The sequence below is a fragment of the Miniopterus natalensis genome, chromosome 13 (genome assembly GCF_054644295.1).
Source record: "Miniopterus natalensis isolate mMinNat1 chromosome 13, mMinNat1.hap1, whole genome shotgun sequence".
Lineage (NCBI taxonomy): Eukaryota > Metazoa > Chordata > Mammalia > Chiroptera > Miniopteridae > Miniopterus > Miniopterus natalensis.
In genome coordinates, this window is record NC_142093.1 from 24,859,358 (window position 1) to 25,147,715 (window position 288,358).

At 42.6% G+C, this 288,358-nt stretch overlaps 4 protein-coding genes across 5 annotated transcripts; 3 read left to right on the plus strand and 1 right to left on the minus strand.

Moving 5' to 3' along the window:
* Window positions 1-23,159: 23,159 nt before the first annotated feature.
* PPP1R21 (protein phosphatase 1 regulatory subunit 21) lies at window positions 23,160-77,555 on the plus strand. 2 transcript variants are annotated; one of them, XM_016222176.2, is made up of 22 exons: window positions 23,160-23,217; window positions 32,662-32,730; window positions 35,533-35,679; window positions 37,747-37,848; window positions 38,993-39,157; window positions 39,331-39,389; window positions 40,367-40,461; window positions 43,604-43,656; window positions 44,166-44,315; window positions 47,063-47,164; window positions 47,252-47,340; window positions 49,663-49,799; window positions 52,787-52,879; window positions 56,850-56,977; window positions 59,610-59,762; window positions 62,173-62,265; window positions 65,144-65,383; window positions 68,454-68,486; window positions 69,672-69,788; window positions 72,645-72,743; window positions 74,136-74,264; window positions 76,899-77,555. In XM_016222176.2, exons 1-22 carry the CDS (start codon window positions 23,161-23,163, stop codon window positions 76,926-76,928), a joined length of 2,340 nt encoding a protein of 779 aa, XP_016077662.1. In that variant the 5' UTR covers window position 23,160; the 3' UTR covers window positions 76,929-77,555. The 2 variants fall into 2 exon arrangements, with proteins under 2 accessions (XP_016077662.1, XP_087679666.1); XM_087823540.1 differs by lacking the exon at window positions 23,160-23,217 and adding an exon at window positions 31,870-32,029.
* A 9,721-nt stretch (window positions 77,556-87,276) lies between these two features.
* Window positions 87,277-128,205, plus strand: STON1 (stonin 1). The gene is made up of 4 exons (XM_087823541.1): window positions 87,277-87,355; window positions 115,598-117,573; window positions 122,489-122,691; window positions 125,239-128,205. Exons 1-4 carry the CDS (start codon window positions 87,318-87,320, stop codon window positions 125,311-125,313), a joined length of 2,292 nt encoding a protein of 763 aa, XP_087679667.1. The 5' UTR covers window positions 87,277-87,317; the 3' UTR covers window positions 125,314-128,205.
* A 16,459-nt stretch (window positions 128,206-144,664) lies between these two features.
* On the plus strand, window positions 144,665-172,036 carry GTF2A1L (general transcription factor IIA subunit 1 like). The gene is made up of 9 exons (XM_016222158.2): window positions 144,665-144,685; window positions 147,100-147,201; window positions 147,390-147,513; window positions 152,803-152,858; window positions 153,358-153,442; window positions 154,909-155,501; window positions 161,788-162,048; window positions 162,711-162,800; window positions 171,783-172,036. Exons 1-9 carry the CDS (start codon window positions 144,665-144,667, stop codon window positions 171,888-171,890), a joined length of 1,440 nt encoding a protein of 479 aa, XP_016077644.1. The 3' UTR covers window positions 171,891-172,036.
* A 5,127-nt stretch (window positions 172,037-177,163) lies between these two features.
* LHCGR (luteinizing hormone/choriogonadotropin receptor) lies at window positions 177,164-223,894 on the minus strand. The gene is made up of 11 exons (XM_087823911.1): window positions 223,731-223,894; window positions 207,400-207,471; window positions 204,463-204,537; window positions 201,409-201,483; window positions 200,784-200,858; window positions 200,618-200,695; window positions 194,199-194,267; window positions 190,829-190,903; window positions 187,088-187,273; window positions 184,207-184,287; window positions 177,164-179,653 (listed from the first exon to the last, which is right to left on the minus strand). The coding sequence occupies exons 1-11, from the start codon at window positions 223,892-223,894 to the stop codon at window positions 178,510-178,512; spliced, it is 2,094 nt and encodes a 697-aa protein (XP_087680037.1). The 3' UTR covers window positions 177,164-178,509.
* Between the last annotated feature and the right edge of the window lie 64,464 nt (window positions 223,895-288,358).

The following is a 288,358-nucleotide window of genomic DNA, read 5'->3' on the forward strand; positions in this document are numbered from 1 at the left end:
AGCAGAACTTTCCCTTCCCATCGATTAAGATTCCAGTTAAAGAACTCCCACCCTCTTTCTGCTTTCACTTGCCCACCACTCTGAATTCTTAAAGGAAATTCTCTATGAAGTTGTTTTTTTCCAGAACGTAGGTGTTGGATGATAACTCTGAGAATAAGTGATTTCTTGAAAGTTCATTCTGTGTAAATACCATCTATCTTTCCTGATGAATTTTTCCCAGGAAATGTATGGTCAGCTTTACTTCAGTCTAAGAACAATGTTAATTATTCAAATGAGAAATTACAATATTCAAATACTTGCAATCAGCTCTTGGGAGAGGCAGTGGTGTACTTACATGTTTCAGCTGACCCACCACGGGGTCTTTTTTCGGTAGATGTAGAGGCAAAACCATATATAATTTATTAGTGCCCTCCCTCTCTCTCCCTCTCCCTCCCTCCCTCCCTCTCCCTCCTCCCCCCCTCCCTTTCCCTCTCCCTCCTCCCCCCCTTTCCCTCTCCCTCCTCCCCCCCCTTTCCCTCTCCCTCTCCCTCTCTCTCCCTTTCCCTCTCTCTCTCTCCCTCTCCCTCTCTCTCTCCCTCTCCCTCTCTCTCTCCCTCCCCCTCTCTCTCTCTCCCTCTCCCTCTCTCTCTCCCTCTCCGTCCTCCCCCTCTCTCTCTCCCTCTCCCTCTCTCCCTCTCCCTCCCTCCCTCTCTCTCCCTCCCCCTCTCTCTCTCTCCCTCTCCCTCTCTCTCTCCCTCTCCCTCCTCCCCCTCTCTCTCTCCCTCTCCCTCCCTCTCCCTCCCTCCCCCTCTCTCCCTCCCTCCCCCTCTCTCCCTCCCTCCCTCTCCCTCTCTCTCCCTCTCCCTCCCTCCCCCCTCTCTCCCTCCCTCCCTCTCCCTTTCTCTCCCTCCCTCCCTCTCCCTCTCTCTCCCTCTCCCTCCCTCCCCCCTCTCTCCCTCCCTCCCTCTCCCTCCTCCCCCTCTCTCTCTCCCTCTCCCTCTCTCCCTCTCCCTCTCTCTCTCCCTCTCCCTCCCTCTGTCCCTCTCCCTCCCTCTGTCCCTCTCTCTCCCTCTCCCTCCCTCCCTCCCTCCCTCTCTCTCTCTCCCCTTTCCTGTAGAATTGCAGAAGGGAATTCTCATTCTCTCTTCTGTTTCCCAGAAGGGGTTGCCTTTGTTACAACTCAACTATAAGCTTTATATGGAGTTGCAGCTTTCAAAATAGAGCATTAATTGGAAGCAATTATCCAATTATACCAGCTGTGACTATACTGTATCCTGAGTATTTACCAAGAAAAGAGCAAGTTTCACAGATGATTCGATAGAGCAGCCTGGCATAATGAATTTGCAACCGACTCCCCAATCACATACCTAGTCTTCAGTGGCTGAAATATTGAAGGGTACACTGGTAGCTCAAGTCAGTGCGCAAAAAGAAAGCCTGTTAGGCTGGGCTTTCAAAGCTGTGCCAACATGTGTGATGTAAATTTCAAAAGTAATCACAAAGATTATGTTTGTTGATCTAAAATGAGTGAGGTTTCTCCAACTGCTTGACTTTAAAAGTAGACGTGCTTTCAACTTTAATCGATTTTTTCCTCTCATTGTTTTGAAGCCTTATGGATGTGCCCTGAAGTCTTATTATAGGGCTGTCCTTGAAACTGATGCTCTGGAACCACTCTCGGTACTTCTCAGATACGCACAGAGAAGGACCTGCGTGTGTGAAATTCCACTCTGCCGCCAGTGGTGTGGCAATGAGCTGCGGGTCGTCATTTTCTGCCTGTAATCTATTCAGTTTGCAAGTGCTGACCAAGTGCTTGAGGGGGAACAGGCTTTGACTGGGCTAACGTTGATTAAATGGATGTGAGGATAATCCATGTGCTGTCAAGGAATATTTTTATGGGCAAAAATCCACTACTAACACCTGCAAAACTGGCCTTGCGAGAAAGGAAGGAAATGTTTCATCTATTTGTTAGCTCTGTATTAAAGACACATAACAAAGGAACCAAAACACTTGGCTACCAACTCTTGAGTCCTCTTATTGGTGCTGCCTTGACAAAGAGATGCTGGTCCTCTCGGTGCTATGACGTCACCTTTGTCCAATCGTAACCTGCCTTCTGAGAGTGGGGGAGAGCTCTCGGGGGACAAGGTGAGTGACAGCGCAGCAGCAGCAGTCGCTAGGCAACACGACCCAGCCTGGGTGGAAGGGAATCCTCACACATTTAACCCTCACGCGGTCGCGGCGCCTGGTGGCTGGTATGGCAGGAACTGCCGGACAAAAGGACTAATATGAATAAGACAGCGTTTCCCCCCAAAGCTGTGTTTCTAGAGGCAATGTGAGGAATCATTCTATTTAGATCTAAGGGCATTACTTGATTTTAAAAGGTTGGTAAACTTACTGTGTTATACACATGAAACTAATACAAAATAATATTGAATGTAAATTGTAATTGAAAACATTTTTTTAAAATATTGGCAAAGTCAGGAAAATTTAAAACCTCTTTCCACGCGAATCGGGTCACAGATAAGCCACACGAATGTCTCCTCCGTGTGCTTAGAACTGTTGCTCGGGCACTCGCCACGAGCCAGGCCCACCACAGGTGGGAGGCCTGTGCCTTGGACAAAATCATGCTGGGGGGGGATCAGCCTGTGCTCCACAGGCCAAGACACGCTCTTATTCAGACAACCTCCAGAAAGGGGTCTTTGTCTGTCTAATTTGTTGCCCCGATGGGGTCCCGTTTTGCAATTTGTCTGCCTGGAGGGGGTGCTTTTTCCTAATTTGCACAAAGTTGCTGTATGAGCTTTTGGATGGGGTGGGGTGGGGGCTACAAATACAGCTTATTTTTCCAACTATCCAGGAAGTTCTACAATGTTACCCTTTATCTGTTTCACTCGAGTATGCTAGAGAATTTAGCACAGGGCTGGGCAGACTCAGGTGTGACTGGTGGTATTGTTTTCAAACTGGATTTACAGAATCATCTTGTTCAAATTGTTTCAGTTTGTTTCTTTAAAAAAAAAAAAATCTTTTAGAATTTGAAGAGATGACAGGGTAAGGGTCGAAGTACCTCAAGGTCAGGGACTCCAACAGGTTCCTGTGAGCTTCTAAAGTAGCGTGTGTGTTTTTTAGCAAGTTCAGTTGCTGAGCTGAATGGTCTCTGTGTGACCCTTTTTTTGTGCACAGGATGCTGCCTCTTCCAGGGGCTGACTTCCGAGCATCATTCCGATCTCCATATGTGTCATTTCCTCTCTGACCCCAAAGCTCTGGCTAGGCATCCTATTTGCATGATCCCTAAGCATGTGGATAGGGCACTATTACACTAGCATTTGGTCCGTTTCCTGGTCCGTACGCCCCTTGTTTGCATTTATTGTAAACTGGATAGGTGTACTCAGTGAGTCTGAATCTGATGTCCTTGTATATCTGTAAATGTTGAAATTACTTATGAAAAGTGTGTAAATGAAGCGTTTCACCCTTATATAACCAAAGTCAAGTATACGGGAAAAGTAATCAACGAAATGTCTGATTTCTGTAATGTCTGTAACTTATTAGAATCCTTTTAATGAAGGGTGGAGGAGGTTTTCAGAGTTTCTACATGTAGAAGAATAGATAAATTGTGCTATACATTTAAAGTTCATGAATTTAGTTAAAGTCTTTAAATATGGTCCCTAACGTTAAAAATAAACTAAAAAAAAGAAAAACAAAACAGTCTTGGGAGCTTTGTCTCCAAGGATTGTTGCAGTACTTAGCTCGATAATTCTTTTTGAGAAAATAAAAGGGTAAAACTTAAAAACAGACACAAAAATGCATTTAAATCTTCAAAGCTTTTGTTACATGGGAGATTTGTCTGTATTTTACTACTGAAGAGGTAACTGGCTACAGCCATGTAAACCAGTGAACAGAAGGGGCTTGAAGCCCTGAGAGCAATTTAAATCAGCAAACAGATATGTAAAACAGCATCCATTGTTCAAACCAACCCCAAGGGGAGCCTAGACAGCCAAAATATCATGGCACGGTAGGACACTAAGTGCATTACTAGGTGGATTGAGTCTAGACTATCCTCTCCTTTCATTAATTTGAGCATGGTCAACTAAGCTTTCTTAAAAGTGAAACTTATAAGAAAAGTCGGAAAATAAATGCATAAAACAAAAACTCAATGTACCAAAACTTATGGGATGTGGCTAAAGCAGCACTAAGAGGGAAATTTATAGCTAAATGCCTATATTAGAAAAGCAGAAAGGTCTCAAATCAGTAACCTAAATTTTCACCTTAAAAAACTAGAAAAGGAAGAGCAAATTAAACCCAGAGGTAAGGGTGGAAATAAATAAACCGAGTATCAAGAGAAAAGTAATGACACCAAGAGTGGGTTCTTTGAAAAGACGAAGAAAACAGACAAACTTTTAGCTGACCAAGAAAAAAAAAGAGAAGATACAAATTACTGAAATCAGGAATGAAATAGGGACATTGCTACAAACCTTACAGAAATTATAAAGAAATACTTGAACAACAGTATGGCAATAAATTAGATAACTTAGATGAAAAGGACATATTTCTAGAAAGACATAAACTACTGAAACTGATTCAAGAAGGAATAGAAAATGTATGTACATAAACATTTTTTCTTGAAGAATATTTTCCTTTTTTAAAAAGACTTTATTTTTTAAAGTAGTTTTAGGTTCACAGATGATTGAGAGTAAGGGATAGAGATTTCTTATATATCCCCTGTCCTCATACATGCATAGCCTGCCCTATTATCAACATCCCTCACTATAGTGGTACATTTGTTACAAACTGATGAACCTACACTGATACATCATAATCACCCAAAGTCCATAGTTGACCTTAGGGTTCACTCTTGGTGGTGTAAATTTTTTGGTTTTGGACAAATTAATAATGACATATATATCCATCACTATAACATCATACAGAATATTTTTTTTGCCCTCCAAATTCTATGTGCTTCACCTATTAATCCACTCCCCACACACACACCAATTCCTGGCAACCACTGATCTTTTTACTGGCTCCATAGCTTGGCCTTTTCCAGAATGTATTATGGATGGTATCATAAGGTATGTAGCTTTTTCAGATTGGCTTCATTCTCTTAGTATATACAGTTAAGGTTCCTCCATGTCTTTTTCATAGCTTGATAGCTCATTTCTCTTTAGTGCTGAACAACATCCCATTGTCTGGATGTACTACAATTTACTTATTCATTCACCTACATCTTAGTTGCTTCCAAATTTTGGAAATTATGAATAAAGCTGCTATAAACATCCATAGGCAGGTTTTTGTATGGACATAAGTTTTCAACTTATTTGGGTAAATACCAAGGAGCTCAACGGCTGGAACATATGGTAAGAGTGTGTTTCGTTTTGTAGGAAACCACCAAACTGTCTTGCGAGTGGCTGCACCATTTTGCATTCCCATGTACAACGAATGAGACTGCCTGTTGCTCCACATCCTCACTAGCATTTGACGTTGTCAGTGTTTCAGATTTTGGCCATATTAATAGGTGCGTAGTGGTAGCTTGTTGTTTTAATTTGTAGCATATGATGTGGAGCATCTTTTCATATGCTTATTTGCTGTTTGTATATCTTCTTTGGTGGAGTGTCTGTTAAGGTCTTTGGCCTATTTTTTAATTGGGTTGCTTTTATTCTTTTTAAAAAATATGTCTTTATTGATTTCAAAGAGAGGAAGGGAGAGGGAGAGAGAGAGAGAAACATCAATGATGAGAGAGTCGTCACTGATCGGCTGCCTCCTGCACGCCCCCTACTGGGGATGAGCCTGCAACCTGGGCATGTGCCCTCACCTGGAATCAAACCTCGATCTCCTGGATCCTAGGCTGATGCTCAGCCACTGAGGCACGCCAGCTGGGCTGCTTTTATTCTTAATGTTGAGTGTTAAGAGTTCTTTGTGTAGTTTGGATTACAGTCCCTTATCAGATTGTCTTTGGCAAATATTTTCTCCCAGACTGTGGCTTATCTTCTCATTCTCTTGACATTGTCTCTCGCAGAGCAGAAGGTTTTAATTTTAATGAAGCCCAGCTTATCAATTATTTCTTTCATGGATCGTGCCTTTGGTGTTGTATCTAAAAAGTCATCGCCATACCCAAGGCCATCTAGATTTCCTCCTGTGTTATCGTCTAGGAGTTTTACAGTTTTCCATTTTACATTTAGGTCTGCAAACCATTTTGTGTTAAATTTTGTGAAGGGTGTAAGGTCTGGGTTTAGGTTTTTGTTTTGTGTTTTTGGCATGTTGAAAAATATTTTCCTTTTAAGAGCTATTTTTCTTTTAATATATGTGCAATGCAGGTAGAAATAAAGCAAAAAACAAAAAAGAGGAAACGAATTCCATAACCTGAAGATACCCACTAACATTTTGAAGTGAAACTTTCAGCTGTGCATGTATATGTGTAACAGGATGTTAACGTGGGAGTCTTTCTGATTATTTTTGGTTGATGCCCTAAAGGCTAACAATATGATAGGTGACCAAGGACCCTACATCTTAACAAACTGAGGCGCTGTGTCTCCTGTGCACCCTCTGCAGGGTAGACTGAGAGATTAGGAAACAGGTTCTGGCAGCTTTAAGCAATCACTTCTAGCCTATGAAAATGAGAAATTGAAGAGTACTGAGAAAATTTCATGGTGGGCTGGGTCCTGTCCCAGCTCCCGGGGAGAGGCGGGGTACATCTCTTCATCCCCAGCCGGGTGAGAGGGCCTTCGAGAGACCCACTCAGAAAGCCTGGCATGTGCCTCCTGGAGTTTGGGGACTGGTATCCTTTGGCCAAGAGACACCTACAGGTGAGAGACTGTTGCTGGACCTCAGCAAGAAGAAAGAGGGGCTGCACTTCCACGGCGGCAGGCAAAGGTCCGTGAGCTTCGCCAGGGCTCATGTGGACCTGAGGCGGGAGTGGATCTGGGTGGTTTGAAAAAAGAAACACACAGGAGGACTCCTGAGTGGGAGGGCAAAGGGCCAAGGAGAGGGTTCGTGCGAGGGAGGCCGCTGGAAACGCCACGGGCTGGGGCAGGACTGGAAGCTTCCCGCTAGAGGGGAGGCGGCATCCTCAACCAAGGATCTTGGGAGCAACCTGCAAGGACAGCTGCCGGGCACAGAGGCTGCAACGATGCATCCGCCACACGCGGGAAAGTGCTTCCCTGGTCCCACTCCCGGGCCCAGCCGTGGAGGAGTCGGAGGCCAAGGGAAGAGGACCTAGGGAGGAGACGGCAGCCACCGGCCTTTCCAGGGCCCAGGCTCGAAGCAGGCCGACCTGGAGAGGAGATTCCCTGAGAGTGGAAAGAAGCTCAGGACGGACTGGCCACTCTAATGTTCGAAGTGAGACTGCCCCGCCGACTGGAAGGGACCGGGAGAGCTTGGAGACCTGCCTGAGGCTTCGTCCAGGGACAGGAGAAGGGCAGATCCAGAGGCCCGTTTAAGGCAAATGTGGGAGAAAGGAAACACTTGCTTTATTACTGCATTTGTGCCCTGTCTTGTTCAACAAAATAGTAACAAATACAAAAGTATTTTTAAACAAATATAGGATCATACCCAGGTTCTTATATAAATAAAATGACAATATATGTAAAGCTTTTAGCATGGTGTTTGGCATGTAATAAATGCTATATATAAATTGTTAGTATCATCATCATTAGTAGTACTATTATTATTAATTTTATAACCTGACTTTTTTATTTGACAATATATCCTAAACATATTTTCATGTCAATAAATATAATTATGGCATATAACCAGTTATGAGATCCACGCTGCCTGGTTTATTCACTAATGTACCCGTCTATTTACAGCAGTGCCTGGTACATAGCAGGTAATCAATACTCAATTGTTATATGAGTCATTTTCAAGTGGATGCAACGCGCTGTTGTATGGAATGTACTATATATATTCATCGATCTCTTACTGCTGGTTAGAATACACTGAAAACAACCACATCTGGGTGCTTTCCAATCTTTCATGATTATAAACCAGGCCCCAGCGTACGTCTTGATTTCCACACCTTTGTGTCTGTCCTTAATTATTTTCTTGGTATAGTTCTCGGAAGAGGAACTACTGGGTGGGAACATTTCCTTAAAACTTTGAAAACTGCTGTCACATTGCCTTCTGGAGGGGTTTCGAGGCCAAGGAAGGATTAGGAGTTTCCAAGTACAGACATTTTTTCTTTGCATATCTCTAGATATTTCCCAGTTACAAGAGTTTTGGCACAGCTTCAACCCAAGAAGGATTTCTACAAGGTTGAAAATAAAAACATATTTCAGAAACTTTTTCTAGGGCACAGTGGACTGAAATAGAAGGGAAAACGGAGCATTCAGCAGCAGAAGCAGCGGTAACTCCTCGCCCCAGGAAGCCCCTGCTTGGAATAGAACAGATTCCTCAACAAGCATCACCGAGGAGAATTACGAGTCAAAATACAACTGTTTATCGAGCACCTACGAAGAATGGCAGTGTGTTGGCTGCCGTGGACAGATATGCTGCACTTCCCTTTCCAGGGCACTGGGCACTGACCACTGCGAGGGCACTGGCCCGGCCCGGCTGCCCCCCCCCCCCCCCCCCCCCCGTGCCCAGACTCTCCAGGGAAGGCCTTTGCTGGCGGCTTCTTGCTTCCCTGGCGCACAGCAGGGGAAACGCGGTAGATGCAATCCATGTTTGTGAGGCTGAACAGCACTCCCCTGGGGAAATACTACAGGGTCTGGCACCAGCTCTGGAAATCATACCCACATGCATGCATTTGAACAACTAACATCAAACGTGAGAAGCCAGCCCTGGCCGGTTTGGTGGCTAGAATGGTTAGAGTGCCTGCCCATGGACGGAGGGGTCTGGGTTCGATTCCAGCCAAGGGTGGGTACCTCGGGTGCAGGCTCGATCCCGGGCCCCTGTCTGAGCAACCAATCACTGTGTCTCTCTCACATCAATGTTCCTCTCTCTCCCCTTCTCTTCCCCTTCTACTCCCTCCGAAAAGCAATGGAAAAAATATCCTTGGGGGAAGGTTAAAAAAAAAAGTGAGAAGCTAAACCACTGTAGCCTTGATCTCTCACACTAGGAGCTCAGCTAGATTTGGGGCTTTGAGCCCCTTCTCAGATCTGTCTGCTGTCCCTGGATTTGTTCAGCACCAGGATCTAGTCAGAACAGATCACTGTGATGAGCCTTCACCCCGCTCCCTTGCATGGGGTAGCAGACACAAAACTGAAGCCCATATAAACTTGAGGTCCTGAGCCAAACAACCCCAAAGGCTGCATACTGCTCTTAGGGCCTGTGTGTTGAATCTGCATTTGGGCTTCAGCAGGTTCGCTGGACATTGTCAGTAAGTGAAACAATATGGTCGAGATGCCTGGCTGCCCATCCAATGTCCATTCACTCGGCTTCTTCACTAGAGACCCCAATGTTATTAGAGACAGCAAAGCACCTAACTTAAAAATTACATTTCCAGGCCTGCTTTGAGGACGGGGTAGCCAATGAGAGGTAAAGGGAGTTGTTAAATAAAACTTCCAGGATCACTCTTAAAGGAGCCTTATTCCTCCACTGGGTGGCCTGACTCTTCCTGGCTTCCTCCGTTCTTTCTTCTTACCCAGATCACAGACGCAAGAGCTGGAGTTCCAGCAGCCGTTTTGTGACCATGAACTTGAGGCTGGAAATCTATAGTAGGGATGTTACAGCAGAAAAGATAGGAGCCTTGGCCAAACCAGCCCAGGACTGCCTGCTTCCAGGTTTATTTTACCTGAGAGAAAACAAACCCCTATCTTGTTTAAGCTACTGTAACTGGGGGACTCTGTTAGCAGAGGCTGAAGGTACTTGCTAATGGAATGACTTCCCATAGGGTTAAGGGCCCGGTACCACCTTCCAGGAGCACTTTGGAAATTCTTTTTTGGGGGAAGGTAGCTGTATTTTTTGTTGTCACGATAAATGGGAGCACTACTTGTATTTAGTAAACAAGAGCCTAAGATGCCCTGTTCCAGATGTTCATGTAGATTTAAAACAACAACAATAAAATATTTATGATTACCTGTGTCTTGAACCTAACAGATAAACAAAATGTATTTTTTGCACGGTCTCAGACTCCCCTAATTTTCCAGGAATACAATTGCCATGTAAAACCAAGAAATCTTGTACTTTGCTTTTTGGAACTTACCAAGATTTGTTCACCATTCACAAAATGACACCACCAACGGTAACACTAATTGTCCGAAATACAGCACACCTGTACTGGCCTGTGTTTACAGTTGTCCCATTCGTGGTGAACAATCACAGCATTCGATTTCTTCCTTTCATCTTCTAGGTAGTTGGACCCATGCATTTCCACATTGAAATACATATGACTTTATTATAAATTGCCTTCCTTTTATTTTTCCTTTGATTCTTTCCAGTCAAGGTATTATGCTGATTTCGTTTTTGAGAAGATATGTATGAGTAGGTTTGTTATCTATATATTTCATCATAGGATAATATTTGCCTTACAAAGAGGGGAGGAGGGCTGGCATTGGCCTTGACAGTGCCCGTTGTCCTAGCTGATTAGACTTACACTCAGCCTTTGTCTGCCTCTTTGCTTTGGTGCTAAGAGGTAGAAAGGACTGGCGATGGAGAGCTGAGTGTTTGGGGGTCTGTACGTCAAAGCAAAACGGGCATGATTTTTACATTCATTTGTGGCGGGCCTGGCTCTGGGCATCAATGCAGAAGATGCCTCATGTGCAGTGTCATTTGAGAGCTAATTATCTCTGAGGGATTTGAGTCTTAGTCCGTGGTCTACCACCGACAACTCTGTACACATTGGTTTATCAAAGGACACAGAATTAGGACAGAATAGTCTGTTGCTAGAAGGGGAGGCAAAGCGAGGCACAGCTCTTGGACTCCAGGGACCCAGAAAGGAAGGAGGGAGGTGAGGAAGCCCCAGTGGCCATCTGGGGTTAGGTAGGGGAAGAGTGCCAGAGAAAACAGCACCGCCTGTGCCACCACGGGGACCTGCAGCAGCGCGGCCAGTCCCCCGTTCGCCCCGGTCACCCCGCTGGAGTGACTGAATTAACCACAGCTCACACTCTTTAATTGGAGCAGATAATTGGCGAGCTGGCTTTGTGCACAGGAAATGTGTTCGGATAGATTTGGCAGAGCGGAGCAGGAAGAATGGGGACCACCTGATTTCATTTTGTGCCAAGGAGGGCGACACAAAGCAGCAGTGTCCCTTATGAAGCTTGGCCCAGCAAAGCTGGGGGCGGGGGGACCCTGTGCCAACCCGGAGGCCAGTGGGAGCCTCCGGGGAAGACTGCTGGGGCAGACGGCAGGAGAAGCGCTGGGCCTGGGCTTTGTGCCTTTGGGCTGGGAATTGAACCTCTCTGCGTGTTTCCTCATCTGTAAAACAACTGAGGGGGGAATGTTACAACCTTGTTAAAATCAAGTCACTCCATCCCACCCAACGCAGAGACGTCGCTTGAATGCCTGCGCTGTGGGTAGAACTCTGCCAGGCGCTGTGCCTGCTGCCTTGAATCCCTGTGGGGGCAAGAGGGGTGTAAAACAAGCAAATATAAACAATCCTTGCAGGGTGTTTTAAATCTTTGCCTTCTCCCCAGATAAATCTCAAGCAACTTTTACTTCAGGTTGGGAAGTATTTTGGTCAACCCTCCTGCCCCAGCCCTTTGCCCATCTTCTTTAAGAGATGCTGGGGAGAGGGACTGCTCAGAGATGGCCGTTGCCAGGACAACAGAAACCAAACCCCAGTGAAGGTGTCATTACTTCTGAGGATGTGGTTAGTGAAGTGTGCCTGATGACCACCCTGTGACTGGCTGGGGCTCTTTTCCAGCTACTTTTGGGAATTTTGATTCTTACAAAACCCTTTGTTGTGAAATGTGCTCAGGTTCAGAAAGGAAGTGAGGGTCAGTGAGCAGCGCCCACCCCCACCCCCACGTGAGCTCTGGAATAGTGGCTCCTTTTGAAAGATTCGTCCTCATTTGCTCCTGGCTTAGGGTTGGTTTATGATGGCTGTTTCCTGGGGATTTCCAGCCTGAACTACAAGCAGCCCAGGCCTCAGGTGGTGCCCACGCGGGGGCAGAGATGGCTATATTCCTTGCATGACTTTTTCTCTCCTGCAAGAGGTAGACAAAGGGAGTCAAGAGACTGAGCTTGTGTGACCCTGGCAAGTCTGTTTGCTTTTCTGAGTGTCAGTGTAGCAACTGAGGCATTTAGTAATGTGTTAAGGGAAATTTTAGTATAAGTTGCAAAAGCACACCCATACCCATTTGAAACAGACAGTATTATTATTGTTGTTGTTGTTTGCTCAAGATTTCCTTTTTGTGATCTACAGTTACTCAAGTGAACATTTTCTTTTAGTAAACTCATTCATGAAAAATGTTTCAATGTTTCAATGTGTGTGTGTATTTTTCTTATTAAGCTTGATTATCATGCATAACTTAGTCTGAATTATAGTGTAATCTCATAAAAATAGTAAAGTAGAAAAAAATTTGGCCTAGCTATAAAAATCATTGAACATCTCCAAAGAGCAAATGAATCAAAAATCACGCCATCCCCACAACTGGCTTGTAGCAGATTTATCAGATTCCATTGCAACAGTTTCCTCACTGCGTGGTTGTGAGGATTCAATGAGAATATCAAATTCTTGGTGCCCGGTAGGCATCTAGTAAATGATGGTTATATATGTCCATATCCTCAAAAATAGACACCCACCTACAAACAGGCGTGTGCACATGCACACGCACACGCACACGCACACGCACGCTTCTGGTCAACTCTCTAACAGAGCCTAATTCTAGTGGCAGTGTATAAATACTCTCTTCAGAGTCTTAGCGTGAAAGGTGGGCATCTCTTTTTTGCACTAGGGGTTTGGATGATTATCTGAGAACAGTAAGTGTCCCTTCGAGCCTTTCAGAGTCCAGCCCTGGAGAGGTCAGGCCCTGAACTCACACTTCAGGCTAACTGGGGAAACAAATCTCGTAAGTATGAAAAACAACCCAAGACTGCACTTGTGTTAAGTAATAACTGGATTCTGTGGTATAGGTGGGGTTTGGACTTCATGGGAAGGCCCTGCACAGCTTTGGGAAGAGACAAATTTGGGCTTCACGTGGCTTGTGTTGTGCCAGTAACCAAGTACTGACCTAGTCCTTTCTCCTCATAGCACACGCACCTTAACTGAAGTGTTACTTAAGTTGAAAGATGTGGATGTTACAGATAACCTCAACTACATGGAGAGCTTGGAATAGGCCATGGTGGGAGTATTTACACCACAGAAATTGGCAAATGATAAAAAACCAAGTCTTCTTTTTTGAGACCTAATTTACCAGAATACCATGACCTTGGAGGGTGTGCAGCATAATGACTTGACTTACATACAATATAAAATTGTTACCACAATAAGTTTAGTTAGCATCCATCATGTCATAGAGATACAAAAAAAAGTTTTTTCTTTGTGATAAAAACTCTTAGGATTTACTATCTTAACAACTTTCAAATTTACTACATGACATTGTTAACTACAGTCATCCTGTTGTATGTTACAACCTAGTACTTATCTATTTTACAACTGGAAGTTTGTATCTTTTGATTACCTTTATCCAGTTCCTCTACCCCTACCCCTTTCCTCTGGTAACCACAAATTTAATTTCTTTTTCTATGTTTTTGTGTGTGTGTGTGTGTGTGTGTGTGTGTGTGTGTCACATCTTTTTTCATTGATCTGATGATGGGCACTTAGAATGTTTCTGTGTCTCCTTGGGGTCTTGGGGGGGCGTTGGCCAGAACCTTCCGCATCTTCACTTACTGGTTCGGGTGCGTGAAATATTTTAAAATTTTCAAAAAGTATTATGGAAAAACTTAGTATGTCGCTTGGAGTCCGGGGGAGTCGGAGGCGGGATCACGGCGTGCGGCAACGCTTCCCGGGAAAACCTGGGCCGGGGAGGCGGGCCGGGCAGCCGTGGCCGAGGCGGCGGGCGGGCGGGCCCGGGCGGGGGCGCAGGGCCACGGGCCTGTGGTCAGCAGGAGCCGGGCAAGGGGCCGCACTGCAGGCCTCCGGCCGTGACAAGGCCGTGCCTCCCCCGGAATCACAGGGGCCCCGAGCTCCCCGCGCTCGCGGAAGGTTCGCTTAGGCGGCGAGTAGCGGGATCCGAGGGGTCAGGGGAGCCCCCCGCCCCCCTCCCTCTCGAGCCGCGTCGCCGGGCTCCTCCCACGGCGCTGGGACGCGGCCCGGACCGCGGGGCCCTCGGCACCTGAGCCCGGGGCGGGGGCGCAGGGCCAAGCAGCTCCGGGGCTCGGGGTTCGCTGAGCGGCGCCCCCAGCGCTGGGGTGCTCTCCCGCGGAGGCCTCTGAACGCCCCGTGGCCCGGCGCCGGTGCTGGGGAGCCGGTCCCGGGAGAGGGGCGCCCCCTGCCCGCCCCCGGGACAAAGGGCCGCACCCCGCGGGCCGGGCGACTCGCCCCTTTCCCGGCCGCCAGGGGCCGCCGCGCCCGCGCCCGAGGACGCCCGGGACGTCCCAGCAGGCCCTGCGGGGCGCCGAGCGGTTTCCAGTCACTGTCGGCCGCCTCCGTCCACACGGGCCGACCGTTCCCGCAGAGACTCCGGTGCGGCGGGAGGTCGCCGCAGCCGGGCCGAGCACCTGCGGGCGGGCGCGGGCGGGCGCGGGCGGGCGGCGGGCGGCGGGCGGCGGGCGGGCGGCTCCCGCAGCCGCGGGGACGGCGCGCCCCCTGCTGGGCACAGGCGGCCGCGCGGGGACCGAGCCGCTCGCCGGGAGAGCGATGCCCGGGGCAGGGGAATGGAGACCAGGGAAGGCGTTTTGGAAAGTTCTCCGCGGGACATATTAATGGCTATTTCTCCATAAACATTTGCTGGTTACAATATGAAATTAAAGTTAGTGTAACCCACTCATAATCATGGTCTTGGGACGTGTGCATGTAATCGACAGTGACAAACCTGCCGCTGCGGACAGGGAGGCGGCGGAGTGATCTGGGGCCTGCCGAGGAGAGCGCTTCCGTGCTCGCCGCTCACACGTTCTGGGTATTACGTTCTCTCTCTGCTTACATAGGGCAGTTCAATACTTTTTATTACAAAAGTTTCCAAATGTACACAAAAACAGGCGAAACCAACCAACCCCCATATACTCACCACCCAGGTTCTGGAGTTACCAAGACTTTGTCACTCTCGCTTTAGGTATACTATTAATTTTTTAGTGGCCTTTTTCCCTTAAATTTTACAACCCAGATATTATGTCACTTTGCCCTAAATACTGTACTGTACTTCAGAATGCATTTCTAAAAACTGGGCTTTTTTTTTTTTTTTAATAACCACATACCATTATCACATCTAAAAATTTATAATCCCTTGGAGGCATCTATCTCCATCTCTCCCCCTCTCCTCCTCCCTCTTAATTAACTTATCCTTATATGTAGGTTTACAGTTGTGAATATGCAAAAGTTTATTATTGCATTATTATTATTATATTTCACATGGAAAACTGTAAACCTACTTTCCCCACCCTGTGTAATGAAATGCACAGGAATTAAGCGTAGAGCTTGGTGAGTTTTAAGAAATGACTGTATTAGGTAGCCCACATCCCTATTGAGATAGAGTTTCTATCACATCAGAAACCTTCCTCCTGCGCCTTCGCCCCCAACCACTGCTCTGATTTGTCACCATGGGTAAGTTTTGCCTGTTCTAGAATTTTATGTAAAATGGAAACAAATGTACATACCTTTTTTGTGATTAGCTTCTGGCGCTCAGCACAGTGTTTCTGAGGTTCACCCACGTTGCCGCACTTTCCTTTCATTGAGTTGTACCCCATTGTATGCGTTTATCATATGTGTACAGTCCTGTTGCTGGACATTTGAATTGTTTCCAATTTGGGATATTATGAAAAAAGCTGTTATTAATATTTTTGTATAAATTTTTACATGGACATGTGTTTTCATTTCCCTTGGGTAAATACCCCCCAGTAGAATAACTGCTCACAATGAATGGGTATGTTTAACTTTGTAAGGAAACCCCAAGTCTCTTCCCATAAGCGCTCCCTGCTCTTCCGCTTTTCCTGTTGTCCAATAGTCCTACATTCTGCATACGTCCCTCACTTCCTTGGGGTGTCTCTTAACTTGTCCCTTTGACCCTGGGTTTCCTATAAACTAGTTTGCTCTAAATCCTGGATGAGATTGTTTAGATACTTCGGCAAGAATGCTTCAGACGTGATGCTGTGCCGGAAAGCGCATGTGGCATGGCTGCCCCACTCTCAGAAGATGCTAAGACTGATCAGTAGATCCGGGGGTGGCAGCCTCACCACCCCCCCAGGTAAACTCCCCTACAACCCTCCATGGTTTCAAATGACCTGTGCCTTGAAGGGCGGAATGAGACACAGTTCTCACCCTAAAGATCTCAGAGTTTAGTTGAGGGCACATGTCTTAATATGATGCAACAGGCAATTCAAATTTTCGAGAAAATAAGTGCCAACTGTGGTTCAGATTTTTGAAATGCTAAAGGGCATCAGAGACAGGCTAATAGGGAGAAGGAGTCAGAGAAGCATCTGTCCCGGTGGTGGGGAGCAGGGAAGCCATTTAGAGCAAGAGAGGGGTGTGCACAGAGACAGAGGGGTGCTGGGGAAGCTGACTGAAAATCACCCCAGTGGAGCAGAGTGTGGGAACGGTAAGCGGGGCCCATGCTTTCCTATGGAACTAAGAAGCTGGTTTTGATCTGTGAAGCTCGCAGCCTGTGGCAAGAAGGCGAGTTGCCCGGAGTCAGGGAGGACAGTTAGGAGGCGTTGTTAGGTAGGCCAGTTGCCTCAGGCGGGGCCTGCTGATGGGCACTGTTTGCAGAGCTGTGGAGAAAAGCAACATGGCCTGTCCTCTGACAGTCAGAGAGCCTGGGCCCTTACCTGCCCCTCTGTGTGATACCGCCAGGGAGTAACAGGTGAAATAACGTCGTTTAATTGCAATAGAGTAAGCAAATGGACGATGGGTAATGGGAAAGCATCTTTAAAAATTAAGGACACCACTAAGCACACGAAAGGATGTCCAACATCGCTAATCGTTAGGGAAACGCCGAGCCCAACCACAGTGAGACACCACTTTGTACCCTGTTATTAGGACTACTGTTATTTTTTTAAATGTTCATTTATGCATGCATGAATAAATAAAACGTGGTGTATTATTCAGCCTCAAAATGAGATGAAATTCTGACACATGCTATGACGTGGAGGAAGCTTGAAGAAGTTCCACTAAATGAACTAAGCCAGGCACAAAAGGTCAAAGATTGGATGAGTCTACTTATGCGAGGTACTACCGTAGTCAAGGTTACAGAATCAGAAAACCGAATGAAGGTTGCCAGGGGCTGGGCAGAGAGGGGGGGTTAAGGACTAACATGTTTAATGACAGTTTCAGTTGGAAACGATGTTAAAGTTCTGTAGATGGATGGTGGTGATGATGTGAATCTACTTAGGGCTACTGAACTGTGTACCTAAAAATTCATGTTAGGTATGTTTTACTACACACACAGACACACACACACACAGACACACACACACACAGACACACACACACACAGACACACACACAGACACACACACACACAGACACACACACACACACACAGACACAGACACACACAGACACACACACACACACAGACCCCCCCCCCCCCGGAGGATGCCCCTATTGTAGAATTCGGCAGTGGACTTCCAGAAATGTGAAAGCCAAATCTCTACTTTCCACCTCTTCTGCCCCTCCCCCACCCCCTGCCTAAAGACCCACTTAAAAGCCAGTACATCCTGTCCTCTCATATCTAGTTTTATCACTCATTGTTCCTCAATACACATCCTTTGTTTTACAGCCAGTTTACAGGCCAAGCTCCAAAGAAAGGGCAAAATCAGGATTTACAGACAGAAGAATGGAGAAAGAGAAGGCCCCTTGCTTAAGAAAATGCAACTCTTTCATATCAATGTGCAATAGGTGATCAAGGTTAACATCTAATAGGTTATCAGGATGATCAATATTAACAGGTTGCTCCGGCCCCTTTCCCTTTAAACAGCTCTAATGGCATCTATTTCACGAAGGGACAAGTCCAAGCAAACATCAAGGAGGACAGGGCACCCTTGGCATCCTCCCCACTGATCCAGGCCTCGTTCACCTTCTGATCACCTAAGCTGAGCGGTAAAGGGTTTCCCACACATGGCACTTAACAGAGAAAATACAATTTGCAGTAGAGGCAAAGGACCTGGCTTCTAGTTTTGCTTCTGCCATTGCCTGTTGCGTGGCTTTGGACGAGGTGTGTCAGGGCTCTGTGCCTAATCCGTTGTCCTTCTGTCCTGCTGCGACTGAGACAGGAAAAGCATGAGGACAGGGCCAAAGGAAGGAGTTGCAAAACCTCTCAAAGTCCAGAATTTCTATTTTAGTAGAGTTCCTCAAAGTTGCAAATCGACAGATTTTGCCTCACCGAGTACTCATTACAAACCCTGAACTTTGGAGCCAGCTGCTCAAGAGAAAATCATGTGGAGGAAAGCCCCCCCCCTTCTTTTAATTTCCTGCTAGAGGGATACGCATTTCCCACTGGATTAGAAATGTAAATAACAACAAGGACCGTGGGCCATAATCGAAGGCCCACAAGTTGCCTTCTCTACTCCTCCTCTTATATAAACATTATTTGTTGTCCATTGTCTCAGGAATCAGGAGTGGTGACCAGCCTTGGGGATTGTGAAACCAGGCCTGAGAAATCTTTAGTTATCTTAATGGCCGTGTGGGGAGATGCTGGTGGGGCTGCTGGTTTCCTGACATCACTGTGGCAGCTGCTATATACCCACAGGTTATTATAAAGCAGAATGTACGATTTCAGTAGAGCTTTGAAGCTTGAAAGAAGTCTTGATTTTCAGATGTATGCAAAGGTGGAAAACACATAACCCTATTGTACCGTGAAATAATGCTCACTCAGAGACTGACAGTATCGTCTAAGTAACCCAATGGCATAGTCGATGTCTGTCTGTACGACCAAGGGAGGTTCCACACTGCTCTCTACCTATATATGCTTGATTCCCATTATTTGCAGTAGTTCTACAAAATCACCACAAACACTGAATTAAAGAATAACATTGCTCCTAGGGAAAATAAAGGTTCCTGCAAGCCTCTCTCAACTGATCGATACCTTATTTTTGGTGTACTTCTGTTTAAAGACACTTTATTTAATATACATTGTTGATTCATCATCATTGAACTAACGGTCAACGGTTTTGCTCTCCCATCATTGCTCCCTCACCATGCATAAGGAAGTCCTCAAGTCTTGTTTTATGCCAGATCTTTTATTGTTCAGGATGGAGGATAAATGATACAAACCAAACCCTTTTCTTGCTCACGCTGTGTGACCGTAATTGACTCACACTATGCTTAGATGTGTAGAGAAAATGGGGCCTTTCCTTTTTCTATGACAGATCTGGTCTTCCTCAGTCTCCTCTCCTTTGGAAGGGGAAAGCCTAATTCATCAGTTAATAATTCCCCAGTCTTTTCGGTCAAAACAGTTTTCTTTTAGTTTACAACAGTCCCTCCTTTTAGAAAATGCTCATGTGTTCCGAGTGTTGTCCTCTCCACCTTACCTCCCAAGATGACTTCTGAGAGTGTGGAGAGGCCACTGTGCCTTTGAGGTCAGGACAGGGGAACTTAGATCTTCATCAAGCAGGCTCTGGTTTTAATTGCTGTTTAACTGCCGCTTTCTGGCCCTCGCGGCCTGTTTCGTGATGGTCCCTTGCTTAACCTCCCACCGAAGCCTTCGTTTGAGGGAAATGTGATCTAGTCTTTCTTGGTTTGGCCATCACCTAGGGGTTTTCCCAGTGGACCTGCCTGTCCTATGTGACTGAGACTTCATGCCCGAGGTGACTGACTCAGGGATGTACCTCACCCAGTGTGGGTCAGCAGAGACCTTCCTTGGGTTTTTCCAAACTGGAACTAAGCAACCTAGTTCCTCTCTGGAGGAAAAATTGTGAGATGAGAGGCTCAGGACCTGGGGGCTGCATGCTTGCTTCCCAGCAGAAGCAGAGGTAGCCTGGTAGGAAAAAGTAGAGTGAGTATGAAAGCTGCAGAAACATTACCATCCCTGGTTTAAGTTGTACCTGAGGTCCTGCAGCTCCTCTTTTCTTCCTATTCTGTGATCTATCTATACATCCGACTGGTAAATTTCCCCCTTTGCGTGCAACCTAGTGTCAGGTTCTGACACCTGCAACTGAAAAAGAAAAAAAAAATCCTAAAACAGGGTTTTTAAATGTTTTAATGATCATCACAGAGCTTGCATATTTACAATAATTCCAAGCCACCTTAATTTACACCACTCCCCACAAGTATACTATGTTTATAGGTTGGGAACTATAGCTGGAAAGCATATGAGACAAGCAAGATTAAAAAAAAACCACATTTGTTACTGTGAAATGTAACACCCATACAAAGAAGCGCAGGAAACAAAAATGTATCTCATGAGGAATTATCACAAAGTTAAGACCTGAGTAACTATCACGTAGAATTAGAGCATTGCCGACACCCCTGAAGCCCAATAGTTACCCCCCTCTTCCCTCCAAAAAGTAATCAAGCTCCTGACTTTCACAGTTATCATTTCCTTATTTTCTTTCCTGTTTTATTGCCCAAGCATGCATCCCTGAACCCTATAGTTGAATCCTGCCTTTTTCTTTTATTGTTATATAAAGTCATACAATATAATTGTTTTTGGATCTGGCTTCTTTTGTTCTGAATTATTTTTTCAGATTTATCTAGTAAACTGTAGCTGTAGTTGCGTGTGTGTTTTAATTGCCATGATAGGAATTTAATTCCATAATATGAATGTACAATCTTTATTCTGTTGATAGACATTTTTTTGGCCTTTATGAATAATACTTATATGAATATTCTTGGTGAATATATGCACACAATTTTTTTTAGTGTATGTGTACGAGTAGACTAGCTAAATCATGAATGTGTCTTTTCAGGTAAGTCAAAATACCAAATTCTTTTCCTAAATGATTGTTCCAGTTTACAATCCTACCAACATTTTAGGAGAGTTTCTCTTGTTCCACATCCTCACTAACACTTGTTAGTCTTTTTAATTTTAGCCAAGTGTGTGGGTGTGCATGGTATCTTATCGTGGTTTTAATTTCACTTCCTCCTGATTACTAATGAAACTGAGCACGCTGTTGTACTCTTAAGGCCGTTTGTTTATCTACTTTTGTGAAATTCCTGTTGAAGTTTCTTGCCCATTTTTCTATATGGTTGCCTGTCTTTCTCCTTACGGATTTGTAAGAGCTCTTTATATACTTAGGAGAGACCTCTGTTGGGATATGAATGTTGCAAACCTCTTCCACTCTGTGGCTTGCCTTTCCACTCACTCAGCGGTGTGACTGGTTCCTCACTCGGTTTGAGGAACCGAGTCTTGACTTTCATGTGTTCAGACTTATCAAATGGGATTTGAAAACAATGCATCTGACAGAGTAACTGGAATAAGCAATAGAAAATAAAATTCTCAACTCGGTACAGGGAGCTTACGCAGGCTCAATAGCCAAAGCTGCACATTCTTTCTTTGGAGTGTTATTTCTGAGACGGCATTTTACTTTTAAATGATTGGAAAGCCCATTACATTGCAAACCACAGAAATATGCGTACAATATTTAATTTTGCTGCTTGCTGGTGCCATGGAAACTAGTAATATTAATAGTAATAGAAACTGTTGTTCTTAAAGTTTGCTGAACAATAGGACGAGGCTGTTAATTAGCAAATTGAAAAATATAAACAACATGTTTAGAAGTTCTTAATCCGCCTACACATTACGGCGGCTAAAAAATGCACGCAGGCCAGCCTGTGGTTATAAAACCCCGGGCATGCTCGAGGCCAGCGAGAACCCGGGAAAGCGCAAACAGGATTCCCAAGCCCCGGAAAAAGTCAAGCACCCTCAGCTGCGGGCACAACTACATCCCGGGCCCACCGCCTAGCCGGTGAGTCCTAACACACCGTGCGGCCGCGACGTCCTCCCTTCCGGCTCCTGCTCCTCTCTAGTTAGCACGTGTTCACGCGCCGCACGCCCAGCGCTTCGTGCGCTCAGTCGCACCTTCCCACGCGACGGCGGACGGCGCTTCGCCTTCACGCACAGCGCGCTGCCACGTTGACCTGCGCGGCCCAGGTCACGAGTCCTACCCGCCGCCGCGTAACGACGGCAGACGCGATGCCGACTCCGTTCCGTTCCTCTGCCGAGGAACGTGCCTGTCAGCAGTAAACGCAGTGCCTGGAACAACGTCTAGCGTGTAATAGGCCCCCCAATTACGTAAGGCACGAGCAGACGCAGGCCTTTAATGCAAGCAAAATTGGTGTAAACTGGCCCAGGCAGGACGCTTTTGGAGTCAGTTCTCCCGCTGTGTGTCGTTAATGCCCGCCCTCCGGGCACGCGAGGCGGGAGTCACTCCTGAACATTTCTAACGGCGTTTTTACCCAATCCTCAGAAAAAGGCTCTCACGCCGCGCGTCTGCGGGCAGCGGGCGGACCGCGTAGAGAAACAACACAAAGAATCTCAGTGTCAAAATATAAGACAATAAAGGTTTGTCTGGTGTGGAGCAGGGGAGGGGGCAGCAGCCAAGTGTCATAAATCTGGGGGAGGCCTGAGAGCTTACAACGCAGGGCATGTCCGGCGCGGCCGTATCCGGCTAAAGGGAGCGGGATACGGAGGCCTTTCTCCCCGCGCACGGTCTGAGTAACCGTCAGATGCCAGACGGTTGCCATGGGAAGCGGCGGGGGAGGGGCCAGGGAGTCGGCCAGAATTCTGGATGCGCTTAAAATGTTTCTTCTTCCGGTCCCTGCTCTTCGCCACCACCGCCCCTCTGCTGCGTCCCCCGCCCATTCCGCGTACTCTCAGCGTTCTCTTCCCCTCATGACAATCTTTCTCCGTTCTATGCCGCCATCTTGGACCATGCGTCAAGATGGCGCCACCTGGTCGTAGCGGCCGAACCCAGGCGAGCCAGCGAGGCTGCGCGCGCACGTGCTCGGGAGCGGGAGGGTGGGGCGATGACGTTAAGACGCCGCCCCGCCCCCGGCAGTCGCTCCGCCCCGGGGCGAACCCGGAAGTGGAGGAGGCGGAGGCTTGGCGGCGGTGGCGACGCGGGCAGGCGCTGGCGGAGCCCCACTCGGGAGCGTGTCTGGGGTGGGGGGCGGGGGGCGGGGCTGAGCGGCCTGGGCAGCCGGGCCCGGACGGGGCGGGGGAGGCCATGGCCTCGGCAGAGTTGCAGGGGAAGTACCAGAAGCTGGCTCAGGAGTACTCGAAGGTACCCATCGTGGGCGGGGATTAGGGGGTCCCTGGCCCTGCGGCCTCCCGCTGCCTCGACTTGTGGGGACTGGGGGTACCGCGGAGAGGTCACGCGGGCGCACCCCCCGTGCCCCTTCGCCCCGCCTGCCTCCGATGACCGAGCCTCCACCTGCAGCTCCCGGGAGATGGAGCCGGGCGGTGTCTGGGTTCGAGTGCGTGCTGCGGGAAGGAGCGGAGTGTGGCTCGTGCCCGTCGCCGAGCTGGCGGGCGTGGGACCGATGTCAGGAACCCGGCTGCCGCCCGGCGCTGCCGGAGGTGCTGCTCGGTTTTCCCAGTCCAGTGATGGGAAGGTCAAGCTCTCCCCTTCCGCAGGGATAACAGGAGGGTGAAGAGATGTATCTGCCCCCATTCCTGTCGGGAGGGTAAATAGAGTCACGCGTGTACACTGCCCCACCGGGCATGGCGGTTACGACGTGTTCCGTGATTTAGCAAGATGTGTGATGTGATTTTGAAAGCTCGAGCCCCAGGGCTGCCCCTCTCCCTCGGGCGCCTGGAGTGGGCAGGGCACCCAGCAGGTGTGCGGTACCTGGTGGGTGACGCCCCTCTGTCGTGTTTGCGGTGTAAGCCTTTGCTGGGGAAAGGGCTGCTTCTGGGGAGGGTGTTTCTGCCTTAAGAATACTGCAACGAAGTTATAAAAGCGGAATCTTACATCAGTGGATGTCGATTTAGCAGTCCTTAATTAAGCTTAGTTTTCAGTGATCATGGCATTCGTGGTGGCAATGGAAAGACAGCCCCCTTTTTACAATTTGGAGAAACGGAGACACATTTAAAAAATTTTTTTTTTTTTATGATTCCATTTAACAAATATTCAGCAAGGCGAAATGAAAATAACAAAACCCATCCTAAACATACACACTAGTCTTTCCGCCCATTGAATGGGGGGAGCCTTTTGAGATACTACACTTATTACAACAGTGCTGCCATTGGCACAACTTCTCGCATTTCCGTTTGACATTGTCCTAAGAGCCTGTGGCACAATGTCAGTGATGACAGCTTTCATCCTTTGAAAGAGTATTTTCCTGTTTGAAAGGGCCAGAAGTTGTTTCAGACAAATCCATATGATGAAGTTGGACGGGTGGAGAATGGAAGTAGTACACAAACTTGCTTCTACTATTTTGGGGTGAAAATGTTTCGTGAGTATAAAGTGAGGGGACTGATTTTGTTTTCCAGAGAGTAAACAAGCTCAGGAGGCAATTCCAAATAGCAAAAGGGAGTTCCAAAAATGTTTCTAGCAATGACCGCATTGCTGAAAAATTGTATAACCTCCCAAAGAAAGTAATAAAAACTTCGCAATAGTTTGTTCTTTTGGATATTTAAGCTGTTTCATTCAACAGACACTTATTGTGTGCCCCCTGTAAACAGTCCGCCATAGTCGGTTGAGTGAGGCAGAGTTCCAGCTTAAGGAGATCCCTTTAATAAAACGTTCAAACATTGTACGTAGTTATAATGCACTATGACAAGTGTTAGTTCAGTGGGAGCACAGAAGAGATGGAGGGTGAGGGTAGAAGTTACGCAGACTGGGGAGTAGGGAAGAGGAAGGGAAGGTTAGCGTTCCAGGCAAAGGCAAGAGGCTACGTTTGCTGACACGGAAGCACATTAAGATGCATGGCAGAGAGTGGTGGAATATTGTTGGAGAAGCAACTTGGACCCAGTCATGAAGGGTCTTGGATGTCAAATAAGTTTTAACTTTAGTTTTTGAGTAATGGAGAAACATCAAAGGGCATAACATTATTTTTAGGGAGGAAACTGGTAACTATTTGGAGGATGGATTTCAGTAGGGAAAGATTGGTGAAAAGACCAGATTGTAGGTTGTTGGAATAGTTTGGGGGAGAGTAATGTGGGGTTAAATAAAGTTAGTGACAGTTGAGATGGAGAGGGGACCTAGATTTAGTAATTGTGGTTAAAAAATACTTTTTAGCTTGCTGCTTTGCCAAATGCCTGCTTTTCACATGGCACTAAACTCATGATGGCTATAAGGAATGTAGGAGGTTCCCATCCCTGCATCTCAATCTATGGGACGTGGCGAGTGAGGGAAGAAGACTGAGAGTTGACCCTGAGATGAGGGAGCATGACTGCCACTGACAGCGGAGGGTGGGCAGAAAGGCGAGCCAATTTGAAGTGAAGGAGTGGATTAAAGTTTAGATACAATCATGGAATTTTTGGATTGGAAGGCACATTAAAGTTATTTACATAGTAGCTTGTGGTGGTTGATGGGGTAATTGCTGAAAATTTCTAGTGGAGATGGGCTGGCTAAAAGTCAGGACGAGGGCCAGAACTTTTATAATAATCCTCATAAAAATGATAGTTGAACTTTAAGAGTGAATCAGGGTAGAATACTTTAGGTAGACTCTTTGGGGAACATCTGTGGGAAGGATGTGACTGGAGGAGGAAATGGTAAGGAGACTGTAGCAGGGCTGCCAGACTTGAGGTTATTCTCTCCTATTGGGCCAGATCATTTTTCATCCTTTTAATTTTTTTATGGAAATTTCAGAACATAAGAGAACAGAGATTGGTCAAAAGATTTAATGTGCTTTTTATTTCCTGTCAATTCTAGTGCCAAGCAATTTCTAGATAAGATCTATGCTACCTTCATCCCTCTTCCTGTGGAAGAGGTATTCTACCTTTTTATTACCTTCCCTGGTGGAGAAATTGTGGGCTGATGTTGAAATCCAGTTAGGATACAAAGAAAAAAAAAGATTTCCTTTTAATCTATAGAAGGAGGCCTGTATATCAAGAGAGGGACACAATTCCTAAATCAAGGACATTTACAGAATGTTATTCTTATGTAAATTAGGTCTCAGCCTGTGTTCAGGAAGGAGCCCATTGCTTACTTAAGAACCATGGTCATAATTGTCTTTCCTCTTGGGAAGGAAAAAAAAAAAAAAACAGTCTGAGGAGCTCCTATGAAAGAGACTGAGAGTTTAGTTAGATAAAAGATGCACCATGGAGGCCAAAACAGATGAGAATGGCTGAGGCAGACAGGTTGCTAAAACATAACGTAAAAGTAGACGTTAAGATCCTAGTGGTTTGGGCAATTAAGAGAGCATCACTGCAGGCTTTTAAAATTCCAGGATTAATAGAGTTTGGGGGAGGAGAAAGGTGTGTAGAAGCTGATTTTCAGAGGTTGATGAAGTTAATAGGTAATAGATGGAGGCTACCTCTTTGAGATGTGAGGGAAAGCTAATCAAGGCCTCAGGTACTACACTGTTGATGAGGAATCAAAGACCATTTCTTCCTTGGTGTTTCTTCCATGGCCTGCTTTGCTTCTGAGGCTCTGGTATATCTCATGTGGAGAAGAGAGGCTAAGTGCACGCAGTCCTGGCTCATTGGATTTCAGTCTGCTTTCTCTGCAGGGTCTCCTTGCCTGGCATCATATTATGTGTGTAAACAAGTTGCAGGTTCTGTCTTTCCAAGGTTTGTGTTACTGTGTCAGTGGTTCTCAAAATGCAGCCCCTGGATCTGCATCATTAGATCTGGGAATGGGTTAGAAATACAAATTCTTGGGTCCACCCCAGATTCACTGAGTTGAAACTGGTGGTCAGACCCAGACGTCTGTGTTGTAACAAATCTCTCTAGTGATTTGGATGCACACCAGAGCTTGAGAACTGTTGCTCAAGGAGTGATACCAATGTAGGAGCTTTTAAAACTTTTCAGGGTAATAGCAACCAACAGGAAAACCAAACATCCATTATTTCTCTAACAGTTTATTTCACAGTTGATGCTGCTTTTAGTTACGAAGGATATTGCCTTTGGGAACTTTTTAGACTTACGCTCTTAGTGTAGAGCTACTCATATTGGGGGGAAAAAGGTCAGTTGTGATTCTCTGTGTTTGCTTTCCAGATAGTGGGACCTGGAAACCTGTTTAATCGCCCCTTCCTGTAAGAGAAACAGACTCAGGAGCTGGATTGGATTAAAATAGAATATCAGCCTGCTTTTACCTCCCCCCCCCCCCCTTATGTGGAGGGTTGACTACTAAAGTTGGATTGGAAAACAGCTTTGTGTTCAGTGCTATCCAGTGGAACTTTCCACAGAATCAAAATGTTCTGTATCTGCTATCCAGCAGGGTAACCACTAGCCATGTGGGACTGTTGAGCACTTGAAATGTGTCTAGTGCCACTGAGGAACTTAATTCTGGATTTTATTTACTTTTAAATAATTTAAGTAGGCACATGTTGGATGGTGATAGCTTAGCCCCTAGGTCTATGTGACTTAACTGAAGACCTTGTTAAACTGCAGGTTCTGGTTTGGTAGGTCTGGGGTGGGGCCTCACATTCTGTTCCCAGGTGATGCTGTTGCAGTAGTCCACAGCCCACAATTTGAATAGCAAGGCCTTCGAAAGACAAGGGTTGTCTTCCTCTTTAATTCACTTGACTTACCTATCCAGTTACTAAAGGGGCAGCTAGACTGCACTGGTTGGGGTTAGGGGTTTTGTAATGAGTCTCCCTGCATGGTAGCAGGAGCAGGAGAAGGGGTTCTACTTGAGGGCAGGTGTGAGGGGAGAGGTTTTTTCCTGCCTCTGTGACCAGATAACCTCAGCTACTAGTCCATGGACTACACAGCCACAGACACTTGATCCCCTCCGGGGGAAGAACAAGTAAGGAGGTAGGAAGACTAAGTGGTATTCCCAGCACATTGGAATCCTTAAAATGTTAGATCTGGAAGGAATTTTAGGGGTCATAAAGGCCAGAGATACTGTAGCTGGGGTCTGCAAATGACTTCAGTATTCTGAAGCTGCAAATTGGAGTTTTGGTAAAGCTTAGGAATGGGCTCTGGGTTGTCTGTTGCACCCATTGATTTGTAATGGAAAAAAAGCTATATGTTTAAAGGTTGGTTTTACAGGGTTGTAAAACGTATAAATCCTAAATTGTTCATTGTATGAAAATAGCTGTGTGAGAGTGGTTCTAACACAAGATTGTTGAACATTAGATGAGAAAATGCACATAGATGCTTCGTCTCTCTTTCCCCACAAACTCTTTCAGCAGTTTGTGATAATAGGTAGTAAATCCCTAATCTCGGGCCAGTTATCTCACTGCAGATTGTCAAAGTGGCATGAGAGACATCTCAGTTGGCTCATCACTGCACTCTGTCCTTGGAGAAACAGCTTTGTGATAACCCTAACTGAGGCTGGGCTGTTCCAGAACCAAAGCTGCATAGAACAGGTCCGAACACTGTTCAGGAGGCTCAGGGCTTTTGAGGGTGCTTGGTGACCCAATAGGACCATGAGGGCAGATCATTTGGAGAGGGGCCTTAGGATCTGTTAAAGCAGTGACAGTCTCTTAGAATGGTATAATGCATTACATTTAAACACCTTTTGCATATAGCATTTAATTTGGTTGTCTAAAGATTTATTGAGTTCCTTCCTTATCCATAGCATTGATCTTTCATTGTAGGCAGGAGATGTAAGGAATTACACTGTAGTCTCTACCATGAAGGACAGTTTAGTTGGCAGAGGGGAGAAGAGCAGAGAAATCATAAATTAATCATAAATCATATGTGAATTAGTAAACGTAAAATTTACTACTTTAAAACTAAAAATAAAACTGAACAGTTTAATACGGGGTGTCTTTTCACTATAATAGCAAGTGCCAAGGGAACTGAGGGGTAAGTTCCCTGTGGACTGTAGTGGGAGCACAGGGAGTGGTTAGGAAAAATTTACAGAGCAAGCAGGACCAGAGGTAGGAAGTAAGTTTCTAGAAGAACACCTGGGATTTGGTTAGGCAAAATGAGGAAGGGCTGTGCTTTCAGAGTAAAGGTAAAGCTAATCAGAAGATTACAAGACTGAAAAATGAGGTGTGAAAGGACTAAGAGGGCCCCAGAGGTGGGATTCAGAGGTTGCTCTACTGAATGGAATGGAAGAGCTTGGTGCACAGCTGCTGGAAACAGGCATATCGTCTTCTGGAGACCTTTCCTGTCCTAATGGAAACTTCAGTTACGTCCACGTGCCCTGGAGTCTCAACACTTATCTCCTAGAGGCCCTAGGGACTATTTGGTGATCTTATATCTATTTCTAAAATAAACAATGTGCATTTGCCTCCCTACTGTACAAAATGCTGGTGAGGAGAAATAGATTCTAACGGATCAGACTGATCATAGCAGTTTCAGCATTTGACAGGCTGTTGTAATGCAGAAGTGTGGCAGGAGTGATGCTGAAATGCAGGAAGATGCCATGTGCCACAAAGTGTAATTAACATGGCAATGGAGCATGCCGTTTATCATTGCCATCCTTCTCTACCTACTAAATAATAAATATTATTTTAGATAAATATTCCTAAAAGCTGCATTTTCTATTAGGCAGTTTCATTGAAACCATGTTTGAATTGTTACTAATTTAACAAACAATATTTTCTAGGAAAATTCAAATTGTTTTTCATTATAATCAGTAAGTTCATTCTTTATTTTATTGCTGTAGTTCTGGTCCTACAGAAAATTTACAATTCAGCATTTTTCAAGCTTCATCTCTAATCTTTGAAGCAGTCACTAGGAGCTTCTAAATACACCAAGAAGGCATCACAGATCAAAGTTAGGACAGGGGTATGAAACGAAACCTAGATACCCAAGTAGTGTAGCTGCCTTTTGGCTAACTGGGATTGCAAATACTTATTGAACTTTGTTACCTAGGTAACAACATTATCCAAGAGTATGTTGATATTACTTAAAAAGTAAAACATTACCTGATGGAAATCAACATTAAAGTGGTGTTTCTTTCTTTTGAACTTCTATAGCAGAGGTGTGCAAACTTTTTTTGTAAAGAGCCTAATAGAAAATATTTTAGGCTTGGGGCCATACAGTTTTTAAATATTCATGTCTGTCATTGCAGCTCAAAAGCAACCATTGACAATATGTAAATAATGAGTGTGGTTGTGTTCCAGTAAAACTTTAAAATAGGTTGGTTGCAGGCCAGTTTGGTCCATGGGCTTTAGTTTGCCTGTCTGTACTGCCTTTTTTTTTTTTAAGCAGAAAGATAACTAGGATTGCTAGCTATCTTTCATCTTCCCTTTTAAATTTTAAGCTCTTTGAAAACAGGGACCACTTTTAAAAAATAAATGGTTTTTTGGTTTTTTTGGGTTTTTTTTAGAGAGAGAGGAAGGGAGAGAGAGAAACATCTATGAGAAACGTCAATTGGCTGCCTCCCTCATGCCCCCTACTGGGAATTGAACCCACAACCCTGGCATGTGCCTTGACCGGAAATCGAACTTGGGACCTCTAGGTGATGGGATGATGCTCAGCCAACTGAGCCATACTGGCCACCACTTTCTTTTAAAAATTTTATTTATTTGTTTTTAGAAAAGAGAGAGAGATCCATTAGTTCCACTTATTTTTGCATTCATTGGTTGATTCTTATATGTGCCCCGACCAGAGATCGAACCCATTCATGCATCTGAACTATGCTCTAACCAACTGAGCTACCCAGCCAGGGCCAATGACCACTTCTTTTACTTCTTTCTCTCCCCCATATCGTTTAGTGCAATGCCTTGCATGAGGCGAACTATAATAAATATATTTATTCTCCCTTCTATTCTAGTGAATAAGAGCTCTGTTTCCATTTGTGGCATACTTTATGGTTTAGGAAGAGTTTTTACATTTTTTTTTATCTCGTTCTCACAACAACCTCAGAAGAAGGAAGGTAGGGTAGATATGTTTACCGGTTTTATAGACCGTATAACCGAGGCTCAGAAAGGTTAAGTAAGTTTCTCAAGTTTATATTGTCTAGTAAAATGGCAGAGCAAGATTTGAGCCTTTTTTCTGTTGTGGTAATGAACTGTGATCTTTAACTTAAAAATAGAAGAAGCTCATCTTTGAGTCTGTCTTTTGCTCAAACTGAATATCCTGCAGTATTCTTGCTTTTTTTCTTAAAATCTTAGCTAAATTTTCTCTTGAATTTCAAATACTCGGTTTAAGGTTTAGTATTAAAATACTCCTATTCTTTTGGCACAGAAAAGGGCCAGTTCTTTTCTCAGGAGTCAGATCTGAGCTATGCAGAATTAGAAATAGATTTAAAAAAAAATCCATAAAGTTGTCCCATTTGTTTAGTTTCTCAGAGAAGAACCTGGTCTTTCATGCTGTCTGTACCGAATCCCCAGATTATTAGTCTGTAGACCTCTTGCTTCGGCTACACTGCACTGTCTTTGTACTTCTGTGCTCTGTGTTATCCTGGTTGAGAACTTTCCCCTTTCTACAGAAGGGGATTACTACTGAAGTTTTATCTTTCAAAACCCTGCCAGTGATGGTTATGTAAATGTATAGATGTATACACACATAGAAATTTATCAGGCTGTATAATTTTTTATTTGTACATTTTATGTAGAAGTATACTCAATTAAAAAAATTAACAATGTAAAATAACAGCCCAGCCTTGGCCAGGTAGCTCAGTTGGTTGGTGCATCGTCCCGATACACTAGGGTTGCTGGTTCGATCCCTGGTCAGGGCACCTACAAGAATCAACCAATGAAGGCGTAAATAAGTGGAATAACAAATTGATGTCTCTCTCCCTCTCCCCCTCCCCCACTTCCTTCTCCCACTACAATCAATCAATAAATAAAAATTTAAAAAATATAGCCCAAACCCTACCTCTTCAAAAGCTTTCTCCACCACTTTAGCCCACTGCTTTTCTCATTTATATGTAGCTTTATAAAACAGTAGCCAATGCTGGCTAATGGCATTATGACTCTGGAATCAACACTGCTGGGGATTGAATCTCAGCATTGCTACTTAACTTCTCTGTACCTGAGTTTGCTCATCTGTGAAATGGAGATAATATAGTACCTATTTAGGTACGTACTATAGGGTTGTGAGGTTTAATGAAGTAATACATGTAAAACACTTAGGACAGTGCTGGTATGTAATCAGCATTCAGATGTTAGCTGCTATTATTAATTTCTAAATTGAGCTAGCTGCTTAGTTGCTTTTGGCATAGTGCCTCAGCTGATGCCTCATAACAGGTATGCCATTCCTAATGACATTTACACGACTAATATTAGGCACAGTATCCTGCTGGGTATGTTGGTGCCCCACACTTTGATTTTCTATAGAATTATTATTCCGTAATTGGTCCAATTGTATATATTTTACAGATGAATGGTGTGCCAGAATTTCAAGGAAAATAGTTTTAATTTAGGGAGGTGATTTGGTTTCTTAGAACTGTGTCCTGGAAGTTGAGAGACCTGGGTTTTAGTCTCAGTTTTGCCACATATTATGTGTTTTATGTCATTGGGCAGCTCAGCCTCTGTGTATCTATCTGTAAAGTGGCAGAATGATGATACCTACGGTCCTCCTCCAGGCTAATATTTTTGTTCTCATATATATGTGAGAAGATAGTTACTCAGTGTTATGATTCCCGTAAAGTAATAATGCTATAAGTGATTGCTTTAAATTAAAACTTAATTATCGCTTGTTCTGTTTTCAGCTTCGGGCTCAGAATCAGGTCCTGAAAAAAGGTGTTGTGGATGAACAAGCAAATTCTGCTGCTTTAAAGGTATGCAACAGGATACTCGTGTTGTGATGTTGTGAGGTTAAAGCAGGAACTGAGCTGGTTTTCTGGGTTAAAGCCCCAACTCTCACACTCATGCATTCACTAGGAATAGTGGTGAGGAATACAGTCTTTCTGTGTTTAACTTTCTTACTTCCTTCAGTATGAAAGTTATGTGCTTTGATTTCCTTAGCTAAAAACTTAAAAAATGTATTATTTGACTTTAATGCATTTCTCTTATACCTCCAGGCCTTTATTTGGCTAAATTCATCTGGATTAATAGGGCTTCCTATCTGTCTTGATCACTGACTGAACTCTGAGGAGGGCCATGTCATACTCATATTTCTGTCCCCAGCATTCAGCACATGGTTGTCCCCTAATAAATGGATTTGAAAGTGTCATTCATTTAGTCCATTAATCTTGCTTTTGGGTTGAACTTTTTAATAGTAATAACCTGTGTTAGGACACTCTATTTAAGTGATACATTTTACCATCAGCACCTTGGTTAGCTGAGGGAGAAATATGCCGTAGACGAAGGAATTTGTTCCTACCTCGTCTAGTGGGCACATAATAAATACTGCTTAGTGATTTTTTAATTGGATAAGTTATTCTAGGATATGGATTCTTTCTTGGCCAAGTTTCAGTGAAACACAGGGGTTTACAGTTGTATGGGAAACAGTTTATTCTTGCATTATTATTTATTAGCTTTTGTATAATTTTTGTGTTACAACCGTCCCACTTTTGCTCTCCGCCGCGGGCTTCCTGCCTCGTTCTTTGGCTCTCTCCTTTGTCCTGTGGCCCAGAGGGATTCGGATTCCCTTTATCCTGACCTTTCTGGAGTAACCCCTCAACCAGTGACGTATCCTACATGTTTCCACTCAGGTAGCACCCAGAAGCATGTCCTTTTACGTAGCCAGCGTTGGACCCTACCCTGCAGAAATCTGTCTTTCCAGACTGTCCTCTGGAAAGGTGCCACTCCACGGACTCAGGGCTGGGAATGGTTCAGGATCCCTTGCCCATACTTCCAAAGCTCTCTGTTCCCAAGCCAAGATGATTAAAAATAAGCTTTATACTCAGGATTTGTTCGTTAAGTTATTTTGCCTAAATTTTTGAAGAAATGATCAGTATCCTAGTGATGTTTAAAAACCTGTTACTGGTGGAAGTATTTCCTAGCTGGCCTTTGTAGCCCACTCTTGGCTTGACACTCTCCTGTTGCTGGTCCTGTTTGAGTAACTCTGTGGTCGTGGTGATGGTGGTGACAGTGGTGATGTTGACTGCAGGTTCTGTTTATTGAGCACTCGGTGCGTATCAGGCATTTTGCTAAATACTATTATATCCATGAGCTCAGTCTTCACAATAACTCTAGGAGGGCAGATAACATTGTTACCATCCCCACTGCACAAACAAGGGTTTACAGAGAGGTTGGGATAGATGTCTTCTGAAATTAATGACTGGTTAATGGAGTTGGAGCATCAGTCAGGTAGTGATTAACTAATTGTAAGGATGTAAAGAAATTACTTTTGTTTTACTATCCTTTGCAGTAATTATAATTATAGTAAGTTTGACAGTTTGCTGGTTCATGCAGTAGGAATGTTAGGGTGTCTTTTGTTACAGTGGACTTTTGATTATATTGGGTTTGCCTCTTCAGTGAGTTATGGATATAGTATACTTTCATTGATTTGAATTTCTTTAATTTGAAATATATGGTAATTTGGACATGGGGTAGAACTAAGTTTACCATTGATCTTCAAGTTTAAAAAAAGGCTAGTAAACAAATAATAGGAAAGAACAATGTTTATTTTTCTACTTATTGGAAACATATTATTCTATTACCCTAGCCCTGCCCTCAACATATAAATAATGTGAGTAGGTTGCAGACACCAGCCTATGGTTTTTAGTTTGCTACTTCAATATAGTTAAATCACCTATTCATTAAAACTTGACCTTTTCTTAGCTTTACAGTGGTTTTAAAGTGAAAATAATAAAAGTACAGTTCTTTAAATATACAGTAGCATATGGCCATCTGTGTTTGATTACCAGTGAATACAGAGTTGTCAGAACATCATAAGTAAAATGTAGTTAGAATAATATTTTTAAAAAATAGAGTGAAACTAAATATTTCTCTAGTTTCCCATTTTCTTACACCATTATGATATAAACAATATGGAATGGTCAACAGAGGATTTATTGTTTAGATTTTAGATTTTGTTTCTATTTTAAGTTTAAAGGGAATTGATGTAGAACAGCAGCTAGAAATATTCTTGTGTTAGGGTAACAATGATTTTTATCTCTGACAAATCAGAATAGTTTAAAGTAAAATTAAGTGTATTGAAAAGACTTCATTTTGACTGACTTAAGTTCAGGGGGGATTTTAGAAAAAATGAATACAGATATATTTCTGGCTGTTTTTGCTTCCTGAAGGACATCATCAATTGAGTCTGAGGTTCTCTTTAAAAATTCAACTTTATAAAATTGTAGCCTCAGGCTTTGCGTCTCCTCACTGCCAGATACATACATAGCAACGTTATATAATAAACAGTTGTGGATATTTTACTTTAAGTTGATGACTATCTTGTTACTTTAGTATATATACTTGTTATTTTTAAATTTACTTGGTTTGGTCAAAAAATGATTTTGCCACAAAACAGAGCTAAAAACATAGAAACTGGAATGATGAACATACAACTTGACTCCCTAAAGCAAGAGGTTTTGATTATATTTTGGTGAAACAAGAATACTTTTTTTTTTCATTATTTTTAAACCTTCAGGCTAAATTATAAAGAATGGTTTGTTTTCACTTTGATGTAGGAGCAACTGAAAATGAAGGATCAGTCATTGAGAAAACTACAACAGGAAATGGACAGTTTGACATTTCGAAATCTGCAGCTTGCCAAGAGGGTAGAACTGCTTCAAGATGAACTGGCTGTAAGTGAACCCCGAGGCAAGAAAAACAAGGTAAGTCAAATAAAAGTAAGGTAGTGTAACCGTGTCATTAGGTACAGACATCTCTAGATAGAAGACCTCACTCCAAATTCTCTAATATTCCATTATTATACCTGGATATCAGGTCAAGAAAGCAGATATTTGCTATTAATATATACTAAGTGTTAGAGGCATTTTCATATGAATGTGAGTTTAAAAGAACTTATTAAGAGCAAACACCCACATACTTGATTTAGTGGCTGAGAAAAGTGAAAGAAGTAGCTCATATCGGTCCAAATTATTGATATCTTTCAGTTGTACCAAGTTGCCATTAACTCAAAGTAGGGCAAATAAAATGAGGAACATTGTCAAAGTGTAACTACTCATGTGAAAGTAGCAGTTACATACCTTAGGCTTGTAATTTTGCTGGAGCAATTTTTTCTTACTATTTATTCCTGTGAGGCCAATTTGGTATTCTTGTCCAAAGATCTGAAAAATAACTTTTCCCCTTATGGTTTATGTAGTGAGGCAAGATTCTTATTGCTCTAAGATGGATGATCTGGTACTTGAAAAAGTTGCATTTTTTTAAGGGTAAGGTCTAGTGATTGAATCTTTAAGTTGTGTGTGTGTATATAGAACAGCACTCCTGAATGTGTAGATGTGAGACAGTAATAACAGAGTTGTAGGAGGGAAGAGGAAGACCCATGGTATTTCTGTAGCAGCACAGTGTGGCGGGAAGAGCGCAGGCTTTGGGTAAAGCCCAGGCTTGGTGTTTTTTTTGCCATTTATAGTTCTATGATTTTAGGCAGATTTTAAAGCCTTGCAACCTCAGTTTCTCCGTCAGCCAAAGGGGGAGGATACTCTTGTGATCATGGGATCATGTAAAAGTGCCAAGGACTGTATTTGCCTTATGATGGGCAATCCACATAATTATATGTTAGTACCTTTCCATATGCATTTCCCCTACATGGAAGAATTCTCTAGAGTGGTAATTTTCAGATGGGAACAGAGCAGGCAAAACAGGTATGTATTAGAATCACTTGGGAAACTATGTCAAAATACACATGCTTTGGAAATTCTGAAAGACCATTGGGGAAGGAATAGCCATCTGTACTTGAAATGTACTTCACAGGTTAGTGAGGTTCCCCCAAGGCTATGTAGCAGAGGTTCGGGGGTAACACTTCTGAAATCATGTTAGTTAAAGCCACCCAAATTTGGAAGCACTAAGGACACAGTATGTAATTCAGCAGTTGCTTGTGCACCTCTTATGTCCCAAACATGGTGGATGTGTAATATATTTTTAATACAGCTACTCTATTTTCAAAGTCACTGGTGCGCACTGCATTGATAAGTGACTTCATCTGAAGTGAGGAGTGAGGGCGCTGGGAAGGCAGAGAAGAGCGGGGCCTGGCGTCTGGACAGCCTCATTGTTAGGCTGTCCCTTGAACAGCCTCAGTTTTTGTATTCCATGAAAACAAATGTTCATTATTGGCTCTCTTAAATAGTACTGTTCTTCTACGTGGAAAACTTAATATTGGTTTAAAAAAAAAAAGCAAAGGAATTTTAAATTATCTTTGACCTTTTTTCTTCTGTTTATATCAGCTTTATGTGTTTTTTTTAAATTAGAAATTTATGTGAACTTTTGTATAAACTTATCTTTGTGAATACTAAGTAATTTATTACAGTATCTTAGAGGAATTTAACAACTCAGACTCATGGAATTGCTAAAACAATGACAATCTTCCAAACCAAAAAATCGAATTGAAATGATATTTGTTAGCATATTTATATCACTAGCTTTTTGGGTCTTCTCTATCTTCCAGCAGAACTACCCCTGAATTGATCTCCAAAGAATAGCTAGCTTTATCTGTTTTTTTCTCTCTCTCTTTTTAAAGCTTTCCCGCCCATTGCTATATTTGCAGTCCCAACTTGTGTCACATAGGAAAAGTTAAGTGATGGACTGTATACCTTTTGCAGGATTGTTGAGAATGGTGAACACGTAGAAGAGACAAGCTACTAAGGTGATAGAGAATCTCTGTACCTTAGGATGTTTCTCTAAAGGATGAAAGTTATGTGGACATAACTTATTCTTTCCATCAGAAAAGTGGAGACTCTTCCTCTCAGTTGAGTCAAGAGCAGAAGAGTGTCTTTGATGAAGATCTGCAAAAGAAGATAGAAGAGAATGAGCGGTTGCACATACAAGTGAGAAGACCTTTCTGTTTTTCCATATGAATTTAAAAATGGTCATATGATCTGGAATGTGGAAAAAACCAGTGCAAGATAAAGTGTTTTGTGTATACATGGGTGTATTAACGTTTCCTGTGGTTGCTAGGTAATTTATGACTGTCGTTCATTTCTTAAATCTCATTCCTATCTTAATATGGATGAGTGTTTCAAAGCATACATTTGTTTAGAGGACAGCAGAATAACTTTATAACTTAACAATATAGAAATATACTGAGCACTATTTATTTTATATGGGAAATGATTGGATGATCATTTAGATGGGAGCTTATGAGTAAGTAGTGCTTGCCTTTTAATTTATTACTGTTCACCTGTTAGTCTGTAATGACTGTTAGGGTACAGACCATGGCAGTTTTGTATGCCCAGCCCCAGAACCAGGTCACACTCATGGCAGGCCCTCAAATCTTTATGGAATGTTGAATAATCAGTGTTTGCCTTCAAACATTCAGCATATTGTAAGAGTCATAGTGTAGTGTATCCAACTATGCTTTCTGATTTTTTTGTGAGAAATGGTGAACATAGTCAAACAGTGGAAAATAAATACGCATTAATTCGCAGTCTTTGATGATGTTAAAAAAATGAACTTTTGACTTTTGTACATTTTGTGTTAAGTATTCCTAATTCCTAGTTAGTATTGGATTTTAATTAAGGAAAAGAGCTGTACCTGTTTTAGGAGTAACATCTATTTGAATTTCGATTATTTAATTATGGAAGTTAGCCCAGTAGAAAAGTTATACCCTGGGCGGTTGAATTATCTGTATGCCAGAAATTGAAATAGAAATTCATGAGACTGAGAGGAAGGAGGCGTAGCCTTTGGAGTAGGTCTCCTATGTTCCTATCTCATTTCTACCACATTTTGGCTGAGATGTTTGACAAGTTATAGAGCCCCTTTAAGCTCCAGTTTCCGTTTGTAAAAGAGGGCTAACAGTAACGCTACCTCTGACGTACTGCGAGAGTTCAGCGAGGTCATGTCTGTGGGTTTTGCATAGTGAGCATATGGACCATATGGAAGTTGCTCACTGAATAGTCGCTGCCATTGTTTTTCTCTTCATTTGTGCATACCAGGATATCGTGAGATGAGAAAATGATCTTTTCTTTGCAGTTTTTTGAAGCTGATGAGCAGCACAAGCATGTGGAAGCAGAGCTGAGGAGTCGGCTGGCCACTCTGGAGACGGAGGCGGCTCAGCACCAAGCCGTGGTCGATGGCCTGACGCGGAAGTACATGGAGACCATTGAGAAACTGCAGAACGACAAGGCCAAACTAGAAGTAAGCCCAAACTTAAAGCGAGAGCACTTTCAGAATAGTCAGAGCTTTTGTAAATTGTGTACTTTATAGAACATAAAGTTAGTCATGCAAGGTGAGGCTGTTGCCTGTAGTGTCTCCTAAGTGTGCTCTCATGTGCAGTCTGACCCATCTGCTTTTCTTTTTCTAAAATTCAGGTAAAATCTCAGGCTCTAGAAAAGGAGGCCAAGGAATGTCGGCTTCGAACAGAAGATTGGTATGTGGAAACGTGAATTCCAAAGGGCCCTGAACGACAGATAATCAGAAGACCTGAGTTTTGGTTTAGCAGCTCCTGGGTGTTCCTTTTCTCCCATTTGAAATGAGACGGGAGTGGGTAATCTGCAGGGTCCTTTTCAGCTGTTATCTCTGGGGCCCTGTGCGTTCTTGGTGGAGCGGCTTGTGCATGACTCCTCAGCCTGCAGATGTTCTGGGCTGTGGCAGATAGCGAGTGCTCTGGGGCCCTGTGCGGACGACTAGATACTTTCTGTTTTAGACTACACTAAAGGCAGTCCTAGGCAGGAAAACTGGCCAATAATCACTGTGCCAACCTTTTAATGGCCCATTTTGAATAAAGTGGAGGTTGTATGATCTAAGTTGGAGATCTTTAAACCTTAAAATATTACATATCAATGGGTGATAAAAGTATGTGCTAACATTTATTTGATAAATGACATTATTTTAGGTTTTAATAGAATCAGTCAAGTGAATTTCTTCAATTTAGTTGCTTTAATAGCATTGCATGCTTGGTTTAGATGCATACCTCATAATTGAATTAAAATCAGAAAAGTTATCCAATTTTGAGCCAAAGGAAAAAAAAAAGATATGATACCTAAGAAAGAACTTTATTGTAATATGTGAACAAACATTTATATGCTGTAAAGAGAAAATTTATGATGTTGAAATGACTCTAAGATTGCTTTGAGCTTGGGGAAATAAACTTAAAATTGTGTAAGATACAGAGACTATGATACATTCTTCTAAACTTCAGCATCATTGAACAGAAGTCCCAGGGGCTTTAGAATTAAGGCTTCGTATTTTTCTTATCTTCATCTTTTAATAATTCTCTACCACCAAGAGTATCCCGGATGTCAGGCACAATTCTCTGAAAGCCTGATACCAGCTGTTAAGGTAACAAGCAAATGAGGATCTACTGTCTGATTGATGATAATGTGGTTTTGTATTTTTTTCTTTCAGTCAATTACAGTTAAAGAATCTTCATGAAGATTTGTCAGGTAGATTAGAGGAATCCTTATCAATCATCAATGAAAAAGTACCTTTTAATGATACAAGTAGGTATTATGTACAGCTTTTTCATTATTTGCAACTTTGAACCTCTCTCTTGTAGCCAGCTAATTAAAATAATTTCTAATCTTTTGGCAAAAAAGTTCATTGGTCTGACAGAGAGTTGCTTGCTTTTTGTTCTTTGATCAGCTTTGGCCCTAATATTTCATAGGGAGATTTATTTTATTTTAAAATATTTTGCTTATATTTTGTTCTATTCTTTTTTTCTCTCTCATTTTTCTTTTTCATAGGGAGATTTTAAATTGTCATATAACTCCTCCAAAGTCAGCCCTGTTTCGGAAAAAGCCTAAATTCACTTTTTAAATTTTTTATTGTGTGTATTTAGCATATCCCAAGGTAAAAACCAACCTATACATAAAATACTCAAAAGTTTGTGTAAGGAAAGTTGTTCATGTTGGAGAGGGGTGAGGGTGGGAGGTGCATCTTCTCAGCCTGGTGTCTCCTACCCCTTGGACAGTCCCCAGTGATAGTTAGGGAGCTGATTTGGGTAAGTCCTGCTTCCTCTTCCTTCTGGGACTGGTCTGGTAATTTACACAGCCAAGAGCAACAAAAAGGACTTTTAAAAAAATTCAACTTACATGTATAATAGGTGCTGATTTTGTAACTTTTAGGCAAGAATTAAATCAGAGCCTTGAAAACAGAAAATGCGTGTTTGGATTTTGAAATTTACTCAGAATTACACATTCCCTTTTTCACCATCACATTATTACTTCCTCTAAATATTACTTAGGGAAGACCTAAAAAAAGAGGAAAGAAAAAACACCAAAGAAAAACAGCAGTTTGATCTAACACTAAAATCAGCAAATGTCATTATTACATCAAAAACCGGAATTCCTCTGACAACCACACCTGTTTCCAGTTTCTTCATTGCAGTAAATAGCACAAACATACTTTGATCCACAAGACTTGAAACCTTGGCATTTCATTTTCCTTTAATTTTTGTATCAATTAGTCATCAGGTTTTAATAATCTCCTTCTGAATCTCTGTTGGGTTTATCCTTCCTTTTCCAATACTAGTTGTCATTGTGCTTTAGATCCTTATGTCATTGCTGGTTATTTCTTTTAGTTCTGAAATATTTAGAGATCATTTGCTGAGTGCTCAGAAAGGAAGGGAGCATAGGGGATGAAAAACTTATAAAAATCTCTACCATCAAAGAATTTCTAGTTCAGTGGGGGAGAGATAATATATTTAGAAATGTCCAAAATACAAGCTAAACTATTGCATAGAAAACCTCTTGGGGTTTCAGAGGAAGGACAGATGACTGCTGGTGGGGTTGTTTGGGGAAGACTTTAGGAAGAAGTGTGCTTTGAGCTGGGCCTGGATATGTGAGTAGGTTTTGTTGTGCAGAGACGAGGGAGAATGATCCAGGGAAGTGTGTGGAGTGTGGTGCGTAGGACAAAAGGTGCTGTCATGTCCTGTTGAACAGTAATTAGTAAAGTAAAGAGGGCAATGACAGGTAAGCTCTGAAAGGGTGGGGGGACCCGACCTAGAGTTCTGGGCAAAGGACTTGGGACTTAATTCACAAGGCAGTGGGATTGTTGGAGAAGCTTTTGATCCAGGGGATATCATGAATGTAGACCACTGTGGAGTGAGGAAAGGGGGCCCAGGCTCTTGTGATGATAGTCCTGGTGTGCTGTTAGGGAGGCTTGAGCCTGAGTTGTCAAGGAGGAGCAAGGAGGCAGTGCAACGGGGGCTAGGGAGAAGGAGGAGGTAGTGTGGTGCGGTTGATAGAAATCAAAAAGCAGACGAGTGTGTTTATGGGAAAGATGATATGGTTAACTTTCAATATTCTGGCAGATAGATTCGTGTGTATCTATGTACCTACTGGTGTAATTATAAATAAAAGCCTAGACCTCCAGAGAGCAAATGATGTTGACCCTCTTGGGATGGATGAGCCCCCGTATTGGGAGTGGTGGGAATGAGGGGTCCAAAGTGCAGAGACCTGTGCAGGGTCCTTGGAGAGTTCATCACATTGATCAGGAAGGGGAGGGGCTAAGGTGGAGAGGAGCTGGGGAAACCGGGTGACGTAGAAGCAGAGAAGCGAGTGTTCCACCTGGTAGTGCTGGTCAGTTCTGCACATTACTGTGGACAGGTCAGGGAAGGGGGTAGTGACACTAAAGGCAACCGGGTTTGGTGATTTTGAGAGGACTAGTGTTGCCTTTGAGAGAAGTGCTTGCATTGCAGGGTAGACACCGAATTGCTACCACGCAGGTTAGTTGGGAGTGATGCTGAGGCATGCTGTGTTTTGAGCAGTGGGAATGGAGGAGACGGGGAAGGATGAGAGTTCATCACTCTAGAGAGTAAAAGAAAAGGTTGTGTGTGCAGGGGACGGGCAAGGGCAGAGAATTAAGAATGATATGAGTAAAGGGGAAGAAGTCACAGTGGAGGTAGAGTAAACAAGCTGCAGCAGATGCTTTTTTTATAACAAGGTAATTTCGAAGATGTAAGGAGGAGGAGGTGATTGATGGACTATACCTGAGGGGGTCAGAAGGAGCTATTCTAAGGGCCAGGAGGAAGGTTAGCTGAGGAAAGGATAGGTAAAGCCATAGACCGTGAGTTGGTGGGTGGGGAGCGTAACCAACTGAGCCACATTGGCTAGGACTGTGCAAGGTATTTTAACATAATTGTCATGAGCCTTTCTAAGTAATCTTTATGTTTTTATTGATTTTAGAGAGAGAAGGAGAAGAGAGAGGCTGGGAGGGAGAGAGAGAGAGAGAGAGAGGGAGAGAGAGAAATACCGGTTGCCTTCCATATGTGCCCTAACCAGCAATCGAACCTGCAGCCTCCTGGTGTATGAGACAGCTCTCCAACCGAGTTACCTGGCCAGGGCCATAGGCAATCTTGATATGCTCCAAAGAAGTTTTTGAAAGGATTTCTTAGAAACAGAAAAACAGGATTTTTAAAATATTTTTTATCCTAAAGGTAAAAAAATGAGAGATATTACTTTATCTGAGAAACAGCTGATTGTGTGTCAGTTTCATTGTTCTATACTATGATTGTGGCTTTGATCATTCTGAATTCTTATGTAAAGCTGATTTTGCTGCAGGTCATTCATTATTTTGCAGTTAAACTATTTTTCTGTAAATGTAAAATGAGAGATTTAATGTACATTTATTTTTGTTTTGTAGAATATAGTCAGTATAACGCTCTGAATGTCCCACTGCACAATAGGAGACATCAGGTAAAGATGAAGTACATGTTTTTCTTTTCAGCGATGTGTGTGCATGTCAAACTTTTCAGAAATAAGAATTAGTTGTTTGGGCCTCTGTTTAGTGTACTAAATTATTGCGTTTAACTTTGTCTTACTTTCTCATACATTTTTTAAAAAATTGTGTAACTTGCTGTTTATTGAATTTATAACATATAGATTTTTTTGCTATCTCTCTTAACTGATAACATTAGAACTGAATTATGAGATGCACTAATTTCATGCGCCATACCTTTCTTTTAGGTTGGAGGGCTCTGCAATTAAATGGTCTAGATAAAGTGGAGGAGGTGTGCTTGCCAAAACTGGTTGCTTTCTCACTTACTTAGATGGGAATATTTAAAATTCAAGTAGGAGCAAATAAATTTAAATTACGGAGTAATTATACTAGAATTCAAATGCTTTCTCCAAATGCAGGCTTAATAAAGTAGTTTGAGAATGATAAATTGATAGTTGACTTTAACTATATATTTTTCATTTTGAAGCTGAAGATGCGAGACATTGCTGGGCAGGCCCTGGCTTTTGTTCAAGATCTTGTGACGGCTCTTCTGAACTTTCACACCTACACAGAACAGAGGATTCAGATTTTTCCTGTGGATTCTGCCATCGACACTATATCTCCGTTGAATCAGAAGGTAAACTTGACTCAAGATACCTTTTGTGTGCCCTGAACAAATGTGGAAACATATTATTTATTTTTAAACCACTTCTGTGCATCAGCCAAGTACTGTGGAAGGCATGGGAAAAAACTGTAAGTCATAGTCTTTTACCCTCAAGATAAAGTATGGCAAACATGGAGATTCTTAAGAGTTATTAAAAGACCTTAGTGTGTGAATGAGTGGTTATAGTCAGTAAGTGGTATGAGGTCATTGAGGAGGGGAGATTGCTGTCAGTGGTAGTATCTGGGAAGGAGTCTTTGGCGATTTGAATGTGCTTTGAAAAATGAGCATGATTTGAAAGGAGGAGATAAGTGGGGTAGGTATTTTTGCCTCTAGAAGAGGGAAAGATGTGAGCAAAATCATGGAGTAGGAAAGAAAGCATAGGGAGTGTGCACGTCTGCACATACTGTCACTTCTGCCATATTGTTTTTTAAAATATATCTTTATTGATTTCAGAGAGAGGAAAGGAGAGGGAGCGATAGAAACATCAATGATGAGAGAGTCATTGATCGAGCCCGCAACCTGGGCATGTGCCCTGCCCGGGAATCGAACCCCCATTGCCTGGACCCTAGGTCGATGCTCAACTGCTGAGCCACGCCCGGCCGGGCTCTGCCATATTGTATTAGTCACTAAGACACCAACCCTGGGCCAGTGTTTGAGGTGCTAGACAGAGCCATGAACAGCAGGAGGCAGAGACCCTCAGGGCCATCTTGGGGGTGGTCCCCACAGGGAAGAAGTTGAGGGATCTTGCTATAACTGTGTGCTAGGTGCCAGCCTGAAATGAGTCATGCCATTTTTCTTATTTACCTGATTTTTCATCCCAGCTTATTTTTGTGCATCACTCAGTATTCCCAGGGTTGAATTGTGTTTATGTCCACAGATTCCCTAAGTGCCATTTATATTAGTATAGCAAAGGCTTGACCTCTGCAGTCAAGACTTTTGGGGTTCTAGTCCAGGTCTGTCCCCTTGGGCAATTTATTTAACCTTTCTGTGCTTCATTTTCCTCATCTTTAAAATGGGGAATAAGAGTACCTACCTTACAGGTAGGTATGTATATATGAAGGTTAAAGGAGATAATACATGTAAAGCATTAAGAACAGCATTTATTTTTTTATTGTTTATTTGTTTAAATTTTAAAAAATCCTTACCCAAGGATATTTTTTCCACTGATTTCCAGAAAGAGTGGAAAGGGGGGGAGGGGGCGGAGAGAGAAACATCGATGTGAGAGAGACACATGTGTTGGTTGCCCTCCTGCACATGCCCCCAACTGGGGCCGGGAATCGAGCCTGCAGCCCAGGTACATGCCCTTGACCAGGAATCAAACCTGTCACCCTTTGATCCGTGGGCTGATGCTTTAACCACTGAGCACACAAGCCAGGGCAAGAACAGCATTTAGTAAAGGTTAGCTCTCATCATTATTGTTATGTCTTACATATAAGAAGCTTTAGTAGGTGCTTGGCTTTCATCAATTTTGGTGTGACTCCACAAATCTATTAAAGTTCATAAAAATTAAATTTTGGGTCTTTGAAATGCTCTTTAATATCACTATGGGAAAAAACTATCAGAAGACCTGAAAAACAGTACTGCAACATTTTAATGTAATTATGTATTTTTTTATAGTTCCTGTAACATCAAAAAATACTTTGTACACAGTACTGGTTCTTTGTCCATTACTGAAATTTTATCTTAACTTGTGTGAAACACTTCATTACTTTGAAAAATTGATATATTTCTCAATATTTTTTCCTTTGGAGATTTGGCCTATGAAAGGTCCTATATGATTTTCTAATAAGTCTGTAATATTGAAGGAGATTTGGAACCCATTTGTTAAAAGATGACCAGAATGTTTAGCTTGTTCATAGAATCTTAGAGTAGATGTTTACACCTGTAAGCTTAGAGTTCATCTTATTTTACAGCTTTAAAGATCAAAGCCCAAAGAGATTTGAGTGAATTGCCCAGGGCCATATGTTTGAGTAGTTTGTGGTAGGGCCAATTGAATCACATTTCTGCAGAATGAGACCTTATATTTCTATACTGAGAAGTCAAAATTTGAGCCATTATATAATACTTGGATAATTGAAGTACTTCATAAGGGAAAATTAACTTTTTGCTTCTAAATTATTTAAATGGCTGTAGGATCTTCTCTGAATCTTTTCTTCCTACGGAATTAATCCTTTGTAAATGTTATAGTGTTGGTGACAGTTATAAAAGTTCTTATGTCCTCTTTTTGATGATAATAACATTCTTGTAATGTATAATCCTGAATATTGTATACAGTAAAAATCAGAGTCTGTCCTCAATGGACTTGTTAAAAAATGAAGTACATAACACAGAAATCTGTCACACAGTTGTTTTTCCACACAGTTTGGATTTTCAAATCTTTTTTGGTCTTGTTTTTAAGCGGGGCCCGTGTGGGGGGAAGCAGGTGCTTTGGGAGGAAGGTCTGCTGGGGCTGGGTTGTAATGCAATGAATGTCTCCTCCCCATTTCCTCCCGCCTGCTGTTAACTATCATCACCCCTCTTCTTCCTTGGTCTGTATTGGGCTGGGACTTGGGGATAGTACCTGGGACTGTAAGAGGGGAGCATCTCTGCATAAAAGCCAAATTTCCCTCAAGAAAGTTTCTAAAAGGGTTTAGGTTTATAGCTCAGTGAGTCCATTTACAAATATGTTCGTATGTGTTATTTCTCAGTGATGTAACTCAGGTCCCTCCCTTTCTATTTAGTTCTCGCAGTACCTTCATGAAAATGCGTCCTACGTCCGCCCTCTTGAGGAAGGAATGCTTCATTTATTTGAAAGTATTACTGAAGATACTGTGACCGTCCTGGTAATTTTCTTCTGTTTTATTTCTGGAAGTGGGAGCTCCTCTTTGTCAAATAACACTATTAACCTTGAAATTATTTTTCTTTTTTAGGAGACAACTGTGAAATTGAAAACTTTTTCAGAGCATTTAACCTCTTACATATGTTTTCTTAGGAAGATTCTTCCTTACCAATTAAAAAGGTACTTATCCCTTAAGGCCAGGGAGCTTGGGGAATTGTGGGGTGTCACCTGACCTGCACTGGAGTTAATAAAATAGTGACATGTGCCTCTTGTGATCTGCCTGACCTTTCTGCACCACGACCAATTTGGACTTCTGTGAAAAAGGAAAACCATGGCTTGAGCAGCATAAACTTGTATTTAAGAAGATCAAATTGCAGTCCGTCAGCTAGGAATATTTTTAGTATATCTGTACTGTGGATACTACTGTAACCACATAATGCTATATAAGTCATTCTTTTCAGTGACTGAAATATTTCAGTTTCAGGAATCTATTTTTTTTGTAGTATATATCTAGGTGGGGGTTACAGTAGTTAATTCTACATTTGGATCTATAATCCTTAGGTTTCTTTGAAATGGTATATTTTTGTTTTTGTTATTAGTAATTTATTTAAGTCATTAACTAAAAACTTTACTCTAGCCCTTATAGGTTATGTCATTTAGTAACCTTAAATATTTGATATTAAATATTTCTGGAAAACCAAGAGAAAATAATTTACGTAACTGGAAAGTTGGTAATACTGCTTGAAAGTTTTGATACTTATGATCTAAAACTACCAAAACTTCTAATTCTTCTAAATCTTTTCATCCTAACATTTAAACTTAAAAAAAAAAAAATCAAAGAATAATGGAACATAAGAGAAATAAGAATATACATGTATTATAGTATATTGCCAACTAAGGTTTAGAAAATATGTAAATGAGTTACTTACAGATTTTGAAAGTAGACAAGTAATTATAGTTTGTAATTTCTTATAAAACTAAGGTAGTAGGTTTTAGCTTTTCAAAAATATAAAATTTCATTATTAAAAAAAAGTTAATATGGGTTAAGAGCCATCTTATTTCCTAATTCTAACCTATCAAGATATTTCAGTAACTAAATTCTATGATTTATGCATATGGCAGAATTTTAGGAATCAGGGAATTATGACTTAAACTAATAATTATGAATTATAGTTTCTTTCATATCCTTACATGTTATGGTACTGTGTAATTAAAGTTTTTTTGAAAATTGACTCCAGGAATTTAAATAACATTAAATTGAATATACCTTATTGATTTGGCTTATTTCTAAGAAGAATCTGTGTTAGAACCATTGCAAAGTGGTATTTACTACTTGAAACAGTTATGCATTTTTATTTTCTCTTATTTTTTTCACTATTACATTTTTAGAAAGACTGGGTAAGTCCTTTCTTGATCTAAGATTTCTGTTCTTGGAATGTTCTGTCTCATATGTTCTCAGCCCTACCTCATCAGGTATTAGTGTTTTTTGGCAAGTTTTTGGTCACTGGTTTAAATACCACTTTAATTGACAAGGTGACATGTTCTTTAGTAGTAAGTGGACGTAGCACTCAGTGAAGCTGTGCCGTAAGTAGAGTAGAAGAGCAGCGGCAAGGTCAAGGAAGTGGATGTGATTATCATTCCTGTGCCAGTAACTTCTCTAGTTGTGTGTAAAAAGCATTTTACTTGATCACCTGAAATATTTTTTATAAAATGTTGAGTTCACATGGATTTTTAAAAACTTATAATTTAGTTTTCCACAGTAACCACATAAAATTGAAAATGATACAATGTATTTTATGAATGTTAATGATTTACTTTTAGATTTTAGCCTATAGATTGTTTTCTCTAATTTGTATGGCTTTTGCCACTTACTGTACTAAAAAAAGTTCTTAATGATTCTCTCTGCTAGTTCCTATTGAATTAATTCTCCTTGGAACTCCGCCCATGAAATATTTTTCTCCTGAAAATATTTTTAAGGGAAGCGTTTTTGTGCTGCCCTCAGGATGAAAGGATAATGGTCACATGCCTTTAGATTTTTCCCGTTTAGTTCTCTGTTACTCTGACATTTGCAGCAAGCAGGTGTATATATCATGGTATAAAAAATGAAACCTTAGCCCTCGCCTGGTGGCTTAGTTTCTTGGAGAGTCATATCCCATACGCCAAAAAATTGTGGTTTCACTTCCCAGTCAGGGCACATACCTAGGTTGCGGGTTCAATTCCTGGTTGGGGTGCATAGGGGAAGCAGCCGACCAATGTTTCTCTCTCAACACCGATGTTTCTTTCTCTCTCTCCCCCTCCCTTCGTCCCTCTCTCTAAAAATCAATAAAAACATATCCTAGGGTGAGGGTTAAAAAAAAAAAAGAAGCCTTATCAATGAAATCAGGTGTTTTTTTTGGTAAAATCTTTCTTTGGATTGAGTTGTTTGAGAATTTTTAGGTGGTTTCTTATAGCTTAATTGAAAATTTCAGGATGCTCACTTTAAAAATATCTGCCCATTCCTAGTTTAGAAGAAGAATGTGAATCTTCTCTTTGTACATCTGCGTTAAGAGCCAGGAATCTAGAGCTGTCTCAGGACATGAAAAAGATGACAGCTGCGTTTGAGAAGCTGCAGACTTACGTCAGCCTTCTCGCCTTGCCAAGTGAGTACGTCTGCCGCCCATGGTTCAACCTGCACTTAGAGAGCAAGAAGCCGGGGAAGGGAGGTGGTGTGGCTTGGGTGAGGGAGACCAGCATAGGGTCTGGAATCTGAAAACCGAAAAGTCAGTGCTCCGGCCCTTACACACTTATGAACTTGGGAGAATCACCTCGCTTTCCTTTACCCGTTTTCCTGTTTATAAAATGCAGGTAAATGTGATTAAGTTAAATTAAGGATGTACACTATCAGGTATTGAAGACATGCATTAAATATTAATTCCCTTTCTTTCCTTCCTCTTTTTTAAATGGAGTCAGACAAATCAAAATAATTTTTAGTACCTTTCCAACAAGTAGCATAGGGGAGGTTTAGTAGTAAAAATGCCTTTCGTTTCCCTTTGGTGTAATTTCAAAAAAGTATTTTTAGGTAATTAAATGGTTCTCCGTTTAAATTATAGTTTTTAAACTGATGTTCCTGGTACTGTGATTTGTTTTTTTGTAATAGCTTTAGTGTGATATAATTAACGTATCATACAACTTATCCCTTTATAGCGTACGGTTCATTGGTTTATAGTGTATTCACAGATGTGCATGCCATCACTGCAATCAATATTTTCATTGTCTCAAGAGGAAAGCCTGTACACTTTAGCTGTCACCATTATTTCCCCTTCTGCCCTTCCTCAGCACTAAGCAACAACGAATCTACCTTCTGTCTTTAGACTTGCCTATTCCAGACATTTTGTAGTGTGGTCGTCTGTGATACTTTCTTTCATGTAGCGTAATGTCTTTAAGATTCATCCAAGTTGTAGCGTGTATTCATATTTCATTTCTTTTTATTGCAGAATAACATTTTATTATATGGCTATACCGCATTTTATTTATTTACCCATCAGTCAGTGGATATTTGCAGTGTTTTCACCATTTTGGCTCTTATTGATAATGATGCTGTAGACATTTCTGAACATGTTTTTGAGTGGACATATCTTTTCACGTCACCTGAGAGTGAAATTGCTGGGTCATATGGTAACTCTGTGTTTAACTGTTGGAGGAACTGCCAGACTTTTCCAAGGTGGCTGCACCATTTACATTCCACCAGCAATGTATGATTTCTCCACATCCTCTGATTTCCCCACATCCTTACCAATTCTTGTCACTATTTTACTTTTTTATTTTGGCCATCTAGTGTAATCTGACTTTTTGAAGTGGTGTCTTATTGCAGTTTTGATTTGCATTTCTGTGATTTCTAATGATGTCAGGCATCTTTTCATGTCCTTATTGACCATTTGGAGACATGTCTATTCAGATCTTTTCTCCATTTTTCAATTGGGTTGTCTTTTTATTATCAAGTTGTAAACGTTCTTTATACATTCTAGTACAAATCCCTTATTGGATATTTGATTTACAATATTTTGTTCCATTTTGTGGGTTATTTTTTCATTTTCTTTGTGTTGTCCTTGGAAGCACAAACATTTTTAATTTTGGTGAAGTCCAGTTTATTTACCTTTTGTTGCTTGCACTTTTGGTGTCATATCTAAGAATCCATTGCCAAATCTGAAGTCATGAAGACTTAACCTTTGTTTTCTTCAGAGTTTTATAGTTTAGCCCTTACTAGGTCTTTGATCCATTTAGAGTTAATTTTTATATATGGTGAGAGGTAAAGGTATAGCTTGTCTTCTGCATGTGGCTCTGCGAAGTCTCAGCACCATTCATTAAAAAGACTGTTCTTTTCCTTTTGAATGGTCTTGGCACTCTTGTTAAGACTCAGGTGACCATAGGTGTATGGATTTATTTCTGGTCTACTCCGTTGATCTCTATGTCTATCCTATGCCAGTACCACACTGCCTTGATAACTGTTGCTTTGTAATAAGTTTTGAGATCAGGAACTGAAAGGAATCCTATTTTGTTCTTCTTTTTCAAGATTATCTTGGCTGTTGTGAGTCCCTTGCAATTTCATCTGAATTTTATAATCATCTTGTCAATTTCTATGAAGAAGTCAGATGGGCTTCTGATGGGGATTGCATTGCATCTGTAGATCACTTTGGGGAGTTTCAAGGGTGTGTCTCAAATAGATATCTGCAGTTCTAACCCGCAGTACCTATTTGTGTGACCCTAGTTGGAATTAGGATCTCTGCAGATGTAATCAAGTTAAGACGAAGTCCTACTGGTTTTAGGGAGAGCCCTGCCAGTCTCCATCCCATGATTTGGGGCTGGGTGAAAGAAGGAAACCCCCATCTCTCAGTCATACTCAGTAACAGGTACCTGGGGGCAAATGAGAGCTGCAGTCCTCCATCTGGGAGTTAGGGGGAGAGTGGGAGTCCTGTATTCTTTGGATGTGGCAATCTAGAGTGGGATTTCTAGTTTATGAGCTGGTAGTGGGAGGAAGGGAGCAGGTCTTGGTTCACATACCACAGACTCTCACTGTTCTTACCAAATTATTATAGATTTTCTTGAGAAAATGTTTCATCATTTGCTGTATGTTTTTAGGATCATTTCCAGAGTTTTAAATGGTTGCTTTTTAATAATTTTCACCCGTTGTGCTGGAGAGCAGATCTGTACAGCCTCTAATGCTGTCATGCCAGAAGTGGAACTTTGTGATGTTCGAATAATAGTGTTTTTAGTGATGTATATCAAAAAATAATGCCTAGAGAAAGAAAAAAATGAGAAATGTGTTACATAGTAACATGCTGAAAATTCACAAAGACCTTCATTTCCAAACAAATCATGAAATATATGATCCTGCTTTGCAATTTAATTTTGATTCTTAACCATTAAAAATGTTTGTGGACATGGGGGATGCAGACCAGTTAGATGCGTTTGTATTTATCACTATTATAGCTGAATGTGTCTGCAGTGATTTTAAGAGCCATTATTTTCAACATATTACAAGCAGTCTTCATTGTTTCTTTTCCCAAAAGTAGAGGGAGATGGTGGGCTGTCAATTTTTCAGGCAGAATATTCTGGGAAAATGCTTAGGTTTGTGATGTTGGTTTCCTAGGTACTGAACCAGATGGACTACTCCGGACAAACTACAGTTCCGTCTTAACAAATGTTGGTGCTGCTCTGCATGGATTTCATGATGTCATGAAAGGTGAGTCTTGAAAAAGAACATAAATAAGCTTAAAACCTTCATCCCACTTTCTCAGATCTGCCTGAATGAGATTTAAACAAATACTGCTAAGGCTAATAGACCCCAGATAGAGGCTTAGTAGCATTTGGCTTACGTTGAAGTGCATAGCTCACTGCCTTCTGCTTTTCCCATCTGCTTCATTTCTGAAGGTAAACAAAGTGCTGAAGAGAAAACCTTGTGCACAGTACTTTAGCCAAAAATATATTACACTGACTTAAGGCAGGTGTGTGAATTTTATCAAACCAGACATGCTGTTCAGAAGCATTTAGCAAAATACATTGCACTTGTTAGAGCTCAAGCATGAAAGGAATTGAGGAAACCAAGGTTTGAAGGTCCCAGAAAGAATGCACTAACTTTCCATCATCCTGTGCATTTTTATGTGTACAATGCCCATTTTAAGTACTATTTTGTTCAGCAGAAATGAAGGTCTGTTTTTAAGCTTTAGTTGGTTTTCAGTTGCTTGTGTGTTTCTAAGACTATAGTGTGCTGAGAAGCATTTCACATGCTTCTTAGCGTGTGGTTCCAAGTCCTGAAAATTTTTAATCTATAGCTCTGCGTGGCTTCTAGGTTTTCTACTTTCTGTTCATTTTGAAGACAGGGTAGGGAATGAAGGGGAGGGCGGGAGCAATTATTAAGGACTATTGGAAATGGCCCAGGTGCCTAGATTCTAGATTGTTCTTTGAGGTGTTTAGTTAACAATTGGTGACCAATTACTAGTTTCACAGAAAATAATTTTTAAAAACTTAGAATTGTGTTCAGTTGTGTGCATAAGATGGGTATTTTTGGCACCTTCTGTAGATTGACATGTAACCTGTGGCACTAGAAATCATTTGTAGTCTCAGCCATATTCTCCAGCACCACCTTACCATTCAGTCTGGAGAGTGGTCCTTCCTTTGACTTGTCTTCAATTATAAGGAACTTTTAAAGTCACCATACTTCTGCTTTGATTTTTTTAAAAAAATGTATCTTTATTGATTTCAGAGAGAGGAAGGGAGAGGGAGAGAGAGAGATAGAAACATCAGTGATGAGAGAGTCATTGATCGAGCCCGCAGCCCGGGCATGTGCCCTGACTGGGAATCGAACCGTGATCTCCTGGGTCCTAGGTTGATGCTCAACTGTTGAGCCACGTCTGGCTGGGTTTCACCCTACTTCTGGAGCTAGCCTGGATTGCAGGAGTCACATCTTGAATAGACAGTCTTGGTGGCAGGTGACAACAGTCAACCCAACCCTGGAGAACCTAGCCTAGCTTATAGAAAACCTAGGGGACTGGTCCCTTTTTCCTGTGCGGCATTGGTTTGGGAGCTCAGATTTAGCTGTAGTCTTGTATTCTAGAATTTTACTTAACCTAGAATTAGGCCTCGAAACCACAAGTGGCCCTGTGGCTAGAGGTTTTTTTGGTTTTGTTTTCTAAATTTTCCTGTGCTGATACTGTGATTTGCTGCTGCTAGTGGTTTCCCCCAGCAGCTCTGTGAAGGCGGGGCTGGTATAGTGGAGGGTAGCTCTCCAGTGAGAGGGGTCTTAAAGCGTTATTTGCACTTCTATTTAAATTAATCCAAAATATACAGTTTTCTAAGGATGCTTTTGTTCAGACATTACATAAAAGTGAGAAGATGCCAAGTGATCCAAATCTAAGAATGTTACTGTTATTATTTGGCAAGAGCTGATAGAGATTATGGGAAGATCAGAGGCTCCCTAAGCCCTCTTTGTGCCTCCACTTATTTCTGTCCTTGAAAATGAACTTAATATAAAGAGAGAATATTAGGAAACATGAAGGATGGTTGGCAAGATTACAGGGTCCTGTTGCTAGGTTTACAGTTCACATCTCTTTACCTCGCTGGGAAGACTATAGTGTATCCCCCATGAAAACTCAGAATGAGCACAACTGGCATTAACAGAAGCAGCTTTATGTTTAAGAGAACTCTTGTTCCAAGCCTCTTCCCTTCCTGCTTTCCCTGAGTAATTGCTTGATCTAAGTTGCAAGGAAAGAAGGCAGGCAGGCAGGCTGATCTCAGTGTAAAAAGAGAGAGAGATTTATAAAAAATGTGTATCCTATGTGGATTTAAAATAGGAGTGAGTTAGTCTTTTAACAAGGGGCATTCTAAGTGAGAATTGTTGATGTTTAGTCTCAGGTCTAAAGCAGGTAGACTCATGGGAAACATAAAAGAAAAGTAAATCTCTGATTTCTTTGTTCTTTTTGGAGTTAAAATTTAATGTCAAGGAATACCCTAAATATTTAAAATATTTGGACTGAATAAAGAGTAAACAATTGGATTGGGAGAATTATTGTCAAACTATAGCAGCACTGATCCAAATAGAAGTTACATAAGCGTTCTTAGCATTCTATGTCTTTCATAGGTATCTCAATCACCTACCAGTCAACAAAAGATTGTCTACCAACCAAGTTGTATTGATAGCATTGTACATGTCCTGTAAAATATTATATAGAACTTTCTGTGGTGTATAGAAAGAAAATGTCTGTGTTACAGATTAGCTAGTTAAGTATACAAAAAATGTTCAGCATTCCAGTAGAATTTTTATTCATTTGTATGTCTTATGAATATATAGAGAATAATCATTTAAAAGTTTATATATAGCCCAGCTGGGCGTAGCTCAGTGGTTGAGTGTTGACCTAGGATCTAGGCGATCGGGGTTCGATTCCCGGTTGGCACATGCCGGGGTTGCGGTTTCGATCCCCAGTTGGGGGTGTGCAGGAGGCATCCGATCAATGAATCTCTCCTCATTGATGTTTCTGTCTCTCTCTCTCTCCCTCTCCTTTCCTCTCTCTGAGATCAATAAAGATATATTTACCAAAAAAAAAAGTTTGTATATGTATGGGTGTATATAAAATACATAAATAAATAATACCCTAGTTTTAAAATTTTAGTAAAAATAATTTTATAAAATTTTCAGTAATTTTGTATTAAATTATGATCATATCAAGTTAAAATACCATTTCTTTCTAAGTAGTCTTGTTTCCTATTAATTATCTACTGTCTAAAATCAACTAAATTTCTTGATTCTCAGTAAATGAAAATCTCTGTATACACACATGATATAAAAGTTAATTTTTGTATTGTGTTTTTTATGTTTAGCTTTGTTGGTAATGATAATGCTAAATAATGAAAGTATTCTAAAAAAAATTCAAAGGAAGCTGTATGGTAAACACTTTATTATTTAAAAATATAATTACCCTTCCTTGTAAACCAGTGTTATCTTAATAATTTTCCTGTTTTCCCTTACTTCCAAGACAAAATTATTCTATTCCTCAGAGACCCGGAAAACTCCAAGCTTAGTGGTTTGGCCAGTTTCACCTACTGTAGTTTGTTTTAACATGTTTATATCTAAGCCTCTCTTCTATGCTTTTCTAACAACAGACCTTGCTTTAATATTCTTGGACTGGAGGCTGTAGCATGTGAAGCCAGACACTGGCATATCCAACCCTTATTTGGCTGTGCAGACATTTCTCATTGCTAAGGGTGTGTACTAGCAAACTAGCTAAGGTCCAGTAAGGATTGTGGGACATTGTGCTTCTGTTGGCTGTTCTGTTCCAGCCTCATGGTTTGCTTATATAAATACAAGATAAATTCTCATTTGTGCCTACTGGACTATCCAATCAGGGTTTTTAACTGGTAAATACTGGTCAGTGTCATTTACCCAACACTAGAATAAGGGCTAACATTCAAATGAGGGATGTAGACATACAAGCTAGTGGCTGTAATAGAGATGCCAGGATGGTATTAACAGACCCTCCCTTCTCTCTTCTTTCTACATGGATTTGTGACCTAATTGATATTCAGCACAATCCTTATATTTAGGACCGTTTTTTGAGTAAATTTGTAATAATAGATATGAGAAGGTGACAGGGTAGTTATCTATATGCCACTTGTATGTAGCGAGCTGGTAATGAGTTTTCATTCAATTGCTTTTACAGATATTTCCAAACATTATAGTCAAAAAGCTACAATAGAGCATGAACTTCCAACAGCAACACAGAAGCTCATAACAACGAATGACTGTATCCTGTCATCAGTAGTGGCGTTAACTAATGGAGCAGGAAAGGTAATTTTCTCTGGTTTATATTGGCATTAAATTTAATTCTTAAATATGCTCCTTTTTTTCTTCTTCCTTGAATGACGTAGGAAACTTGACCTGTGAAAGGATTTTGGATTATCAGGCTTTTTATCTCCCTTTTCCTCCTCCCTACCCAATATTTAAAACAGCATGGTAGTTACTCTTAAGCATTTGTGATGAGTAAGGGGATCACTCACTTTTTATGTTTTTTTTTTAACTCTTTATGTTTTAATGAGTTATTTGATGATTTGAAGATTCTGGATGGTCTCAGTATACACCCTTGTGTATATCAAAGCTTTGCTATTTAGAAATTGGGATACATAAAAAGAAAAAAAAAAATGTTTTTTTTCCCCTCTAAGTTTTTTGTTTTTGTAATACTTGTGGTAATGCTACCTCTAGTTTTGTACTTTAACAACAAAGTACTTTTAAAGTGCCTTCAACATATGCCTTTTCATTGAACTCGTAATATTGGATAGTGATCATTTTGGATCATTAAGCACTTAATTGTTGTTATAAAATGGCCAAAGTACAGTTTCTTTAAAATTCATTCTATCTTGGATATCTAGTTTCAGCAGAAGTTACGTTCTAAGAATGCATGAATATGACTATCAACACCTTTAGAGATTATGATTTCTATGAGAATTACCCATATGTATAAAGCTGAAAGGACTGTATTCAGTACTATCTTAGCCCATTTATTTCAACAGACTCAACATAATTTCTCAAGCAAATGCTCATCTCTATCCATGTTTATATACCATTTTTTTTGACAGGTTGACCATAATAGAAACAGACTTTTTCCCCCAGTGGTTTAAGTTAATCAGAAATGATCATAAATTAGGTTGGATACTCAGTGTTATCTTTCCCAAATTCAGATTGGTCTTTGTGACAGTTTGCCATAGTTTGGGGCCATAATTAAAAGGTGTTTTCTTTAGGTTCTCTCGTTTCACAGATCTGTACCTACAGGATTCCTTAGACAGAAGACCATATCCATTCCTCCGCTTGAATGCTTTTATCTGTAGGCACATCGGAAGCTTTCTGAGGATAATTCTGCTTTGATTCAATTAAGGCAAATTCCAGAAAAAGAGAATGTTGGCATTTTACAGGAGTCTCTGCATTTGCCACTTTTTATGAGAATTTTGGAATATTAAATACCTGTAAACTCATACCTTATTTTAGATTTGCTTTGTCTGAAACTTTAAAATGTTGTCTCAAGGAAAGGTATTTGATCTTCAGTCTGAATTTTTTTATAAATGGTTTTTAACTAAAATAAGTATCTCAACTAATGTTAGTCTGTGGTAGCTTAATACTTACCTAATATGATTTGATTAAAATAAATTTTTATTGTTTGTAATTGAAAAACCAAATAGGAAAGTGTAAAATGCTGCTGAAAGAACTTTTGGGAAATGTAGACACATTTGGCAGAGGAAAGAGAATAAACCTCACTATATACTACCATGATCTAAATGCAAACACTGGGTATATGACTGTCCATGTCATTCATAAGGAATATATAGCTCAAGAGTTTTAGATCCCCATTTTCGTGAATACTATCTAACATAGAATTTCATTTGATGAAGTAAGTTATTAATGAAAAATATAACCTTTCAGGCCATTAGTAATTAATTGCCTACCTTTTGAGCACTTTTTGCCAATGTAGAATACTCTGTTTCATAACTCACTTTTTCTTATTTATCAAAATAAGGTACCCAAGACTTTACTTTTTCTGGCTATGAGTGCCCTTAGACATTTTTTTTTTTATACCACCATTTCATACAGCACTATAGATTCAAACTCATGGCCAGCAAAGTTACAGTTATGGATCTTTGTGGCTCCTTATGTAGATTTAATAAAGGTTAAATCAGTAAATGACAAGGGTCTACTTAATTTTCAGTCTTTTCTATTATATTGGTGATGTACAGATTGAGATTTACAGAATTAAATTTAAGTAGAGATTGCATATTCAAGATGCCTGTGTCGTGTCTTATGTTGGAATATGAAACATTTCAAGTTCAAATGGAATGCATAAACCCAAATATGTATTTTTTTGTTGCTGTTAATCCTCACCTGAGGATATTTTTTTCATGGAGAGAGAGAGGGAGGGAAGGAGGGAGGGAGGGAGAGGGAGAAACAGAAACATCGATGTGAGAGAGACAACCCATGATGGGGGCAGGGAGCGAACCCACAACCCAGGTACGTGTCTTTGACTGGGAACTGAACCTGTAACCCTTTGGTATGTGGGCTAACAACTGAGCCACACCAGCCAGGGCCAAATAAGTATATTTTTGAGAACAGTGGCCGAATTAATGAGGTCAAGAGCTCATGAACGCCATCTAGGAATACTCTGAATATCAGAATCAGTTGTTGTTTTCACGAAGAATAGAAATTGTCTAGATTAAGACCTGTCAGAAGTATAGCCTTAATATTTATACTGATATTGTCATTTTATTATAAATCATTGTCTAGGCGTTTTCAAGTAACTAAATGTGGGCTTTTGGGCAGGTGCTGAAATTTCATTTCCATTCTCAGTATCTTTAACTTTGCTCTGAAAGCTATTAGATATATATTTTAGATATATTATTGGAAAACAAAATCTGTCTTCTTGTCACACTTTATTTAGATTGCATCTTTCTTCAGCAACAATGTGGACTACTTCACTGCTTCCCTGAGCTACGGGCCGAAGGCAGCGAGTGGATTCATCAGCCCTCGTTCAGCCGGGTGCATGCTGCAGTACAAGAAAAAGGCCGCTGCCTATATGAGGGCCTTGAGGAAGGTGTGTGCTGCTGTTCAGTTAAATCAGGGAGAGTCGGGAGTAATTCCAGAGCAGGGCGAGAGTTTTTCCACAGTCATATGATAGTATTTAGGTTTTACACAATTTTGAGGCACAGATGGTTGGCAGGTGTTGGGGGTCTTTGTGGGGAGGAGGTAACAGAGACCCAGATCTTACCTACTACATGGTATATGCATAGGCTATGCTGAACTCATGTCCCCAGTGCCTGGTAGACTGTTTGGGGTGAGGCAGCCGGGCGGAAAATCTTAACTTTAGAACTTCAGAAAATCTTCAATTTGTAGAAACAGAAAAATAATTGGAATATATGTATAATTTTTATCTGAATATAGTAGGAATACACAATCATTGCAAAAAGAAATCAGAAGATAGAGCAGTACATGAAGAAGACAATTATGGTCACCCCAAATCCTACCACTCGAAGCTAGCCACTTTTAACTTTTTTAGAGTATATCTATATCCAAAAACATTTTAATGTGTGTTATGTGCAAGCGCACACATACAGACAGATACACATGCTATAAAAAGCAGTGTATCTGGATAGATACACTGTTTTAGAATCTGTTTTTTCCTCATAATACAGTGTAGATATGTTTATATATAAAAAAAGTATGTCTATAAGTATAAATTGTTCTCCTTTAATGCCTTTATAGTATTTCATCTATAGTATTTCATTCTGTAAATGTGTAATAATTTAATCCATTTCTAGTGGATTTTTAGGTTGTTTCTTATTTGTCACTGTTGTGTGCACATGCAACTTTGTGCACTTGTTTTTACTTTTATTTCTTTTTAACTTATAGTTATACATAATGTATAAGTACATTCTTATACTACATTAGAACATTACAGGTAAATTACAATTTCTAGTTCTAGTTCCTCTCCAGAGGTAACTATATAGTTATCAATTTGGTGTATAACCTTCCAGACTCTTTTAGAGGATTTATATACATCTATATAAACCTATAGACAGTATACAATATATAGAACTTTCTTTTTTTTAAAACCTAAATACATGTTTCATTCTGCAGCTTGCTTTTTTAATTTAAAATATGTTTTAGAGATCTATCAATATCATTACACATGGTGGCTACTATATTCCTTTTGAATACGGCCTAGAATTCTATAGTATGGGTGTTCCGTGGTTCACTGAAGTAGTTCCTTATTGGTGATCATTAGGTTGATTCCAGTTTTTTACTGTTGTGATAATACTGCAATGGATAGTTTTACAAATGCCTCCTAGGGCACGTATATGGAATACTGAGAAGTCGAATGTTCTGGATCATGTGGTTTGCACATTTTAAGTTTTAGTATTTACTGCCAAATTGCCCTTACAAGTGGCTCTACAGCTTTACACTTCTAACAGTGTATAGGGCTACCCGTGCCCTATTTGTCTTATTTTCTTAATTATATCTTTAAGATTAATTCCTAAAAAAGGAATTGCTGGTTCAAAGTCTATGAATATTTCATGTTTTGACACATTTCATATCTTGACACTTCAGGAAGGGTACTTATTTATAGTTTACCATTAATAGAAGTATAAATTTAACCCACAAATTTAATATCTGTCAACCTCAGACAAGAAGCTGCTTATTTTAATTTGCATTTCTTTGCTTATTATTGAAGTGGGACATTCTTTCATAAAGTTATTGTGAATATTTATTCTGTCAATTCCTTGTTCAAGTTATTCATCTGTTTTTAAATAAATGTTCCTAATTAGGGTTGAAAGCTCTCTCTATAGTAAGGATTTTAATCTCTATATTGTAAATATTTCCCCTTCAGTTTGTGTACTAATTTTTAAAAATAGAAGTTTTAATTTTTATGTCATCAGACCAGTCTTTTTCTTAATGGTAGTGATTCTTAGTTAGGAGAATCTTGGAAACTCAGGGCACTTCCTAAAATTATACAGATGGACACCTGTATTTTTCCCCCAGTATTTTGTGGTCTAAATTTTTAGCTTGAGATTTTCAATCCATCTTGAATTCATTTATTCTGATATGAGGTGCAGAAATAGGGATCTAAATACTTATTTTTCTAAATTATTAGCTGGTTATTCTTGTACCATTTATTTATCCAGGCTTAAAAATGCAACATTTGTCGAATATAGTTTTGTATGTGCTTTTGTCTGTTTCTAGATTTTCTATCCTGCTCCTTTATCTTTCTATTTTGGTGCAAGTCAGTATGGTTGTAACTTGTAACTGGTATGACAAGTTCACCTTCATTCTTTTTCTTTTTTTCTTTTTCAAGAAGTTTCTCTTCACGTGTATTAAAGGAAATAGTCTATCATGGCATATATCTGAATTTATCATCAAACCCCATTTAGCATTTTAATTTGTATATGTAGGATCAGGAAGCTGATATGACCTTTTCTTTAACTTTTATGATGCTTTTCCCATAGCCCCTCTCGGAGTCTGTACCTTATGAAGAAGCACTGGCGAACCGCCGGGTCCTTCTCAGCTCTACTGAAAGTCGAGAAGGCCTTGCACAACAGGTATGGCACCTGGAAAACCATGGTACTTGTTAAAGAGTGTAAATGTTAAACCCCTTGGAAAAGGTTTTTGACATATATAGGGTGATTTGAAAGGCTATGTAAGTAAACATGTAAAATTAATTATTTAACACATGCTAAAAAGCACCATAAGCATAATGCACTGAAAAACATTTCTTTGTACTTTAAAGTCATCTTGACTCAATCTGTGTTATAATTGCCAGTAAAATAATACCAGCACACTTTGGCCATGATGATTCTTTCTTTAGGCACTAGATTTAATTAAATGTCTGAAATAACAAAGCAAAGGGGGGAGGGGCCAGAGACTGAGTGAGTTAGTTTATTTTTTAAATGAGCAGGAATGAAAAAAATTTAGTATTTAGGTGGTTGATCGACTCTGGGGTCAGACAAAGGTAGGAGGTACTATCTTTGTACAAGTTGGTGCAAACTGATACCAGTTTAACTTTTGTCAGAGATTTATTCACTTTAACACTGGCTTGCTTTTAGCTTTGGAAATGTTTATTTTAAAGATAACACAAATAAATTCATCTCAGACAATAGCTTGTCTATGTTCACCTTATTTTCATTGGACACTTGTTACTTATCTTTTCGATATTTATATATTGTGATGTTGGAACTAAAAATTTCATACACAGATAATTCCTGAAAAACAGAATTCCTGAGACAAACAATAAAATATGGAATACCTAAAGAATTGATTTTGGATTTTCTTTTTATTTTATATGAAAGTAAGGCTCAAAGAAATGAAGCAGCTTTTACCCAAAGTAGCTAGTAAGTGGCAGAATTGTCTGACTTCAAAGCTGTTGCTTTTCCCACTCTGCCATTGACCAGCTGTAGGCTAGTCTGATTAACACTCTGGGTCTCACTTCTTGCCTCTCTGAAATGAGGATAATATCTACCTTTCAGGGTCTTGTAAGGAAGGATTAATTGAGCCAATGGGAGGCAGTGTGATATTGTGAGCAAGACAGATGGGGTCCCCAAATCCTGGCTTTGCCATTTGCTAGCTTAGCAGGTGGTTTAGCTGCTGAGAGCTTTAGTTCTCTTTGAGAAATGAGAACTGTAGGACTGTTAGGAGGCCTCAGTTGGATAACAGGAGGAAAGTACCAGGAATAGTGCCTGGTATTTGGTGATTGTTCAACCATGATAGTTGGTAAAGCATTTGGAATTCACTGTAAGATTTTATTTTATGTAATTCTTAATCTTTTATTTGCTCTGAGAATTCTTTTAAAACTTCTTATTGAGGTATAATATACTTAAAGAAGAAAATACAAATCATTAATATATACCCAATGAATTAATGTAACCAGCACCTAGATAAAAATTTTTAAAAAGAACATTTATTTATTTATGTAAGGTATACCTTAAGAAAAATTACTAGGACCCCAGAAGCCTTCCTCATGCCCTTTCCGGTTGCTATTCTCCTCTGCCCCAAAGACAACCATTCTGCATTCTAAAATCATAGATTAGGTTTGTTGCCTGATACTGAACTTTTTATTAAATACAATTATGCAATATATATTCTTTCAGGTCTGACTTCTTTCATTTAACATATTTGTAGTATTCATCTGTTGTATGTAGTTGTAATCTGTCCATTTTCATCACTGTTGAGTATTTTATTGTGTGAATATATGTTATTTATTCTTACTGCTTATGAGTATTTGGGTAGTTTTAAGTGTTTGGCTGTCATAGTGCTGCTGTGAACATTCTTATACATGTCTTTTGGTAAATGTGCATGCATTTCTATTGGGTATGTACCTAGAAGGGGAATTACTGGGCCATAGGATATGATATGCTCAGTTTTAAAAGGTCCTGCCAAACAGTTTTTCAGTGTTTGTCCCAAATTCCACTCCTCTTATCACTATATATATGATTATTACAGCTACTCCACAAACATGCCTGCCTTTGTATTTTCTTTTTTTCAATTACAGTTTACATTCAGTATTATTCTGTATGAGTTTCGAGCGTACAGCATAGTGATTAGATAATCATATACTTTATAAAGTGGTCCCTGATATCTCAAGTACCCACCTGGCCCCACCCATATATTACAGTATTGACCATGTGCCCGATGCTGTCGTCTACATCTCTCTGACTGTTCTGTAACTGCCATTTGTACTATTTAATCCCTTCACCCTTTTTTTTTTTAACTTTAGTAATTTGGATAGTTTTAAATTGCTTTTCCTTGATCATGACATTAAGTACCTTCTTTTTATATTTAGAGTCTTGTTCAAATGTCTATTCATGTCTTTTTTTCCTTTTCTATTTCTCTGTTGGGTTGTCTGTCTTTTTCTTACTGATTTGTAGAAGTGCTTTAATATGTTTTGGATATTAGTCTTGTATTGGATACATGCTTTTTCCACTTTTTGGCTTTCCTTTTTACTCTCTCTTTTTAAAGAACAATATGTTTTTATTGATTTTTAGCGAGAGAGGAAGGGAGAGGGATAGAGAGACAGAAACATCAAAGAGAGAAAATCATCATGGACCGGCTGCCTCCTGCACACCTCCTACTGGAGATCGAGCCGGCAACCTGGGCATGTGCCCTGACCAGTAATCAAACCAATGACTTCTTGGTTCATGGGTCAGTGCTCAACCACTGAGCCACACCAGCCAAGCTCTTTTTACTCTCTCAATGATACCTTTCGATGAATAGAGATTTTTGATTTTACTGTAGTTCAGTTTTTTAATTTATGGGTGTACTTTTTACATCCTGTTGAATACATCTCTCCCTATTCCAGGGCCAGGGTTTTTTGTTTTTACCTCTGTTAGGTAGTCTTGATTTACATTCTGTCAAGTATTTTTTTGGCCACTAAGTTTTATCTTCATCATCCTCTAAGGTGCAGAACTCTCTGTTGCTTTCAAGGTTCAGCAGAGTTTGGAGAAGATTTCTAAACTGGAGCAGGAAAAAGAACATTGGATGTTGGAAGCACAATTAGCCAAAATCAAGCTGGAGAAGGAAAACCAGCGAGTTGCAGATCAGCTGAAGAGTACGAGTAGCGGGCAGGTGGCTGGGCCGGCCCAGGAAAAGGCCTCCGCGGTGAATGCTTCGGGCCCAGAAGGAACAGCTAGAGCCGTGCCAGAGCCAGCTCACAGCACCGGTCTGGTAAGTGCTGTCTTTTTAAGAAATGTTGATTGGTAAGGATCTAACCTAGTGTTCAATGTTAACCACCTAAATTACATGTCACTTTATAATAGGAATAACCCATATGCTTTAGAAAAAGCAGGTTGATAAGCAGATGCCTCCTTCAAAAAGCATCTCCATTAAATTCCCTTTGATTTTTACATGAGACTTTTCCACAGTGAGGTCTGTGTTCCTCAAAAAGCTAGAGCAAGTCAAATTTAAGATGATTCTGTTTTTCCATAGAAACATTTATAAAATGGAATTATGTTTCTGATCAAGGACAAAATGCCTAGCTCTTTATAGAAATGACCACAAATAACATTTTTAACCAAGTATATTGCATATTTCTAGACAGTATAAAGCTTTATGACATACAATTAATACAGACACCCATTGGGTTAATTATACTTCATAAGTCAGTACCCTGGCAGGTTATCTTGCAACTTTATATTTCTTGCCTTATACTTAATTGTAGTGATTTAGAAAGTGAAGAAACATCTCTTTTGGAGTTACAGGATTCAGTGTTACTTTGAGAGAAGTTTTCTGATTATAGTATTATATCAACTGTAAAAAAACCCCAGAAAACCTAGGAAAAGAGAAATCAGGAAGGAAAAACCCCCACTCATAATCAGAACGGTCTCATTAGGTATATTTTTACAAGCATTTCTCAAGGAACTTGAGGAGAGCCATAGTTCTCGAGAGCCTCGTCCTATGGTGTGTGACTTTATCCCATAGCTCACTAATGCTGTTGAAGAGCAAGTCATGATCCTCACATTTACCTTGCGTCAGATCCAGAGTATACCTGATAGCAAAATATGAAAACCTACTTGACCTCATTGCACTTTAATAGTCTGAGTGTCAGAAACTCAGATTATTGTTAATTTTCCTAGGTGTGATAATGGTATGATGATTTAGGAGAATATCTTAATTTTGGGAGATAAATGCCAGAGTACTTAGGATAAGGTATCATAATATCTACAGTTTACTTTCAGACACTATGTATTATGTATTATGTATTATGTATTATATTCACACAGATAAAGCAAATGTAGCCAAATGTTAATTATTGAGTATAGATGGTGGCTATACAGATTTTTTTTATACTTTACCCCACAACTTTCTGTATATTTGAAAATTTTTATAATATATAAAAAGGGAGAGAAAAAGAATGAAAAGTTTTAGAAAAGCAAAAAAACAAAGCAGACTTCTCACAGTTTGGACTTGAATGGACACCAGGCTCAAAGGATAATCCAATAGTGAGGCCTGTGCAGCGTACTGTGGGATCACAGAGAAGGTCTCTGGAGGGCCCAGGGAGGACGTTACAGAAGAGGTAACATGAGTATGTTTCAAAAGTGAGCCAGAGGCCAAGGCAGGAGAAGGGGCTCACCACAGAACTATCTTTCCCTCTGCACATAGCAGATTCCTGCCAGAAATGATCTGGAGACAGTAGAGATTAAAAAAGATAGCATTTTTGCCTAGGCAGGTTAGCTAAGTTGGTTAGAGCGTTGTCCTGATATGCCAAGGTTGTAAATTCTGTCCCTGGTCAGGGCACATATACGAATCAACCAATGAATGCATGAATAAGTGGAACAACAAATTGATATTTCTTTCTTTCCCCCCTCCCCCATCTCTCTAGCTCTCTCAAATTAATAAATAAAAATTTACAGCCCGGCCGGGCATGGCTCAGCGGTTGAGCGTCAACCTAGGATCCAGGTGATCAGGGTTCGATTCCCGGTCAGGGCACATGCCCGGGTTACGGGCTCGATCCCCAGCGGGGGCGTGCAGGAGGCAGCCGATCAATGACTCTCTAGTCATTGATGTTTCTGTCTTTCTCTCTCCCTCTCCCTTCCTCTCTCTGAAATCAATAAAGATATATTTAAAAAAAAAAATTTACAAAGAGAGATGGAATTTTTCTGTGTTCCTTGATGTTTCTGCTTTTCAGCCTTTCTTATTCCCTCATTTTAGGAACAGTTGAGATTGCCACATTTACCACATTTTCCATGGTTTGGGACATGGTCTTTGATGGTCAGGATTAAAGACCCAAGACATGGTTGGCTTTCTTTAATTTTTCATATGATTGAATCTATTCCTTTCCCTTAGTTGCTCTCAGTCTAATGGAATAAGAGCTTGGCTAGACATCCGTACAGAGGAGCTGCGTGATATCCCACATTCTCAAACCATAATTCAGGAGTGAGGGGGTGAGGGCGGAGAGGCAGAATGGATGCCAAATGTAGTCATATTTGAATGCGTAAAATTAAACGATTGGCATGTTGCTATAAACAGTTTTTAACTGAAAGGGAAAGACTAATTGCTACTCCTGCTTCAGTGAGTAGAAAATTATGGCTCTTCTTTTTAAAAAAGTCTTATAAAAGACTCTTTACAGCTAGGTGGGTATAACATTTATTAGCACACATTCTGTTGATATACTGCTCACTATTCAGAGTAATACTCTTGAGGACATTATTTAGAATCTGTGAAAACTGTTTATTGGGTGTCATCTCTGATGAACAGAATTCATTGAAACTGAGTTTCCAGTAGCTTTTTTAAGTTATTGTGCCCAAGTGCATGAACAATAACCAGAATCTGGTAATCCTGACTATTTTTGAAGTCTTATCCACAAAACCGAGCTTTAAAAGCCTGGCAGCACTTTAATGTGTCTAAAATTACATTTTCATGTATTTAAATCTGAAAGGAATACTTATTGATGTCATAATAACATTGTATCAAAAATGTATTTCTGCCCGGCTGGGCGTGGCTCAGTGGTTGAGCATCGACCTAGTAGGATCCAGGAGATCGCCATTTGATTCCTGGTTGGGGCACATGCCCAAGTTGTGGGCTCGATCCCCAGTCGGGGTCATGCAGGAGACAGCCGATCAGTGACAACTCTCTCATCGTTGATGTTTCTCTCTCTCTCTCTCTCTGAAATCAATAAAGATATATTTTAAAAAAGTAAAAAAAAGTATGATCCAAGAAGAGAAAATATTACATGTTTAAACTACTGTGTTTGAAATATAAACAGTCTATTCTAAAGAATTTTTTTCTTATGTTCTAGATTGGGATTTTAACCAGGACATCTGACAGTGAGGTAATGTGTGCTTGGCATCATGTTGTTTGTTAGTAAATATCTGGCTGCTTGTTTGTTGACAAAGTCTTACAAGAGTCAGCTTTGTCTAATTGTGTTTTCTGACCATTGTAGCAAATGTGGAACCAGTGTTTTCCCCTCCATCAGTAGATCCATGTCACTTTTCTCTCTGGTTCTATTTTAACTGTCACCAGCAAATTATAGCCTGTTTTGTAAATGCCTAGTTGAATGACTTGACTTGGCAGTTTGACAAGGTGTGGCTTGAACGTGGCAGTCAGCTCGCTGGCATGCTGGGTGAGGCTGAGAGCCTTTAGCCCTCCCAGTGGGCAGGCTGGGAAAGCTGGGCTCTTCAGGGCCTCGCTGAACAGTGTGCTTGCTAGTTGTTTCCAGCCCTTGAGCAAGTGAACCCAGGTCAGACTTGGCTTGTCACATCCGTTTGCACATTTGAATTTTGAAATACTATAAGATGTAACTTTATAAATAACCATTAAGAGAACACTGAAGTCATTCAGCTTACCACTCAGTATGGTGAGCTGGTAAATATAATTCAAGTCTTTTGATAAATTCTTTGATTTCCTTATTGCCCTTATACTTTAGGTAATCTTAAACTTCTGCATATTTTTTTTTAACTGAATTCAATAGTGTGTCATTGAGAGTAACTAGAAGAAATACTGGTTTTGGACAAGGCTCATAACTGTTCATTATAGAAGTAGTTTAACTGGTTAGTATCTTTAAGAGCATTAGAGCTGTCTTAAGATAATGTTGGGGGAAAAAGAGTGTTCAGATTTTAGGGGTTTCAATACATGTTGCCTTTTCCTTGGTTCTTCCAGTTAGAGAAGGACATAGGAGTCAGACAGGTGGACAATTTGAAAGGTTTGTGCCTTATGAAAGCCAGTGGTGGGACATGGCCCAGGGCGCCCCAACACCTCGCTTCTGCTCTGTTCCCTTGAAGCCACAGCTTCATTTTGAGATAGGCAGGATGTTGAAAAAAGAAACTCGGAGTATTCATTTACCTGCCCTATCTGACGTTTCTTTGAGGGATAGGAAAACTATGATTCCCCCATCAGATTTCAAATGAAAATGTATAAAATATTGTCTCTTTTGTATCCTAAAGTGATGCTAATTTTTTTTCTAGAACTGCTTCATCTCACTGGCATTCATTTATTTAATGATGTGTGCTCACTTTAGGTTCCAGATGTGGAATCTCGTGAAGACCTAATTAAAAATCACTACATGGCAAGGATAGTGGAACTGACGTCTCAGCTGCAGCTGGCTGACAGTAAGTCAGTGCACTTTTATGCTGAGGTGAGTGGAGAGTTAATTAGATTTGGTGCTTTGTTCCTAACCCCTTTGGGAATTAGGTCACTGTCCTGGTCTCCTGCTGTTCACTAGAAGAGAGAAATCAGTGTCTATTCATATATATGAATTTGGTTGGAATTCGTATTGATTGGTCAATATACCCACCAAAAATTTTCATTTCAGTAAATACAGGACTGATTTGTCATTTCCAAGTTACTAAAACATAGTTGCATCTTTTAGGTAGCTTTTCTGATGGTCATGCATGCTTTGGAATATTATTATGATAGATTACTTGCTTTAGAGAGTTATAGGTAACATTCATAGGCCAAAGAGTTTTTATATAGGAAAATTTTTAAAAAGTCCTTTTTAAAAAAAAATACTTTGCAGTTTCTAAATGACAATTTGTTGAAATGAGTTTATGTAAGTGATAAAAATAAAACCCTTTTCAACATTTAAAAGATATAAAATCTTACTTTTTGTCATAGTTTCTTCTTTCCTCACTAAATAATTCATTTACTTAAGAGAACTGGAAGAACACTGTGTAAGAGAATCAATGAAATTATACACAATTCATTGATTAGAAGGGGAGAAAATGAAGGAAGAAAGTACAGCTATCAAAGAGTAAGAAACAAATGATAAGATAGACTTGATATTGCTCAGTATATAAGAATACTTGTAAGGTCTCTGATTTGAAACTTGATATTAAAAGGTCAGCTGTAGATGTCAGAGAATTATAATGCTGTAGTTGTTAAAGAAATTAAAAAAAAAAAAAAGACAACACCCTTTATTGGGAACCAACTTTATGATTTTTCTCCATTAATTACGGAGATGGAAAAGCTGATGGGCGGCCAGCTGCTAGAAGTGGAGAGAGGCTTTGCTTCTTTGTTTCCTGCTAAAAATAAATGATGTGCCTCTCTCAGTATTGTTTACAAACAACCATTACATATCTGTTTGGTGAGTGGATCACTAGTGACAGCTTGCAGGGCTCTAGAAAATGGGGAGGACAGCAGGCTGAGTGACTTACAATAGAACCGCTGGAGTTTATCATCTGAGCCGCGCGGTACAGCACAAAATCATGTCCTTATTTGGATCCCTGACTGCCTTCTGAGCTAGTGGCCCAGACGTGATTGTTATCTTCACGAGGCCCCCTGCCTTGTAAAATTCTCTCCTTTTTCAGGTTTAGTGCTGAGCACATAGATGTTTGGTTAACAGAGGGCAGTTGATTTGGTTGGCTGAGCTTTCCTGAAATGAGTGGGGATATATGAGGCCGTTTTATTTCCAAGAGACTTGCTTGTCTTAGTAAATGCCTTCAGCACAATTGTGATACAGGAATTTTTAAATTGTCCTAGTTTCTCCTCATCTGTAAACAGGAAGTGGTGACCCCCTATGACTTTACTGGAATGATTTGTCTGAGCATCTGATGTTGACACAGCATTCAAATGTGTCTCAATAGATCCTCCTTGACAGTTTCTTGGCCTTGTCAGAAATTTTAGTGATCCAAGAGTGTGAAATAGACTTTTTCTTTTTTCTTCGGTCTCTGGATAGCCTAGGTTTGGTAAAACCCCCAAAGACAGCAGCTGGGATCTTTCCAGTCCTGCCCTCACTTTTTTTTTCATGTAGCTAAAGCATAATCTGTAGAGTAGGAGTGTAAAGCTTTTACTGTTTCTGTAGTGGTCTTTAATAAAGGACTTAAAACACAACAAAAGTATCTTGGGATCCATATTGCACGGTCAGAGACACCACTGGTAATGTTTGAAATAACCACTTCCCTTTTTGTCTAGTGCGAGTGTAAATGAATCGTGGGTAAATGTAAAAAGTTCTAATGTTTTTTGTAACCACTGGTCATTGGATTAGAGCTAGGAGAAAAATGTTGATGAGCTTGGGTTAGTAGACATTCTGTTTCCTTATTAAAATAATGAGAGTGGCCTTAGCAATATTTTTTCTGATATATCTTCTTGGGCAAAGGAAACAAAAGAAAAAATAAACAAGTGGGACTACATCAATCTATTCCTGAGGCTGTCTTGGAAAATAAATTTTGGATATTAGTCCACTTTATCTAAATTGGATTATATTCTTTCTTCATTAGGTGTGCTTATATTTATTGTGAAAAGGTTTCATTTTAAAATATAACTGGAGGATATGAAATGGGGAGTCTTACATATGGGTTCTCAGGTAAACTAAATTGAAAGACTAAAAGAGTGATTTCCCATAAAATGCCTGATTTACAGAAAACTGAAACAACTCTCGATCAATGACCTCCACCAAAAGCTTTCCCCATCCTTAAGACAATGAGGTTTTCTGCTTGGACTCTGGCTTCCCACCCCCTCCTCTATTTCTTACCCATAAATAAAGCCTGCCCAAATCCTCAGTGAACTCACTTGTAGCTTGCTACATTTGCATGTCCTGAATTGCAATTCCTCTGCTGTTCATAAATAAACTCAATTTTTGGTCATTGGGGCTTGCCTCAGTTTACCTCTTGTATTTAAGAGGACACTAGAAAAATCTGTGGGGATCTGTAGTGATGTCTTATTTCATTACTGATACAGGTTCTGGTGCTGTATCTCTATTTCTTGTTCAGTGCTGCTGGGTTTTATACATTTTAAGAATGTTCAATAATAAATACTTTTGGTTTTATTAAAAAAATGAGAGTGGACCACATGTTCCAATGTTACTCTAGTGTCTGGTACAAAGCCTGTAGGTATCCTGCAGGTATTTGTGGAATGGAGGGAGGGCTTGAAGGAAAGAGGGATGGAAGGGGGAAGGGCTTTGGTTTGGGGGATTGTTTTCTAATAATCTTCTCTGAAGTAAATTTGCTTTTGGGAAATGCTCCCTGTGATAATGGAATGCTTTCTAATTTAACAGTGCCGAGCACTCTCTAAAAGACTGGCCTTGGCTGAAAAGTCCAAAGAAACCCTGGCAGAGGAGATGAAAGTAGCCAGTCAGAACATCAGCAGACTTCAGGTGAGTTCAAAGTGTTACCTAAGCAGTTTTTATATGTTTTTTTTCATTCTAAGCTCTTGGGCAGCAGAGTCAGCATTTTCTTTCTAAAGTAGTGACATTTGACCTCTAGACACACATTTTTCTAACCACTTTATTTCTAACTCGTTTTAAAGTAACATCTTACTTAGGCAAGGCAAAAAGTGGTTGTGTTGTTGGTTTCTCTGACTTGATTTTAATTTTAAATAGTTTTATAGTCAACATTTCTTTTTTTGGTAAGTAAAATTACTTTTATTTTCATAAATAAGAAGAGAATTCATTATATCAATAGCACTGTTAGCCGAATGTTAGCTGTCATTATCCAAGTGAAGTATGAAATGAATGCAGCAGTTAAAGCACATAGTTACATCTCTGTACCCTTCATGCAGCTTCTTTACATTTCTCAACTTCCCCAAATTTCCAACACTATTTCAAAGAATGTGATAAATAATGGGATATTTTAGGCACGAAGTGTCACCTTTGCTGAGTCAACAGAGTATCTGCTTATGTCAGAATTGCCAGTTATGGATTAAAATACCTGTATTTACTGCATTTTACAGAAGTACTGAGCATATTACATGTTTTCATTCCACATATATGGTATGGTAGTGTGATCCACAACATGTCAATGTGAAGGCATTTCTTTAAATACTACTTACCTACACATTTCCCTTTCTCTCCTCCTCCCTGCTAATCCTGTCCTATTACTTTTACTCTGTTCCTTCTCTTTGCTTTTCATAAAACTGACCTAAACTGAAAGGTGGGGCTGCAAAATATTTCTCCTTACTTAACTGCTTTGTTTTAAAGCCTGTTTCCAGAAAGCTTCCATTAATTATAAACATGATAAGGCAAAGAAAAAACACATTAGCAAAGCAACACCCACTTCCTCCCAGTTTCAGATTAGTTTATTAGATTAGCTGGCAGCACAGAATTAGAGTTTAAGGGGCTGAAGAGAGCCCAAGAGATGGGAAGAGAGAGGAAGTTGCTTCTTTCTAGGAGGGTCCTGCCTGGAGGGCTGTGGGCCATCAGGTGTGGACTTCTGCACCTCACCAAAGGCTCGGAAAACCTGAGGGGACTTGAAAAGATCAAGTAGCTCTCTTTTTTGTGACAATTTTATACCTGGCATGGGAGGAAATGCTTTCATTTTTTGCAAAGACATTCAGAACATTTTGAAGGCTGAGAAAAACCTTTTCCTCCATTTCTTTAAACTTTGTTCTCTTTTTAGGCCTTTGGCTTAACCTTCATGTTAATTGATTGTATAGGTCATTTAAATAAGTTGCTTTTCAAAAAAATTTTAAATAAATTATAAAAGCTTCAGAGTGGTATGACTAGTGGGGTTTTGACTTTCTTTTCCCCCTCTTTTCCTTTGCCATTTAGGATGAACTGACAACTACTAAGAGGAGTTATGAGGATCAGTTAAGTATGATGAGTGACCACCTGTGCAGCATGAATGAGACACTGTCCAAACAGAGAGAAGAGATTGACACACTAAAGATGTCCAGTAAGGTAAGGGAGGGGAGGAGGGGAGTCTCTCTACAATATAACATTTAACCTATTTAATATAAGGTATTCCATTGAAGTGTTTATAAGTCATTTAAAATATATATCTATATCTATATATCATTTGTCCTCTTATCCAAAAGTAAAAGTAAGTTTCTTTTGGCTAAGTTGTAAGTTGAGAGAAGATCTGACCTCTAAGGCCCTAATACTGTGTCCTTTGCTTTTTGGTGTTTCTGCCGCTGTTGTACAAGTTCAGGGGACTTTTAGGTTTATGATGGGGCTTGCTCTTTTTTATATGAACCTAAAATGGTGCTATTGAAGAGTAACCCTCTTTAGCAAATTTATTCTCATATATATCCATTATAATCTAAGAATGTCTTGTCCTTTTAATGCCAAAATGTTCTTTTGATTTCATTTCACATAAAGCCTCCAGGCTGGGGTCAGTGGATATTGGCATTATTTTTATGTTGAAATGCATATCCACATACCATGAAAAGTAGGATTTAGGAGGCCTAGGACTTGGCTCCATGCATCATCTAGGAAGATGCTTAGCACATTTTTGGTAACTCAGACGATACTGTACCACCACCAGCTTGGATTTACGGTCTCCAACCTGTGCTCTTTGAAATCCACAGCTGCCCCTTGTTGATTTAGCAGGCATTTACTGAGTTCCTGCTATGTGCCGGCACTGGGAAGGAAATAGAGATGCACAAACCACAGCTTTATTTTAGCATCTGCTGGTGGTGGTGCAGAGCAGCATTCCGCTTAGTTAGCGTCTCTTTGGAAAATATATCATGTTAATGTATTGGAATCTTAATGTTATATAGTTATGTTTCTCAGGGTAGTTTCATGATATTGATTGGTCTCTGGCTACTTCGGAGAGTGTCTGTGATGTTTTTCTGGGCCCTCTTGTGATGATCGTAACCAGCCAATGTGGCTTTGATTATGGTTCTCCAGTTACTTGTGCTTCAGGAAACTTGAGCTTGGAGGTAGGGGGTGGGGATTGGTCTCTTGAAGAATGCTTCCTTTAACCCCTTTGGTTTCTTGATATTGCAGCAGGGCAATAGCTAGCTCATGTAGAAAGTACATACATTTGTATGAGCAGTATGAGAAAGCCTGTTTTAGCACCTAACATACGAAAGAAAGTAGCAGGGAAACTTCAGACTCCAGAGCTGCAGAAGGCATTTGGTTCTGAATGGAGAAGAGTTTATGTTGAGTACAGCAGAGCTCATTGCAGCTACCTTAGGGAATTTTCAAGCCCTCTCAGACTTTTTAACCTAGTCTTTAAAATACCTTTCATTAATAAAACACTGAGTTAGAGCCCGGCCAGCGCAGCTCAGAGATTGAGCATCGACCAAGGATCCAGAAGATCAATTCCTGATCAGGGCACATGCCTGGGTTACGGGCTTGATCCCTAGAGGGGAAGGCATGTAGGAGGCAGCTGATCAGTGACTCTCTCAACATTGATGTTTCTACCTTTCTCTCTCCCTCTCCCTTCCTCTCTCTGAAATCTATAAAGATATATTTAAAAACAAACAAAAACAAAACAAAGCAGTGAGTTAGAGGTCCTCCTTCACTTTGTAGTGCATATTGTTAACCTTCCTTTGACTGTTCTGTGATCCCTGTTGCTTTCTCTTTCTCCCAGTCCGTTGGTAATTCAGATTGCCAAGGCATTATCTTATGGCAGAGTTGACCTTGTCTCGACTGGATACCAAATAAACATCCTGAAACCATTTTCTTGCTATTATCTTGCTCTTACAATGTTTGTATTCTGCAAGCATTTCCTACTTACATGAAAAGAATGTATTTGGATCTAATAGTTAAGTATAGGAATTTAATGAGAATGTTTTTCTAAAAAGTGAACTCCAGAAAGAAGAAAAGTTATGCAAAACTGGGAAATCCCAATGTCCATATGTAAGGGAACTGGGAATAAGTTATCTTCCCCTCTAGCTTATTTTCAGCCAGTATCCAGATTCCTTTTGACAGATAATCATTCCCATTTGATCTATTAGACCTTTAAAAGGTATTTATTTTAACAATAAAGAAACATGTTTAGGCTAAAATTTTTATCCAGTTTAATGAAATCCTAAACTCCCTTGTCTTTGGAACAAAAGGAATATTTGAGGTTTGATAAATCCAAGATAGCTGTATTTTCTTTCTTTTTGTTTTTTAATATATCTTTATTGATTTCAGAGAGAGGAAAGGAGAGGGGGAGAGAGAGATAGAAACATCAATGATGAGAGAGTCATTGATCGGCTGCCTCCTGTATGCCGCCGACTGGGAATCGAACCTGCAACCCTGGCATGTGCCCTGACCAGGAATTGAACCCCGACCGCCTGGATCCCAGGCCTATGCTCAACCCTGAGCCACGCCTGGCCGGGTTGTATTTTCTTTCTTTATTGTCTGTCCTCAGCCCCCAGGGAGATAATGGCCCATGAACTTAGAGTGGGGAGAGTTAAAAGTAACAGACTGCTTCATGATTACTAAATAAAACTTACCAGTGCAAGGTTATCAGTTTTTCTCCTCTTGGAAAGTAAAGTCCAAAATGAAATATGGCTTCCAGACAGCTTGGTTGATAAACTATGTGAAATATTTTTCTTGAAGTTTGTGTTCTTATTGTTGATATTTTTCTTTGCACAGGGAAATTCTAAAAAGAACAAGAGTCGATAGTTTACATATAGCTGGTTGGTGACTTCTTTCCAGAGCTGCTACTGCTGCAGAAAGCTGCAGGGCCGAGACTCCACGTCCAGTGCTGGCCGCCTTCAGGAAGCTGGAGTGTTGTTGGACCTAGTAAACTAGTCAGTGTTGTAAATGGCCTTGAAACATTTAAAATATATTTGTAACCAGTAAGGCAAATACAGGATTTGATGTTGACAGTAAAATGGAAAACTATACACATACCATGGATATTGTAGGTTTCCTTATGCTGTTTTTACTGTGCACTTTTTAAAATTAGGTTTTAATTTCAGTATGTAAGAACAACAAATATTTTGTATATTTTCAAACTCAATTATATGGTAATCGATTTGGTTTCTATGGAATAGATACATGTTTCTGGATAAAATGCTTACATTGTCAAACCCATTACTTCTCGCTATAACTAAAAGCAGTTTCCAGATCCTTTTTGAAGACTTTTTCATTCTCTGTCTCTCTCTGTCTCTCTCTTGGAGGGAGTGGGCCTTGCAGACTTCAGATCTTGTGGGTTTATTATCACTGTCTTCGGCTCTTCAGTACCCTCTCTGTGTTGGAATAATATCCTAAGGAAATTGATGTCAATAAATTCGTACTTATATCAAACCTTCAGTCTCTCTATGAAAATTTGATAAAGGAAATTAAAACCTAGTAGAGTAGGCTTTATAAAGTTTACCAAATCCCAATTGACTTAGATATAATCTTTCCAATCCCATAAATTGGAATAATTGTACGGTTAATCCTTTTATTAAGGCTTTGAGTTTTGCCGTGAGAGGTACTTGTGACTATGCTTCAAGCTAGGACCCCTGAGCCCTTTCAGGCTCCACTTGGTTTATGTTATAAGCATTGTATCATTTCAGTGTACACCTCAGGGTGTCTCTCTTCTACATCCATTCCCCTGCCCTAAATATATGGATTGCTCCTTTCTTCTGAGTTGCTTGCACAGGCCCTTTTTACCCCATGTCCGAGTCCCCAGATTAGCTGAGATATTCTGGAAATCCCTTCCTCTCTGCCTCACACCTCCCTGTCTGCAGCTCCATCTCCCTTGAGCCTCTTCTCTAGGCTGTTGCTAATCACCCTCCAAAATGCTTTATTATGGTTCGCCTGAGAGCTCACCACCAGCTTATCTCTGTGCGCAGCAGGTAAGCCAGCCCCTTGGGCTGTGCCCCAAATCCTCGCTGCCTGTCATAGAGAGGCAAGTTGTTGTGCCCAGTCTTCACAGTAATGAAGTGTTTGGATCCTGCCTTGGGATCTTTGATGAGTCAGCTCAGTCCCATTCGTTCTCGCCTTTTGAGTTCATAGCCCCTTTGCCCTTTTCGTGTTCTGTGACCTGCCCATTTCCAGTTCTCTATCAACTGGAACAGCTGTTTTCTCCTTAGCTGTGCCTAGGCTTTCAAAACACTGTGAGGGAAACATCAAATCACCTCGCTGATTAGCTCCATCATAACTTAGGGTTTCAGCCCCTGCCAGGCCTTCAGTGTTTCCTGATAATCATCTTGGCATTTTTTTAGTCTATTCCTGTTCCTTCTTTGGAGGGTTTGGGACAAAGGAGGGATGTCATCTGACTTACATTTTAATGGAATTGTTAGCTCCTATGACAGATTATAGGGGAGCAATGGTGGAAGCAGGGTCCAGTTGGAGGCTATCACAAGAATAGGAGGCTCTTGAGAGAGGATGGTAGACTAGACCATGCTGGTGGCAGTGGAAGTTGTGTGAAGTCTGTTTCTGGATTTATTTGAAGAAAGGGTTGATAGGATTTGCTGACAGGTTTATCTATAATTGCAACTTCTCCCCTCTGTATTTCTATTCTCCTCTGCTATATTTTACTTCTCAATGCTTATTGTAATCTAGCAGACAGTATGTTTTGCCTGCTTATCTTTATTGCCTGTTTCCACCTCTAGAAGATAGAGCTCTGTGAAGGCAGAAGTTCTGGTTGGGTTTTTCACTGCTGTATTCCCTGTACCTAGAACATTGCCTGGCATTCAGTGAATATTTGTTGAATGAGTGTTGATTGGGCGGGATGTGGAGTGTGTGCGAGAGAGAGGAGTCAGACATGAAGCCAAGGATTTTGGCCTGAACAAACTTGCCTGAGAGAGAAGACTGAGGGAGAAGCAACTAGCTATCTAGTTGTAACTTAAGCCAAATACCTGGGAACCACCTTTGATTCCTCCACACATCTTACTGGTTATCACATTGAGTCTTCCTGCCTTTGCAGTATCTCTTAACTCTAACTGCTCCTCCCTTGATACCTTAACTCGAGCCCTGGCTACCTAATATCTGGACTACTCTTTCTTGTACTCCAGACCCTTTTATCAGAGCATCTTTCTAAAGCATAATCTCTGCAGAACCTGATGGAAAGCCTTCACATGGCTCCTCACTGCCTGCTGGGCACCGTCTAGCTAGCAGGGGCGTGTGCGTGTGAGACATGTGCAGCCAGCCGTCTCTCACTATTTTGTTTGTTTGAATGCTCACCCTAGGACATGCTTAGAGAGAGGGGGGGAGAGAGAGAAACATCGATGTGAGAAAGAAACATTGATCGATGGCCTTCCATACAGTCCCGGCCTGGGTATTGAGCCCGTAACCCCGGCATGTGCCCTGATGGAATCGAACTGGCAACCTTTAGGCGCCCAGGAGGACACTCCACCGACCGAGCTGCTCTGGTCAGGCTCTCTCCCTTTCTTTTCATTCTTTCCCTGCATCCACTGTACTTTCCCTCTGCCTTTATGAAAACCCTTAGACCTCTAGGTCAGGAAAAGCCTGTTTTTCTGTCAGAATCTTGGGATTGTTTCCCTCTTTGCTTTGGTGACTGAGGTTTGTGTCTCCTGCCAGCTGTGAGCTGCCGGAGCTCCCAGACCAGCCACGCTATTATCCCCATGTGTCTGGTCCCATAGACCTGCAGGCAGGACTTGTGGACTGGTTGTCCATTATATGAGGGTCGGTGCATCCTGGGGTTTCCTCAGGCTGAGAGACAGGGCGGAACTGTAAAGAGTGCATTTGGTTTCCTGGCAAAATTGTCCCCTTTTAACTTAACTTTGCTCTCTTGGCAGAATCCCTTCCCAAGGCATACAACCACCACCATTTATTAGCCATTTACCGTAAGTCAGGCATGGGTAAGACTTGACATGTATTATTTCATTTAAACTTCCAATAACTGTTTCTCACTCGTGCTGTTACTATCCCCATTTTACAGACAGAAAACTAAGGCTTAGAGAGGCTAAGCAACTTGTCCACGGTCACACAGCTAGTAAATGTTGAGCCAGGATTCAACCAGGCTAGTCTGATTCCAGAGCCTGGATTATTTATACTGTACTATGAGCCTTTCGGTTGGGGCATTCACTTCGGTTCCTCAGGTGCTATATTTTTGTAGGATAAAATATGTAATTTCTCAGTAACTCTAGTACTTCACTCAACTGTCCCTTTCCATGTCTTCAGTAAGTACCCTTCACCCCTTCTTTCAGTCAACTTTTAGTTAGCTTCTTGGACTAATCGCCTGGCACAGTGTTTGCCTTTGACATGCTTTTTTTTCCTTCCTTGATGCTTCATTATTTACATATTCCTCGTTATACAAACATTCCTAACTACTGAACTCTGAATTTAATATATTTATGCCACAATGCTGCCCCTTCCTTCTAGCCTTCCTTCTGTACAAATTTTATTATTTCTCTTTTTTAAAAGGAATTTTCTAAAAAGGGACATCTGTAATATTTTAAACAAAAATAAATTAAAAAAAAAAAAAAAAGGAATTTTCTACCATACACAAAAGTAGAGAAATGAATGCAAGCCCTTATCTCCCCATCACTTGTTAAGAACATTCGTCAATCTTTTTTTTATCTTGTTTACACACTTCCTTTTTCCTGGAGTATCTTAAGGCAGTGCCCAGATATTAGCCCATTTTGCCTGTAAATACTACAGTTATGCATATCTTTATAAAAATGGTGAGTGGTGACTTCTAAACCTGCCTTATCCATTTCATCATGCATTCAACAAGTATGTGTTGAGTGCCTGCTATGTGCTCAGTCTTAAGGAGACTGTGATAAGCAAAACAGACATGCTGGCTGCCTTTGAGAGCTTACAGCCTGCTAGTGAGACGGCGAAGTGATCGTGTAAATGCATAATTACAAACAGTCATATGTTGTCTATCCTGCCCTGGGACTGTCTCAGACCAGCAAGTGAGAGATAACACATAGGGCTATAATTTCTTAAAATTAAATTTCTGTATTTTCACCAAAGTTATAAACTTAGTTTTAGTCAAGCTGTTCTAAAGTACTTATTACAAAGAAAAAAGGCAAAACAAACGAATAATAACAGCCCCCCCCCCCCCCCCCCCCCTTTTCATGCTCCCCAGAGAAAACCACTTCACTGTTTTGGTGTCTGATTCCCTAGTTCCAAATAGCATGTTACTTGTGTTTTCCTGTTGGGCATTATCAATTAATTGACTTCACACTTGGAAGATGAGGATTTGCCTGTGTTTCAACTGCCTCCCCCTCCCCACCACTCATATACACATACATGCTTTCTCTTTCCCTATCTTCAAACTAGTTACATCAACTTTTGATTAGGTCAGTATTCAGTATATACTTTATTCAAGTGCTGTTCGTAGCTGAGTCATATAATGTATTATGATGACTTTTCCTTTCCTTTACAACTCTTTGTTTTCCCTGGAGTTAATCATTGTCTTTTAAAAAAAATTTACTTACTTTGTTTTCTATGTTACTTTATTCCTAAATCTCTCCCAGGTGTATAATTCTCCTCTCAGTGTGGTCAGATTCAATTGGGTTTTCAGCCAACCCCATCTTCAAGAAGTCTCTCCTCGAGCCCTTTGACCTTCTCCAGGCTGGGCCTGTTGTTCTCTCGGCCATCAGTCCTGCTGCTGTCCTGGGGTCGCCCTTCCTCATCACCCTGGGCATCAATGCTTCCCACTCTTTTTTTTTTTTCAATATATCTTTATTGATTTCAGAGAGGAAAGGAGAGGGAGAGAGAGAGATAGAAACATCAATGATGAGAGAGTCATTGATCAGCTGCCTCCTGCATGCCCCCCACTGGGGATGGAGGCCGCAACCCGGGCCTGTGCCCTGACCGGGAATCGAACCCCGATCGCCTGGATCCCAGGTCAACGCTCAACCGCTGAGCGACGCCCAGCCGGGCCTTCCCACTCTTAGCATGACCCTCTTGCACTCCACGAGCCCTTTCTGTGACTGCCCTTCCCTCTGCGTGCCACGGCAGCCTGTCTCTCAAAGTCGTATCTATTCTTGTCAAGTCCTCTGCAGCATGGAAAGGAAATCGAGTCATTCTCAGTCTAGGCACAGAGTAGGGACTCAGTTGGCTGAAGACCGCGTAGATGTGAAAGCAAAAAAAAAAAGACTTCTAAGTAACATGCACTGCTTCCTGGAGAAGATGGAATTTTTGGAACTCATGGAAATGACATTTCCTACGTTTTCTTTTTTATATACTACAGGTTCTTCGTTGACTGTAAAATAGGAAAAGTTTCACGAGCACACACCTCTCTTTGTAGCGATTCAATTATTAACCTTGTAATTTAGTCCTGTTTTTTTTTCATGCATATATACAATATTTGTTTTTAATCAAAATTGGGATTATAAAAAATTCCAGATGAGGGGGGGAAAAAAGGTTCTGTAATAGGGCAGGGGTATAGGTTAGCTGGCTGCACAGCTCCAGGGGGCACTGTTTACATTGTTATATAGCAGGACCCGGTGAAGGGAAAAGACCCTGCAGGCACAGCTTGAACCGCTCTGATTAACAGCATGTGTCTTGTGATAGCATTTTAAACACCCCCTACCCCCGACATTACGTTGTTACAAGCAATACTGCTCACTTTTCAAAGCTGATAAAATTGGATTTTCCATTGCTTTTGGTAAGAAACTCTATCAGTTGAGCTAACATACTTTTAAACAACATGACCACTTTTCCAGTTCATTATCCATGAAAATAAAACAAAAACTCAGCTTCACTATTTCCAAACAAAAATGTGAGAGAAAAGTAAAACAAGGAACCAATTAGTTAAGACAGTGACCAAAAAAAGTTGAAAAAAAGGCTCTTTCCAAATGATGATGAATTAAAGCCTTCTTTAGAGCAAAAACCCCCAGAGAGAAAAATGTGCAGTTTATAGTTTTGTTTTTTGAAGCATTAACCCTGGAAGTTGCTCCCAGCTCTTGAAAGGCTTTGGACTCTGTAACTTTAACATATGAAGATGATGGCTGAGAAAACATCTGGCAGAGCCGCACTGACAAAGGCTAGTTTGTTCTGTGATAGAAGAGGAAGCTTCTGTACTTGGCTAAGGGCCATGTCCTCAGACGCCATGGTGATAAATGGAAAGCTTGTCAGTAAGTGGTTGCCCAGGCTTTAAATTTTTAAGCAGTTTAGTAATTAGCTCCAAATTAGGAAATTAACTGGCAGTCAAAGCATTAGAGCAGGAAAACCCATTATAGCTCTTCGAAATCTTAGAAAGGAAAGGTTATAGAGCATTCAAATAACTGTTTTCATAAGGAGAGGATTAGAAGAATTGACTTCTAGGTGAAAACACGATGGAGGCTATTGTCCGCTTTGCAGGTATAGGGCCCTCAAAGGCACCTCCCCCACTTAGAACCTTTGTTTTTCCAGGAGCTTTAATGATCTCTGAACTCAACCCCACTGCTCCTTAAAAACCAGTGGAATAGCCAAGTGGTGACACCACGTAGGTCCAAGAATAGAATCAACACAGTTCAGTTAACTAGCAAAGAACAAAATGCCAGTCACATCTTGCTCAGACGCTAAAGAATATTCTCCCTCTCTTAAGCTTTCCTGTATATCTTCAGGACACTTCTGTTGTGTTAAACTGTCAACATATCTCATGTAGTCCTTTTCAGGTATGCCATCTCCCTAAGCAACCACAGATGTGCGAGGCAGGAACCATGCCGTATACTTACCCCCCCCCAGTCGCGCAGAAAGCCTTGTACATAGGAGGTGTTCGCTGAATAGTAATTGGGTACATGTTAGGGGGCAGGCCAAGGGACTGGCCAATAGCAATGGTCAGTGTAGCTCAAGCCACACCTGAGTGTCCCATTTCCAGGACAAAGGATAGCCAATCGTGGGCCATTCAGAATTAAGTGATCATCCCCCTAAATATCATTGGTTTCAGCTGGCATTCTCAGTGACGATGCAAGCCTTCTATTTACATCTGGAAATTTCCACCCAAAGCGTATTCAGGTTTCCTCATGGAAAAGGTGGTTTGCAAACATGATACGTTCTGGCCTTCAGACATCAGGCCGGAGCGTATCATGCACCTAAAATGGTGATTTTGTTTCCTGTTTAATTTTCACTTTTGTTGAAACCCATCTGTACGTACCCTGTAATCTTTTTTTGGATATGGCTCTTCGAAAGCCTTCACTCCATCTTGACTTAATGTTGCAACATAAATAGAGACTTAATTGATGTAAAGTTTTTAGAGAGGAATGTTCTTAAGCTTTTAGGGCTAAGCTTGTCCTAACTCTGAAATCCTCACTTGTCCCAACCACATCCCCCTTTCACATCAGGCATTTCTGCAAATTGGTTTGAAGTTATAATAATCGATCCCAACAGCTTCAGCTGGTGCGCGTTTTGAGGCGTTTCATGTTAATCTACTGGAGTGTATCAGCAGAGACTTTGGGAACCCCTTGTTAAACTGTGGAAGTCCTAAATGGTTTCCATGAAAAGGCTGCCAGGAAAGGGACCTGTTAAGAAAAAGGAGAGTGATATCACCTGAAGGTCTGCATAGTGTGAGCAAGGAAAAGAGCAGGAATGGGTGAAGTGAGGTCACAGCTGGGGATGACCGGCTTCGGTGGCTTAGCTAATTGATGCCAGGCTGAGCTGTTTACCAGCAGATTTGGACACAAAGAGACTGCCAAGAAAGGGTCCTTTGGAAATACGTGATGGAGTTACAAGAAATAAATCACATTCATGAAAGTGGCAACCTTGGGGGTAATGCTGCGTCACACAGAAGGGGGTGGTGGTGGGGTGCTGCCCCTTGCAAAAGATAAATGGTTTTCAACCAATTATTTGGTCTTTAGGAAATTATGGGCCTATTTGTTTTGCAGAAGTGTCGAAGTTTCCAAAAGAGATTTCATTCATTAGGTGGGCTACCTACTAATCAAGGCCATACTGCTTTTTCAAAGATAATAGATTTAAAAAGGTACACTCAGAACTCTATTTAAATACAATGATGATTGCTATTTGTCAAGTGTATTGTTTCCCATGAGTCAGTCCTTTCTCCAGTTACCTGTGGCATTTCCTGAGGTGGGCTGGCCTCCCTAGGAGGCCCACTGGCTGGACAGAGGACATAGGAGGTTCAATTTGGAGCTTTAGCCGGACAGTGTGGGCTCAAGGCACCTGTTTTTTCCCCTTTCCTCTACCCTCCTCTTCCTTTGTCCTTCTTGCCCTGCACCTCTCTCAGCTCCTCACAGGAAGCCTGACTCGGCCCAGTACCTGTTTTTTTTCCATAGAAGTCTCTGAAAAGTCATCTGCCAGTTGACTTTCCGTTCTCTAGTCTCCATGACCATCACCATGAAGGTAGCTGGAGGAAATGAGGAAGGGAGGCGGTCCGGTGCCTTCTACTCTTTGTTTAGGGTGTCTTAAGGATAAACACAATTAGAAATTTTATCTGAAACTAAAAGTATCCTAAGTAGATCCTGGCTGTGTGACTTCAGGCACTTCCGTGCCTTCTCAGAATGCTTCTTTCCTCATAGCCTTCTGTGCAGGTTCTTCACTCTGGCTGGAGGTTGAATATCTTCATTTCACCACAGAACTCCAAAGTGAAATACGAGACTAGACCTGAAAGAGCATTTAAAAGAACCATACTGTCATTCAGAATTCCCTCATTTCATTTCTACCATCCAGGCAGAGCACAACTTGAGATGTTTTCTAGGGCCTCCTAACCCCTTCTTGGGCCTAAGCCCTCTCTTCCCAGATAGTCCATCTTCAGATGTTACACCAACACTCCTCCATCACCATTTTGAGGCCACAAGGATCTTGGTGCCTACCGTATGCCAAGCCCTGGGAATACAAAGTGAAGAACACACCACTTGGGTCAAAATATCCCTTTGCTTAAAAACTTCCATGGATTTCTTTTTTTTCTGCTTCCTGTCCAGTTACACATTCCCATCCAAACACTTCCCACCTCCCCCTAAGGCTTCCAGTCTTGCCAGCCTCCAAAGCACCCCTTCTCCCCTAAGTCTGTTTAAACCCAATTCAAGCTTCCCATCCTGAGGTTGGGCACAGGGTAAAAGGCACAGGCAGATCTCTTCATTCTGATTTGCTACCAGTGAGGCAGCCCCACTTTTAAAAGAGGCCGAGATGCCAAGTGACCTGCCCAGAATCACCTGCTAGCAGGTGATGGAGTAAGGACCAAAAGCCACCCTCTCCCCTCTCCCCTGAGGGCAGCTCCCCTTTTCCTCTTGCGCACTCTGCAGGGAGCACACAAGAGGCATCTGCGAACATTCACCTCCTGCCCTGTCCACAGGGCGGGGTTCTTCACCAGGACGTCCCATGTCCTGCAGAGGACTGACTCACCCCAGAAGGTGAGGTTTCATCTTTGTGGTTCATCTTACTCTAGACCAGGGCTGGTCCTACTTCTGAAGGAAAAAGCAGCACTCAGAAGCTTCAAAAACAATTCTTTAGTTCTAATCACAAGAAAACAACAAACAAACAAGAAAAAAAGACACCCAACCAGACAAAAAATCTCAATGAAGCAAAGCGGAAAGCACAACCACAAAGCCCCCACCCTCGCCCCATTATCTCACTCTCAGATGACCCTAAGGGCCCTTCACCGGAGTGCAGGTTGGCTTCAGGCCCCAAGGGTCCCAGCCGCCCGCTTCAAAGGGGCTGCTGAAGGGGACTTACAGTTCTCCCCTCCCCTCCCTCCTGCTCTCTCCCCACTTTGGGGACTGGAGACGCGTGGGATGGAAAAGGGAGAAGCAGACATCGGAAAAACTTCGGGGGCAGGAAGGCAGTACAGACGGAAGGGGGTAATCCGGCAGGGGACAGACCAGGATGGGGAATGGGGAGGGACTGGAGTGTTTTTGAGGAGTGGTTGCCCCACCCCTCCTCTCCCCTCGGGTTGGCCACGGGCCCTCCCCCTCCCCTCCCCTACCCCCTCGCCTCCCCTCCCCCTCCCTCTCCCCTCCTCTCCCCCTCCCCTCCCCTACCCCCTCGCCTCCCCTCCCCCTCGCCTCCTCCCCTCCTCTCCCCCTCCCCTCCCCCCCGTCCCTGGCCTCCCCTCCCTCTCCCCTCCTCTCCCCCTCCCCCCCCCGTCCCTCGCCTCCCCTCCCCCTCGCCTCCTCCCCTCCGCCCCCTTCCCCGCCTCCCTCCCTCTTCCTCCCACTCCTCCTCCCGGTGTGGATGGCGGCGGCCCGAGTCGGAGCCCCAGCGCGCTGCCCGTGAGTGACCAGCCCCAGGGGACGGGACAGACGCCCGACGGGGAGGCGCGGGGGGCCCCCGCCTGGGGTGGGGAAGTTGGGCGGGAGCGCGGGCGCCGGGACGCGGGCATCCCCGGCCCGCGGGCGCGCTGCGCTCCGTCTGCGCCTCCGCGCTCGCCGCCCCGAGCTGCCCGGGCCGCGGTGGCCCCGACGGGGCTTCCCTCCGCACCCCGGCTCCGGCTACTGGGACCTGGGGCCGGCCCCAAAGGGAAAGAGAACTCGGTGAGCGAAGACCAGACTCCAGACGGCCGAGGGCGGGCCGGGCCCGCCAGCCCCCAGGTCCCGGCGTCCCGACGCGCGCCTCGGCCCTTCCTCCGCGGCGGGGCTCCGGGCGCGTCCGCTCTGCCGCTCCCGCACCCTCCTTCCGCGGGCGGCTGCTGTCCCCGGGTCGCCGCCCGCGTCCTCTGCAGCCCCGGGAGGCGGTGACCGCGGCGCCCCGCCTGCGCGGACCTTTCCCGCGGGAACGACGGCGCTGGGGTTGGGGCCGGCTCCCGGCGCCCGCAGACCGTACCTTGCGCGGCCAGGGGAAGTTAAATACTGTGTGTTCCTTCTTAGGTGTCGCTCTTTCTATGGGTTGGCATCTTTTTAAATCCTTTTCAACTCTTCCTTTTTTCAGTAACGATAGCTCATGTAACTAGCCTTTCTGATTCTGAAAAAAAATAAAGAAAAAGAAGAAAGATAAAAAGAACGCTTGCCGTGCAGAGGCGTTCTTCGGAAAGTGAAGCCTTCATTCCACACGTCACCGTTTCGGGGGAGATGGGAGCTCCCTGTCGCTGGGTCTCAGGCTACCCCAGCCGACCGTTCCGGCCCGGCTGGAAGGTTAATTTGCCCGACGCCGACCGCAGTGCCCTCGGCCTGCCTCACCCTGGCACATTCCGCCGCCCCCTCCCGTCCTGCTCCCTCGCCCCCCCCCCCCCCCCCCCCCCGGCTCACAAACAGGGGTTGTGAGGACCAGGCGGTGGACGGGCTGACACGAGCAGGACCACAAAGAAAAAGCCTCACTTCTGCTCCCGAGGCCGCTGTTTCGACCTGACTCCGGTTGGGTGGAAGAATGTGTAGTTCATGTGTGCGGTTTTATGTCGGTTCGCATTACGGCTGAATCAGTGTTTCCATGACAGGCCTGGTCCTCTGGGTGCTTAGAAGGAGCTTGTTAATTCTCAGGTGGGTCTGGACAGATCGAGTCTGGAATCTGGATTGTGTTTGGCGGGGGGAGGGGTTGACCCGGCTGGAGACGCGGACCAGCGTCTGCGCTCGAGCTGGGCCGGAGCGGCAGGGGGCCGCCGCTGGGAAGGAGGAGCCTCCCCGGGCAGCCGGCGGGCCCCTAGCCCCAGGCGCTGATCTTTTTACTGTTTTTAGGGAGAAGCACTTTTGAAGAGCTTCAGCCATTCCCGTTTCTACACCAACAGTAGGTGCGGCTGCACTAGATCAGGTCCTGAGCAGTCTGTCAGAACAGGTCAAGGTGTTGAGCTATTTGGAAATAGAGATTTAAAAAAAAGAATTTCGTTGGAAATAAACTCCTGTACTTTAAAAAGGATGTAATTCCTTTTCCTCTGCTGGTTGAGTTTGACTAGTCCCCATTTGTATGAATTAGTGAAGTTTTACTGTAGTCTTAACGTGTCATTGATAAGGAAGTGTTGTGACTTCCATTAAAAAAGAAAGTTTTGAACTTGTTTGACCCTGTTGCTTAGAAAAACAATGCACTCAGATAAAAGTCTTCAGTCTCTTCCCCTACCGAGAATTTTTAATAGTGTATTTAATGCCCCAGAAATCAACCTTACGGTTTTTGGAGAGAACTGGCCTTCTGCCTTCTTTAGCTTTTGTGCCAACACTTCATGGAATCTTGTTAAACTGGGTGGTTTGCCATCAGTCACAGGGGTTTGCTGTGCAGCCCCGGATACTGTACTCTGGACGCTGGGGAGAGGAGTGCTAGCGGTGTGGCCCTTACTAAGGAGCAGGTGTTCTGGATGGGGAGAGAAAGGGAAAGCAGCCAGTGATTATCCAGATGGGTCAGATGAGATGTAAATACAAGAAGTGTGGAGCCTGCAGAGAGGAAGGGGGACAAGGGTCATAAAGAGGTAAAATAACCCAAAGGAAAGGATGTGGCCGTTTAAAATCATATTGTACAAGAATACCGAATTACATAGGACATGCTTAGGGTATGGTGTTAAATGGTAAAGGCAGGTTATGAAATAGAAAGCAATGTAAACTCACTCTTTAAAGATACATCCAAAAACACTGGAATTATATGCATCAACATGGATGGCGGGATTATAGGTGCTTTCGATTTTCTTTGTGCTTGCCGGCATTCCTCAAATTTTTACAGTAGTAATAGCTAAGATCTATTGAGTATAAAGCACATACAAACAGCATTTCATTTAAAAACTCTCTGAGGTATGTACCATTATTATTGTTCTCCTTGTATAAGATTCAGAAACTAGAATCAGAGGGGTAACTTCCCAAGGTCACGTAGCCACTATATGCCAGTTGAATTCAGGTCAGTGGCCAAAGTCTGTGCATCTCAATCCTAATGCCTACAATATCCCTGCATGTGTGTTATTATTATTTGAATTATAAGAAAAAATAGAGAAAGGAAGGGTGAGAGTATCTTGTGCTTTAATAACTGTATTTTGATTAATTATAAAATGCCTCTGTCTCCCATCTCTCCTGTCTCCCACTGTCACCTGTCTCTTTCTTTTCTTTTTTCATCCACCGTCACCTTTGGAAATCCTTGGGAATTGCTCCAGACTTAGCCAGAGGTAGCTCTCCTTCCTTTGGGAGCCAGCTGTACCAATAAGGATCCGCATTCCTTGGAGGCTTCCCAGGGAGCTGGAGTTCCAGGAGCCCCGTGGGATTCTGGAGCAGTCCCGGTACAAGGCAGAATGTTTAAGTAGATCAGGCAAATTATTCTTCAGAGCTCTGCCAATGTGGGCTGACGCTGTTCCTGGCGTTGCCGGGGGAGTGTGATGGATAGGAAGACCCAGGGAGAGCTCCCGGGCTGCTGTTACCTACGAGGTACGCGGGATGTCGGTAGGAAGGCCGAGGACTCATGGAACGGGAAGGAGAAGAAGGAAAGCTGGTTGCTTCTTGGTGCTTATTACTGTGAAAATGCAACAATAAACTAAGTTTTAGAAGACTGGCTGTGTGGGCTAGCCCATGCTGGTTTAGTAGATGTGGAAATATTCAGTGTGAGTGGTTCTGGGGGTAGCTCTGGGAAAAATGCCCACACACCTCGTGCCCTCCAAGGCAACCAGGCCTCAGAGGTCACCTTATCCACCCTCTTCCAGAAACACACCTCGATATCCCAGGAGGATGGGCTTTTCTAAAACACCTGGTCGTTCAAATAATACTCCTGTAGAAGGAGGCTTCATCTTTACTATTCTACAAAGAAGAGATTTCTGGAAGGCTGCTGCATCTAAATCATCTCCTTGTTGAAAAAAAATTGTAAGAGTCAATGGTAAGAAGTCAAGACACCTTTCCCAAATTATCATACTTGGACCGGTGTCCCAGATCTTGTAGACATTTAACCGTATGAGAAAAGTCCTTCTGGTCACGGTGCCAAGAAAAGTTCTGTGAGCAACTTGTTTGTGTTTTCTTGTGGGTGCTGTGAATCCTTTAGTTGACGGTTCGCATTTTTTATTCGGCCAAAAGGAAGCACAGAGCCAACTCAGTGGCTTACTTCTAGCATAGGTACAGCACTTTATGGCCTCTATTTTTTGATAACTAATAACATTGTTATACGCTTTTTATTTCCTACCTATACTTTTCCTTGGGTCCCAGTTTTCTCACCTACTTTACATTGTTTCATTCAATGCATTTTGGAGGCTGCTACTTCTGATACCTCACTCCTTCCTTCTGAGTTCATTTTTCTTCATGTCAACATAAATTTAGTTCTTTCATAAAAGATCTTTGGCAAACTTTAAGGTATTTGTATTCCTGAAAACATCTCTATTTTGCTCTTACAAATGAGAGTTTGACTGAGTGTAGAATCCTGGACTCACAATTATTTTCTCCTCAGTACTTGAAAGATATTACACTCTTATCACACTGCATCTATTGCTACTCCTGAATATCAGGTAACTTTGGGCAAGCTACCTAATTTCTCTCAGTCTCCTGGTCTCTAAAATAGATCATAGTACCACTTTAAGGATAATTGTGAGGAGATAATGTCTACAGAATGTTAGAATAGTGCCTACCGTTTAAGGAAGCACACAAGAATTGTTTATTATGAGTACTTCTATATTTTTTTAAAGAATTTCTTGGCTTTCTTGGGTTTTACTAGTTCATTTAAATGTTAGTTTGTCTAGTTGCCCGCCTGTGCACATACACCGAAATCCTGTAGGGAATTTTATTAAAATTGCATTCAATTTATATTCCAGGAGAACTGACATCTTCACAATAAAAGGTCTTCTCCTTTTAGTCATGTGAACGACTGGTGATTTCCCCTATAAATGTCTTCACACAACTTTCGCTGTATTTATTTCCAATAGGTTTTGTTGATATTTTTCATGATATCCTTTTTTCTTATTACATTTTCAGATTGGTTATTTACTGGCTCATAGAGACATTCCTGCTTTTTGAATTTTGATCTTGTATCCAGCTCACTTTTCTTATTAGGTCTAAGAATCTATATGCAGATATTCTTTTTTTTTTTAAATATATCTTTACTGATTTCAGAGAGAGGAAAGGAGAGGGAGAGAGAGAGATAGAAACATCAATGATGAGAGAGTCATTGATCGAGCCCACAACCTGGGCATGTGCCCTGACCGGGAATCGAACCTGATCGCCTGGATTCTAGGTCGACGCTCAATTACTGAGCCACACCTGGCCAGGCTATATGCAGATATTCTTGAATTTTCTAGGTGGACAATCACAAAACAATAATTTGTCTTCTTTTTCTATTCCTTCTGACTCATATCTTTTTCTTGTATTATTGCATTGGATAGATCCTCTGGTACAGTGTTCTATAATAACAGTAGACATCCTTATCTTCTTACTGTCTTTAATGAGTGCTCTTAAAGTTTCTTCATTAAGCATGAAGTTTGCTTAAGGTTTTGGTATATATTCTCTATAAAATGAAGGACTTTTCCTGTATTAATACTGTTTAACAAGTTAAAAATTTTATCATGACCAAGTGTTGATTCTATGTAATCCTTTAATGTTTTATGTGAATTATATGAGATGATCATATAGTTTTCTTTCTTAATATTAAAATATAATAAATAATGAGTATATTTAATTATGTTGAGACATTCTTACATATATATACATATACAGATATGTTTTTTTATTTTAGGAGTTTTGCAAATGTTCATAAGTGAAACAATTGTTCTATAATTTTTTAAAAAATATTACTTATTTTATATCAAGTTTATATTAGCCTCATTTAAGAAGTTGGGTAGCTTTCATGTATATTTTTCTTGAGTAGTTTGTAAGAGATAGAGACTATCTGTTCCTTAAAAGTTTGGTACAGTTTATTATAAAATCATCTGAACTGCATATAAAGAGTATGTGTGTCAGGCTTTTGACAATTTCCTTTGATTAATGATTATTGATAAATTTGAGTTTCTGTTCTCAGTCCAGAAGAGTTCTAAATTTCCCGAACACACTGGTCCAGTCCCCAAATGCTGTCCTTTAGATTCTCTGTGGTAGGTTAAAACCTTCTCATGACCAACCAGAATCCTAAGTCATATTCATGTTGAAAAGAAAAGCCTCTGTAGAGAGGTTCCTGTTCCCTTTGGTCATGGAGACGATGTTCTCTCTCTGCTTGCATGTGTGTTTACATGTATCTCTAACAGTGCAGAGAGGTTTACATTTCAACAATTAATTCTCTACTACTGGCTGACAGCATCTCTGGGAATGTTGATTGATATTAGCAAAACCTGTTTATAATATATAAAGAAATCTACACAAACATATATCTTTCCCATACCCTCCAAACCAGCCCTATTCTTTTAAGGAAACCAAACCAGCAGTCGTCTTTGGCCTTCTCTGGCCCTCACAACAGTCCTATGTGGTAATGGAAAGGAAATGGACTTTGGAGTCCGGCAGATCTGGGTTTGAATCCAAGCTTTGCCACTAACAACATGTGTGGCTATCTTAGGATGTTCGGACCGCTATAAGAAAGTACCATAGACTGGGTAGCTTATAAACAACAAAAATTGATTTTTCACAGTTCTGGAGACTGGAAGTCCAAGATGAGGATACTGGCACGGTTCTGGTGAGGACCCTCTTGGTTGCAGAGTTGTGTTTCTCTGTGTGCTCACATGGTGGAAGGAGTGAGCTAGCACTCTGTGGCCTTCTGTTATAAGGACACTAATCTCATTCATGAGGGCTCTGCTCTCATGACCTAATCACTTCCCTAAGGCCCCACCTCCTAATAACCTCACCTGGGGGTTAGGATTTCAACATGAATTTTTGGGGGTGGGGGGCACAAACATTCAGACTTTAGCAGTGGCCTTGGGCAAATTACTTCACATCTTTGAGGCTAAGTTTCCTTCTCTATAAAACAGTAATAATGAAACCTACACCCAAAAATTGTTTTGAAGATTAAGTGCGATAACAGGAAATAATATGGACCAAATGCTTGGCATATGTTAATGCTCAAACATTGGTTTCCTCCCATCATCTCCCCTCCCCTGCTCTTTCAAACCAGGATTGTGCTTCAGAAGGTCTAATCAGAGAGACTTCTAGAAAGAGGCCATGGATGCACCTCCTGATGTCTTATGTCTTCTTGAAAATCAATCTGGATTTCTCTTGGATGAGCTTCCTGAAAGCCTTTGGACCTCTGTTTTTGTTTTGTTTATATACCACCTGTTAGTAGACCTCCTAGACTGTTGATCAAACCGTTCTATAGAATAACTATGTTGTTACTTAAGAACCATGCTGCTCTTAACCAGAAATATCTCTTTGCTTTATTTGTTGGTACTCCTTCCTTAAAGAAAATAAAAACTTTATTATTGAAGATAACATTTTAAATGTAAAGAAGAAGGAATATAAGGAGTAAACAACAACTACTTCTGGGACTAGGTTTTCCGAGGAGGGATTATGAAGGGTAGGTGGGGGTAGGGAATTGACAAAGAAGAAGCAGTGTTAGTGGGTAGAACTGAAGGTATTCCTTGAGGATTTCCCAAGACCTAAACTCTGCCTATTTTGTAATCATTTATCTGGGTCCTGTGGAATCTGGATTTGCCCAGAGCTTTTTGCAAATGTCTTATCAGAAAATGATAATGATAGCTATCATTGTTCTTAAGTAGAGGAAAAGAGCATCATGAAAACAAAACATAATTGGAATTATGGATGTGCCTCCATATAAATATCTGTGGCTCAGAGCACAAAAATAACTTTTCCATCGGAGAGCTAAGCCAAGAGTTTCATGGAATCAGCACTGAGAATCTAATTTAAAACAGCCGTGGCCCAGAAATTCGGAGATGGGCTGACACATTGGCCTCTGTTCATCCTTTTGAACGTTTTTTTCCCCCCATAGCTCATGGTAACTCATATTACAGGCCAATTTGAAGGGCCTAGGAGATGGTAATTGATGCTACAAACCTTGCTTTTGTTGGCCTCAGTTTAGTGTTAATACAAACATAGAGAAATGCTTTAATCTCATGTCTTTACAACTGAGAGCCTCCTCTAATGCAGCTGCGGGCCTGTTGCTCGTTTGTGGCTTGAAGCAGAACCTCATAAATTTTGCAAAAATTGCCGGTGCCTCTGCTGGTGGTGGATTCAGTGGAAGGCGCCTCGTTGGGATCACTCTGACTAGTGGTGGATTCAGTGGGATCACTCTAACTAGTGGTGGATTCAGTGGGATCACTCTAACTAGTGGTGGACTCAGTGGGATCACTCTAACTAGTGGTGGACTCAGTGGGATCACTCTAACTAGTGGTGGATTCAGTGGGATCACTCTAACTAGTGGTGGATTCAGTGGGATCACTCTAACTAGTGGTGGATTCAGTGGGATCACTCTAACTAGTGGTGGATTCAGTGGGATCACTCTAACTAGCATGCCAGCAGCCAGGTGCTCTTGAGTTTCAGCAAAGTTATCTTGGGGGAACAAATATCAGACTTCCCTGGGAACTGGGTGGTAATGTCAGACTCCTTCTGTTCTAAGAAGGCTTGGACTTGCCTAGATAATATTTCCCCCTTAAGGGAATTGTTATTTTAGGCTTCCGACCTCATCTTTATCATTCATCTTTTGACTGTACACTCCCGGCGGGAATGGCTCTGTACCACCCGGGGTGGGATTCGGATTCACCCAGCTTTAAATAGCCCTTGCTTGTCAGGATCTGCCTCCTCCTCGCCCACACACTCCCCTCTCCCGCGGCTGTTCCTCGGGAACTGCTCGCACGTGCCCTTCCACGCGTGCCAGGCTTCGGCCTCCCCGGGCGGGACCTGCTGCCAGCTCCGTGGCTGTGGCCTGCTTGTCCGCCTGGCCAGAGGAGCGTCTTCCCTGGCTTCTCACGAGGGCCCTGTGTGGACTCCCCCGGGAGACGGGGGCTGGCTCCTTTACCGGTTGCCTAGTCTGTGCTTTTAACCCTGCGTTTCTTTGGAGAACTGGCGTCTTTAACCCCTGCTGTCCTGAGACGTTGGTTTGCCTTGTTTCTGACTTGTTGCCTTGCTTGGACTTACCCGTGCTTCTGGTCCCGTGACCCTGCTTTGTTTAAGGCTTGTCCACCCCCAGCCCCTTTGGTACATGTGGCCCGTGCACTCAGCCACCGCTTACTGAGCAGCTGCTCTGTTTGAGGTGCCTACACTCGCCACTGGGCGCGATGCCACGGCTGACATCACTTGTGCCATCAAGTCAGTGTGGAGAAGGAGGAAGGTGATGTTCTGCAGAGCTCTGGAGAAGTTGTCCCATGCTATTAGAGATGTTCATGACAGGCTCTCCTCCCCTTGTATTTCAGACTTCGAGTGTATGGGCGGGAAGCATCAGGTTCAACCCTGGTTTCTTCCCTGCCTTTGGCCTCCCCACCCTCCAGCTCACCCTCCACTGTCAGAGCTTTCCTTCTAAAATTTTTATCTGATCCTGTTGACTCTCTCTGTACATTCTTTCACGGAATCCTGTTGCCTTTAGGATAAAATCAAACTCCTTAGCATGATACAGTAAGGCTTCTGCACCTCACTCACCCGTCTGCCTCTTTCACTGTATTACCCTTATTAACTCCTCGCTCCAGCCTCGCCCCTCTACCTGCAAGATCAGACTCTCTCCTGCCTTCTTGTCTTTGCACACACACCTCTCTCCACTCTGTTCTGCCTGATCAATTGATATCAGCCTCCAAGATTCAGCTTGGAAGGCCATTCTTCCTGAGGTGTTTTCAAACCACCAGGGCCAGCAGCTTTACTTCCCCTACCACGATTGTGAACACTGCCACCATCACTGTCACCCATCTTAATTAAGTATCTGGCTCAGTGAAGTGCTTTATCACATTAACATAACATTTGGGAATTGTTCCTGCTAGACAGAGAATGCCTGGGTAATGGACTGTGCCTCTTTTTCACTTGCACCAGTGTGTAGCACCGTGTTAAGGGTGTTCAGTTATTGTTGGGTGAATGTTTGCATGCATGAAAGAACTAACTCACATACATACACACACTGAGTGCTCACACACACCAAGGTGTAGATCTCTATGGAAAGCTTATGTTAAATCTTACAGAGTCTTCACAAAGCACATAGTTAGTGCTTAGTGAATGTCTGTTGAGTCAAAGAAAGAATAAGTGCACGTACATACAGACTATGGAAAATTTACTCCAGAATGTCTTAAGAGAGCTACCATATAACCTCGCTTTCTCTTAACTACTGTAGAAAAATGTGGACTGGAAAATTAAAGCTTAGAGTTCATGTTCATCTTCTTGGCTATGTTTCCCTGAGTGGATCATCTTACCTCTTTGGACCTCTATTTCCTCATCTGTCATATGAGGTGTTAGAAAAGGTATTTAATGCCTATTGAATATTCTAGATTCCATTTTTATTAGAAGGCCTAAAGTCAAAGGAACAGCTGTTTTCCATTAAGTGGCATGAATGTGGGATTCATTTTTCAGCCTCATCATGGAGCATGTTCATGACAAGCCCTCCAGCACTGGGCAGAGCAGCAAAGCTGAGAGCAACAGATGGACCAGAGTTTTCCCAAACTGTGGCAGGATGCCAAGGCCTAGTTGGAAAGCAAACACAGGGTGAGATGCCCTGAGCCAGGCGGGAGCAGCAGTCAGTGACCCATGGCAGTCTGAGGTCAGAGTTGGCCATGTACCCAGGAAAGGAGCATGGGAAGGAGCTGAACAGTGAGCTTTCGGGGTTAAATTGAAAATGCTTCCCCTTCCAGGAGAGCCTGTGGGAAGACCCAGTGCAAATTATCAAGACCAGCTTCAGTTGTCTGAAGGACAGGTAGGTGAAAAGGTGTTTAGACTTAGTCCTAGTCTCCCCAGAGCATAGATGGAAGCCAGGAGGAAGTTAATTTGGGGTTAATTGGAGGGAGAAGAGTTTAATCCCATCCAAAAGATAATGAGATGAGCTTGCTTATAAAGTAATGAGGTCTCCACTACTGGAAGTGTTTATGCAGCAGCTGGATAATTCCTTAGCAGAGATGTAGCAGGATTCCTCATTTCGGAAGGTTGGACTAGGTGATGTTTAAAGTTTTCTTCTGATTCCAGAAGAGCCTCTCCTTCCCAAATCTTATTTAGAGAAATGCTTTCAGATTTCAGATCCTTTCTTCAGCACACCCTGCCGTCCTGATGTTTGTTACTGGGCTAAAGGGGTCCGTTCATCTGCACGCATCAAAGTCCAATCAAATGCAAATAGGAGTTTGTAGCAAAGAAAGTAGAGATTTATTAATTGAGGAAATGGCGCCAAGCCCGGAGTCTCAGTTAAACTAATGCTAAAAGATCTGACTCCCTATGGCTTCTAGGAGATGGGTTATACAGGGGGGAAATCATTAATCATGGTGGTTAAAGAGTTGGGGTCCTGGGCTCTATCGATTGGCTGGGGCCGGGGTATGGAGAGTTGATCGTTGCGTCAGGTCCTGACGTCAGCCATGGCCCTGTCCTCTTTCATGAGGGTGTGGTCTGTAGGGACCTTCCTCTTTCATGGGCCAGGGGCTGAAGCACAACTGAAATCAAGATGTTATCTTTCGCTTGACCAAACTCTGTTTCTGTGGTCAACAGATTGTTCTTAAGACAGTTTGATGCAGACCAGAATCTGATATCCTAATGGCTTAATGATTAAGGAAGGGAGTGGACAGACAGAAAGGAGACAGGGTCATGTTAAAGAAATGGAGTTTCTGCATGGTTACCCTTTGGGAGCTCTTTAGTCTTTGAATGTTTCCCTTAGAGTGTAGCACCCAGAACTGAACCTCATGGGCCAGGATGTGGCCTGGCCAGGGCCTCTCTAGGGACATAACACAAGTTTTACACATAGTGGACCTGTCAGTTCCTCATCTGCCTTGCTCTGAGCTGAGCTGTACAAGCAAACAGCAGTGAGTCTTGGTTCCTCTGGCATGTGCTCATGCCACCTCAGGTGGCGGACCGACTTTATTTCTTTTTCTCCACTTTTCTCCACTGGAGTTGAACTTCTGATGCCTTAGTGGTAAATCTTCTAATCTAGATTTAGGGACATCTCAGGCTTAGGGACATTTTCTATACTCGGACCTTCCATGGCATCCATCCTTGCCTTCTCCAGAACCTCACATTTCACCCCAAATGCTCTCCCTCTCTTTTATTTGCTTTCCCTTTTCATTTTTCTTTTCACCTCTTCTTTTTCAGCTCCTCAGGCTCACTGAAGACTACATTTTTACTTGTTTTTCCTTTCCAGATTCTTTGTCTTACTGGCGTCCTGGTGAATAGGGATGCGGGTGGCTTGTCAGCACCATTGTTTGGATGAATAAAAATGCCCAGAGGTTAAGTGATGCGTTTAATTTACTGGCAGAGCCCAGGTTTCCTTTCTTTCCTCCCAGCCCCTGTCCTGGAAATCACATGCATTTGCTCATAACACTGGAGCCACAAAGATCTTCAGGCTTTTCTCTGTGTGTGGTCATTGTACCGAAAGAATTTACCCAGGGGCCAGTCCCAGGCCTCTAGAGATGATATTCTCAGATCCCACTGAAGTAAACTAACAGGAGTGATGAGAGCAAAGGAGTTTATGGAGTGCTCCCTGTTTTTCAAAGAAACGTTCGAGTCCATCACTTTATTTGATGTTCCCCAGAGCCCTTTGAGGTGGAGGAGCCCATGTGAGCCTCATTTTGCAGGTGAAGGTCATGGGTAGAGGAGGCCCTGAGTAGACATGCTAGCTTCTGGTTCATAAATCTGCCATTTGGCCCAAGCTTCCGGAAAATCAGGAAAAGGGAATGAATTGTTTCTGTCCGGTGTCAAAGGAAATGGAGACCTAGGGTTCTGGGCTTGGCAATTGGCCCAAGAAGCAGTTTCATGCCATGTTTGTAGGTGGGACAGTGGGACAGGTTCTGACCCTAGAAGTCAGGCCAGCTGGGAGGGAAGTGTGCAGGCTTGGTGAGTTGGTTAAGACATGGGTGAGCTGGTTTCAGCCTCCTGAGGGGAGAGGTGGCCTTCTGAGATCTAGTAGATACAGTAGCTGGAGATTCTGAAGTATGGAGAGGGACACTTGTTATAACGTGAGCCTTGTTCTAACCTTGGGTTATTCATCCATCTGTTCAGCAAATATCAGCAAGCACCTAAGTGAATCTCTGTCATATTTGTAGTTTCTCTTATGAAGATCTTATATGTGTGAATGTGTATCTATAGATCTCTCTCTCTATCATCTCACATAGATTTATTCTTACTCATGTACATAGCCAGCGGTAATGCAAAGTATTTTCCCCTGTTTATGGATTAGGAAACTGAGTCCCAAAGTGGGTAATTGGTTTGCTCAGAGTCCGACAGTCGCTTCGACGCTGAGCCAAGCCCCAGATCGTGTTTTCTGAGTGCTTCTACTGGTGCTCCTACCTTCTGCCCCTACGCTCAGCGGTTCCTGATGTCAAGGTGCAGGCTTTGAAGAGAAACGGGAACACGCCTTTGGAGTTATTACTTAAGGTTTCGCTTTATCTTTAGAGGCTGGAAAACCTAAATGCAGAGTTGAAACACAGCCCAAGCCCTTTTTGTTAAACCCGCAAGCGGGCATTCGTATGGTTGGCATTCACTCTTCAAGTCAACCAGGAACGAACCCTCTTCTTGGGTTTGGAGTGAATGAAGGTGCCTAGTGCACCCTGACCCGTGTTGGGCACCTTCGTTTTGTGGCCGGGTGGAGTGGAGCGGCGGGAAGAATGGGTTGGGCTTCCTTGGTAGAGTGGTTATGGGTACGAGGGCTGGGGTCCTGGGGCAACCAGCCTGCGTCCTCCTGTAGCGACGGAAGAAGGTTGCTGTCCCAAAGCTCCCAGGGCTCAAATACGCGATCCAGCCCCCAGCTTAAGTTCCCTTTCTTACGTCCCACAGCCTGTACTGTGACCAAAGTCGAGTCCCTCTAAGCCCTGCCCGTGCCCCTGTAATGGGCACATGAGGCGCAGGGACCCTGGGCTCTGAGAATCGGGCCCAACAAACTGAGCAAGACTGATCCCAGAGACGCCTTATCCTGGCGGCTCAGCCCGATGCCTGGCACGCCCTTCCTGACGGGACCGTCTCACCGCCAGACGAGCCCCGTGCGGGGCTGCCTCTGGGGGGCCGGGGGGTCCTTCAGTGGAGAGCCTGAGCTCCTTGGGAAGCCGAGGCCTGGCCGTGAGCTTTTCCGTCAGAGTATCCTGCTGCGGCCCCCCCTTTCCGGCCAGAAGCAGCTGCGCTTCTGTGCTTCCCTTGGCACAGTTTTTGTTCTACAGGGAGCCTGTAAGAAACCCTGGGATGAATCAGAACCTGGTGTCAGTGTCAGGTGCATTTTTCACTTATTCACCAAACAGTTTTGCGGCCTGTGAGTTGTGCCAGGGCAGGGCAGGGCGCCCAGGCACGAATAAGGTCCTGACAGTCCCTGTCCTGGGGCTGCTCCCAGCCTAGAGACACCCAGCCTGCTGTGTCAAGTGCTGTTCGAACTTCGACCTGGGTCACTGGCCCGTCACCTACTCTGGGCTTTCATGCCCTGGCACTCTGTGTTTCTGCCAGACTCACCAGGTCCTGATATCTGCCTTCGGAGCCTTGCTCTGCTGTCCCAGGGCCACACTGCCCATGGCTCCAGGTATCTGTTGCTCTAGAACAACCCCTCCAATGTGGAGGTTCCGTCGGTGGGTGAGTGAGTGAACAATGTGATGTGCACTTACAGTAGAATATCTTTCAGCTTTAAAAAGGAAGGGAATGCTGGCACATGCTTCAGCATGGATGAACCTTGGTGACATGCTAAGGGAAATAAGCCAATCACAGAAGTTCAAATGTCGAATGATTCCATTTTTAGGAGATAGTTAATCAGATTCATAGAAACACAAAGTAGAATGGTGGCTGCCAGGGTCTGAGGGAAGGGGGAATGGAGAGTTAGTGTTTAATGGGTACAGGGTTTCAGTTTGGCAGATGAAAGTTCTAGAGATGGAGGGTGGGGATGGTTGCACAGCAGTGTGAATGTACTTAATGTGACAGATCTGTATACTTAAAAATGGTTAAAAGGGGCCCGAGCCCATTTTGCTCATTGGTTAGAGTGTTGGCCCAAAGACTGAAGGTCTCGGGTTCTGTCCTAGCCAAGGGCATGTACCTTGGTTACGGGCTCGATCCCCTGTGCGGGAGGCAACCAGTCGGATCTGTCTCCTCGCATTGATGTTTTTCTCTTTCTCTCTCTCCCTCCCCTCTTCCACTCTCTCTGAAAAGCAAAGGAAAAAATATCCTCGGGTGAGGATTTAAAAAAAAAAAATGGTTAGAAGGGTAAATTTTATCTTTTAAGTATGTTTTACCACATACCAAAAAAAGTGTAGAGGCTTAAAACCACAATTTGATGTTATCTTTGCTGGTTCTGTGGGTTGACTGGCCTCAGTGGGTGGTTCTTGCTTAGGGTCTCTCATGTAGTTGTCATCAGATGGCAACTGGGGTCGGAATCACTGAAAGCTCAATTGGCTGATGTCCACGAGGTGCCCCAGTGTGGGTCCCCCATGTGGCTTCTTTGTCCAGCCAGGGTTTCTTCTGTGGTGGCTCAGGGCTCTGACAAGCAGGAAATGGCCACTTCTAGGTCACTTCAGACCTATGCCCAGAATTGTCACAGTGTCACTTCTGCCACATCATCAGAGCAGTGACAGGGCCACCCCGATTCAAAGGGAGGGACATGGAGCCTCTCTCTCAAGGAAGAAGGGACAAGGTGACATTTCAGAAAACTTCCAGCCTGCAGCATGGTTGCAGGAGTCCTAGAGAGCTTAAGTAGGAAAGTCTTCAGGGAGACACTTTTACTTCTCCATAGACCCCTTTCAGGAGAATTCATCCCACGTTGCTAGAGTTTAAAGGGCCCTTGTTTTTTAATATACAGAGCCAGGAGAGCTGGAACAAAACCTCCTGAACACTGGCCTCCTGGCTCCCGGGCCAGACAAACAGCTGTGGGACCTCCCCCAGAGGGACCTCTGTGTGCTGTGGCCAGTAATACGAAGATCTGGTGGAGAGATGGGTGTGGTGATTTAAAAAAAATTTTCATATGTTTGGAATTGCTCAGGTTGTTACGTATTTCTACACATGTACATTTGTGGAATTTCCAGAAATGGCTAGGATCAAAGCCAAAACATTTTTGTTCCCTGTAAGATAGTCGTTCCTGCCTCTGTATTCACAGTGATGTAGACATTTCCAGGTGAGCTTGGTGGTCAGCAGCAGCCTTGAGCTGGCCATGGATAAACCAAAATGCATTTGATTTGGGGTCTGCACACAGCTCTTATCTAAGGTTGTCTCTGTGATGTGTGGCCCAGTTTGGGCAGCCAGAGAGACCTGTTTAGCAATGATCAATGCGTGCATAACTGGATTTTGTGTTCTCTTAGTGAGGGAATGAAGCCAGGTGTTAACTGGCATGTGACCCAAATGCACAGAAACATGAGCAGAGGGTGTGATCACTGATGCCTCATCTGCTGCCCTAAGTCTCTCCTCAAGCAGATGCCCCCTTCCCATGTAGCCTCCCTGCCCCTGTGCCAGGGCTGTCCTCTCTGAACCTCCCAGTGCACATTTGTCTGTCATTTATTGATTTCTGTGGTCTTTTCTACCAGGTTTTAAGCACCTGAGGAGCAGGACTCTATAGTAACAACAGCCTCTATTTATGATCTCCCTCCAAGTTTGCCATTTTATAGATGTTGCTTTAGTATGTGCAAAACCCCCGTCTCACTTTGCTTGGGCTGCCCTAACAGAATACCAGACTGGGTGACTCACACAACAGAAATGTGTTTCTCACAGTCCTGGAGGCTAGAGGTCCAAGATCAAGGTGTTGGCAGGTCTGGTTTCTTCTGAGGCCTCTTTCCTGGGCTTGCAGGTGGTCGCCTTCTCTCTGTGTCCTTACATGGCCTTTTCTCTGTGTGTTCGCCTACCTGGTGTCTTTCTGTGTGTCTCAACCTCTTCTTATAATGACACCGTGAGTCAGACTGGCTCAGGGCCTAGACTAACGGTCTTATTTTATTTTAAATATGTTTTTATTGATTTTAGAGAGAGAGGAAAGGAGAGGAAGAGAGTGAGAAACATCAATGTGTGAGCGAAACATCGATTGGCTGCTTCCCACATGCACTCCTACTGGGGGTTGGGCCCACAACCTGGGCATGTGCCTTGACCGGGTATCAAACCAGTAACCTTTTGGTGCATGGGACAGTGCTGAGCCAACTGAGCCACTGGCCAGGGCTAATCGCCTCATTTTAACTTAAATAGCTCTTTAGAGGCCCTACCTCTAAATACAGTCACTTGCTGAGGCACTGCGCGTTAGGGCTGAATTTTGGGAGTACACAATCCAGCCCGTAGCAAACCCTAAAAGTTAACTATTGTCCTTGTTTCACACATGAGGAAACTGAGGCTTGTGGGATTAAAAGTAACTTGCCCATGTTGCTCAGTTTGGTGACAGGGCTGGGATTTACACATAGTCTAACTTCTCAACCCTTCTTCCCCCACCACATGGCCAGTGGATCAGATCTTGTTTCTGTGGTCTGAATGGTGCTCCACTCAGGACCCAGCACATAGGAGACAATGCAACTATTTGCTGAATGAATGAGCAGCAGGTGTGTAATACAAGAATTTGTACCAGAACATTTGGAAGACATTCCCCAAAGCCCAACATATAAGGTGAAGGTAGATCCTGGGGCACTTCCTGGCAGATGTTGGTCCTTAACTTCTCATGCAGACCATTCCATTCTGAAGCAGCACCATTAGCGTGTGGGTGGGAATCACATTTTACAGTCTTTTTTTTTTTTTTAATATATCTTTATTGATTTCAGAGAGAGGAAAGGAGAGGGAGAGAGAGAGAGAAACATCAATGATGAGAGAGTCATTGATTGGCTGCCTCCTGGGGATCAAGCCCGAAACCCAGGCATGTGCCCTGACCGGGAATCGAACCCGGATCGCCTGGATCCTAGGTCAGTGCTCAACTGCTGAGCCACTCCCGGCCGGGCAGGAATCACATTTTAAAGTGTTAAATATTCTTTCTGGGCCATTTAGCTTCTGCCTCCTCTCAAAACACTAAAAGTAATTACACGGTAATTAAGATAAATTACTTGACCAATTTTCATAGTAAAGTGGCCAATTTTGGTTTCCCCTCACTAAACATTTAAATCCAGAGAGAGATCCTCTTTCTAGTTCTTTAGCCTTCTAAGACTTTCTACTTATCTTCAGGAGGACCCTAGACCTGGGGGAAGAGGGAAGGAGGAGATTTGTATATTTAAAATGTGTGATTTGAGCCAAACCCCTTCAGCTAACTGTCCCACATCTTTCTCATAGTTTTCTCTGAGAATTCAGAACCAAAATCCAGGAGCTGCCATCTAGTAACCACAGGGCCCCACACCCCAGCCCAGCCCTGGGGGCCCCTAAGGAGATAATGCCCTTTCTCATTTCTGTCTCGAGCGTCTTGCCCTTCCCACTGGAGAACCCACGGGAATACAAATACCAGAAGGCAGCCCTGAAAGCAGGCCTTGTTTGTAGGCCCTCAGCCTGCAGAAGGCTCACTTGTCTGCCCCCTTCCCCCACCCCTCCGTGGGGGGTGGGCTGGATTTTTCGGAGAGTGGGAAGCCCTGGGGCCCTTTTGTGCTCCTAGGACCAGAAGGTAGGTAGGGTACAAAGAGGCAGGCTGTTCCTAGGGCTGCCAGAAACCAGTCCACCGGGAAACGACACAGCCCCAGAGCAGCAGAAACCCAGGAACTGGGGGGTAGGGATGGAGTTGCCAAGATGTGGACAGCTGAGCCCCACGTCTCTCTGTGGGCCCCAGCATCCCTGCTTCCTCTGCTTCCAGACTGGCAGCCATGCCTCATCCCCACCCTTTGCTGAAGTTGCCCCCAACCCTGTCACTATTCACCTAATCACTCAACCCAGAGATGAACTGTATTGTCTCCACCCTTTCCAGCTCTTCAAGGACCCATAAAAACACTCCTTCCTGCCTTGGGGCTCCCTGTGCCTCCTGGTTTCCCCTTGGCCTTTCCGTATGAATTACCTTCTTTCTTTTCCCCCTCCTGTAAAATGACAGGGTCCTAGCTTTGGGTGCCCTGTGGCCTGTCATTCTCTCCTTGTATTCAGCTCTCCCCTAGCTGAGAAAGACTCCCAGCTCTACATGTGTAGCCCCTGGTTTTCTCTCCAGGTACAGTCTCGTGGTTTAGCTCCTTGCTAGGTATTTTCACTGGGATGGACCTCAGACCTGACCACCTGTGACTCACCTGCCCCTCTTCCTGCCTCTCCTATGAGTCTCCACTTTTCTAAGTGCCAGACTCCCTTTTCCCCATGTTTTCTAGATCACTTTTGGTTTCCACACCCTGTCAAATCATCTTTTAAAATATCCCTTTATCTGTGCTCTCTCCTTTCTCTAATTCTCACCCTGGCAGTCATTGTGGTTTAGCAGGAAGAACATGAGATTTGGGCTGAGACAGGTTCAATTCTGACAGCACCTTTTTCTGGGTGTGCCACCTCAGGCAAACTTGTGTCTCCGATTCACGGTCTACAAAGTAGGCACATGCAGATGGGTAGACACCCTGCTTGGCACACTCAGCTCACTGACCTCACCAGAGAGCAGGATTTCTCTCCTCAGTGCTAGAGATATTTTGGGCTGAATAATTCTTTGTTATGGGGACTGTCTCGTGCATTGTAGGATGTTCAGTGGCATCCCTGGCCTCTACCCACTAGATGCCAGTAGCACTCCCTACCCCCAGTTGTGACAACTAAAACTGTCTTCGGACACTGCCAGATGTCTCCTGGGAGTGAAATCACTCCAGTTGAGAACCAGTGGTATAGAGTGATGCTGAGTCAGGGTTGTGGGTGACAAGCACGGTCGCAGCTTTTCAGGCTTTCACCTTTCAGCCACATGTAGAAAGGGATTACATTACTTCTGATCTGGCTGCTTTTCTGGTTATTTTGACATCTCCAGGTGCTGTGCTGACTTGCTTGATTGAGTAATGCCTTTCATTTCACACTCAATTCAGCACACACAGGGCTTGCACCTTGATTTTCTCTTGCTGGAGAATGAGAGAACAATCAGGGTTGGACAGGCACCCCAGGACTCACCACCGTGCCCTGCAGGTGTAGCCCAGCCTGTTCTCCCCCCTCCCTCCAGGCTTGTAGCAATGATTAAATATTATCAATGCAGATTCAAGAACCCCTTGCTTGTGAGCACTGTGCTACCATTTTTTTTTGAGTGCCTACCATATAGCATTTTACTATTAATTTGCATTAATGTATTTGACCCTTAGGAAGTAGGTATTATTATTATTTTTATTAATTTCAGAGAGAGGAAGGGAGAGGGAGAGAGAGAGAAACATCCATGATGAGAGAGTCGTTGATCGGCTGCCTCCTGCACGCCCCCTGCTGGGGATCGAGCCCGCAACCGGGCGTGTGCCCTGGCCGGGAATCAAACCTCGATCTCCCCGATCATAGGTCAGTGCTCAGCCGCTGAGCCACGCTGGCCGGGCAGAAGTGGGTGTTATTTGTCTTTGCCTTATAGATGAGGAAGTGGGAGGGGGTGCTGACAGTCTGGTGAACGGGAAGGGAGCTTCCAGATGCCCTCAGTGCCTGGAGGATGCCCTGGGCAGCGAAGCCCTCACGTGTTTGGAGGTCAAAGGCAAGAGTTCATTCCAGCCATGGCCTATCTGAAAGCCCTTTGGTCCCCTGTGTGGGAAACCAAAGGGGGCATGTCCCCCTTGAGGACTGCTGGTGTCCCGGGGAGAAGACCTCTGGCTGCTGCTTGTCTTGAGAGCGAAGCTGAGACTCCGCTAAACCAAGGAGCCAGTCCTCATGGTCAGGGCAGGGCAGCCAGCGGCAGAATGAGGAGGCCCAGAGACCAGAGTTAAAGGTGAGCTATGTGTTCTCTAGCCCCAGGTACGTTAGCTTAGACTAGCATGTTCCGGAATGTTCCGAGGCACACGCCATCTGGGTCTTTTCCGTAAGGAAAGCTGCCTGTTCTCCCTCCTGGGGCCCATGAAGACATTAGCATCCTGCAGGCTTTGGGAAGGATTGCCTTGAAGAGACCCATAAACACTTGTTTAACCAGAATTTCTCAAATGCCTTTGACCCTGGGTCTTTTTCCCACACTATTCTCTCCCCTTTGGGAGATGCCGTCTTCAAGAAGCCCTGAGCAGGGACCCAGGCACAGATCACATCTGGAGGGCAGGGCAGAGTCGTGGTCACATGCCAGGCGGAATGGAGACAGTTCTAGAAAAGGATTTGTAACAAGTTGACCTGATGCCAAAGCAGACTCCAGAATCTGAGCTATTTACTTTCTTGCTGGCAAAAGAAAGGAAGTCTAGAGTGGGAGAGGGGAAACAGAAGGGAGAGAAAGAGGAAGGAGAACTATCTATTGAGTACCTATTATGAGGCAATTTACATCTGAGGCAGATATTGTCACCATTTTACAGAGGAAGAAACTGAGGTCTAGGGACCTCTATTTAACAAATTTCCATAGCATCTGTGACAGTGACATGAACCTGGTATGGATACTCCATTAAACTGTCATGTTGGCATGCTCTCCCTCTGGGGAGCTTGGCCATGCCAGTCCCTTCCGCCTCTCCTTCCCCAGCAGGCACACGTCCCCTAAGCTCCAAGGGACCCCTAAGACTTGCAGCCAGGGGAGAAGTGGGCAGCGGCAGCTGGTCCTGGGCTAACCTCCTGAACCTGTGTCTAAGGCCCCCTTTTCCTGACTTCCCAGTAAGCCAGAGCAGCCCAGCCCAGGCTCTCCTGTTGCTGCTTCTGTGCTAAACCCTTCCTTGTTTCACTGTCCCCAGCGCTAATAAATGCCCCACCTAAGTGGGCTTTTGCTGCGGCCAGTAAGTTCTTACTTGCTTTGCTGAAAAAATAAAAACTGTCATGGTGAGAAGAGTAAGATTCTGAAGTCAGAATCCCTGTCTAGCCTTAAATCTTTTCTTTGTTCATGTAAAGACCGTCTCCTGGGACTAGCCTGTTTGAGTTGGTATCTGTTCACACTACCCTCTAAATTTAGGAAATGAACAGATTATTAAAACAAGGTTAAAATAATAGCTGGGAACCAAATTCGTCTTGGAAAAGTGGAGGTTAAGAGGGGAGGAGTGGGGTTGGGGAGCTCAGCTAGAAGCGGCACAGATGATGTTTGAAGGCATGGATAGGTTTTGCTGTGGTTTAATATTTTACACATGGTATTTCCTGTCACAGAGCTGAACTAAATACTACACATGTTTGTGATTAAATATTATGGACTGCAGAACATATGTGTTAATAATACATCCAGTGCATGTAGTGGGCACTTCCTCCTATGAGCTAAGGTAAGAACTCTGCAAATGCTTTCATTTTACTTAGGGTTTTGTGTTGTCTTATGATTCCTTTCTGTTTCAAACTTTAGTTTCCCCTTTAAAGGGAAACATCGTATAGGAATGATATTTTAAATACTTTCATAGCAAACCTTTAAGAAAATTCATGGATGCATTGTGCACACTGGGCTGTCCCTGACTTTGGCTTTGTTTCGGGGGTGTACATTCCAGAATAACAAGGAGAGTAACTTTCGCAGACCTCTGACCCTGCAAAACAACCAGGAGGCTTTGCAAATGCAGCTCCAGTCTCGTTTCCATGTGGCAGCTGAGGAGTCCAGCACTGGGGAGGGTTGGAGAATTCCTTAGTTGGGGGATAGCCGAGGAAACCATACAGATACTGACGTGAAGACATTCTTTCTCTAGATTATGCAGCATTGTTATAGAGCAGCGAAGTCACAGGCATAAAGGACTAAATTCAGCCCTCTGCAAAGGCGAGGGCGTTGCTGAGGGTCCAGATGTGTGCATGAGGCTTGCGTAGGAGTCAGCTCGACAAGGACAGCTCTGGTGGGGCTGATGTCAGGAGGCTACTGCTGAGTGTGGTGACACTTCCTGAGCTCTCTCTGCTGAGCATCCCTTCAGCAGCAGTCCTCCCCCGGCGTCTGGCAGGTACAGAGAAGCTGGGCCCTGGGGTGATCCTAGAGGGTGGTGTTCTCCACAGGTAACGTGCTGAAGTGGGGACACAGTCTTCAGTTGCAGATATCTGGGGTACTGATTCAACGCCCAAGTGCCTCTAATTCGATTTTGACAATCTGCGGGATAAGGTAGAACTTCCTGTTTATACTTTATTTGAGTGGTTTCTGGAGAAAAGCAAAGGAAAACTGCAAAGAACAGCAGAAGTAGACAACTGAGAATAGAGGGGGTTGGGGGTTGGCATGGGAGGAAGGACAATGCAGGGAGTTACACAAAGTTTGGGGGATTAGTCTACCAAGATTGCCACTCGAAGAGCAGGTGGCACATAAATGCATTTGTTGGGCAGCAAGGATGAAAAATTGTTCATCATTAAGGGTGGGCTGGCCAGTTGATACAGACAAGAAGGGAATAGGGCAGGCTGAGTGACAAAAACCAGCCTCCGAATTTACCCAAATTGATAATGAGCTGCTGTTGTTCTTGAGCAGTCATGGAGAAACTCTCAGAGTCTGTCTTTCCCACAGCCTGGGTGTCCAAGCCACAGATATATGTGGTGGGCTTTGTGGAGAAATAAGTTCTTCTCAGGTGAGAACAGAATCCTTCCAGTTTAGAGAGTTCCCGGCTCCAGGAAATGGTGGCTTCTGCCCTGGAGCTTTCTCCTTAGGGAAGGGTGGGGGGGTGGGAAGTACTTGTAAGAGGCAATTAGGACACCGACACAGTCATCAGATCTCTTGGGACCTCTGGGGTGATGGATGGTATTGAACATGGGCTTTGGGATCAGACAGACCCAGTCACAGTCCAGGTCAGCCTAACTGGACGGGTGACTTCAGGCAAGTAGCTTAACCTCTCTGAGCTTTCCTTTCCTCTTCTACAACTGGATGGCTTTACTGCCTGATGGGATTGTGACGATTAAATGAGATCTTGCACATATAGCTCTTAGCGTACCATGAGCATTTAGTCTTGATAAATGTTTGTTGCTGTGGTTAATTGAACAGAATACCTCCAATTTCTGCCTAACTCTAAAATCCAATGATTCTTTGAACTGGGGAGGACAGTGTAGAGATTTACTTTGTGGAAAACTGAATAACCATTTAAAATCATTGAATCAAAAATGTTTTGAGCTGCACACTTGTGTTAGACATATGTAGGCAATGTGGAAAATGCCCTAACGGATGAGACAGGGTCCCTCCGTGAAAAAGCGCCAAGCTGACTCTCATGGAATATATGAGGTTTTTTTTTTTCTACCATGATTTGAACATTTTTATCCCCAAATTCTTTCTGTGAGGCCATTTTTCCATATCAGGGCATCTTACTCATAAGGCTTATTTCAAGTAATTTGCAGTATTATCAATATTTAAACTGTTGCTATTTGTGAAAGATTTCTTTTTTAAAACAATTCAGAATAAATTTGTTGTAATCTCCATAATACTTCTAAAGAATTCCAGTATGATTTCTGAAGGGGCAGAAAGGGGTGGAATGCAGGAATTGTATGTGAGTGTGGCCTTTCTCATGTTGGCTGTGGCCTGGGCCCCTCCTTTGCTGATTCAGCAGTTAGCATGGGGGATAATTAATTATTTTAAGGCTTCCCTAAATATTTTGAGGGGGTTGTTAAACTCTGGGTACACCCAAGAGAGTGTGCCATTGGTCACATGTGTTGAAGAGGCTGAAAACCGTGGTTGACCTATACCCTTGTTAGTCCCAGTGTAAGTAGGCCTGTGCTTTTACTTTCAATTTGACCTTTTTTTTTTTTTTTAATATATCTTTATTGATTTCAGAGAGAGGAAGGGAGAGGGAGAGAGAGAGAGAAACATCAATGATGAGAGAGTCATTGATGGGCTGCCTCCTGCATGCCCCCGACTGGGGATGGAGCCCACAACCGGGGCATGTGCCCTGACCGGGAATCGAACCCCGATCTCCTGGATCCCAGGTCGATGCTCAGCCGCTGAGCCACGCCCAGCTGGGCTTGAATACTTTTAGATGCCCATGTCTTGAAGTAGATGGAGTGAGTTTGCAGATGACTAAAAGAAGACAAGTTCTAGACCAGGATGCGGCCTCCTGGTCTGCTGGGTTGGGGATGGGTTAGGAGGGAAGGAAAGAGAAGGAAAGTGCTGGATAAAATTGATTCTAGTTGTTGACTTTGGGAAAACTGACTGGTTGCCGCTTTGAGACTAGAATAGGAAGATAAGGTCACAGAGAGGGAAGGGGCAAAAGAGGTGCGAGAGAAATGGAAGTGAGTGTGGAAAGGATTGATAAGGGAGGGCAGCAGGAGGGGTAGAGAAGAGAGGGGAGCACGGCAGGGAACAAACCTGCTCTTGACCTTGGAGCTGGAGTCTTAGCCACTCACTTCAGAGCAGCGTCTGCGCCCTGCCTTTTACACAGGGTCAAAGTTTTGGGCTCTGTTGGGCACAATAGAGAATTCTGTTTGGTTGCATTTAACTCACATTACATTTGCTGAGTGCCTCCTGAGTCTTGCATAGGGGAAGAGTGTGCTTTGCATAGAGTTTTGCATTCAAAGTAGGAGATTTTTTGCAGGGTGTGCTTTCCAAAGTTCAGGGCTCACTTAGAAAGTAATGGGATTGATTTCTTTATCTGGTTTATAGAAATCCATTTTTTCCATAATATGCAAAAATCTGAAGAAACCAATACTACTATTCCAAATTTTGAAGCTACCCATGAAAAACGGATGAGGCAAATCACTCGGTATAGATCAGACTTGGAGTCAGTCTAAAGCTGAATTATTTCTTGTCTTGGTTTTAAAATTTTCTTTCTTTTTAATAAACCCAACTAAAGTAAATATTTACATGATCTTCCACCCTATATGAAGAATGATCTTGGCTGGATTCCTTCTGAAGAGGGTGAGATGGGATGGATTGATAAATATTGCTGCTGATTTCCTGCCTCTGAGGCTCCTGGCAGAGTCCCTTGAAACACTGCTTTTCCTGCCCAGAAGGGAACTTGCTTTCTGGCAACTCCAGCCCAAGGGCAGTGACAGTGAAATGCCCGCCAGAGAGCCAGCTGGCCTGGGCCGCTGCTCCACTGTGTTTTTGTGCCTTCAGGAATGTGCGGATTTAGCAAGTGACAACACCGAGCGGGCCCTGTCCCCAGCGGAGCACCAGGCCCCCTCTCCCCTCGGTGCTGGCTCTTTCCCAAGCTTGAATGATTGCATTGGTTGAACCTTCATTATCCACAGGGGGAGGCAAGCAGGCGGCTGGAGGGAGAAAAATAGGCCTTTCTCATGGCCTCGACTCCAGCAGGTTTGAGCTTTTACACCAGTAGATCTTACGGAATTTTACTTTTTTGTCAGTTTTGAACTTTGTTCAAAAATCCCAGTGGTAATACAGTTTCTCTTTTGAAAAATAAATTCAGCTGACATCAGCTACCTTAGAGTTTTAGAATTGGAAAGAAACTCAGAGGTGATTCTAGTCGAGTCACTGAATGTTGGAGTGAGTGGCAGAGCAATGTCCAGCGTTCAGGTTATACCCAGTCCCCAGGTTAGTGCTGTGTTCCATGCAGCTGATCGCCTCTGATGTCATTAGGGTAATTTCAATAATTTATGTTGTATTAGATTTGAATGAAGTGACCTGTGTTCAAATTTGTGTTCTTTCCAAGCCTAGGTATACACCCAAGAGAAAGGATTACACAAAAAGCTTGTTCATGGCAGTATTATAATAGCCAAAAAATAGAAACAAATCAAATGTCCATCAACCAATGAACAAAATATGGGATATCCTCACGATGAAATATTAGTCACCCACAAGAAGGAATGAAGTACTGATTGATACGTGATACAACACAGTTGAGCTTTGAAAACATTATACTAATTGCAAGAAGCCAGACACAAAAAGCCATATGTTTTGGAGATTCTGTTTATATGAAATGTCCAGACTAGGCAAATTCAGAAAAATAAAGTAGATTAGTGATTTCCAGGGCTTGGGAGAGGGAGAAAACGGGGAATGACTGCTTATAGGTATAGGGTTTATTTGGGAGGTGATAAAGATGTTCTGGAATTAGATAGTTGTGATAGTTGCATGACTCTGTGAATGTACTAAATACCACTGAATTTTTTTTTTTAAAAAAGGGTGAATTTTATGTATGTGAATTGTATGTCAGTAAAGCTGTTATTTTAAAAAAAATCTTAGTTCTGCCTTTTAACTAGTTGGGTGACGTTAGGCAATGACTCTAAACCCAAGTAACCTCTGCGTTGAATGATGTACACCCCTCAGGGCCATTCTGATAAGTGAGACTGTGAGTTTGAAAATGTTTCTAAAGGTTTTGACTATCAGTTCAGTCTCCTTACTAATTATGGTATAGGTCCTTTCAGATTTTCTATTTGTTTATGATTGGGTCTTGGTAGATGTTATGTTTCTAGGAATGTATCCATTTATGCTGGGTTAATCAATTTGTTGGCATATAATTGTTCATGTAGTCTCTTATAATGATTTTTTAAAAAATTTCTCTAATATCAGTTGTAATGTCTTTTCTTTTCTTTATGATTTTATTTATGTATTTTCCCTCAGTCCAGCTAAAAGTTTGTCAATTTTTTGCAAAAATTCAACTCTTAGTTTTATTGATTTTTTTTTTCTATTTTCTATGGCCTATATCATTTATTTCTTCTCTAATCTTTATTCTTCCTGCTAACTTAGGGCTTAGTTTTGTTTATTTATTGTTTATTACTATTATTATTAGCTCTTTGAGCTGTAAAGCTAGGTTGTTTATTTTTGATTTTTTTAATGTAGGTATTTACCGCCATAAACTCCCTTCTTAGTACCACTTTTGCTGCATCCCATAAGTTTTGGTATGTTGTGTTTTAATTTTTGTTTGTCTCAAGATATTTTCTAATTTTGTTTTTTATTTCTTCTCTGACCCATTTTGTATTGTTTAATTTCTACATATTTGTGAATTTTCCAGTTTTCCTTCTGCTATTGACCTTCCTTTTTTTCTATTGTGATAGAAAAGATACCTGGTATGATTTCAATCTTAAATTTGTTCAGACTTGTTTTGTGGCCTAACCTGTGATCTGTCCTAGAGAATGTTCTGTGTGTGCGTGAGAAGAATGTGTGTTTTACATGGACTGTTCTGTGTATGTCGGGTAGGTCCACTTGATCTATAGTGCTGTTCTAGTCCTCTGTTTCCTTATTGATCTTCTGTCTGCATGTACTATCCATTATTGAAAGTGGGGTATTGAAATCTGCTCTTACTGTGTTCCTGTCTATTTCTCCATTTAGTTTTTTTATGTTTGCTTTATACATTTGGGTGCACTGGTGTTGAGTTTATGTATTACTTGTAATCATTATATCCTTCTGGTGAGTTGACTCTTTTATCATTACATAATGTCCTTCTTTGTCTCTTGTGACAGCTTTTGACTTAAAGTTATTTTGTCTGATATTAGTATGGCTACCCCTGCTCTCTTTTGATTTTCTTTTGCATAGAATACCTTTTTTCATCCTTTCACTTTCAGCCTATGCATGTCCTTAAATCTAAAACGAGTCTCTTGTCACAGCATATGGTTAGATCTTATATTTTTAAATCCATTCAGCCATCTAAAAGTGTTACAGTTTTTAAGCATTTCTTGAACTCAGTTAATCTGTAAATCTGGGTACTTTTAAATCCAAGTATTTCTCAGAACTGAAGACCTCTAGTAACTTGAATTTTTCCCCTCTTTTTATATTCTTATTTCCTTTTTCTCCTTTAACAGAGACAACACATCTGACTCATTGACAAGATCAAATCTGATTTCAAAGATGTGCTCTACGAACCCAGGCAACTGGGTCACATTTGATGACGACCCTGCATTTCAGTCTTCTCCAAAGTCAAAGAATTTCCCTCTGGAGAATCAAGGCATCTGTAGGCCAAACGGACTTACGCTGAACCTTTCTGGTCCTAAGGAATTTCCCAGTGGGTCTTCCTCCACCAGTAGTACCCCTCTCCCCTCTCCCATCATAGACTTTTACTTCAGTCCAGGACCTCCAAGTAACTCTCCTCTTTCTACACCTACCAAAGACTTCCCAGGAATTCCTGGCATCCCCAAATCAGGGACTCATGTGCTTTATCCTATTCCAGAATTATCTTCAAACAGTCCACTCGCAGCACCTGAAGCAGATTCTTCCTTATTGCCTCCTAAGCCAACCTGCCTATCCCATGCTTCCTTACCCAGTGACCACCCATGTACACCTCCAGCTCCCAAAGTGGGTCTTCCAGATGAAGGTAGTCCTCCACAGGCTGAAAGCCTGGGGTTCCAAAGTGATGCTCTCCAGTTTCAGTATTTTCGGGAGGACTGTGCCTTTTCAAGTCCATTTTGGAAAGAAGAAGGTAGTGCTTCCCAGTTCGCCTTCGATCCCCTGGGAAGCAGAAAGGGGTTCCCATCAAGAGACAAAGAAATGCCAATTGATCAAAAAAGCTTAAATCAGTGTTCACTCAACTACATCTGTAAGAAGCTTGAACACCTCCAATCAGCTGAGAACCAAGACTCATTTGGAAGCCTGTCTATGCAATGTCTGTATGCTGAAGACACAGCCTCTTCCTTTGTCCCCCACACGCTCTTCAGGAGTCAGCCCAAATCTGGATGGTCTTTCATGCTGAGAATCCCTGAGAAGAAGAACATGATGTCTTCTCGTCAGTGGGGACCAATTTTTTTAAAAGTCTTACCTGGAGGAATTTTGCAAATGTATTATGAGAAGGGGTTAGAAAAACCATTTAAAGAGTTACAGCTTGATCCACAATGCAGGCTTTCTGAACCCAAACTTGAGAACTTCAGTGTGGCAGGAAAAATCCATACTGTGAAGATTGAACACGTGTCTTACACTGAAAAAAGAAAATACCATTCTAAGACAGAAGTGGTTCATGAGCCAGACATAGAACAGATGCTAAAGTTGGGGTCCACAGAGTACCATGACTTCCTCGACTTTCTGACTACCGTGGAGGAGGAGCTGATGAAGCTGCCGGCTGTTTCAAAACCTAAAAAGAATTATGAGGAACAAGAAATTTCCCTTGAAATTGTGGACAACTTTTGGGGCAAAATCACTAAAGAAGAAGGAAAATTGGTTGAAAGTGCCGTGATAACTCAAATCTGTTGCCTCTGTTTTGTGAATGGGAACTCGGAATGCTTCTTAACATTGAATGATCTTGAGCTGCAGAAGCGAAATGAACACTATTTTGAAACAGACCCAGAAAAGAAGGGGATTGATATTCTCGAATATCATTTTCACAAGTGTGTGAAAGCACAAGAATTTGAGCGATCAAGAATCATTAAGTTTGTACCTCTGGATGCCTGCCGGTTTGAGCTGATGCGTTTCAAGACTTTATATAATGGGGAAGATCTTCCCTTTTCCCTGAAGTCTGTAGTGGTTGTCCAGGGGGCGTATGTGGAGCTTCAGGCCTTTGTCAACATGGCCCCGTTGCTTCAGAGATCATCCCATGCCAGTTCCCTGAGGTCCTGTGATAACATAATGATACACTTTCCCGTTCCATCGCAGTGGATCAAGGCTCTCTGGACCATGAACCTCCAGAGGCAGAAGTCCCTGAAAGCCAAAATGAACCGTCCGGCATGTCTGGGGAGTTTGCATGAACCTGAATCTGAACCTGTCATACAGGTCACTGTGGGGTCAGCAAAATACGAGAGTGCCTACCGGGCCGTGGTGTGGAAGATAGACCGGCTTCCTGATAAACATTCAAGTAAATATTCGACACCCCAAGTTGATTTTCATGTAAAATAGCTTCGATGTGTTCACCCTCCTTGGACTGAAAGCAGGCGGAGACAGCTGGTAGCTTCAGTTAGCTGAGGACATGCTTATACATTGCTGGGGGGGAGATGGAACATTTAGTTAAACAGCTGGCTTACTTCATCCTTTTGTGCCTCTTATCTACCAGATAAGTTTAACTTAATTTTTTTTTTTAAACATAAATATCATCCTAGGCTAGGATTTAATTGTAGATGGTGGCACTGAGGGAAAATTTGTAGTTGACTTCTTGACATTAGATTCACAGATTAACCTTTAAAGATCTGTCATCCATGAGTTACCTGAACATTTTCATTTTCTTAGCCAGTACCTCTCCTTCCTTAGGTTTTGCTCTGTCCCTTTCACTGGGAAGGCGAGAGATGGGTGAGGAAATTCAGAAGAGGTGCTCCCAAGACAATGACAGATTGCCCGTGGGCCTGGGGGAAAGGGAGTGGATGGGAGGAGGTCGGGGCCTCTGGCTTTGGGGCTAGGTGGGCAGTGGTGCCATTAGCTGAGATAGCCTGGGATCCTGTCGTCACTCTTCCTTTTAAAATCTGTCTGTTTCCCAGTCCTGGCTGCCTTATTAGAACTTTGAAAGCATCATACTCGTCTTTAGGCCCCATCCCAACCATGACTCTCTGGCAGGTGGAGGCCCAGGTAAGGGTGCTGATAAAGGCTCTCCCAGGCGACCAAGGTTGGGAACCACTAAGCTAGGACCTCTTTTGGGGAACCCATTATGGTCCTGTAGGCAGAGATCTTCCCCCGCTGCGCTGCGTATTCCTGTGTCCCTAGAGCTCTGTTATTACCCTCATACCTGTATTTACTAGCAGTTGAGCTCACTAAGAACAACTGCAAGAGTGGGTGTTCCCAGAAAGGTGGCTGACTTGATCTTGGCCTTCGGGAATTCTTTTTGCAGACTTTCATAGCACCAGGCCCACACAGAACATGATTTTACGAGCATTCCAGTGATAATTTACTGAACAAATCCTTTAGGATCAAAGATGCTTTGTTCAGACCAGGTCTTTGTACCAGGAGGAGGCCCAGGGAAAAGGCAAGTGAACTATGTCAGGTGGAGTCTGGGGGGGCAGGGCGTGGCTCTGAGGCAGGTGGGATCCTGTGGTCCTGTCTTGTGGCTTCTCTGTTGTGGGGGAGGGAATGGAAAGAGTGAGAGGGTGCCTGGCAACTTGCCTCTGGAGAGAAGCATAGAAGCAGTGAGGTTGGGTGGAGAGGACATCTTTGTTTTAGGCTGTGCCTCCCAAACTTTTGTGTGGGCATGAATCACCTTGTTAAAATGTAGATTGTGATTCAACATGTAGGGCCCAATAACTGCGTTTCCCGCATGTTCTCAGGTGATACCAGTGCTACTGGCCCACAGACCACATGTAGAATAACAGGGCCTTAGAATGCATCTCTATTTTTCTATATGATTTTTAAATCAGTTGGGTGTTTAGAGAACAGCAGATTTTTTAATTTTTATTTATTTTTAAAATATATCTTTATTGATTTCAGAGAGAGGAAAGGAGAGTGAGAGAGAGAGAAACATCAATGATGAGAGAGTCACTGATGGGCTGCCTCCTGCATGCCCCCGACTGGGGATCGAGCCTGCAACCCGGGCATGTGCCCTGACTGGGAATCAAACCCAATCACCTGGATCCTAGGTTGACGCTCAACCGCTGAGCCACGCCCTTCTGGGCAACAGCAGATTTTTTTAAAAGTCTTTGAAACATTACCCATTCCAAGCTAATTTCTGAAAAACCACTGTTAGAAAAAATATTTAAAAATAGAAAATGAAAGAGAATATAAGAACTAGTCTAATAGGTGCTAATTAGAAAAGAGTTTATGCCTTTCCTCCTGTGGAATTTCGAGACCAGGATTGACTTCTTTTTCACTGACATGGGATTTCAGGGGAGGTAGGGTGGGCTGCTGGGTCCTTAAATGTCTCTTCTACTAGCATGTCAGTGCCTCCTATTCGTTAAACAGTGGGCAGGCTTTTCATTTTACAACAGAAGTTGGTCATGGGCAGGTAGCTCAGATAGTTCATTCAGACTAAGGTGTGAATGACAGCAAAGGAACAGAGGAGTCTTTCCTGAGGACAGGCTTCGGTGGGGGGTGGGAAGGAGAAGGGGGGAGAGAAAGGAAGAAGAGGAAAAGAAGAGAGCTAATGAATAAGGACATTGGGGAGCCAAAGGAGGGACAGATGGTGGCATAGAATTAGAAGGGGAAATGGGAGTGGTGGAGTGTCAATTAACAGATATATCTCTCTCTGCCTTCCCAGTTTTACCACTTGTTAAGACAATTTGCCGTTACTTTTTCTCTTGGCTCTGTCACCAGCACGTTGCTTTCTCCCCTGCTTATGTCATTCTCCTTCCATTCATACCCTTCAGTTCTGTTTCAGATGTGAAATATTTTTGTTCAAGAGGGACCAGATGACCTAAGTAGATGTGATTTGCATTCTCTGTCCTGAGAAAGTTATGGTGAGAGAATAACAATTAGCAAAGCTCAAGATTGCCCCCTGCTGGTCAGTACTGAGATTAAATAACATGGTTTCCCCCTTTTATTCATTTATTTGTAAATTCGTCAAATATCCAATGAGCCCCACACGTGCCAGACATTGTCCTACGAAGCAACATGATACCTCTCCTCGTGGAGATCAAAGTCTAAAGGGGAATTATGTTATTAAACATTGTAGAGTATTTAGAGTTTTTAAGAGCCAAGGAAAATATGCCAGAAAGCTTAAAGGAACAGGACTCTCCTTTACCGTCTACCAGTTTTTTAGAAAAGCAAGTAGAAAGGTTTTGTTTCTAACATTTTTTGTAGTTCTAGGTCTACAACTTGCATAATTTTGGTTGTAGAAGATTCCCAAAAAATTATGTTTTCCTTTAAAATGTGAATGCAGTGGTACCTTGGTTTTCGAATGTCTCGGTTTGCGAACGCCGTAGACCCGGACGTAAGGCTTCGGGTTCGAACGGGCCTCGGAAGTGGACCCGGAGGCCGAGCTGCGGGCTGCGGCCCCTCGGTTCGCCAGCGTTTCAGAGCTCGGACGGCCTCCGGAACGGAGCACATTCGCAAACCGAGGCACCGCTGTGTCAAATTAGATAACCTCCAATATAATTTTCAGCTCTAAAAATGTAGAATTCACATCACTTCATTAGCAAAATTATAGTAATTAAATAATAACATTGGATTTATAATCGAATAGTACTTTGTAATCATACATCCCCCACTTCTATCTTCACCACTGTGGCAGACCGCGGCCCTAGGGCTCTAGGTCTGCCCACTGCTTTGTTGAACCCTCACAGCAGTCCTGTCGGGTTTATGTTGTTATTATCATCATCATCATCACCCCCATTTTCAGATGGGGACACTGAGGCTCAGAGAGAGCAAGTAACTTGCCTAGGATTACACAGCTATTAAGTAGCCGAGCTGGGACTGGACCCTGGGCAATCTGGGTCCAGTGTTTGTGTTCTTAACCGCTGTGTGTCATAAAGGACATGAGAGTTCCCAAATTAAGTTTAAATGAACTTCCTGCATCCTCACTGCAGGCAAAAGACTAGAAACGGTAATGGACTGTGGACTGTCCCCTGGGTGTGTGTGAATAAAGTTATCGCCTGCCTGCAGGGATCTGGGTAGCTTAGAGCACCTCAGAGGCCACTGTGGTCCTACCCTGGTGTAAGCGGTGGAGATGGCTAATGAGCCTCTGTTGGTTAATTGATCGATGACTTCTCAAGGCCTTTTACAGCCTTAGAATTCTATTAGTCTCTCTACAAGAAACAGATTGTAAGGAATGAAAGGTAATTTATCTTTTAAGAATTAAGTGAGATCCTTTAAACTCTTATTTTTGTGCCTAAAGCTATGTTCCGATGGAAACGTTCTTTCTGAAGCAATATCAGCGCTACAATTTAATCTGGCTTTGAAATTACTGTCACCTCATACATGTATTTAAGTAGAGCTAGCTGCATCGGGTATGTAGATGCTGGGGACAATGCAATAGAATCGTGGAGCATTTAAGGAGTTACTGCAGTGATTACAATGAAAATATTTTTTAGTCCATTATAACACACACACGTGCACACGTACGTTACATGACCACACTTAAGGTTTTTGCATTTATCTGATATCCCTAAGTCTGGCACAGAGCCTGGCCTGGCATAGAGTAAATGCTCAATAAATGACACAGTGAACTAAGTTAAAACAAATAGTAGATTGAAACATTGAAAGCCAACATGCCCATCTCTACATTTGTACATCTGTTTTCATCAAAGCTTTAAGAAAGGTGAATGGAAATTAATGTACTAAAATATAATCTGTTCTATCAAAAGAGGAATTCTTGGCCTAGGATATTTTCTGAAATGTAGTAAAATTTCAATAAGTTTAACTTTAAAAATTAAGATTTTGTTTGTAATGTGGCCTAATTGAGGCTGAAGTTTACCTTTGCATTAACTATCAATTAAAGAGTAGTAAAAAGTGAATAAATTAAGAATTATTGTAAAAGCTTATTCAGTCTACTTGAAAGTTGTTGTTTTTTAACAGATCCTATGCTTTGTAGCCAAATAATGATACTTAATAAACTATTACCAATCTTTTAATTAAAGAAACTTAGCATACTTCTAACTGAAAACATTTTTAGGGGCTAATATATGCATGTATATAGTAACGAAGTTATATTTATTTTAAAGTTAGAACTTAAAAATCACAGATTTCCCCCTAGTTAGTGCAGAATTGTGAATTCTGATGGTATTTTGCTCAAATGGAACTCACTGCCAGAGTGCTAATGGGATTGCTTATTAAAGAGAGGAATGAGTGCCTCTTACATTCAAGAGAAATGTTCAATGGCCATTGAAATGCTTTGACAGTTTGATTTTTTCTTCAAGGTCCTGATCATCCCCATTGTTTGTCATACAAACTAGAACTTGGATCAGACCAAGAAATTCCCTCTGATTGGTATCCATTTGCTACTGTTCAGTTTGGAGTGCTCGACACCTGTGCCTCAAGGACAGAGGTCAGGTCTCTGGGGGTGGAGAGTGACGTCCAGCCACAGAAGCACATTCATCAGCGAGCTTGCTACAACATCCAGGTGTGTCCCAGACCCCCTTTGGCTCACATCAGGGCTTCTAGAGCTGTGGTCAGATTAGTTTTAAATATTTGCTTTGCCCTCTTACGTGACCATTTATGTGTATGAGAAAGAGAGAGAGAGAGAGAGTGTGTGTGTGTGTGTGTGTGTGTGTGTGTGTGTGTGTGTTTGACCTAGAAAAGAGCTCAACCATAGAAACTTGATGGTTACCAGTGAGCCTAGTTTGTCCCCCGCAGCTCTAGAAAATGTTAGGAGCCTGAGCACACAGTGCCACATACTTAATCAGCTTTCAATGGAAAATAGGGCATTAAAAGTGAATTCACATTTCAGAAGCATATTTATAATAAAAATTATGTTAGAATAGCATTTCACAATATGTGTTCTGTGGAACATGGGTCCAAGAAAAAAATAAGTTTGGGAATGCTGTACACTAAATTAGTGAAAAACGAAGGCTCTGAGAAGTCCTGCAATAAAGAAACTTGTTAGCTATAACCCAGTTTTCCCCAACTTATTGATTATGGAATCTGGCCTGTATGGGCATGTGCATGTGCATGTAAACCATTTATCAGTATCTTCTGGAATAGTATTCTGTGAAGCACCCCTTGGGAAATGCTGAGTTACTCTAGTACAACAATTTTGAATGTTCACCATCAGTGCTTCTGCATCCTTCGGCCAGATGAATTAGAGTGACATGCATTTGCTTCTAAACTGGCTATGCTTCCCATCTTCAAAGTTAGCAGGTACAGAGATAACCTCTGCCCTATATTTCCCATAGTATCTTGAAATGGTGCCGTGTTACTGATTCTGTTTACAAATGTATTATTTGATTGGAAAATACTTCCAAAGTAAAAAAATGTAAACAGCAAATAACAAGCAGGTGGTTCCGTTTAGAATTTATGTATTTTTCGTTTTGTTTTGCACATGAGTAGCATTTTATACTTTTTAATATAATTTTGAAATCTTTGTTGCTGGAATCTCAGCTATGATTAATGCCATTCTGAATTTCTACTCATAAACACCAACTGGTGGTTTGATAATACAGTAATATGTCAGTATTTTTCTTTATTTTGGACCATCTGTTTAGAAGTGCACATGTTTGGATCCAGTCATTTTTTTCCCTCCCTGTTGATTAAATTGATGATGGGGGCTGTTGTCCTGTGCAACCCCTTGGGAACCTGAGCACTTTTCCCCTCAGCAGCTGGGAATTGCCTTGGCTGAAGAAGGCTCCAGGTCCCACCCTCTTCCTGGGGCAGCTTTCATCCAGTGACTTGTGGGCCCTTTGCCTCAGCTTGGGGCCATCCTAGCCTCAGATCTCCCTGGGCATCAGCTGAAACCTTTATTGTGACCTCGTTGCAGCCCAGCTTCTCCCTCTTCTTGTTCTGCTTCCCTCCCCTCCCCTCCCCTCCCCTCCCCTCCCCTCCCCTCCCCTCCCCTCCCCTCCCCTCCCCTCCCCTCCCCTCCCCTCCCCTCCCCTCCCCTCCCCTCCCCTCCCCTCCCCTCCCCTCCCCTCCCCTCCCCTCCCCTCCCCTCCCCAACGGGTGTTGACCCCAGTAGCACTCCCCAGTAGACTTTTTGCACATCACTCTCCATCTCAGAGTTTGCATCCTGGGGAACCTCACCTGTAACACTGGGTAGATAAGTATTATATGTGACTGAAATGTGGGTCAGGTGCACACAGAGACTTCATCTGTACCTAGTTTCCTATTCACAGGATGTGCCAGTTTCACATAGTTTTAGAGGACAGATCAAAATTATGTAACAAAGTGTGTAGTTTAATAGCATTTACCAGTTGATCTGCACTTGGTGGCAGTCGGTTTCAAAATATTACCTTGCATTTAATAAATATTTATCGAGCAATTTCAAAGTGCCAGGTGCTGCTTTAGGTGCTGGGGACAGAAGAGTGAATGAGAGACATCCCTGTCCTCAGGCAGCTTACCTTTTACTGGGGGAACAAAAAATAATTAGTAAACAAATAATATATTTTCAAACAGTGACAGATTCTAAGAAGAGAAAAAATGGGGTAATAGGATTGAGAGTGATGGGGGGGCTTCCTTATCAAGAGTGGCCCCGGGGGGCCTCCATGGGGAGGTAACACCTGAGGTGAGATGAAAAAGATGCAGGGCTGGCAGGCGGTTTGGCCCAGCTGGTTTACTAGTGTAGACTCGTTTTATTAGTTCATTAGAGAGAAGATTTGGGGTGTGCTGTAAATCTCAGGTGGGCCAAAGCCTGGATCTATGACACGGGGGTATAGTTGATCGCATGCCTAGCCAGATGTCTGTCTTATCAATATATGTGTTCTGTATACATTTTATAAAAACTGTGTTTCACTTAGAAGAGAGCAAGAGTTTTATTTCTTTTTAAGATTTGACCCCAGAGGGAAGGACTGGGGGGAGGGGAGAGGCGAGTGCTCCCCTGTGGAACTAGCATGAGACGGTGGAAGGGCCGCGTCTGTGTCCGGGGGTGCTGTGGCCTCGTGTGAATGGGACTTAGTGGGTGCTAGTGCTGTGTCGCATTTGTTAATGCTGCCCATGTTTTGCTTTTGCATAACAGGTTGAAATAGAAAAGAAGTGGATTAAAATCGATGGAGAAGACCCAGATAAAGCTGGTGACTGCGTAACTCAGTAGGAGTAGCAAGAGTTAATGATGACGACCTCCTTTCCAAATATGCAATTTATAGAAACCACACACAGTTGTGCTCCTGTAGAGTGGAAATGACTCCTGAGTAGAGGGCTTAGGACAGGTCCAGGGGCCGTGTTTAGAGAAGTGTAGACCTGAAACCGAACACTCTGTGTTTTCTGCTTTTGATATGTTTGTGCCGCAGGGGTTTGATCTAAAGTGTGTCTGTAATTTGCGTGATGTTTCTGCCTCCTACTGAAACTCAAAGGCGCTGTTATTCAGCGTGTGACCCAACAGCCCGTTTGGCCAAAGGGTTTTTGATTTTTGATGACTCGGTGGCTGATTGTTTTTTGCTATGGATTGCCCAGGTGCCATATTTATTATCCTCCAGTCCCCATTTCTTCTTGCTGTGTTAGCACCGGTCCTGGAGGGTGAAATGATCAAAGGGAACAGAAACCACGTCACTTCATCTTCCCGCTTGCCCACCCCTGAGACGTGGCGGGTGCGGAGCGATGCTGAGAGCGCAGGCTACATTGGAGAGGTGGACGTATCTGTGCTTTTCACTCGTTTACCTTCCTGGCCTCTTACCACACTGCAGGTCATCATCGGCTGTATTTGGTCCCTGTCTTTCCCCCACAGATTGTTTTCAAAATGTATCTGTATTCTGGCGTGTGTTGCAGAGAAGCTGTTTCTGTTGATATACATATTTTAGTACAAGTCACTAAGACCTATTGCCTTTTGCTTGGAGAAATTTCTTTTAAAATGGAATCCCAGTATTTGACACTAGTTAAAATATTTATGTACATTAAAGATGAATTTTTGAACTTCATGAATATTCTTTCCCAAAAGTATAGACTCTAAGAATGTACTTCGATAAAGTATTATTTGTGATTAACAGAAGTCTCTCTTGAGTAGAAGTCTAATTCAAGATAATTTTATGCTAGTTCTACTGGATTCAGAATATTTTTCTTTGTAAGGTGAGTGAATTGAAAGAGTGGATTATTTCCCCTAGATTTTTTGGCATTTCTGTTCTTCAGTAAGCTAAATGTTTGGTTTCTAATGAAAAGCCAATAGCATTAGCAGTATAATTCTGTTTATAATTTCCCTTCAATATTTACCACAAAAGGTCAAATTTAAAAATTCATGAAACCTATATTCTAGGTATTTTTTAGTCTGAAGAACAAAAATCCTCCATTTGGTATTAACATACCTTCAATTTATGTTGAATCTACAATATGATTAGGAAGTATTTTTCTTTATCTACTAGATTTGTTTTAAGTCAAAACTGATATAATGATGCCCTTCCAAACAACATGTATTTGTCGGCCCAGAGTTTACGTCTTACGTTTTATTTAATATCGTGTTACATTCATTGTAATCTGCTCCAGAGCCAGATTAAAACGAACACGTGTCCTGGTTTGTATCAATCAGCAGATTGTATTGCTTTTCCTTCCTTTGCTGACACAGCGAGGCGTGCCGGAGTTGACTGCTGAAATGAAGTGTTACTGCTCTTTTTAGCTCCACGTGGTGCATTGCTCAGAATATCTATGCTCGAGGCTCGCTGTTGATCTGCAGAAGGGCAAATCTGTGTGTGCCATTAAAAAACCCGGCGCCTTTCCCCAGGCCTGGCGGCTTCAGCCCCGAGGCGGCTGGAGGGAATGCCGCTCCGGACCGGACCCGGGTCGGCTGGCTTAATCCCTGCCGTTCCTCCCAAGCCCCACTGCTGGCATCCTGGCCGCGAGCGCCTCGGAGCCTGGTTCAGCTGGACTTCACGGATGTTCACACCTCCGAATAATGGCAGCCAAGGGCCCCGCGAGTGGCCGCGCTTGCTGCCCAGGCTGCCCGGTGTGTGTGACTGCCCCCCGCCGGGTCACTTATTCCCCGGCCCCCCGCCTTCGGGAGCGTCCCGGCTCAGTGTTGGAAGCCCAGCAGCAAAGCGCTGACGGACGCCCGAGCTGAGTTTCTGCGGCGGAGCGGAGGTTGATAGCATTAACGGCGGGGTGCTGTGGCGTAATTGTTAATTTGCACATCTATTAGGATCCTTAAATATTCATTACTTAGCGTTAAATTAACATTCTGTGGAGGGAGGAGAGGCTTTTTCATACAATTCTTCTGACCTCAGAAATGGCAGAAGGTCGGATGTGACCACTGTGCTGTAAGTGAAAAATCAGGTAGGGTCCATTTAGACTTACAAATTAAAAAGTAGAATCTCCTTTGCCGGGAAGTAAATGAGGATCTTAAAGACAGCAACTACGATAACAAAAGCCCTACTTCTAAGGTTGGGAAGGATGGAAGAGCGTGAAGGAGGAACTACTCCTTTCTAGCATTTTAACTTAGGTAATTTAGATCAACCCCTTCTCAGTTTGACTGTTTAGGGGTCAGTCGTTTGATGGACATACATCAGGCTTCCAAGGACTTGGCCCGTTTCGGACTAGCTGTCCTGCTCTGATTGTTCAGGTCTGGTTGCCTTCCCAGTCAAAGGATCACTATTAACTGTGTAAATGAATTCATGGCTTGATCAATTGTACAGATCAGAATCTAAGGACATTTTCTCTTTCTATGGGAAGACAAATAGTTTATTCATTTAAGAAGGTAGGAAAAAATGTACTTTTCAGCATATAGATAAAGGTTGGATTTGTTTTTTTACCTGATTTATATATTAGACAGTTTTAGGGTTTAGTTTCCTTCATTCTGAAGCTGTGCTTAGGATACAGCCCTTTTCTTATAAATTCAGTTAGAAAGCCTTCCTTAGTAATGATTAAGTATTATGTCTTACTTAAAATATTACTTTATGTCATAGCAACACAAGTGTAAAGCAGGTTGAGACTTAATAATCCTGTAACAAAGTATTTGGTAGATTGCATATTGGTTTTTCAAAATTAAAGATGTATTTCAAATGATTCTTGCTGTGCGATGGACTTATATCTTCTTTTGCAAGGTCTGGGGCTATTTTTTTTTAAAGGTGTGAAATCAATTTCAATAACCTTAAACAATTGACTCTCTGTCAGGCGAATGTATACTGCTTTACTATCAAGGAGCCAGTGAACACGGCATCTTGGCACATCCTGGAAACATAACAGCACCATCTATAATTTGTGGTGACTTTTAAAAGAGGATACTTTCCTAAAGAAATCATTACTTTCCTAAAGAAATAATGTGAGTATATGCCTAAGGCTTTACTTAACCCATTAACTAACGGGAGAACTGTTAAGATGTTGCAACTGGTTCCAGGGAGAATTCAAAGAGCAGACAGATATGTAGGAAATAAGGAATTCTGAAATGAATTTACAAATAGATGTAAAAATGAGTCTATCCACAGGGAGTAATTAATAATCAATTTTCCCTCCTGCCCCACAATCAATTTGCATTTGTATGGACTCACATTATGGGTATTGTCAGTTTTCTAAAACTTAACAGAGTTGTATAATAATGCAAAGGCAATGAAAGGTGTTGATAACCTGGACAAATGAGCCAGATGGGACACCTACTATTCAAAGTGTTTCACAGTTTTTCCTGACAACAGGACAAACTTTGTCCACAGGATAATTCTAAAGAATTTTCAAACTTTGGCAACTAGTAGTATAGATATTATGTGCATTGAAAACAATTTTTTAAAGTTTAGAAAACTATTTTTATATAATTGTACAGAATATATTTCATATAAGGTGTATGTTGAGGGAAGAGGCCATAAAAGATGAAGAGAAATCAGCTTCATGTAAACCAACCTAACAACCTCTCCACCCAACCCTTTTTAGGAGAAAGCTGCTGTCAGGGGAGAGGGTGAATAATTTTTTTCCTACCCTTCTGAGTTCTAATCAGATTGATGTGAGACAGATTAACAGGAGAAAACAACCAAGTTTATTGCATATGTACATACGGGGTTCCGAAAGACTATGGGACCCAAGGACTATTTGGGCAGTTGGGGTAAAGAACAGGGAGGTCCTGGTTTGGACTGCAAAGGGGGTGAAAGCAGTTCACGGGGAGATGAAAGCAAGTGTTTGCTGAGGCATCTTTAACAAGGGGCCAAATGGATCACACGGGCCTTGCTGGGTTCCTCCCTGTCCACCCCACTTCGGTCGTATCAAACCGAGTTATCTGTGATGATAGCGCCCTTCTTGGAGCAGGTCCTCTATTTAAATTATTTTAGGCAAGGGGAAGGTGAAAGGTTATTCCTGAGTCTTTTGTTTCTTAAAAATAATCAGCTTAAAAGAATCAATATCCCCCCAAAAAGGCATGTTTGGGGTTGGCAAACTCTGCTCCACTCACTGCCATGTGTTGAAATTTACCTTTTATCTACATATTAAAGTTAAATTTCAAAACTGCATCAGGAAATAAAACTTCATAGAGGCCAGATCCTTAAGCACTGTTTAGCTACTACTGGAATTAACAGGGCTTGGCTCTAATTCCTAAAAAACAACAAAGGATTAAGTGCCCTAAAACTGATCATATTTGTAACAAATTTCCTCAGGTTCTCATTCATCAATTCCTGTTTTGTCTCAGCTTCATCCCCTTTGTGTACACACAATGATTGCGCTGGATTTTGCTGTCTCTCCCAGCCTCTCCCCGCTCTCCGGAGCTACTCAATGTCAAGGATGTTTTATGCCCTTACCCAGGGTCTTAAAGTACAGGGCTGGTGTATTGGCTTGAACCTTATGCAATAGCCAATATTTAACAATTCTTGATAACAATTTAGTGTTTTGTTTTTGTTTATCCTCACCAGAGAATATTTTTTTCCATTGTTTTTTTAGAGTGGAACGGGGAGAGAGAAACAGCGATGTGAGAGAGACACATTGATCGGTTGCCTCCTGCACAAGTCCCAACCAGGGCCCGGAATCAAACCTGCAACCCTTCAGTCCACAGGCCGACGCTCTAACCACTGAGCCAAACCTGCTAGGGCCTTGATGGCAATTTCATGGGGTGCAATGTAGTTACCTGCATATTTTCCCAGTGTATATGAAACAAAAGATTTTTCTTGTTACAATTGCATTTTAAAGTTCCTACTTGGAACTGGCATCTAAATATGAATTTGACTGTAAATTATTATTATTTTAAATGTATCTTTATTGATTTTAGAGGAAGGGAAGGGGGCGAGAGAGAGAGACATCAATGATGAGAGAGTCATTGATCGGCTGCCTCCTGCAGGCTCCCTACTGGGGATCGAGCCTGCAACCTGGGCATGTGCCCTGACCAGGAATCAAACCGAGATCTCCTGGATCATAGGTCGATGCTCAACCACTGAACCACGCTGGCTGGGCGACTGTAAATTAATTTTTAAAGCAAGGCAGAATTGCCGCAGGTCAGAAAGCAAATAGTTGAGTTACAAAAAATAACAGATAAAAGTTGCAGGTAACATTATGCCTTTAAAGTCATGTTTCATCTGTAAGGGAAAGGAAAACAGATTACACTAGTTGCCCCATTAAAAAAAATTGTTGTGATAATGTTGGTTAGTAACATTATATAAATTTCAGGGGTATGACTTTATAATACAACATCTGTCTACTGTATTGCGTGCTCACCACCCAAAGTCTGTTTTAAAAGATTGAATGAAGTTCATTTCTAGGAGCTTTCCTGGTGAAAAATTGCAGATCACCGTTGGACTTCCAGGATTGAAACTTTCCCCTCATTCCCCTCCTGGAACTGCTCCGGAACAGCCTTCCAAACCCCGGGTGGGAGGATGGCTTACTTAAAGAACACGATTGTGTTGTGGGCATTTTCCTGCAAAGCCTGTTGTACGTCCCAGAATTGCTGTGAGTTGCGGCAGGCGCTGTGCGGCAGACCCCGGGAGCAGAAGAGGGCGCTCGCAGGCAAGCTGCTGCTGCTCGGCGTTAGAAACAATTTGAATTTGGTGGTGCTTGTATTATGATTAATACAAGATCTTGGGGGCATTTTGTAAAGCATTTCAAAGCACTGTGAGCCTAGTGGAGTATAATTAAAATTAATACACTAGACAAACATTTAAAAGTATTCTTAATGCTTTGTCTAAAAATGCTGTTGAATACAACTTTACACATCCCAAAGATTTAAATACCATGCTTATCTCTAAACATTTCTAAGTCCTAGCTAGGAACAGAAAAATAGTGCCTTTCTTCTCAACGGATTTCACACTTTTTCTAATGAGAGTTAATCAACTTTAAATCTGCTCACTGTAAGAGATTCCTAAATTATTATAATGAATCCATCCCGTTTGACTTCTGAACTTCAGTTGCATGTGTCAAGGTCAACGTGGTCTCTAAAAAGCTTCAGCCTTTTAGGCTTGTACGTTCAGATTCTTAGGTAAGGACAAACAAATGTACGCTTTCAGGAGAATATTCCACGCCACCTTGACTCAGGAACGAGCCTTCTCACCCTGTTTAGTCCTCAGAAATCAGTAATGGGCATCGTCTTTTCAAGATGGGCGCTATCTTCCTCTCAGAAATCTTCCCAGGTGGGTGTGGTCCTCTCTTGTAAAGCCTGTTAGAACAATATGCTTCCCAAAATCTTACAGCGTGGGCGCGTCCATGCCTGTGGCTAACCACGTGAGGCGCTCCCGAGGGTGTGTTCCACGCCCTGAGGAACAGAGCTTGCTGAAGACATTGGCTGCCTTAAGTGGTCAGCTCGAAGCACCTCAAAATGCTATGTAACCACTGTTCCAAAGGATTATCTTGCTGGTTCTAATGTTTATTTAGTGCCTACTATGTGCCTGCATTTTTCTAGGCGCTAAGGATGAGCAATCACGAAACAGCCCATTCCTGTGCTCGTGGAGGATATGCGCTAGCGGAGGACGTCGGACAGCAGACAGATAGCAAGTTGCAGTCATTGTAACGCAGGGGGCAAAAAGCATCGGTGGGAAGAGAGGGCTGTTTTAGACAGGCTGTTAGGGAAGTCCTCTGAGGAGATGGCATTTAGCCGAGACCTGAAAGAAGTGAGGAAATAAGCCACCAAGGACACACACAGAGGGAACTGCTGTTGCAAAGGCGCTGAGTCGGAGCGTGCTTGGCCTGCTGGAGGAGCAGCAAGGCAGGCAGGCGGCTACCGGGCGGCCCTGAACAAGGAGGATGGTTGGGGACGGAGAGGTGGTGGGTAGGCGAGGGGAGCAGGTCACGCGGTTTCTGGAGGCTGGTAAGGGCTTTAGATCTTATTCCGAGCGAGACGGGAGGCCCTGGACCGTGCGGGGTGAAGGAGTGATACGGACTGAGTTACACGTTAAGGTGACCCTGTGGCCGTGGAAGGGTGGCAGTGCCGGCCCCGAGGGAGCAGACGGCAGGCCGCTGCGATCACCCAGGGGAGCGGCGAGGGTCCCTGGGAAGGGCAGTGAGGGAGACGAAAGGGGGCTGGCCTCAGACCCACTGGCAGCACAGCGCTAACAGGTGTGCTGGGGGACTGGGTGCGATCCCGGCGTGAGGCAAAGAAGGGGACCAAAACTGACTCCAAGGGGTTTGGCCTGAACAGCTGGAAAACGGAGCCGTCCTTCATGGGGAAAAGGAGGGCTGTTGTAGGAGCAGGGTTGGGGGGGATCCGAAGCTCAGCTTGGGATGTGTTAACGTGAAGACACCTGTTAGACGCCCAAGTGGAGGCAGCAGGTGGCAGCGGGTGCGTGAGGGGAAAGGGCTGGGCTGGAGGGGAAACGCCTGGGGACCTAAGTACTGGAGGTGGCGAGGCTGGACCAGCTCAGCTCACCGGAGTTAACGTAAGGAGCAGAAGTGCTCTGGGAACGAAGCCTTTGCACCCGAAGGTCAGAGGCCGGAGGAGGAGGGGTCCGCGGAGGGGACTGAAGGTGCGGGCGCCCGAGGGAGCGCAGTCAGCTGCCTCAGGGGTCGCTGGTAGGACAAGGGAGCACTGAGAAGCGACTTGCTCGGCCACGTGGGCATCGTCCGTGACCCTGACAGACCACTCAAGTGGGTGTGGAGGCTGCGAGCAGGTGGCGTTTTCGAGGAGCTTTATTGTGAAAACGAGCATTGGGACAGTAGCTGATGAGGAGGCGATCTTTTTAAACCCCCCTCCCCTGCTTCAGATCAAAGTCTCCGTCTTGCTCATCACTAGTGTCTGTCCTTCATTTCTAAAAATAAATATTGATGTCCACTCCTGCTGAACATTTCCTTCCCTTCCTCACGGTCAGTGCTTATAGAAATCGGGACCTTGTCACTCTTCAGTCCCCCGTCACCTGAATATTGTGGTGTTTCTATCATAGGTGCTTTGGATGTGCCAGCTTGTAGCTCTTCAGCGTTTTCATTAACTGTAAATTCAGTCTTTGCTTCAACCACCTCTTGTTTTGCTTTTAAATTTTTCTTGGTTGACCGGTCAACGTCATTTCATGTTGGTAGGGAGATCTCACTTTAGATTTTGTTATGGCATTTAGAATAATTATGAATTAGTTGCTGGTTCCATAGTCTTGCAAACACCTGCCAATTCCTCCAAGTTTCTGCAGAATAAAAAGAAAACCACAAATATTTATTGAATAGTTTTTATATTTACCTAACACTTTATATTTACCTAACAGCACTTTGGTTCTTTGTTACAGTTTGGTGTAGTAACATGTATTTAAATAGCTGTCCAGTAACTAACAAGTGAATTTTAATAAAATAAAAATATATGCAAAAGGTACAATTTAAGCAACTGCTAATGTAATGTTTTATTTTTTATTCTTTCTTTAGTTTTAAAACAATGATTAAAATAGAAGACTAAAGATCAATTTTAAAGATATTATTATTCAAATACAATAAATATTTCATGTATAAAGTAACCAAACTTACCAAGCAAGAAATTACATCTTGCCCTTCACATTCTATTTCGCTTTTTTTAAAATTTAAAGACACAAATAGCAACTACAAATGGTCACACAGAATGACAGAGTTGAAGTAACTCAGGTTCTATTTCTATATCTTTACAATCATGATTTTGAATCCATGGTTTAAACCCAGGAATGTGTAGTAGCAAAGGAGATGGGGACAAGAACTGCACCCGAAGCAAGTTGGAACGATTCGGGACCATTAGGTCTTCCCCGAATGAACACGTGTATCTGAATCCACATGTGTCCTGGTTCAGCTGTATAACTGGGAGTTATCCAAATCAACCTCTCCATAGACAATGTTTATTAAATGCTGAGAAATTAAAATGTGCTGGTTTGAAGCTTACATGGGCATTATTAAATCTCAACAGTAATTCAGCAATTATTTAGAACACTATGCTAATAAAAAAGTTTGGGGGGTGGCATTTTATTTCGCACATTGCTTAGAACTGCCAGCACATGGTGATTATAGTATTTCAATTCTGTACAGACAATGCATGCCGTTATTACATGCACCCGAGGCTGACGGTCCCTCCCCACCCTTGCGTACCGCTGGATGGTGGCTGCCTCTGTATGCTGGCACCAATCCAGCAGTGAAAGGAAAACTGATGATGCGCAAGATACACAGAGAGAAAATACGAGGGCTGTTCCTCCGAGTGGATGAGGGGATGGGATTGGAGGTGCTAGCAGAGGGGCTGATTTAGATAAGGGCATGGGAAGTTCACTCGCTGTAATAGGTGGGAAGGCAGAGTTTATGGGTACAGATGCAGGCAGGCCTATATATCCAAGGTGCTCATTCCTAGTTTCTTTTCCAGAAATGGAATTGGATTCAGAGATTTTTCACCCTCTCACAGTGGGTGGGTGTCCGTGGACTCCCTTTAAGGACCTTTTGTAACTGACTTTAATTTTCTTTTTATTGATTTTTTTTAGAGAGAGGAAAGAGAAAAAGAGAGAGCGGAGAGAGAGAGAAACATAGATCATCTGACTCCTGTACACAACCCAACCAGGGATTGAACATGCAACCTGGGTATGTGCCCTGACTAGGAACGGCATCTGCCACCTTTTGGTGCACAGGACGACGCTCTCACCAACTGAGCCACACTGGCCAGCCCTAATTTTATTGTCTTGAATACTTTGGTCGCATCTTTCAATTTATGTGTTACCAGTACTAATGCTTGACTGAATATCAACTATGCAGACCCGAACAAAGACACTCTTATGATTTGGGGGCTGAGGTTATTAATTCCCTGTAACAGAATAAATGTTCCGGTTTGGGAAACCCACTTGCAAACACTGTAGAATTTAGTCTCCTTTTCTGCGAGAGACACTGTGGCTGGGTGAGCGGCTGCCTGGGGTGGGAGGCGGCCCCAGTCGCAGCGCTTGTTCTTTTCTGTAGGGTTTGATGTCGATGCTTTCACACGGCTCAGCTCTCCAAAAGGTCAAGTGCCATGAGAAGGACAAGGGAAGAGCGGCTGTGGACACAGGCGTCGCTGAATGCCAAGAGCCTGCGTCCCCAGCGGGTCACTTTCAGGTGTTCGGAAACCCTTTTCGAGGGCTTTGCGAAGCACTCGTGGAAAAGGAGAGGCTCTGTATTAAATTCACCCGGGGACCTGAAGTGGCCTTGGGTAAAACAGGGAACAGGATGATGTTTGCGCCCTCTTATTGCCTTTTCCTATGTCCGTGGATACCCCTTCCCCTCCCCCAAAGCCTCTTCAACTGCCATGGGGCCTTCTCCCCCTCTTCCCGTTGCCCTGTTTGACGGAGTGCCAGGAAACGACATACATGGGTGACATAGGTCCTGTGGACACTGCTGCTGCTGCAGGCGTTTGGAACAGGGCTGCTCATCCCTCCTGACCCCGCCGGCTGCCATCTGCTCCTCTGCGTCCAGGTGGCCGGCCTCCAGCCCAGCCCCTACTGCAGGCGGTGACCTGGCACGGATTGCCAGCCGGCCGCAGCTTTGCCACGCTGGCCTGCTTCTCTGTCTTTCGGCCGAACCAAGCCGCTCTCATTTCCTCGAACCCGCCACGCGCTCAGAGCTCAGGCTTGTCAGTGCCCTCTCTCTGGAACACTCCTCCTGGCCCCTTCCTCTCTCTGTCCCTCACTCACCCGCAGGTCTAAGTTTCGGGATCCTGCTACAGAGAGCCTTCCCAGACTCTCCCCATTCCTGCTAGGTGTTCCTCCTAAGAGATTTTTAGTACTAATCCCATTCTATTGTAATTGCTTGTGTATTTATCTTTCCTGGAATTTTGATTGGGGTGGCTCTGCCCACAGTGATCTCCCATTTTCTGGGAAGAAGCCCAAATCCAGAGGTGGTGGCAAGTGATCATAGTAGTATCCATGCCGATGCTATGGCGCTGGTGCCTAAGCCAGAGCTTGTGACCTATATGTTGAATAAAAAATATTGAATGAATGAATAAACGACAGGATGAATTTAGATCAATGTACTACTTCTCCTAAGGATAGTTGCATCTTGGTCCCTAATTTTCCCCCCACAAACGGGCCAGAAATTCAATTTTAATAGCATTTAACAATAAATTCTAATCAATAAGATCTAATGAATGTTTTCTGTGTTGGACATACTGTGCTAGAAACTCGGGGCATGTAAGGATGAGTAATATACAGCCTCAGTCCTCAAGAAATTTAAAATCTATCACACAATTACAAATAGACTTTTCCTTAATAAACACACACATATATCTTCAAGGGGTTGAAAAGATTAAAATATTTGTTTTAAATTTGATTTATTCTTGTTTGTAAAAGCTGCTAAAGTGAAGAGAACGCACAGTTAGCCTTTTAACACCTACTATGTGCCAAGGACCATGTTTTTCCATTTCATATCTAACATCCGATAAAGTCAGTGTTATTTCTAGTTGTGAAATGAGGCTACCTGTCTTTTGTTAAAAGTGTTCTGGACCCATTCTGTAGCTGCAGAAGGTGCTTCATTTCCTTGACCTTTCCACATAAGGGTAAATGCAACCCCAAATTGAAATGGGGAATTATTATTTAATAGCTATAGAGTTTCAGTTTTGCAAGATGGAGGTATGGAAATGGATGGTGGTGCTGGCTGCAGATCAATGCGAAGGTACTTAATGCCACTAAACTATACTTAAAAATGGTTAAGATGGCAAATTTCATGTGTGTATTTTACCACAGTTAAAAAAATTAGGTGTACCCTAAAGAAGAGAGCCTTTCCTGACACCTTTTAAGAGCTTTGTTGAGGACTAATTTATATATCATAAAATTCACCTGCTTTAAGTGTACAACTCAATGGCTTTTATTATAGTCACACAATTGTACAACCATCACCAAAATCAATTCTAGAACATTTCCATCTCCCCCAAAAGATTCCTCAAGCCCATTTTCAGTCATTCCTTGTTCCCATCCCAGCCCCAGGCAACCACTAATCTAATTTGTGTTCCTATATATTTACCTTTTCTAGACATTTCATATAAACAGCAGCACACAGTGTAGGCCCTTTGTCTCTGGCTTCTTTCACTTAGCGTAATGTTTGTGTGGCTCATAACATTGTTCATCCATGTTTATCCAGGTTCATGCATATCTCAGAGCTTTATTCCTTGTTATTGTCAAATCATATTCCACTCCATTGTACAGCTGTGCCCCATTTTATTTGCCCATTCCATTAGTTGGAGGACATTTGGGTCTTCCGTACTTTTTCACTGTCACCAACAGCGCTGCGATGAACATCCACGTACGAGTATTTGCGTGGACATGTGTTTCCCTGTCTCTTGGATTGCTGGGTCATATGGTCACATTTTCAAGAAACTGCCAAACTGTTTCCCAAAGGAGCTGCACCATTTCACAATTTCTTTGCATCCTTGCCAGTGCTGGTTTGCGCCTTTTGGTTTTCTGTTTGCTCCCTGTGTTCTGTATCTCTTTTCTTTTTCCTGCCTTCCTGTTGGTTACTTGTAGATTATTTTAGAGTTCCATTTTGATTTATCGATGGTATTTTTGAGTGTATTTCCTTGTGTAGCTTTTTTTCGTGGTTGCTCTAGGTATTACATTATACATATATAACTAACCACAGTCAACATTTTTACCAGTTCCAGTGAATTGAAGAGACCTTACCTTACATTATCCTCCCCCACTGACAATAGAACTTGAGACCACATGAAGCAATGTTACAAGTTTTGCTTCACCACACTAGAAAACTCAAGAGAAGGAAAGTCTATTATACTTGCCCATAATTTTACTTTTTGTTCTTCTTTATCTCTTCCAGATTCCTTCTTTTATCATTTTGTTTTCTATTTTGAAAACTTCCTTAGCCACTCTTCTAGAGTGGTTTTGCTAGTGATGATAATCTTAGTTTGGTTTCATCTGAGAGTGTTTTGATCCCCCCCCCTTTTTTCCCCCTGAAGGATATTTTTACTGAGTATGAGATTCTGAGTTGACAGCTCTTTTCTTTCAGGCCGCTTCCTTCTGGCCTGCACAGTTATAGTTGAATTGTCTGTTTCCCTCTCCGCTGTTCAAACTGGGTTACTTCTATTGGTCGATCTTCAAGTTCATTGCTTCTTTCCTTTGTCACCTCCCATTTTGCTGTTGAGCCCTGCATAATCCCTAGGGCTACCATATCAAACTAACATAAACTGGGTACCTTAAAATAATAGACATTTATTGCCTTGAGTTTGAAGTTTGGCTAGAAGTTAGAAATCAAGGTGCTGACAGAACCATAGTCCCTCTGAAACCTGCAGGGGAGAATTTCTTCCTCGCCTCTTCTGGCTTCTGGTGTGTGCTGGCAACCTTTGGCCTTCCTCGGTTTACAGAGGTGCTGCTCCAGTCACTGCCTCTTGTCACATGGCTGTGTTTCCGTGTGTCTTTGTCTTTTTCTTATAGAGACATCAGTTATATTGCATAAGGGCCCCTCCCTGTTCTAGTGTGACTTTAACTAATTACATCTGCAAGACCCTATTTCTGAATGAGGTCACATTTTGGAGGTACTGGGAATTGGGACTTTAACATACCTTTTTGCAGGAGAGACGTAATTTAATCCATAACAAGCCCATTGGTTAAATTTTTAACTTTGGTTACTGTATTTTTTCAGTGTATAATTTCCATTGGCTCTTCTCTGTATCTATTTCTTCACTGAGACTTTCTATTATATCATTTGTTTAAAATGCCTGCTACATTGTTTGCTTAATTACTCATCAAAGCAGTTTTATGAGGCTGCTTGAAAATCCTTGTCAGATACTCTCAACATCTTAGTCATCTTTGTGGTGGTATCTGTTGATTTTTTTTTCTTATTCAATAGAGATTTTCCTGGTTCTAGGTGTGACAAATGATTTTCCATTGCATCCTGGACATGTTGGCTATTATGATACCCTGTATCTTACTTAAATCTTCTGTTTTAGCAGGACTTCTGTGACACCAGGCGGTGGGGGCCGGTGAGAATGCCACTTCGCTATGGCCAGGGGGAGGTGCAGGGCCAGGTTTCTGACTCAAGGGGTTGACACCCCAGGGGAGGGAGGAGCTCTTTACTGTTGGGCAGGGTGGAGGTTCAGATGCCCCATCAGGCTTCCACTGACATCGCCCTGGGGGTACCTTGTTACTCCTCACATGGCCTCCACTGACACCGCAGGGCAGGGCTCACCGTCAGTGGGCAGGAGTGAAAGTCTTGGCCTTCTCTACCACCACCGAGCAGGCGGTGTGGACGCCTCAGTACAGCAGGAGTGCAAGTCCAGGCATCGAATCTCCAGGGACATCGTGGGGATGGCTGCACCTCATTGCAGTCGGGCAGGAGGGGAAACCTAAACTCCCTACCCAGCCTTTGCTCACGGGGCTGGGGCCGGCCAGTTCTTTCTGTGGTGCTTGAATGGAGTAGAGCAGTTATTGTCTAAAAGTTTTGTGGCCCTGCTGATGTGGCTCAGTGGTTGAACATCGACCTATGAACCAGGAGGTCATGGTTTGATTCCCGGTCAGGGCACATGGCCAAGTTTTGGGCTCGATCCCCAGGAGGGGGCATGTAGGAGGCAGCCGATCAATGACTCATCATTGATGTTTATCTCTCTCCCTCGCTCTTTCTCTCTCTGAAATCAATAAAAACATAAATAAAATACAACTTTTCTGTCTTGATGCCCCTTTCCTGGTCCTTTGGCTGAGAAAAAGGCTTTTGTTCTTTTTCGTCTGTGATCATTGATGCTTCTGGGTTGCCAGCTTCACCAGCACCCAGTTCAGTATACATGAGGCAAGAAGAAAACCAGGGGAGTAACTGCTGCACCAGTCTTTCGGTTGTGAGAACTGTTCTATGCTCTTCTCTCCACCTTTCAGCTTCTTTATGATTGTTTTATATGTAATATCTAGAGTTTTTAGCTGTACTTAGTGGAAGAAATAGGATGAAGTGTCTATTCCATGTTGTCCCTGCCTCTCCTGATATCTGAAGCACCTAAGATAACCTAAGATACAGAACAGGCAAGATGCTTCCATTTACCTCTTATGAGACAAATTAGGAAAAAAGTAAAGAACAATTATTGTGAGAACAAAGCTGGTTGGTTCTCTCGAGGTCATAGCCTCAAGTTCAGTTTATTGGTCTCTACCTCCATCTTCTCTAAGTAGAAATTTAGATTGCAAAATTAACTGGAGACAATGGACATTATCCTTGATAATATTTCATGCTCACGTATGATTATACACATTGTGATTAAAGAAATGAAAATGGAATAATTTGTTAGCTAGGAAATTACCGAATCCTTATCAAGACCCTGATGAGAATATTGAAAAAGTAGTCATGGGGAAAATTGTGTTTGAAGTCACCCTTCGTACTTTCCATGAGTTAATTATAATCACTAATTTTCATATGTACACAATGTATACATCTCTTTAATATTAAACATTTAAAATAGGCAGTAATGTGATCATTAACAGTATTCCACTGTGTGATAGGGTCACCAGTTGGCCACAGCATTGTGTCACACATGGTCATTTTAACTGAAACCCTATTGGGATTGGAGGCGGGAGGGATTCATCATGGTGGAATAGTATCTGATGTTCAAATAATGTAAGTTGATTTTGGAGTTGTATTAGAAAATGGAAAATGTTACAAAAGTGCAGAGTATAAATAAATCAGAACTACCAACATTGTAACTATTTCAAAGTTACATGGTGAGGCAGAGATTATCTGCATTTCCATTTCCTGGAAGATGTGAAGAATGAAACAGGCAGAGAAACACAATACTGCTGGGTTTAGTGCATTGGTTGCAAAGTGCTCAGAAACTAATTATGAATATTTACTGCCTTAAGCCATATGCTCATAGGCTAACTTGTATTTTTCATTACTGATAAATATGCTATTTAGAGTCTATACAGTTACTGAAATGCCCTGTATTTGATTGAAAAATTTAATGTTAAAGATAATGGGCTGCCTCTAAAATACATTTAAAAAAACCATTCTTATTCAGAGAAAGGACTTCATATATGTGACATTTTCTAACAATAAGCAAAGTGAAATTGTTTCTTTGCTTTGTAATAGTATCAGTGAAACCTCCAGGCAAAAGTAATGAGAACATTACTTCTCATTACAGAATGCAAAGAAATTAATCTGATTATTAAGATTTGCTTAAGTGTTACAAAACTGGTATTGCTTATAAATGATATATTAAATATATATTTTCGTCTCTAAATATAGCAGGAGAAAATGAAAATTTGATGCTTTGAACTGTGATGGGCAGTTGGGGAAGAGCTTTATGCTTTGCCACAGGTGTGATTTCCAAGAACTGAGTACGCAAAGAAGGACCAAAGCTCAGCATTCCTTTCTTATTCTTTATTTACTAACATAAAAAAACAGTCACTGTAAAATTGCCTTACTGAGGCTTTGGGAATCTTGACATTTCAATTGTAGCATCAAAAGTGTTTTGTGTATGAACATACTTTCTCTCTGAGTGAATTATTGACAAAAGGAATGTGACCATTATGCGACTATAACAGTCTGCTTATTTGATGATAACCTGGGGTCAGTGCTATCAAATAATAGTCTATAAAGAATCCTTTACATACTTTTCAAATGCTCTTGTGATTGATGAAGGTATTCAAGAAACTAAATGCTGAGATTACAATGAGGGAAAACCAAGCTTTCACTAGCCACAGTCCATTTAGAGAATGGGCTCTGTGTTGTTTATCTGATGTTATGTAACAAATTACCCCCAAATTTAACTGCTTTAAATGATATTTATTATCTCACACAGTTTCTGAGAGCTGAGAATCTGGGAGAGCCCCAGAAGGTGGTTCTAGTTCAAGATCTCTCAAAGGGAGGCAGACAGTCTGAGAGCCCAACTGGGGAAGGATCAGTTTCCAGTTATTCAAGTGACTGTACAGGCTTCTGATCTTTGCTGGTCATGGTCTGGAATCTCAGTTCCTTGCCATGTGGCCTCTCCATAGGCTACCTGAGTGTCCTCATAACATGACAGCTGTCTTTTCCCAAAGTGTGTGATCTGAAGGAATCCCAAGGAAGAAAGCCACAGTCATTTATAATCTAATCTTGGAAGTGATACACCATAACTTCTGCTTTATTCTACTGGTCACCCAGCAAAACCATGGTAGAGGGTGGGAGGGTACAACACGAGGTTGTAGACACCAGGTGAGTTGGGGGGCATCCTGGAAACTGGCTACCACAGGTCCAGAGCAGATTTACAACTGGGATTCACCTAGAATATGGGTTAAAGTATACATCTTCTAAGAGCCATTGTCTATTCTTGGGAAGAAATTACATGTGGGGCTACTAGTGACGATACAGACAGACCCCAAAGGACAAATGGAAAGTTGCTGACACTGTTCTGCCAGTTGCATAACCTCTGTGTAATCAGAGTCTAGTAAGTATACTCAGCAGTAACCATTCAACTCTCAGTCACACTTTTTACCAGTACCAAGGTCCAAATTTAATTTCAAAAGTACGTATGGTTTACAGTATAACCTTAGAAGGGTAAAAATATATAATGAAGTAATACAAAATTGTGTGCTCTCACAAAAAGTTAGGTGATTACCAATCCTATGCATGTAGGAATAAAGTTTTAAAACCTGGGTATGAAAAGATGGAAAACAAGAGACTCTTCAGTGTTATTTCCCAGCTTGAACAATTTAATTGGATTTTATGATATCAGTAGGAATCAATGACTGCTTTTGCCTTTTCTATTTTGGGTAAAAGATAAGTCACTCTGAATACTTCTGGTAGTAAATTGCCAGGTAGAGATACAATCATTAAAAATTACTATATATAATTCTTGGCTTTTTGTAAAAGAAAATTTCAGATAGTTTTCAATTTAGGAAAGTCTTCTAAAAGGCTTCATATAAATCAGCTGCTTGAAACAAACCATAAGGTACCTGACCCGGGCAAAACAAACAAAGAGCGGTAGGGCATAAATAGCTCTGCGGAACTTAGGTGCACAAACAGATAAATAAATAAACATTCAATTTTAAGCCAATTTTAAACCTAATAGGATTTTAAATCATTAAATAAGCCATCCGGTTAGGCTCGGGTCGGTCTGGGCGGGCGAGAAAGGCCGCGTAACAGGCAGAGCCTGGCAGCAGGCGCCGTCTTCCCCTTTCCAACCCCGCAGGTCACACGCGTTCACACCCGCCCGCCCCGCAGGGCACTGCCCCGCCGCCCCGCCCCGCAGGGAGCCGCCCCGACGCCCCGCCCCTCGCAGGGCACCGCCCCGCCGCCCCGCCCCGCAGGGAGCCGCCCCGACGCCCCGCCCCGCCCCGCAGGGAGCCGCCCCGACGCCCCGACGCCCCGCCCCGCAGGGAGCCGTCGGTGCAGGTCCCAGCCGGCGCCGGGCCTCGAGGAGCGGCGGGCGGGGCTGGCGCGCGCTGTGCCTCAGCAGGGGGCCTCCCCTTGGCCGCGCGACAGGTCGGGTTCTCTGGGATGCGACCTCGGTCTCAAACCTCTGTAAGTCTCCCAGGTGATTTCAATGTGCAGCCAAAGCTGAGCATCTTCGTCTTGGGACAGCGAGGCTCACTTACGCGCCCAGCAGGGCCACCTGGAGAGCAGGTTAAAGCTACCGGGGGCTGGGCCCCATCCTGAGTGGAAGCCATTGACTCGCGTCCTAACAGGTTCCCAGGCGCTGCTGCTGCCGCCCCTACTCCGAGAACCAGTCTTGAAGGGCGGGCTTGGTTATGTTTGCACCGGAGGTCAGCCGCGAACGGGGCGGAGCGGAGGGCTGAGAATTGGCGGGAGAGCACCGGCACCGCCAGCCTCCCCTTTCCGGGCCGACCCCCTCGGCCGGAGGGGAACTGGGACCTCCCGCCGCACCGCCCCTCCGCTGGATTTTAGTGTTTGTCTCACAGACTGAGGAAATAAAGCTTCTGCAGAGGCCACGTGAACAGCCCAGGGCTGCGCAGGGCACCTTTAACCGCCCCGCGTCGGCGGGCTCGTTGCGCACGCAGGCCGCCCTCTCCAGCCTCGGCGCCTCGCCTGCGGAAACCCGCTCAGCGCACTAACCGTCCTCCCGGCGCCGCCTCGCCCCCGGCGGCTCCTGACGCGCACGCGGCTGCGCAGGCCACGTGCCCCGACGCTCAAAGCGCGCGGGAGCGTCCACAGCGGCGTAGCGCGTGCTGCGCAGGCGCGAGGAGCGAGGCGTTGCAGCCACCATCATGGCCTCTGTCAGCTCCGTGGTAAGGAGACCCAGCCTGGCCTCTGGGCCTGGCTCTGTGCAGAGGGGGCCGGGGTCCCGGGTTCGTGGCGCCGAGCGCCGCACACCCTCTTCCCTTCAGGGGTTCAGACTTTCAGAAACCCTCACCCTTAGGGGCGCCAGCTGTTCTCCGTGTGGGAGGGCGCTGCTGAGGGCCCGTGGCCCAGCCGGAAGTTGGGCCTGGCTCCCGCCGGAAGAGCGAGCGTACCTCCGTCCCTCCGTCTCTCCTCCTCTCTCCGTCCTCCTCTCTCCGTCCTCCTCTCTCCGTACTCCTTTCTCCTCTCTCCTCTCTCCGCTCGCCTCTCGCCTCTCTCCTCGACCCGACCGAGGCTGTAGAGTGAGACGTTCAGAGGTGGTGAGGTGGGGAACTCACCTTAACCCTCCCGGGTTCCTGCGTGTAGAGAATTCCCGAGTTCAGTTGCCCTCTAGTTGTAATTCTTAAGTACGGCCACAGTTGATTCTAAGCGATACTATTTACACAAAGTCACAGGTGATCTATTTCATGTTACCCACCACATATTTTTAGAGTCCCCCCCCCACATTTCCCCAAGCGTTAGCATCTCGATGCTTAACAGTACAACTGGAATTAAAAAAACACAAACATTGCTCCCCTTCAGGGGTTCCTACGCCTCGCGCGGAGAACTGACAGGTGAAGTGGTACTTGTGAGACCCTCTGTCAGTCTGGAAAACCTGAATTAAAGAGAAAAAAAAGAGGAAAGAATCATGGACTCACTTGCATATTCATTGTATCTCAGCGGACTTCACATTGGGTGAAAGGCGAGGTGCTTGTCCAGATCCGTTATTTTGTGGGTTCCATGTACACACAGGCAGCACGAAGGCATCCATTTGTAGAGAAATATTTTAGTGTGTATCCATTTTCTGATGTGAATGTGTTTTAAGATACGTAAAATACTTACGCCTTCGTATAAGCTTACCGTGTGCGCCGGTTATCTGACGGTGAATCCAAGGAGAGAGGGTGCGTGTGTCTTACACGGAGAAGAGGCTGGGGTAGCCTTCCTGGGCTGTACAGAGTTTTAAAGATAACAGATGGGGAAAGAAGACAAGGTCTAACTGTAGTCCTAGACGAGAAAGTATGTTTAATGCCTACTTTGCTTTTGAAAAATGGTGTTCTAATGGGTTATTTTTGATGGCTGCTGTCACCTTCTGTGGGCAGATTTTAAAGATGTTTTTAGCCCTAGGAGTTTTCCCTTCACCTTTAAATGCCGACACACTCGCCGGGACCAACGCCGAGGCGTCAGTTTATCAGGGTAAAACTCTTTTAGAAGAAGCATCTAATCCAGGGCACTTAATCTTAATGGATATGCTTGTGAATAACATTATTTAAATACAACTGATTGGCCTATTCATAGGCTTACCCTGGGCCTTTAGAAGGATTAGTTTGAAACCTGGCTGCTCTTGGCATGAGCCGGAGTGTTTGCTGGGCAGTATGAAAAAGCAGTCCCGGAATGCCACAGTTTTCATTTTCGCTTGATTAAGCAACTTGAAATGAGAGCAACTCAGCAAAATTCCTGTTCTGCCATTCCTTGTTGGAGGAGCTTTCACTAGGTCAGTGTTGTTACTACAGTTAGCGTTGGCATTTTGCATGGGGGTGAGAGTGGAGCACAGTTTACACAGACTGTAGGGCCAAGTTTGTTTCACAGGGCTGTTTTTTTATTGATAATGATCAGTGTTTAATCTGGGTGGAAATCTTAATATTACTGTCATGGCATGTTTTTATTAGGAAGGATTTTAGGATGTTGCTTTGTCTCTGCAATACGCAGATTGCAGAAGGGTAAGTTTCTTTCATTTCTTGGTTTCTGTTAGGCAGTCCATTTAAGTGCAGTTGTATTTTTGCTTGACACTGGTTCAAAATATTTTTGGGGACTATGTGTATATTGGAAGTGGGACAAGCTTTGGTTACTCTACTGTAAGAGCTTGTCCCAATCTTATGGCTTGGAATTTATTTACATTTGTGGAAATAATATAGTGAATTTTAAAAAAGCTCCTTTGGACTCTTTGAGAAAAAGGTAAATTAAAAGCAGGTTCATTTCCATCTGCCTTATATTAATTTCCCTTTTTAAAAGGAGTGGGGAGATTAAGTACTGAAACAAAAGCCAAGTTACATAATAGTAACCATATATCTTGATGAGATTATCATCTCATATTTTATTGTAGTCTTGTAATTCAGCTTTACAGATAGGCTGAAGCTATAGGTCTGAAGGTAATGTAATTTATGGAAAACTAAGACTATACATACTGGAAGTAGGATGCATTTAGTTAAAATTCACATGGTGTTTTTTCTTTAAACTATAAGATTAGAAAGTGTACACTGCATGTCTTTTAAGGCTGAATACATTCAAACTTGAGAATTTAAGACTAACAATTGCTTTTGTGTAGCCTAAACTCTACAGATCTGTAATTGAAGATGTGATTGAAGGAGTGCGGGATCTATTTGCTGAAGAAGGTATAGAGGAACAAGTCTTAAAAGACTTAAAGCAGGTTTGTCAATACAAGTTTCTCTGTCTTGTGTTTCAGTTTATAAAACTGATAAATCATAGTTCTAACCCCTTAATTTTAATTTAATACTTATCCATTTATTGTGCCATCAGCTGACAGTTTAATTTTTAAAAAGTAAAAAATAATATTTTATTTTTTTAAAAAACAAGCATTTTTTTTTTAATCTGCAGCTCTGGGAAACAAAGATTTTGCAGTCTAAAGCAACAGAAGACTTCTTCAGAAATAGTGTCCGCTCACCTCTGTTCACCCTTCAGTTGCCACACAGCTTGCACCAAACGTTGCAATCATCAACAGGTTGGATAGAGTTAGTAAATTAGTACCATTTGGATCTTCAGAACAGGTTCTCATTTGGTGGTGGTTTTGAATTAGGGTAATATTCTTAAGGTGAGAGGGCTCAGACCTCAAAATCATTACTGTTAAGTGAACACAGATACCCCATATAACTATCGACAAATAGGTTATTCAACTAGTTTTTTAAAATATTAAAGTCTGCAAAGGTGATGAAGCCTTTCTTCAGAGGTACAAGTTATATAGTTTGCGGCTGTAGGGAGTAAGCAGTTATTTCAGAGAATTTGGTTAGGTCTAGTGAAGGAGTGATCTAGCCACCTTTGCCAGAGAAGCAGAGGGAAAGATGAGTGCTTGCATACTTGTGCATTCTTTCTCTTCGTGTCTTGGTTTCTGTATACATTATACATCTATTATTGTATTGGAAGCAAAATGGAGCATTAACAAGAATATGGAGATTATTCAGGCTACCTCACTCTTTTGGATACATACAGTGATGGCTGGAAATTGACCATATATATTTAATCTTTATTCTTGGACTTAGTGAATCTAGACCTCTGCTTTTAAGAGAAATATTTGTCTATGTTATGTCTATCAATTTAAACTGGAAAAGACTAGCTAATTAGAGATAAAACTATACTGTTACATCTTTTCAGCCTTTATTCCTTCTTTTCTCCTCTGATTCCCTAATATATGTGTGTGTGTTTCCAGCCATCATTGTATATGTCCAGAACAGTAAGGTAGCCTGGATAATCTCCATATTCTTGTTAACTCTGTATTTTTTATAGAGTTTAGCTGAAATTCAGTAAGTGAATGTTTGTAAGAGGTGAGGGTAGATTTTGGACTAGATTTTCAGAAATAACTAGATTGTTCATTGCATGCTTAGAAACATTCATGTGAAAATCACATGGGCCAAGGTGAAGAGAAAAATAGGAAGCTAGTATCTCATTTATTACAAAATGAGAGAACTTAAGTGTGGCAGCAATTATAACTTATAAAAATGAAATAAGTTAACAATGAATATTGAATTTCCAAACACAGCTTTTATCTAATGTTATGCTTATAAAGTATAACTCTGCTCTATAAGAATTAGTCCTGGCATTTTTAATTACTCAGTTGACACATTGAAACATTTTCCATCAGTGTTGGATTTTTGGCTCTGTTTTTGTTTTTAACTTTCCTATTTTATTAGGACATCCCTTTATTTCTCTATTTAAGTAACATTCTTTTGAATTTTTTCTTTATTAAAGAACTTTAGAGATGTTTACTTAGGAGTGGTTTGGAGGATGGCAAGTGTGAGAGGAGTAAAATACTTTGTCTTTTATCAAAAACATAGTCAACACTTCTCAGGTTGTCATTCAATATTGCAATACTTGACTTTGCCACAAGATGGTAATATTCCCAGTGATTTAAACCACAAAGTAGTCTTGTAACTGATATATCTAGTTGGCTTTCACTCAGCACTTTTATTTTTCTATCTTAGAAGTCAGAATAATAGAAACAATTACATTTAAACAAGACAGTTTTTCTCACTCTCTTCTACATCATTTATAATGAAGTAGTTTAAGAGGAAGTATATATATCCTTTAAAAATGCATTTTGGGGCCATATTCCTATTCCTCTTCATTTTTAGGCACCCGAAAATAAGATTTTAAAAGCAAATTGCCTCATAAAATTGATGTACTTCTTAATTATATCTTTCCATTGTCTCCTTTAAAAGCTTGATTAAAATAAACTAACTTCTACAACCTTTATATCTCTTGATAACAAGTTCAGTTTAAATCTACAATAGAGTAAGTCTTTGCTTTTGTCTGTTCCACTCTTAAAATTTGTTTGGCCTATTACAGTTTTTGACTGTATTATCCATTTATTTAATAATTTCTTGTATCTTCGCTTGCCAACTTTTTTGAGGAGGGTCTTAGGACTCCTTTACACTCTTAAAAATTGAGGACTTCAAGAGCTTTTTTTTTTTAATCCTTACCCTAGGATATGTTTATTGATTCTAGAGAGAAAGGGAGGGGGAGAGAGAGAGAGAGAGACATTGATATGAGAAACATCAATCTGACCAGGGTTCAAACCTGCATCCTTTTTGGTGTATGGGTTGCCGCTCCAACCAACTGAGCCACCTGGCCAGGGCTCAAAGAGTATTCTTTTATGTGGGTTTTATGTATCTACTTACCATATTAGAAATAATAGCTGAGAAATTTTAAAATTGTTGGTTTATTAATTTAAAAAATGACTATATACTAACATATATTTGTTAAAAGGAGTTGAAATATATTTGTTAAACTGTTTTCCAGGACCAAAAATATTTAGTGAGAAGAGTGGCATTGTATTACTTTTCTGCAAATTTTGTTAATGTCTGGCTCAATAAAAGACAGCTGGATTCTCACATCTATTTTTGGACTCAATCTGTTGTGCTATGTGGTTTTGGCTAAAGTATATGAAGAAAATCTAGCCTCCCACAGATAGATAATTGGAAAAGGAGTATTTTAATAGCACTTTCAGATAATTTAATATTACACTAAAACTCAACAAGTGGTAGTTTCTGAGAGGTAGTGCAAGGTGGAGTCTGAAACCATATCAGTGGACTTTTTGTGATGTTAAAGTTCACTGGTGTATCTTGCACTTGGAATGAATCTTTAACCCATGTGTAATTTTGTAACATATGTAGGTTATTCTGAAAATATTGGGTCACTGAGTTATGCAGTTGACACATTGTTTGTTAAATAAGATAAAAAGTCATGTTCATTAGTATGACCACATATCTTATCAGAAAAGTGTTAGAAAGCTATCAAGCCCACTGTGGTGGAAATAAAGTTTCCAAATTTCTGATTTTTTTCTTGAAAACTTGAATTTTATCATTGCCAAACAAATATTATCAATTTGCTTTCCTCGAAGCTGTAGATCATGGACCTAAATGTAAACTGAAAACTATAAAAATCTGAGAAGGTAACGTAGGAGAAAACATAGATGACCTTGAGGAGGCAATGACTTTTTAGATACAACGTCGAAGGCATAATCCATAAAAGAAATAATTCATAAGCTGAACGTCATTAAAATTAAAACCAGCTTTGCAAAAAACAGTATCAAGAGAATGAAAAAACATGCCACAGATTGGGAGAAAATGTTTGCAAAAGACATGTCTGATAGGGAACTGTTATCCAAAATACCCAAAGAACTCTTAAAATTCAGCAATAGGAAAACACCCAATTTAAAAAATGAGCCACAGGCCTTAACAGACAATTCACCAAAGAAGATATATAGACAGAAAATAAGCATATAAAAAGATGTTCCACATCATACATCATCAGGGAAATAGAAATTAAAGCAATAGGATACTTCTACATACCTATTAGAATGGTCAAAATCCATAACACTAACACCACCAAATGCTGATGAAGATGTGGAGCAACAGGAACTTGCATTCATTGCTGAGGGGGCTGCAAAGTGACACAGCCACTTTTGAAGAGAGTTTGGTGGCATTTTTTTTTAGGAAGTAAACATACTGTTATATAAATTTCAGCACTCACGTTCCTTGGGTATTTACCCCAAGGAGTTGAAAACTTAAGTCCACGCAAAAACCTGGTCATAACCTCAGAATAACAGGAGTAAAGTAGGACTGTCGTGGGTAAATTGGGACATGTAGTCAGCTAGTGTATTTGTAGGGCAGTTTATATCAGCTTCTGTTAATTGGTTATTGAAACCATCTTGAATATTTTAAAGTGTGTTTCAGGAGCATAAATATATAAATTTGTGAATGTATATAAATGATGCATGTAACTTGTAAATTTAGTGTCAAACTTAAGTAGAAGCTGCATGAAAGTTTTCTATAAAATTCTGTTTATGCTTTTATTCTGATGGCTGTAAAGAAACTCTTAAAACTCTTACAGCTCTGTTTGATTTATGTAACTATAGAGAATTACCCTTTAAGATTTATTGCAAGGTCTTTGAAAGAGGAGCATTGTTGCTATTTTTCCTCAAGAAATTCATTTAATTGCCTCAGACAGTGTGTTAACAGATTTTTGTTTCCTCTCAGGCTATGGCTTAAACTGTACCAGCTTAAGCTTTGCTCACTTCAGCTAATTAAGACTAATACCATTGTGTTCCTGCCACTGCAATTCTTCCTAATTTAGCCTTTCTAAAAGAATGCCTGTTAATAAGTGAAACCATAGATGAACAGAGGATAAAAATAATTTTGTGCTTCATTAACCATCAATCTGTGTAGCCTCACTTCTGTTGTCTTAATGTGGGAAGAATGGTTTAAAAAATATTTGCTCTTCCGAGCTGTTTGTTGTATATGATGGAGCCATTCTAGTGTCAGAAACAGATCTTTGGGACAATTTTCCTTAATGTAGTATGTGAAAAAGGCCATTATAAACATTACATTTAATACCTATGTTGCCGCATGAACATGCCAAACATTCTTGTTTTGTTAAAGAAAAGGCAAAATGATAGTCTAACAGTCATGTTCAGCTAGGTAAAATGAACTTTGAGGTAAAGTTTAAGGTTACATTGATCAACTGAGTTACTATTTGTTTTTTAGACTGATTTTTAAAATGATTCCATTTACAATCATTTGGCCAACCTTGTAGATATACTATAAATGAAGGGATAGTTAGCATAGAAAATTGGTAGATAATAAAGGAAAGATATGAGATTGCAACTTTAATGTAGGCTGAGTTGGTGTTCTCCCAAAAATTTGCTCTTACGTTTTTCTAAGCAGTCATACCTGTTTTATGCAAAGACTTCAGTAGACATGTTCTTATTCACTTATTTCTACAACTGTGTAGCTGTGGTTGCCTTACTTGGCTGAAGTACTGTAAATAATTTTTTATAAAATGAGTGAATTGAAATTCATTCATTTGAACCTATAGAATTTAGTATGATTTATGTTGGGTTATATATTTTTGTTCAACAGTATATAGTCTTTTGGAAATATGCACTTTAACAAATATTATCTTTTCTCCCCTGTGAAATGTTGTAATGGAGATTTAGTGCTACACTAACTTACTAAAGACAGTCTAGGTATTTGTTACGGATTTCTATAGTACAGTATACTTTATTACAATGAAAAATTTCTCTTGGTATTTAAAGTAGGTTAGTTGTAAAGTCTTTAAAGTTGTTGGAAAAACTATAGTTAAATACTTTTCCTCTCTTGGGATCAGGAGGTTTAGAATTTACCATGGTCAAACATGTTAGTGATGGAAACCAGTTTTTAAAAATAAGCTATATGTAGGAATTTTATTCATTTGGTAAATTCTAATGAATTGTATAATTATTTTGTTTTCTATGCAGCATCGTTAGTTATTCCTGCTGGTAGAACTCTTCCCAGTTTTACCACAGCAGAACTGGTATGTAGCTTATTTAAGATATATTTTAAAAGATACTCACTTTTAGTGAATGGTAGCAGAAGGCTGGGCATGTATGTAATTCCTAATTCTCCAGGTGAATAAGAAAGGATGTGGTAAAGGATGGGGAGACAGGAATATATCTATAATATAGATGTTGCAAAAACTCAGGAGTTACAGAATTAACATTTTCTTACCAACTTTTTCTACCTTCCAAAGCATTTGTTAGCATCTGCCAAGGCTGTACATACAGCATTATAAAATTTCTCAAGCTACATTGTATGGAGTTTTAATACACTGTATAATGTTTTATACTTGGTGAATTCTAAATAGATAATTTTATTATGGTACTTTTTCTGATTTTTTTTCCTCCCCAGAATTGTGCCATGTCATAGTTATTCCTTTTTATTTAAGTGGAGTATTTTGGTCATTTTTTGCTTTTGTGTAGTAGATACAAGTAAAGCCTTTTTCTAACTTTCTAATATAAATTTCTCATATCTAGAGCACCTCCAACTCCAGTGCAAACTTTACTTTTCCTGGTTATCCTATTCATGTACCAGCAGGTGTGACGCTACAGACTGCATCTGGTAAGAGGATAGTCTAAAAAGGTTTGGTTTTTAGCATTGGTATTGACTTCTGGATGTTAATATTGATGATAAAAAACTTCATACCAGAAGTTATAAGAACTTTTAATAAACCTTACTTTAAATGTAATGATAAATGGTGGTTATTATTGTTACGGAGACAATTCTACTATGAAATACACTGTACTAGGCCTGTCCTGTATTTCATTCTCAATTCTCTTTCCCAACATTGTATAAGATACTTTATATATGTTTTCTCTAATTCAGATCAGTTATCTAAATTTTGATAAATACAAAATAACGTATCTGGCCCCAGCTGGATGGCTCAATTGGTTGGAGCATCATCCTGTACACCAAACAGGTTGTGGGTTCAATTCCTGGTCAGGGCACACACATAGGTTGTGGGTTTGATCCCAGGTCTGACTGGAAGGCAGCTGGTTGATTTCTAGCTCTCTCTCTCTATCTCTTCCCACCTCTCAAATCAGTAAGCATATCCTCAGGTGAGGATTAAAAAAACCGAAAAACATATCTGTGTCTCTGCTAGCTCTAATCAAGAAAAACTAAAGATTAGTTTGATGAGCCTTCGTCTCCTTTCTTATTGGAGATCGCATGGCATAACAGAAAGAATATTCAAAATGTTTAGAGATCAGCCAACCAACCAACCTTTGCTTTTTAGAGTACATTTTCTTAATTTGAAAAAGAATTATATCTATTTGGGTTGTTGCAAGGTTTAAGCAAAGTACCTAACACAATGCTCAAAAAAGAAATTTCATTGTTTTAGTTTTATTTTAAAGGAAAGGGGGAAAATTTGATAACTTCTGAAATTATTAAACTTTTTGGATAGTCTTGTCATACAGTTGTTATATGGTATCTTACATCTTAAATAGATGAAATATATGCTCCATGATTATGTTTGTTGAAACCCCAAATTTGGTTTGGTAACACTGTAATTTATCAAACAATGGGAGAGGTTTATCGAGCAAATATTGGTGGCCTATATGTATCTCAAAATGTGCCATATAAGCAATAGTGGGAAAAGGCAAAACATTTATTTATTTATTTATTTATTTAAATTTTGAACTTTTTTTTAATATATCTTTATTGATTTCAGAGAGAGGAAAGGAGAGGGAGAGAGAGAGATAGAATCATCAATGATGAGAGAGTCATTGATCGGCTAACCCGCAACCCAGGCATGTGCCCTGACCGGGAATCGAACCCCGATCACCTGGATCCTAGGTCGATGCTCAACCGCTGAGCCACGCCCAGCCGGGCAGCAAAACATACTTAATGTTTGAAAATGAGTAATGCATATTTATTCTAGAAAATAAAAAATATCTGAAGAATAAAAGAAAAACTCATACAGATAACCACTATTGATATATTTCTCCCTAACCTGTTGTACATGAGATTTTATTTTAAAGGAAATTAGAATCCTGTTGTTCCTACAGTTTTGATTTCTCCTTTTTAAGGTCACCTTTATAAAGTCAATGTACCAATTATGGTGACACAGACTTCTGGAAGAGCAAGTCTTCTCCAGCATCCAATTCAGCAAGTATTTCAGCAGCTTGGGCAGCCTTCAATAATACAAACCAGTGTTCCACGATTGAACCCATGTTCCCTTCAAGCATCTATTGAAAAATCACAGAGAATGGAAACTTTGCTCCAACAACCCACAATTCTTCATTCTGGGACAGTGGATAGAAAGCATTTAGAAAATGTTACCAGTGATACACTTGTACTTCCTCCTGGGAATGAGCATAAAATCATGTCTGAAGCTTTGTTGAGTCAGCCAGAGAGCTCTCAGTATGTCAGCCTTCCAGGTGTTGTAGTTCCTCCTCAGGTCTCTCAAAGAGGTGCTAACATGGAGCCTTTGCTCAGTGTTTCAGCTAGCATGACTCAAAATCTGCATGGTGGGCCCATCTCCACGGCCCCTCAGGGGGCTCAGCAGCAGCATGTGCCTGATGTTCAGCTTCATTTTCTTAAAAATAGGATGTTTGGATGTGATTCTGTAAAGCAGCCAAGAACCATAGAGGAGTCCAGCAGCCTACCTGTCTCAGAGAAGGTATTAGGGGATAAACAATGGCCAGTAATTAGACATTCTGAGTTTTTTAAGCAATAAGTTACTTAGAAGTATGTATGTTTTGTTTTGTTTTTCTTTAGAAAATTGTTTTTTAATTGTTTTTACTATAACCTTTAGTTTTTAAAGTATTCTTGCTCAGCATTTCTAAACTGTTTTAAGGTAATCCATTTTACCTCTCCCTTAACATTGTGAGAATTGTTTTTGTCTGCAGATAAAATTTAAAAGAATGGGAAACCCATCCTAGTAATTAAATGAATATTTTGGGGTAAATTTATTGTCATAGTTAATATACAAAAGAAGTCCAAAGTATTTTTTTCTTGCTCTACCTGATTTTCCTAAACTCCTGTATGAAAATTTTCTCTACATGAGGCATTATCTTCTAGTAGATACCTTGTTCCTCCCTGCTTGCTAAAATACTAGTTAACATAATTTCTTTTGGAATTCAAACCACTAAATAGTTTCTAATTAGTTTTCCATATTGAAAATAGGTTTTAATTATTAATTTCCAAGGAATTCATAGTGATGGCAGAGAGATTCATGGGGAATTTTCAATGGTAAAATTAAAAATCTCATTATCTTTTTACAAATGTGAAATCCATTTATCCAATTTTTAGTGACATACAGTACATAATTAAAGGTTTGTGTCTATAGCTAATGGTTTAGTGGTCCTCTAGAACTGCTGTACAAATCTGTAGCAATGGATAGTTAAGTGCCACCTTAACATTTTCAGAGAAGGGGAAGGCTGTAGGGTACAGTGAAGGATAACCAACAAAGAAAAAGACTGTAAGAAACTATTTGACCTGTTTTAGAATGTTTCAGATGTTTGATGAAGCCTGTTCAGAATCTTTTAGCAAGTCTGTTTCTAGTTTAGTTTCAGTATAAAGTATTAAGATTAAAGTGTTTGAGTATTTTTTATATTTCCCAAATAATATACAAAATTTAAGAAATGTATGCTAAGCTCATAATTATGAAGCAGTGTTTGTTTTCATCACTGACAGTTTTTGGAGTTATTTTTCCCTTGGACTCTGTATGAACTTTGCAGATTTTCATTGTGGTGATTCAAGGATATTTATTAGATGTCACCTTGTACTTTGTTCTGATATGGGGAAACAGATTAGTTAAGGAAGATTAATCAAGGATTGTTTAGGGGATAGTGGTTGAGAGTTTAAGCTTTGGAGCCACAGTAGTTTCAAATTCCAGATTCATCACTTACAGGCAAGCTATATAATGTTACTCTATGAATTCTGAAATTTTCTTTTTGAACTAGGCATAAAATCAACCTCATAATTTTAGAATTATCAGAGATGATGTATATAGTTTTTAATAGCTTCTGGTGCTATAATAAGCTTTATAGTAGTGCTATTGTGCTTTATGGCCATGTGATACATTGGGTAACTTTTCATATAACTTGTCAGTAAGTGTTAAAGTAGATCTATATTTAAAACACAGTCCAAACATTTAAAATTTACTTTGTCAAATTTTTAAATTTACCTTAGGATACCTTTAAAGTAGTTCTTAATTTGGTAAGGTTTATGCTGATATAATTTTCGAAAAAATTATAAATAACTTTTCTTTATATAAGTAGCTTTTCAGAAATTCTTATTGCTTAAAGCAAGATACAATTAGCTTTAATTGTCTACTTTTCCTGTATAGACTACCAGAGGTCTTAAGTTTCTATGTAAATTTAACATTCATACTATTTTATAACATATATTCCTGACAATTTTTGATTAGCCCCTATTTTATTTATTTTATTTTATTTTATTTTTATTTTATTTTATTTTATTTTATTTTATTTTATTTTATTTTATTTTATTTTATTTTATTTTATTATTTTATTATTTATTTTATTTATTTATTTAAAATATATCTTTATTGATTTCAGAGAGAGGAAAGGAGAGGGAGAGAGATAGAAACATCAATGATGAGAGAGTCATTGATTGGCTGCAGCCCGAAACCCGGGCATGTGCTCTGACCAGGAATCGAACCCTGATCACCTGGATCCTAGGTCGATGCTCAACCGCTGAGCCACACCCGGCTGGGCGAGCCCCTATTTTAAAGTCTATGTTTTTTAACATAGTGCTGCTATGTTAAGTTTTTCCTCAGTGTAGGATTTTTGTTTTCTAATCTTATAATACCATGGAGAACTATGGAACTATAATGCCATGGAAATTCGGGTCCTTATTAGGACCCCAAAAAGTAGGATTAGGAGAGAAATGGGTATGTTAGTGTATCTTCTTTAACTCCTTTTTATCTCTTGTCTGCCCTCCTGAACCATTCTCATTGCCCCAAGTCCAAATATGGTCATTTCTGCTGCCTTATCTTTTAATTATTTGCCTTTCTGACTGTATCCTTATAGCTCCTTCATGAACTCCTCCTCTTTATCTGCCCTCCTGTTTCCTAAGGGTCTATCCTCAGCTCATTTCTCTTCATGTTTTTCTCTGCGTGACCTCTTCTGTATACCCTTAGTTATAGGACTTCTGTTCAGCTAGTCTTCAGGTGTTCCTGAATTAATATATCTAAATTAGAGATTTTTAAACCAGATATTTGATATTTTTCTTTATTGGAAAAAGCCAATTTAACAAAATAATTTTTGTATTTGTCAAAATAAGTTAAAGTATCTTTCATGCCAAGTAAAAGTAGAGTGTGGCATGGGATGCTATAGTACATGGTCAGGTAATATGTAATCATTATTGCTGCTAGTTAAGTAGATATCTGAATTAAATTTCTATTAAAAATTAAAGATGTCTTGCCATTACAATGATAGGCAACTGAATTTTACATAGTTTAGTTTGAAAATATGAAAAGAAACTCTGTTATAGCTTAGGTTTCTTGTGTTTTATATTTATCCCCACATATGGGTTGAAGTTCCATCAGGCCTTACCAGCCATTGGAAAAGTAGGGTTTTTTCCATTAAGAATATAGCTTAAATTGAAAAGGTTGGAAGCTGTATTTGACAGAGTTTTATCTTGAAGCATTCTATGCATTTGCTTATTGTACTACCCAGCTACAGAAGCCATATACAATTGAAGAGACTTGTGAAACTGGGAATCTTGGAAATCACTAAGCTGGTTTGTTTTAGAGCAGAGAAAGAAAATGGAAGCAGTTCCTCTGTCAGATGATTATCTGCATTAGAATTGCTGACATTTCTTCATATTCAGCCAGAATACATAGAAGAATTAGCAGTGATTGACTTTCCTTTAACATTCAACAAAAATACTATTGCTTCTCAGGGCAGCCAGCATCTGATTTTAATCATTACTTGCACATTAGCATCATCATAAAATTCCTATGTTGTGCAGCCTTCTTTTGGAAACTGGAAATTGACATCTTGGTAATAATGAAAAGTTTTTTTGCTTAGCAAAATTTGGTACTCTACACTGCTGATGGTGCTCCTGAGATTCTTGGTAACATATGGTTTTGCTGCTTCAGTAAAGAGAGCAATGGTACCTATTTGAGCACATGGCGTGCATCAATGGTAAGACACAGGCAGTAATTCTAAAAGAAGTCTTGTCAGCTGCAATGAAACGCAAATACATTAGAGCAAAGGTACTGAATTATTGTCTTTTCCAAGACATTTGTCCAAAAATGTTGCTAAAATGTTAAATTTTTCATGCAGAATTTTTCTGGCTTTTCAGAGGACAGTGCTTGAAACCTTGATTGATCCTTGGGTAGACATTAATTTTTTTTGAGAGAGCCTGAAAATCCCCTCATAACAATTTGACTTGGAGGAGTTCATTGATGATCTATGTAGTGGATGTTTGGCCATATAAAAGATTTAAATCTTCCTATTCATAGTCCTTCAGTGTCAGTTATGAATGTTGCTACAAAACTGCTATCTATTTCAGTTAAATTACCAGCTTGGAAAGAGGATATTGGAGTCAGACAATCATATGAACTTTCCAAAGAAGTCCCTCATGCCCTTTTGTAGTCGATACCTTCCCTCCACCTCTGGTCCCTAGCAGTCATTTACTGATCTGTTTTCTTTTAGTGTAGGCTGGGCTTTTCCAGAATGTCTTAACAAATGGAATCATACAATATGTAACTTTAGCATAATACATTTGAGATTCATCCATTTTGTTGCATATGTCAGGTATATTCCATTGTACCACGTTTGTTCATCAATTTACCACTTGGATATTTGGGTTGTTTCCAGTTTTTGGCATTTGTGAATTAAGTTCCCCAAAACAAAAACATTCATGGGCAGGTTTTTGTTTTGTTTTTTGGGTAGACTTAGCTTTTTTTTTTTTTTGAGTAAGTACCTAGGAGTAGGCTTGCTAGGTCATTGGGTGTGGAATTTTTCCTGCTACTAGCACTCTGTGTCAGTTTTATTATATATTTGACAGTTTATTATCACTATTGATTTTTGCCTATTCTATTTTTTCTGTTGTAAATTAAAAAAAATATATCTTTATTGATTTCAGAGAGAGGAAAGGAGAGGGAGAGGGAGAGATAGAAACATCAGTGATGAGAATCATTGATCGGCTGCCTCCTGCACGCCCCCGACTGGGGGTCGAGCCCACAACCCAAGCATGTGTCCTGACTGGAAATTGAACCCCTGTTGCCTGGATCCTAGGTCTATGCTCAACCACTAAGCCACACCTGGTTGTAAAATTTTTTATTGATACTATACAGACATAAAATTAATTTTTGTAAATTGATTTATATCAGTCTGAATGTTTATGTCTCCCTCCTCCCCCATTTATATGTTGAAATCCTAACCCCCAAAGGTGATGGTAATTAGGAGGTAAGGTCTTTGGGAAGTGATTAGGTCATGAGCGTGGAGTCCTTATGAATGGGATTAGTTGCTTTATAAAAGAGACCCCACAGGGCACCCTAGCCCTTCTACTATGTGAGGACACAGTGAGAGGGCACTCTCTATGAATCAGAAAGTGGACTGTCATCAGATACCAAATCTGGTACCTTGATCTTAGACTTCCTAGCCTCCACGAGAAGTAAATTTCTATTGTTTGTAAGCTACCTAGTATATGGTATTTTGCTATAGCAGCCCAAATAACAATTTCCTTATCCTTTTAATGTCTTCAGGATCTATGGTAATACCCCCTTCTTAATTCCTAGTATTATTTATCTGTTGGGTTTTTCTCTTTCTTTCTTTGTTAGTCTGGCTAGATACCTATTTTACTGCTCTTTTCAAAGAATGAACTCTTAGTCTAATGGATTTAATTTCTTTTCTCAATTTCATATATTTCTCTTTTTATTAGTTCCTTGTTGCGATGAGCTTAATTTGGTCTTCTCTTTCTAGTTTCTTAAAGTGGGCTTTAGGCCATTGATTTGAAACTTGCTTCTTTTCTAATATAGTAATATCATGCTATAAATTTCCCTGTAGGTACTGCTTTAGCTACTTCCCACTAGTTTTGAAATGTTATGTTTTATTTGCATTCAATTAAAGTTCTAATTTCTCTTGTGACTTGCTCTTTGACTCATGGGTATTAAAAAATGTGTTCTTTAATTTTTAAATACTTGGAGATTTTTTGTTACTGATTTCTAGTTTAATCCCTTTGTGCTCAGACAACATATTTTGTGAGTGTTAAATTTGTTAAGGTTTGATCTATGGCCCAGAATATGGTCCATCTTGGTGAACAGCCTGTGTGCTCTTAAAAAGAATATGATTTTGCTATTTTGGGGTACAGTATTCTATAAATGTCAATTAGGTTAAGTTGGTTAAATTGTATTGTTCAGGCTTTCTACATCCTTACTGAATTTTAGCCTACTTTTTCTGTGGATTACTGAGAAAGGAATGTTGAATTTTCCAACTATAATTTTGTATGTGTCGGTTTCTTTTTTGAGTTATATCAGTTTTGATTTATATTTTTCCTTTTGCATTTGGCTTATTTTGGTTAGAACAATCCTTTATATATTTTTTTGTCTGTTGAGCATTATGTCACTTGTCCTTTCCACTTCATTGAGTTATTGTTTAAAATAAGATGCAATAGTTAAAACATAACAGGTACTATATAAATTTAAGTAAGGTATATAAACACTGGTAAATACTATCTTAAAGCAGTGAACTCATTTGCTGTCTACATATGACTAAGTGGATTTACTTTATAATTTTAAAATTATATCTATGTTTCATAGAAATGCTAGGGATGTTCTGAAATTCAAAATTAGGGAACATCATGTTATAGGAAAGAAACATTTTAAGTGACCACTTGTGAGATGTTTAAGTAATTTATATTTTGTATGATTCATGTTTTATACACATTGCTTGACTTGAAAATTTTACTGCATTTCTTTCTCTTTCTAGGATTTTAATTCTCAGATGGGTTTAAATATTCAGGTAACTGATGATGATATTTATGAAATAATTCAAATAGATGGAACTGGTGATACATCTTCCAATGATGAAATGGGAAGTACAAGAGATGTAGATGAGAATGAAGTTCTAGAGATTATTGATGCAGGGGACCTGAAGGTACTTGAAGGAGAAGCTGATAATATATCAAATGGAGATTCAACTGCTAACAGTAGTGATAATGAAGACCCTCAAATAGACATTGTGGAAGAGGTAAGGATTACTTTTGAGCTGAAACTTTCTTTATTAAATTTATAGCATTTGTACTTTAATATACTTTGGAACCAAGGGGAATAACAATTAAGACGAACTCTGTCTTTAGTATTAAAACGAGACTTATTTGTGCACTAGTATTTAAACTTTTAATCTTAAACTGTAATTTAAACCAGTATTAAGTATTTAGGAGTCAGCTATTACATTTCTTGGTCTTAACTAGAGATTGTAGAAATTTTAGGGGATGGGAGTGGAGGTAAAGAAGGCAGCCAGGGTAGAGGCATATAGTATGTACTCTAATCCTAATAAATATACTAAAATCTTTGTGGAATGTGGTAATTAAGAAGTATGTAAGTACTATTAACTGTCATTTATGGTGTCCTTACATATGTTTCAGGTACCATATTAAGTCTTACCTGCCTCATGATATTTGAAATTTCCATTGCCTTTTGGGTATTAATTACTGTCCTCATTTTTTCAGATGAGAAAACAGATATGAGGAGTTGTAAAAACTTTCCAAAGATCAGTAGTCAGATAAGTTCAGGCTATTTGATGTTTAAGTACACTACTATTCTGACTCTCCAAGACATATTTACATATATCTATCTTTAAAATTTCAAAGCATCATTAAATTCCTTAATGTGACCATCTTTCATCTTTAGGACCCTTTAAATTCTGGAGATGATGTTAGTGAGCAGGATGTACCAGACCTGTTTGACACGGATAATGTAATTGTCTGTCAGTATGACAAGGTACTGTATTCATTTTTTAGGCTTCGGGTTTATTAATTGTGTTAATAGTAGGAAGGTGTGTAAAATGATGAGCAATATGGCGAGTTATAGTTCACAGTTAAATTAATCTTGAAATAGCTAATTAATTGTATAAATTTGGGGGTTATATTTTGGGTGTAATACTGTGCTGGTTCTCAGTGATACAAAAAAATGATAGGTCTTGTCTCAAAAAGGTGAGAATCATATTGAAACAAGATGTTTCTGTATGTAATAACAGAATGGCATACAATAAGATGGTAAGTAAATCAAAACCTAAAATATGTGACAGGTGAATCAAATGCTGAGTGGCATGCAAATCAAATGCTAAGATATATGGCACATACAGTAATCCCTAAAAGTGGCTAGGAGATACCAGAAATCATTTGTAGTTGGAGTTCTCCACAAATCCTTTATGAGTGATGTGGGGCATTGAAATAGATCCTGAATGATTTGTAGGGTATAGGTAAGTGTGGAGAGTAGGCATTTAGAGTAGAATAGCCTCATAAAAGGTAGAGAAAGGAATGCATGTAGAATGTACAAGGGATGGTGAAGAGATCACTCTGCCTTGGCTAAAGTATTCTCCTTTTGGATGTGTTAGGAAATGAGGCTGGGTGGGGAACAGAGTTGGGAGCAGATTGGAAAATCCAAAATTCTGGTGGGAGAAATCCAGACTTGATTTGATGGACATTAGTCTTATGAGAACATTATTGAAAAAATTGTAATTGGGTTTAAAAACTGGCAATGTTTGCTGATTTCAAAGAGGAAAATAGTAAGAACAGGGGTAGTACAGACATGAAATAACTAGAGCCCAGACTAAGGATGGCAGTAGAACATGGAAGAGTCAGAGAATATGATGGAAGTATTTATTGTTGAAAGTATTACAGGTATCCCATTTTTTTCCCTCCATTGACCTCCTCCACCTTGCTCCCACTCCCTCCCCAGGCCTTCACCCTATTATTGTCTGTGTTCATGGGTTATGCATATAACTTCTTTGGTTAATCTCTTCCCGCCCTCCACCCCCCTTCCCTCTTTCCTCTGATATATGACCGTCTGTGGCATGCTTCAATGTCTCTGGATCTATTCAGTTTGTCAGATTCTTTTGTTCACTAGCTTATTCTTAAAGAAGACCCTTCAACATTTCATGTAGTACTGGTCTGGTGGTGATGAACTCCTTTAGCTTTTTTGTATCTGAGAAGCTCTTTATCTGACCTTCAATTCTAAATGATAGCTTTGCTGGGTAGAGCAATCTTGGTTGTAGGTTCTTGCTTTTCGTCACTTTGAATATTTCTTGCCACTCCCTTCTGGCCTGCAAAGTTTCTGTTGAGAAATCACCTGACAGTTGTATGGGTGCTCCCTTGTAGGTAATGAACGGGTTTTCTCTTGCTGCTTTTAAGATTCTCTCTTTGTCTTTAACCTTTGGCATTTTAATTATGATGTGTCTTGCTGTGGGCCTCTTTGGGTTCCTCTTGTTTGGGACTCTCTGTGCTTCCTGGACTTGTAAGTCTGTTTCTTTCACCAGGTAGGGGAAGTTTTCTGTCATTATTTTTTCAAAAATGTTTTTGATTTCTTGGTCTCTTTCTTCTCCTTCTGGCACCCCAATAATAAGAATGTTGGGCCTCTTGAAGGTGTCCTAGGGGCTCCATACACTATCTTCACATTCCTGGATTCTTTTTCCTTTTTGCTCCTCCATTTGGGTGTTTTTTGTTTCCTCATATTTCAAATTGATGATTTGATTCTCAGTGTCCTCTCGTCTACTATTGATTCCCTATAAATTTTTCTTCTTTTTAGTTCTTGTAGCCTTCATTTCTGATTGGTACTTTATTATGTCATTGATGATCTCCCTAGTTTCCTTAATAGTCTTACTAAGATCCTTGAGCATCCTTCTAATCATTATTCTGAAATCTGTATCTAGTAGCTTGCTTGGCTCTATTTCATTTAGTTTCTTTTCTGGAGATTCCTTCTGTTCTTTCCTTTGTGACATGTTTCTTTGCCTCCACATTTGGGCTGCTGCTAGGTGTTTGTTTCTATGTATTAGGTAGAGCTGCTATGTCTCCTGGAATTTGTAGAGTGGCTTTGTGTAGTAAGTATCCTGTAGTGTCCAGTGGCTCAGCCTCCCCAGTCACCTGACCTGGGCCTTTTAGATGCTCCCCTGTGTGTGCTGTGTGCACTGTCCTGTTATAGTTGAGCCTTGGTTGTTGTTGGTGTCGCTGGGAGGAATTGACCCCCTGGCCAATCAGCTGTGAGGACCAGCTGCAACTACAGACAAAGAGCTGCTGTGCTGGAGATACCCCTGTGGAGCAGGATTTATTTCAGTGGAACTTTGGTGTTCATTGAGTATGCCCCTTGAATGTGCCATTCATGGATGTGGTAGGGTTGCAATCCAGCATGGTCGAGTCTGACCACCGGGTCCACTGTCTCTGGGGCCTCCCGGGAGGTGCAATTTCTGCCTCTGCCAGTGCCTTTCCCAGGGCCACCCAGCATGAGCTACACAGCAAACCGTAGTTGGCTGCTACTTGTGCTGGGCTTGGAGGTGTCCAGGAGAGGCCAAGCTATGAGCCAATGCAGGCTGCCACTAGTGCCAGACCTGGGGCCACTTATCAAGACGTGTGGGGCATGCTGAGGCCAGCTGCTGCTTGCATGAGGCTAGAGAGGCCATTTGCATAGAAAAGCCACTGGAAATGGCTTGGATGAGCTTGCAAATAGGGAGGGGGGGGTCTCAGGGCCAAAGGTGTGAGTCCGGTGCTGGCGATTCAAATATGGCTCCTGCCTGCCAGCTGTGTGGGGGGAGGACTCGCCAAAGGAGCAATGGCCTCTGCCAGCTCTTCTGCCTGGGAGGAAGCTGCTGCTCTACCTCTCATCCTGATTTCAGGCAAGTTAGTTCCTCCCCAAATGTCCAGGTTCCTTTCAAGCCACTGCCCAGCGCTGGAGCTCAGAGAGGGCATGTCTGAGTGAGCCTGTGCGCGGACCCTTTAAGAGGAGCTGCATGGCACTCCCGCAGCTCTGAGTCACTTAGCCACAATCCCCACTGGTTTTTACAGCCTGAAGATGTGGGGATGTCTTTTCCTGGCACTGGAACCCTGGCCTGGGGGCCTGTTTTGGGGCTGGGACCCCTTGCTCCTCCGGGAAACCTCCACTACCGAGATATCCCTCGGGTTTTAAACCACGACACCTGGGTGTGGGACTGCGGCCGCGTCTTCGCAATTCAGCCCTGATCCACCTGCATCTCTGCCCCTCCTACCGGTCTCATTGCTTCTTCAGTTCCCTCATTGTAGGGCTTCTGTTCAGCTAGATTTCAGGAGGTTCTGAGTGATGGTTATTCTGTATTTTAGTAGTAATTTTGATGTGGTTGTGGGAGGCGGCGGGTACTGTGGTTACCTATGCTGCCATCTTGTTTCTTTTTTAGGAACTTTGAGATATAATTCACATCCTACACAATTTACTTAATTAAAGTGTACAACTCAATGGTTTTTAGTACATTCATGGATATGTGCAACTGTTAACACAGTCAATTTTAGAACATTTTCATTGTCTTGGAAAGAAATCCCATACCCATTAGTTCTCACTACTATATCTCCTCATTTCCTCCCATCCCCACTACCAGGCCTGAGGAACCACTAATCTACTTTCTGTCTCTTTAGATCTCCCTATTCTGGAGTTTCATGTGAAAGGAATCATGTAATATGTGATCTGTTATAACTGCCTTCTTTACTTCATATAATGTTTAAAGTTTCATCCATGTTGTAACATGTAACAGTTCTTCATTCCTTTTTATTGCTAAATACTAGTCTATTGAATGGATATACCACATTTTGTTTATCCATTCTTCTGTTGAGGACATTTGGGTGGTTTCCACCTTTTGGCTATTAAGAAGAATGCTGCTATAAACATTTGTGTACAAGTTTTTGTGTGAGTATATATTTCCATTTCTCTCTAGGAGTGGAACTCCTGGGTCATGTGATAATAGTTTGAGGAACTACCAGACTGTCTTCCAAAGTGGCTGTACCAGTTTTTGTTTCCACCACAGTGTTTGAGGGTTTAGATTGTTCCATATTCTAACACTTGTTATCTGACTTTTTGATTCTATCCAGCCTAGTGGGTGTGAAGTGATACCTCATTGAGGTTTTGATTTGCATTTCCCTGATGACTAATGCATGTTTGCATCTTTGACTTTTTTCATTAACAATTTCAATATACTTGCATGAAACAGGATGGTGTTTAGAATTGTTGTAAAAATAAATCATTTTTTCTATATAACATTTTATACACATAGAAAATGGCAATTTAGATGCTGGTAAACATAAGCATAAGAAGGAATAGGCAACAGAAAAGGGACCAAACTTAGTTTACTTCTTTATAAACAGTATATTGCCTTGCCTTCTATGAAGGAAACATTATAAGGCACTAAATTATATGTGCATTCCATAGAGGCACAAAGAATTTTCTAGACCATGATGGATAGAGTATCCTTTGTTGTACTTCATTGTGGGAAATAGCTTGTAATTAATTACATAGTACTTTGTATTTTTCAAAGTATTTTCTCATACATTTCCGCTTTTTTTACAATAACATTGTGGGGTAGATAGGAGTGATATTAGATGTATAGTGTTAACAAATCTAGTTGTCTGAGGGTACTCTTTAATTAATATTTTAAGTTCTAAAATTTTTAGTGGGAACCAAGGCATTGGGAACCATTGAAAAGTGTTTTTAAAGGGAATGATGAAGTCAAAAGATAACTTACAAAGAGAATGTATCTCTAAGGTCAGAACGGAGTGGGAAAGACCACTGTGGCAATGAATTTATATAAAAGAGTAATTTCCCAGTTCTGGTCATTGGTTGGCTTGTTTCAAGTAGTATCAAAAGACTCAAGTGAATTGACTTTTCAGTGTATCTTGAAGGCCAGTAGCATTGGTTTCCCCTGGGAGGGTTACAGATGTGGAATTTTGAGTCTTACCTCAGACTATTAGATCAGAATGTGCATTTAAACAAGACTCCCCAGGTGATTTGCATGCTTGTTACACTTTGAGAAGCACTTTTTGAAAAAGTATATTTTTGGCTTTGATTAGCATGTGGAATTGGAATTTACCTTTAAAATTTATAAGTTAACAATTGGGGAAATACTTTGCAAATATTAAGATGTACAATGAGAAAAGGTTAAATGAAGGTTACTGGTCAAGATGCTGAGGGAGAATTACTTAAAGTGTATGGACATGCTATTTCAGAAGCCTAGGGAATGTCTAAGATTAATATAAAGGGTAAAGTAATAAAAATATAGGGAAGATTAATGGTAAAATGAAACCTTTTACTATAGATGGGAGTGTTCTATGCTATAAATATGACACTACAGGCCTGAAAGGTAGCACCAACAACACTGTATTCTGTACTTTGTTTTTTAAAGAAAGTATATGTTGGAGATCTTTCCAACAGTATATGTTGCAGATCTTTGTTGCTAGTATTGTATAGCTGTATAATATTCCATTGTAGAATTATTAAGATTTATTTAACTGCTCCCCTACTGATGAATATTTGAGTTATTTTTCAGTCGTTTGGTATTGATGACCATGTATGTAAGACATTTTATATGTGCAGTTATAGCTACTAAATAAATCCAAGAAGTGAGATTACTGGGCCAAAGGACAAATATTTATGGTTAGATACTGCCAAAATGCTCTCCTGGATGATATTCCAGTATATACTCTCATTACAGTAGTTGAAAGTGCTTTTCTTTTCCTACAGCCTTGCCAATAGAGTATAATAAGACATTTGGATCTTCGTTATTATGAAAGGTAGAAGATGATATTTTGATGAAATTTTAAACTTTTTGTTTAAGGGCCATTTGTATGTACTTTTATGTGATTTGCTTGTTCTTAATCTTTGTCTATTGATTTCTAAGAGCTCTGTTATTTGGGGGACATTAGCCTTGTTACATGCAGAAATACTTTTTCCTCAGTTTGCTTTCAGTGCTTTCTCTTTCATGAAGATGATGAATTTGTCAACCTTTATTTTTATGGCTTCTAAATTTTGATTCATGAATAGAAAGTTCTTTCTTGACTCAAGACTTTAAAGGAATTCACCATGTTTTCTTCTAATATTCCTTTGTTTCTGTTTTAAAATGATTGATTTGGTGTATAATGTGACATACGGTTCCAACTTTTTTTTTCTAGGTAGCTACCAGCTTTCCTAACATTATTTATTGAGAAGTATATGTCATCTGCATTGATAAGAAAATGATTTCTTTATCATCTGCCAAATTTTTATATGGATTTGGATCTACTTTTGATTTAATTATTGAGGTTTTTGATATCTAGTAGGGCTGGTACTTTTTTGTAACGTAGTTTTCCAGAATTTTCCTGGATGTTATTGTTTATTTCTTTATACTGACTTCATAATCAGCTTGTCTGGTTCAAAACGAACCCTGTTTGTATTTTCATTGAGATAATGTTAAATTAATAGAATTTGGTATTTGAATGATGTTAAGGAGGAGTAGGTTGCAGTTTTAGATGGATGTCCACAAGAATGTGATAGGGTAAAGATCAAAAGGTGGTGAGAGAATGAACCGTGAGGATATTTGGATGTAAGCATTTCAGGCAGAGGAAACAGTAAATCTGTAAGTCCTGAGGTAGACAAATACCTGTGTGTTCAGGGAACAGTGAGGAGGTCAGAGCAGTAAGTGAGGTGAAGAGCAGGATCTAGTAGTCCATTTTTAGGACATTAGTTTTTAGGTGGAAAGTCATTAGAGAATTTTGAACAGAGAAATGACATCTGGTTTATATCTTTAACAGGGCTACCCCTGTCATCCATGTTTATAGTAGACTAAAGGGGAACAAGGTGAAAACAGGAAAACTAGTTATGGCACACATTAATCCAGATGGGAGGATGGTGGTTTAGACACGAGTGATAGCAGTAGTAGTGGAGCTAGACATGGTTGGAATATAAATATGCCTTGTAGGTAGAACTAACATTTACTGTTGGATCTAGATGTGGGATATGAGTAGGAGGCATAAAGAATGTCTCTAAGAGCAGTTAGAAGAAGGCATGGCCATTCCCCACTGAGATGGGGAAAACTGTGAGATTTGGGAGCAAGGTTATCGGTGTCCTAGTTTAAACTCGTTTGAGATGTCTGTTGGAGATTCAGGAAGAGATGCTGAAGCAGTTGAATGAGAATCTGGAGTTTAGGGGAGAGGTATGAACTGGAGATACAAATTTTGGGAGTCATCAGCATAGATGGTGTTTCAAGCCATGAGGTTAGTTATGACCACCAAGAGAGTCCTAGTATACTGTAAAATTGAGAGGTAAAATTGAAGAAGAATCAGTAAAGAAGACTAAGAAGTGCCTGGAGTTAGGTGGAAAACCAGGAGTGTTCTAGAAGCAAAGTGAGGAAAATATTTCAAAGAGGAGAGTGTTGAATGGTGCCAGTAAATCAAGTATTTTAAAATTTTATTCTTAGCTGTCTTATCTCATTTGTTGCTTTGGTAAATGGGCTCCTTCTTTATATCTTTTGCTACATGTATACATAAAGGCTATCAGTACTGAATCCTATTTAGTCATTTGAAAATTTGATTCATACATGTGGTCAAATTGTGTTGGCTAGTACCAGTTATACTTTCCTTTTGTCTAATTGTATTGACTAGTATCTCTAGAGTGAAAAGTTGGATAATAGTAGGTATCCTTCTTATGTCCTGACTTTAGTGGGAATACTTTTAGGTTTTCCCCCTCTAAGCATTAAGTCAATACCTTATAGGCTGAAGTAGGAGTGTGTGTGTGTAGGACAGTCTTTGATTCTTCTTTTGAGTTAAAAAATAAAAAGCATGAGTTTTATCAAGTGCTTTTTCAGTATCATTGGAGATGATTATATGACTTGTCCCCTTAGGTCTAGCACTGTAGTTTTTATATTAATAAATTCCTAATGTTGAACCTAATATTCCTAATTCCTATTATTGGAGAAGAAATTTTCCATTATTAGGACACAGATGGGGGGTTTCTTCTTTGTATTTTCTTATGCTTCCATGAAATGCATCCAAATAGTAGCCACAGACTTTTCTTTCTTGATTTGACTTTTTGTAGTCAACAACTAGGTTTAATTTTTACCCTTGATTTTAGATCATACATTGCTAAGGTTTTTAAAATATGTAGTCATTTGTGGCTTACCCAGCGGTAACAGTGATTTTATAATTTCTTACCTCTTGAGGTGGTATTTCCTAGTTTTTATTTTGTTGGTATCTAGGCTGACTTAGTGAATTCAAAGAACAGTTGATAAAATCTAGAAGATTATAAACTATTTTCTGACCTTGCTCAGTGCTTTATTGTGACTTCTTTCTTCAAAATGAAACACCACTTTAAAAAATTTCTGATTATATTAACTACATCCTCTCTGTTTATTCCTTAATAGACATCCTGAACTCTTTGTGTCCTTGAACAATCCAGGCATGCCCCTCCTCAGGACTTTTGCAGTTTTGTTCCCTTTTCCTGGAATGCTCTCCAGTCAGTATCTTCCTGGCTTTATCCTTCACCTTCTTCCAAAGTCTTTGCTCAAGTGTTACCTCAAAAGTCAGGCCTACCCTGACTCTCCTATTTAAAATTGTAATCTCACCTCTATATTTGTGATCTTCTGTTTCTTGCTCTATTTTTTCATAGCAGTTATCACCCTTAATAGTCTTTATCATTTATGTATTTATTAGGTTTCTGTTTCCCCCATCCTTAGTAAAATGTAAACTCTTCAAAGATAGGATTTTTTCTGTTTATTAAAATTTATATATATATTTCTTTTTAAAAACTGGTATTTCTAGTGCCTACAATATCTGACACAGGAACCTCAGGTATTTGCTAAATGAATGAATGAACTATCTTGGGGAGGTTTTATTTTTGATGAACTCACATTTAGGGTCAGAATAATCACATTATATGCAAAGAAATGTAAATAATCCTTTGACTTTAAAATTAATTAATTTAGACTTTTTCTCCCTCCAGATTCATCGAAGCAAGAACAAATGGAAATTCTATTTGAAAGATGGTGTCATGTGTTTTGGAGGGAGAGACTATGTATTTGCAAAAGCCATTGGTGATGCAGAGTGGTAAAACTTATGAACTCAGGACATCATAAACATCAGGGGGACTATATCATGTATTGTGAAACTTATTTTTATTTAAATATAGTCCACAGAGCTGCTCAAATTTTTGTTTTACTGCATGGAATTTAATAAAATTATAATTCAGATGCAGATAAAAATATACAGTTTTATATTTTTCATTTACTAAAAGTTTTTTTTTTAAAAACCCCTCATTATCTATATCATAACAAAGCAAAGATGCATCAGGTGTGATGGAGCATGAAGAAATGTCATATTTATTTCATCTTGAAGTAAAATTTAAATCAGAAACCAATTCCCCTTCATAGTGAAGTCAGTATCAATTATTGGATTGGAGCCAGTATTCCTCCTACCTCTCACCAAGTAAGTAGTAGGATATTCAAGAAGGCCTCTCTGGGTCTTTTAGTCTACACTCCTTACTAGTGATCAGCTGATTGTGCAAGCCCAGATGGTCCCTTGGAGGTAGATGCCTCTGCTAAACCCATAATGTACATGAACGTGGAACTCTGCCGAGGCCAGGGTTCCTGAGCTAAGAACCAGCCTCTCTGGGCTTATCCTTTGGCCAGGTCATTCTTGTATCCTCCTATCTCTCTGGGGACTTGTGAGGGAGGAGTGGTTTAGGTTCCCATTCTACTTGTTGAAACTTCAGACTTCTGTCCTCTTCCTAGTCATAGGGGATTTTCCCTTTCTCCTTAATTTTTTATTATTTTTCTTACAGTGGAAGACCCCTTTCCAGACTCTTTCTCTCTCCAAGATACCACCTCTCTTCCTTTTCCCTAACAGGAATCCCCTCATTGAGTTTAGGCTTTCTAAAATAAGTCAGGAAGAGATACTGTCTTCAGGAACCTTTGCTTTGGCCAGATGAGGTTGCCTAATCTTATTTGTGACAAGAAGACCTGGATAACTGCCTTAAAATCAGGGAGAGAAAACAAAATGTAAAACACAAATAGCTCTCATTTTCCTGCACCAATAAAAACAAGGTAAATTATCCCCCAAATTATTCTGTCATACTCTCTTCCTTAGTAGATTCAAATCCATCAAAGAACGTTTTCCTCCTCATTCTGCTTCTCTTAAGGGGTAGTATACATGTTCTCTAAATTTAGGATCCCTAGTTTGAGCTCTGAACGGTGTTCTCCAGGACAGTACTCACACAGAAAGCAGTGCTGGGATGAGTGTGTTACAATCTGTGAAAGGTCCCTAAGGTTTGGATACAGGTCACAGGGTGAATTCCCCATTTCTTTCTCGGAGGCAACCCCAATTAGAGAGTTTAATTTATTCCAACACTTGTCTTATTTTTCCCAAGGGACTCAGCCACTACTGGTAGATCATTTCAAAATCTGGATAAGTCTCTTCTGGGCCTCTCACAACATACTTTGGGTAATGTCTTTGGTCTAAGGTTGGCAGCTGCACAAGGATTCAGTTTGTATTAGTAAGTGGGCTGGTGTCCTAACCAGATTCTCCAGCTGTGGCCTCTTCATCCTCAGTGTGACTATTTCCCTACCACCACTGCTGTTCCAGGTTTTCCTCTGCCTATTGAGAATTTCCAGGTGCTGTGGGTTCTCATCATGGATGTTGCCTGCCACGAAATGGCCATCTTTTCTACATGGAACGCAGAATGAGGGCACTTGTTCTTTGTGTCTATCCTTGAAATGTACCCCCTCCAGGGCTGAGGAGTACACTTTCTAGTCTTCTTCCTGCTTTCTTTCTCCCAGACTGATCCAGTCATTCTGTATGTGCTGTAGGCAAACATTGCAAATTATAAGGGCTAAATTTATTGACAGGGTGAATTCACTTGGGAATTGGGTTTAATGTGTTTAAGTGTTTGGGAGAGGCAATAATAGTTGTTTCTATCATTCCCTTTTTCCACTGTGAATTTTAAAACTACTTTGATTCAGTGATTTTTTTAGGTGGCACATTACAAATACTATTACATAGGCCATCTTTATTTATGTGGTATGTTTAATCATCAGAAAAAAGTCACAGTTGTCTCATTTGAGTTTCTGCATGCCTTCATGCCACTGATCTTTTACAAAAACAAAAAAATCAATTTAAAAGTCAGCTTACAACAAAATAAAGTTCAGTAATTATCCTTGCATGCTAATATAAGTGATAATTTTGGTGATGATTGCAGAGGGAGTTAAGAGATTGCTCAATTATTTTGGACCTCATGCCCTTTTATTAGTTTCAAATGATGCTAGAAAAAATTCTGGTTCTTGAGAAATTGTCTAAATGAGTGAATTTTCACAATTTTTATATACTCTAAAAAGTACATGTTTGCATGTACATAGATACACATAGCAAATGAAACAAATTTTAGAAAATCATGCTTGTCTTTAGCACATAATAACCTCATATATTTTTTCTACTTGATATTGTTCTATTGCACTTAAAAATGATGGTATTGACCCTGTACATTGATTTCACTACCTAGTGATGGGTCATTATTCATAGTTAAAAAGTACTTTTAATGCATGTGCTAAAGATAGAGTGAGACAAATCTTACTACAAAAGAGAAAATTATTTTTTAGCCCCTGTGAGCTGGTGGAGTTTATCTAAGACTTGGCTTTGCTATGATACTACTTTTACTTTTAGGAACCTCTTCAACATGTCCAAGCTAAAGATTTCTTGTTGCATGTTATAACAAAATGTCAAAAGTAGGTTCTAAGTTCTTATAAATATAATACCTTGGCAAATATCATCCTATACCTTTTTATAGGCAGAGGTTATAATTATAGAGGGTACAGTTTACTGTGTTAAATGAAATTTGTGAAAGTATCATGTATCATAGTTCCCAGTTCAAACTTTTTCTCATGCTCACATCCTACAGTGTTTTCTTACATACTTTCCACCTCTCCCTGTTGGTTTAGAGGATCATGCTGAGTTTGCATAGTTAGTGTCTTAGGGACTGACCAACTGGCCTTGCCTGGAATACCTTCTTTACCTATTTTATTCAGTGTGCTATAATATGTATAAATAATCATAGGTATAGCTCAGACTTCATAGGTCAATGAGACTCCAGTTCTGGTTGAGGCCCTCAGTTTCAGTTAGTTAAGTTGTGTAGGAAAACTAATAACCTTAGAGTGAATAGCAACAGCTAATTGGAGTGGTGAGCAGAGGAATTTAGTGGGGGATTTTTTTTTTGACTCACATTGGTAGGTTAATATTATGCTGTTTTTCATGTAAGTACATTCTAAGCCAGGTGGGAACTTTGTGATTTATAACTAGAAACCTAAATTACAAATAGTAAGCCCATGGCAATAACTCTGAGGAAGAAATTCAATATTAATAAAAATATTGCACATTTCAAAAAATATTATTTCCAATTATGAACACATTTATTGAAATCTTTGTGACATAAAGATTCTTAATTTACACATGGACTCAATACATTTTTGAGGAAACTAAAACCAAATGTTATGAATGGAGGCCAAAATAGCTTTTGAAAATAGTAAGTTAAGATGAGTTATTCCAGGTTGATTAATCATTTTTAGTCATTTTGCAGCCAACCAGTGATAGTATCAAACATTGTGGAAAAAAATTCAAGATAGAATATGCATATATGCACAACCCAAGGTCACGGACAGTGGTGGGGAGAGTGACTGGGGAGAGGGAAGGAACGTCGGCGGGGGGGAACGGGTCATTGGGGAGAAAAAGGGACATCTGTAATACTTTAAACAAACAAAAAAAACCTAAAAAACAACACAAGATAGAAATGTGAATTTTTTGAGCATTTGATGTTTTTATGATTTATGTATGAGAGCTTATATAGCTTAAGAATACACACACTTTCTATGAGACCATCTAATAAGGGAAAGGCTTCCATTATGATTGTTTTATATTTCAGTTATAAAAGTGAATCGTATAAAAAAAAATAACCATCTACCATGTGTAAGGCTCTAGGGTATATATGGTAGGAGAAACAAAGAAATAGATGAGTGTATCATTAAAGAAATCTCTTAACAGGTGAAATAAGATACACAGTATATGTAAAGATGGTAACACCCAGCAATATAGGATAAAGACAAATGGATGGTAAAGAAGTCTAAAGAGAAAAACCGTTGTGGGTTACATACTATTTATGCCCTACTTTATTTTAGGTGAAGGCGGTGTCTTGACTGTACTAGATTGGGGGGAGGCATTAAGGAGAGCTCTATAAAGAAGATAAACTTGTAGTGGGGTGTCTAAAGGGTGCAGAAGGAGGACAGGGAAGGAAGAAGGTCTAGTTATGACTATACATTTATTTAATAAAATATCAAAGAACAGGTAAAAACTAGAAATACCCAGATATCCAGTAATAGGAGAATGGAAAGCAGGGTTATATTCATATAATGGAATTCTACTCAGCAATGAAAAGGAATGAACTACTACCGATTCAAGCAGCAGCGTGGATGAATAGAAAAAGCATTGTTGAGTCAAGGAAGCCTTACACAAAGCAGTATGTGCTGCATGAGCCCATTTATGTGGAGTTCTACAGCAGGCAACAAGAATCTATGGGGAAATCAGAATTATTGTTACCTCGGGGGGCTGGGAGTGAGGGAATAACTAGGAAGGGGCATGAGGGAACTTTCTGAGGGTGATAGTGTTCTATATCTTTATAGAGGTGTTGGGTCACATGGGTGGGTGCATTTCTCAAAACTCATTAAGTGGCATGGTTAGGATTTGTCCGTTTGACCATATGTAAATTTTACTTAAAAATGTAAACAAGTATTGAGTGTTAGTTAATGATAAGCATGCTGAAGTGTTTAGGGATAACAAGCACCAGTATCTGCAGCTTGCTTTAAAATGCATCAGAAGTGATGGGTGGATAAATACTGGATAGGTAATTATATAGTTTGTAATGAAACCAATATACTAAAATGCTGACTCTCATATATGGGTGTGCACTATACAATTCTTTCAACTTTTCTGTATGTTTGAAAATGTTCACAGTAAAGCTTGGGGAAAATTTAAGGAACTTGGAACACATGAAGCCTTTGGATGACTATTTGCTCATATGGAAGGCAGTAAAACAGTGGTTAAGAAGCTAGTGCCCTGAATCAGAACTTTGAGTTTGAATCTTATTAGTTAAATCTTTTATTAGTTTTGAGAACTTGGGGAAATTGTAATAGGGTTTCCTCTACTGTAAGACGTGAATAATAGTATCTTCATCATAGCTTATGAAGATTAAGTGCGTTAACATATATAAAATACCTATGTTTGACATAATAAGCTTTCAGTAACATTTATTTTAGAAATCGAAGAAGCATACATAGAACACTGCAATTAAAACCATAATTTCATTGTCCTATAAGAATCAATTCTGATTAATTAAAATGTTTTCTAGCAAATATTGGAGATATATTTCTATACCACCCTTCAAAGGATAGAAAGGATGAAAGTTAACTTTTTATTTTTATTTTATTATTTTATTATTATTTTTAATATTTTATTTTATAATTTTATTTTTAATCCTCATCCAAAGATATATTTACTGATTTTTAGAGCGAGGGAAAAGGAAGGAGAGAGAGGAAAACATCGATGCAAGAGAGAACATTGATTGGGTGCCTTCCATACATGTCCCAGTCAGGAATGGAACCTGCAACCCAGGTATGTGCCCCGACTGAGAATCAAACCTGCAGCCTTTTGGTGTACGGGATGATGTTCCAACCAACTGAGCCACATGGGCAAGGCATAAAGTTAAATATTTTTAAATATTTAAATAAAAAGGGCCCTTGAAAGAAAACAATTTTTTTTTCCTTATAGATTTCATAACTTCAGTGTAATTTAGCATATTTATTGCATACTATTGCCAAGATCCTGAGCTAAGAGACAGGACAGCAACACTGAGATAGGGGTCCTACCCATAAGGAATTGACATTCTACTATTTAATGTTTCATTGGTCTTCAGAGACTAAGCACTGAACCAAGAAAATAGGCTGAAAAGTGCCTTTAGGTGTTTACCTTAAAATTTAAATAACAGAACCTAGACGGGGGATGAATAAAAGCCTCTATAAAGCACCATTGAAAAGAACTTTCTGTGGTGATGAAAGTATTCTGTGTCTGTGTTGTCCAGTATGGTAACCACTGGGCACCTGTGGCTGCTGAGCATTTGAAATGTGGCCAATGCAACTGAGGAACTGCAGTTTTCATCTAATTTGAATTTAGCTCCATGTGGTTAGTGGCTGCTGGATTGGACAGTGCATCTCTAGAGTGTTTCTCAAACTATCTGAGGAAAAGGGTGAGTTATTTTAAATTTCAAATCTGTTTTGGACTATTTTTGTAAAATGCAATGAAAATTACCACAAAGATGAAATGAGAAGAAAATCAGACGTAAAATGCCACCTCATTTTTTAAGTAGTACATTCAACAGACATAAAATTACTGTCAAAATTGCTGAAAAGTTTCTAAGTACTCTCAACTTCTGTGTTGTATGTCATCATGTACCAATGACAGATAGTTTTTAGACTGGCGATGGCTGTGGACCATCCTTTGAGCTAGGTATAGCTCTCCCTTTGCTTAATGTGCCTCAGGATAAATAACTTCCTAAAAGCAATTCTTAAAATTACCGGTACAGATAATTTTTTACATATTTAAGTATAGTTCAGTAATGTGGTTACTGATGGAACAGTTCACTCTTTACAGCAAGTTTTGTCAACTATATATTGACAGTGCAACGTGGTCAGCTTCAGAGTGGCCTGGGAAGGCTTATTTGGGCCAGTGAAGCCATTTTTGCAGTTGGATGTATAAGCTGAAAAATCTTTCCTTCTAAAAAGTTCAGCCTGACGTTTACAGCAGCCAAATTTGCTCAGCAACAGAAAGAAATCCCTTTGGAATGCCTTTGTGAAAATCGCGTACAGAAATGGATTGGCACAAGAATTGACCGGATAAAAAAACACCAGTAAAACTTTTGAGTTGGTTACTGTGATAAGGGGCACTTTGAAGGCAGCTGAGATGGCAAAAAAAGAGATAGGTGCCATGCAGGTGAAGTCGGTGAAGATGAGGACTGCCATTTTCTTAGCAATCCTTGTGTCTTTGTTGGTAGCCTTCAGCTCTGGATTTTGAACTGCAAAATAAATTTTAATGTAGCAAGCACAAATGATGATGAAGGCCACCACATTGAGTATCAGAATGGTTAATATGTAGACTTGTGAGACAGTGGTTTCCACATCCATGGGGAGGCAAATGCTGACCTTCATGTAACTGCTGACACCCACAAGGGGCAACATGGCAATTAGCATAGAAAAGAGCCATCCTCCAAGCATAATCGGAATGGCGTGCCTTAATCGTAGCTTTTGGTCCAGCTGAACAGCATAGGTGATGGTGTACCATCTTTCTAGTGTGATGACTGTGAGGGTGTAGACAGAAAGTTCACTTGCAAATACAGTGAAAAAGCCGGCAGCGCTACACCCACTTCCCGTCTGCCAGTCTATGGCATGGTTATAATACTGGCCTTTGGTTTGGAAATCGACGGAGGCAATGAGCAGCAGATAGAGCCCCATGCAAAAGTCTGCAAAGGAGAGATTGCACATGAGAAAACGGGGCACTGTCAGTTTATAACGACTGGTCAGGAGAACAAAGAGGACAGTCATGTTTCCCACGATGGCTAGGATGTTGATCAGCCAAATCAGGACCCTAAGGAAGTCATAGCCCATGATATCTTCACAGGGATTAAAAGCATCTGGTTCAGGAGCACATCGGACTGTCTTGGGTGAGCAGAAACCATAGTCATAATCCCAGCCACTCAGTTCACTCTCAGCAAAGATGGCAGAATAACTGTAAGAAGAATATTTAAGCTCAATATAAACTTAAGGGATTTTCTATGATTCTGATTATTTTAAAAAATTCAACAATCATCCTTAGTGGTTTTTTTAAAGACTAAGAAAGGGAAACAAAGCCACAACAGTCTCAGTCTTACATTTATTTGTTAAATTATCTGAGACTTCTGAATTGATGTAGGAGTTCCTTAAGGGAATAAAAAAATTTAGGCTTCTTTTATATATAGATTTTATACATTGATGCAAAGACTTAATGAAGCTGTTTACAGAGGAAGATTTTCTTTGGAAAACAAATTTAGAGATACAGTCTATGCTTGCTAAATTGAAAAGAACTCTTTCTTGGCATTTCCTTAGCTATTTATCTCATTTAGCTGCCACCCAAACTGCTCTGAAGCTGTTTGTGGTAGAACACAAATGGAATTGGAAGGCTCATGTTGTTGAACATGGTCAGCTAGTGGTGGACTTGCTTGCATGCTAGTCCCTGCTAACCAAATAGCCCAGAGAGAAATAGAAACCAAGGATGGGTTGTTAGAACCCTAGAAGCAGAGGAAGAATATAGTCATGGACAATAGGAAGAAACTGTGAAAATAGGTACTCCTTAGGGGTATACATTAAATTCAGAAAGTGGATTGAAGAGGAACTCTGTCCCTAGTGAAGAAACAGTCCCACCTCTGCCACTCCCTCCCAACACCATTGCTACTGTTTTAGTTTAGGTTTTCGTCTTCTTTTAAGGGAAATTACATTTGTTTTCTTCCAGGCATCCTTCCTCCAATTTTAGCCATCACCCAGTCCACCTGTACATTCCTCTTGGAATGGCCTTTCTTAAGCACAAATCTGTTATTTCAGTTTCCCTAGGTTCCCATTGGCTATGGGATAAAACCCAGACTCCTCGTGAGACCTCCAGGTCCCTCTTTGATCTGGGTTCTGCCTTCTCTAAGAAGCAGCAGTGCTGCACAATTCAGAACATGGGCTTCTCTGAAGCAAGACTGCTTGGGTTTCAGTCTTTGCAAGCTGTGTAAACCAGGAGAGTTATTTAACACCTCTGTGCCTCAAATTCTTCATTTGCCAGATAGGGATAATAATCGTATCTTCCTTGGTAGGGTCACGGTAAGGATTAAGTGCATCAACACATGTAGAATATTTAGAATATTGACACACAGTGAATGTTAGGGATTCTTATAATTATCTTGCAAATCCCCTGTGCAGTCATCCTTTTGGTCACGTGAAGTGACTTGTGGCTCTCAGAATAAGTTCTGTTTCATCTCCTGTCTTTGTACGCGTGTGCTGTTTCTTCTGCTTCCCTTCCTCTCACCCCTCTGCTGAATTCCTCCTCCTCCTTGGAGATGAGCTCCTCTATGATTCTGTGTCTTGATTCTACACCCCCAAGGAGTTTATTACCCCTTCTGCCTGCCATGGCTGTGCTTAGGTACTACTGTAATTATCAAACCATATTGTCATTATGTGATGAGGCGTGTCTTTAACAGTTTATTAGCTGATTGATGGCAGGGGACTAGGTTTTATTTATTTCTGAAATCTCAGTGCCTCACACAGTTTTGGCTCAGAGTATCCATTCAATAAATGTGTGTGCAATGAATAAACCAGAGTGATCCTGGCTCTGAGAGGGATGGAGAGGATGCAAGGACAATCACTGTATACAGTGTGATGCATGTAGGCTCAACAGATTTTCTCTTTGCCCACAGTCTGCTGTATAATCTTGGGAGCTAGAGAATTTGGCCAGATTTTTTTCTGTCAGGGCCATTACCATTATGTATTTCACTTGAAGGTTCCTCACACATTAAAAGAGTATTTTTTTTCTGCTTTCAAAACTTAGCTTCTCATGTTTTATATAAGGAAGTGTGTACCTAATTCAGTGAGTGGATGAAATGATATATTTGAACAGTACAATTACTGAAGGGAAAGAACACAGATTAAAAAAAGAAGAAAAATAAATCTATGACATGGGACTTTAAAAAGGTGCTAGAATTCATAGAAACCAATTTGGAACTGGCGAAGGACTGCTGCCATGCACAGAAGGCTGCAAAGGAACCTCACCTGTTTTATTATTAAATATAAGCACATTTTTTTGTTCCCTTTCATGCACATCAATATAATTACCCATTTTTTAATCTTTAAAGAGGGTGGTTATAAAGAATAATGAAAGAAAATAGGTTATTTCTTAGCATTAGAAAGGTCCTTAAGACCATCTCATTGAACCCTCATTTTATTGATGAGGTAGCCACAATTAAAGCACGTGGGTGGCTCGCCTAACATCCCTCAGCCCTACGCACTGGTGGCAGCGCTAGGTCTTCACACCCACAGTCCGGGGGCCTTTCCTCTACTTCACCACCTCCCATTCAGCATTTTTCAAAGTGTGGTCCTTGAACCACTTGCGTCAGAATCACCAGGGTGTTTGTGAAATACAGATTCCTGGCTTTACTTCAAATCCTGAATCAAACCTCCTAGGAACAGAGCCCAGGAATCTGCATTTCAAGCAAGTTCCCTGGATGAGTCCTGCAAAATAATAGCCTTTGTTAAATCTAGTGAAAATTTTCCAACTCTTCGGCCTTAATTTCCCTTACTCCTTTCCCCTTAGCAAAACTAGTTCAGCTTCTAGAAGCACTAATTCAAGCTTCTAAAAATTCTGCCAAGATTTCTGAATAAATGTAGTATCAATAAGAGGTCAAGCATATTCCCTCTCCCACCCACTCCCCTGGTCCTTTGCCTTATCTTTTCTTGCATGCTCCTGGGCATGTGTCTAGCAATTTTCTCTTTGGTAATTTGTCTCCAGACCAAATACCCATCTGCTGCTACTTACATTTGTGTCCTGCGATGGCTCCTGAGGGCACAGCGTGCTTATTGACAAAACCCAGCACGGAGCCGTGTTCAGTACTGAAGGCTTGTGCAGGGGATGGGAATGGACTCGCAGAGGCTTAGCAGTGTTGAGCCAGGAGGGAGAGGCAGTGGCCCCACTGCTGCAGCCGCAGTGCATGAAGAGAGGAGGAAGGGCGGGAGTTGCAGAGCGGCGGGGCCCCCACAGCAGTAAGGGCACCGCGATGTCTTGGGGAGAGCAGGTAAGCCTTAGTGGCTGGCTCTAGAATTTCTAAACTCTAGGGACTCAGGAATAGCAATCTGATGGGAAGGGAGAAAGGAGATTTATCATAAAAATGTTTTTGTAGGAAGCATGCATTTTAAACTTAAATGATATATTAATTTCAGGTAGTTTGGGGATGTTGGAGATTAGGGGACTTGTTTTAAAGCAGTGTTAGCAGACGCGAGAGTGTGTGCTCCTTTGGGAAGGCTCGCGGTGGGGCCGGTGAGGATTACTGAGAGGGAGCTACAGCCTCCCCTCCCCGCGCACCCCAGGCGCGGCCGTTGGCTGCACCCAGAGTGGCTTCCTGTTGGTGAGAGAAAAGCCATACAATTGCAGAAGGGCAATGTGGAAGGTGACTGATGGGGAGAACACCAGGGGGAAGAGTGGGAAGGGTGAGGGAAAGAAACACTGGAGGCCAGGTGGTGACAGAACCCATGAAAAGAAACAGAAGAGAAGGATGCAGAGCATAATATTGACAATGTGCCCCCGGTGCTGTCACAGTCTTTAACTCCCTTCACACTCATAGTTCTGAAAGGCAAACGGTATTTTTGCTGTCCCTACAGATGAGGGAAAAAGGCTCCCAAAACGTAAGCCTTGTCCAGGAATAGCCAGCGTTACAGGAACGTCACTGCCAAGGGGCCAGGTCCAGCTCTGAGGAGCCGCGGAGCCCCGAGTCCTTCCTTCGTACCACCCACTGCCTCGGGCCACGTGTAGATTGATGGGGGGAGAAGAGAAAAGAGGAAAGATGCAGATGAGGGAAGGGGAACTGGCAAGGTCTTGGAAGGGATCTGGCTTTGTAGCCTGAAGACACTTGGGGGCAATGATAAAACTTCTCACTCGCATGAATGTGGCATGGGGACACTGGGGTTATCTTCGGAGGCATGCTTTCTTACATTTGAAGGTATGCGAAATGCAGGGCAGCCAGGAAAATGTTAAAAAAATAAGTCAGTACGATGAAAACATAGCTCCCGCCCAGTGAATGTTAGTGATAGCATTATAATTTTAAGCTCCAGAGCAGAGTGGTCAGGTGGCCTAAGTCTCTTGGAAGGAAGTGGCTACTTCTAGAAGCCGCATCCACCATCAGTTAATCTTTGTGGGATGCTGACCGTATGACTAGTGAAAATTCCTACAAATGAAGCTATCATTTAAACAAGCCCTTAATGACATTAAAATACTTGCAAATAAAATTTGAATTTCTGAGGAGAATTTAATATAATTGTAGAATGAACATGTAGATACTTATTTAGTTGTTGTTTTTTTAACCAGTTGAATGAGATATCTGATCAACTGGATTCCACTTGCAAAGAAAAGTTCTCATTTTTAAGCTATTAAAAATGCTTTGCAAACATCCCCCCAACCAGGACTTTTATCAAAAGAAAATTGCTGGCACTGATAATAATAATAAGGGGCACACAGAGTGAGACAGGGCTTCCCGAGTTCCTTTGCATGCAAATACTTACAGTGTTTCATTATTTGGTTTCCTTGCTGTGCTTTCACATTGTTTGGAAAAGTTTTCAAAAATGGAAAATGAAAAACTCTGCCTGAAAGAGAAGAGGTGAGGGGAAAAAACCAACAGTTGAGCTTTTGATCTTTAAACTAAATCTGATCATGTCTATTTATGCTTTGTTCATCCAAATTCTTTACCGATTACACCGACTTCATGGTCTGTACCATTGTCCTAACTGAAACGCTTCCTGGGGACAGAGTAAAGGCTTCTGAATGGTCATTAGAGTGCCTCCAGCTTTGATAAAATGCTTCTGAATGCTAAGTGCTTTGTGTGGGCTCTAGAGAGGAAAAAACTTAAATTCATCATATTGGATCTCGGATCTTTCAGTGCTCATTAAAGGCTATCTTTATGGTATATTAAGGATGGCTCCTCACCACTCTCCTCACTGCATTGGCCTTGAACACACAATCCTTCAGAGTTCACGGCTCTGAATGGTAACTGGGAATCTCTTTTGTAAGGATTCGAAGATACTGGTTCTGACATCGTTATGTGAGTTTTCTGTTTTTTCCCCCAGTTGTGTGTAGGAGTATATGTGGGTGCTCCTTTTTCCTTCATCTTTCCCTTTAAGCAGTTTAGCCCATGGAAAGAGGAGGGGGATGGCAGAGAATGAAAAGAAGGCCTGTACTTATCTCCCTAAAATGAAACCGAAGGGAGAAACAAAGAGAAAGTTGGTGAAGAAATAGAAGAAAGGGGAGCAGGCTGGGAGAACCTCAGCCTTCCTAAGGAGGGAGAAATGAGGCGATCGAACTGGCCGTTTCTATGCACTATTATCTCCAATATTAAGAAGACAATTCCTTTAGGAATGACTTTCTATAAAAGCAGAAAAGTGGAGAATATATCAGAACTATTTGACCCACTGGACTCGCTTTAAAAAATTAATCAGCTTGTTATTTGGGGTAAGGATTGTACATCCTGAAAATTGTATCAAATTGCATGTGTGTGTGTTGTGGGAGAGGGAGAGGGAGAGGGAGAGGGAGAGGGAGAGGGAGAGGGAGGCGCGCACACACACACACACACACACACACACACACACACGCACGCTGGCCCTAATCTGACACTAAGAGATTCTGTGTGAGCCAATCTACAGTTAACATGAAATGTGGCTGTTCTTGTCCTTCAGATAATAGCACTGTGTTCTGTCTACTCTATCTTTTTTGAAATTTTAATCATAGATACCAAGGAAGTCTTTGGGACCCTCTGCCCAGGCAGCTGTGAGCATTATCCAGACTTAGCAGCTGCAGGGCAGAGGGTGACTCAGAGATTGCACAAACACCCGCTGGCCCTGCCTCAGGCTCTGCACCCTCACTAGCATCCAAGGTTTCCAGCTTTAGGGACATAGAAGGAGTCAGTTAATCCCAATCAGGACAACCCCTGTGTGACCACACTCCCATTACACTTTGATACTGGCCCACAAGTGTATAATCCACGCCTGTTCTTTATACCTAGAGGTAGTCTCTTTCATCTACCGGAATCAAAAGGCTCTGAACTAAAGATTTTGCATGTCAGTAATTTCAGAAGGGAGGGATGCAACCCTCTTTGCCACAAAAGTGGTGTCCAGGATCAGCCTTAGCATCAACCACTATCTCTTCTATTCTTCTGGTCTTTCACCAGCTTTGCTCACTTCCAACCCATCCTCCATCCTGCTGCCAGAGTGATATTTTACAAAAGGAAATCTGAGTAATTTTGCTTTAAATTCTTCAGTGGTTCCCCAGCCTCTAAACATCTTGGCCTGGCACTCAGAGCCCGTTGTGGCCCACCTCTGTCGCAATCCCTCTCCTCACACACCTTCCTCCATGTACCCAGAGGCTCCCTGTCCAGTTTTTCTGGATGACTTCCATCCCACTGTCTCTTGCCTTTGTGCCTTCACAGGAACTATTTAGTCCTTTGGGCATGCTTTCCCCCACACCTGTCTGGCCAGCGCCTATCTGTTCTTCAAGACTCAGTGGAAGTCCTTCCTCAAGAAGCCAAGCAAGAGCCCTGCTGTCAGTCAGACACTCTTCCTCTGTGCTCCCAGAGCACTCCAAACACACAACCAACCACGAAACAAAACAGACTAAAATACACAAGAAAACATCAGAGCATGTATCATGTAAAAAATTAAGTATTGCTTTGTTTTATTTCAGTTACATATGTGACGTGCACTGGGTTGCAGTGTAGGAAAGGTATTTCTTACTATGTATCTCAGTAAAAAAAAAAAAGTCTGGAAAACAAATGCTTTAAGGAAAGAGTGAAATCCTGCACACCCTGCCACTCTGTCCTGGACTGAAGTGAGCCAGTTGAATCCACAGGATGCTGCTCGCTGGACACACACCGGCCAGGAGCCTGTGCCCTCTTTGTCCCCAGGCTGATCCTTAGGGAGCTAGGATTCTGTTCTGAAGCAGAAGATGGTCTTCCTCTGTGAGAGAAATAGCTTAAAAAACACCTTCTGTCGGGATTCTGTCCATATTTTATTAAAGATGAAGATATTAGGTAAAATGTACCCTCCTGAGGCTGCGTCCCTCGCCTCTTTAGGAATCACTCTCTCTGATAAGGATTAGAGCTAATTGATCTTCCAAAGGCCAGTTTTGTATCCATTTTGCAGCTGCTATTAGAGCCTAATAACTTAAGGCTATCATTCAGTTAGCTCAGAATAGGGGCAGAGGGCTTCTAGCTGCAGGGTGAACGGACTATTCAGACAGTGTTCAGGAGGAACCAGGATGGCTCATTTTCTTGTCTGTCGGAAAATGGTCCAGAAGGCAGGGAGTGAAAGGGCAGGGGGCTGCCACCAGCTGACTGTTTCCATGTCTGAGTTGCTGCCACAGCTGGGCAGGCTTTACCTATTGTTTTTTACTTACTCTCTTGTTGGCAAGTTTCTAAAAGCACAGCAGTGGCTGGGGTAAGTCCATACGGCATCCAGGAGATTGGTAAATTTTTCTCTTGCTGGCAACTTTTTCAGGGAGTAGGATGAGGTGGCAATTAGCGTCTGAACGGACTCCAGCCCATAGCCAGGCAGGGCCTGCAGTTTGGTGGAAGAAATATCCCTGAAAAAGAAAAGGGAGAAAGGCTTTTTATTTATTTACTTTATACATTTGATTCTTAGACTGAAACCTCCTCTGAACAATAAGCATCATTCTAGGCTCTGGGGAATCTTTTCTCCATTTTACCTTTCCCCTAATGTTCCATTTCAGTTACTCTCATTAAGATCTAAATCCAAAAAAGCTATACTGTGTTTTCCCTGTATGCATCCCAGTATTCTTCCAAGGCTGAGTATAACTCCGTGCACCCGCCATACATGCGTTAGCATTTCCCCCTCTCCCTCCCTCTCCCTCCCCCTCTCCCCACTTAGGAGAAGTGAAGTAACTGCCTGCTTTAAGAGACAGCAGGCACATGCAGTGACATCAGCTTTTGTGCTCTACCCCAGGGGAAATATTCAGGGCTTCAGGTGCCTTGGTCTCTGATTGACCAAGCCCTGCAGGGTAGGTTTTCATGAAGCACAGGCTGGTTACGCTCTCGAGAGCTGCTGTGTGGCGTTAGGCACCATCTACCTGGGAAGCAGAATGCATGTTCTAAAGGCAAACTGCATCCATCGGTCCCCAGCGAGCAAACTCGGCCACACGTGCAAAACTGCGGAAAGCTTAGGTTTGTAAACAAGGTCCTGAATGCCTTGGTTTTTCTAGGCTTGAGGCAATGTCCAAGAAAACTCGAAACAAGTTAAATGTGAGGAGGGAGAGCAGTCAGTGGAAATTTAAAAATTCTGCCCATCTTCTAAGTCACTGCTGCTGATTCTCCATGAAACTCTTCCAGCAGCACTGCCCCACCCCACCCCCGCCAGCCCACCCAGCAGCCTGCCCCAATACCTTGTGCCTAGTACATGGGAGGGGATTAATAGGTGATGGATAGACAGGTGAACTTGACACAGGGAATGATGACTAGTGTAGGACCTTTGTGGAACAATCGAGGCAGGAAACCTGGCTCAGGGGCTGCAGGCTTTTGCTGCTTTTGTGTCCTTGCTGGTTTAGGTGACTAGTGTTCTCATTCTGTTTTATGGAGTTGCTACCTCAGATGTGTTAGGGATGAGCACATGACTCTCTGCAGGCCTGGTGGCGGCGGTGGCGGTGGTGGTGTGTGTGTTGGGGGGACATATTTAAAATCAGGATTCTAGAAATGGCAAGATCTCAGAACAAAGGAGTGAATCTCTGATAATAGATTTTCAGTCTCAGTGACAGACGGGTGTGGGATGTATTTTGGGGGTGTTGGTGGAAGGAATTCTTACAGACACCACTTAAATCCACAGGGTGTAATGAGGATAGCTGTTTGGGAAGTAAGAGATGTAGGCCTGGTCCCACTTTTCCGGAGGGGACCAGATGCCTACGGTACTCACAGTTCTTTCTAAGCAGGCCAACCAAGCAGCTCTTCAAGCAGACTGTCATGCAAGGGTGCCTTGTGACCAGAGCACCCCCTGGGCCTGACGGACCCCGTTAGCTGTCCGGTGGCCAGGTAGGTGGCTAGCTTGCTGTAAGAGCTGTGCCTACGGGGTGCGCTACACTAGGCAGCATTCAACCAACCTGTACAATTCTGAGCCTGGTGTACTTTAAATACAAGACAGAGAGAAAGAGACCCCTGGGGCAGGATGGCAGAAGCTAAGAGGCAGCTGAGAAAAAAGTAGGGGCCACGAGATGGTGGAAGCTAAGGAAGAAGAAGTCATGAGGTCGAGTGGAGAGTAGAGAGAGACTGACAGTGGCCAAGTTAGGAAGAAAATAATCAGAATGGATGGTGATAGGAGCTGGAATGTAAATGAAGTCGGAAGCTGACGGTGGTGGGCGGTGGGTGCTAGTTCAGTCGGGTTGGTAGTGGCAGGGGTAGGAAGTAGACAGAGGCAAGGGCGGGCAGTGAGGAGGAGCTGGGAGCAGATGGTCAGGAGTTGATAGTGGCCGAGCTAAGTCAGTAGCGTTTGGAGTTTATAATGGAGGGGGGCGTAGAAAGTGGAATCATGATACTGGCAGGAGCAAGGGCATAAAGAGTAGCTGGGTAAGTTCACCCCTTCACCTGCTTAAAACCCTAAAGCCTCTTCATCTCACTCAGAGAATAGGCAAATCCCTCTAACGTTCACTGGGCCCTCCGTGACCTGGCTCCCTGCCACCTCTCTTGTCCCTGTGTTTGAGGACCGTCCTCTTTGCTCACTCTGTCACACCAGCTCCTTTCTGCTCTTTAAATACACAAGGCAAGTTCCTGCCTCAGGGCCTTTGCTTTTGCTGTTCCCTCTGCCTGGAATGCTCTTCCTGCTGAAATCCACGTAACTTGCTCTCTTACTTCTTTCAGGTGTTTGCTTAAATGACAAAATTTAAGGATATTTTTTCCTGACCATCCTCTTTAAAACGGCAGCTCCCCTTCCTTAGAACTAACCCTCGCCCCCGCCACCAACTGAATCGTCTCCACATCCAAGAGCATCTGGCACGCGATGTATTTTATTTACTTATTTGATTCTGTCTGCCCAACCCCCCCATGCTTCAGCTCACTATCTTTCTACGCTTTCCTCATTTCTGTTTATTGCTTTGCCTGTTGATTGTTATTTGCCCTATGTGACTGTAATCTCTTTAAGGGCAAGGGCCAGAGCTGTTTTGCTCACCAGTCTCTCCAGCATGGTGCCAGGCACACAGGGCATGTTCAGCCCATGCTTGTTAGATGCATGAGTGACAGTGTGCTGCAGCGGGGAGCAACGGACTGGCCCTCTTTGGAGGGGTGATGAGGTCACCCTGCGGTAGAGCTGCAGTGTCTGGACCCTGCTGCATTTCTCCCTGAAGGCTGACCGCAGCTGCAGTTGTTCCCCGCAGTGTGTTTCAGGCTTCCCAAGGCTTTGTCAGGAGATAACTGATTCAATTTCCCGTTCTGCTTACTGTTCCCACGTGTCCTTACACTAAACTCCAGTAACTTAGGGAATGTGGCTCCGCTCCTTGCACCCTCACAGAGCCTGATGCACAGAAAGTGAGCCGTGTTCAGCCAGGTGACAGGGCAAGTCAGACCTCTGGCCTGGGGTCGCCATGAGTGGATGCCAGGTAGGCAGCCACCCCTCTACTGGCACAGGGGGCCGCCCTCCATATTTAGTGTTATGGCTTGAACAGTGTCTCCCCAGATTCATACATTGAAGTCCTAACCCCCAGTTCCTCAGAATGTGACCTTATTTGGAAATAGGGGCTTTACAGAGGTAAGTTAAAACGAGCTCATTAGGATGGGCCCTAATCCGATATGACTGGTATCCTTATACAAAGAGGGGAAATTGGAGACAGACACACGGAGCGCTGCGTAGAAATTGAGGCTATATTGCCACGGCAAGAAGGAAGTGTCGGCAGTGAGAAGACAGGCCTGGAACAAGTCCTTCCCTCCGGGCCCTCGGAAGGAACCAGCCTGCTGACGCCTTGATTTCGGATTTCCAGCCTCCAGAACTGAGAGACATTACATTTCTCTTGTTTAAGCCATGCATGTTGTTTATGGCAGCCCTTTCACATAGAGGCTGATGCCCCACAAACCAGGCTGGACACCCTAAGCAGGCCTGTTGGGGTGCACTGGGCGGGGAGGGGAGGCAGCACCACTGTACTCACAAGATGCTGGGCCCCGTGGCGCCCTGGAAGGCTCCATGGTGCATCTTCTTCAGGTGTTCGTTCTCCTTTAGCTCCCTGTGGGGAAGGACAGTGTCCTTAGTGGAGTCCGCACCTCCCGTGTGACCAGTCATAGCTGTGAGCACTCATGTCGGGAGCAGCCTGTGTATATGCTCAGGGTTTGAGGGTGCAAGGGGGTAAAGTGGGAAGAGGACATGCTAGTGCCTGGCGAAATTGTGCAGCTGTGTGTTTGGCCCCGCCTTTCCTCTGCGATGCCCCTTCTTGACGGAGCCCTTTGTCCTACAACTTGAGGTCCTCGCCCCTCCTGCCCTGGGTTGTGGGAGATTACTGCCAGGCAGCTGGGGGAGCATGAAAACGCTGCCCCGGTGTTCAAGGCTGAGGGGTGCGAGTGCAGCCTGTCCTGTACCGAGGCCCTCAGCTGTCCTGACCTTGGAGGCCTCAGAATTTACTGGTGATCGGCCCAGGTCTGCAAATACATTACTTAAAAAGAAAAAGTAGGGTTTGTTCAGTGTTACCCCTTTCATGATGTTAATTGCACTCCCCCCCAATATGCATTTCTAAGCGGCTGAGAAAGAAGAGGAAGCGCAGGCTGTGTAGAAAACTGTCCCATTACCGGTGCGCCCCACTGGTCTATGCTGTGTTGTGACCATCACCAGGTGTGCTCGTTACGGAAACAAGGGTTCAGGGCCACTGCCCCTAGGCCGGTGGCAGAAGCCCAGAGCTGCTAAGGCCGTGGCTGCCCGAGGCCTGTTCCCTCTGACTCAGGCAGCTCAGCGTGAGCTGCTCAGGGACAGCCGGGCTGGCCCTGCCGAGCAGCCTCCTGTCTGTGCCCTGATGCTCCCAGCACAGGCCTTTCTCTGGGTGGACAAGGGGGCTGGGAGAGGAGTCCCCGGGCTCACACTTGCCAGCCTTCTTTTCAGCACTTTTCTTTCTATAAGAGAAGGGTGGTGGCTCCGAGAGCACTGTGGAATCCCTGGGCAGCGGGCGCAGCAGATCCGATGATTTTGAGCATGGGCACGGGATTCTTCTGCCCCCTGTTACAGTGTTCCGGTGGGACCAACACCCACGGCCCTCACTCAGGTGCCTGCGTAATTGCCTGGCGCGCCTCACAGCGTGCCACCTTCTCCAGCGTGCCACCTTCTCCAGCGTGCCACCTTCTCCAGCGTGCCACCTTCTCCAGCGTCTTTCTGCATGTCTCCAGATCATGCCTGCCACTGACATTGCAGGAGCCCCTGCACCGCCCTCCCTGGGTAGCTGCTTTCCACACGCTGCTTCTAAGCATTCTCCTTGGCACCCCTCAGCCCTTTCCTCAGAGTGCACCTGTCAGTCTCACATTGTCCCATCCCCTGGGTGTATTTCCACTTTCAAAAGATGAGGTTGTCAGAGTCAATTGCTGTGTAAAATCTAAATCAAAAGAAATTTTCCTTCTCAGGCCTCCATGGCTCTTCTTCCCGATTTGGTTCGTTTTAATTACGTTCAGTTACGGTCACAAGGCATTGAAACTGGGCTCTGTGAGCAGATAACCCTCATGTCAGCAGGTCCAATTAATTCTTCAGATTTCATGACAGTATTTTGCATGTTTTATTAAAAATCGAATCTTTCTGTATACTGATAACTGCATTATGTAACTGGGTCAAAAATAAATCAAATTCATCTACCTCATTTTTCTGGGGGACGCTTTTGGGAGCTCTCCCAGGTGACCTGGTTCTCCGGGTGTGAGAAACACAGGCAGAGCGGGGAACCCCCAAGCTCCACCCAAAGCTTCCCTAACCAGGGTGCTCTGGAAGCGATGGGCACAGACTCTCGGACTCCTTCGGTGCTGCTCCTCTCCACCCTGTCCTGCCTTAGCGAGTAGTGTGTCTGAGGACTTTGCGGAGCTTTGGTGTCATTGTTCTGCACAACTTTGGACAGGCCTATGAATGAGGAAGGTGTCAGGCACTGGGCTGAATGTAGAGTTTGTAAGTTTTGCTTGACAGTTTTGAAAACTTCTCTTTCTGAGCTTAAATCCTTCAGTGGGTCTTCCTGTTTTCAGAAGAGAATTCAGACTCCTTTCCATGGCCCCTCAGTTCTGCATGAGCCGCTCCTGCTCCACCTCCAGGTTTATCTCCCACCAGTCTTCCCCTTGACAATGACCCTCCAGCCACACTAGCCTCCTCGCAATTCCTGAAGCTTATAAACTTTTCTTTCCTAACTCAGGACCTTTGCACGTGCTGCTTCTTTCTGTAACACACTTTCTCTTGTTATTGCCATGGTGGACTCCTTGTCATCTTTTAGGCTCAACCTAAATATATTCTCAGTGAGGCTATCACCTAGCCTAATGTAGGTTGTCCCTCTGTATTCTCGCAGATCTCAGCAACAGGTTATTTTCTTCATAGTATATATCACTGCCTGCAAGAAATTAATTTATTTCCTGTTTGTTTGTCCCTTATGCTAGAACAGAAACTTCAGGGCAGGGACTGTTACTGTACCATTGTGATTCAGCACTTACATGGTGCCTAATATATTGGTGATACTTAATAAATGTTTACTGAGCGAATAAATAAATGAAATTTGTGTGCTTGGTTTCCTCTTTCTCCCAACAATGAGGTGTGAGGGACACAGAATCTTGACTAGCTGAACTTTTCGAAGTCCACCCATTTTGGCATCTCTGAAGCATCGGAGACACTGCCGACCAAAGGCCCCTTCTTGAAGTCCCATTTTCCATGACCTCCCAAGGGCGTACTCTGCTGGTTTTCCTTCCACCTGTTTGCTTTTGCTTTGGCCACACAAAGAAAGGGGTTGAGAACAACGAAGGAACCAGTTGGTTGGGACGCTCCCCTGGATTTAAAAGCTGTTAACGCTGGGGATTCAAGTAGGGTGTGGTGAACATTCAAGGCCCCCTCACCCCTTGGAGAATGAGAACCTGTCCCTGCCTCCCCTCTCCCCAGCAGCAGGGAGATGGGATGCTGAGTGGGTCTGTTGTGGCTGATTAGCTGGTAAATGGTGTTACTCAATTTCTCTGCAGCAGGGCCAGTGGGAAGAATTTCTATGCTGAAATCATGGTGCCTCTAACACACCCTCCACCCGAGCACGGGCTAGAGAGGGAGGCTGTGAGACGAGGCGCCTAAAGTAGGCTGTTGAATATTTCAGCAAACTGTCAACTTCGATGTATCCCAGCTGCATCTATCTTTGAAATCAGGGTGCTCTGGGGTTTCCAGCCAGCCAGTTGCCTAGTAACATGCATGAAACACTGAGGACTAGCCACTTGAAAGTTTATTTTTGTCCTGAGATAGTTGCTGAAAATTGAATGTGATCTGGTAGCCAGAGTAATATTTCATTTTTATTCATGAGCTGGGGAAATAAGTGTACTCACAGGGAAATCAGCGTCGTCCCGTTGAACGCATGACTTTGTATTTCTTCAAATCCATTTCCGTACAGTTTGCTGAAGAGGGAAGAGAGAGGGTTTAGGTTCTAAGGAAATGGTTTGGAATCACACACTTCTCCTCCTGTGGCATTTATCACTAAGATAATCACCGGCATTCATGATGGCTAGCTGTGTTTCGCTAACATCTTAGGTTCTAAGGTCCTGGTAAAATGAGGCTGTTCTTTTTGCTCCAGTTTGCCTCCACCTCCACCACTCCTACCTCCACCACCACCGGTTCTAAGTGTTTATTAAGTATCAGGTACTTAACCAGCCATTCTACATATATTTTATGATTTAATCTTTGTCATTTCCAGGATCCTGATAAGTAACCGAAGACTCAGTGTTGTCGTGATGCTTGCTTGAGGCCAAAGAAAGCAGTGATGGAACTGGGATTGGAGGCCGAGCTGTCTGACTGACACTCGGGTCTTGCCTCGGGTTGTGCAGGCCCGTGTGGGCACAGGGGCTTCCCGGGCTGCTAAAAGCTGAGGGCAGAAGAAGGCTCCGTGCTGAGTGCGCTACCTTTTTTCTTGGATGAGTCTGTGGTGTTGGTGATGCCGTATCTGGCTCCAAGAAGATTTCAATGTCTATAAACAGCTCTTTAAGACCCATTAGTGGATAATGAAATCAGTTTAGTTGGGTGCAATCAGTATTTAAAAAAATAAAATAGAAGTAATTAGAACAGAATGGAAAATATCAGTGTATTGCATGCAATTAGGGTAGTACTGTTTATGAAATTTTGTTATATAATTTTTGTATGTTATATACATATAAGTGTACACACCCACACACACGTCTGCCCAGAATAAAACGTCAGATTTAATAGTCACCTGAGGATATTTTTTCCATTGAATTTTTAGAGAGAATGGAAGGGAGGGAGGGGTAGAGAGAAAGAGAGAGGGCAAAACATTGAGAGAGAGAGAGACACATCAATTATTTGCCTCCTGCACGCACCTCGACCAGGACTGGGAATTGAACCCACGGCCCTTCAATGCGTGGACTGACGCTCTAACCATGGAGCCACACTGGCCAGGGCATCAGAGGCTTTTTAAAACACAGATGCTTGGAAATGCTGGAGCCAGAAAGGAGCTTGGAGAGAATCAAGTGTCACCCCTTCATTTTGCAAAGAAAGAAATAGGATCAGAGAGGAAAGTGATTTGTCTAAAGCCTACAGGAGGCAAAAATGGGACCAGCACACACTTTGCCTGTGGCTACTTCTAGCACATCGGTTTTATAGGTGGTTTTTCCTTTTCTTCCCTGAGATGACGCCCATCCCTCCTCCTGCAGGGCTGTGTTTGAGTCGCAGTGTCACCTTTCCTGGCTGCCCAATTTAAACTACCATCCTCCCCTCCCCCAGCATCTCAGCGTTCCATCCCCCTTCTCTGCTTTGTTTTTCCTCTGTTGCTTCATCACGGTCTGGACCATGAATATATTATAGTTGTTCATTGTCTACCTCCCCCAGCAGAATGTAAACTGTTCGTTCATTGCAGAATCTTCTGCATCTGCAACAGTGGCTGGCACCTGGGATGATTACAATAAGTGTTAAGTGAATTGGATGAACAAGTGGGTCTATGGAAGATGAATATCTTACTACAAATTATAGTCAAACAAGTGTGAAAGCCACAGTCTAAGTAGAAATATTTGTGTAAGTTCATGAATAATGATCTAAGACTCAAGTGAGAAAGGGCTGTGGTAAAATATAAAACTTAACTCCTGTGTGTGGCAGGGCCCTAGCTTCCCTCTGCAGGGCTGCGGTGGCTGTGTGGCCCTGTCAGGAACAGGCTGTGGGTGCGAGGTGAGAAACGGCTCAGACACATGCTCTGCCTGCTCTCACTGCGCACGGCTGTTACCTGAAAGTTTTCCCTAGCCTTTGTTAAAGAAAACAAGCATTTTTATCTTGGTACGTGTGTATGTGTAGTGCGTATGTGTGTAATATGTATGAATATTTTCTGTGTGTGTGGTTTCTTCCCATCAACCCACAGCACACCTGGGACAAACCAGCATATAAACCAATAGAAGTGGGACTCACGTTGAAACAAGATATTTGAATCCTGAAATTCAGAAAATACAGGGTTGTGAAATAATTTGTAAAGTCTTCTTATTGGATTGAATTCAAAGAGAGCATGTTGACTTCACTCCCTAAGACCCGCAGGCCTCTCACAATGCCTGCTACCCAGCAGGGGCTCAGCATCGGGCTGGGCAGGGCAGGAGCCCTGAGCGGCCGTGGGGGGCGGCGCCGTCCCGGCTTCCCCTGCTCTCCTGTGCTTCCTTTTCGGAGTCTCCTGAGTTTAAAGCTTCCCGTGCTAGCTCTTAACCATATTCTGTAATCAATTATTGGATGCCATTTTTTCAGTCTGGTTTCTACCTGTTGTCTTGTATAATTACAAATAACCTTCTCTCCTCCTTAGCACTCAGTCCCACTAATTTTTTTTTCTCTTCAGTTTACACTTAGAATATTATTTTTTGGCAGTATCTTGTCATTTACAGCATCTCTATTAGATGAAAGACTCATACCTGCCTTTTCTCTGAACCTCTTTGGAATTGGCTTTCTTAGAGTCTAGGCCAGTGTTTGTCAAATGGCCTCCTCCATCCCCTGAATCAGAATCACCTGCGGAATCAGACTCTGGTGGCGGGTCTGGGAGCACGCACTTTCACAGCAAGCCCTCCCAGCCAGCCTCAGGCCCGCCACTTAGGATGAAGCAGTCTCATCGCTTCCACAGTGCACACCAGATGGTCTGTGCGCCAGAGCTGAGTCCAGAGTCTAGTCCCCTTTCTGCTTTCTCTGCCTTGTAAGTGATGACGCTGCATGTGTAGAGGGCCAAGAACTAGCCCCTACTTTGATTTTGGCAAAGCAAAGCTACCAGAGGCTGTCTGGATGCCATTCCCCATCGCTGCTAGAGGCTGCCCTTACGATCCTAGTTTTGATACATTTTAGGGTTTTGTATTTTTTTTTGTGTGTGTGGAGCTTACAGTGAATGTTCTAAGTGCCACCTCAAAGTTAAGTCTGCAAGCCCTGGGCCCAGCTGCCTGGGCTTGAATCCCAGTCTGCTACTATGAGCTGAGTTACTTTGGTCAAGTTACTTAACCTCTCTGTGTCTCAATTTCCTAATCTGAAAATAGGGGCGATAATAATAGTATTGATCGCAAAGGTTATTGTGAGGATTAAAGCAGTAACATGTCAAACACTTAAAAACAGGTTCTGGAACACAGTAAATATTTAATGTGTTGCCTCTGTCATTCATATATTTGGCAGTGGCCTCCAGCTCTCTGACCAGACCGAGGGAAATGGTGTTCCTTTCATGCTCCGGCCAGCATGTTCATGAAACGCAGCCACCTGCTTAAGTGAACTCCACTGGGCTGGGGGCCTTTCTGTTCCTGGGCGGAGCAGGTCCGTTCAGCGGCCTGGGCTGCCCCCGATGTGCTCGCCCTCTGAAAGCCCTCAACCACCTTTGGTCTGTGTGGGCATCACTGACATTTTTGCATTTGGACATTTTTCATGTCTTTTTTTTTTTAGAGTCTGGGTCCTGCTTGTGCCAATTTTGCAAAGAACACGGCTCATTGTTTCCTCTTGAGCTGCTGCCCTCCGTTTCTGTTCTTGCCAGACTCACACAGTAGCGTGCACTGCATTGTTTTGATGAAAGGGCTGGCTTTCTTACTCTGGAGAAATCACAGATGCGAGTGGGAGACCTCATGTAGTCAGGCCTGCACAATGCTCTGTGCCCTTTAAAACATCTGGAGAGTCACTTCAGATAACTTTTTCCCAAAACATCCTGGTGTCCGAATTAAATGAGAAGGGCTTCCTTTGCCTTGCGGATGCTGTCCCAGGCTCCGGAATGAATTCTCCTCCTCCTCTCCTCTATTATAATAGTTGCACCTTACTTTAAAGCATTGTCTAGCTCCTCTATTCAAATGTCAGTAATTGTGATTCAAACAGAGAGAATGCTACCTTTTTATTCAACATAAGATTCAGACTTTAAAACTTAACCACAGATGACACTTCAATTCTGAATGCTGTCTTATAACAAACTCCAAATATTCCCGGGGCTCTAAAAGCATTTCTGGGGTTACATTAATGTTCTGCCACAGTTCCCTTTCGGATCATGTACTCACCTAGTTTCAGACGATTTCAAAGAAGGAAGCTTAAGCTTAAGCTTATTTTCTAATTAGGGAGCTGACCTCCGTAGGTGCATCTAGGTAAGATATATAAGGAGCTCATAGTACTGTCCTTTCTGGTTGTCAGTGGGGAGACATGGAGAGTGACTCCAATTATCAGTTAAATTTTTCAAAGTAAAAATATTTAAAATGAGATGATGGGACAGTGATTTTAGGGTGGTCTAAAAGAACTGGTTTGCTGAATGTTAGCTTTTAATTGTGAGGGTGCAGTGTAGACGATACAATGTGACTGACTTTATAGAAGGAGGTATGTATAGTCCCACTGGAGCCCAGCTGGCGTGGTTCAGGGGTTGAGCATCGACCTATGAACCAGGAGGTCAGGTTCAATTCCTGGTCAGGGCACATGCCTGGGTTTTGGTCTCGATCCCCAGCAGGGGGCGTGCAGGAGGCAGCCGATCAATGACTTTCATCATTGATGTTTCTATCTCTCCCTCCCTCTCCCTTCCTCTCTGAAATTAATAAGAACATATTTTTAAAAATCCCATTGGAAAGACAGAGACAGAGCGAGGTATGCGGACTTGACTAAGGCTGGTTACGTGCAGAAGCAGCACTAGAACCCAAGCTTCCTATTTCAGTGCCAAGCACTCTCTCGGCTGAGGCTTGCCACAGGTGCAACCTGAAGTCTTGTCATTCTTTGCCAGGCATCTCTTCTCTGAAGGGTCTTAGAGAATTAGTTTCCTTCTTTTTGTGGAGTTCAGACGTGAATCAAGGTTGTCACCTTTTGAGACTGGTATGACCAGTGATCTAGACTATTTTAAAAGTGGTAGAGCCAAATCCTGATTACCTAGGGGGGACATTTCAAGGTGCTCTTTTGAAGAGATTTAATGAAATGCCAAATGGCTATAAAGGGACATGAGTATAATGCATAGCTTTAGCTTTAGCCCCACTGAGCTTCTCCAGCATCAAGTGTTTTGTTTTCATTAAATGAACTCCCAGTTGGTACAGATTTGGGTGGGTGTGGGGGAGGGCAAGAAAGGTTCCACGAAAAGCAGAAGCTCAAAAACTACTACTCACGAGGAGAGAAGGCTGGCTTTCGTTATTTTCTAATTAGGGATCTGAACTCCGTAGCTGAGAAAATTGGGCTTTCCTCTTTAAGTGTAGTACCCCTTTCCCTGGGGGATGCTCCACATGATCCCCCGCTTCTGGAAGGGCCCATTGAACTGAGAATGGGTACCAAGCAAATGACTGATCTCTCCCTGTGTAGACGCGGGTTGAGAGTGAGGGTGGAGCACAGAGCCCTGAGGCCCTCTGGGAGCGGCGGGCCCACAATCCTCATCAACTTCAGAGGTGGGGCGAGTACGCCCTGCTGGCAGGCTAATGTATATTAATACTAATGTAAATTAACAGCCCCCAGATAAAACACCACGTAGCTCTGTGTACACATGCTGAAATATGATGTGTAAAGGAATCTCTGGCTGTTCTGTGACTTTGGTGGGGGGGCCCAGCCTTCTGAGCTTGGGGAACCCCATGGATTGTTACTCTCCTGCTGATCTGCCTCCAGGTCTCCTGCCCTTTCATTCCCATTCCACTCCACTCCCATCACTGTACATTTACCTGAGAGGAGTCCCTACTGGTTCCTGATTATTTTTAGATTTAGGTCAAAATCAAAGGGAGTCTTGGCTATTCATGATGATCAAATAAGAGGACATTATTTTCAAATTTAGTGTTAAGGGATTTAGGGAATGGGCATAGATGTCGTTGCTTCAGAAACAAAGTTACCCCAGGGGAGAGTGAAAAATCAGAGAGAGAAGGAGAGAGAGACAGAGAGCGTTCAGGGTCTATTGATCAACTACTCTTCCTACTTGGAGAATATCCTTCCAAGCTCTTCTCAGATGAAACCTGAAATTTCTGTGCTCTCTTTTAACCAGGGCAGCCACTCCACTCCAGGCTGTCTCTTTGCAGCTGCAAAGCGTTCCACTGATGCAGTGAGCAATTTTATCAGCTGGAAATTTGGTCACTGTAAATCCTCAGGGCCCATCTGATTAATTTTAAACTGAGTAGCTTGGTTGGTTGTCATGTGAACGAACATATGACCCAGCTTTGATCCCACACAACTCCTCTCACCTTTGGCATTTTAGGTCAAAAAGAATGTCACCAGTGAGTGAGGGATGTGGTAAAAGACGAGAGGAGGTCGCCTAAAGCTAGACTGCGAAGAGCAGGAGGCTGTAGGGCAGAACGTGAACCTGGCAGTTACTCACAGCGTTACGGACTCGTTACTCATCCCTTGGAAAGCGTTCCCCGGTATGGTGGTTATGTGTAAGTTATCACAAATTTCCCTTGAGGAGTGAAATGAGAAATATTTACTTTCCAAATTTTAGCTGCAAATAGGAAACTGTTATGCATAGCAATCAGCCTGGTACTTACAGAATGAAATTAAATTCAGAGGAGAAGATCTTTGTAACATCTGGAAGCTTTTGAATGCCAGTGTTGCAGATGCTCCTGTGATTTGGGGCAAAGTGGGGATGTGGGCAGGGAGTGAGTGAAAGGAATTGTTATTAAGGCATAAAGATAAAAACAGTAGAAAGGCATTTTGCAAATACTATTTTCACATTAAATTTAAAAATATTGAGTTTGGCTTTACCAGTCACTCTTTCAGCTGTTGACTGTGAGAATTTAAAAGCCACTAACACGATGGGAGAAGTTGCTCTGTCCACACCACCACCTCACCTTAGAGATTCTGATTTACCCTTTTTAAAGCATCATGAGCCCTCCCATTCCTACCACCAGCTTTGAAAATCACTGCAAAGAGGTGATGGTCTTCTCTGGTGTTTGGGACAGAAGACAATGTTGAGAAGCACTTATAGGTATTTGAAAGTGCCCAGCACAGTGGCTGACAAGAAATGCTGATTAAATCAGAAGGCTGAAGGCAGACATGCAAATCATTTTAAGTATATGGTTAAAAAAATTCTTCCCAACCTTGGAATTGTTTTGCTTTTTATCAGATGCCCATCTTCCCCTCCCCAGTTGCTTAAAAAGGAAAATTCCTCACAGGTATTTTAACCGGGGAAGATTCGTAAATGCTGCAGGCTCGATATGTACCAGGTTTTTGGTGTTCTGGATCAGTCTGTAAAGAGAGGCAGGAAAACAGGCGGCAGTTTACTAGATGTGTTTGGAATGCTGGAGACCGTGCTCATCAGAGGGTGCTGGCTGAAAGCAGCACCGACAAAATCAAGTGCTTGAGAGGAGCTCCTGAGACTCTGGGGATGGAAACGGCACGGCGAGCCAGTGGCTGCTTCCAGGAAGCTCTGCTCTCAGCCTCCTGCCAAGCAGGTGCCTCCTAGCCCGGAGGCTGTTCCACCTCCACCCCTGTTCCACCTCCCTCCACCCTCTGTCCCCCAGGCAGCATCAATGGCCAGGACTCCTGGCCAAGCAGGTCCTGCCCACCCGGGAGCCTAAACGCTGGGGGAGATGGGAGATTCTGCTCCCAGGAGAGACGAGCAAATTAGCTGCTCTCCCTTGTAGGTAAACTGGTTCTCTTCATACTGGGCTGCCGGCCACACTGACCAATTATCCAGATGGTCACTCAGTCTATGGAACAGCAGCACAGAGTCCAGAGGCTTGGATTTTGGGGACTTTATGCTTATTCTGTAGATAATTTGTTGTGTGATGATGCCAAGTCTCCTAACTTCCCTGAGCTGGTGTTCCCTTCTGTAATATTGACATAAAAATATGCAATTGTCCTACTTCACAGGTTGAGGGGTAGTAATAGAATATGTAGGGACAATGTACAAGGCAGGCTTTGCAGAGTGTAAAAAGTACAGCCATAACATCACAGTGGTGTTATTGCTCTTGTCCCTAGTTCCACCAGTGATTTTGATTATTTGAGAAGAGGCCTCAGTTGCTGGGTCCTGTCTCCTTTGGATTTAATAAAAGGCCAGTAAATGCCTTTGGCTTTCTTAACCCATTCAACAACCACCTGAGGAAACAATAATTACTCTTGTACAGAGAAAATATAGTGTATTGGTTAGGTGGACGGACTCTGCAGTCAGCTTGGTTTTACATCCTGGTTTTACTAATTGTAGGCCTTGGATATACCACTTACAACTCAGTTTCCTCATAGGGCAGTTTTAAAGGAATAAATGTGTATGTTTGGTTCACAGTAAGGCTTCAACCAATGTTAACAATTATTGTCATAGTTGATGAAATCAGGAAATTGAATGATTTTTCTGAGTCAGTTTTTTCTGACTCCAGGTCTAGTGCTCATTCCACCTTACCATATTTACCCACCTCTGGGTGCCTAGCTCCATCTTTTATGTCCTTTTGATTATTTAAAGGTGAGGGACACTTTGTTGTAATTATTTTTACAACTGAATCAGTCGTGCCATATAAGGCATTATGTGGATGAGATGGAAGGGACCTTTATCTCTTTAAGGGACTCTTATCTCTTTTGGGCTTTGACCTTAGACCACTCATTCATTCATTCATTCATTCATTCATTCATTCATTCATTCATTCATTCATTCATTCAGCAGACATTGATTGAGCTCCTACATGTGCCAGGCTCTGTTTAGGTGCTAGGGATACAGCTGTGAACAAAACAAATAGAACCTGTGCAGAGCTGACATCCTAACCTCAGGACCTTCCTTGGGAAAGGTCCATAAACTTTCCCTAGAGCACTTCATTTTTCTTTCTGTTGATAAACGTTGCTTTGCATCATGAGAAACTTTATTGGAAGATGCTCTTGTGGTTCTCAATGGAAGCTGTGCTGACTCAGCATCACTCGGGTAGTCTGTTAAAACTGCAGATTTCTAGGTAGAACTGTCATCTATAATTGTAATTAGCTCCTCCCTCCCCCAGGAAATTCTCTCGCAGACAAGTCCAGACTATACCTTCAGTGCTTAACACCCACTGTTTCGGATTTCCCATAATTGTTTGGTGAGTTATTCTCCCTCGCCTGGCCACACGGTCATCTCCTGGGGGAGATTCGTATTTTTTCCTCCTCTGTACTCCAGCAGCATTTGGCCCTTGGTTGCACATGTGGCAGGTACTCTCACACTTATCAATAAATTACTCTCTTTAGATAATTGCTAGTTGGACCATTCATGGGGAGGCCTTCTGGTACAGTGGAAAGTGCACACACCTTGAAGAAAGACAGGCTGGGGTTGAATCCCATCCCCGCCATTGTCTGAGGCGCTGCGTTGGTCAAGTGACTGACCTCTCTGGGCCTCTGTTCTCCCCTTGAACAAAAGGGATAATTACTCCACCTTACGGGGTGGCTGTGAGGATTAGATGACACCACCTAGAGGATATAAATGCCAAGCACAAGTGCTTAAAAACTGTTGCTAACACCTTTCCTCTTCCCTTAACCTTTGAAACTCCTATGCAGGTGAAGTTTGTAGTAGCCCAGGTTTGGCCCAAATAAGGCAGCAGTAAGAGTCACGTGACCTAGAGTCACGAGACCTGATTTATGGTCCCAGCTAACTTGCTGTGTGACATCAGGCAAGTCATTTAATCTCTTTAGGACGCAAGTTCATCACCTGAAAACTGAAATTAGCCAGCCTTCTCCCACCCTTTTTGTAAACTGGAGGAAAATGATGATTTGGAAAGGGTAATTTTTAAAAACCAATTTTAAGATATCACAATAACAACAAACCCAACATACACATGCGCAACACAGGGCTTTTACCAGGTGGGTACTCAAGAACCATTTACTGAATGAATGAATGTGCCCTCGCAGTTCCCAATGAACTAATTCATGATCTCTAAGCTCCTTTCCAAATTTTCCTACCACCCCAAGTACTCCACGCCTTTCCTTCCACAAGGTAAGAGCTACTTGGCAGGACTCCACAAGGCCAATTTAAATTCCTGACTTTGTGTTGTGATGTTTCAGAGTTTACACAGCTCTCAGGGAGATGCAGTTGTCACCATGGCAACCTTCAGGCCTCTGCGGGGAGAGAAATTAGTGACTGCCCAGACCTAGTAATTGCCGTAGTCTTTTCCTCTTGGCTTTCTAGCAGTGAATGCTTGATGCAAAAACTGAGTGGGCTCCAGCCAGTGAGAGTCATAGTGTACAGCCGTAAACGGTCTGTTAGCTGATGCTTACATTTCAGACAAATTGAGGAGGTTGTCAAAGGCATTAGCTTCTATCTTTTCCAGGGAATCGCTCTGAGAAATTTCACTAGAGGAGAGAGGAAAACAAAGAAGAAACATGAAATAAATGACTATGTTTGCATCGTAAGTAGCTGTGCATGTGGCCTAACAAGTAGGATGTCCCTTCAAGAAAGAACAGGGACGCATTAAGCTGTCCTCACATCATGAAGTGCTAGCATCTCCCTTAAGGAGCACCGACGGACACCTACAACCCAGGAGCTGTTGCAATGCAACTTTCGGTAACCCCTGTTTATTACAACAGGGTGTTTGGTTTTTTCTTCTTATTTATTATGAGATGGTTTCATAGATTATTAGAACTGGACAGGCCCTTTGAGAAAATCTAGTCAGATTCCCTGTTTTACAGTTCCGAAAACTGAGTTTCTAAGAGGAGAGGCACCTAGTGTTTTTTCCCCCCATCTACCTTTTATTTATGTCCATATCATTCCTTTAAAAATTTTTTTCAATTAGTTTACATTCGATATTATTTTGTATTAGTTTCAGGCGTACAGCATAGTGGTGAGGTAATCATACACTTTACGAAGTGTTCACCCTGACCTGGCACCATACAGTTATTACAATATTATCGATTATATTCCCTATGCTGTACTTTATATTCCCATGACTATTTCGTAACTACCAATTTGAGTTTCTTAATCCCTTCACTTTTTCCACCCAGTCCCCCAACTCCCTCTTCTCTGGCAACTATCAGTGTGTTTTCTGTATCTATGAGTCTGTTTCAGCGTTGTTCGTTCATTTATTTTGTTCTTTAAATTCCACATTTAAGTAAAATCATGTGGTATTTATCTTTCTCTGACTGGCTCATTTTACTTAGCATAATACCGCCCAGGTCCATCCATGCTGTTGCAAATGGTAAGATTTTGTTCTTTTTCATGGCTGAGTAATATTCCATCATGTAAATGTACCACAGCTTTTTTTTTTTTTTTTATCCACTTATCTATTGGTGGGCACTTGGATTGCTTCCATATCTTGGCCATTGTAGATAATGCTTCAATGAACATAGGGGTGCATATATTCTTCCTAATTGGTGTTTTGGGTTTCTTTGGATATATACCCAAAAGTGGAATCACTGGGTCATATGGCAGTCCCATTTTAAATTTTTTGAGGACCCTCTTTATTGTTTTCCATAGTGGCTACACCAGAGCTACCTAGTGATAATAGGAAGGTTTTAGGACCAGGACCAAGCTATCTGGGTTCCCAACTCCATCATTCTAGTGAGGTTTTAATTGGGTTGGATTCATTGTTTCATAACTCTTTCCCTTTTCCCCAAATCCCGTGCTGAGGCAAATGCAAGGCAGTCAACTCCTGCACATAGTGTCTTTCTTGGGTTGTGACTGTCTATGTCTTTGACTCTTTTTCTCACTTTGTGAACCCTGGTGACTCATTATGCCTGGCACATTGGGAATGAATGAATGGATGGATTAATGAATGAAATGATTTTTGTTTAAAAAAGACACAAAAGTAAACAGTTTTGCCATATACCACCCCCAAACATATAGGTACTGTCACTGTTATTCTAAAATCTCAACCTAAGTTACTATTTGCTACCAGCTAAGAAAAAAGTCTCAAATTCACAAATTGTACATTTGTGTGTTTTTTAAGGTTAACATTCACTGAAGACTTCAAACTTCATGAGAGCTTTAGGCCACAGAAAGGCTGAGCCTAAGGCAGTTAATGTATTTTATGAACAATGCAATAATGGATCATTCCTGGGCTGATTCATCTTATTCCTACTTAATAGTTTATTTAGTTAACTGTGGCTGATTTTCTCACCAGGATGTCTCAATGCATTAAAAGTTCTCAAAACTCAACATTTATAACTTGAGAGCAGAAGAGTAAGAGTTAGGTTCAAGCAAACTGACATTTCTGCAACCTGCAGTGAATTTCTCATAATATGCACTAATTTTTCAGTAGTTACTTTTACTATGGCCATTGCTTGCTAATATCCCAAAGAGCAGTCAGAGGTTCCTCAGGGAGCTGGAATAGCTTTGAAAGCCCAATGGATTGTTAAGATCAGAGATGTCCTCTGGAGCTAAAGGCCCATTCGATCCTTTGATTTGGGCTAACATTAAGGAGGATGCTGGAATCCTGGAGTACTGAGAAAGGTCTCTCTCCATGGATGCGGTCCTGGACCGTAGAAGCTGAGACCCAGGGCAAAGGATTGAAGCTACATCTGACATGAATGTGAGATGACACTGCCTTATAAGGCCGCTCTACACTTTGATAAGACTATAAATTTTGTGTTTTTGTCATTGCTTATTATGTTTTAGATACAAACATTATATTCTCATGCACAATAAACTTCCAAAACGTTTTCTTCCATATGGGTGTTACCTTAAAATGTGACAGGGGGCCCAGCAGGGTGTGGCTCAGCAGTTGAGCATCAACCTAGGACCTAAGAGACTGCGGTTTGATTCCCGGTCAGGGCACATGCCCAGGTTGCGTGCTGGAGGCAGCCGATCAATGACTCTCTCATCATTGATGTTTCTCTCTCTTTCCCTCTCCCTTCCTCTCTCTGAAATCAATAAAATATATATATTTTTAAAAATGTGATGGAGGGAATAACTGCTATAGCAGGAGAATTTTTATGCTTGGAATCTATCATTTCTACTTGAGAAGTTTATCATCACTTATCAAAATGCATTCACTTCATTAAAGCAAGGTTAATTATCTAGATTTTAATGACTCTTGAAAATCATACCCTTCTTCAAAGGTCCCTAGATATTATTTGTATTAAAAAGATAAAAGTACTAGGGTTTCCCAAATACAGTTTCTCTTCTAGAAACATTATCCCCTTTCAACTATGCTTTCTCTTAGAAAAAATGTATTATTCCAATTATGAATGTCTTTTGATATGCAGTATCTTACTTACATTTTTACGACCTCATTAAGTCCTCTGAAAGCTTGAGATGGAATTACTTTGATAGGGAGATAGGTGAGTGATCTAGAAAAGAAAAAAAGGAAGGCCAAGAGTTTAAAATTTAAGATTGGGTGCCTTTTTAAGTTCATCAATAAAATGTGTGTGTGTGTGTGTGTGTGTGTGTGTGTGTGACTATGGACTTCTCAACAACTGAATCTAGGTTGAGAATTTTAACTTATACCTATAAAGAGATGTGTTACGACTTATTCTTGGTCTGTATCAAACAGTGTGTAATTTTTTGGTTTAGATCCTCAACTTTGGGATCAGACACACCCAAGTTCAAATCCCCACTCTCTCGCTACCTTGCTATGTGACCCTGAGCATTGTTATTTAAGGCCCCTCTCTTAGTGTCTTCATATATAAAATTGAAATAATAACTCCAAATTCACAGTGTTGTTGTGATGATTAATCAAGGTAACCCATGTAAAGGATAGGGCTTGGCACCAAGTAAATAGTTAATACATAGTTCTAGAGTGGCCCTATAGGCTTGGTTGAGAGGAAAACAAGCTTTTTTGAGTAGAACAGAGAAATGAATGGGGAAAATGCAATTGAAAATCAGGCAGACAGGAGAAGGGAAGGTTCATTAAGAACATGCTCCAACTTCTCCAGGCAGCCTATTTCAATATTATCCCAAGAGCACTTGCTAATACGGTTAAATCACACGGACATCTCATGCCATTTCGGGGGAACATCTATGGAGCATTTCCTTCAGGCACTCACAAGCAGAGGAACAATCTGAGTGTTCTTGAATTGAGATAAAAATTATGCTTTACATAAGAGTAGAGAATAGAGCGATTACTCAGCAACAGCAAAAACTGGAACAGGATGATATACAAGTGATAAAGGAAACTGGAGTTAAGATAACTCAGAAGAAAGCACCTGCGGGCAGAGATGAATTTTCAACCAACATGTATCAAGCATCTACGATGATTCAAGGGTTTAGCCCGAGGACTGGCGGAGAGAAGGGGAGAGGAGCAGCACGTTTCAGGTGGGACACGGATATCATGAATATGAGAACAGAGGTGGGAGACGCTGCTCTCATGCGTCTCTGCGGCAGAGGCTGCCTTAGCTGGCAGGAAAGAACGCCTCCATGACGAGCAGATTGAACCCGTGACATGGCTCAGCGTTCCAGGGACTTGCTGCCAGCGCAAGGTGCCGTGCGAGGGACACCCACCCACCCATAACCTTGTTAAATCCACTCAGTAGTGGAGCGAGGTGAGTATTCCCCTTGGAGAGCAGAAGAAACCGGATCTCAAAGAGATTAAGTAATTTGAACACGGTGACATGACCAAATAGACTGAGTCCAAATGTTCTTCCCACTGGCAATACCAGGCCAAAGCACATGACCCCTAATCCACTTTCTCTTTGTTTCTTTCCTCCCCAACTTTATCAAGGGATGATTGACAAACATATTCGTGTGTATTTAAGGTGTACGAGGTGATGATTTGATATACAGTGTGGAGTGATTACCAAGATAAAGATCATTAACATGTACATAGCCTCCCATAGTTAACTCTTTTTGTGTGTGGTGAGAACACTTAAGGTCCACTCACAGCAACTTTCTAGTGTACAGTCCTGTATATTAACTATAGTCACCATGCTGCACATTAGATCCTCAGGACTTATTCCTCTTATAACTGATAGTTTGTACCCTTTGACCTATCTCTCCATTTTCTTTCTTCCCAGGCCCTGGCAACCATTCTGTTCTCTGTTTCTATGAAATCAGCTTTAAATATATATTTTTAAGAGTCCACATATAGGTGATAACATACAATATTTGTTTTTCTCTGTCCGGCTTATTTCACTTAGCATGATGCCCCCCGGGGTCATTTCATACTGTCAGAAATGGCGGAGTTCCTTCTTTTTTTAAGGCTGAAATTATTCCATTGCATATATATATATACACACACCACACATTTTCTACCTATTCATTTGTCAAAGGACACTTAGGGTGTGTCCTTATCTTGGCCGTTATGAATAACGCTGCAGTGAACGCGGGAGTGCAGACACCGCTTGGAGGTGGTGATTTCATCTCCTTTGGAGGTACACCCAGGTAACCCCCTGCTCGGTGAGCATGGTGCGGGGGCAGGCCCTGTAACCTTGCTTCTCTTGAGGGGAGGCATGCCACACTCTCGGTATTCCTTCTGCAAAGCACCTTACCAGCAGTTCCTCTCTAGGGGCTGACGCGAAGGCATTTCATTTCAGAAAAGCGCTTTCACTCAGCAGCGTCTCAGAGGTGGTGCAACCTTGAGGGAGTCATCCAGACTTGGTCCTCTGACTCTGCTCCTGAAGACAGTCCCCCAAGCGCATCGCTCAGCACCCAAACTTATTTAACAGGGCGTCCGAGAAGAGCAGGGACAGTGGGGGAGAAATCTTCCTACGATGGCATGTTTGCTTCCTATATTTCTTCTGGAATCATGTCCGCTTGGCTTACTGATTAAAAACACAGTTTTATTGCTCTCTGCACTGCCAAGTCAATAAATTTCCAGAAGAGAAAGCTGTATTCTACTGTACCCCACGCAACATCAATAAAGCTGACAGCCAAATTCTGATTCCAGAATCTTTATTGCGGGGATAATGCAGCGCAGAACATATTTGGGAGAGTGTTTCCATAAAAGCTCCCACCGAGCCCTTCAGAGCCATTTATATGCAAATGGCCCGCGGCGAGCCTCCCCGGCTCCTCTCCGCAGGGCACCGGGGGCTCTCGGGGACAGTGGGGCGCGGGCTGGCCAGGGAGGTTCGAGCTGTCGATTGATGCCGGGGTGCGGGACGAGGGGCAGCGGTCGGACGGAAGGGAGAGGGCTGGGCCGTGCGCTGGCCGCCCCCGGGCTGGAAGGGCCCCGGTGCAAGATGAAATTTTGAAGTGGACGCAGATGCCACAGAGCAGGAAGGCAGAGGGGTTGCGTTCCCGCCACAGAAGGGACACCCCGGCCAACAGCAGGGAGCCTCGCGGGCGTGGCTGGGGCGAGCCGGGCCGGGCCGGGCCAGGGCTGCGGAGAGGCCGGGCGAGGCCGGAGCGCCCAGCTCGGCAGGCCTGCTCTCGGGAGGCCAGGTGGCGGGCGCTTTTCTAAATCCGAAGCTGTTTTTTCCGCTGACTTGCGTTTTTATTTTAGAGATGTCACGTCTTTATTTCTGAAGCATCTTCAACTGTCAGCAGTTCCCAAGCATTCAAGGGTCAGTCTCCGGTATTTAGCCTCGTTTGCTCCCGCCCCGTGACTGTTCGTAGCCGTGTGAACGGGCTTCCGTGGGCGGCCTGGGTGCCCGCTGCCGAGCGCGGGCGAGGGGGGCCGGGGAGGCGCCCACCCGGCAGCTGGCCGCGGCCCGGGCAAGGCGCTGAAGGCACGCGGGGCGCGGCGCCTTGGAGCCACGGTGCCGGGAGGAAGGGGGGATGCGGGAGATAGATAGATAGATAGATAGATAGATGATAGATAGATAGATGATAGATAGATAGATAGATAGATAGATAGATAGATAGATAGATGATAGATAGATAGATAGATAGATAGATAGATGATAGATAGATAGATAGATAGATAGATAGGTGATAGATAGATGATAGATAGATAGATATATAGATAGATAGATAGATGATAGATAGATAGATAGATAGATAGATGATAGATAGATAGATAGATAGATAGATGATAGATAGATAGATAGATAGATAGATAGATGATAGATAGATAGATGATAGATAGATAGATAGATAGATGATAGATAGATAGATAGATGATAGATAGATAGATAGATAGATAGATAGATGATAGATAGATAGATAGATAGATAGATGATAGATAGATAGATAGATAGATAGATAGATGATAGATAGATAGATAGATAGATGATAGATAGATAGATAGATAGATAGATGATAGATAGATAGATAGATAGATAGATGATAGATAGATAGATAGATGATAGATAGATAGATAGATAGATAGATAGATAGATAGATAGATAGATAGATAGATAGATGGAATACCACTTGCAGAATCAAAACACTTGCACAGCAAACATAGACATTTAAGAAGAAAACATGTAAACATACATTAGGATGGTTGCCCGTGGTGATCAAAGGGCAGGAGAAGGGATAAAATAAATAACTAGCAACAGAGAGGGACCTGGGTTGGACCAATGATAATGTTACGTGAATGAAGAGATACGATCACCTTCACTCTGTGCTAGAGGCAAATAGAAAAGAGAAGTTTTATTTTGATGCATTGAGTTCTTTCATCTTCCCTTCCCCCCTTCCTTCTTTTTTTAAGTTAGGCCTGCATCTATTCCAATAATTTTGCGAACTTAAGGAACTCCTGTGGAAAGGTCTAGTCGCTATCGTTAGATATGGCGCAGAGGCCAAGGAAAACTGGAAAAAACAGCCAAAGGCAAGGGCAGTTCAGTGACTCTGCTGTCAAGGGCCAAAAAGGCGTGAAAGCTATGCATCAAGCAAAGAAAAATATAGGAGGGACAGAGTCTTTTCTGTCTCAGCCAAAGAGCGTGACGCTTCCAAACTCTGCATCTCAGGCGGGTGGTGAAGAGCCAGGGTTAGTGGGCAAATGCGAGTTTGAACTTGCGGCGTGGGGAGTTCTCTCTGCCCCCTGAAAAGTGAGATGGCTATAGAAGAATATGGCCGTGAAACCGTGCAGCTGCTTACATTCACTACACTTTCACAGTCCTTTTTACAGTTTTAAACTTTAATTTCTAAATGAATGAATGATGTAACATAGGTGACACCTGGATTATGGCCAAAACCCACCTTGACCAAGAGCCTTTGGCACAGATGTTGAAATAAATACTTAGATTGGATGACAAAGGCTGCCTTAATTTCATCATTTCTGGAAGCTCCATCTACTCAAGAATCCTGCCTGCAAGTTCTCAACGCTTCCAGGTGTAGTTAAAGTTGAAGTAGAAGCAGCCTCTGTTCCTTAGGACTGAAATAAAGCGCTCACCCTAGTTCTGGGATCTTGTAATTAGTTATGATGCCGGTGAAGCTGATCATAACCTAATCGTCTCGAGGGCTTAATGCTTAAGGGAGTGTCATTCATGGGAGGAGGCGGGTGAGTCAGGGTGCTGGAGGAGGCCAGTCTGAACCAGCTATCTGTCTCAGTTTCCCCATCCTACTTGTCAAGGAATTTTTCTAGCTTCCTACTCTCCTGCCTCACTTCTGCCCAGCATGACAGAAGTGAAATATTTTTATTCACTTCCCTCTAATTGTTTAGAAAAGCCATCTATATGATCGATTTAGGAAAGCTACAAACATCCATCCATCTTTTACAGATGATTAGTTTATTGCTGGAGCTACACATCTTGAATTTTAAAACACTACAAAATCAAAGGGAGAGAAAAAGAGAGAAATCAGAACTGGTCAAAGCTTTTTTTGCCTAATGAACTCATTGAAATGGGAGGGAGAAGCAGTACTTTATTTAAATTCAAAAGAATGTTAATGTTTTTGTATTTATTATGTAAGACCTTGTTCTATATTTAACAGAGCCTTAAGAATTCCTGTATTCTTTTCAAAGCTGCTCAGTAATTACAATAAACTTGCTTTCATCTTGGAATGAAATAAAATGGATTTTCTCTTTCCAAATGTTTTTTAAATCTCTGCTATTTAAAATGCATCAATCTATTTGGTAACTCCATTGCTGGGTATGTCTTCATTTGTTGGCCTCTTGTCTTTAGCATTTACCTTGAGGGAGCTAAGACTTCCATGTTAACTGAAATATGAAGTCAGCATAGCTGGACATCCACTATGTTAAGTTTTACATCAAAACATTTTGGGACATGCGTTAAAAATACATCCAGGTAGTTTTGACTATTGTTTGACCACTTCTTTAAGCCTGCATTGTATTAGGCTCAAGGAATCAGAGTGAAAGGGCCACTTGCAGGTGGTTTGATCCAACCCCTCACTTTGCAGATAAAAAACCTTAAGTTAGGAAAAGTGAAAAGACTTCCCTGAAACCACGTGGCAATTCAGTGGCAGGTCTGGACTAGAACAGGTCACTTCATTCCTGCTCCAGTGCTGTGTCCTTCCCTAATCAAATCACATCAGTGCTCTTCCTTTGGGGGGTTGTTCATACACCCTGCTACACAATCGTCTGCTTCTCCTGTGAGAACCTAGCTTTCTGACAAAGCCACAAGCTTCTTGAGGGCATGGGCTCACAGTCTTCAACACCAAAGATGCAGCTCAAATTCCTCTTCCTCCATGAAGCTTCAGAGCCTACCAGATGTTATTCCTTTCTCTCCTCTGTTCTCCTCAGCACTTAATAACTACATAGTTTTTCGTTTGTTTGTTTATTTCTTTGTTTTTTACTACACTGTGATTTGAAATTTGCCAGGTGCCTGATGTGAACATTTCTTCCGATCCACCGTTGGACACCCAGGCTCTGCTGGCTTCTGCCTTCACACATCTCTTGTTTCTAGCCCCTTTATTCCTCTCCCACTGCCACTCTTCTTGGCCTTTATTTTCTCCACCTTGGCCATTCTATACTCCCCAAATTGGTTTCCTCTCACCCTGTCCTGGGTTTCCCCTGCCCAGTTGAGCTTAATCTTCCTCACAACTCCTACTGTATCACTCTTATACTCAGGCATCTACAGGTGTCTCAGTCTTGCATTCAAGGCCCTCCAAATAAAGGCGCAGACTTCATTTGTCAGCCCTGTCACCCACCATTCCCCTCATATAACTAGTACACTAAACTTGTGCTGTCCAGACCACAGCCACTAGCCACATAGCCACTGAGCACTTGAAATATGGCCAATCCAAACTGAGATGCACTGTGTCAAATATACACCAGCTATTGAAGACTTGGCAAGAAAAAGAATATAATGTACCTCATTAATAATTTTATAGTGATTACATGTTGAAATGATAGTATTTTGTACATAATGGATTAAATAAAATATTTTATTAAAACTAATTTCGCCTTTTAAAAGCTTTTTAAATGTGGCTATTAGAAAATAAAAATTACACGTGTGACTCACATGACAGTTCTTCTGGACAGCCTCCTTAGAGAAACCAGACTATCGTGTTTCCTGAACTTGCCTCACTTCCCTGCCTTCACTCACACTGTCTCCACCATCTGGCACATCTGCACTTCTCTGCTGGTCAAGTCCTACCCTTGGTTAATCTCAGGTGCTACATACTTTAAGGAGTGTTGTCTTCACCACCAATCGCATGTGCTTTCTCTCTGGAAGCAACGCAGTGGGGTAATGAAGAGTGTATCCTCTGCAGCCAGGCTGTCTGGGTTCAAATCATTGCTTCAGTCCATATCTATAAATGATGATGATGCTAATTAACCCAGAGACTTTTGAGATTAAATAAGAAAATGTCTATATAATACTGCTTCTGTATCAAGCACAAGATAAGGGCACAGTAAGTCCTTTTAATTCATAGCTGCTGACTAAAAAACTCAAGCTACCCCACCTATGCTTATGGTAACTCTACTTCCTTGTCCGGGGTGGGGTAGGGTGGCTTCAGGACTTTGGAATATACCCTTCTATTTGTCTCGGGTCATCCTTAAGCTTAGAAAACTGAGACTTGTCCCTGACACTTGACTATCTGCTGATCATACATAGGACAACTGAGAGGAAGGGTGAACACACCCAAGTGGCACCTTTCTTTTAGGTCCAGGTATCTCTTCTAGGCCTCACCTGATAGCTTTTAAAGAAACGGTAATGAATAACTTCCCTTTAAATATTTCAACTCTCGGGAGCCACTCTGCAGAGTTCGCATGTGCTCGCTGATTTGAAAGGTGCAGTGAGTTGGAAGTCTACCACTGGAAAGGCCAGCGGAGGGACCGTCCTCTCAGCCAGCATTCCAGAGCGCCCGGGGAGCTGCTAGTTCTCATGAGTTATAGTGTGAACCAAGATGCTCAAGAAGATTCCTGGATAATGGATTTTCCAAGTCATTTGTGCTACAACTAAATTAAAAATATAAAGCCTCAGAGGAAAATGGTAAATACATCTGAGCCCTCACTCAAAACCCATTTCAAGTTTTCTAAAGACACAAAGCAAAATGATCCAATCTTTATCCCCTAAACTAGAATTCTCCTAGCAATAATATAACATGACAAGAATAACTCTGGCAAATAAAATTGCATGTTGAATTCTTCCGGGGGGAATGTCTGCATCATCTGTAATGATTTCTCAAAAATATTTTTTAGAAGCAGAGAATATTATGCCGTCAGGGCAGGGACATTGCAGATATGCTTCAGGAAGCTCTTTCATTACAAGCTTCTGTGTCCAGGCACCTAAAAACTATTTTATGTTTTACTTTTTAGTGATCCTGTAAAACATGGTTGTGGCCGATATACCACATATTTTAATTAACCTGAGGATGGGTTTGAAGTGCCCGAAATGACCGGCATGTGTGCTTTCCGGTGATAACTTGTGTGGTTGCCTGGCTCAGAAATGCCCCTTCTCTGGGAGCATGTCACTGCTGATTGCATCAGGGCAGAAGCACCTCACTGACCGGGCTCATGTGCTTCTGCCTTGGGGTGGGGCAGGGGGGAGGCAGCCAGATTCTCTCTCCTGGGAAATTAAACCCATAACAGACAGAAGGAGTCTTTGGAGCTGATTCATTGTGATGGTGGAATCTAGAAAGAAGTTCCCTCCCCTCTTCCTGCTAACGTGCCAGATTCTCTCTGGATCTTGCCCACATCCTTCTCCCCCCTTATTCTTGTGATTTCATCTCTTATGATTAAGTTTGTCAGAGATGATTTCTGGCGCTTGCAAATGAGAAAAGCCTTCTCAGAGCCCTACCCAAGGTTTCCAATGGAAGTGGCCCACTGTCCCACTGACGCTCCCTCACACAGACAGGACATGTGCTGGTGGTCACTGAGGGAGCAGAAGACTTTGTAGAGTGGTTTCCCAGTGGCCTTTCCAGCTGGTGTCAAAGGCTAGGACTGACCTTATGGGATAACGGCATTAACCCAGCTGCCCCTATGGAGGGTGAGGCTTAAAAAACTGCAGCTCAAATGATACCTCCACCAAACCTTCTTTGTTACTCTGGCTAGAAGGGAAGGTTCCCTTCTCTGAACTCCTATCGGACTTTGTTTATAAGCTTTATTTGGCTTTTATCACCTTCTATCATTCCCTGTCATCATCTGAAGACTGTAGTCCTCTCTCTCCTACAGCCTGAAGACTCACTGGGTCCTGCGCGTTGACCTGTCCAATTCAGTGTTTAGTTCCTGAGTGGTCAACAAGTCTGACCTGAAGGGTTTCTATGTGTCCAGCCTGAGGCTTAGGGATGGGGAATGGGGAAAAGAAGGAGGCTGAATGGGCTCAGACGCTCTCGCTGGGCAGACAGGAGTGACCCGACTGAACACAGAAAACAGCCTATAATCAGGTGTTAGGTGGCATGTTTGAGAGAGAGCTCAGCCTGGGCTGAAAAGACCAGCATATCCGACTCCAGGCAATAAAGAGCTCTGCTCTTGGGGATTCTAACTTATTTACCTTCAAGGTTGAGAAGACCTAGTGGGTCGTTTTCTCTAATTAACAGCTACCAAGAACAAAACTGGTCCATCAGGCCTGCCCCTTGGAATACTGATATTTACTGTTCAACCTCATATGTGGGTTATGAGGTTGAGCAGTAAATGCAGTCTTCTCTGCATCACCAGATTGTAACAATAATACTTTGTAGTTATGTGAAACCTTTACTTCCCAGTACTTTTGGCTCTGCTGTCTCCTTTATCTTTACACAGTCACACCCACTCAGGGGCAGGAATCGTCACACCCCTTTTACAGAGAGCTCAGAGGTTTTATCAGTAGCCTGAACCCACAGTGCAAATTAGGGAAAAGAGACCTGGTGCTAGAACTCAGGTCTGCCTGGTCTTTGCCCTGTCGATCAATTCAGTCATTTGGGGGCTGTGTTGAACCCTCCTACCCTGTCATACCAGAGTATCCCCATCCCTGTGGGCTGAGAAATGCTGTCTGCTGTTGCTCATGCAGAGTCAAGGATGAATCTGAATTTGGCTCTGGTGGCATTGCAGAGCTGTGGCTCAGGGCCACACAGAGCAGCTGTGAATGGTTTGCTGGCCGGGAGAGGGTTTCATCTCCCAGTGGGGCAGAAGCTGGAGTAATTGAGGACCATGTAGAGAAGCTGCTAGAAGCTGCCCACCAAGTCAGAGAGCCCACCTGCCTGGTAGGAGGGATTATTTTAATTCCCTTCTTTAAAAAAACATAGCTAGTGGGAGACTTGCTAAAATCTGCATTGAATGTGATTCTTCGCACGCCAAGGGGAGCTGCCAGAACAGAACACATGCTCCCGTGGAGCCAGCCCTCTGGGGTCTGGGCGTGAGCAGCAGGGCCTCTCCCACCACTGTGGCCCAGCTGGCCTTAGTGTTCCTTGTGTAAGGTCAGAGTTTCACATGGCTGTCTGGTGCAGCTACTCTGGGAGGTTATATTTTGGAAAGAAAGCCTTCAAGCCTCACTTTAAGAGATGAAAAGAAGCCAAATTGAGGGGTTTAGAAAGAAGATAGAGGTGGGTAAAGAAGCAGAACTTGAGCCTTGAATGTAACTCTGCTTTTGAAATAAAAAAGAAGAATATGGCAAGAAAAACCCCGAGGAATGATTGCTCTCCAAGGGGGGAGCCGGGTCCAATGCCAGAAACGTCCGTATGTGAACCTTTTGGCTCTACACTTCCACTGAGAGTTTGGGAACTCTATCGCTTGCTTTTTAGTGTCTCACTAGGGGCCATCATTCACTTTTCCCCAAAGGATGATTTTTAAAGTAATAAAATCTGGTTCTTGCAAAGCTTCCCCCAAGGAGCTTGTTTATGGGCACAGCCATGTTTAAGAACTGCCTTGGAGGTAGAGCCGGGGGAGCTGAGTCAGAACTAAAGTTAAAGATCAACCGCTACCTGGGGCCTTTGCTTTTATGGGGTAGGGAGGTGGGACATGAGCTTTCTGAATTCTGAGATTTGTTTTTGGTCTGATCAGCTTTAGGGAAGCTGAGGACAGGCCAAACTGTCCTACTTGTAAGAGTTTAGTAGCCTTCCCCTCTGTTCTGTGGGCTCCTACCTGGTGTTCCGGACTAGAAACCCATTGGTCTCCATTCAGGCTGCCTTGCTGGTGTTTTTGTTTTGCTTTAATGGATCCTGGGCTGGGTATTGATTTTTTTCCTAACGAGTGAGTTAAAACAAGTAGACAATAAAAATTAAAGCACTCTGGATGGGGTATAGTAATATAGGTAGGCTTCCAGTCTTGTTTCTCTGAAGCTGATATGTCTACTATGGCCCATTCAGAGGACAGACTTGGGGGTCTGCAAAATCTGGGCCCTAGATGTTGATATAACACAGAACTCCCTCCAGTACCCATAGCACCCCCTGCCTGCCTGTTTTCTAGGATGCAGACTTTTAAAATGACGTTTAGATATGGTACATGCTAATTAACATGCTAAATTTAGATATGGTACATGCTAACTAACATGTGGGCTTCCTTTTGCTGCTGGTTCACTGTTCTCATTCAGCTGTCTGCGCAGTTTGATCATGTGTGTAGCTCAGTGAACAGTTTAATCACACTACCTGCAAAATTCTGGGAATCTTGAGTTGAATGAGACCTCTTCAGTTGGTTCTGACTTTAGCACAATGATTCAAAACCAAGGGGGGCCGATTTTACCCCCAGGGGCCATGTGGCAAATGTCTAGGGACATTTTCGGTTGTCACCATTTGGGAGGGCACCTAGTGGGTAGAGGCAGTGATGATGCTAAGCGTCCCACAGTGTACGAAACAGCCCCCACAACAAATGATTACCTGACTCCAAGTGTCAATTGTGCTGAGGCTGAGAAACCTGCTCTAGCGGAAGAGGCACACATTAAATGGATGGCTACATTGTGGTGGGATATGTGCAAAAATATATGTGAGTACAAGGTATTGAAGCAAGTACGTGTGCGTGGGGGGTGGGGTGGGGTGGGAGGTGACATTGGGGGAATGCTTCATGGGGAAATGACTCCAAATCATGATGTTTACTTAATGTCTTTTAATTAACTGTCCAAGAATGACTTTGAAAGTTATTAGTCAAGAACTACATACTGGAATTTTTTCTTTATGCACAACTCTCTGGGTAATTTAATCAAATGTTTTTGGTGACTTCATATCTTCTCTTAAAAAAAAATTCCCCCAAAGAGCCTGGGAGAAGCATAATAAGAGAAAAATCCATTCAACCTTATCTGTGCTTCTCTAGTCTACTATAACCTGTGGTTCTTACACCTGGACTTTCCTTTCCTTTCCCCCTTCAAGGTCAGCCTATGACCCTTGGCTCATGAAGCCCTTGGGGATTTCAGTCCACAGTGATTGGTCTATTCTCTGATTTCCTTAGGGCCTTGTTACCTCTTTCCCCACGTACATCAGTCTCTTGGGTGTGTTTCCACATAGACTGTGGGCTCCTCAAGGACAGGGACCACACCCTCCTCCTGTACATCCCTCTACAACACTGAATACTGTTTTGGACCCTAATTTCACTGCAGGAGGAAGGAGATGGACATTCAGGAAAAATGTCGGGGTGCTAACATCCTCCTGGGACACTGGGCTCATGGATACAGCACATTTTATTTCCAAGTCTCTGGATTGAGTCTTATAATAAAGTCTAAAAGTTTAATCTCTGTTTAGTAGGAACAACATGCAAAAAATAAATTCCCATAATTATTATTAGCATTTTCTTACAAACAGATTTTTCAGAAGCTGTTTCTATATCAAGCAGATCAACCTTTCTGTTGTCATAGAGACAAAGATTTTTATATAACCATAGGCAAGGTGAGATTTTTTTTCTCTCCCTTCCAGTTGTCTGGAACTAATAAGGAAAGGAAAAAAAAATTTTTTAAATCATTTTTTTCTATTATTTTTTAAATTCCCCATTAAAACAAGTGAAAACGTGGGAGACTATTTTTTTTTGTATCATATTTTAGATTTTAAATACCTAAGTTTAAAAAAAAATATGGAACGGATGGGGAGATATAAACAATTGAACAGTGCCATTTTCAAAATTCGCAGGCAGTGGTCTTGTCGATGATAAGCAATTACAATCCACAGGTTTTCCCCCACCTTTAAACCAAATAGTGAACTTTAGCTGGAGGTCTTAAAAGACGGGACTACCAAGGCCTGAAATGATTGAAACATGAACTAGCACCTGCAGAGGGGCTCCTCTGAATCCTGAGGTGCTCTGTGGTGCCCCCCTTCTCCAACCCCAGCACCGAGTGCTCCCCTTCTCCCGCTGAGTCAGGTCATGCGGATAACTCAGTGCAAGGCCACATCCCTCTTCTTCTGGGAGCCTGATCTTACAGTTTCAGCTCTCTTCTTTCTACAAACTCCTGGCAACTTGTGATTCATAACATTTGTCTATCTTGTAGTTACCACCTACCATTTCGTTCCTTCGTCATGAAGAAAGGCGGATTTCAGCATAACCCATGCACTTTCCCTGCCCTTTGCCTCGATGTGGAATTACACCTGTACCCGACCGCCTTCTTGCCCCCACTGGGAAGTCTCTCTATTCTTCGTAAGACTGGCCCTTCCCCTGTGACCTATGACTAATGCTCTCCTCCCACCTGCACCGAGACCCCACTCCGCCAAGTATTATTCCTCCCCTTCCCTTGTATGGTCAGTGTCTGTCCTTCTCAATGGATTCCTTTCCCTCGTCTTCTTTAAAGAAAAACTTTTCTCAATCCTATTTTCCATATGTCTCAGAACTTGGGGTTTTAATGTGATCACAGCTGCCTTTTGCAATACGTAGGTATTGTGGATGTGTGTGGGGGGGTGGGGGTGGGGAAAGGAAGTAAATGGCACGAGGAAGTTTAAAACGTACTTTTTGCCTTCCAGAAGATTATATCCTCTGTGGAGAGCAACACCTGGGGCCTCAAACTTCAGCGAGCATCAGAATCTCCTGGGGCCCCGGTTGAACGCAGTTTGCTGGACCACACCCTCAGTTTCTCGCTCAGTAGATGGGGGCTGGGGCCCGAGAGGGTGTGTTTCTAACATTTCCCAGGCGATGCTCATGCTGCTGGCCGGGGACCACAGTTTGAAGAACATTGCCTTAAAGCATCTACCCTCCTGTTCCTTCCTATGCATGTCTTTTGTCATAGTGATGCTGACGTCCCCATACCCTGATGAAAAAGTGACCTTGTTTGGGCCTTTATTGGCTCTACCTCCATGGGGTCCTGGCCTGAAGGCTGAGGTCATCTCTCAACTGTCTGACCCTCAGGAAGTCCGACCCTGTGAGGGGAAGATGCTTGTTGACCTAAAGGGTCTAAACGTCCAGGAGGAGATGCTCCTGGTGTGGATGCCATGATAGTGCATGTGACGGGAGGACGTCAAAGGTTCTCCAGAATCCCTCAGGGACGGCGAAGGGCTTCAGGGCCTGGGCACGGACAGCTAGCTCCTGGCCGGGAGCGAGAGCAGCCAGTTTTAGCACGCTAGCAGTACTGATCTTGTCTCCCACTGCACCCCCAACCCAGTCAGCCCTTACAATCTTTCCGAGGGGTTCTCGGCTCCTCTAAACGGTGCTGTGGGGCAACAAGAGGATTTTTATTTTGTATTGTTCTTTTCACTTCAGTCTTCTCCAGGGAAGGGGTACACTCCTGAGGCCACCAGGGATGTGGCCGCAGGAACTGTTGAGAGATCTCAGTGAAACGCTGAATCTGAAAGGAGCTGGGACTTGGTTCACCCACTCCTGCCTCCCACCAGGGGGTTCTCCACTCAGTGCCAACTTTGGAGAAGCTGGGAAAAAATTATATATATCTCTGAAGGGGTAATTTTCTTTCTAAGAAAGCAAATATAAAAAGATAATTAATAGGTTAAGTGTCTTTGCTACCCAATAGCTGCAGGGCCTTGGGTAGATTATTCCATCTCTTTGGATCTCAGAGCCTTGTAATCAGTCTGATGAGGACCAGGTGAGTGAAAACGGCTGTTGGTGGCACATTCATAAGACAGGACCAGGGGCTTGTCAGAGAAGGACAAGGGCTGGGGCCTTAAAGGCAGGTCCCATAGATTTGTTGATTGATTGAAACGGATTCTACCAGCATGGTACTCACCTTTAGGGAATTGAACTGACAAGATAATGAATGGAAACTAATTACTATAAACCCCTCAACCTTTAAACCGTATCTGTCAACCACAAATATTCCCTGAAGGCCACTCACTCTTCCAGGAGAGAAGCCGAGCCCCTCAGGAGGGAGGGGATGACCCTCAGTGAGGTGGGCCTCTGACCGACTGCTGGGGCCCAAGGAATTGGGGAGGGGGCTTTGTCTCTTTCCTCCCCCAGCATGGAATTCCATCACCTCTAATTGTTAGAACATAGCCAAGACCCCCACCAGTCTGGTGCCTTTTGGATACTTTTATAGCACTACTTCTGTTCCCTCTTCTCTTGTAACAACTTTATTGAAATGTAATTCATATACCATAAAATTCCATTTAGAGTATACAAAGCAATTGTTTTTAGTATATTCATGGAATTATGCAAGCATCACCATAGTCTAATTTTAGATAATTTTTGTCATCCCCAAAAGCTGCACCCATTAACTATCACCTGGCCTTTACTACAACCTGGCCGCTTCTAATCTACTTTCTGTGCATCTGAGCATTTCCTATAAATAGAATCATAACTATGTGTGGTATCTTTTTCTAAATTGAAGAAAGGAGACCTGGTGACACCGGTACACGGGCACGAAGGCCCCTTCTCCTCTCCACCCCATTACCTTAGCAAACAGCTTCCTCGCCGGCTTGCTGATGTACAGGATTCCCCGCGCCACCCGTGAGGGTGGAGGCGGCGGTGCTGTGCCCCCGGGAGGACACAGGGCCTCGGCGGAGATGCCAGGGCGCCGGGTCTGGGTGGAGCGGCGGCCGGCGGGCTCACCGCGAGGCAGGTGCGCGGGCGCGAGAGGCGGCTCCGCGCAGCCGGCGGGCGGCCAGGCACCCTGGCCACAGGGCCTGGACACCGCCTTCCCGGGGACCCAGGGTGCCAGGGGTCACCGCAGTTGCACCAACCCGGCAGGCCCAAGGCTCAGGGACCACGCAAGATCTCTCGGGCAGAGACAGCGGCTGGCGGGGAGCATCGCGCCCCGTCCCCTTCCAGTAGCTGCAGGGAGTCAGGGAGCGAGGCTCCCCCGTGGCTCCTGGGGGTTCCCCGCCCCCGGCCCGGCCCCAGCCCGAGTGGGGCTCAAGCCCGGGCGCCGCCGAGGTGAAGGGCGCGGGCTCCGGCCCTGGGCGCCCCGCGAGCGAGCGGGGGGGGGGGGGGGGGGCGCGCCGCTTCTCCAGGTCCCGGGGCGGCGAAGAGCGGCGCAGGTGGCGGGCGCCGCGTACTCACAGTCGGGCGAGGCCGGCCCGCGGGCCGGGGCAGCGCAGGGCGCCGTCGGGGGGGCAGCTGCAGGGCTCGGGGCAGGGCGCCCGGCGCAGCGCCCGGGGCAGCGCCCGCGGCGGCAGCAGCAGCAGCAGCAGCAGCGGCCAGGGCGCCTGGCACGGCTGCCCCATGGCCGGCCAGCCTGAGGGCGGGCTCCGGCGCGGGCGCCCTGACGGCCCGGAGCGCGGCCCGCGCCCCTCTCCCCGCCCCTCGGCCCGCCCTCCCCGGCCCGCACCCCGGGCGCCCCGCCGCCGAGCTTCTGCTCTGCCTCGACGTGGGGCGCGTTCGGTGCCCCCCTTTCCCGCCGCCGCGCCCCTGGCCGCCCCCTCCTGCAGGGAGCCCGTCCTGGGCAGGGCTGGGGCGCCGAGCCGTGGGGGCCCAGCCCCGGCCGTCCAGGGGGCGCTCCCCGACCTACCCCGTCGCACCGCAGGCTCGGGTCCTGGCCACACCCCCTCCAGCCGAGGAGCTTCTCGCTCCTTCGCTCTCGGCCCCGATCCCCGTCTCTGCCCCCAGCACCTCCCTCCAGGCTCCCCGTAATCTCTGCCCCTCCCGGGCCCTCTCGGGGCGTTACAGGGTCTGCGTCAGGCCGGGAGGTCCTAGAGCGCAGACGCCCGCTCAGGGCCCTTGGTGCCCTCCTGGCGGCTCCGTGCTGAGGGCTGTCGAGTGAACGCAGCGGCTCTGGGGAGACACGGGGGCGACTTCAGGGGGGGCCCAGGGCGGGCGGACCTGCGGCCGGTGCTTTCCCTCGGGTCTCCTCCAAGCGCCCTAGGGGCCCAGCAGGCGCTGCGGCCAGAAAGTGATGTCCTGAGAGGCTGCGCGGCTTCCTCCAAGTCACACAGCTCCTCACCGGCAGAAGCTTGTTTGAACGCCTACGGGTCACCCATGCACAAAACTGCCGTACGATCCGCACTCCAAGGACTTGGAAAGGAGACAAATTTTATGGTAGACTGGGGATCCATGATTTCCCCTATTTAATTTCATCATTAAAACACTTTCCCTACCTTCCTTCCGAGGACTCTGTTTGGACTCTGGGAATCCTAGAAGTCTTTCTGGAAGAGGCAGACGCTGAGAGCTGGCGGGTAGCTAAGGCTGTACAGCCAGGAAGTAAAACCCGGTTCCTGTTCTTCTGTTTCGGAGCCGCCTCTCGTGGACAGGCTGTCTCAGTCACCAGTCTCTAGTCTCTTGGAGTCTCTTGCCCAAGGAAGGGAGATTTTTTAAAAAGTTAAAAAATCGTTTCATTTTGCTAGTGGACAGCATTGTGCTAGACGGCATGAAAAACAAAGCTTAGTCTGCTTGACTGTCTCCATGTTCTGGATCCCTGTCTCCAGCGGCTTAGCTGACTACCCCTCACCCTCTCACACCTCTGCATTTGCTGTTCCCCTGACCTGGAATAATTTTCTCTTCCTTTACCACATTTCACTAGGTAAAGTCCTAGCTGTCCTTCACAACTCAGCCCCGTGTCGGTTCCACTGTGAAGCTTCTCTGATTCAACCTACCTGGGTACTCGTGGCCATAGCAGCTCCTTCGGTAGCTGGTAATATAACACATTGTAATTATGGCTTTAATTTTGCTTCCTCCTGTCCATTCGTCTTAGTATTGCTAAGGCATGTCATTGCTTCTGGCTTCTAGTGGGTGCTCAGTATATATTGTTGAATAACAGAACGAATAAATGAAACCCACGCACAGACCTATAGCAGGTGCTCAATAAATCATCTGAGGTGGGCTTAACTACCTTGCTTGATTTATTTTCAACCACACTGGATCTATCTGGGTCATGTTTCTTCTCTTTTAGCTTTGTCAGATTTTGGTAGGGAAGTTGGAGTAACTCTGGGCTTTTTCTTTTCTTTTTTTGAAGTTTATCTTTATTGTTGAAAATATTACAGATGCCCCCTTTTTATCCCCATTGATCCCTCCACCCTGCAGCCATCCCACCCCCAGGCTTTCCCCACACCAATGTCTGTGTCCATGGGTTATGCTTATAAACATATAAGTTCTTTGATTAATCTCTTCCCACCCACTCCCCCCTCCCCACCTTCCCTCTGAGATCCCTCAGTCTGTTCCATGCTTCTATGTCTCTGGATCTATTTTGTTCATCAGTTTATTTTGTTTATTATATTCTACATATAAGTGAGATCATGTGATGTTTGTCTTTCTCTGCCTGGCTTATTTCACTTAGCATAATATTCTCCAGGTCCCTCCATACTGTCCCAAAGGGTAGGAGATCCTTCTTTTTTACAGCTGCGTAGTACTCCATGGTGTGAATGTCCCACAGCTTTTTTATCCACTCATCTGCTGATGGGCACTTGGGCTGTTTCCAGATCTTAGCTATTGTAAACTGTGCTGCTATGAACATAGGGGTGCATAAGTTCTTTGTGATTAGTGTTTCAGGTTCCTTAGGATATATTCCTAGAAGTGGGATCACTGGGTCAAAAGGCAGCTCCATTTTTAATTTTTTGAGGAACCTCCATACTGTTTTCCACAGTGGCTGCACCAGTCTGCATTCCCACCAGCAGTGCACCAGGTTCCCCTTTCCCCACACCCTGGCCAGCACATGTGTGAAGTGACACCTCATTGTGGTTTTAATTTGCGTCTCTCTGATGATTAGCGACGCTGAGCATTTTCTCATATGTCTCGTGGCCATCTGTATGTCCTCTTTGGAGAACTGTCTATTCAGGTCCCTTGCCCATTTTTTAATTGGATTGTTTGTCTTCCACTTGTTAAGTTGTATGAATTCCTTATATATTTTGGATATTAATCCTTTATCAGATGTGTTGTTGGCAAATACGTTCTCCTATACAGCGGGCTCCCTTTTCGCTTTGTTGATGGTTTCTTTTGCTGTACAGAAGCTTTTTATTTTGATGCTCCCATGTGTTTATTTTCTCCTTAGTTTCCCTTGCCCTAGAAGATGTATCAGCAAACATATTGCTACGAGAGGTGTCTGAGATTTTGCTGCCTATGATTTCCTCTAGGATTTTTATGGTTTCATGTCTTACATTTAAGCCTTTTATCCATCTTGAATTTACTTTTGTGTATGGCGTAAGTTGGTGGTCTAGTTTCATTTTTTTTTGCATGTACCTGTCCAATTTTCCCAGCACCATTTATTGAAAAGACTGTCTTTACTCCATTGTATGTTCTTGCCTCCTTTGTCAAATATTAATTGACCATAATGGCGTGGGTCAATTTCTGGGCTCTCTGTTCTGTTCCACTGATCTATGTCTGTTCTTGTGTCAGTACCAGGCTGTTTTGATTACAGTGGCTTTGTAGTATAACTTGATATCTAGTATTGTGATCCCTCCAACTTTGTTCTTCTTTCTCAAGATTGCTGTAGCTATGCTGGGTGTTTTTTGGTTCCATATAAATTTTTGAAGTGTTTGTTCTAGATCTGTGAAATATGCTATTGGTATTTTTAATAGACATTGCATTGAATTTATAGATTGCTTTGGGTAGTATGGACATTTTAATGATGTTAATTCTTCCAATCCATGAACATGGTATATTTTCCCATTTGTTTATATCTTCCTCTATTTCTTTTTTCAGTGTCCTGTAGTTTTCCGAGTAAAGGTCTTTTACATCTTTGGTTAAGTTTATTCCTAATTACCTTATTGTTTTAGTTGCAATGGTAAATGGGATTTTTTTTTTTTTTAGTTTCTCTTTCTGAGAGTTCATTATTAGTGTATAAAAAATGCCATTGATTTTTGGGTGTTAATTTTGTATTCTGCTACCTTGATGAATTCATTTATTAAATCCAGTCATTTTTTGGTGGAGTCTTTAGGATTCTCTATTACAATATCATTTCATCTGCAAATAATGACAGTTTTCTTTCCTCCTTTCTAATTTGGATGTCTTTTATGTTTTCTTCTTGTCTGATCACTGTGGCTAGGACATCCAGTACTATGTTGAATAAGAGTGGTGAAAGTGGGAATGGTTCTGTTCTTAGGGGAAATGGTTTTAGTTTTTGCCCATTGAGTATGACGTTGGCTGTAGGTTTGCCATATGTGGCCTTTATTATGTTGAGGTATGATCCCTCTATTCCCACTTTGCTGAGAGTTTTTATAAAAAATGGGTGTTGGATTTTATTGAATGCTTTTTCTGCATCTATTGATATGATCATGTGATTTTTGTCTTTCAATTTGTTTATATGATGTATCACATTTATTGATTTGTGAATATTGTACCAGCCTTGCGTCCCTGGAATAAATCACACTTGGTCATGGTGTATGATCTTTTTAATATATTGCTGGATCTGATTTGCTAATATTTTGTTGAGGATTTTAGCATCTATGTTCATCATGGATACTGGCCTATAATTCTCTTTCTTTGTAGTGTCTTTATCTGGTTTTGGAATGAGGCTAATGCTGGCCTCGTAAAAAGAGTTTGGAAGTGTTTTTGCCTCTTGGATTTCTTGAAATAGTTTGAGGAGGATAAGTGGTAATTCTTCTTTGAATGTTTGGTAAAACTCCCCTGTGAAGCCATCTGGGCCAGTGCTTTGTATGCTGGGAACCCTTTGATTACTGCTTCAACTTCATCAGCAGTTATCTGCCTATTTAGGCTTTCTGACTCTTCCTGATTGAGTTTTGGAAGGTTGTATTTTTTTAGGAATTTATCCATTTCATCCAGGTTGTCCAGCTTGGTGGCATGTAGTTGTTCATAGTATTTTCTTACAATCCTTTGTATTTCTGTTGGGTTAGTTGTTATTTCACCTCTTTCATTTCTGATTTTGTTTATTTGGATCCTCTCTCTTTGTTTCTTGATGAGTCTGGCTAAAGGTTTATCAATCTTGTTTATCTTTTCAAAGAACCAGCTCTTGGTTTCATTGATCTTTTGTATTGTTTTTTCTGTCTCCATGTAATTTATTTCTGCTCTGATCTTTATTATTTCTTTCCTTCTACTTACTCTAAGCTTTTCTTGTTGTTCTCTTTCTAAGTGTTTAAGTTGTAGGGTTAGAGAGTCTATTAGAAGTTTTTCTTGTTTTCTGAGGTAGGCTTGCAGTGCTATGAACTTCTCTCTCAGGACTGCTTTCTTGTGTCCCATAGATTTGGAGTTGTTGTGTGTTCATTTTCATTTGTTTCCAGGAAGTTTTTTATTTCTTTCTTGATCTCTTTGGTAACCTATTATTGTTTAAAAACATGCTTTTCAACCTCCATGTGTTTAAATGTTTTTTAGTGTTTTTATTGTGGTTGATTTCTAATTTCATGCCACTGTGGTCCGAGAAGATGCTTAATATGATTTCAGTCTTCTTGAACTTGTAGAGACTTGTTTTGTGTCCTAACATGTGGTCTGTCTTTGAGAATGTCCCGTGTGCACTTGAGAAGAATGTATATTCTGCAGCTTTGGGGTAGAATGTTTTGTAAATGTCAATTGAATCCATCTGATCTAGTGTGTCATTTAGGGTCACTGTTTCCTTGTTGATTTTTTGTCTGGAAGACCTATCCAGTGAAGTCAGTGGGGTGTTAAAGTCCACTGAGTCTTTTAGCTTTTTTTTTTTGTCTGGGAAGCTCTTTATTTCACTATCTATCTTGATTGATAATCTTGTTGAATAGAGTAGTCTTTGTTTCAGATCCTTGTTTTGCATTACCTTGAATACTTCATGCCATTCCCTTCTGGCCTGTAGAATTTCTGATGAGAAGTCAACTGACAGCCTTATGGGGGCTCCTTTGTAGGTAACAGATTGCTTTTCTCTAGCTTCCTTTAAGATTCTCTCTTTGTCTTGAATTCTTGGCATTTTAATTATGATGTGTCTGGGCATGGGTCTCTTTGGATTCTTCTTGCTTGGGACTCTCTGTGCCTCCTGAACTTGTGTGACTTTTTCCTTGACCAGGTTAGGGAAGTTTTCTGCCATTATTCCATCAAACAGGTTCTCTAACCCCTGCTTACTTTCGGCCTCCTCTGACACTCCTATAATACAAATACTGTTATGTTTCATGCTGTCCCACAGCTCCCTTAGACTGTCCTCCTGTTTTTCATTGTTTTTTGTTTTTGGGTGTCTGATTGAGTGATTTTTTTCTACCCTGGCTTCTAATTCACTGAACTGATCATCAGCTTCCTCTAATCTGCTGTTTATTCCTTCCAATGTACTCTTTATTTCTGCAATGTCATTCTTCATTTCTGACTGGTCATTTATCATAGTTTTCATATATTTTTTCATGCTGTTGAGCATCCTTACAATCAGTATTCTGAACTCTGTATCTGAGAGGTTGCTTATCTCCATTTCATTTAGCTCTTTTTCTGGAGACTTCTCTTGTTCTTTCATTTGGGGCTTGTTTATTGGTCTCCCTATTTTGGCTACTTTTTTTGTTTTTTTAAGTGTTAGGTAGATCTGCGAGGACTCTCAGTCTTGGAGGGTCTTTGGTACAGGCCAATGTCAGACGCAGTTTGTGACTGGCCCTGAGTACCCTGTTTGGAGCTATCAACAATCCTAGGCTTGAGGTCTCCACTGCTGGGGCTGGGTGTGTTTGGCCAGGACCAAGATGCACACCAAAGTCTGCTTTTCTAAGGCCTGCGTCCCGAAGCAGATCAGGCAAAGACTCAAAGCACCCTGAGGTCTGCCTCTGCTTGCAGGCTGATTAATTTGATTCTCTTAATGAGCCTCAGGCTGTAGAAACTCTTCTGGACAGGTCGAGGGGCTTTCCAGCGGGTGGGGCAATTGCTCCCCCCTCAGGCAAAAGCTAAAAATTTGGGGCCTGAGAAAGATGACCTCCACAGTCTGGAGGAATGACCCAGCACAGGAATCCAGACGGGAGTCCCCTGATCTCACTCTCCAGAGCCCACAACCCCAGACTCTCCCCTCATAGCTCCAGTCCACTCCCCCTCCGCCAGAGCCCAAGGTGAGTGGATACACATGAAACGTTGTGCGTTGGTTCTGTAAGAGGGGCCTGCAGTTCCAGCCACCTCTCCCTGGCAGACAGAAACCCTCCTGCTTTTCACAGCCAGTTGTTATGTGGGCACCTTTCTCAGCTCTGGTGCTCTGGGCTGGGGAGCCCAGCCTGGGGTTCAGGCCCCAGAGTCCTCAGTGGGAACCCCCACAGCTGAGATCTCCCTGCAGACCTTCAGCGGCTGCCTGTGGGAGCCCAGCCAGCCCTCCATGCCTCCACACTTCCTACCAGTCTCTGTGTGGCCTCCACTTTTCCTCCTTGATTATGAGGGTGCTCTCTGGCTCGTCTTCAGTTGGTTTTCAGGCTGGTTTCTCTATGTTTTAGTTGTAAATCCAGATTGTCCCAGGAGAGTGTCTGTAGCTTCTACTCAGTCCACTGCCATCTTGGATCTCCAGTAGAACTCTGGGCTTTTCAAACATTTCCACCACGTATCCTGAATTGCAGGAGAAAAAGAATGAATACTTTAAGGTGGCCAAGTGGCATTTATTCAAGTCTTATGTTTTATGTGCCTTTTCTTTTTACTCCATAGCTTATCTGTTATATAAAAAGAATGGTTGCTCCCACCCACCCTTGAAGAAGCATTTGATTCTGTGCTTGGGTATCCTTGGGGGCTACTTAAACTCCCATAAGAGAACAGGGCAGTCAGGATACCTGGATTTTCCTTTCTATTCTCTTGTCAACCATGTGACTTGGTCTTTAATTTCCTCATCTGTACGAGGGGGTGTTGGAGTTCACATCCTTCAGGCTCTTCTATATAGTTATTTTATTTTATTACTTTTTAAAATCCTCATCTGAGGATATTTTTTCCATTGCTTTTCAGAAAGAGTGGAAGGGAGAGAGAGAGAGAGAGGGAGGGAGGGAGAAAGAAGGAGAGGGGGGGAGAGAAACATCGATGTGAAAGAGGCACATCCACGGGTTGCCTCCCTCACATGCCACCACTGAGGCCAGGGACCAAGCCTGCAACCAAGTACATGCCCTTGGCAAGACTCAAACCCAGGACCCTTCAATTCACTGGCAGATGCTCTAACCACTGAGGCAAACCAGCTAGATCAAGGCTCTTCTAGCTCTATAATGCAAGGCTTTTGTGGGCAGCTCCTATTGTATTGCTGGTGGAAGGAGTTAGATTGTGTATACTGACTTCTTATTGCTTATGTTGGGTTGGAAATAAAACTCATAACTGAAATGAGTTTTCATATAATTTTTATATCTCTGATTAATTTCTGTTGTATCTTAATTATCACATTGATTCTTGCAATGTACCTATTATAACAGAATCACATGGACTGTTTGTTATAATCACAAAAGATTGTTACAATGGAATTTACCTATCCTGCTCATTAATAGGTGACCTATTTAGGGTGAATATTTTTAAATCTGAAGAACTTCTGTGTCATGTACTTATAGTTACTTTTGTCACACAACTTCAAAAGAGCATGACCCACAAGGATTACTAATTATATTTTACCGACGAACTAAAGTTCATGGAACTCACAAGACATTTATTCTACCTTAGAGATACAAAAATATCTGACACTACAACTCAGAAATCCTAATAAAATTCTTCAAAATTCTAGAACAGGGTTTCTCATATTTTAAGGTGCAGAAGTATCATTTGGGAAGCTTTAAAAATGAAGATTCCCGGGACTCTTTCCCCCAGGAGATTCTAATTCAGTTGATATGGAATGGGGCCCCGGAGTCTTTTTTCACAAGCACCCATGCAATTTTGACACATGGGGTTCCCAGAGCACAATCTGTGAAACATTAAAATGGAAATTCTAGGGTTAAATTTGCCAGGAGAAGACAAAGCTCAAAAAGCCTTCCTATGGACTCTGAATAAAGTATAAGAATTTGACCTATTGTCAAAGAAATTTAGTATGTGTTACTGAGGTTTTTTACTTTTAAACAGCAATCAGTTTACTTATTTTAATATTTTTGGACTAGGGGAGAATGAGCAGTTTCACAAGATCATAGCTCTTATTTTCCTTATGCCTCCCTGGGTCGAAATTCAGGGGCACTTGACGTCATACTAAGTAAGACATAGGAACTGGGGGAAGTTGGCAAAGTAATGAAAAGACCTCAAGCAGGTTGGTAAGATTTTCTGATTCTTGAACACACACATACCCTTAGTACCATAACTGATATTTCTTCCCTCTTAAAAGCAGTGGTTTTACCTTTCCCTCAGAAGGAAAGGAGGGCGGAGGAAGAAAAAAATGTGTAAGGAAAGAAAAGTACAGTTAGGCTGTGAGCTGTCCACTCTGCTACCTGGAACAACAACCACAAAACAAAACAAAAAAGTTGACCGCCGCAAGGTACACTATGAAATTTCGTGCAACCTCCCTGTGGCTTGCTTGGAAATTTCATCTCCGTTTGTCCGCTTGGTGTGAAATCACGGATGTGGTCAGCTGTGCCACCTCCAGCTCGGCCCTGGGGTTCCTGTGGGCCTGAGGAGGGACTAACTCGAACCTGCAGGCTGATGGGCACCTAGCCCTAGGGATGGGCCTGGGAATGGAGGCTGAAGGACAGCCTGGGCCATGAAAATCCTCCAGGACAGCTGGAGAGAGCTTGGGAAGGGGCCTGCCATTTGGTCCTGCTGTTGGAAGGATATGAGTGAGTTGGGGGCTGCTGTCCCCATGATGAGAGATGACGTGGACAAACAGAGTTAGAGGCCGGCACCTTCCTTGGACTTGCCAAGTAATGAGCCAACACAGCCTCTCTTTCCCTTAAGACTCTTTCACTTGCAACCAAGCTACCGAATCTCTTCTATCAGCCTTGCTGGGACTTGTATTTGACTTGCTTACTTAGCCCTTTCCTTCTCAGCTAGCAAAGAAATAGGGCTTTTCTGTCCTTCTCTCTGTCATGGGACTCACCTTTCCCCTCTGATTGGTAGCATTTATCACTGTGTTTCTGGGGATAAACTGGCCCGGTGAGTGAATGAACAAATGAATGAATGTGAATGAGTGAAAAAAGAGGCAGTGTCGTAGAAATACAGTATTCTTCTTTGTAGAAAAGCTGCATTTTGCTAAATAATTCTCCAAGCATTTCTATTTTAGGAAAGGACTCCTAGTAAACTGCAACCTTGGTTTAGAAAGCAAATTTCAAACTAAAATATTAGGTGGAGTCAACGCAAGGAAAGAGAAAACTTTCGGATATGATGAAATAAAGAAAAAAGGAAACAGGATGTGATTTTTAAAAAACGAACGTAGAATTAATGAAAGTGTGTACCACAGGATACTGGTTGCATGTCATGATCATTGGCAGTATTTAGGAAAAAGGTGTCAAAGCTCAAGAAATTTTGGGAAAACTGGGTTAAAGTTCTTTACTAGACAGTTTCTCAGAACTTTTAACATGCATTCTGAAGCACCAAGAGGGCCATAGTATGTGCAGGGGACTGGTGTTTCTTTGGGACATACTTTGGGAATCTTGATTGGGGAATACAGGTTGAGAAAAGTGACTTTTATAGCAAAGAACCCATTCACTGAACTGGAAGCCAGAGCTGACCTTGGATATAGCCTATTACTATGTGGACTTGGTAGCGATCTGGAAGATTGTCTGGATCCCTCTTCTCCCTCCAGCCTTTGATTGGACAGTAAGGTCTAGAAATCCCAATGTTATCAATATATCCTTTTAGGGCGAGCATTGCCCTCTCCAGTCTTCTTTTTAAAAATGAAAATACAGCACAGGGTAGGGGCAACTGGTTTGATTATATCTTCATCTGAATTATTTTTTTCAGAATAAGTTTTGAGGGCCCTGGGGTGGTGTGAAGACCCAGCACCCATAGGAGGTGGATGCACCTTGATAGAGGGGAGGGAGGAGTCTGCAGGAAGCTTCCTCCCTCAGAACTGTTCCAGGAGCAAGCCATGTGACTTGCCCCAGATGCATTCAGAACACAGAGATTAGGGTCTGGAGCGTGAAGAAAACCTCTGTTCCTCCTGGCTGCCCTGTGTGCTGGGGTGGCCTCTCCTTTCACCCTCCTGCCCCTGAGGTCAGGCTTGATGTCCGGCTCCCATTCCCACTGAGAGACCCTCTTGCTCGCATGTGGCTCCATTAGAGATGCACAGAGAGCCACGTCTGCCAGAGGGTGCTGATAATGCCTGTCACACTGAATTATGCTCTCTGGACATCATGTCATATGTGGACAAACAGAAAGGCCAGTCATCACCCTAAGGCCTGCAAGACAATAGAGGAATAGCAGGTCGGCACTGAACTGTGCAGTGTAGGGCCGCAGACAGAAAATGGTGCTTCTGTTTCCAGCAGAAGGGGAGGCAGTGGAAACCCACCTGCAGTAGTGCTGAGGGCGCCTGTGAGAGACGGGGCGCCTGGGAGAGGAGTGTCGTGGGTGTGTGGAGTTTGAAGTGACAGCTGGCTGGAGAGACCCAGGAGGCAGCTGAACTACGGGTGCAGAGCCAGGGAGACACTGAGACGGGAGAGATGAATCAGGCTTCCTACCTGAATGGCGGTCATCTCTTAGAATCAGTTTTGGGAAGTTACTTAAGAGGCAGGTTTAGGGGCTCACTGGGGGAATCTGCTTCTGCACATTGGGCTCAGGACAGTGCATTTTAGAAGTGTCCCAGGTGAATTTTTTGGAAAAGGAGCCCAGTCCACCCTCTGAGAAACACTGCTCCAGGTAATAGATGAGGCTGGGCTCAGGACAGCGGGGTGGGTGGGCTCCCTGCGTTAGGGATGTGGAGGAGCGGGAGGAGCCGTCGGAGAAGCCGGGAGTGCGGTGATACCAAGGGAATGGACTGTCCATCCAAGAAACAAGACCCCTGATAGGCAGGCACAGAGGAAACTTTATTCTACCTTGAAAGTAGGATATGGAAATTAAAGAAAACCTGATGTATGACTTCACTTCTACTACATTAGCCAAAAGAAAAGTCGTTTAAAGCAAACACCACATGGTAGAGAAATAATTGTAAAACAAACACATCCACATGTTTAAAGTGATTGAAGCCTTTTGGAAAGTGATATGCTAATGCCTACTCAGATCCAGGCATATGTGTATAAACCTTCAATTCAGTGATTCTAGAACTGAGAATTTTCCAAAGAAAATAAGCGAACAGAGTAAAAATGCCATGAGGATGAAGATGTTTGTTATAGTAGTGTGTTTATGACAGATTTGAAATAACCTGAATATCCAGCAATATTACAGTGATTTAAAGAAATTGGTTCACTTAATGAAATACTGCAGTAATTTAAAACAATCGGATGAATTAAGAGACATAGAAGAGTTGAATATGTTAAATAAAAAAGTTAGAGTCCAAAGTAATATTTACATTGTAAGTCCAATAATATAAACATGTTCCTTTGAGAAGAAAACCAAACTTCATTTTCTGCCCCAATCCTGCACCTCCAGGTCAGCTCAACACGTCATGTACCATGCTCCTTGTAGCCCCTGAAGCCAGCACAGAGCCCGGCTGGTTTCCTGAGCAGTTATGTGGTTCTCAGATGTAAACATTATAACCCCCTTCTCACCAGTTTCATCAGGGGTTTGGTTTCCAACTCTCCCCTGCTTTTTCTTGAGCTTAGGATACCACCTCTGACTCTGCACTTTATATCAGCATCTGGTCTTTCTCAGTCCCGACTCTCACCTTCCCTTCAGACTCTGCTGTGACTGGCTGTCCCAGTTTCAGACAATCTCAAGTAGTAACACCCACCTCAAGAGTACAATAATATGTCTACGTTTTTACTTAAATTTTTCTTTGCATCAAAGTGTTCCTGCTAAAATTATCCAAATGATTTTAAACACAGAATATTGAAAAATATAATACTTTCTCATATACCCCCCCCCATTCACAGCCATGGCATTTGCTTTATTTCTAAATAATATACTTTTATTGCTACCTGCTTTAATTACCTATTGCTGTGTAACAAATTACCACACATTAGGCAGCCTAAAACAACACGTATTTGTTATCACACAGTTTTTGTGGGTCAGGATTTGGGGCACGGCTTAGCTGATGGAGGGTGGGCGGGGTTGGGAGAAGATCTGGTGGCTAATCTCTGTGTATAGACTTTCATCACATTCTGATACTAGCGAGGTTCCAATTGGGACGTTGGCGTCACTGAAGTCCCTGTGAATCTGCCTGCGATGTCAGCCTGCGTGCGATGAAGACTAACTCAGGTTTCTTTGGGCTGGGGGAGGGGTGCACCACGTGGTATCAACTTCTGCACAGGTCTGCGAGTCTTCCCCAGAATAATATCCAGTTAAGGTATCAATATTTAACAACAGGGTGGATTCTTTAGCTAGGGACTTCTTGAAAAACCATAAAATAATTAGTTGACAACAAATGAACTCACATATAATTATGAGAATTATATGTATCTTAATATATAGCTAGCCTAGATATACCTTTATACAGCAATGAGATATGTTTTTTGGAGTGAGGTTCTTGAGTAAATCTCAAGTTGATCTTTCCAGGAAAACTGACAAAATCTTTACCCCTAAGAAAGCAGCCTTTTTTTGGGTCTGTTATGTAGTTTTCTTCTCTGAGTGTTTCCATATCCTGATCCTACGGGACGCTTTCCTGGTCCTACACAATCTGCTCTGGGGCGATCATTTTCTTATATTAATGCTGTATTCTTCTTCTTTCACCAGCTCTTGGTTTTTGCATCTTCCAGTGTTGCAGGTTCATTCTAAGGATCAGCTGTCATTGCCATCGGTGAGGTTGTTTTGCTTCCCTCCCGCGCAGGGCTCTGCCCCGGCAGCTTGTTGCCTGGAGGAGCGATGGCAGTGGGCACGTTGCCTCCCTCCTCTCTCTTCCTTGGTAGCAGCGCCCTGCTTTGCTTTCAGGGGCCCTCTGTCCCCTCTTCAAGGTGTTTTGTGAACCTATTGACCTCAGTGCTCCCTGGTCTTCAACTCTCTTACCTGAGAGGTGGCGAGCACACGGCCTGGGTTAGGCCCTTCAGACTCTCTCGGGAGTTCAGTCTTTAGTGGAGACGTGTCAGCAGAGGCGGCCAGAGCTGAGTCACTCTTCTTTCACCACCGAGATTCGGACTGAAATTCTCGGAACTGCTTTTTTCCTGTCTCTCTTCAGGACTACTTGTTTATATCTTCCTTCAGTTCTAGGACATTACCCAATGTCTGTTGTCCAAATGAATTATTATTATTATTTTGTCTATATTTTTCAGAGTCAGTTTCAGTTGCTTACAGCCAAAGGACTCAATCATATACAAAGTCTCTGTACTTTTCTTTCCACGTGGGGTCTTGTCAATGTGAGAGAGAAATATCGATTGGCTGCCCCCCCTACGTGCCCCAACTGGCCATTGAACCTGCAACCCAGGGATGTGCCCTGACTGGGAACTGAACCTGCTACCCCTTGGTGTATGGCTGACGCTCCAACCAACCGAGCCACACTGGCTAGGGCTCCACATGTGGTCTTTTCTGTTCTTTTCTCTATTGGCCAAAAGTGGAAAGAACTGCTTCCTACTTCTTGTAGCAAGCAGATTGACTTCCTGATTGTGTTCTGAGTAAGAGGCTGCCCTGACTTGTCTTGGTGGCGTCATTTAAGAGCTGGGTGATTGCCATGGACAGCAGCAAGGAGTGGGGGAGCGATTTCCCTCAGACTCTTAACAAGACACCAGTGCTGGGGAGGAGGCAGGGGGAAAGGCTGGCAAAGACTGGGCTCGGCAACATGAGAGCCCCATACGCAAAGCGGAGGTGGCAAGACATCAGGGGAGGGTGAGTAATGAACCTATAGAGCCTGACATTAGGCCCCTTTGCTCCCAATGGCAAAAATTCCTTTTCTTTAGGCTGGTCATGGAAGCAGAGATACCAGACTTTAAGGGTTCACCATTGGCTGGGACAATGAAGGTGTCAGCAGCGAGCATTACTCTGATTTTCTGAGCACTGTGGAAGCCAACTGAATTCTGGGGAGACCCTGAGGAGGAAGGATACCTCAGTAATGCCAAAGATTGAAATTCTTGCAAGTCTAGGAAGATGAGAACTCAAAACAGAAATGAATTTGATTTAATGAAAATAAAGAAATATATATATTTGCATGTCTCAGTTTGTTGATTTAGATTCATAATGGTTATAAGCCCTTAAAAAATTCTCATCCATAGCTTAATGAGTGCACTGAATGTCAATTCTACCACAAACATTAGCAAGACTCTGTGGGTAAAGCAGAGATATATAGTGTTCTTCCTGTCTCCTAAGAGCATACAGCCTAGTTGGAGAGAGAGGACTCAAAGAGCTAGGAGGAAGTTATGTACCCTTATGAGAGCTGATCATCAGCATCTGACAACAATTTAAGAGCTGCAGTTGTGCTTAATTGGCAAATGAATGGCCTAGTCAATAAGCAGTATGAGTTCAGTGACTGTAACCTTAAAGAAAAATGGGAGGAAGAAAAATAATTTAATGCTTTTTGTTCCAGTAAGGGTGAGTTTGCAGGGTTGCGTGTTCTGAGAAAAGGAACAGCTTGTTCCTTCAGCTCACTCACGTCCTAGGGAGTCTGTGCTTTGCCAGCCTCCGGTCTCAAGGGTCCCTCCTCCAGAGAGGGGGGTCAGGCCTACTGGAGCAGCCTGCAGAAATCAAGCAAGTTGATAATGCACTTAAAGATGTTTTCTGCTTGTCTTTTTTCTCTGTCTTCCCAAATGCACAGCACTTGTCCAGGTCAGTGTCAGAAGAGCTCATGTTCCCTTTCAGCAATAAGACCCACCAGGCAGGGGATTGCTTTGGGATTAGGAGAGCTGAGTGGCTCTGTGTGGCAGGGGCATGGTCCATTTCTTCCATGCCAGTATCCAGCACAAGGCTGTTTGAGAGCCTTGCTTAAAAATCTCAAGTTATGGCCAACTTGGAGCTCTGGGCTCTGATGTAGGGAAGGTGAAGACACCAGATGGAGTTCCTGAGAGACTCAGGCTGTGAGACTGGGTGGCTAGGGAAGAGATTTGAGAGTCATGGTAGTGCTGAGTTTGTCCTACGATGTCCTTGGATGACACATAACTCCCTTTTGGAGCTTGGTTTTACTGTCTGTAAAAGGAGAACCAAGCCCAAACATCTAAATATCCTACACTGACACATTAAGGAGTGGTCTCTCACTTTACAAAAAGGATTGCCCTCTTTATAAAAATTCATAGTAAAATCCATTTACAGGGTAGTTGCCTTTGATTTAAAAGTGGAATTTGGTTTGCAGAACATGATAGTATTTTCAGCTTTTAAGGAAAATATCAGTTGCATAAAGGGAGTTCTGCATGTTTTCCTGCTCTATTCCTTTTTTACCCCTCCACCCAAGATAATGGTGCTTATCAGATGTTTAAGATATGAGCTGAAAAATTGGTGGTGGACTCCTCAGCAAAGACGAACTAGGGTTCATCCTCCAGTGGCCACTGGACTGGTAGTGGACAGATCTTTGTTCTGGTCCAACCTCTGGTTAGCTGGGTTCCTTTGGACAAGTCTTAGAATTATAGAGCCTTTGTGTTGGAACAGAACTAGGGGTCATCTAATCCAACCTTCTTTTGACAGAGGTATTTCAATATCCCTGACTGATACATTTTCTAGGCCTCAGCATGTCCATCTGTATGATAAGGGGAATTGATCTTCAATTTGTATCAGGGGCCCAGGGTGGGAGTGGGAGCGTTGAGGAAGCCAGGTCTCTGAAGTCTAAATGTAGCAACATCACAGTGTGGCAGAGGCTAAGCTCTAGCTATAGGGTCTAAATAAGAACCCGTGGGGAATTAAACTCTATGCATTCCTTCCCTCTTCACAGGGCCACCCTCCTGTGGTCAGCAGTGAGGAAAAATTCTGAGACCTTGGGATACTTGCAGTTTGACCTGGAACTGCGAGCAGCTCTACCTCTACATTTTTAAAGGAAGGTGAAGTCATGATGTCAAGTGAGCTCTTTTCATACTTCAGGTGAGTGTTATTCCAAGGTTGAGCAGCCTCATTACCTCTTCTCTCTTGCTTTTCGGGCTCTCTGTCCTTCCTTTACCCACTTCCTACCCACCCCCAACCTTTTTTTTTCTTCTTTTTTAACAACATGCAAACCTCAAGGGCATGCAGTTGGGTCTGGCTGAAATCAACTGAGTGTTTACAGGGTTTATCCAAGGAAGAGCCCTTGGGTCATTGTCATGGCAATTTTGATAATCCTGACAGAGTGCAGATGTGGCTGTCCAGGGAAATCTGAGTGCCTCCCACTCTCCAGCCTCTGTCACCTCTTGGGGGCACATGGGGCTTGCTTACCCTTTTTTAGTAATCTATGTGCAAAAAGAGTCCTCATAATTTCAGTCATGAAAACCCTGGGTCAAAAATATTTTAACAAAAACTTCATATGGCGTGAGAAAAAGGTTCTGCAAAGGCTGATTGAATCACTGGTAGGACTAGACAAATGGGCCATTTCTGCATAACTGCATTGCTTCTTTATTGTCTGGTAACATGGCTATTTCCCTCTCCAATCCTACCTCCCCCTGCCCACTCAGATCTGGAATATGAAGTCCTCAAGGCCAGGGATAATTTTCAATTCATTTCTTGATGTTTCCAATGCCTATCCCTGCGTCCAGGCACTTAATGGGAATTCAGCAATGTCTGCTGGGTGAATGAAGAGGTGAACAGAGATGTGCAAGGCGACTCCTGCTGCATGGAGCTTGAATGAAGATGTGACTCCTTGAGTGGCAAGGCCTTTGCCAAGGCTCCTGAGCATGAAATTGATACCATGAAGGTCAGTGCCAAGAAAAGTAAAGCTGGTGTCCAAATGTTTGGAGAATTAGAGTTGGAAAGAGCTTGGAGGCAGGGAGACCAGCAAAGAATGTGAACCTGTCTCCTTGTAAAAGTACAGAGTGGAGTAAGCAGTGCTAGGGGTGCCTAAGAGAGACCTGTTACTGCAGGTCTGTTCATCTGGCCAGGAGCACTGCCAAGAGAGAGACAGATGTCTAAAGAGTTGGGCACCAACTTGAACATGAATGTTCACAGCAGCATTGTTCATAACAGCTAAACTGTAACAACCCAGATCTCCATCATCCAATGAATGGATAAACAGAATGTGGCATATCTATATAATGCAGTGATATACCACATCATGGCACACATAAGTTAATTACTAAAATTCTGTGGCAGACTGAAAAATAGATTTTTTGCTGATCTGGCAAAGAGAAAGGTATAATGTTGATTCATTTACACCAGATGGGTATTGTTGTGTTGGCTGTTTTTTGTTTTGTTTTGTTTTAATTTGACAATCTAAGAGGAAAGAGGTCAGTGCCCCTGACTACATGGTCAGGTATTGCATGTTTTAAAAATTCTTGCGGCACACCGGTCAAAAATCACTGATACAATGGAATGTCATTTGGCAATAAAAATGAAACAAGCTACCGCATGGAAGACCTTGAAAACATTGTGCTAGGTGAGAGAAGCAAGCTACAAAAGGTCATATGTTGAATTATTCTATTTATATGAAATGTTCAAAATAGGCAAATCTGTAGAGACAGGAAGTAGATTGGCAGTAGCCAGGGTTTGAGAGGGGGAAGAATGGGGAGGAATTGCCCAATGTGTACAGGGTTTCTTTCTGGGGTGATGAAAATGTTCTAAAATTAAATAGTGATGATGGTTGTATAATTCTGTAAATGTACTAAAACCCATCAAATTATACACTTTAAAAGGACAAATCATATGGCATGTGAACTGTGTCTCAATAAACATAATTATTAAAAAAAATAAAAGAATTAATTACCCAACCTAATGGTTTAAGAGTCTCCTGGGCCTTGGAGGAGAGGCTGCATGGGTTCCAGAGAATAAAAATGAGTCGGTAGGCCCTCGAATCAGGTTGTTCATGCTAATAAATAACATGCATGTGCAAACCAATTCACAAATAGGCAAATGGCTATCTTTTTTTTATTTCTATTTATTTCAAATGTGGGCTGGTACAAATGCACCTTGGGTGGGGTCCACTTGATTCTACAGAATGTTGCACAAGTTCCCTCAGTTCCTGCTAGCTGCAAGCCAGCGAAGGAACCCCAGGGCTGTCCTGGTCTGTTGCTCCATGTGGCTCATTGATCAGCGCTCTCAGGGTGAGTAGACTCTGGTGGCTCTTTTACCAGCTCTTCAGGCACATTCAGATGGGCATTTCCTAGAGTATTTAGAAAACATGAAAGGTTTTCATTTTTCCCCCATATCAGCTTATCTGACATTTGTGCAGGCACAGAGGACAGGGATGAGTTATTAATGAGGAAATGATATATAGGTTTGATGTGAACAAATCCCACACCAAACTACTGATGGAGAAAGAGATTAGATTTCTGATGGATTCAAGTTTGTTTGCTATCCTGCCAATTTTGGAAAGCATATGACTACGTGTAGGGTAGATCCATATAAATTATGTGGGGCTTAAATGTAAAACAGTGGACTTTTTTTTTTTTTTTTGCATATGCTGTCTGGTTTCTAGGCTTCAACCTGGTGAAGAATTTTAAACTTGACCATACCATCAATCACTTTTCTTGGGTTTCCATCCTCACTTTTGCATTTTTCTAATTTTAGAACCTTTTCACCCCTCCCCTCCCATAGAAATGCCATACCCAGTAATAGTCACTCTTATTCTCATTCCCGCCCTCCACTGTCCTGAATCATTCCCAGACACTGATCTACTTCTGTTTCTGTGGATTTGCTTATTTTGGACCTTGCATATAAATGAAATCGTATAATATATGGTTTTATTGCACCTGGCTTCTTTCCTCCGCGTCATAGCATGTCTCAGCACTTTATTCTTTTTTATTGCCAAATTACATTATGTTGTATGAGTATATCACATCTTATTTACCCATTTATCAGTCAGTGGACATTTGGGTTGCCCATTTGTTGACTATTATGAATAATGATACTATGAACATTTGTGTACATTTTATTTCTCTTGGGTATATGTTCAGGAGTAGAATTTCTCGATTATATGGTAATGCTATACTTAATCTTTGGAGGAATTACCAACTGTTTTCCATCATGTTTGCACCATTTTACACGCCACCAGTAGTGACTGAGGTTTCCAATTTCTTCACCTCCTCACCAAACCCTTATTATTGTCTCTGTTTTTGATGGTACTCATCCTAGGGCATGTGAAGTGGCATCTCACTGTGATTTTGATTTGCATTTCACCGATGACTGATGATGGTGAGCATCTTTTATGTGCTCATTGACCATTTGTATATTTCCTTTGGAGAAATGTCTATTCAAAACTTTTCCCATTTAAAAATTGGGTTATTTGTCTATTTATTGGTGAGTTGTAAGTGTTCTAGATACAAATACGTTGTTAGCTATGGCATTTGCAAATATTTTCTCCTAACTTCTGGAATAGATTGTCTTTTTACTTTTGTGATGGTATCATTTGATGCAGTTCAGTTTATCTCTATTTTCTTTTGTTGCTTTTGATTTTGGTGTCATAGCTAAGAAACCACTGCATAACCCAAGGTCATGAAGATTTACTCCTACATTCTATTCTGGAAGTTTACAGTTTTAGATCCTACATTTAGGTTTATGATCAATTTTGAAATGTTTTTTGTGGATGGTGTGAAGTGGAGTTCCACCTTGGATATTCAGTTGTCCCAGCACTATTTCTTGAAAGGCTATTCTTTCTTCACTGAATTGTCTCGGCATGCTTATCTCAAATCATTTGACCATAAATAGGACAGTTTATTTCTGGACTCTAGGCCCTATTCCATTGATCTATATATTTATCCTATGCCAGTCCCACACTGTCTTGATTACTTTGCAATAAGTTTTGAGATTATTTTATCATGAAAAGGTCTTGGATTTTTGTCATACCTTTTCTGTCTATTGAGATAATCATGTGGATTTTATACTTTATTTTATTAATATGATATATCACAATGCTTGATTTTTTTAATGTTAAGCTAACTCTGCAAGTCCCTTTTACTTTTAACTAAGACCATGAAAAAGTAAGAAAACCTGGCTACTGTCTTGTGTTGCTTTGGGGGTTTTTCCTTCTGAATTAGGTTCAGCTTAAATGTGACTGTGTATAAATACCTTGTTAAGCCTAATCTGAGAATTTATTCGCAAGAGAAACTGGGGTCTGACAGCTATATATCCTTTGGGTCATTATGGACTGCGTGTTTGTGCCCCCACACAATTCGTATGTTGAAATTCTAACCGAGTGTGATGGTATTAGGAGACTGGGCCTTTGGGAGGTGACTAGGTCATGAACGTGGATCCCTTACAGATGGAATTAGTGCCTTTATAAAAGAAATGCAGAGAGCTCTCTTACCTCTTTTCATTCATGTGAGGACACAAGAAGATGGCTGTCTGTGAACCGGGAAGCAGGCCCTCATCAAATACTGAGTCTGTAGCACCTTGAACTTGAATGTTCCAGCCTCCAGAACTGTGAGAAATAGATGTTTTTTAAGCCATGCAATCTGTGGCATTTTTATTATAGAAGCCTGATGGGACTAAGACAGGGGCCAATGAGATGAAATATTATCTGTCCAAAGGAATAGGAGTAGAGTTAGCAGGGCTAGATATGGTGCATGGTCAAAGGTGTTGGCTAGACTTGTGTAGGATTCATAGGCAGGTGCACGTAGCTGTCTCTTGGGCAAGGACCAGAATGGAAGGATTATAAGCAGGCTGGAGTGGAGGATACATGATGAGGTCAGAGAAGGCAGGCCCTGAGGCAATGTTGTTTTAGGGCTTCCACACCACTCACATGGGACTGATCACCCCTGCTAGGCTTTCCACATATGTGGCCCCAATCACTCACATAGAGTGATAGTGGGCTTCTCTCAATAACCTCCCAGTCACTGGGGCTTTCCTAACCCATGTATACTCCCTGCTGCTGTCTTCCAGGAGCTGCGCTGGTTTGTGGTTCAGTCAAGGACTGGATAGGTGAAGGTGATTTCTTCCAAGGCCTCAGGTTGGTGATAGAGCTCTCGGATTCCAGGAGTTGGTCGTTCCACCTGGCACCCAACATGACTGTGAATGGATTTAGAACAGCCTCCACATTTTTGACATAATTTAGCCCAATGTGCCTCTTTGCTTAGGACAATTCCTTTCTAAAGGGCTTATAGCCAGGGACCATGTGACCTAATGTGAGGGCCCTATGAGTGAGTGGGGCAGGCCAGAGATTAAGAGCCCCCACTTTAGAGTCAGAGAGACAAGAGCTCTGCCATTTGCTTCTTATTTAACCTCTCTAAGTCTCAGTTTCCTTATCTGCCAAATAGAAATACTACAAGTACCTACCTCTTAAGTTTTATCTATAATGCGTAGGGAGTTTATAAACAGCATCTGGCCCCTGAGTGTTCAACAGCAGCAGTTGCTATAATTAATAATGGTTATAATGGTATAAATTCTCTGGCTCTTCATTCTCCTCTGATGATTATCTGACAGGATCCGGTGCATTTTGGAGAGTACAGCAAGTACTCCAGCCTGGAGATAAAGTGGGGGAAAAAAACACAAGAAAAGAATAGAAAATTTATTGACAAGTTTGTGTGGATGTGCATGGAAAAATGAGCTCTTACATTTGCTGATAATTTAGTTTCTCCAGTGGAAAAAGTGCTGATGAGTATGATTAAATGGCTGTGCTTAATCCCACCACTTGAGGGAAAGTAAGTCACCAGCAAGTTTATTATTATTATTAATATTCAGGGTAATCAGGCTCATTTGTTGAGACTGATTAAAAATAAATGTCGAAATGAAAACACTGAGTTTCAATTAATGAAAGTCGGAGCCCCAAATATTTAAGATGGTAATCTGTGGTACCACAATAAGATTAAAGCAATTAAGTTATTGGTGATATTCGACTAGGAACATGGGTGTATTTTGTCTTTGCCTCTCTAATTAAGAACAGGGAGTGGAGATTTCCATGTCTTATGCTTCCATAAAAATTTCTCATTTTTCTCACTCAGATATTAGTAGTCCTCGGACAGGCACGTGGAGCTTCATGAATTCTGACAGGACCTGATAGAAATGCCTCAGTGAAGCTCCTCTGAGTCAGCTCACCACCAGTCATTCTTTACCGGCTTGCGCTTTTACATGAGATTAAACACTCAGCACCAACTTGCACATTAGATAGCAGGTCCTGGGCACTAGGACAGAAGAGTATTGCCCAGTTTTTGCCCATGCTGCCCTTCAGTCATCTGCTAAGACGTCAGATCTTTTAGTGCTGGCATACCTTGCTTTAAGAAAATGAAATGTTTGCAAATTAAATTCTATTTTAAGTGTTGAAAGGTAGCTCTCCCCTTCAGTGTATCTGGTGGACCTATTTCTTGGCCTTCGTTTCCCTTCCTCCTGCCTCCTCTTCTGCCTGTGAAGGAGTTCAGGTGACTCCAGTACCCTAAAGTCCCCTCTTCGGCCCTTGGCAGCCACAGCTCAGCTTCCTGTTTTCATGAGTTCGGTTTTTCTTAGGTTCCACATATGAGTGAGATCGTACAGTATTTGTCGTTGACTGCCTGGCTTACTTCACTTAGCATACAGCCCTCAAGGTCCATCCACATCGCAATGGCAGGATTTCCTTTTTTTTTTTTTTAATGGCTGAGTAATATTCTGTGTGTATAAATTTTCTTTACCTGTTCCATTTGTCAACAGACATTTAGGTTGTTTCCATGTCCTGGATGTTATACAAAATGCTGCAGTGAACATAGGGATGTAGATATCGCTTCGAGAGAGTGATTTGGTTTCCTTTGGACATGTATCCAGAAGCGGGATTTCTGGATCATATGGTAGTTCTTTTTTTAATTTTTGAGGAAACTCCATGCTGTTTTTCTATAATAGCTGTACTAATTTACATTCCTACCTACAGTGCAAAGGGTTCCCTTTTTTCTTTACACCCTGGTTAGCACTTATCTCTTATCTTTTTCTTAATAGCCAGCCTAATAGGTGTGAGATTACATCTCCTTGTGGTTTTGATTGGCATTTCCCTGATAATTATTGATGCTGAGACTTTTTCATGTAGCTATTGGTCATTTGTATATCTTCTTTGGAAAAATGTCTATTCAGTTCCTGTGCCCATTTTTTAATTGGATTATTACATATTTTTTGCTATGAGTTTCTTATATGTTTTGGATATTTGTCCCTTATCAGATATATGATTTGCAAACACCTTCTCCCATTCAGTAGGTTGCCTTTTCATTTTATTTCTTTTGCTGTGCAGAACCTTTTTAGTGTGATGTAGCCCCACCTATTCGATTTTTCTTTTGTTGCTTGTGCTTTTGGTATCATATTAAAAAAAAACTATTGCCAAGTTCAATATGAAGGAGATTTCCCCTATGCTTTCTTGTAGGAGTTTAATGGTTTCAGGTCTTACATTTAAGTCTTTAATTTATTTGGAGTTACTTTTTTTTGAGTGGGGTAAGATGGGGCAGCCCATTTCCTGTTTCACTGTTTCCTTGCTACTCTAGTGCCCTCTTACTTTCCCATTTCTACCAACTTTGTGACCCTAGGCAAGTCACATAAACTCTCTCAGCCTCACCTCAAAAGTAAAAGAGGCATTATGTTAATGATCTCTGGGGCAATTGTGAGGATTAAACATATTAATCTTACATAAATATATGTATAACATGTCAGCACAGCACTAACCATGTAGTATACACAGCAATTGTTTATTTCCTTCCAATTTTTTCCCCCTTTAAAAACTTCTTTTTATAACAAGGCATTAAATACTAATAGAAATGTTTAATGAGTTACCATTCTTTGTGGTTTTAAAAATTTTATCCTAGGTAATTAGCTCAGTCATTCATTCCTTTATTCCATATCAACAGATATGTTTTGTGTGCTCTATGTATTCCAGAAACTGTTAACTTTAATAATTAGAATTTAAGCAACAAAATATAAGGGGTCCTATATTCCTAAAATTTTACCTTGTGGGTTTGAACCTAAACACACAGATCTGGTAAGATGAATTATTTTAGTAGTGTGTTACAGCCCACAGTATAAGGGTATCTTTCTTGTCTGAAAATTTCACTATCACTGGAATGCCGAAAAATGCTCACCAGCATGGAGAGCGCTGTCATCTTGATGGCAAGGACAGAAAGAAAGAGGCCTGGAAAAGGCAGCATGCCAAACACCACAGTCTTCCCCAGTGCCTCTGTTATGTCTTAACAGGCCTGTTTTGGAGCAAACCTATCTGACAGAGGTCCATTTGGCATCATTCTCTAAGGACCCTGGACCTCATGATAAAATGATTCAGAATATTCTGCATTGAGAGGCACTGTGTGGAGCCTGAGATTTTCTTGAGGCTACTTTAGCCATAACAGAGATAGGACCATATGCAGAGCTGGGGGAATTCAGGACACAGGACATTGAAGGACTGGGGTTGCAGGAAGAGTGTGGATCACTAGAGCAGGGACACAATCCTTCCAGATTTCTTAGCACTTTTTAATTCAGAGAGCTCAAGCAGCTTCTCAACCTACCTATGAAGAGAGCTGTCTTAATTTCTACCCACTTTACAGGTGAGGAGCTGAGACGCATGGGGAGATGCAAGCACCTCTGGCTCCAGCTCACCTGTTTGTCTGTATCTTCAGCGCCTTAGTCTCACCTTCTGCAGCAATCCCACCACCCTTTTTATCATTCCCCAGTTACACCAGGTTCCTCTCCCGACTTTGGTGTAGAGGAGGGGGTGTACTGATCCCAATTTACCGACGGGAAAACTGCAGCTCAGAAAGCTTGAATGACTTACCCCAAGCTCATCTGGTTAGTCAGGCAAGGTTGGGACAAATTTAGGCCTCCTGACTGCCAGTCTGTTTCCTTTAAAACTTAGGGAAGTGGAGGTCCTAGGAAGCCCCCTCCGTGCGTGCTGAGTCTCTGCACCCGGGACGGCAGACGGAGCAGGTGGAAGAAGAAAGGAAGCACTACCCATCCATCAGGCTCCTGTGGCTCCTTACCCGAGGGTTATCCTTCTGGCAACTCAACCACTTTCCAGAGTCAGCATTTAGTGACGTTTGTGGAAACACAAACAATTTAGCACACAACACTCTGAACCGTAAACCCTGCTAAATAGGATCAGGGGGAAGATTTAAGTGGAAGGGACAGCTGCTATAAAGACTTAACAGGAATTCATTAAGCTCCACAGATAAAGCAGATAAAAGGCCCATAACCACACGTGGGAAGTGAAAGGAAGATCCTAAATCCTTAAGATGCAATGAGGTCCTGCCACAGCTTATTAATCAGATCATGCTCAGGGTGCTGGCCCAAGTATTCAGAGGAACCCAAAGGCAGGCCATTGCAGATGAGAGCAGGGTCCTCCTGAAATGCATGGTGTGTCAGAGATTCAGGGTCATCTGTCCCGCACTACCGTTTCTCCCTGGATCATTTCGTTCTGTTTCTTTATATTGTTATTTGCTTCCTTGCTCTTTTGCCCTTTGTTCCTTCCCTTTCTCCTCTCTGCTTTCCCCCTTCCCTCCCTTTAAAAAACTGCCTGTTCTTTTTCTTCGTTCTCTACCTATCTCTGCCTTTACTAGCTGGCTCCCACCTTCCCTCTTTACCTTTTATTTCCCGCCCTCCTCAGGCTCTCCGGGGACTTCCACCCCTCTTCCTGTGCTCCCGCAGCCCTGTGGGGTTCAGCCTGCTGCGTGCAGGCCGGGGTGGGGGGTGGGGGGCTCCGCAACTGACTGAGGGGAGCAGAGGGGTAGAGCAGAACATAAGCAGCTCATTTGGTCCTAAATCGTTTGCTTTTATCATTAAATCAGATGTCCTTGGATTTCTAGATAAAAACCAAACATACGTGGCTGAAAAATATCTCACTGTATCTTTGGATATTAAAGGGGCACAATTGAATATTAACTGCAATGAAGAGTGAGGTGGCTATTTCTCACCTCGGGCCGATTAGCACATTTTTCTGAAGGGCACGCCAGTATGGCTCCCCATTCTCCTATTCTCCTCCCTTGCCTCAGAAGAGATGTAACAGAGTCTTAAGAATTGAACAATATCTTATTGCAATTATTATACAGTTTTTGAAGTAATTGCTTGTAAGTGGAAAAGAAGAGCTAAAGAACTTTGGAGCAATGCTGTGTCGCTTTCAGTAAGTCAGAAGGAGGGAGAGTGGGTGTTGTTAAGTGGCAGAGGGGAAAGTGCTCAGAGAACAAGCTGTGTGTGTGTGTGTTGTGTGTGGTTTCTACCTTGTCTTGAAGATCCACTGCCGTCTCATGAGTTTTCTAAAATTGTTGGTGAGATTGTGGTGTGATGGATATCAGTGCTCCCTTTCAGAGTAAGGCTCTGGATGCACCCTTCCCACACTCAGCCAGAAGTAAGAAGCAATTTTCCATACACGGTGGGGGTGTGTATATGGCAATTTAGTACTGCAGTGATTAGTGATTTCACCTGGTTGTAGGCGATCCCCGGCTCATTTTCATATATTAAATGCAAAAAAGGGAAGGGAGGAAATTTGCCAGTGTTGGCTGATTGGAATTCTAAGGGGAACTTTCATGTAGATAAAAAACATATTGAGAAAAGCCAAGGTGCTGGGAAATTCAGGGTGAAAAGGAGAGAAATAGAGAAAGCAAAAAAATAATCATAATGGAAAGGTTCCTGGAAGTCTTTCTAATTGTGGATAATGCTTGTGTGTGTTTTAGGCTGTTTGGTGTGTTGGTGCCCTGTGTAATGGGTTTTCAGCTCCTTCCCAGTGCCACGCTCCCTCCTCTCTCACTTCTTCTGCCCCTTACCTCCCCCACCTGCATCTTTCTTCTCCCTTCCCTCTTTCCTTTCCCCCCAGAAAGAAGCTGTAAAATGCCTGCCCAAGAGGCAGATCTAGAATGGTGACTGGTTGTTATGGAAACACACAGATTCTGGGAACCTGAGTCCTGCTAGAGTGACCTGGGATGAGACCCTGCTTGGGTCACAGGGCAAGGCCGTCCCTAGGACTCCTGGATAAGGGCAACCGGGAGATATAAGGTCACCTGAGGTACAGGTCAGTGTCTACAGAGAAAGGCTGGGAAAACGGCAACCAAATAGTTATTTCTTCTGTTTCACACTATCCATAATTACACTTGCTGTGTTTAAGTGGTTGAAAAATAAGAATAATTGCAGTATTTTTCTGGTGTTTCCTTGCTATTCTTTATTTATAAAATGATATGGTTCATACCTCTGGGGAAGGGGTTACAATTTGAAGGAACTTTTGCCAGCTCTTTCATATCAAACCTGGTGCAAAGAGTTGTTGCTATTTCAGTAGAATAAAAAAGTTCAGTTTTATAGATACCAGAATCACCTTTGGTTCCCCAAATCAATAGCATCACATTTTACAAAGCACATCAAATTTTACTGAGATTATATCATTTCGGCCCAGTATTTCCATTAGGTCACCAGTTAGAGATGAGGGGGGACTCATCTCTATCGCAGATCCAGGTTTCCAGAACCCCCAGTTTTCCTCTACTGAATCTGAACCCAGGTATGGGGGCTTTTTCTCTGTTGCTCACACAGTATTGAAGGTCACAGTGTACCAGCCTGGATTGGGGACACAGGTAGTGGTGAGGAGTGAGCAAAAGTCACTAAATTTTTGACCTTTATTTGATTTGGGGGAAATCATCTCTTTTTTCATTATTCTCAGAGTCGCTCCTCTCTCCTTTTCCTGTTTCCCCTCCCCAACCCCATACCTATTCTCCTGCTGTTCATTCACAAGAGACTCCAAGGATCCCAGATGCAGAGTCCAAATCCTTCAAAACTGTTCCTTTTTCTGTGATGACAGGAGAGTTTGCTCTTGAGATCACCCTGGAAGACGAGGCAAGCATTTATATTCCACCTTTTAGAAAAACAACAAAGACAAAATGCAGTCATGTTTGCAATTAATACAGATCAACAATATTTGACATTATAGTCTTTATAAAAATACTCTTTTCTGCCCTGGCTGGTGTGGCTCAGTTGGTTGGAGCTTTGTCACGTACACCAAAAGGTGGTGAGTTTGATTCCCAGTCAAGGCACATACCCAGGTTGCGGGGTTCGACCCCCTGTCGGGGTACGTTCAGGAGGCAACTGATTGATGTTTCTCACATCTATGTTTCTCTCTCTCTGAAAATCAATTAAAAACAAAAAAAATAATACTCTTTTCTCCAACTTGTTCACTAGGCAGATTGATTGATAAATGCATAAATGGTAAGTGACTGGTGAATGATCCTGTCAGCTGACATATTTTACTGAGTTGGAATATTTGAGGCATGTAGGATTTTGTAAGGTTCTCATCCATTCCAGTCTGTGGCATCTTAACAAGGACTTACACAAACTGTCTTTAACACACCCAGGTATAGGTAAGCTTCAATCGCCTGCTCTGATATCTTCTTTAGCAGTTGCCTCTCCTACTCCTCTCCACCCCTGATCCCTTCTTCAAAGACAGCCTATTTAAACTCTTCAACTTTTGTTCATTTACCATAATTCTGAATTACATACTGGTTTGCTGATTTTTCCACATTATACATTATATTGAGTTCACACTATAGAAGATAAAGACTTGATTCTTATATACTGTTATAGAAGATGGTTAGAAAGCATGGCCACAACAAATTCTGTCATCACTGTATCATACTCCTTGCAATGTGCTTTTGTAGCTGCTTCTGTCAGGAGGTAGGGTCTCTTTCCCTGCCCTATGAATCTGGGCTGGCCATGTGACTTGCTTAGACCAGTAGTCCTGCTGACAAAGACGTTGGGAGACTTAGAGACCTAGGCTTCAAGAAGCCTTGTACTTTGCTCTCACTCTTTCAGAACACTGCCCTGGGGCTCTAACGTAAACAAGCCCTATCTAATCTACTGGTGGGTGTTGGCCTTATGAAAAACACAGCGAGATGTCCTAGCTGAGGCCCCTAGATCTACCAGTGGCAGACAGTCCCCAAACATGAGTGTGAGGCCGTTCTAGATAGTTTGTATTCATTGAGATGTCATCTCCGGATGACAGCAGTCAGGTGAGTGAAGAACTGCCCAGTTGAGCCCAATTCAAACCATTAATCTACAGGTTTATAAGCAAATGAAATTACAGTTGTTTTAACTCACTAAGTTTTGGGGCAGTTTACTACACAGAAATATATATCTGATATAATCATCCATCACTCATACATATTTTGTCTTCCTGTATCTTTCCAATATAATTGATCACAACTTGGTATCATCATATTCATCAATTTCATGATTAATTACTGTGTTAACATTGTTCAGTTTTTGAGCCAAAACTATGTTATGAATGCCTTTTCTTTCTTGTTCAAACTTTGGTTTTGCTGAAGTTCTTTTTCTCTTTAAAAAAATTTTTACTTAGCTTTGTTCAAATCTTTTGCTAATCTTTTCCTATATCCCCCAATATCTCTATAAAATGACTCTCAATCCAGTTTTCCACACCATAAACCTGTCTTAAGATCTACCAGTTTTATTTTCTTCTGGAAACCTCCCTCTCAGAGCCTTTTATCTTCTGTTTTAATTCAGACTGGTTGCTCTCTAAAATGGCTTCTCAGCTGTTGTCATGGGACTTACTTTCCTATCATACTGGAGATGCTATTTACCTTCCCTGAGTCCCTAGTTATGTGGCTACCACATTTTCCTCTTTCCAATTTTGCAGTAAGTTTTTTGTTTTTCAGGAACTTATCCTCTAGAAGTTTCTTGAGAAAGTGTGCGTAGGAGGTATGTTTTTCCAGACCTTGTATATAAGGAAATATCTCTATTTTTACTCTTATTTCATAGTCTCGCTAGGTATAGAATTATAAGTTGGGCATTATTTTCTCTGATTGTTTTGAATATATACTCACTGTCTCTAATTTACAATGTTGCTGTTGAGAAGACGTATGCCATTCTTATTCTCAATTCTTCATATGCCGTTTGTTCTTTCCTTAGGATCTTTTCTTTATCCTTTGGATTCTGAAGTTTCACAGTTATGTCCTTGATGTAAATCTTTTTCTTCAATACATTAGGCCTTTGTATTTTCAACCTGGAAAGTCATTTTCTTCTATAATTTATATTTTATATTCTTGTATTTTTTCCTTTCACAGTTTCTTCCCCTGTATTTTTTCTTTCTTCTCTATTTAGAACTCCTAGTTTGGGATGTTGGACCTCAGATTTCTTAGTTTTCATTGATTTATGTTTTTTTAAAATATGTTTTTGTTGATTTCAGAGAGAGGAAGGAAGAGGGAAAGAGAGACAGAAGCATCAATGATGAGAGTGAATCATCAATCAGCTGCCTCCTGCATGCCCCCCACTGAGGATTGAGTCTGCAACCCAGGCATGTGCCCTGACCGGGAATTAAACCATGACCTCCAGGTTCATGGGTCAATGCTTGACCACTGAGCTACACTGGCCAGGCTGATTTATGTTTTTTTATTTGCTTTTTGTGAGATATACTGAGAACTGAATGTTTGTGTATCTCCCAAATTGATATGTTGAAATCCTAGCCCCCAATGTGATGGCATTTGGAGGTAAGGTATTTGGGAGGTAATTAGGGTTAGATTAGGTCAGAGAGTGGGCTGACATGATGGCATTAATGCCCTAATAAAAAGAGAAGGAGACATGAGATGCCTCTCTCTCTTTCCCCATGGGCACGTACCAAAAAAAGGCCAAGTATGGTCATAACAAAAGATGGCCATCTGCAAAAAAGAAAATGAGCTCTCACTAGACACTGAATATGCTGGAAACTTGATTTTGGATTTTCCAGCCTCTAGAACTATGAGAAAGGTAAAAGTGTGGGGTTTAACTTTATTCCCTCCCTAACACCTTATTAGTTTTTCCTACTATTTCACTCAGTTATTTTGGACTTAGAGCTCTTGCTCTCTGATTGCCAAAAGTCCCACTTTGTTCTTAGCTTCCATGTAGTGCCCTCTGCTTCTTTTCCCTTGTTGCACAGAATCTAAAGAGAGAAAATGTCTTCTTTACGTGAATTTGGTATCTCATTTGATTTCTATACTACCTTATGAGGCAGTTCTAGTTTTTCCCATGTGATAGGTGAAGAAGCCAATGCTTGGAGAGATGTCTCTTTCCCAGAGGCACACAGATAGCAAGGAGAAGAACTATGATTTGAACTTAGCTGCTCCGGTTTTCGAGTCCATGCTTTTACTGACACACTGCACTGCCTCAGTGTATTTAATTGCATGAGTATTCACTGACAATTCTGCATGAAAATTTTCATATACAACAAAGACACATTAAAGTAAATTTGATAAACACATGTTGGCATTTGATTGTGTAAGGTACTATCTAGATCCTTACTGAGGTGGAAGTGCAGCTCTGAAGAAGAAAGGCATAGTCTCTGCCTTCAAAGAACTTTCCCTCTGAAATAACGCTACCCCTCAATGTCAACATTCTGGTTTAGGAGAAGGCAAGACTTTGGAACTTCAGGCATAGTATAAAATCTAGGTTTAAATAATAGCTGGGTGACCAAGAACCAAACCTTTTCTGGTTTCAGAGGCCCAAGGAGCAAGCTATGTAATGGAAAAGGAGGGTTTACTACAACCTTAAGCCTTAAGTAATGCAAGTCATCGCTATCTCTCTAATGTAAGGGAAACGAGGACCATGAAGCTGAGAGGCTTGCCCAAGGTCACATAACTAGGCTCCAGTCTTCTGAAAGTCAGCCCAGAGCTTCCCCCCTTCTCATGGACATTCTTTTCAATACTATGTAGATTTCAAAGATGTCACAGCACTCCTATCAGGTAGGTAGGGTAGGTAATGTTTCCATTTTGCACATGGAGAAACTGATGCGAAGAGTTAAGTTCAAGAATGTTTTTAATAAATGCTGTTTTATGATGGATATGAATGGAGACCCCAATTTCTGAGCAGTGTGGGCACATAGGGTGGGAGGAGGGGTGTGACGATATAGGGAGGAAAAATCCACATTTATTGAGTATGCCAGATAGCCAGTGACTGTATAAGGGGTCACATATGATCTTGTCTAATATTCAAAACAGTGCTGGGGGGTTGGTATTTTTATCTTCATTGTGCAGATGAAGCTCAGAGAGGCTTTGAAACTTTACAATGGTCACACAGACCATCTGGCTATCACTAAGTGGGGCTCATTTAACACCTGACAAAGTTGATATTTGACCCCAGGGCTGTATAATTTTAGAGCCCACAGGAGTACTTGTTGTTCATTTTTTCTTCATTGTGTAAGATTAATCATTGAAATTTCTGTGGCTTCTTAGAGCTGAAACCAAAGATATGCTTTAATGCAACCACTTCACGGAGATTCCTCTGATTTAAAGAGCACGCGCATGCCTTTTTCTCTCTGTTTCTGGAGAATGATAAATAATGTGTTTGAGGAGATGTTTCTTCAGTGGCCACTTTAATAAAGGCTTTCCTTTCTTTCTTTCTCCTGAGTCCATAGACAATATTTTTAATTGCCCTGCCTTTCTCCCCTGAGTTATAAAAAGCCACGCTGTGAAAGTTTTAAATGTTAAAAATTTTATTCTTCTGCTAAAATCTCTACCTCAGAGTATACCTGTTGGTCTGGATGTACACAAAAGTACTATAAATAAAAGATTTAAATAGAAAATGTGCTTGCTATGGAAATGTAATAGTTAAGAGGCCCACAGAATTTCCCGGATGTTTGTGTGAAAAATTGCAGTTCAGTTGGATAAGTATTCATTGCTGCCTGTAGGATAATATGAGCCGCTTGGGAGCCATGAGGTAGAAGAAAGAGACCCTTGTCTGTACTGGGGAAAGAGTGTGGTGGCACTGACTTTATAATTAGGAAAAAGCTACGTACGAGGCTATACCAAGGCACAGCTCCCCTGTTTCAAAATATCTTCTTATTCCAAGTATCTTTTTCTTTTGCTTATGATGCTCCCCCCCCCCCCCCCGCCGGGAGTTCAAACTTTGTGTTTAGAGGGTGACCTCCGGGGAAGTTTACTGGACGTGAGTTTTAGAGTCTGTGAGCTCCAGGCCCGCTTCTGGAAGCACATGCTGGCTGTTACCACACAAGAGGTGAACAAGTTGCTGCCCACGTCCAAGGACAGCGTGAGCCACGCACCGCCCTCCCCCCGCACCCCGACTTGTAACTCTGTGAGATGCAAGCGGAAATTTGTTCTACTCTATTCTCACACCTTGCAAAGCCACCCAAACACATTCCTCAGCTTATTGTATTAGAAACACTTTTTAGCAGACTCATTCTCTTGTTTCTTCTGCTTAAAAAAACCCCAGATATATTTCCATTCTCTAACTTTTCTTTCTCAATGTCCTGAAATGACAGCTAGTGCTGGATTTGCCTGAGTGTTTTTGTTTCTTATGTTTTTCTTTAGAACGCACCAGGCACATTTTTTCACATAGGCATTAATTGATACCCTGTCCAGGAATTGGTCTGGCACTATGAGGAATACAAAAGAAGTGAAACCATCATGTGTATTAGAGTGAAAATATGAATATACTCCCGCAGTCGGGGGTGGGGGGAAAACAAGGACTACGTACAGGGGACCTCATGCCTTCAGTTAGCAGATGCTCAAAAGCATTTGTTGGTTGCATAGTTGAGAGAAGACAATGATCCAGGGGTCTGGAATAAACAGAAAGAGGTTCAGACAGGAGGCAGGGTTTAAGGTAGGTATTGAAAGATCAACTGTAGTTAGATAGATAAGAGAGAAATCCTGCCCACCAGGGGGGTCATTGTACAAAAGAAGAGTTGAGCAGTGGCTTGATTTGTGAATGGGTAAGTGAGAAGGCCTGTCTAAGTCAATTAGAGTGTCATCTTGGAGAGAGATGAGGAATGGTCCTGAAAAACCCATGCATTCCTGCTTCCCTCCAGCTACATCACCCCATCCCTTGTTACTCATTGTTTTCTTCCCTCTGTTGACATTCCTAGGCTGTGGGGTGCTCCCTGCTGAGCTCTCTGTATCCTATATGAGATAAGGCAGAGACACACTTGTTTAAAAAATAACAGTATATAAATAGAGGAGGTGTCTTTCGGTCCTATAGGGTGTGTGTGTGCCATTGTAGAGAGAAAGTGTCTCATCCTTAAACCTCAGCACCAAACACTGGATAGCTTGTGTCAGCATTTTCTTAGCATGAATTTCCTCATTGCAGAGTCTTGCATGGTATTTCAAAATTATGCAAAGAGGTTTTTTAGCAACATAACAGGAATGCTTAGTTATTCCTTTATTGAGGAGTAAGTGAGAGGGTTATAAAGTTAAATAAAACCCAGAAAGTTCATACTGCGTTTTCTTAAAGTCCTTTGTCAAAACAAATAGCCTTGAAATGAACATAAAAATTTAAATGGCATTGACTCTAATGAAACAACACGGAGCCTAATGAAGTTGAAGTGCTCTGAGAGCACTGGGAAAGCAGGGCTGCTTTTATCTTATTGGAATGTTTATGTCCTTGCATGTCTCCTAATCACACTGTGATAACGTCATTGGGAGAAAATGCTTTAGGAAAGATTGCTAATAAAAAACAAAAACGACACAGCTTGGAGTTAACAGTGCAGTCTCTCAAGTAGTCCGACTAAGTCAGGTATCTAGGATAGAGGGCCCTGGGCTAGATGATCATGATTGGAGACAGCGCCCATCTTATATTTGGGAGTGTGAAAATTTGGTGCCTTTGATAAAGAGGTTGTCAACTGTTAACTGGGACAGCACCTCAAACTCTACATGTTAGAAAGCAAAGTCTTTACCATTCTCTTGGAAACCAGCTTTCTATCCACTGTTCCTTATTTCTGCGAATGAGTCATCATTCTTTCAGGCATCCAGGGTTGAGGCTTTGAGTCATCCTTGGTTCCTTTCTCTCTCCTTCCATATCTCAAAGTTACTAAATTTTATCAATTCTTCTCAACGCCTCCAGAGTCCCCCTCATTCATCCCATGGCTACCGCAGTCAGCTCAACTCATTTTCTTGATCCTCATGACTGGACTAGACCTCTCTCTCACTTCAGGCTTGCCATTTTCCACCGTTGCCTGCCTCAGCTGGTCAGATTAATCATCCTAAAGCCCATGTCACTGTGCCATTCACCTGAGTACTGCCCACAGCATAATCCTGACAGTCAAGGACCTTTACTCCTCAGCTCCAACCGGCTTTTCCAGTTCCATCTCTTGACATTGTCTTAGATGAGCATGAGACCACTACTGCTGCTGGACTGGTATTGCTCATTTCCCTCTTAACTGGTTTGTTCATTTCCTCACCATTCCTTTGCTTACTTGTCCCCCTCTTTAGGGTACTGCTTTTCTTCCACATTGTTTATGCAATTTTTTGCAAGGTAATGGCTCGTAACATTTTTAGTCATCCCTTTGAGAATCTGGTGAAGGCCATGAAACGTCATCCCAGAAAAATGCATTGACTGCTACAGCTCCATTCATGTGCGCCCTAAGAGAACATTGACTTAAATTAAGAATCATTGCTGAAGGTCAAGTTGAAACTTCCAGTCCTTCATAAAGCCTTCCTAAATCACTGAGGCTGATGATGAGAACTCCCCCCCTTCCTCTCTCACCTGATCTCCACTGACATTGTTGTCTCTTTCGTTCATCTGGGCTGATGGAGACCCTCCTGGCTCAGTAAGAGGCAGGGTAGGACCTGCACTTGGCATACTGGTGCCTCTCGCTTGTAGGACTTCAAATCTTGAGTAGAGTGAACCTAGGTTAGAGGAACTATTGAAATTCATCCTTCCAGCTATGGGACCAGGGCTCAACTGACAGCAAAACCTCTGGAGCCTCCTCATATCTGTCTTTTTCAATATTTAGTTCTTTAGTCTTCCCTTCAATATTGTCAGCAGCCCATAGTTTTCCAGAATATTCTTTTTACGTAAGTTACCCAAAGTCCATTTCTGTTGCTTGTACCCAGAGACTAATATAGTTCTCTAAGCTCTTTCTGACTAGAGCATTGTAGGATTCAAGACCTGAGCAGCTTGTGAATGAGTTTGACCACTGTTTTCTATAAGAAAAAGAGAAGACACAGAATATTTTTTCTAAGGAAGGTCAATTCCTTTGAAGTTTTGGACGTGGAATTGGCTGTAGATTATAGGTGCTAATGAGGGATTTAGATTATTTTCTAGCAGCTTGATAACTGTAGTAATGAGATCAGATTATTTTCTACAAGAGTCAACTGGAGACTGTGCTTCAGCAACAAGTAACATGGCTCCCAATGAGGCTTCTTGGACCAGACTTATACTTGGAAATGCCAGGAAGGATTTCCACTTTGCTTCATTTGACCCTACCCATCAGGGCATGGAGTTTTCTGGGCAGCTCTAGAATTTCCTGTCCAAAATTGAGAACAGTAGCTAAAAGCAGGCAGAGAAGATTCTGAAGAGTAAGACCTTTACTGAGCAGTAACAGAGCTCACAGTTCAATCCCTTGAATTAGAGTTTGAAGAATGAAGACACCTGACACCTTGCCCTCATTACCAAGATTGTAACAAAAATCGGAAATGGCACATGCATCTGTCCCTTCCTCTAACTTACGCCACAGCAGTCAGCAGCTCATTAGCTAATTTAAGCCACTCTCTTCTTGGTCTAAGGCTTCTGCTGCTGTAGCCATTTCAGGTTGTCTGTCAGAGCCTACCAGGAATAGACTTGCACTCCATCAGCTCACTCTTCACCTCTGTTATCCCCATCCTACAGTGGGGTTTTCAGGCGCCAGTAAATAACACTCTTCTATCCTCTTCCCATTCTGAGTCAGAAAGATAAAGTGCACATGCTTCCTTTATGGATAAAACTGCACCAAAGGAAGGATACAGCTTAGAGCACTGGCCAGTCGGCTTTCCAGAGCTTCGCTTCTGGTCCCAGGCTGGCTGTAGGCCCCTGTCAACAGGGGCAATTCCTGCTGTGCTAAGATTCTTCTTGGAGAGAAGCAGAATGTGTGTGTAGCCTGTAAAGATTAGGGCGAATGCAGTCATTGTGAATCTGAGCTGAATTATGGTATAGTTTGCTATTCCACAGTTTTCAGCGACAAAAGGAATCATTCTTTCCCCCCTTTCCATCATTTTTTGGCATTAAATTGACCTATTTACTTCCTAGATGGTCTCTTCCTCCTTCTATTAGCTGCATCTTCCTTGCTGCCCCCTGTATTTAGGGTCCCAGGTGCGCAAAAACAAGCATCTACCCTGAATGTAATGTTACTAGAACCCTGACTTCAGCGGCACCTGGGCAGCCTGAATGTGTTAGGCGTTCACTTTGTGCAGTAGGACAACCTGCAGAACCATTTATTTGCTGAGGAAGGACCTTGGTCCTGCCCAGCTGGTGCTCCCTTGGTGGGGGAGGGAGGGGTGCAGTCCTGCTCAGGCTCTTTCGTTCGCATAAGAGAATGTTTCTTATGAAACAGGCATATGAAGAGAATGTTCCCCCTCAGTAGACTGTTAAAGTATACGGAGCTTCCCCAAGATATCTCTACTCCAGGCTCCTGCCGGAGACCGTGACCTTCACTCTGTTGTTTAGTGCTTACCAGAAGCTCAGTTGTGAGGAACAGAGCTATTGGAGGACTGTTAGAAGGCTCTCAATTCCTCCAGAAGCTCAAAATTTATTCCTCGGTAAAGCCAGATCATCAAAGAACTGTGTGCTTAGACCACACTTTTTTGGTGTCTTATGAACTGTTTTTACTGAGCTGGACTTTGGGGTGAAGCCATGAAGATGCCATAAAAAGAAGCCGTGTGAAAGCTGCTTGTTGTACCTCTTGAGGGTGTTGCCAACTATATAACAGCAGACCCTTTATGAGGGCCCATGGGAGACTTTTTTTTTTTTTTCAGACTTAAATACTCAGAAAAATCTACCTTTCTCTTAAACAAATGGCATATGAAAAATTTTATGTTGGTTGTGATTCTTGTGGTCAGTAATGCTTCCTTTTTAGCTTCGGCTACCATGACATTTTGGAGTAAATTGGGACATTTAACCTTCGTATATGACATTCTGACATCCATTTTGGGGGGTATCTTCAATTTGCTTATACTTTCAAATATTATCCTACTCGTGTTATTTTCTGCTCTGATCCCTTTATCTGCTTTTTTCTTCACCAAATTTTCTTATATTTTATAAGCTACTTCAAACTCTCCTTAGTAACGATGAGTCAGTATCAGTGAATTAATTAAAACAGTAAATTTGGAGTTACATTTCCTCCACAGAAGAGAACATTCTTATCATTTGTCCACACAGTAATTTCTTGCCTTGCTCTCTTGAGTCCATTTCTGCCTGTGGCCCTCAGGCCTCTGTTCTTCGCCTGCTTTGGTGCTTGTTTGGTTCACTTTCCTCCTTATGTCACCTCCTCTCCAGCCTCAGCCACCACCAGTCTCTTCCCTGGGCCATCTCATGGTGTCCAACCCTGTGGGTGACCCCAAAGTCCATGTCTCTAAATTTCAATTCTGTACCGCAAACCTGTAGGTTATATCACTCAAGAGCCCCGATTCTGAATCTGCTTTTTTGCTTCAAATCTGTGTCTCCTCATGTAACCCTGACGTGGTGAATGGGGCCACTATCCCTGAAGATACCCTCATCGGAAAACTGGGAAACATCCTAGACTCGTCTCTCCTTTCTGTTCCTCCACAGCCAGTTCATCCCTGAATCCGACAGATCTCCCCCCTAGATATGCTGTGAATTCCAGCACCTTCCCCACCTCACCACTAGTTTAGTTCTCATTATTCCTAGGCTAGACTATTGCCGTGCAGAGCACCACCCCCAGCCCATACTCCGCACAGCTCCCAAAGTAATATTTCTGAAGAACAAATCTGATTATAGTAGGCACTAGAAAACCTTCCACAGAGTCTCCATTCTGAGGGGATAAAGTTAAAACTTCGGTATAGTGCACAAAAATGCCACCATAGGTTGTGAGGAAAAGCGTGGCCTGCCACTCCAGTCTCATTTCCTGCCACTCTTCTCTGACCATCTTAATGTTTGACTATTTTGGATCATTTCCTTGGCTTTCTTTTTAAGGTCAACTTCCCAGTGCTAGCTTTACATAAAAGCCAAGCTGGTAGCTCACTCCAATGAGGTTGAAGGGCAAGGAGTCCCCTCACCCCACTTTCTATCAGGATGCTTAAGATTCCCAGGAAGAATAATAGCTTAATCCTTCATTAGCCAGAAGGATTCATATTCTGCGGTAAGGTAAATCAATGACATCAATTATGCACTTGCTTAAAGGAGTGGAACAAAAAATAGATACATTTGGATGAGAGAAGAGGAAGGGAAGGGAAATTTCTGACCATGGGGTTCTGGCAACTCCGTCATGTCTCTGAATTGAGGTTGCCTAATATGAGGGCAAAGAAAGAAAGAAAGAAGGAGGGTTACTTACAGGCAGTGATGATGAACATGGGTTGTGCCACAAATTTTCTAAAGATTAGAACTGATTCTGATGCTTTTTCTATGTCAGAAGGTTGGTTATTGGATGGAATGGTTCTATTCTGTTTGTGAACTGTGAAGAATAGATGGTGTGAGGCTAGGGGTAAGGAGGCATGTGATGAACGGAGATTAGACTGGTCATCAACCTTACATCAGAGATAATGGGACAATGGAACGCCATATCTCTATGCAGAATATCTTTCAATTTAATATGGCTCAACAAGCATTTGTGGAGTAAATGCCTTACTAGGTTTTCCTTGGATGGGTATGTATAGTCCCAGTGGTAGAAAGTCGTCTCTAAGAAAAGTAGGGTATATTGGTATAATGTGCTAAGTTAGAAAAATCCTTTTGAACTCAAGACCTCAAAAAGGAATATCTTTTTTAGCTCTGTCAACTCTGTAAGTGGCCCAGCAACAGATACAGTTCGACTGGCCACTCCTGACACTCAGACACACTCCTAGCTTCCCACATATTGGCCCAGTAGGAGCCAAAGCTTCCTGGAGGGAAAATGATTCCGTGTGTTTGAACAGGAAAATTTGAGAATATTCTGTGGTTGCTGGAAAGAATGTAATTTCAAGGGTGTCAGGTGGAGCTGAAAGGATGAAGGAATCAGGCTAAAGAATCAAGTTGTAACAATTTGAGCATCAAAAAAATCAGGGGAATGTTCACATATATGGATATTTTGTTTTTTCTGTTAAGTGTGTATCTGTTGTTGCAGCATCTTAGAGATATTAAAAATGCATTCCCAAATAGTCTGGAGGGAAATAGTAGAAACTACTAAGACCAGGAATAACTGATCAGTATTCATTGTCTCACATAAAAATGACATAGAAAGAGGGTCCAAGATTTAATTGGCACAATGATAACCCACAGTAAGTTGAGGAAAAGGTTAACAGTGTGCGGGCAAGGTTTTCAATTGTCCAGATGTCTTCAGGAGGAGAGGTAATTGCATAGACTTAGTCTCTCATCTCCTAGGAAACAGAACCCTTGGATGGCCTTGCTAATCATAATAATATAGTAATTAGGAATATAAGCTTTTATAATAATGCTAACAAGCCAGGTCACTATCATGTAATGACAGGACAAAGGTTCAGGCTGACCAAGTGAAACTTAGAGAGCAGCACGCGATGTGCAGCACATTATGCTAAAACCTGTGCGAAAAGCGTGATCTTAGAATCTTACTGACATAGTCAAGGAAGTTGAATTTTTAAAATAGCTTAGCACCAGCCAGGTGTGGCTCAGCGGCTGAGCGTCGACCTAGGATCCAGGCGATCGGGGTTTGATCCCCGATCAGGGCACGTGCCCGGGTTGTGGGCTCGATCAATGACTCTCTCATCATTGATGTTTCTATCTCTCCCTCCCTCTCCTTTCTTCTCTCTGAAGTCAATGAAAATATATTAAAAAAAAAAAGAATAAAATAAAATAGCTTAACCAGATTCCATGTGAGACAAAAAACAAAACAAAATAACCCCCCCCCCAAGAAAACGCTCCCCAAAGGATCAATAATACAGAACTCGCAAACTTAATTGAACAGTCAAAGATGGTTTTTTTGTTGTTGTTGTTAATCTTCACCCAAGGATATTTTCTCCATTGATTTTTTAAAGGGAGTGCTGGTGGGAATGCAGATTGGTGCAGCCACTGTGGAAAGCAGTATGGAGTTTCCTCAAAAAATTAAAAATGGAGCTGCCTCATGACCCAGCAATTCCACTTCTGGGAATATATTCAAAGAAACCTGAAACACTTACTTCAAAAGAATATATGCATCCCTGTGTTCATTGAGGTGATATTTACAATAGCCAAGATTGGGAAGCAGCCCATGTTCATCAGTAGATGAGTAGATAAAAAAAGCTGTGGCACATTTACACAGTGGAATACCACTTGGCCACACGGGAATCTTACCTTTTGGGACAGCAGGGATGGACCCGGAGAGCATTATGCTAGGTGGAATAAGCCAGTCAGAGAAAGACAAGGACCATATGATTTCACTTATAAGTGGAATCTAATGAACAGAATGAACTAACAAACAAAATAGAAACCGACTCATAGATGCAGAGAAAAGACTGACAGCTGTCAGAGGGAAGGGGAGGTTGGGAGACTGGGTGAAAAAGGTGAAGGGATTAAGCAAAAAAAAAAAATCACACCCAAAAAACAGCTCATGGGCACAGACAATAGCCTGGTGTTTACCAGGGGGAAAGGTGGGTGCAGGGAGGCAAAAGATGTATAATGATCCCATTAAAGCAGAAAACAAATGTGTATATGATTGTAACTGCATACAGAAAGAACTTGAAGGCAACCCTTAGTCGTCACCAGTGGCTATGTGTGGAAAGAGGAATGTGTTTGGAGGTGGGGGCGAGGGTAAGGGACACTGTTCCATTTTATACTATGTATCTACATTTATAACTATCTGTATCTATGTCTATGCTTGTCCATGTCTATGTCAATGTGATATAAATGTCTATAACTGTATTGTTTCAATATTTGAGTTCAAATAGTGCTCATCAAATACAAATTATCTTAAAAAAAAAAAAAGGCAGCATTTTTAAAGCCCTAGCACTCTAGTCCAGCTCTGGCTCCACTCTAAGAAAATAGTCATTCGTGGTGGAATGGAAGGGATGGCATGGAAAGGCTTGAGAGGAGCAAATGGCCACTCCTCGGCCCTGCTCCCTCCCCTCCTTCCCCGTTTTCCCAGCACCACATCCAGGGGCAGAGAGCAGGCTGCTGCCCCCGCGTGTGCTTCCCGACTTCCAGAGAGTGTAACCCTCTAACGCAGATGGTGCCAGCTGGAAATGTCTCCCTGTGCTTGGCTGACGCCCCCAGCGCCACCCAGCATGCGTGCTTGCCCTCTCCAGGTGGAACAGCAGTTTGTCTTAGGCTCTGCTTTGTACTTGCTCAGTGGAACCACAAAGGATCCCTGGCCTCACGCTGGAGCCAGCACCGCAGACCATGAACTCAGAGGCTGTGCTTGGCTTATCAAATAGAACAGTTCCATCAAAGGAATCTGTTGGGGATGTGGGCCTCAGTTCCCAGGACAAAAGATGAATAGTTTGCTTTGAGCGCTTGCAGTGCCCTGCACTGGCTCATGCTCACTAGAGGCTGGTGCTGGCAGGGCACCTGCTCCCCGGGATGTGACTCCCACTCCCACACAGGAAGACTGTTCAGTGGAGGAGCCAGAAAGGCACCGGCCATCTGAAGCTCGAGACCGTTCCCATGGATTACACATTTATTCAGCAAACATTTATTTATTAGCCTTTTCAACTCTGGGCTGCCCACAGAATTCATCACCGGCACACGTCAAAGCCCACCGTTTCTGTGATTTTCTCACCCTGCCCTCTCCCTGGCTTGTTTGGATCTGCTGGCCCTGGCCCTGGCTTTCTTCCCGCTTCCCTGGCTCTCTGCTCCCTTGCTCCTGCACTCTTGCTCCTGACAGGGGCTGTTCCAGGACCCCCTTGCTTTGAGAGACGGCCTAGACACAGCTGGCCTGCCCTAACCCACAGCTCTCCCAGGATTATGATTTGCCTTTGATTCTCTGGCTTTGTTGTGGCTGTGGAAACAAAATGGGCTTGGCTAAGCCTTTAGGGTTTTCTAGGCAGCAGAGGAGACCAGATAACTCCACAGCCAGGCGTTGTGTTAGGGACTGGGATGTGGGTGGGAAGAGTTAGGGCTAGAAAGATTTATTCATTCAAAAACCAGAAAAATATGTAAAATATGTACTTTCAGATGTTGGGGGTACTAAAGTAGGAGTAGTAGTAGCGATTTGATGGGGGGCTTAGAAAAGGCCTTACCCACCAGCGGTTGCTTGGGAGGAAGATGCTCTAAACAAAGGGAAGAGCAGTAACAAAGGCCCTGAGGCGAGAGCAGGAAGGCAGTGTGAGTAATGAGAGGGAAGAGAGGAGGGCCTTAGGCTCAGCCACGCAGTATGTGGCCCGGGTGTGCAGGGCTTTGTGGTCCTTCATGAGGACTTCAGCTTTCCCTGCCAGGGAGCCGATGAGACAGTCATGACCAGAAGGGCAGCCTCATGAGTAAAGGTGGACACCCACTCGGTGCACGACCTGTGGCCATCTCCCTTGGTGGCGATGAAACTGGCGCCTCGCCCGGGCTGACTGGGAGCGGCCAGCTCTCTCTGGGGAAGCTGGGGAGGAGCTGAGTCTGGAAGTGTGAGTTCTCCAAGCAGAGGGACTAACATGAGTAAGGGCTGCTGTGTGACGTCTTCAGAGAAAGAACAGTTGCTTTGGCTTGAGATCGCAGCGAGAAAGTGGCGAGGCAGGCAGGGAGCGGACGAGACCGGCGAGGCAAGGGGTCCGGTTCAGAGGGCCTTACATCGCGCAGTAATGTGGTTAGGGCAACCCCACAGTCACAGGAAGGGAAGTGGGATATATTCCCCTTGAAATAAAAATAATTTTCACTCTTATGCCTCAGTTTCCATGTCACCTAACAGTGGGCAGGCTCAGGATCTAGAGAAAGAGCTAGAACTGAGTGCTCACTCTTCACACAGTCCTAACTCACCTGATCTCTAAAGCGGGGGGTTATCTGCTTTATCTGCCTCACCAGGCTTCTCTAAGGAATAAATGAGCTAAAGTATACAGAAGAGTATTGCAGAGTCTGCAACACGCCCTTTATCCCTGTGGCCCAGGAATAGCGTGGGTGGAGTCGGCAGGGAGTGGGCAGCCTGTTCCGGTGGGAAACCTGTGGCTCTGGACTTGGACATCAGCTGGAATCTTGGCTCCACCCCACACTGGCCGAGTGACCTTGGGCCATGCTCTGGACCACTGGGAGCCTCTGTTTCCCCATCAGGAAAATGGGTTAATTTCTACTCCCCAGGGTTGCTGTGTAGGCAGGAAACAATGTGCATGAAATACCTGTGCGTGGCCCTGTGCATGGCCCAGCGGAGAAGCTCAGTAACTGACAGTTGCTATTTCCCTGAGAGTAATTGTCGTGAACACTTAGGACAGCCCTGCTGTGGGCCGTCACTGTGCCTGGTGCTGTTAAAACAGCATTACTGATGCTCGCAGGATGTGCATCTGGACCTTAGCTGCTCCCTTCGTACCGAGGATGGTTTGTGCTGGTCTTTCACCTTCCTAGATCGTTTGCGCCGCCGGGTGCCATGCTGTGTACCTGTGGCTGGAGGCTCCATCTGGACCTGTGAAGGAAGTGTAGCTAAGGGCCCCAGGAGCACCTGGCTCGTGGCTGATACAATGTAACCTCTAGGCTCTGCCCGTATAAACCAACTGGCTACAGCCTGACTGACAACCACTGATTCAGGCTAAAGGGAGACGGAAGCTGAGACATGGATTCATATAACTAGCTCATAATTTTATGAGGGGGAAATGGCTGATTTTGTCTGAATTTAGCAGAACAATTACCCACATTGATTGAATTCTTCAAATAACTTCTCATCTCCCTGCTCTGCTTTGTTCCAGAGCACAGGGCTTCACATTTAAAAGAGGGAAGGAGAGAAAAATTACTGACCAGCTGTACTTTCTCATTTGGCAGACGCCCAGCCATTTTCTCAGGATTTGACAGAATATGATCTCTCATTTAACTCGCTTCCTAATACTGCCCCTGGGCCGGGCTGAATTGAATCAGACCCCAGTGCAATCATTATCTTGGCTGAAGATTCACACCTACAGCTCTTCCTACAGACTGTTCAGTGCAACCACATTAGACTCTCAGAAAAACAATCAGAAAACAACACACTTGCCAAGTGGAAACCCAGCTCACTGCTGTTTCCAACAGGACTGCCTCATTCCTGCTTTTTAACAATTCTCCACAGTCATTAGCCATTCATTCACTCAATAATTAATTAAGCACCTAGCATGGTGCAAATGCAAATAGTATAATCTACGATCTCTTCCTTCAGGGAACTTACCATTTAGTAGAGAAGGTGAGGTGTACACAAATAACTTGGCTCACACAGAGGAGCACACAAATGCATGACAACTGTAAGGGTAGGATTTGAGAGCAAGGGAGGTTAAGCTTTGCCAGGAATTCTTTCATGAAGCGGAGAGAATGGTTTGGGTGGCGAGCTGAAGGAGCGGGGCAGGCAGAGATCAAGATGAGGGGGGAGTAAGTGAGTAGGCCAAGCCCGAGTGATGTGAGAAATAAGAATGCTGTGCTCTATAATTGCTTTTCGAATTGAATTGAAATAAGTATCATTTGGAGTAATGCAATAGCAACCTGACAGCTTGAAAGTTTTAGAGAGGCTGCAGAGAGGAAGACCCGTTAGGGAGCCAGTGCAACAATCCAGGTGAGAGGGAAGGTGGTTTAGATGAAGTTGGTAGAAATAAAGATGGTGAGAAAGGGTGGGATTCTAGACGTCTTTTAGGCTTTCCAGTCTCATCCTAACTTCTAGATGTGTCACCTTCCCAGAAGATCCCTGGCTTTCAGATTTGAAAAAAAGATACTACTGCGGGCAGTTTCTCTCTGTGCGTGACCAGGATAGCTTCCCCCGCCTTACCCATGGCATGGCTGCCCTTGGAGCTACGGCTCGGCCCTGTTTGTAGCTGTGTTCCCCTAGGGTCACAGACCCACGGTATGAGAGAACTGAGGCCTAGGGATCCTCTAGTCCAGGCCTCCATTTCACAGATGAGGAAACCAGGGCTCAGAGAGGTGACCTGGCTTGCCTAAGACTTGACAGGTAGTGAGAGGGGGCTGAACTCAGGCGTCCCGATTCTGAGTCCAGTGGACTTCCTAAATCACCACTCCCTGCTCCAGATAGAAGACAAGGTGTTCTCCTGCCTTGTGGCAAAGACGGGCTAGCTGCAGCCCAAACTCCTTTTCCTTTGCTCAGCTAGTCTACACTTCCCAGTTTCTCTTGTGGTTAGGTGTGGCCATGTGCCCCAGCTCTGGCTGGTGGATTATGGGTGGAAGTAGGAATGCTTCCTCTAAACCTGGCCTATGAAACCCTCCCTGCACAAGCCTCAGCGGCTTCCCTCATTTGCTAACAAGACGTGGGTACCCAGGGCTACCTTGGAAGCAATGTATCAAAGATGGCAAGGCCTCCATTCGTCATCCTGGAACCCGGAATGACTATGGAGCTGATGTTCTTACCTTACCCTTCCACCCCCAATGATAAGTTTTATTGGGTTAAGCCATTGAGAGTTTTGGATTAATTTGTTAAAGTAGCTAGTGATTTTATCTAGTAACCTGCTTTCTGAGTTTTGGTCTTTGTTCTTGGGGATCTAGTTTCTGCTGCTTTAGAGGTCTTGGTAAGCAGATGCAATATTTTTTTCATCAGGGGCAGGGATGTGTCCATTGAACTGAAGGTGAGATTGCTGCCAGGCCATATTAGGCTCCTTACACCATTTGGAAATAAGAAAAGATGGTGATGGAGTGGACTGGGCTGATTCACCTTGATAATCAAGGAGAAGCCAGGTAGCTACTACCTAGAGAAGCTGGGTGAAATGTCAGGAAGCCCTTCTTGTGCCATGCCAAGCGGTCATGTGTAACTGCTGTATCCTTCCATGGGAAAGACCATCAGGGCTCCGATCCCTTAGAAGAATCACCCCTCCTGTTGTGACAGCACCTCAGCTGGTTCTGTCAGAGGTTCCGGTCAAAGGTCAGAGGAACATGAAGTGGATGTTAGAGGTGGTGGTGAGCCATAGACACCAGCTGCAGTTTTATGGGCAGCTGGGGAGATGAAATTAGAGCTTCTACTTGCATCGTCTTGCTATTGTGTAATACAAAAAAAGTTTTTTGTTTATTTTCTCCCTCCCTTTCAGGTTAAGATATGGTCACCATGGAATTTTCCAGGAGTTCAGGACTTAGAGAAGTGTGTGTGTGTACGTGTGTGTGTTTGTGTCCTGGGCAGCTCCCAAGCAGTGGACCAAGGTAGCAGTTTATTTTTACCTGCCTCTTATTCTCCCCGACCAATTCCCATCCCTTCTGGTAACACTTGCTGTACCCCGGACCCTGTTCCAGGCTGGGCCTCCAGATAGTATCTGATGCCCGGGCTGCAGGAATAAGCTGGGCCAATTGTAGCCTCTCTCCTGGAATTTCTAAACTTGAGCCAAGGTTCAAAAGGATGGAAGGCCGTCAGGGCAGAGTCACCCCAGGGTAATGCCCTTGAGCGAAGGTCTGCTGGTTTTGTGGTTGGGATTTCTAGCATTTCTTTGGTTTGTGTCTTCCCTACGCCTGACAGTTCAGCTCTTTCTGCATTTTCGTAAATGATCTCAGGCTCCTTTCAGTTTTTAAATGTACATTAGCCGGAGTAATTTTCTGTTGCTTACAAGCAAGGCACACAGGGTCCGTGAATTACAAAGTGAGCATGAGTGTCGCACCTGTTCTGTAAAGCTCAGTCTCACACACTCTACAGAAAAGGGAAGACACGTGGCCGTCCAAGGCCACCCGTAAAATCGGGGAGCCAGCACTTGAACCAGATTATTTGTCTCTTTGCTCAGTACTCTACGAACTCATCTATATCACGCTCAATCTGCTTCCTCTAATAAAAACACAAGCTGTTTGTCTTTTTCTTCAAAGCAAAGGGAATATAAACATGGTGGTGCAGGTTGTGAAATGAGGGAACATGTGAAGCATTTTTTGTTCACATCAACTTGGAAGCAAACAAGCAACAAATTTAAAAAAAGAAAAAAAGAAAAAAAACACAACAAAACCTTCAAGCATGGATTAAAGACAGAACAAATTGTCCCCAAAGTTTCCAATGTAAAACAAGACAAATCCTGAAAATTAAGTTGACTAGCATATACAGCAGTGTAATTTTTCCTTAATTAAACTGACAGAGATCCCCAGGTCCACATAAATAAACAAAAAATAACAAGCCTACAGTGTTCAAACGGAGGACATTAAGAGTCGCTAAAAGAGGAATATAAGGGGGGAAATGTAATAAAGTAATCCATGCTTTGCTGACTTGCTTTCCTGGGGGTAAGTGATCTGTTGGGAAGGATTAGTGGGGAGGAAGAAAGACAGCGGGTTGTACAAGTCAATTGCTAGGCTTGCTCCTAGTGGAACGTCCATCAGACGGGCACAAAGGCTGCCTTCTTCTACCTTTGGAATAAAAAAAGCATAAAATTAAAATAAAGATTAAAAGAGTATTGATCTTCATTTGGGGGAGATCCTCCTGGTGGATTCTCTGTTGATACAGTGCACAAGAATAGATACGCTCCTTTAATTTTGTGTAAAGTGAATTTTTACAAATTTAAACCACTTTTTTCATTTCACGGAACTGCATATAAGAAATGTCTTAATTCCTAGTAAATGCATACAAAATACATAGGCCTGCTATACTTGCAGAGGTCCTTGGCAATCAATAATGGCAGCGTTTCCCAATGAGCTAGTCATGGCATCAGAGTCCTTCTCAACGCTAGGCTTGTGGGTAGCCGAGCCATGCCAGGCAGTCAGAGTGGGCCCATGAGGTAAAACCGTTTGCCGTCTCTGGACCAGTTGGGAGGGTCGGCTTTGGAGGCAGACGGGTCAGGATTTGCAGCATCCTTGCCTGCTGTGTAGCCTTGGGCAGCTAATTGAACTGCTCTGAACCCCATTGGTAAAAATGGAGCATATGTTGTCTTGGAGTTTAAAGAAATATGTGTGCAGCTTATCATATTTTGAGCTTTTAGTTTATGTCTTTTTTGCCTCCCACCCATTGGAGCGCAGAGCAATGTCCAAGAAGATGTAGGCGGTGGCAAAGGAAGGCACAGCAGCCTGTAGACTCTCCAGCTTTTGCTGTTACCAACAGAAGCCTATCAGAGGATCCAGAGGATCCAGAGGAGGCAGAAGAGAGAAGAGGAACTGTGGAAGAAACAAAGTGGTTAGAAAAAGCAAGAGGAAGGGTGGCTTTCCTCAGACTGAAAGGAGTTTCCCCAGATTCCTTGAGAGGACCTACATGTCCCTGGGCAGCAGGAACCCAGGTTCAACTTCCTTGCATGACCCCAGAGAATATGGCTGTAGGTGCGTGAGGCTCTAGTTGGGGTTCCCTTTCTTGGCAGAGGGGTCCAGGCCCCATCTGGTATGCCTCCCAAGATGGGGTGAGCCACTGCATCTGAAAGGTCTTGCCAGCTGGGACAGTGACGTTTCCGAGGGAGCCTGTGTGCACAGGGGACCAAGGCCAGAGGGCCCAGTACCTTGGCACCTAGTACATTGACCTCTTGGGTTGGCAAAGCCCGAAGGATGCCAGAGGTGAGGTTTTCTGTCATCCTGGTTGGATAAGAAATAAAAATAAAAATTAGTTTATAGAAAATAAAAAGGTGAAATATTTTTTGTACCTTTGGTCTGAACTGAGATGCATACACACTACCCAGTAAAACCAAATTTTTCTCTTCATCTGAATTATTCTCTACTCCTTCTACCCCCAGTCCAGACCGATTTACTCCCTCCCCTGCTCTGTTCTGAGCCCCAGGACGCTGACCTTTATGGGCTGCCTGACTCAGGCTCTCTTGCTGGCTGGCTTCCTGTTGGGTCTGACCAGGGGGAGCACCAGCAGGAGCTGGGAGTGTGGGAGAGAGAGAAGTTGGGGCTTTCTTACCAGCTCCCTCCCTCCTAGGCACCAAGGGTCTGCATAAGGCTGCGTCCCTGGCTGACCACAGCTCCTGCTGGTGGCCCTTCCTTCACCAGGCTACAATCACACTACTTCTCCCTTTGCCCCTTCAGGCCTCCGGGGGGGAATAGCTTCCCCCTGTTGTTGGTTTCTGGGCATTCAGTGGCCTTTGTTGGTTCCCTGCCCATTCTCTGAGGGCAGTCCTTTCATTAAATTCTCTTCATTTGAAATATCTGAGAAGAATTGTTTGCTGCTAGGACCTTGACAGATAACATAAGCAAGATTAGTCTTTGGGTTGTTTTCCCAGCAGTGGGGATGGTTATTGTGATCTGGTCACTTTGTCCACTTAGATTCTATCAGGGCCCGCAGCTCCTATCAGTGAGCATGAAAGCTGACGGGGACTGCGGGCCATCGGTGGCGAGCACTGTGGGGCAGGTTCAGTTAAAGTCAGGAAAGTGTATAGCCAGGGCCTTAAAAGGTGTTGCCATCACTCTGACCTGCGTTCAAGTTTCATTTCTACTTGTGATTTCCTTGCACTTGGGTAATTTAAATAACCTCTATGAGTACTCACTGCTTCATCTGTAATGTGTGCTTACTATAAGCTTGTGGGGAGAGAAACAAGATGCAGAAAAGCGCTTTTCACGCCTGTGTTAACCTGAGTATGTGAAGGTGGTCAGAGTTGTTTTTGAGCATCAGTTATTAGTGTCTGTAAGGTCAAGCCTTGTTTCAGCTGCCTTAACTTTCTGCTCTAAGCTGAAAACATTGCAGGTTCTCCCATCCTGGGAAATGCCAAGTGTAGAGTGAAACTGGCAGTTCAAAGCCCTTGTCTTATCTGACCAGGGCAGAAACTCCCAGAACTGGAGAATGGGTTGGATTCTAGGTGGTTACTTGCTGGGTATGATTTCTGAGGCACATTGGAAGGCTGCTCAGGCACAATGGATTCATCAACTCTGACATCTCAAAAGCCCTTTTATAGTTTGCTGATGAGACCTCAGGCCTCAGGCCCTAGTTGAAGAAAAAAATCTAGCTTTAATTTCCATTGCTATGCAAATGATGTGGCCTTTCTGGAGGTGGGGGGTGGGGCTATGATGGGGATCTGGGGAGAGGATTGGGACCAAAATTGGAAGTGTAACAAAACCTGGCAGTCAAACTGGGATTTTGAGCATGTGGCTGAGAGATCTCAGCTCTAAACAAATCTCTGACTCTGGCCTTCATAAGCTTGTGTGACCTTGGGCAAATGCTGATCATCTCTGGGCCTCAGCTTCTCATTCTTCAAATTTAGGGGAATGAAATATATATGTTTTCTAAGGTCTCTCCTGATATTTATTCTCTACACTGCTCTGCCGCTATCCTTCCCCGACAGATGTTGCCTTGCTGGCTGCTAACTACCAGCTGCTCTATCTGGGACCCAGAAACTAGGGAAATGCCCGCAGCACCCCTGTGGGAAGCCATTCCTAACCTAGGTACGATCTTTGTCCACTGATGGAGGCTGTGGATACCTGTATTCACTGTGCCATTCTCACATCTCAGCATTAGTCCTCTTCTCGGGCTAAATGCCCTTGAAGGGGGAGCATTTCAGGGACAGGGGCTGGGCTGACCTGGAAGAGTGACTGATTTACAGAACGGAGCTGGGCTTGGCGGAGACTTAGGGCTTCCCTCACCTGTCCGGGACCTCAGTTCCTTCATCTTTCCTACAACACAGTGGGCTAATCAAGACCTAAATCCAGCCCTCATGTATCTTTTTTCTCCCTAGGTACTTTGGCAAAGACCGGGCTACATCCCGAGCCTACTTTTGAATTGAGATAGCTTTTGGCAACAATTCTTTTATAAGTGATGGCATTGACATTACATCTCGGTTAGAGTAATTTACTCCCCACAGTAATTTTGACTTAGCTTGTTCTACACAGAGGGTGATTTTAATCATTCTTTCAGTTGTTATTGATGAGGGCTCTTGGAAAAAGATTAGAAGATTAGTTTAAAATTATCCCCAGTGAATTTAAAACAATAACAAGGATGTGAATATAGATTCAAACATATCAAGGGCTGTCATAGATGTATTAAGAGACTACTATTTGGTCTCTAAATGGGGACATATGGTAGCACTAATGGCAAGGCTTGGGTACGCCTTCTCTTACCTGGCTTGTGCCTGGGCTGACCCTCGCTCTCCCACCGCTCCTGCCCATTCGTGGTGCTCATTTCTGCATTTGTGCCCCTCCCTATTCACGCTCTTCCATTTTTCTGCCATGCTTGGCTCATCCAGAGCTCGCCAGTCCCAAGAGTCCTTTTCATTCCCACCTTCTCCTGGAAGCTTTCTTTAGAGCTTGTGTCTCTACTTTCAACTGACAGGCTGGTGTTATCTGTGAACGTATCAGTTGTTTTAGGAGGGATTTTTATTGGTTTTCCAAGACATTAATAGTTATTCTGAGAAAGAAAGGGGACCAGTTTATGAATAAATTTCTTTGGGAAATGCTGAGTGAAAGGTAAAAAGGTGTGTGTGTGTTTTGTAGGACTTATCAGAGCCTTTAGTATATTACTGAATTTTTTGAATCTCCCAATAAGGAGACATAGTGTTCAGCTTTTTCCAAAGTCCCTTGATTTACGTCTAGTAAACGGAGTGTTTGATGTAAGGATACATGGGAGAACAAGGAAAATATGGATCTCTCCAAAATTTAGGGCAGTCACACTGTAGGGCCTTATGGAGGCTGAGATGGTTCAAGAACTGGAAGGCTCCCGTGAGGCTCCGAGCTGCTCATGGACTCTGGTGTCTTCTCATAAATAGGACCCACATACTTGCCGGAGTATACTCCTGGGCTACTATAATGATTAATACTCTATTTCCAATTCCAATTCATGAAAAAGTTTATCTATTTGAATCAGCTAATAACTACTGTCCCTGGTCGGGCAGTCTTGTGTCGTCATACATCAAGGCCACCAAAAAGAATCTGAGCGTGCCATCCTTTGCTCTCTAACGTAATCAGTGGCTGCCTGCGTGCAGTCAGCCTCGGCGCCACTTCCCTGGAACGGGCTGGGTCAGGCAGCTTCGGCTGGAGGGAAGCGGAGGCAGGCGGCCTCACGAGGGACACATCTAGGGTAGTTCCCTTGTCGAGCACCATGCATACACCTCTGCTTCCCTCTCTATTCATTTCCAAAGATGCCACACCTAAGATGACCTAACTATCGAGGCTACGCTGTGAAGCACTCTCCCCTACATCGTAAGCAGCGCAGATCATGGCAAAGTGCACACGGAGGGGCTCAGTTGTCGTGCAGCCTCATGTGACCGTGGAGTCCACAGCATCTTGGTGATTTGCTGAAAGCAAAGGATCTCAGCCTGGGAGAGTCTGCATTATGGCCTCAGTGTAGGAATGCATCTCTTTTCTCCCACACAGTGAGTGCTTTGATGGCTTAGCCTATGGATTAGCGGGGCATCTAGAAGGTTCCTGCAAATGTGCAGCAATGTGGCTTAGTCAAACGCATCTTTTCTAGCCAAAGCAAGAAATCACTCTCTAGGTTTAAAGGAAAGAAAGGTGACTTGTAGATTCTTACAACTTCACAGGGTGAGCTCCTCATTATCAGATCCCTGTTTCTCTTCACTTGGAGGTGACAACTAATACCTTTCTCCAAGATACATCACAACCACCTCACACTTTGTATGCAATTCCCCTGGGGGCTCAGGCTTCTAGTTTAAGAGCCAGTCCATCACATCCCCAAATAATTAAAGCCGAGAGGGACTTACCCTGGAGGTGAGCTCCCACTCCTTTCACACAGGGAGGGATCTTTCTTTGTAGGATCTGACCAGATAATGGTCATAGCATCCATCTAATGACAATACCCCTACACAACCACTGATGTCTCTTCCATGGCCTCTCAAGCCGATGACAAGGAATCCGAAAGTGGAGTCCTGCAGAAGAGAGCCTGCTAGGGGTCAGAGCAGATGGTCAGAGCTTCCCTGTGGCAAAGCTGAGGCTGAAGGGGAACCTGGACTGCTGGCTTGATAGACAGCCAGGCCACCCCCAGGAGTACAGGTTGGGCTGTTTGCAGCCTGATGCTCACGTAGGTGTGCAGGGGCTAAACATTAATATCCCCAAGTTAGAGGCCAGGTGTGGAGGGAGCCAGACCATGCCTGGGCCCCACTTGATAGTGACAAAGGGGCTTCTATAGAATCAGCAAGTCTGGCTCTTGTAGGCACAGACCTTGCAGTGCTGACCTTAAACCTGCAGGGGCAGAGGTCCTTAGAGGCAGCTGGGGAAGCTGTGCTGGGGTAACAACGGGACCTCTCTCTGAGTCTTGCCCCAGCTCTGCATCTCCCTGTCTCTCACCCTGGCTCTTGCTTTCTCTTTCTTTTCCTAGCTCTCTCTTACATGCATAAGAATCCCCTGGGTGCCTGTTAAAGTTGCACTTTCCTGTGACTCATCCCCATTGATTCTAATTCAGTATTTCTGGGCTGGGGCTTAATAACTTGAAATTTTAATAGCCACACCAGTTGATTCCGAAACAGGTCTATGGACCCCACTTGAGCATTAAATAAAATCTATAACTGGATTTTTAATTTACTTTTATCTGAAGTGGTATTAGAACAATTTGTTCTGAAGAATGTCCATGTGCCATTGATAACTGTTAGCTAAACTTCAACTTGTTGACTTTCTGACTACATCATGAGCATTAGCCAGGTGCTTGCATGTACAAGCATATAGTTCACAGCTCTATGCGTATCTGCGTGCTCACAGAGTTCATTTATCTTGACTCTAAGTAGCAGGATTGCCATTCAGGAATTAAAACCCATTTCTGTAAATTGATGCCGGCTTCTGCTGTTCCTGACTGTGGGTTGAATGAACAACTGGAAATGCTAATGTTCCTCTGTGTCGTTATTGTTGCAATGTTTTCCCCCCAAACCCTATAAGCCTTTGCAATGTTTTTATCTAACGAGGTTGTGAATAGCAAGTTTCCAAGATACTGAGCTAATGTCTCCACAGGGCCTCAGAGCTTCACCATTTTTCTCTCATGAGTGGAGCAAAAGAAATGTTTCAGGAGGCTCAGCTGACACTCTCCAAGTACATGGTAGGCAGGATCTGATTTCTGTCCACTTGCTGAGGATGGTGCCCGAAGGTCTGGGCTCTTCTGGTGGAAGCGTATGTCGCTGCTGCTGGCTGAGGGTGCTGATCCTAGAGGTTATCCTCAGGCTTTAGTCCTGCATTAGTGTTATTATTAAGGTCTCTGTCTCTCAGTTTTGGAGGTAATTTGTTATGTGGTTGGAGAAGGCCAATACCACGTTCTTACTGGGAGTCCTGACGCCTAGGATCTTGTTCCTACTGGTCACTAGCCAGCTGAGTGACTGAACAACACATTGAGTCTCTTAGTCCTTGGTTTCCTCATCTCTGAACTGGGATGGTACCTGTCTTACCCTCAAAGTCTTTGAAAAGGGTCAAATGAAACTGGGTGGGGGCCTTCTGTGGGAAACATACACCTGATCTAAATTCAAGCAGTACTGTTATTTTAGGCCTTGTTTTTATACAAAGCCACAGTGGAAAATGCATCATGGTCTTTATATTGATGCCCAACTTTCAGAAACCCAGTTCAAAACCAACACTATTTTTTAAATAAAGTTTTAAAAATAAAACCAGCAGCATCTAGAATAGCTTCTGTTTTTCTTGACAATGACTTGTTTCTTATTTTTCAAAATTATGTGATGACCAGGAATCTCCCTGGGGAACTCCATGCACGCATGACCCCATCTATCTGAACCACAGGTCATCAGTCATATTGAAAGCACACTGCAGAACAATAGCTCAAGTGAGAACAGTGGTTCCAATGGTGACAGCGAAAGTAGGAACTTGCTGTGGAGCTGCCAAAGTTGTCAGTGGTCATCTGAGGTGTCCAGTACCCAGGGATATTTACAGCAGGAACCATGAAGCCATGAATTGGCTAGGTGAGAGGTGGTTCCGCACACCCCCCTTAGAGAGATTTTTAAAAAAGTCTGCCGTTCAGCATGTACTAAGTATAAACCAGTGAGCTGGATGTCAGGATATCTGCCCCATTTCTAGGAAATGTCTGTCACAAGAATGGATGATTTAATGTATTTGTTACTCTCTGCATTGCTGAATTGCATTAATATTAGGATTATCCAGGGTAGAATAATTATCATGCTACTGTCAGATTAGAAATTGGTAGAGACAAATGTTCTAACACAGAATCTGCCACCAATATACCAAGCAAGTTGCCATTTTCCTGTTCTGAAATCAAGACTCACACTGGTGACTCAACCAATGTCAAGCATTGTTAGCCAGAATAGAAACAGACTCACAGACGGAGAAGAGACTGACAGCTGTCAGAGGGGAGGGGGGCTGTGGGCTGGTGGAAAAGGTGAGGGATTAAGGAAACACACAGACATACCAGCGGGGCAGGGGTGGGGGAGGTAGGAGAGGGTGAAGGGGGATAAATGGAGATGGAAGGAGACTTGACTTGGGTGGTGAACACGCAATACAGTATACAGATGATATATTCTAGAACTGTACACCGGAAACCTATATAGTTTTATTATCCAATGTCACCCCAATAAATTCAGTTCAAAAGTAAAAAAAAAAAAACAAAGATAAAAAAATTGTTAGCATACTGAATGTGAAATTGCCTAGGAAAGTTTAGAATGTGAGGCAAATGTAAGGTATTATTTTGATATTTCTAAGAGTTGTAGGCATCTCTTTTTAAAAAATTGTGTAGTGAGACATAACACGCATTCCACAAACAGCACACATCTTAAGTTGCCCATGAGCTCATTAATTTTTAAAATTTTACTTAAAATTTCAAATTCTTTAAAATGTCTCTGTGCTTTGTGTGCTTGACCAAGAAGGTGTTGCAGTGGGTTATATATTACGATTGGATTCATCCAGGCACTAAGGCTGATGCAATTATATTCCTGGAACAGGACCCGGTTCCACGCACATCTCAAATCAGAAGTGTGTGCGCGGATTTCAGTGTATTTACATAGGTGAACACGTGGCTATCAGAGGGCCAAACTCTAGGACCTGCATAGGAGTGTGTGTGCGTGCATGTGCGTGTGTGTGTGCAATAAGGCCCTTCTGGCTACAGGAGCACAGGCCCAGAGAAGAAGAAGATGGTTACAAATACCTGGACCTCACCCAGGATGGAAAGGACCCCAGGGTCTGGGGACCAGGTTTCTCACCGTCATGTGCGGCTTCTCCCTCCATGTGACATCTCTGCCTCCCTCCGTGTCACTGCTCTCTGTTGTTCTTGTCACCGGGTCCTCCGTTTTTGACTCAGTTTCTTCTCCCTCGTAACTATGTGGCTTGCACAGGGCTTCAGCTGCCTGGCCCTCCCTCTACATGAAGGCGTCTTTTCGGTTTGGGCTCCTCCTAACGATGGAGCAGTCATTTCCATGTTCCTTCCTTCAAATTTCAGAGACAGAAAATGTGTTGTACAGGCTGCTGGCCAGCCTGCTGTCTGGTTGTCTTTGGCTCAGGAGCTCACCTTAACCATGGCCAGGGAGTAGGTGGGGAAGGCACTTGTGAGACAAAACGTGCTCATCTGTGTCTTTCCTTGAGCAGAGACTATGGGTTGGGCAGTTGGCCTGGAACACCTAGGACTGGACACCTTTAATCTAGTGAGCTGGAGACTGGAGAAGTGGGTAGGTTGGCGGTCCCAGTGGGTACTGGGGCTCTCTCAATAGGGAAGAAAAGAACACTATCATGAAGGGGAATACATTTCTCCCACCCGTTCAGTAGAAGTAGGACCTGTTCAGTGAAGAAAGCTATGAATCAGATAAGCAGCTAAACAGATCTGTGTGGGGTTATGGCTCAGAGGTTTACCAGAAGGTGCTAGCTGCCGCCGAGAAAAGCCCATCTTGTGAGAGATGAGTTAGCCCTGGCAGACGTCGCTTTTAAAATAAAGCCCTGACTCACAGGCAGCAGGCTCTGCCTGTCTCAGATGTGAGAGGAATGGCTTTGCCAGGCTGACGGATCCCAGGAATCCCCATATGTCTTTGCAGCATAATCCCAGTGTTGGAAATACATGTAATGTTATTTTCTGCTAATTGTCTTTATATGCTTTGTGGGATTAAAGGTTGTACAGTATTAGAGATGTACCCAGGGGAGAAAGGAGAAGAGGGTAAGCTACAGAGAGGGTATTTCCCCCGGCATCGTGCTAAGAAACTGAATACCTGGAAGAATTCAGAGTTAACATGGAGGGAGGTGCTCCCTGGTTACTTTTCTAAGGGAGTAATCCAGATTGGGCATTGCAAATATGCGTAAAACCAGAGGAAGTTAACTAGAGGCTGTAGCGAGCGAGAGATAGCTTGACTGTTCAGCCTCAGGCAGAGAGGTACCCCGTGAGCCTTTGGTCCCTGAAATCCCATTTTTGTGTCAGGAAGATGGAGCCCCTCCTGTCCTGTTATGGAGCTTTGGGGGGCAAGGTGTTGCAGGGAACATTCCCAGTGGCCCCTGACAAACCCTCTAGCTTCTTATTTCCAGCCATGGGCTCAGGGCCTGCTCTTCTATCTCAGCTTCCCTTAAGCCTGATCACCTTCTTGCTCTGAAGCAATACAAATTAACACCTTGTTTCCAAATCTGTCCGTGCTAGAAGCAGCCCTGGATATCGCAGGACTGTCCCCCGGCGGCATGTGTCAGGAGGAAGTCCTCCAGTTGCCTAGAGCCCTGGAAGGGTCTTTCCAGGACCATCAAGTATGTGAGGAGACAGAGATGAAAGAAGTGGTTAATAACATTTTACCTGTTGCCAGAGGCATTTTACTATCTGTGTATGTAAGTGCTTTTAAGTAGATAAAGCCACGTGGGGGTGCTGCGGTTACAAGAGATGAATGTTCTTTCTCTGAGTCTGTCTGTCAAAAGTCCACAGTGAGGCCGGCTGTTCACAAGCAATTAGGCAACCGTGAGAAATGATAGCTCCTCAAGCAGCTGGAAGTGGATGGCGAGAGTCAGTCTGTCATTTCGGAGCCACTGGCCATGCCTATGTCTGTCTCTGAAAGCCCCTGGGAGACCTTTCTCAGGCTAGCTCTTTGGCTGGACCTTAGCTAAGGGGAAAGAAGAATGGGCTAGTTGGCACGCATTTTCCTTAGCAATCACAAGGGTGGTTTTTAGACTTCATTAAATATGTGCCAAGGAGGCTGGCTTAAGTGAGGAGGCCCTGTGATTTTAAACTGTGGGCTGAGAAAAAATTGGAAACTGTGCAAAGAGAACCTGAAATCTTTCAACCTGAGAACTGCACTAAACAATAGCAACAGTCCTTAATTAAAAATAAAAAATAAAAAATTCTGGGTAATCTGTACCAATGTCTTGTCTGCCTCCCCCCTCTTTTCTTGCTTTGTGCAGCACTTGCTCCCTCTTTCACAGACCCTCCATGCCCACACCACCTTTGTCTAACAGCTGCACTGTCTTGGTGACCGAATTTAGCATCTTATAACTGGGTCAGTTGCCCAACACGTGTAATTATTTGTTCATAATCGCTTCTGAAGGCGTTGAATGGTTGGCCCACCCAGGCCACTCCACAGAGTCATCTAATTAATGCTTCTAAGATCCTGCTGTCCTCCTGTCCCTCCTTGCTCCAGAACCTATCCTGGCCCACCCACGGCTGTGCCATGAAGTCCACACTCTTCCACCGTTATCTCAGTGTCTGCTGTGACCTACATATCCCCCCTCTCCAAGCCTGTTTCCTGCTTCTCCCCACATGGCAGTGGCCATTTCAGTCATGCCCTCTCCACATCTGTTCTTTATATGGGGTCACCCCTCTGCCTGCATCAGCCTACTTGGTAAAGTCTCATCCAGTCTTCAAAGTAGGTCTCAAATCTTACCTTTTTGTGAAACTCTGTCAGCATCTTTATTATTTTCTATACTGTTTCTCTTTGTCCCTAGACAGAAACAGCTCTTCTTTGATCTGTTTCATAGTTAGGAGTCTATACAGGAGTCCCTTTGAAAGATGAGTTCTATCACTAACAAAAGTTTGGACATCACTGCTCTTATCCAGCCCTTTTCTTTTTCAGGTGAGGAAACTGAGGCCCAGTTTCCCTGGTCCCAAACATAGCATCCTTTTTATTATACCAGGCTGGCCTCTCTTTATCTTTGTTTCCTCTCTTTGTTTAACATACCTACGGAAACACTAAACTGAGTGCAGCAGACATTGCTGGCTTCCTACCAATAGTCATACACGCTTTCTTTCTTTCTTTCTTTTTTTTTTTAAATATATCTTTATTGATTTCAGAGAGAGGGAAGAAGAGGGAGAGAGAGAGATAGAAACATCAATGATGAGAGAGTCATTGATCGAGCCCGCAACCTGGGCATGTGCCCTGACCGGGAATCGAACCCCGATCGCCTGGATCCTAGGTCGACGCTCAACCGCTGAGCCACGCCTGGCCGGGCCACACTTTATTTCTTACTAATAGAACCTCAGTTTGTGCTCCATGGCATGTGCTCAGCTAAGGAACCTCATTCCCGGCCTAGCTTGCAGCTCATGGTATCCACGTAGCAATGTTCTGGCCCATGATAAGAAAGCTGAAGATTTCTGGGAAAGCTCTGCTTCCTTAATATAAGCACGGCCACATCTCGCTCCCCCCTTTACTCCCTCCTGTTGCCTGGGGTGCCGACATCATGGATGGAAACCTTGCAGCTCTTCTGGGAGATGAGACCAGGTTCATACCCTGAGACTGGCAGAGCAGAAACCAGGAGTGCCTGGGTCTAGATAACCTTTGTGGAGCTCTCATCTATCTCCTCTGGATTGGTGTCATGTGAAGGAGATCAAAATATCTAGTTAAGGTACTGCTATTTGGGATTTGGGTTGTCAAACCCTGTCCCAGATGGAGAACACTGAGTTAAACAGAGAAAGCAAGATCTTAAACCTGATGTGTTCAGATTAATATCTTCAAATGCCCTGGTTTCAGAGGCACTAGAATCTAAGACCTGAAGCATCCTTGGCTTCCAGCATGAAGACCTGGTGAAGGGAAAAGGCATTGAACTAGGAATTTAGAAAACTGGATTCCAAGTCCATTTCTGCCATTCACTAGTTGTGTGATTCTGGACAAGTTGGATAGCCTCTCTGGGCCTACTTTTCTCCTATTGTGAAGGCAGAGTTGGAGTAGATCTCGAACTTTCCCTCTATTGCTTTAAATCACTGTTCCTCTCACTCCGTGATTGAATCTACACTGGGAGTGGATCTGTGTAGTCACACTTTGGGACAGTAGTTACAGGTTGGGAGGTTGTAGCTGGGACAGGTGTGAGGCGCAGCTTTTATTTATTTATTATTTATTTATCTGTTATTTAAAAAAATTACTAAATTTATTGGGGTGACACTGGTTAATAAAATTATACAGGTTCTAGGTGTACAATTTGATAATATATCATCTGTCTATTGTACTGTGTGCTCACCACCTCAAGCTTTGCTTTTAAAGGTTATTTTTTTGCTAAGTATAGTCCAGGTTACTAAGGATTTCTTCATATAAAATTCTTTGTGGTTTTTTGTGGGTTGATTATTGGCTTAATTAGTGTAATTAAACACAATTACAATATTAGTGCAGATCTGTGTAATCAGGTAGTAACAACATGTAGTTAAGTAACTACATCTCATAATGAGACTTGAAAATGCAGTGCCACTTTAGAGCCTTCATTTTACTTTGTCCAAATGTTGTCCAAAATCTACACACAGGTCATTTAAGACTTTCACTTTATTCCACAATTGAATGGGTGTTTTTTATTCCTGTAAATTATTAACAACACTTTTTTCTCCTGTTAAGTAATAATAACTTTGTATCCTTTGGAAAATTCATTTTAGGAGTCCCAAGATGATGAAAATGTTTCAGATTTGTGAGATTCTTAGTTTTTAAAAATGGATTTGAAAGAATACTTCTCCAGAGAACACCCGGAAAGGTTCAAAGGAAGTCTCCCTTTCCATTCTGAAGAGCAGCATGTCTCATTGCTGTGTGAATGAGCTAAGACCTGGGTATAGCTGCCAGGTTGGTGGAATTGAAACCCCTAAGTAGTGACTCACATTTGAGACACACTGAAGCCAAATGACATGACTTTTGGGGGTGTGAACACACAATACAATATACAGATGATGCATTATAGAATTGGTATATCTGAAACTTATCTAATTTTATTAACCAATGTCACCTCAATAAATTCAATTTTAAAAAATAATAAAAACAAATGATATGGCTTCAAATGCTCCCCTTTTTTAGAACTTGAGGGCCGCCCCTAAGGGGTAGATAAAATGCCCCGGGCTGGGAGTTAGCATACTTAATTTTGGTGCCAGTCCTATCATTGGCCAGCAGTGTGATTTTTCTGATTCCTCATCTGGGATATGTACCTAAAAATGTTCTTTTTAGTTAATTTAGTATGGGATCAAATGGACAAAGGGTATGGAAAAGGGCAAAGAAAATTAGAAAGCAGATCTTTGTGTTAGGTTTTATTTTCTATGATTGGGGGTTTGGGAGATCTTTTTGTTTGTATTTTCTTTATCTAGGTCACTCCTCACTCCTCTTACTCATACAGGTATAGCTTTTTAAAGCTGGCAGGGGTCCTCGGTAAGACATCCTCATTTTGCAGATGGAACTGAGGCCCAGAGAGGTCAAGTGGTTCGCCTAAGTTTCAAAGTTAGCTAGTAACAGAGCTATCTTTAGAATGCAATTCTTTTGACTTCCAACGAAGTGCCCTTTCCAGTCACGCTAGCGTTGTCCTTGAGGACTGCATGGAGTTCGGGACACCATCTTCCCTGGTTGATAAGTCTCTGGGAGGATGGCAGACCCTTTCTCACATTGGCATTTTCCCTAGAGGAGACCTGGATGTTGGTGCTTCTCAGCAGCTCCCTTTGCTGAAAGACCGGAGGGGGCAAGCGTTGCATTGGGTGCACTAAGACAAAGCCGTCTTGGGTGAATTATGAAAATTTGGGAAGAAGATGAAAAGCACTGTGTGAATTGGCTCTGCCTTCTGCAGTGTGGGCATGGTGGTCCAGGGACTGGAGAGGAAATAGTGGGGGAGACTATTGTCTGTGTCCATGGGTTATGCATATATGCATATAAGTTCTTTGGTTAATCTCTCCCCACCCACCCCCACCTCCCCTCTGAGATTCGTCAGTCTGTTCCAGGCTCCTATGTCACTAAGTCTACTTTGTTCATCAGTTTGTGATGTTATTTAGATTCCACATGTAAGTGAGAAACCCCACAATAAGGAAGCTCTGCCCGTCCCTCACTTCTGAGAGAGATACCTTAATTTTCTCTGGAAAGTAAACCAATCTTCTCCAGTTTGGGAAGGAGCAGTCTTCATCTTTACTACCCTGAAATGTCTCGGGAGGTATCTTTAAGCTTTACTCTGTTGGTCAAGAAACAGTGCCTCCTTCTGATCTGGAGATTTTCAAGGTTGTTTACGATTCAAACATCCTTGAAAAAATTAGTTTGAGATGTGCATAAACACCAGCTTCCTGGAAACTTAACTTTCAACATATACGTAGGCAACATCTTTACCATGAACAAATAAATCAAAATTCAAAAGCACATAAACGTTTGAGAACTCCCATGAACTATAGGATAAAGTCTAAACTCCTTAACTAGCATTCAAGGCCCTTTTCTATCTGTCCCCTTTCTACAGTTCTCATCTCTAATCCTCTGCTTGGATATAACCGGTCTTCTCATTGCTGGCTTTTCCTTTTTATATAGTCTCTCTTTATGGCCATTGTTCATGCCTTTCCCTGCTTTTGGAGTGCCCTCCCTCATCTCCTTTCTATCTTTGTGAATTCCTTCTCCTATTTCAAGAACTAGTTCATCAAGGGCACATCATCAATCAGGCACCAATTCTTTCCAGTTGTAGGACAAGTACATCTTTCTACCTGAGCTAATACTAAAACCCAATATCCATTCTATGCAGAAGGAAGAGGGTGACCTGATTTCCTTGCAAGGGGACTGCCCCCCCCCCCATCCCTACCCCCAGGCCCAGGCTCACTTATTTTAATTTCAGGTTGCAGTTGGGAATAGAGTAGATCACACTGATCTGTGGTCTGTTTAACCTAGTCCCTCAAAGTCCCCACAGACTAAAAAAGGTTGCTGGGAAAGCCAAAGTTGTGCATTTTATTCTGATCCCCTAAATTCAGCATTAAAACATGCTCTCAATCTCTTCAACTATCTCCCGCT

Coding starts and splice junctions, on each gene's coding strand:
- PPP1R21 (XM_016222176.2), top strand. CDS start 23,161: ATGGCCTCGGCAGAGTTGCAGGGGAAGTACCAGAAGCTGGCTCAGGAG. Junction 32,731..35,532: donor CAAATTCTGCTGCTTTAAAG/GTATGCAACAGG, acceptor ACTTTGATGTAG/GAGCAACTGAAAATGAAGGA. Junction 39,158..39,330: donor ACGACAAGGCCAAACTAGAA/GTAAGCCCAAAC, acceptor TCTAAAATTCAG/GTAAAATCTCAGGCTCTAGA.
- STON1 (XM_087823541.1), top strand. CDS start 87,318: ATGGCGGCGGCCCGAGTCGGAGCCCCAGCGCGCTGCCC. Junction 117,574..122,488: donor GCTTCCTGATAAACATTCAA/GTAAATATTCGA, acceptor TTTTTCTTCAAG/GTCCTGATCATCCCCATTGT. Junction 122,692..125,238: donor GAGCTTGCTACAACATCCAG/GTGTGTCCCAGA, acceptor TTTGCATAACAG/GTTGAAATAGAAAAGAAGTG.
- LHCGR (XM_087823911.1), bottom strand. CDS start 223,894: ATGGGGCAGCCGTGCCAGGCGCCCTGGCCGCTGCTGCTGCTGCTGCTG. Junction 200,696..200,783: donor TCTGAATTTAATTTCATTCT/GTAAGTACCAGG, acceptor TCACTCCTCAAG/GGAAATTTGTGATAACTTAC. Junction 184,288..187,087: donor AGAAACTTGCCAACAAGAGA/GTAAGTAAAAAA, acceptor CTTCTCTTTCAG/GCAGAGTTTTTCATTTTCCA.
- GTF2A1L (XM_016222158.2), top strand. CDS start 144,665: ATGGCCTCTGTCAGCTCCGTG. Junction 162,049..162,710: donor AAATAGACATTGTGGAAGAG/GTAAGGATTACT, acceptor TTTCATCTTTAG/GACCCTTTAAATTCTGGAGA. Junction 162,801..171,782: donor TTGTCTGTCAGTATGACAAG/GTACTGTATTCA, acceptor TTCTCCCTCCAG/ATTCATCGAAGCAAGAACAA.